At 46.6% G+C, this 288,358-nt stretch overlaps 2 protein-coding genes across 4 annotated transcripts; one reads left to right on the top strand and one right to left on the bottom strand.

Moving 5' to 3' along the window:
- Positions 1-50,335: 50,335 nt before the first annotated feature.
- On the bottom strand, positions 50,336-66,446 carry LOC144822816 (uncharacterized). Its single transcript, XM_078680733.1, has 3 exons — positions 66,299-66,446; positions 57,574-57,742; positions 50,336-57,093 (listed from the first exon to the last, which is right to left on the bottom strand). Exons 2-3 carry the CDS (start codon positions 57,728-57,730, stop codon positions 56,561-56,563), a joined length of 690 nt encoding a protein of 229 aa, XP_078536859.1. The 5' UTR covers positions 57,731-57,742; positions 66,299-66,446; the 3' UTR covers positions 50,336-56,560.
- LOC144822815 (zinc finger and BTB domain-containing protein 8A-like) lies at positions 66,392-167,422 on the top strand. Of its 3 annotated transcripts, none has more exons than XM_078680732.1 (5): positions 66,469-66,579; positions 101,106-102,061; positions 112,472-112,641; positions 144,044-144,748; positions 167,306-167,422. In XM_078680732.1, the coding sequence occupies exons 2-4, from the start codon at positions 101,134-101,136 to the stop codon at positions 144,380-144,382; spliced, it is 1,437 nt and encodes a 478-aa protein (XP_078536858.1). In that variant the 5' UTR covers positions 66,469-66,579; positions 101,106-101,133; the 3' UTR covers positions 144,383-144,748; positions 167,306-167,422. The 3 variants fall into 3 exon arrangements, with proteins under 3 accessions (XP_078536857.1, XP_078536858.1, XP_078536856.1); XM_078680730.1 differs by lacking the exon at positions 167,306-167,422 and adding an exon at positions 87,205-87,264 and having other exon boundaries at positions 66,478-66,509; positions 144,044-144,382; XM_078680731.1 differs by lacking the exon at positions 167,306-167,422 and having other exon boundaries at positions 66,392-66,509; positions 144,044-144,382.
- Positions 167,423-288,358: the final 120,936 nt, after the last annotated feature.

Consider the following 288,358-nt stretch of genomic DNA (forward strand, 5'->3'; position numbering starts at 1 on the left):
ACCACACTTGGGGTTCACGATGGACACAATTCTCTGTGCCCCACACTGACAAGGCGCGAAACCAGGCAGGCAGAGGAGGGTTTACAGACTGCACAGCTGAATAAGTCGAAGCGAAGCAGGAAACAACGTGGCGCAGCTCCCAAGCACACCACAGGAGGGGAAACCGAAGGCACCAGACCAACTCATCGCCACAACTCATTGCCACTAAAGAGATGGCACCAACAAGGTTTGGGTTCAGCTTTATTCCGTCTGGTGACCTCCAGCTCCCGGCAGCTGGCGCCGCACTACACAGTCCAAGGCAGAACCCCCACGAGCCCTCACGAGTTCCCACCCCAACACATTCCAAGCAGATCCCAACACTTTCGGATCCTGCTCCTTTGATACTGGAGTATGGGCTGAAGGGACAACGTCCTGGGATACTGTGGCGACTTCACTTGGATGCACTGCAGGCCCACATTTTTGCAAAGAGATACAGGGGGTAATGTTGGGGTACTTTGAGTCCAACTGGAACTCAATGACACTCAGAGGTATGAAATGGAGAGCGCTGAAGGTAATGCTACGGGGTGAGTGGCTATCAAGAGTGGGAGGAACTAGGCAACATTTAGAACAGGACCTTCTGGAAGGGGAACACCCATTATCTCACTTATAGGGAAAACTGGGTGAGACATGGGCGGAGGGGAGAGACCTCTTTGATGCCCAGCGTAGAGTTGGGGAGCTCTGGGACAGAATAGACTCCCGCACGCTACGGGAATACAGAAAGCAGCTCCACAGGGTGGGAGACAAGATGGGCAACTGTTGGCCTGGCTGCTCAAGAGGGAAAGGCTCCCTTGCTGACGCTGTCCTTAATTCGACCGGACAGAACCCTTGTGTCAGGCCAATCTGGGATAAACATTCTTGTTGAGGGAACATATAATGGGGGTGTTCGGGGAGCCAATCTGCCGCCTCCTAAGATGCAACTAGGACTTTCCTGGTCCAGGTTGCAGTTCTCAGGCTTTCAGATGTCCAGAGGGAGGAATTGGAGGGGGAGATATGAGCTGAGGACTGTCAGCTACCATACAAGATATGGCTTGTGGTAAATGTCCTCGCCCGGACGGACTCCCGGTGGAGTATTATCAGACCTACTCTGCTGTACCCCTGCTTACTGGAAAAGCTACAGGAGGACTTGTGGTGTATTGCCTCTGTCTATTTGGGATGCCCTGATTTTCATGGTCCCCATGCCCAAAAAGGACCCGAGAGATCCAAGGCCCTACATGCCGCTGTCAATGCTGTTTAGTATAAACAATGGTTTTGTCGGGTTAGCAACCTGATTGCTTCCAATTATAAACAGTTAATTCAAGGTTTACATCAGTCGTTAATTGCTTCAATCAAAACTATACACAAAACAATATTGCAAATCCAAAAAAGGAAAGGGTAAAAGTAGATTTTTATATGAATTAATTGCATTCATAAATACCCTTTATCAATTCATGAAAAATCAATGAACAATCAAGTACATTTGCAGAACGGCACATCAAGTAAAGTGAACGTGATCTTCAGTGCGCACTGGCATGTTGTGCAATGGTGACACAAAATTTGTGACTTTATGTACAAGTGAGCGAAGGGAGGGGGATTGTTTGGCCAGTTTAGCAATCAATTGTAGTTATTCCAGTGTGCCACTCTGTTAGCTTGTGTTACGGAATACTCTCAGCTGGTCCAATGGATTTTAAACCGTCGACGTTTCGACCCTATGAAAGCCCCATTCGTGGGTCAATGCGGGTCTTCATCAGGACTGTGGGGCAGGAAGAGGGGGATGTGCCGCCTGTTGGTAAAATTAATATGCCATCAGGTGAGGATTTGCGTGAATTTTTTTTTTATTTAAACACGGTGAGCAGCAATGATTAGTTCCAGACTCACCTCTGGGACTTTTTGTGAATTGGACCCAGGCTTAGCTTGTGAAATAATCACGGGTTGTTTATAATGGCAAGGAGTCTGGCTCTCTTGAAGGTAGATTCTATTGAAACAAATGGGTATGGTAGTTAATACCCCATTCCATCTTTTGTGTGTTTAAAGAAGACTAAACAAACTAAGACAATTGGGTATAGGAACATCGTCGGTCCTGGCGTCCCTTTAATAATTTAGGGCATAGATAATTCCAGCCACTCTACTCAAGCGATCTGAAAGAGAAACAGAGGACAGAGGTTAGATGCGTCCATCCTAGTATTCTCCAGCCCGACTTATGAGCAGGCAAAGTGTGCCTCCAATCCTCAAGGGAATCAGAGAGTTCCCTATCACGAAAATGCGCTTGAGGGGACTTGCTCACCTGAGAATCAGTTTGATGCATCATAAAACGGCAACACGCGTGATCAGTTTCCTTTTCGCTGTCAGCCCGCCGTCCGATTAGCATTCAGACAAACCGTGCGGAATCGGTGCCTGTATAAACCAGTTTCCAAGCCTCGAGGACATTGCGCCGTCAGGGCGTCACCTCGTAGCTAAGCAACGCACTGTGCGCCTTCACAGGATTGCTTGCCCTGCTGACATCAGGATCAGCCTGAGGCTAAGCGTCACTCGTTACCTAGCAACCCAGGGAAGCATCCTCTCCGTGATGACTGGTATGATTGAATAGCAAGCGGCACGGCAAAGGATATTGAATTAACAGTGTCATCTTTATAAATAACCGGGTTTTCTCTTTCGACCATTCATGCGTTCGCAGATAACATCCATGGCGACCAATGGATGCGTCTGCTGGTGGTTCCATCTCTAAGTCACTCAACTACAAGGAGTGCAGATGGATACATTCTCTAAACGCAGTACATGATGGGCTCAATGAGAAAGAGGAGACAACTAAACAGATGGGAGAGCTGTAAAACCATATATTACCCCATTTTGTAACTGTAATTCTCAAGGATTAGATCTGACATACTCTGAACCTGATGACATGTAAACCCTTTGTGATGGATCGTTTATTGTGTAAATTTTCTGAGGTATAAACTGAAACGCAATGAGTACACTATTTTTGTATGAAATGGAATCAACTTGTGCAATATTATATGTTCATTTGCATTTGTACTGCCTGATGCCTAATATGTCCAACTGGTATGAATCACTTGCACTGACGGTTCTAGTAAGAATAATGCATGTTTACTTTTATTAATAATGGATATTAATAATGAAATGACGTTTTTCAAAAAGTTGTTGGTTGCTATAACGTAACTCAAATCAGTGCGTTGCACTATCCCTCACTATCTGACCATTCTGACAGCACATTCTAAATAACAAACACAACATCGATGTGTTTGTGCACACTGAATCATAAGTTGATTACATTTGCCCAGCATATAATTAATCACCACCTACAGGTCGCAGAATTATTTAAATGAGTATAAATGGGCTGCCAGCGTGTGCTCCAACCAGCCGACAGCCATCAGCTTACGCCCCGTTGGTCGTCATGTATGTTATCTGCGAACGCATGAATGGTTAAAAGAGAAAATGAAATGAAATGAAATGAAATTAAATGAAATGAAATTGGGTTTATAGAGCGCATGGCTGCCCTTGAGCGTCCCAGCGCTAAAACAGTTAATAACAGAGCAAATGAGGAGGAAAGTTTAGGGAGCTTTGGGGAAAAAGGAAAGTTTTGAGTAATTTTCTGAACTTAAGGTAGGAGGGTTCCTTCCGTAGGACCCTGGGCAGGGCATTCCACTTTTTTGCTGCATTCAGCGAAAACCGACGACCTCCAGTGCGGGCTTTCCTTACTCTAGGAGTAACGGCCAGGTTTTCTCCATCTGATCGAAGGGCCCGAGTAGCTTTATAAGGGCAGATCAATCCCCTGAGGGCTGGAGGGCCATTACCTTGGAGGGATTTGTAGGCAATACATAGTGACTGGAAGGAGATTCGCTCCTGGATTGGGAGCCAGTGCAAGGCTCTAAACAAGGGTTTAGCTGAAACCCATCTAGGGGCTCCCATAAGGAGCCTAGCTGCGGCGTTCTGGACCCGCTGTAAGATGTTAATCGTGGCCAGGGGTGCCGCCAGGAGGAGGGCGTTGCCATAGTCAAGTCTGGCCAAGATTAGGCCCTGAATCAGAAGTTTTCTCGATTCGAAAGGAAGCAGGGGGAGGACCTTCCTTACAGCCCGCAGTAATCCAAAGCATCCTCCTGCCACCTTCTGCGCATGGGTCATGAAAGTGAGTTGGGGTTCAAACCAAACCCCAAGACTCTTGACTTTCTCCTTTGGGGATGGTAGGTCCCCCATACAAGGAGGCCAATGGTCAGAGGACAGGGATGGGAGTGGGTGACCCATGACCATAATCTCGGTCTTCGCTCCATTGAGTCTAAGTTTGGAGACAGTCATCCAAGAGAAGATAGCTGATAGGCAACTTGATAGATCAGATGGGTGTCCCCTTTGTTGTGACAGCGAGACGATAAGTTGTGTGTCGTCTGCATAACTAATAGATTTGATCCCGAAGGGGGCTACTGCCTCCTCTAACGGGGCCATATAAACATTGAACAGTGTGGGGCTCAGGGAGGAGCCCTGCGGCACCCCACACTGCAGAAAACCCAGTTATTTATGAAGATGACAATGTTAATTCAATATCTTTTGCTGTGCCGCTTGCGATTCAATCATACCAGTCATCACGGAGAGGATGCTTGCCTGGGTTGCTAGGTAACGAGTGACGCTTAGCCTCAGGCTCATCCTGACGTCAGCAGGGCAAGCAATCCTGTGAAGGCGCACAGTGCGTTGAGGCTTGAAAACTGGTTTATACAGGCACCGATTCCACACGGCTTGTCTGAATGCTAATCGGACGGCACGCTGACAGCGACAAGGAAACTGATCGTGCGCGTTGCCATTTTAAGATACATCAAACTGATTCTCAGGTGAGCAAGTACCCTCAAGCACATTTTCGTGATAGGGAACTCTCAGATTCCCTTGAGGATTGGCGGCACACTTTGCCCGCGCATAAGTCGGGCTAGAGAATACTAGGATGGACGCGTCTAACCGCTGTCCTCCGTTTCTCTTTCAGATTGCTTGAGTATAGCGGCTGGAATTATCTATGCCCTAAATTATTAATGGGACGCCGGGACCGAAGAGGTTCCTAGACCGGGTGAGTGAATCTATACACATGAGAGGTCTAATGGGCTAATAATTAGCATACCCAATTGTCTCAGTTCATTTAGTCTTCTTTAAACACACGAAAGGCGGAATGGGGTATTAACTACCATACCCATTTGTTTTAATAGAATCTACCTTCAAGAGAGCCAGACTCCTTGCCATTATAAACAACCCGTGATTATTTCACAAGCTATGCCTGGGTCCAATTCACAACAGGTCCCAGAGATGAGTCTGGAACTAATCCTTGCCGCTGACCGTTTTTAAATTAAAACATTTTTCACGCATATCCTCACCTGATGGCATATTAATTTAACCAACAGGCGGCACATCCCCCTCTTCCTGCCCCACAGCCTTGATGAAGACCCGCATTGACCCACGAATGGGGCTTTCATAGGGTCAAAACGTCGACGGTTTAAAATCCATTGGACCACCTGAGAGTATTCCGTAGCACAAGCTAAGAGAAGTGGCACACTGGAATAACTACAATTGATTGCTAAACTGGCCAAACAATCCCCCCTCCCTTCGCTCACTTGTACATAAAGTCACTAATTTTGGGTCACTATTGCACAACATGTCACTGCGCACTGAAGATCACGTTCACTTTACTTGATGCGCCGTTCTGCAAATGTACTTGAATGTTCATTGATTTTTCATGAATTGATAAAGGGTATATATGAATGCAATTAATTCAAATAAAAATCTTCTTTTACTCTTTCTGGTTTGGATTTGCAATATTGTTTTGTGTAGAGTTTTGATTGAAGCAATTAACGACTGATGTAAACCTTGAATGAACTGTTCATAATTGGAAGCAATCAGGTTGCAAACCCGACAGAACCATTGTTTATACTAAATAGTACTGCCCAGGTTCTGAGGGATACTGGGTTACCCCGCAGTAATTTACACACTGCCAATGCTGGGAGTTGATACAAAAATACTCTCTAAATTGATTGAGACTCAGCTGCAGCAAGTTGTAACCCATCTGGTCACCGAAGACCAGTGTGGGTTTATGCCTTGACGGGGAACCCATATGACCCTTCGAAATGTTACTCACATAATGCGGTTGGTCCAGGGGACGGATCTGTTAAGCTGCGCTTGTGGAGCAGAATATCGAAAAAGCTTTCAACTCCCTGAGTTGGGTGTATCTGTTGCAGGTACTGAGGTGCGTTTTCAGGGTTTTCGGTCTTAGGAACAGCTGTTGTACGCCGAACCCACTGTGTGAGTGCAGACGGGAAACATAGTGTCAGAGCCAATCTGTATATGGAGAGGTACACAGCAGGGCCGCCCCTCTGTCCCGGCTCTTTTTTGCACTGATGATGGAACCGTTTGCAATACGCCTAAGACAGGATTTTGGGAATAGGGCTTATGGATCGGGAACACTATGCATATTGTGTATGTGTGCCAGGTCTGGTGGCTTAGTGGACTAATGCGTCCCTATAGGGGCCTATGCGCGACCTCATGTTCACAGGTTCAAATACCGGTGGATCCATTCAGCCTTTCATCCATCTGAGGTTGATAAAATGAGTACCATTGAGTTAGGTAACAATAAACATGTTATTCAGCGCCTTAATACCCTTGGGTGATACGTGCACTTTACAAATACACGTTTCATGTGTATGTTATGTCAATGTATGCAGACGATAAACTCATCTACTTGAGCTGTCCAGCACTCTTGGGGCCAATGATGCTGGAAATTATGGAGAAATTTGGGTGGGCTTCTGGGCTACACATTAACAAACAAAAGACAATTCTTTTCTCTCTGGTATAACTGGCGTGATCCTCAACGATGGATCTTCCCGAGATAGAGTTTCGTTGGGAAACACAGAGGTTCCGGTATCTGGGCGTGTATATTACAATATGGTCCCAATGTGGGCTGGGTCCTCGATGGTTTGCACACCTCCATTGACTTTTGGAGCACATTGCCAGACTCTGAACCACTTCCTCAATGCACTAATTAACTCCTTAGGTGAATGACAGAGGTACAGGTTTACAGGATTAAATAGCCTACTGTTCACCGTGGTGTGGACTGCCAAAAGGAGTAGGCTTAAACTTGACTTCCTGAGACTGGACCATGACGAGGCTGTGTTGCCCTGATTTGCACCTGTACTATATAGCAGTTATGGTGCACAGAGGGTGTTAATGGGGAAAAGCGGCACTTGGCTAAGCTGGAGGAGTAGGACAACCTTCCCAAGCACCTGACTTACAAAAAGCCACACAATCTGACCGTTTTCGTGCAGCACACATTTTAAAAGCAGCGTCAGGAAGGTCCTCAGTTGCCTGTGCGCGCTTTACATTTTATAATGAGCGCTATAGGAAACATAGGTGCGCACGTGCGCACCTTAGAGGGAACAGTGCCTGGAACACAAGGTCTTCGCCAGTTTGAATTCAATTATTGCTAAACGTTCACGAAAAGGATGAAACTTGGAGTCCAAAAGATCACCTATGCACTTTCCCAATACACTCCAGGTGTTTTCATTTACCACTGCTGAACCCCCAATCAGATCTTCATTACCAGCCTTATGGCGCGTGACAATTTTGCTAGTTGTGGCCAATGTTCCCTCTAAGTTTTTTTCCTCTCTGTGCGGCAGTGTAAGGTCTCTGTGTGCTGCAACCAAGACTATGGGCGCCAGGAACCAGACCACGCGTGGGGGTGCAGCTCCAAATATCACTCCAAACTTTTGCTTATAAAAGTGAAAAGACAGTGCATCACATACACATGCAGCACCACATGAATGGTCTTAAAGCAGGTTTTCAATTTAGATACACATGCCAAGACATGAATTGGGTACACAGGCAAGTACACTTCGGGTTCAGAAAAGCACACGACTCCAATAGTGGTACCTTAATATGATTTTACTAAAGATCCTCAACTCGAGCACTGTTCATAGGGTGGGGAAATGTTAGGAGCCTATACAAGATCGCATATATACACAATTACAAAACATATTTATATGTGCAAGCTACGGAGTAATGTGTGGATATTCCGTCAGAGATAGTTTGTGAAATGTGTGACATCCAGGAAAACATGTAGTGTGGAAGAGGGCCATTCACACAAGTTAAGTGTCATCCGACATCCTACACTGGTATAAAATAAACGAAATATATATGAGAGAGGGTCTATGGAGAGATGATGGGCACTCTTGGAAAGTGGCTGTGGGTGAACTTGTGGAAAAGAGAGCTATGAGAGGAGGGCGCCAAAAAAAATGTTGTACTGGGTGCTACCTGCGAAAGCTGGTTATGTGCAGCTGTGTCAACCTCTCAAAGTTAATTTTTGTGAAAAGATGGAATCTTCTTGCTGTAGACTGCAGCGTTCATCTTCATTTGGCAACTTCAACAATTGCCAAATACTGCGGGAAACTGTGCTTAATTTGAAAAACAATAAGTGCCGGGGCTCAAAGCTTAGCTCAGAAGATGTGCATTGTTTTCCGTCTGTGTTTGTGGATGAAAGTTTGTTGAGGAAAAATATGTAACAGTCCTCAGAAATTACTGCTGCTGGGCGTGGGATCACTGGATTCACTTGAAGATGACTAGTACAAAGCAATTGGGCCAAGCTGTGGTTCAATTTATAGCAGGACCTCACCCGAAGCAGACAAGTTTTGGATAATTTGTGGCAAAATTGTACGGCTACGACGATATTCTTGAATGTTTCATGTTATAACTATCACTCAGTTCCATGAAATATCATTTACTCGCCATTGAAGCACTTTAATATGATGAAAAATTAATGTTTTTCTATTTTCTAGTCTACCATTTTCCTCACATTTGTTACCCGAGTTACATCTTTTGTGGCTCGGCTCGTGATCTGGCTCTTAGAGCCAGGCCAGACCAAGGTTCAGCTCTCCCCAAGGCTGTCCGTGTCCCCTAAGAAATGTAGTCTCTTCTATGCCCTTTGATGCTGCAGCACCTGCCGCACCCCAGCCAGTGCTCCGAAGTAGCTACAAAGCGACATGTTCTAGGTCTGCACTAAAACCCTAAAATAACAAGGATTTGCAATGCAACAGGTCTCGCATTTTCAGGAGTTTGAGCTATTGGCATTGTAAATAGCAATGCCTTTTATTTAAGTGTTTTGAAAACCTGCAAGCGGTGCATAAACACGCACTTTGTAGTTATAGTCCTTGCTTACGAGAAGCAAGGCTGGCTGTAAAAAGCGGAGCAGTTACTGCCAGCCTTGCTCCTGGTACACAAGAACTATAAGTAAAAAGTGTGTGCTTACGCACAGCTTGCAGGTTTTCAAAACACTTAAATAAAAGGCATTGTCATTTACAATGCCAATAGCCCAAACTCTCGCAAATGTGACACCTATTGCATTGCAAATAGTTGTTTATTTTCCATTGTACATAGTAGGCAGGTCCTGGCCCACTTAGAGCAGAAGCTTCTAATCACTGTCACGAAGAACTCGAGGCACAAGAACCACATGTGTGATATTTGTGGGCTGTGGACGAAAAGCTAATGTGTGAGGAGGAAGCTCTCTATCTCAAAGTTACAGAAATCACTACAGACCACTGGAATAAGACTGTGCCCTTGGGCGCGAGATGTGCATTTTATGTGGCAGGTTGAGTTTGTGACGCTTTCTATGGAATTTGATAAAGTCCATCATTAATAAATGAATGTCTCCAGTCAATGTCTTCATGCGGGGTAGGCCAACATTATATTTCCTTAAGTCGGCATCTACTAAAGAGACTGCACAGTATTACAAGGAGCTCCCACGCCTGTCATCTGCTGTCTTTAGTTAATGATAGGGCTATAAGTCTTCATTTCCAAGTTTCCTCATGAAGGGAATTAGGTCTAAATGTGGTATTTTTCAGACATGATTTACGCTGGCAGCATAATTTAAAAATTATCAGGCCCATTTTTGTTGCATAAGATAGGTTTCCAAAAGCATCCCCCCTGGACGAAAGCTAATATAAAAGTACCGTACAGGCAAGGACAACTTCATACCTCCAATAATACTTGATAATTTCGGAATCTCCTTTTCAGTCATCAGTCGGGCTGATTTCGTGATTTCTATCTCCTAATAAAGTGTGGCGTGTGGCCAGCTTGCAACAAGTGTCTGCCGCAAGGAGTGCAGTGCCAGGGGGTGCAACGGTACAATCCTTGTCATTTTGGGCAAGTCACTTATTCTCCCAGTGCCTAAAGCAAAATGAACGTGCGCTTGTACAATGTAAGTGGTGTTTCTTTAAAGTGCTGAGCGCTCCAATACATCCCAGTCGAGTCAAGGCTATGTAGAAAACTAAGTAAAAAGTAAACATCACATGAAAACATACTCTGCAGTAAATGAGGCCGGAGGAGGAGCGTAGAAGGGGAGGCTGATGATAACAAATAAGTGTGGACAGCTGCAGCAAGTCTCTTTTTGCAGTTTTTTTATAGCGCTATCTCGACGCAAGGGTATCAGAGCGCTTTACATGAGCACCAGTTGCATTACAGACGGACACCTTCATCTTTAGGCACGGGGAGATTAAGTAATTTGCACAGAATCACAGGGTGTTTGAGCTTCCCACCGGACTCGAAGCTGGTTCCCTAGCTTCAGAGTCGGCAGCTCTGGCCCTTAAGGCACAACATTTGTACCAAAACAGAGCTGTTACCTCCAATTCAATCAATATTCCATTGCAGCATAGTGCTGTATCTATATTGCTCCAAGTACAATTATTATGTTCAAGTTGAGAACTTTAGCTCAAACTCTCAATACTACAACTATGTAGAAGGATGCAAAATTAGAACCCACCAATCCATATCCCTGTATCAACATTTATACTGCAAACAATTATTCTGTACGGACCAGAGAGAGTACCGGAAAGTAGGCACTCTCATTAGAAAAGAAGGAGCCCAGCAACCCGCGGCTCTTGTGAAAAGTCTTTCTCCTTCAGTGTGAACCAGCCTCTCCCGACGCCCACTATTGGAGGCGCTTTGCTCCAGGCGCTGCAGTCTCTCTGACAATGGTGAGGCGCAGTCTAGCAGACGCCAGTAAAGGGCTGGATATTCTGGTGTTCGAAGCTCCGGCGTCCCTGCTGTCTGCAGCTTTGAAGTTACTCCTGTTCAGCTATATTCCAGTTTTTGACACTTGTCATCTCTTTTGGTGTTCGCAATACTTCCGGTCTGTTGTGCCCAGCGACCTCCTGGAGTTGTCTCAGCGCCGAATTCCTCTGCAGTGTCTCCGAATCGATTGCACTCCAGCTGTCTCGCTCCGGAGGGAGACTGTACAATTAAGAAAAGAAAAGCAGTATCTCCAACACAGCGTGTGCTAAAGCACACATTGTGTTGGAGACACTGTTTTTCCTTTCTAAACAGTGTAAGTTTCGGGGCTGATTGTAAACCCTTTGAGGTATTATTAATGTTAATTGCTGCGCACACGGACGCCCCAATTAACATGAATACGGTCTCGAAGGATTGTCCTTGTGTGCGCGCTAAATTCAGCGCACTGCGCGCTTGGGGTGTCTTCCGTGCGCGCGCGCCCGCCCGCGCGGGTTATTGGGAACAGTGGTTGTGGCAGAATTTCTAGACTTAGTTGCTTTGGTAGTTTTCCTCCTTCTTTGTGAACAGTGTAGTTCAGAAATAAACAAACATGACTTGTTTGACTTTGCGCAGCAGAATTAATAAACAGTGAATGAGCACAATGAGACATCCATTTTGAATAAGATGGATGGCATTGAGGCCTAGCTGAGTCCTTGTTAGCAAAAGCAGGAAAATACACTTTGTCAGGTCAAATTAAAATCGTTTCAAAGACAATAGAATAATATAGGTGTTGAGTGTAGATTACTATTCTGCACATTGCCAATAATGCACAAATAATAGTAAATGCACAAAAACATGTGAAATCATATTACATGGTGATGTCCTGGTGGCACTAAGTTCCTTGAGGTGGTAGTTGGCCACTTTAGCCCACAGGGTCATGTAAGCATGATTGGAACCAAGTAAAAACTAAGCCTGGCCTACTAGTGGCCACCAATGGACCAAGAAACAGACCATTATGTTAACAGATGAGCAAACCCTGAAGAAATGCAAATGTCCTATGGAATCCGCTGAGTTGCCCAAGGGTCCTTGGACAAAAGTTGGCATACGTTTTCTAAAAAAAAATGTTTAACCTAACACCATGGAGGGTTCCTCAAGCAAATCTTCTGTCGAGGAGTTCCCTAGTCAAATAATAATACTGGTATACAGTTTATCTCTCAATGTGAGTTTTTTTTTAATTAATGGGATTGAGCATGTTAAGTTCTCACTTTATCATACACAGAGCAATGGTCAAGTCGAAAGGGCCAATGAAGTTATTATGCAGACAATTCAAATGGCACTAAACTCTCCTATTTATATTGAGGCAGCACTTAGAGGCCGCACTGCACTATGGGGAATACATACTTTGAGTTACTTTGGAGCAGGTTGGTCATCACGAGGCTGCAGCCTTATTGGTCTTAGTGTACAACAGATGGGATTGGGAACATAACATGTCAGGGATGAAAAGAAATTGCATGAGGTTTGTATCAGAGAAACAAGGCAAAACGCCAAAAGTGCAGTCACGGAACTGACTTTGTAGGTTGATCAAGTTCGGATGAAACATTGTGAAAAAAGTTTCAAGACAAATATGTAAACCTCTGCATGCAGTGAAAAAGATGGACTTACTCGATTTGTTAGAAATGGACAACGGTGTAAAGGTTTGTGTTATTGCCAAACCTGTGATTTCTGTTAACCAGACACTTCTCCAAAGGTATATTACCACTACAACTTTCAATGTCTCCATAAATGCTCAGAATGGATCACAACCATGGTTTCAGGGTTTCTGATAGCGAGTGCTCCACAACAGCAATGTGGTTATGTAGTGCCCCTGTGTGATGGAGGATTAAAAAAAAAGAAATGCTGAATCCCCTAATGATTTATTGGGGTTATGGATTAAATGCTTCAATAAGTGGAAGAGGGTGTAATAAGCTGTATTTCACTGTTACTGTATTGTACAAGTTGAATTCACTATTATCACTTTCCTTGCCCTTCCTCCTTTTTATGTGCAAATTCCTCCCAGCATGGTTGGAATGGAATGCGGTGAACCTTCCAGGAGTGTTGAAACAGGAGTTGTTGGTGTTCCTGCAAGAATAAATGTACTTATCATTATCATCCAACTTTATTTCTGTCATAGACCATAAAAGTGCAAGTGCAAAGTACAACATACACACAGTTGTTAAAACCGGACCTATACATTGGGAACCAAATGGAGGATTACACAACATGAAGTACGGTACAATGAACGTTAGCACATTGGTAATCAATCGGAAGTTAAAAAACACAGTAGGCTATGACAAAGAATAAAAATATCCATAGGAACGCAATCTAAAAACCCATTGTGATTTAAGTGAACACGGGTGTAGGGTAAGAAACATGACAACAAAAGCCTTTGCCTAAACCACTCGGACGACAAGGGTCGCTATGCGGGTAGGTTTCTATGCTTTTTAGACACTCAATGCCAATAAGAGGTTGCCCAGAGAACCCAAAACAATGACGCGCGGGCAATTTAAAACCAAATGGCTACAGTAGATAAAAAGTTAGTAATCTCTGAAAGAGTTTCACACTTTCAACAGATGCCTTCTTATTGCCCACGTGTGGTCCAAGAACTTAGCAATGGCACAAACAATTGTCGGGCTAGGATCTGATTTTAAGATACAAAGTGCCTCCACTTGGTTGCGCAAACCCAGCTGCCTACATATTGATTTCAGCCATTTGCGTCTTGGACAAGAGTACTTGGGACAAACAAAGAACACATGGGCAATAGACTCTATAGCAGATGTGCACCTAGGGCAATACTGACAGGAAGTGGATGTCTGCCTTCAGGTGTTAGTATATGAATTTAAAGGAAGTGATCCCAAACGGAATTGCATACAGAGTTTCCTGTCCAGGTAAATGGTGATGATTTCAAAATATTGCTCATAAAATACAGTATTTTAAAATTCATAAATTCCAAGGTTAGGCATTCCCATGAGGAGCTGGTAACTGAACCCTGGGCTACCCAATCCCAGTAGTATTTCTCAAGTGGGTCTTTGCTAAGGAGCGGTAGATAGCCCTTAGTGTCCCAGAGGCCCTCTAAACCTAATGCTCTAAGAGAGGATTTCGCATTACGGATCCAGCCAATCTTACTGGAAGGGTCGAGTGCGACCACTTCATGAAGGGCAGCAGCGTATGAGGACAACTCCGGGGTGGACCTAATATGCAGCCAAAATAGAAGGGGGTGTTGCTTGGACTTTTTCACAATGCTGGCTCTACTCAAGTCAATATCAAAAACGGGGGACTGAGAGCTAGGTTATGAGGTCCTGCACACTTGCTCCCAAGAGAGACTAGTGTTTACCAAGAGTGTACAGTTCCTATGTGGATTGGGAAGGAGGGGAGTGGAAAAGACAGGTCTTTTTTTCGTGATACCCTCACACACCCCGAGAGGTGTCATGCTTCATCATAGGGCAGTTGACTCTCATCAAGCCGGCGCTGCAATGCCTGACGGGCTCCCGGAACCGGGGCTCTTTATCGGGGATCTTTTGGAGAGAAGCCGTTAAGTGCGTGCGGGTGGGGTAGTGCACAGTGAGTGAATACATTAAAAATAGGTATGGAGCAGTCATCTATAGTCAAATTTTAATGAAAAGGTAGTTCCAGCCTACATAAAAACAGAACTGTGCCCCTATAAGGATATTAATGTTCCTAATGGGCAAACTAAGTGTATAGGGTCAACATGTTTTGTGCCTCTACTAGCCCCTAACGGGTCAGTTGGTACTTCTTCAGGACCGTCGTGGAAAACAGTGAAAGCGTGCACTACCTTCTGGTATTCTGTAATTAAATGTGAATTACCAGAGGCGGTAGGTACCCTAGTTGACGTTAACTAGGGAATGAGTATACCCCTAGGAAAGCGTCATGGGGCCGACGGGGAAGGCCTGAGCTCGAAGTTACTCCGGTAGTAGGTTCAATCAAAGCAACTAGCGGAGATCCTACCCTGGCTCCAGGGTGGCGTGCTCTGTGGTAGAGAAACAAGAGACCCAATGAACTTGTTCTACGAGATCAGTAGAACATCCATCCTTTCAAATCTCCATAATTATGCTCCATAAAGTGCAGAGCCCACAGCTTCATAGATCTGAATTGGGCTGCCACTGGTTTAGAAAAGGAGGCCTGACAATTTGTCTGTGCTTCAACGTCTGCTTTTTTACATGGGGTTTCCATGACATATATTTGGAGATGGTAATTCCCAAGTAGTCAAAGGAATTCACCCACTCCAAGGAGACCCCTCCTATTGTTAGTTTACCTCTAAATGACTAATGGGAGTTGAAAAGGAGGAGCTTCGTCTTTAGGGTATTTATCTCCAGACCCCGTAAATCGCAAAAGGATTTAAATGATTCATGAGACTTTGGAGCCCACTAGGTATTTTTGATACATCCGCGAACAATTGAGTTAACACTTTTTCTCCCCATATGGTTGGGGCATCGCCTGAACCTCTGAAAGATCCTGGACTACACCATTCACAAAGAGGGAGAAAATTGTGGGAGCAAGGACACAGCCCTGGCATACCCCCCTGTTGATTACTATGGGGTCTGAAAGATGGCAGGGCACCCTAGCAAAATTTGCCTCATGGAGTCGTATGATGAGTGATGAAATATCCTTGGGGAGGCCCATATCATTTAGAACTTCCTGTATTTTATCCCTGAGTACAAGATCGTATGCAGGCTTTAGGTGATGAAGGCTACGTACAGACTCCCACGACCTAAGACCACGACCCTCCATATAAGAAGCAGAAAAAGAAACACCTGATCAATGGTGCTCGTCTTCTCTCTAAAACCAGCCTGGCGAGAGATGTTGTGTTCGCTCATCTAATCCTAGACCTTAAGGAGGAGTGTCCGGGCAAAGACATTTTGGATAAAGTCTATCAAACTGATAGGCCTATAATTGCCAGGTAGGGATCTATCGCCTTTCTAATACACTGTGATGACCTCTGCTCCCTTCCAAGCATTGGGTTTTTGGGCCCCGCAGCTATGGCATTAGCCAAGGCCAAGATGTTGTTTGCCCAGTTCTCGCAGTCATATTTGAACATGTCACCTGGAATGCTTTAGCCTTGGTGATGGAGGTTATGCAAGTTATGATTTCGTTTTGGAAGAAGTCATTTGCTGGAGCAGGGGCAGGGCCAATTAAAGGCTTCTTCTCTTTTGGGTGAACTAGGCCCAGAATATAGCAGTGAGAAGTAATCGTGCCACGCAGTGGTAGACATTATTGGTAGGGGGTGGAGGCCTGTTGACAACCCCCCTAGCTATAAGGAGCCAGAACTTCTGTGAGTCCTTGCTATCACAGGACTCCCTAATCAGAGCCCATCTACCTATGTCCCACTTCCTTTTGTGCTAACATATACCTTCTCAGATCCCTCACTAGAGTCAGATTGCTCTCTCTGATTGCCTGGGCTAGTTGACGTCTAGTGACTCTACATTCCTTATTGTACCAGGCCATGTTGGGTGTTCTGTTCGGGGCAGATTTACATGGGCACACTGGTTTGTGGAAGAGCTTGGCTAACTGCTCAAAAATGTAAGTGTGACAATCTCGAATCTTGCCCAGCCCTCTTGTATAATCAGTCAAACTTTGGAGCTCAGCTGTGGTTGTCAGCAAGTTTGGGATAGGGACTATTGTCGCTATCCACAGTGGATCCCACACTCATGTAAAACACTCTGGACCACAGTCTGAGGTCCCGTTAAATGTATTAGCCTCCCCCTTAAATCTGAAGCACAGCGACCATTTGAACTTAGCCCAAACTCCAGGGAAAGCGATTTTAGCTGCGGTCCATGCTATCAGACCGCAGCTCAGGAGCTGTACAACAGAGTGCAATCTTAATCCAAATCATCAGCCACTTGGGAGGATTTTTTATAGGGAGGAGATCGAGGTGTGGGACATGCCACAGCTTGTCCTCCTGGTTAGCCTCACAGATACCCTCGCTATCCAAAGATTCAGAGGGGACCTTAAAGTCGCCAGCCACAATCAGCAGAGGTTGAGTAGCCCTATCATCCAAAAGAGACTCCAACTCATCTAACATGGCTGACCTCTTTCCCGCCTTGGTTCCTCTAGCATAGACATTGTAGATGACAAGAAAGGCACCATTCGGGCCTTTAAGTTGCACGGCTAGAATGTCCAAGCTATCGACCGCAGCGCAGGAGCTGTACAGTGGAGTGCAATCTTAATGCAAATCAGCTCCCTTACAGGATGTCCCGCTTATTGGAGATTGCTGGGCGATAGAATATTACGTAACCAGGAACATAGGCAGGGGGGTGCTCCATGTTTCTTGTAGTATGCATATGTCGAATTATTCAATAAAATGTATCCAATGTGGGAGGGTCAATTTCGGTCTTACTCCAGCCACATTCCAGGATACCACATTGCGCTTACTACATACTTCCTGTCTACTGGTGGAGTTTAGTTGTGGTATAGCAAGGGAATTCCCTGTATGCACATGCAACTGTACATGGGTAGTACCAGGCACTCCAATGGTCACCCATCTGCCGGGATTCAAGAGCTCGTTGGGGTGCCGGATAAGATTGTTCGAAGCACGTGTGGAGCAGTATGTAAACATATCAATGCGTGAATGCTGGGAATTTCGGGACGTGGTAGCAAAGGCTTAGAGAGCAAATGACTGCAGGAAGATGCGAGTCTGCCGTTGGCAGCCAGACTGCAAGTTATCTAGGTATATAGCTGAAGGTTGGGCTCTAACAGGCAAGGGGTTCTGTGGTATACTGTACTTGAATTGGATGGATGAGGACGTAGGAGGGCTAAATCTGGCTTCTAAGGCTATCAAATTTCACTTATCACTAAATTTCAACTCTTATAACATTTAGTTGGCAGAACAGCAGCCACACTTGTAGTAGCGCTGCGCTATTTTCCTTTTACAACTCCAGTTTTACACAGATACGTGACTGAACTCATGTAGGTATTTCCCCAGATTGTGTCACTTACTAAAACAGTGGTCCTACGTTTGAGGTCGCAACAACTCTTTCAAACTTAGCGCCCATCCTGCTGCACAGCTCACCACAATGACCTCATGCGAACATTTGCCTCACTGTCAATCCTAATGTATTATGATGTGTGTTTCTCTATCTCTTCCTGCACACAAAGCTTTGTGTAATAAATTAACTACTCAATATGTGCATCTTTGATGACAGACATGGATCGCAATAGATCAACAAATGTGTACAATTGATATCATATTCTGTTGTCATGGTCTTTTTCCTTTTCCTTTCTCCAGTTATAGGTACTATAGACCAATACCCATCCAGTGACGCAATAGCTCACTGAGAGGAAGGGTAAGTGCAAAACATACCCACGCATATCCCAAATCATGACGTGACATAACCTGGTCCTGAAGAAAGCCCTCCGACCCAACAGGGCACCGTTAGGGCTGAAACATGTCGACCACTCATGTATTCACAATAGGTGCTGTAGAACAGTAGCCCTTCTAGATACGCACAACCCTCTCTTGTTAACCTTGCCCCATCTCCAATAGAATACTCATGCTGGAAAGATAGAGGTAATTTTGAAATCACTTTTCTTTCATTGCTGATCACTACTGTAATTACCAGTTGGTCTCCCTCCAGATGGAGGAAAGCTTACGATTAGACCCCATGATGATGCTTTTCACGTAGTTACAAAAGCGGATAATCAAGATATACGGCCCAGTTCCACTGTACGTGAATGAGGGTTTTTAACAAGACGGCCAGTGCCAAAGACCCATGTAACACTACAGGACAAGGAATCCATCCCCCTTTGATAAGATACTTGTTTCTTTTTTTATTGCAATTATCTTTATTGCATGATTAATAAAAATCTTTGCAATGAAAAAAATACATTAAAAAGCACCTGGGCAAAAACGCATAAAACATATTTCATTGCAGTGAGATTAATTTAAAACCGTTAAAAATTAACAGTATGTCTATACCATTATATATATATATATATATATATACACATATCTACTATTTATGAAAAGTAAAACATATAAAATCATATGTGCTTTGCAAAGAATAAAATACAATGAAAGGGCCTATGGCTTTGAACTGGCAATTTTTAGACTAATACTATTTTTCTAACCATTATACCCTGAGATTTATGACAAATCTAACAATGAAGGCTAGTATGATCATCGTAATAAATAAAGAGTTTTTAAAGTTGGAACAGTACTTAACAGGTATAGATTATGCAACTGGTTCTATATTTTGAGTTGAAGCATTTGTAATCAATGTATGTGCTAGCAGAGGGATTTAGCATGATTTTTGCTATACTCATGAAGCGTACCAGTTTACATGCTAATTGAATGTCTCCTCCTTCAAAACAGGCTTTTAATGCTTGTCTGCGTGTTCGAATCCGTCTTCAAAGAGCTTTTAGCAGTTGTCTTCGCTCTTTCTCTAAACCGTCCTCTTTAGGGTCGCCACAGAACCTACAGTTCGTTGTTGTTTCTAAACGTTTCCATGGTGGGAGGTGTTGTTTTGCTGGTAAGACTCCCATCCTCAGTCGCAGGTAAGATTCTTTCACGGCCCTTGAGAACCCTGTTCCTAAATAGGCTTGTGGCAAAGATCCTGTATAACTATGGATAACAAACCACCCATGGGCCCTCCTGGTAAGTGTAGCTTTATCTTCTTCCAGAGATAGTATCTTTACTGTTTTATTTACGAGCTGCTTGAAGTATTTGTGAGGCCCATTCGTTTTCCAGAGGTCTTGTAGCCCGAGAGAGCTTATTGCTATCTGAAGGTAGACCATTGCTGGGCATCATTGTTCCTTTCCAGCTCTTTCCATAAATGTGAATTCAGGGTACCGTCTCGACTCTTTTTATTTTGTGCCAGCATTTGGTATAGGCACCCTGGCATGCTATTTGTTGTTTTTGAAGGCCAAATTCAAGCCTTAATTGTGCTGGCGAGGTGTACTGTGGGAGGTTGAACATTATTCGCATTCCTTTTGACACCACTTTATCCAAGATGGTCTTGTCTGTCCATCTCATGCTTTCACTGCCGTAAGTAATAGTTGGTAGCAGTCTTGCTTGATGCACGTCTAGTAGAGGGGTTAAGTTTGGACCTGTTTTTTTGTGCTTAATGTTCTTTAATGCAATGGCCAATGTTATCCCTCGGTTTCTAATCTCTGCTTTTTGTTGCCCAAACGAGCAATTCCTGTCAAAGATTATGCCCAGATATTTATATTCTTTGACAACCTCCAACTTCTGGTCCCACAGTCCCCACCGATGTTGATGTTTTAATTACACTTTTGGTTTAGTATCATCACCTTAGATTTTTCTAAATTTATGCATAACCCGTTTTGTCTGAAAAGCAATTGCCTGGAAGCCAAACGGATCTCAGTCTCTTAATCAGTCGAGGTGAGAGTGAAGTAACTATCAAATTATTGGCCACCATCTCATCAGCCAAGCACACTTCAATGCTATCCATATGGTTGGTGAGGCAGGTGAGCCTTCTGGCTCTCTAATTACAGAGCGACAGCCCCTCACATGACGAGTCCAATTTACAATTTTATTTATGAGCGACTCTTCCCCTTCATATTTTTGGTTTGGCGAGAGTTTAGGGACATTGGTCATAAAGATGGATTTATGGAGTGAGTTGGGGCGCATACACTGCCCTTTTGGATTATTACGTGAATAAACATTGCTTGAGGTCTGGACAGAGGGTCGAGCCCTGCCTGGGTTGAAGATTGATTCTATTTGGACCAAGAGGGTCATTTTGCATGGATGCAGCAAATGGCTTGGAGATGACAGGAACAATGCTCATAGGAGTTTGAGTTGAGATTGTATGCACTAGGGAAATGAAGTGGCACAGCGCCTGCAAGGCGGGGAGGGGGGCTGAATTCTACCCGCACTACTAACTAAGAGTAGATTAAACTGTTCAGTAAGGTCTTTGATTGTTGATTTCAGCAAGCTAACTTCAGACCTTAGATCAGTAATGGTTTTGAAAATAGGTTAGTCGGTGATGAGCCTTCAATTTGTCGGTCATTATCATCTTCACCTATTGTCCCCTCCCATCGGGTCTTCCACCCCCCTTCCAGATCTGTTTGATACACTGCTGCACTCTCGGTCGTTACTTAGGGCCAGTAGTGGTAAGAACCTATTACTGAGTATAAGTTTAGTGGCCCGAATGTCGGAAACTGTTACTGGGTGATTGAACTCGTTATCAACATCAGTGGAGGAAACATTAGTGGATGGGTCTGTTTGGTGCTAGGTGTGATGGGCTTCTTAAACATTGAAGGAATATGTTTGTGGGCCTTGGATTTAGAGCCAATCGGAAGGACCTCTGGTTTGCGAACTAGAGCAATCCTGGAAGGAGTTGGTATCTCCTCGCACTCAACCAAAAGGTCATCAATACGATCTAGCACACAATTGTTCCCAGCAGTCTGGACTATCACTTACTGCATGTTTTGTCACTACATTATTTTAATATATTTTACTCTCCTCGTCTTAATTTATGCGCCTGTGCCATGACACTGACAATGCAAGTGGTCAAGCTGAGAGCAACAAAAACAAACTGAATCAATTCAGCACTTTACAGAGACCCTGACTGAGTGGCTTGATCAAACAAGCATTTGCAATGCAATAGGTCTCGCATTTACTCGAGTTTGAACTATTGACATTGCAAATAATAATGCCTTTTATTTTAGTTTTTAAACATAAATAAAAGGCATTGTTATTTACAATGCTAGTAGCCTAAACTCTCGTAACTGCGAGACTTATTGCATTGCAAATGCTTTTTTCTTATTTCTTTTTGTCAGGGCCCAGCAGCTGCACACTCCTGACAAGGCCTTTTTTTTAATGCAGATTTATATAGCGCGAACTCGACTTGAAGGTGTTGGAGCGCTTTATATAAGCACCGGTTATGTTACACAAGGACACATTCAGGCCTGGTCACTGGTCTTTTGCTCCACACCATCAAACAACCCCTTGCATTATTTTTTGTTCCCTTCACATTTTTTAAACTGCCAGTGCTAAAGAGCAGTTTGCAACAGTGTTTGTGTTGCATACACACTTTATTTCCTGAATTTACCACGGCCATCTGCCACCTTGGAACAGTAAATTATGACTAAAGCATAAAAACATTTTAAGATGGCTATGATATAAATGCAGGCATTTGCACACATCGGTGGCCATCCAGAAATTATTTGTTATTTTTTGGGGGAAAATGTTTCATGGTGTCTACTCACACATGGCAGCCATCCCAGAATTCTATTTTATACTTTGGAAAAAAAAACAAGATATCCATATATTAATCCGCACAAATGTACATTCAGTCAGCCATCTAGGAATCGTTTTTATCAAAGGATGTGCCAAAACAAAAACCTAAGCACTGGCAAGGTCAATAGCTCTGCACCCGCAACTAAAAGGCAAGATCCAGTAAGTAGCTTCTGTGACCCAACAAATCAAAATGGTCAGTCTTCCAAGTAAATTTATTAGTTGAAAGTTGAAAGGATTTATATAGCGCACTGTGACCAAGCGGCTTCCTGGCGCTGGGGGGGAAAGGCGAAGGCAGAGCGGAAGGGAGACAGGGGAGTATTAAGGAGAAAACGCTTGAGCGAATAGGTAGGTTTTAAGTGCCTTGTGAAATACCAAATAATCAGAGATAGACCTAATGGAAAGTGGAAGATTGTTCCAGAAACGGGGGGCAAGGGTAGAAAACCTTGTGCCTCCAGTTCTGGTTTTTCGGAAGCAGGGAACACTAAGGAGAGCCTGGCTGGAAGAGCGGAGGTCACGAACAGGACAATAGTGACTAATTCTGGAGTTGATGAAAACAGGGGCCGTACGCGCACGGGGGGAAACATCCGTTACAACGCGGCTGTTTCCCCGCGGTGCTGTTACGACGCGTCCGTAACAACGCAAGTCGTTACCACGACTTGCGCTGGAGGGCGCTAGAAGATTAAAAATAGTAAATTTACTATTCCAACACCTTCCCTAGTGTCCACGGGGACTGGTGTTAGAATAGTAAATTATACTATTCGACATCCGCGCCCCCAACGCAAGTCGTGGTAACGACTTGCGTTGTAAGGGACGCGTTGTAACAGCACGCGTTGTGACGGTACGCGTTGTACCGTCATACATCCGCGCACGGGCCATAAAGACTATACATCCCAGTTTAAAGAGGGCTCTTTGCTGGACGGGGAGCCAGTGAAGGGACTTGAGTAAGGGAGTGGTGTGATGAAACCTGGGAAGCTGATGAATAAGACGAGCGGCCTGATTTTGAAGGGTCTGAAGGCGACGCTGCTCGTAGGCTGGGATCCCCACATACAGGCAATTCCCGTAGTCGAGTTTCGAAAGAATCAAAGCTAAAACAATTATCTTGAGGGCGTCAAATGAAAAAAAGCGGGATATTTTGCGGATGATCCGGAGGGAGAGGAAACAGGATGACACCACAGAGCTAATTTGCGGACGCATGGAGAGGTCCTGGCTAACCTTGCTTCCCAAAGTTCTAACAGAGGAGGAGGGAATCGGAGGAGGGCCAAAGGTGGAAGGCCAGAAAGCGGGAGTCCAGGGGATAGTGGAGCCACCCGTCAGGACCAACTCCGTTTTGTCCGGGTTTAGCTTTAGATGGTTTTGGTTCATCCAGTCAGAAATGAAAGTAAGAGTGGTTTGAAATTTAAGAATAGACTAAGGAGAGGGAGACAGATCAAAAACAAGCTGGAGGTCATCAGCGTAATTGTATACGGAGACCCCCATATTAAGCAGTGAAATAATGAGGGGGTAAATGTAAAGATTAAAAAGAAGGGGAGAAAGAGAGGATCCTTGGGGAACCCCAGAGGGCACCAGGAGTGAAGGAGCAGAGAAACCAGAGAGACGGACAGCCTGCATCCGGCCTTCAAGAAAAGAAGCAAGCCAGGAAAGAGCGGTTCCCTGAATGCCCGCTGCCCTGACACGGACGAGAAGGATGGTATGGTCGACCGTGTCAAAAGCAGCAGACAGGTCAAGGAGCACCAAGGCTTGAGGAGAATTAGAGTCCGCCTTGCATTTCAACTCATCCAGTACAGCAAGGACCACTGCTTCGGTCGAGTGGGCCGGGCGAAATCCTGCTTGGTGGGAGGCCAAAAGATGGTTCCTCTCAATATAGTTAGATAGGCAGGAAGTGATGTGGCTCTCCAGGATTTTGCCTAGATAAGGAAGCAGTGAGACGGGCCTGAAATTCGCGGGGATATTAGGGTCAGCGCCAGGTTTTTTCAGGATAGGGATAATAGTAGCTGTTTTAAATGGAGTCGGAACAATGCCCTGAGAGATAGAAGCATTTAAAAGGGATAGAGGAGGTTCAGGACAGCCCGAGAATAGGTCCATTAGAATACGGGCTGGGGCATAATCAGCCAGGGAACCCGACTTAACCTTTTTGAGCAGGGCAACAAAGGATTCTTTCAAGATAGAAGGGAAATAATTAAGGGAGGGGGACAGTGGAAGACGAGGGGGGGTGGAGGGAGGGAAGAAGCTGTGGGGGGGGATGTTCCGTTTAATGATAGCAATCTTCTCAAGAAAGAAATTATTCAAAGCAAGGCAGAGGGCTAGGGAGGGGACAGGATTAGGGTTAATACGGTCAAATGTAGCCAAATCATGGACGATGGAGAAGATCTCCTTCGATTTGTTGGCTGCAAGTAAGATTTCTCGTATAGTTCCTTAACAAGGACTTATATTGGTCCCTCAGGAGGGGACAGTAGTTGCGCCTCCACTGGCGCTTTGAGTGTTTCAGAGCCGATTTAAGGGCTTTAAGTTCACTGGTGAACCATTTATTGGCTGCGTGGAGGCGACAGGCCTTGACCCTTCTGAGGGGAGCAACAGAATCACATGATGTGGATAGCCAGGTGTTAACAGCCGCCACCTGATGGTCAAGAGGGAGATCAGCTAAGTCAGGGAGGGAAGTCGCCAAGGAAGATTGAATGGCATTAAAGTTTACCCGGTTCCAATTTCGTGCTAGGACGTTCCTGGGTAAAGGGGACTTGTCCCTAACTGCTAGTTCAATAGAAAAAGAAATGAGGAAATGGTCAGACCAAGTGCAAGGAATCGTGTCAATGGAGGAAATGGCCCGATTAACCGTCCAGATCTGATCCAGAGTATGACCATGAACATGGGTGGAGGTATGGATGTGCGAATCAAAATTAAGGCAGCAGAGAATGTCCGAGAAATCCTTAGAGGTTTTATCTTCCCTGGGGTCACCTGGCCAGTAATTAAAATCACCCAATAATAGGACTGACGAGTTGTTAATCACCAGGGTGGCCAACAAGTCTTGAAGAGCAGACAAAAAAAGAGGCATGGTTTGCGGGGGCGATAGAGCAGGATTATGGTGAGGGGAGCTAAGAGATTCAATGAACGGGCAACTAAAAAGTCCACATTCAGTATGGGGGAACAGGGGAGGAGCTGGAACTGCAAACTGGACAGAATGATCATGGCTACACCTCCACCGACTTTCCCGTCGGGACGGTCAGCCCGAAGGGCATAGTAGGATTCGGGTAGTGCCGACAAGACATGGGTCGCCGAATCTGCGGATAACCAAGTCTCCGTCAGAAATAGAAGATCCGGAGACTCCGTATCCAGCAGGTTAAAAAGCTCCAGCTGGTGCTTGCCAGCCGAGCGGGTGTTAAGGAGCAAGACCGAGGCCGGCGCCAGGGCGGGGAGGGAGACATATGGGACAAGCAGCCGTCAGGGATATAGGCGAGGGGGCAGCACAAAGAAGGGAGGGAGGTGCGAAGATGCCGAGGGCAATGATGCGCTCGAGCGCAGGGGGCTCAAAGAGACCGTTACCTTGATAAGCAAGGAGCTGAGCAGACGTATATGTTAGAAAAAGGGCAGGGTCTGCGGCCCTGGGTCCCGGCACAGACGGGCCCTCCTTTGGCACAGACGGGCCCTCCTTTGGCGCTCCTTCGGTGCGCAGACGGCGCGCCCGCTGCGCGAGACCGCTGCACGTTCTAAAGTGCATCGCTATTTAAGGCCCAAGCCCCTCCCCCAGCTGGACCGCTAACTCGAGTCTCGCAGGGGTCCGGGACTCAAAGATGGCGCCCAACCTGGCCCTCCACAGCAACCGGCACCAACAAGCCGCGGTGGAACGGGGCACAGGGAGGCCGGGTAGCAGCGCTCAAAAGAATTTAAAAGGTATAATTAATATATCAGCACACAACACAATTATTGAATCAATTGTTTATTAAAAGCTATTGCAGTCGTACTACGAAGAGCAAGGGAGCAGAAGAGAGTCCCTCGCAGTCTGCTCGCCTTTCCAAACGAGATAGCAAGGTGCTGTCACCACCCTGATCAATCGCTCAAGGCCCCGAAATCAGTTTCTATTTAAGGCCCAAGCCCCTCCCCAGCTGGACCGCTAACTCGAGTCTCGCAGGGGTCCGGGACTCACCAAAGATGGCGCCCGACCTGGCCCTTCACAGCAATCGGCACCAACAAGCCGCGGTGGAACGGGGCACAGGGAGGCCGGGTAGCAGCACTCAAAAGAATTTAAAAGGTACAATTAATATATCAGCACACAACACAATTATTGAATCAATTGTTTGTTAAAAGTTTTAAAAAGCTATTGCAGTCGTACTACGAAGAGCAGGTGAGCAGAAGAGTCCCTCGCAGTCTGCTCGCCTTTCCAAACGAGATAGCAAGGTGCTGCCACCACCCTGATCAATTTAATTAGTTAAATATGTTCCAATGCAATGAATTTGAAAGCAATTGTTAAATAAATAAAAAAACACCATCTATTTCACTGTCGAAAAATAATTAAATCTTTACTAACAAAACTGATCACAATCGGGGCACAAGTCTGAGATGGACACAGCCTGTACTCCCACCAACATTTTTAGAGAAATTACAGCTGTTTACCTTGGCTGATGGAGGCCTCGCTTTGCAATGCCCTGGCTGTGTGCATTTACAAACATTTCCTTGCAATGTGACTACAGTGTGTGAACATCCCATTCCCCTGTCGGCACCCTCTGTGAGAATGGTTCAGTAGGAAGCTGTAACTAAATGGCTCGTCTGTGAAGGGGTGAGAAGTACACACCATTAGCCCTTCCATTTGGCGGGCATGGTAGAGAGTTTGTGCTTGGAAGCAGGTGAAACACCAAAATCGCATTACTGCAAGAAACTAGCTTTAAATAAATGTTTACGTATTGGAAAGCGCTTTATAAATGGGTTCAAACGGGCAGCACTCGTTTAAGCTGCCAGTGAGTTTCATTACGAAACCAAGTACTCAATTTCGAAACCTACATGAGACATGAAATACGTTTTTAAAAAAGCCAAAGTTTGTTGGCATTTTTTAGGTAAAATTAAAATTCCTGATTTTTAAAACGTACATAGAGTGACGAGGCCACACAGAGCAGTAAAAAAAAAGTGTGCACTTTAGTTATACCTTCATATACCTACGATAAGAAATATTGGGGGTTGGGGTAACCGGCAGTGATAGGTCAGAGATGCTGAGGGGGTAGGAGGGGGAACAGGTTATGTGCAAGATGGACCATACTCGCAAGGCAGGAGTTTTCGTTACATGCTGGTGAATTATGGAGTGAAACGGGATGTATGAACTGGACGCCTCATCAGCAGAGATCAGCGTAGTTCACTACAGAACTGAAGGCATAAGGTCAGCAATGTCAGACATTGTATCGCCCAGGGAAAGCATAGTCTGTAGCATAGTGTGTGAAGAGAGAGGGGGGCAGTGGCATCTGGGACTTCCTTGTCTCTGATGTCATGGGACTACAGTGCCATGGTTACGCACTGTGACAATGCTGTATTCTGTTTGTAGTTGCTTTAGTATTAGAATGTTTGTCATTAAATGCTGGGAACTGTTAACCTGACTGGCTGTGGCCTGAATGGGTCTTCCTGATTTCTTTATACAATATACTTGGATTATTTATCTACATTGTTGTGCCCAGCTGCATCATTTGTATCTGCATGAGAATACTACACTGGCGTAGTCGGCAGGATCATAGCATATAAGCATGCAACACGATCAACAGCTGACCTTTAATCCACACTAGCAGCATTCACATAAGCCTTCTTGGTCATTAAAATAAATAAAACAAACTCCAGAGCATTTAAAAGTGCAGTATTCTAGTGCAGATACAAAGGATGCAGTTGTCCACAACAATGTAGATAAATAATCCAGGTTTATTGTATGAAGAAATCAGGAAGACCCATCCAGGCCACAGCCAGTCAGGTTAGCCGTTTCCAGCATTTGAATACAAATATTCTAACACTAAGGCAACTACAAACAGAGTACAGCATGGTCACAGGGCGTAACCATGGCACTGTAGTCCCATGACATCAGAGAGAAGGAAGTCCCAGATGCCGCACACCTTCCCCCGTAAACATAAAGAGAGAAAAAAATAAAATGCAATAATTAAGAAAGATAGTGAAGTGAGCCCACACAACTACAAATGGTAGGATATATGTCATTTATTAGCCATTAGTCACAAGAGCTCCCCAGGAACTGACAAAACAGGAATACAGAGAACAGTATTCAAAGCCCAACATTCTGTATCCATAGGAATGGACATGACATGGTACTGTTCTAATATAACATAAACATAGAAGATGGAAACTAGATTACTACAATATTTCCCTTCTTTCACAGAAATCAAACCTAAAAAATTAGAGGATGAATGAAAACCTAAAAAGAAGAAAATATGAAAAATAGAAAGAGAAAATGAGAAAAATAAGACATAATAGAGAAAAGAAGAAGATTCATATATCACTTGCATATACAAGTTACATTCAACAACTAATTACATTAAAAACTATGTAGTATTTGCATAAAAAAATCACACACAAAAACTACAAAGCATTCTAAAACTACTTCTAAAACTACAAATCCATGCGTTTAGGTGTAACCCTAATCCTACTGCTCTTCCTAGGAGGAACATAAACCAACTTAGAATCATTTTTACCAGCAATTTCAACCTCTGTATTTTCTCCTCTGCTAGCACATCCCAACTGAGAAACAACTTTCGGAGGCAGTTTATAAACACGAGCAAGGTTCCACCAGTTTTTGCCATTAACTCTCACTGCAAATTTCGTAACAGCATCAACTTGAACTGGTGAGCCAAATTTAGATAAACCTTTAGGAACATTATGTGGTGACTTGATCTTAACCCAGTCACCAACTTTTATGTTGGACACAAAGTTACACTGACTGATTGTTTCCTGATGACTTTTAACAACTTGTCCTCCTTGATGCTTATTTACATTCTTATCAGTATGAGGTGGATTATTTTTTAAAGAACTCTCCTTTGTTGACTTATTCTGCAAGAATGAACCCCATTCTCTCATCCAAGTTGGGCACAGATGGAATGAAGCCTCCCTTCCTCTTAAAAGCTTGAATGGACTTGAACCAGTGGTTGCATTAGGAGTTGTTCTATGTGCCCATAACATACTCTGCACGGCCTCCTTAATATTTAATTCAGAAGACACTGCCCATTGTATACACTCCACCAAAATTCGGTTATTCCTCTCAATAAAACCATTTGCTTGTGGATGATAAAGGGCCACCCTCTTATGAACAATACCCGATTGAGACAAAAAGACAGACATTTCCTTTGAAGTAAACTGAACTCCATTATCCGAAACAATTTCTTTCGGAAACCCCTCCCTAGCAAATAGACGGAAAGAATTTAATAACCTCATTAGAATTGGGATCAGACATGAAATGGACCTCCCACCATTTGCTAAAGTAGTCAGCTACAACCAATGCAAATTTACATTTGTTAGTTAAAATGTTGAATGGACCCACAAAATCCACCGCCAATTTCAACCATGGACCATCAGGCACAGCCATATGTTGAATTGGGGAAGAAACAATCTTAACTACTTTATCACTTGAATTGCAGATAACACAATCCTCTACAATAGAAGTGATCTGTAAGTCCATGGAGGGCCACCAGTAAAAATTACGAATTCTCTTCTTTGTGTTAGTCTGCCCCAAATGTCCTTCATGTCCAAAGTTAATTATGGCTGACCTTAGTTTCTCTGGAGGTATACATTTCTCACCCCTCATAATCATACCGCCACCTTGAACAGTTAGCTCATCACCAACTTTTGCAAAAGGATGAAATACTTTTTCCAGTAAATTTTCCTTAGGCCAGCCAGTGATAATGTAATGTTTGACCCTCTTCAAAACATTATCTTGCTCCATAGCAGCAAACCATTCATTCTCAGAGAAACAACCAACTGAACACGCATCCACAGCAGCAATCAAGCAATCTTCATCTAGGTTTTCTTCGAAATCGTTCTTAGACATAGGTACTGGGAATCTTGACAAAAAATCTGCATGAGTATTCTTTCCACCTGGTATGTGTGCAACTTGAAATCTATACTGTAAAAGTTTGCTACTGAGTCTTGCTATATGCGGTGTATGATCTTTTACAACCTTTCCTTGGAGAATGGGAATCAACGGTTTGTGATCAGTAAGAAGGTTGAAATTCCTACCCCACAAAAAACATTTAAACCTCTCAATTGCCCAACAACAAGCCAAGAGTTCACGTTCAATTACTGAATAGTTCTTTTCACTAGGTCTTAAGGCCCGTCACGCAAAGCCAACAGTAGATTCCTTCCCATCTTTCACTTGTGAAATCATACCACCTAAGCCATACAAACTCGCATCGACTGACAGAGTACACTTTACATTAGGGTCGAATGGAGTTAAAATGTTACATGATCCCAATTCTTTCTTTAAATTCTTGAACTCTCTTTCACAGATGTCATCCCAATTAAAAATTGCCCTTTTTTTAAGCAAATCTCTCATATGTACAGTCTTCATAGAGAAACTGGGAATACATTTTGAATAAAACTCGCACATTCCCAGGAAAGAGGAAACCATGTCTTTTGTGGTCGGACTGGGAGCATCTACAATTGCTTGTATCAAACCTTCCCTTGGTACAATACTTTCTCCTGAAATCTGATGTCCTAAGTACTCAATTGATTGCACACCAAAAATGCATTTTAGCTTATTTGCCACTATACCATTCTGCTCCAACCTTTCCAACACTTTAGACACATTAGAATCATGTTGAATTTTAGTTTTCCCAGCTACTAAGATGTCATCCTGATAAACAACCGGTTCCATAACACCTTGCAAAAACCTTCTCCATATCTCGTTGAAAGACTGAAGCTGCACTAGCTAAACCAAATGGCATTCTCCTAAATTGAAATGTTCCAATGGGAGATACAAAATCTGTGATGTGTTTGCAAGATGGATCTAATTGCACTTGGTGATAAGCTGAAGCTAAATCAATTTTAGAAAAATATCTAGAACCTGCAAACTTAGAAAGAAAATCATCTATGCGAGGCAAAGGATGAGAATCTATCCAAATTTCACTATTAACACTGCGAAGATCAATACAGACTCTCAAACTTACAGACTCTTAAATTTACAATTTAAACTACCATTGGGTTTGCGTCTGACCACCAAGGGAGATAACCAAAGAGAAGACTCAATGCGTTCAATTGCTCCAGATTCACACATTTTCCTGAGCTCATTGGCCAAATCATCTCTGACACTATGAGGTACAGTCCGTAATTTATGTTTGATAGGGATTGCACCTTCTTTTAACCTAATTAAGTGTTTAAAACCTGAAATACACCCTAAACTATCCCCAAATACCTTTGGGAACCTATCAAACCATGAACTACAAATATCTTTTAACTCACCATCTTCAACCACAGAAACTTGATCTTTCGTGCCAGGTCTAAGTTGCATTTTGAAAATGCCTTGATGGTACCAACCAAGAATATTGAGACCTTTTTTAGCTACATAGACCTTGCCTTCAATAGTCCTTTGTCTAAAAACTAACGTAGCTACAAAGAATCCTGACAATTCTATTCGTCTACCCTCATAAGAGAGTGGTCTTCTATCAGGTGGGTAAAGTGGCCTTTCATTCCATGTCTTTTCAAATAACTCATCAGTTATCATCGTTATGCGTGCCCCTGAATCAACCAAGCGATCTAGAGGTTTATTGTCTACCAAAACTTCAATGATAGGATCTACACAATCTTCAGTTTCATCCTTCACAACCACCACCAGATCTGATAATGAGCTCACCACCTCCCCATCACTTTCATCTTCCTGTGTTTCTCCTCTATAAACAGAATTCAGTGTTCTTTGAGTTACAAACTTTTGCAAATGTCCTTGTTTACCACACTTATGGCAAGATGCATTCTTAGCTGGACACATTTTTGCATTAGGAAAATGATCAGCAAACCCACACTTTGTACACACATTTCTTTGTTTGCTTTTGTTTTGAAAAGGTTTGATACTTTTGGAGTCAGAATTCCCTTTATATTCTACTTTAAATGGCACCTTTACCTGAGTTTTTGTGTTTTTCTGACTAGTTGACTCTTTTACAACATTAACTAAAGAATCCTTTTCAGGTTTCAATTCTTTTTTAGCTTTCTGTGAAATTTCAATACTTTTTACAATCGATATAGTCTCATCCAATGATGGATTTTTAAGTGTCAATAACCTCTCTTGAACTTTTCCAGAATTAGTATGAACAACAATTTGATCCCTTATTAACTGTTCAGTAAATTGTTCAAATTCACATTTCGACGTTAAAATTCTTAAAGCTGCAACATAGGTAATTATGCTTTCACTTTCCTCTTGTTTTCTAGTAAAAAACGTATGTCTTGTGACAACCAAATTACTCTCAACATCGAATTGTTTCTGTAAACTGCTAACTGTCTTTTGATACTCATCTAATTCTTCCCCATTCTGACCTAACTGCGTTGCAGGTAAATGTTCTAACACAGCTTGCCCTTCGAAACCAAGATTATGTTCAAGAATAAAACATTTCCTTTGCGCACTAAATCTGCTGCCACCAATTGCTCCTAAATACTTTTCAAAGGCTCTAAACCATACTTTCAATTTCACAGGAGGATCACCTGGGAGCTGCAAAAATGGAGGAGGGGGTTGTACATTCTGCATACTTTCAAAATAAATTGTTAATATGTAGCAGTTTAAAACCAACTGTTAATAAACAGTATAATGATAAGTTGAATTGAATTACTGCAAGTATAATTTTTACACTTATAAAACAGTATTAGGTATAAACATGAACTACAGCATAGTAAGTCATGAACACCAAAATTACACTTTTCCTGCAGAAATGACAATGTGCCACTAGATGGCACTGTTCTCAAAGAAATAATAAAATTGAAGTTTGTTTTTATTTCTTCGTTGCTGACTTGAAAGTTCCAAAAGATACCACGCTGTAAATTTTAGTTAAAAGTTATTAATTCGTTTTACCACGTAAATCAAGTAGACTTTTATTCTTCCAAATGGATTCCAAGTGATGTAGGTTGAAATCTGGCTCGTAAAGAACAGGAAGAATAACGTAATGCTTCAGTGACTAACAGTATAACGAAGTAAATCGCGTGACATTGAGTCAGTGCATGCTCCGTGTCAAGTTCATTTGACGTTGATAAAACTGTAACGAAACAACTGGAGAAAACGTGTGACATTGACGAGATCTACGCTCCGTGTTCAGTTCATTCAACGTTGTTCAGGATGTAACCAAGCAACAGGAGAAAACGTGTGACGTTAACTAATTGCGTCTTACGTGTTCTGTTCCCTCGACCTTGATGAGTCAGGCTCAAACAATCACCGATACCTGCCAAAGGTTCTACGACGTCACCATTCGACGAAGAACAGAGGCAAGAGCGGATGTCCGCTTGGCAAAAAACCGTTGGCCAGCAAAAGGACAAGTAGGTGATTAAATGAAGAAAATACCTAAAAGTTACAATGTAAATCTTGCGCTTTCAGTGTGAAGCAGACAAATATGTTTTAAAAGAACGAAAATATTGTCTGCAGTCTCTGAAATAATTTTCGAAGTAACAGTACCAACATGCCTTTTACTGCCAGTTGTTATAAAGCAAAACTGCGAGCATATTCCTTTTTTTTTTTAATTGAGGTTACTCATAGTTTATTTTGATGTTTCCAGGTATTGTATCCGATGATGATAGTCTGAAACTTTTCCAAATGAGTGGAGCTGAATCGAAGTTAAAGTATCTAAACTTTCTCCGTTTTAAAACATATAGGCACAGCTTTTGATAAACGCCAAGATCCTTGATCCCATTAGCGTAAGAATAAAACAGAGCTTTTGATACATGCGGAGATCCTTGATCCCATCAGCGTAGGAGTTGAAAATTAAATAATTTTCTTCCAATACTACTCCAAAGACAGATGATAAACTTGAACACATGTGGGTTGAGTGACTAATGGCCAGACCTCGTCGTCAATTTGAAGTGAGCCCACACAACTACAAAAGGTAGGATAGATGTCATTTATTAGCCATTAGTCACAAGAGCTCCCAAGAACTGACAAAACAGGAATACAGAGAACAGTATTCAAAGCCCAACATTCTGTATCCATAGGAATGGACATGACATGGTACTGTTCTAATATAATATAAACATAGAAGATGGAAACTAGATTACTACAGATAGTCATTTAAATAATGAGGTTTCACAACAACCCTGAAGAAATGCGTGGGGTAACGACTTAGAAACAGATCCAGAGGAACTTTTGTATCTGAACCAGCATCAGCACACACACACACAAATCCTGCTCAAAGTCCAAATCCTTTTTTTTTTTTTTTTTAATATATTTTTATTGCAGGAATCAGCAAACTGTTACATATATGACCATCCCCAAAATTCCACTGAAATCAACTAACCGCATCCCGCTCACCCCCCGCAGCACATTTTCATACATAATCATTCAGCCCACAGTCCAAAGGCCGGGCGATAAAATCCAGCGGGAGCTCAGCAGGAGCGCAAGGCTGGTCCGGATGATCCACTGTCCGTCATCTGCTTTTCTAAACAAGCCCCAAAATCCAAAAGAAAGTCCCACCCATAAAACACTACAGTACAAAAAAACAGGAAAAATTCCCTCCCCAACCCACCCCCGCCATCAGTGTATGGTAGCAGCCGCAAAGGGATTCATGAGAGACCCAAGATGAGCGTATCAATAACAGAAAACGCACTCGCAATCGGGACTCAGGGCGCGCTGCAATCTCACCATCAGAGTCGTCAGGGGCGCAATAGTCTCTGAGGGCCTGTACTAGCGTCTCCCATTCTAGCGCTGCCTCCTGTGCTTTTTCGTTACGCTGTCTCCCAGCCAGTTGGTATCTCAACGTGCTTTCTCCCGCCGCCCACTTCAAGAGTTCGCTATGCCACCTGTTCCCAGTCGGACCAGCACGTGCCTTCCAGTTCCTGGTCACCTCTCGTTTGGCCAATAAAAGCCCTAAATCAATAAATTTACTGGAAATTTTGTTTTTGGGGGTATGTGGAAACCAATTGTGAAGGGTCAAAGCCTACCTCCGGGTTACAGCGACCTCGTACGAACGCCCATAGGGGCGACAGCACTAACCTGCCGCCCAAAACGGCTACACCTCTCTCTGTCTCCCTGCAGGTACCGACAGCATCGCCGGAGCCCAGCGGACCGGAAACGACCTGGAATGACCCCGGAAGTGCAACGGCCACTAAAGGACCGGAAGTGACCCTGCGTGACCCCGGAAGCCTTTCCTCAGCGACCCGAGGGGATCGCATAAAGACCGGCAACACAGAGGAGGATGGATCCCTAGCGGTGGACTCGTGGCAGGAGTTGGCGAGAGGCGAAGGATCAGCGACGGAGGTTGTAGGAGAGCAGACGCGAGGAGAGAGCGAAGAAGAGGAAGAACTGTGGTGCGAGGATTGGTGGCATCCTCAGGAGGAGGCTGGAAAGCGGCCGTAACTCGGATGAGAGTTACGGCGGGGCACGTGAGTAATCCGTTATCATTCTCCGTGTTTACCCCTCCTTGTGTAAATAGAGTATATAGTGTAAATCTTGTACAGACATCACGCGCACTTGCACTGTGTAAAATAGTCACCCCCACACTGTATGATACATATCCACCCCCCCCTTCCTTCACGACAAGCCACTCTATCCCGACCCCTCCCTTTTCTTTCCCATCTTACCCTACCCTGTTCTTCTCCCACACCGTCTATTCCCGTCCCTACACTCCTGGTGCCGGTAACGGTCTTCTGAGTTCCGTGTGCTTTGGAACTAACTGCCCTGTGTCTTTCTTACTTACCTCCGAGGGTCACCCCAACACCCGCCATCAGGAAGGAGATCCCCAGCCCGGTGGAGGAAGACCTACCTGTGTTCCCCTCTTCGGACCCCCTCTCGAGGACCCGGAACAGGACCAGCAAAGCGGATACCCGGACACTGTACCCAAGGATTTGATTTCCTCTGTATACAATAAATACTTGCTAACCATAGCACACTACATTCGGCCTCCACGCCTGTTATTCCGGCCCGCACACCCCCACACCCCACAAGTGGTGTCAGAAGTGGGATCGCCCGGGAGCATGGAGGCCGCCGTCAAACAACTGGCCGAGGGACAGGAGCTCCTCGGCAAACTGATGGAGAGGTTCTTGAAAACCGCAGAAGACGACAGGGGCCAACTACACGATGTCCTGAAAGGACAGGGCACAGCCCAGGATCAGGCCCTGGAAAAATTGACTACCGTTATGGGGCAGCAGAGACCAATGGCATCCTTACCCTCGGTAGTCCTGCAGAAGTATGTTGCTGGTGAAGATCCAGACTTTTTCTTCACCAACTTTGAACGGCTTGCTCAGGCCGCTACCTGGCCTGCAGATCGATGGGGCCATTACCTAGGTCCCCTGCTAACAGGAGAACTGCAAGCAGCCTATCAGCAGGCCAACATCCAAGGACAGACCCCCTATGCGGACATAAAAAAATGCATCCTGGAACGTCTGGGGATTGATGACGAAACCTATAGGGTTAGACTCCGCCAGGCCAAGGAGGGACCCCAAGAGAATCCCCGGGCTTTGTCATTCAGGATACAAGACCTGGCCGACCGATGGCTCAAACCTGCAACCTCCAGTAAGGCGGAAATAATGGCCAAAATATACCTCGAACAATACCTGGCTTCCCTACATCCCGCCACCCAGAAGTGGGTACGCCAACACGCCCATCTGACTTTGGATAGTGCTGTCGAAATAGCCAGTGCCTTCAACCGAGCACAGGAAGGACAGCGGGCGAGGGAGGAACACCCAACCCACCTAAGTCGGGGCAACCATCCCAGGCCAGCAAGACCACCTCTGATACAAAGAAAACCCGAAGCAGCCCCACTGATGCCCTACCCGGTCATGCCCAGACCACCGCCACCAGGACCACAATGTTATCATTGTGGTGGATACGGACACATCGCCCGCATATGCCCTCAGAAAGAGGAACCCATGGAGATTGGCTTGACAAGAAATTATGTGTGTCTCACCACCGAAACCACCCCTCCACCCTTCAGGTGTCCCGTGCAGATTGAAGGACAAAGGATGATGGCACTTGCAGATACCGGATGTCGCCACAGTGTACTGCGTCCCCAGGAACTATCACACGCACTGGGACCCGTGACCGGGTCCGTGGCCATCAAGTGTGTCCACGGAGACACCAAATGTTACCCGACCACACAAGTGCGTGTACAACATCCTACGGACCCAGGAAGTTTATTGACAGTCGGTTTGGTTCCCAACCTACCCGAACAGGCAATACTGGGAAGCGACTATAGTGGTCTTCCGCATCTCCTCCAAGACACCACCGACTCATTGAAGAAATGGTGGGCAGAGGCTCCCTTTTCCCATGATCCCCCTGCTACCGTCGAGACACCCAAACCCTGGAAGACCAAGGCCCAAAGGAAAAAGGAAAAGAGGGGGTTCGTTCTGGCTTGCCCAGCACAGGTGGACCCTCATCCGTGGGAAACCGATCGAGAATTCAGAGCTGCCCAACAAGAAGATCCAGTGTTGCAGGACGCTTGGAGTCGGGCCCTCCCCGATGAAGACCCCTTACACGTAGGTCCCTACTTCTTCACCCGGAATGGACTGTTGTATCGCAAAGGAGGTGCCCAGGCCCCTACTCAACTGCTTATCCCGGGGTTGTTTCGTGAGAAAGTCTTGTTTCTGGCGCACAGTCATCTGTTAGGTGGGCACTTCAGTGATGAAAAGACAGGTGAAGCGATCCTAGAGAAGTTCTACTGGCCCGGAGTGTACGCGCAGATTAAACGCTATTGTCGGGAATGCCCGGTGTGCCAGAAAACCAGCCGGTACCGACCACCGAGAGCACCCCTACATCCCCTCCCCCTGATAGATATCCCCTTCTCCAGGGTGGGGATGGACATTATAGGCCCCCTGTTGCCCTCCAAAAGCGGCTGCAGGTATGCCTTAGTGGTAGTGGACTATGCACCCGTTTCCCTGAAGCAGTGCCTCTCCGTCAACCTACCACCCAGAACATAGCCAAAGCGCTTATAGCCATATTTTCCAGGGTGGGGTTTCCCCGCGAGATACTAACCGACCAAGGCACCCCCTTTGTCTCCTCCCTCATGCGCCAAGTCTGTTCCAAACTGGGGATCAAACAGATAAGAACATCAGCATACCACCCCCAGACGGACGGCTTGGTGGAACGCTACAACGCCACGCTAAAGACCACCTTAAAAAAACTATTGGGTCTCGAGAGCAAAAGATGGGAGGAACTGTTGCCTTTGGCCCTGTTTGCCATCCGATGCAAGGCACAAAGCAGCACGGGGTATTCGCCCTACGAACTGCTATATGGTCGCGCCCCCCGGACTCTTTTGGACATGGCTCGTGAGGCCTGGGAGGCCGAACCTGATCGGACCCGTCCTCTCCCCGAATACGTCAACAACCTGAAGACCCATTTGGGAGAGATCCGAGAGATCGTGAGGCAGAATCTGTTGGCCGCTCAAACGTCTCAAAAGCAACAATACAACAAAGGAACCAAACTCCGGTCCTTTGTTCCCGGGGAGTTGGTCCTGTTGCTCCTTCCTTCCTCGGACCATAAACTGCTGGGACAATGGCAGGGTCCATTCACCGTCACCAGACAAGTGACTCCCGTAACGTACGAAGTCCAATTAGACGCCACCAGGGGGTCCACCCAAATATACCACGTCAATCTCCTTAAGAAATGGGAGGGTCCTCGACCCGTCTTGACTGGTGTTAGTCCTCTCCCCTTTGAGTGCTGTTTTGATGCAGAGCTATCTGAGAGCAAGAAGAGAGACCTCTGCCAGACCCTGTCCCCCGTGCAAACCGTGTTCTCCTCCCTCCCAGGACACACTACTGTAGTGGAGCATGCCATCCATACCGAACCGGGGAAAATAGTCAGACAGCGTCCATATCGTGTCCCAGAAGCACGAAGAGCAGTCATACATGAGGAAACCAATCAAATGTTAAAGATGGGCATCATTGAACCCTCCCGTAGCGACTGGAATTCGCCCATAGTCCTGGTACCCAAGCCCGATGGTTCTACCAGGTTTTGTATCGATTTTAGGGAGGTAAACAAAATCTCAGCCTTCGATTCCTACCCCCTGCCTCAGGTTGACGAGATGGTAGAGCGCATCGGAAGGGCCCAATATATCAGTACCCTCGACCTCTGCAAGGGATACTGGCAGATCCCCTTGAGAGCCGAGGATAAACACAAAACAGCTTTTTCCACCCCAGAGGGACTGTTCCAGTTTAGAGTCATGCCCTTTGGCCTTCATGGGGCCCCAGCAACGTTTCAACGGGCCATGAATCAAGTACTACAGCCCCACTCCCACTACTCGGGTGCGTATCTAGACGACATAGTCATCTACAGTGACACCTGGGACCAACATCTGTCTCACGTACGGGCAATCGTAGACTCCTTAGGTGCCTCGGGCTTTACCATAAATCCCTCCAAGACCACGTTAGCCGCCCAAAGCGTGAAATACCTAGGATACCTGCTGGGGGAGGGACATATTCGGCCCCAAGACAGCAAGGTTAGGACCATCCAGGGCATCCCTTTTCCCCAAACCCGTAAAGAACTCCGAGCATTCCTGGGTATGCTAGGATATTACAGAAGGTTCATACCAAACTTTTCCCATACGGCAGCCCCCTTGACGGATCTCCTAAAGAAAGCAACGAAAACGGAGGAGATCCTCAAACAACCATCTCCCTTGTTGTTACAGGCCTTTCATCTCCTCAAGCATTCCTTGACCTCAGAACCCGTGCTGATGAGTCCTGACTATTCCAAGCCCTTTATATTGCAGACCGATGCGTCAGCTCAAGGTTTGGGGGCAGTGTTGTCACAAAAGGACGTGTCAGGGGCAGAAAAACCCGTTCTGTACCTGAGCAGGAAGTTGTTTCCCCGCGAGACCAATTATTCAGTAGTCGAAAAAGAAGCCCTCGCCATTAAGTGGGCGATCGAAAGCCTCCGGTATTACTTGGAAGGACGAGAATTCGTTCTATACACAGACCATGCCCCTCTTGAATGGATGGCGCGTAATCGGGGTAACAATGATAGAGTACTCAGGTGGTTCCTCTCTCTCCAACCTTTTCGCTTCCGTACCTTACATCGGAAAGGGCAGGAACAGGGCAATGCGGACTATCTCTCCCGGTACCCACCAAACCTAACCCCCACAAGAAACAATCCTAGGGAAAGGGGATGTGAAGGGTCAAAGCCTACCTCCGGGTTACAGCGACCTCGTACGAACGCCCATAGGGGCGACAGCACTAACCTGCCGCCCAAAACGGCTACACCTCTCTCTGTCTCCCTGCAGGTACCGACAGCATCGCCGGAGCCCAGCGGACCGGAAACGACCTGGAATGACCCCGGAAGTGCAACGGCCACTAAAGGACCGGAAGTGACCCTGCGTGACCCCGGAAGCCTTTCCTCAGCGACCCGAGGGGATCGCATAAAGACCGGCAACACAGAGGAGGATGGATCCCTAGCGGTGGACTCGTGGCAGGAGTTGGCGAGAGGCGAAGGATCAGCGACGGAGGTTGTAGGAGAGCAGACGCGAGGAGAGAGCGAAGAAGAGGAAGAACTGTGGTGCGAGGATTGGTGGCATCCTCAGGAGGAGGCTGGAAAGCGGCCGTAACTCGGATGAGAGTTACGGCGGGGCACGTGAGTAATCCATTATCATTCTCCGTGTTTACCCCTCCTTGTGTAAATAGAGTATATAGTGTAAATCTTGTACAGACATCACGCGCACTTGCACTGTGTAAAATAGTCACCCCCACACTGTATGATACATATCCACCCCCCCCTTCCTTCACGACAAGCCACTCTATCCCGACCCCTCCCTTTTCTTTCCCATCTTACCCTACCCTGTTCTTCTCCCACACTGTCTATTTCCGTCCCTACACTCCTGGTGCCGGTAACGGTCTTCTGAGTTCCGTGTGCTTTGGAACTAACTGCCCTGTGTCTTTCTTACTTACCTCCGAGGGTCACCCCAACACCCGCCATCAGGAAGGAGATCCCCAGCCCGGTGGAGGAAGACCTACCTGTGTTCCCCTCTTCGGACCCCCTCTCGAGGACCCGGAACAGGACCAGCAAAGCGGATACCCGGACACTGTACCCAAGGATTTGATTTCCTCTGTATACAATAAATACTTGCTAACCATAGCACACTACATTCGGCCTCCACGCCTGTTATTCCGGCCCGCACACCCCCACACCCCACACCAATGCAAGAGACCCACCGCCGCATCGACCGACAGTGGTCTCCCCGTCACCTCCGTCAGGGTCCTCTCCACTTCCACCCAGTAGGAGGACAAACCCGGGCAGGCCCACAACATATGTAGGAGGTCCGCCTCCGGCGCCGGGCATCTGGGGCAGGTTGCTGAGCCCGTGGCGAAGTACTGTTGGATTTTCGCCGGGGTCAGATATGCCCGATGGAGTATGTAATAGTGGACCAACTGAAAACGGGCATGGCGCGTCCCTTTCCAGGCCCGTCGTACGAGCTGAGACCAGGTCGCTTCCGGGATTTCCTTGCCTATGTCTGCCTCCCACCGGGCCCTCAGGGACGTAAGGGGGGTCAGCCCTTCATTGATCAACCTACCGTAGAGGCAGGTGACCGCCTTCACCGTGCCCGCAGACATCATGACGTATTGGCACACCGGAGACGTAGGAGGTTCCTCCCGTCCGCCTTTCCAATGTGCCTGGATCGCACGGACCAGGGCCGAGTGCAACAGGAAGTCACCGTGGGGAATCCCGAAGCGGTCAATGAGCTCCTGAAAGGGCAAAAGTACCCCAGCCTCATAAAGATCCCCCACCAACTGCAACCCCGCGCCTTCCCAGTCCGCCAAACGCGACCAATCGCCGCCATGGGGCAAGGCCGTCAACATCCCCAGCGGTATTTCAGGCGCATACGGTATCCGCAATTGTCCCCGGGCGTGAGCCCGGTTCCAACATAGGCGAAGGGTCTTTTCCTCCAACGTCAGATCCTGCAAGGCCAAGCGTTGGCGTAGAGCTATGAAGGATAGGACATGCCTGGCTATCCCTATACCCCTCCTGTCCTCCGGGCCACGGAATTCCCTGGCAATCTCCTGGGTGAGGGTCTGGAGCTGCGCCGCCAGATAGTATTTCTCAAGATCCGGCACCGCGAGTCCCCCCTCGGCTTTCGGCCTCATCAGGGTCTTAAGGGCCACTCTACGGCGGCCCGAGCCCCAGAGGAAGCCGACTATCATCGACCGGAGGAGCCTAAAGGTGGCTGGCGGGATCCAAACCGGTAGCGCCCGGAAATAGTACAGCAGCCGAGGAAGGGCCACCATTTTGAGGAGAGCGACCCGCCCCGCCAACGAGAGCGGTAGCGTAGCCCAGAAGTCCATATTCCCCCGTAAAGCCCGACTGCATCTGGTAATGTTTCCGTCTAATAGGTCAGATGGATCATGATAGATGTACACTCCCAGGTACCTGAAGCAGTCAGGTTCCCATCTAAGCTCTCTATTGAGGACCGGACTAGGGGTGCCTCTGCGAACCGGGAAAAGGCATGTCTTGGCCCAATTCACTCGTAGGCCCGATACCACCCCAAACGCCGTGAGCGCCGTCTCAGCTCCATGTAAGGCCCCGACTGGGTCCTCAAGGAAGAGCAACAGGTCGTCGGCATATAACGAAACGTGGTGCGGGCCCGAAGGTGTCCAGAACCCACTGTAATGCGCCCCCGAACGGAGTAGCAATGCGAGGGGCTCCACCGCCAGCGCGAAGAGAAGTGGGGATAACGAACAACCCTGTCTCGTACCCCTTTCTACTGGGTACTCCGAGGAGATTAACGGACCCGCCCGAACCCTGGCCGATGCGGAGGCATATAAGACCGCGGTCCACCTGATGAAGCCCTCGCCGAGACCGAATCGCCGCAACACAGCGTGTAGGTAGTCCCATTCCAGGCTATCAAACGCCTTCTCTAAGTCCACCGATAGGACCACCGGGCACGGGGCATCCACCAGCGGGTCCCCCAGCAAGCGGAACAACCTACGGATGTTCATCGTTGTGTTGCGCTTGGGGATGAACCCAGCCTGGTCCTCATGCACCAGGGAGGTCATATGGCCCAGCAGTCTCGAGGCCAAGATGCTGCTCAGAATCTTATAATCGACCGTCAGCATCGATAAAGGACGGTAGGACGCCGGATCGGTCGAGTCCCGCCCCGGCTTGAGGAGGGGAACCACCAGGGCCTCGCGCATCGAGCCAGGCAGTCGGCCAAGCCTCTTCGCCTCTCTATAAACAGTCACCAGTCTTGGAGCCAAAAGGTCGGCATAGGCCGCGTAAAATTCCACAGGAAGACCATCCAGGCCTGGGGTTTTATTCCGCGCCATCTTCTTAATGGTGCTGCGGACCTCCCCTAGTTCAATATCGGACCCCAGGGCTTTCGCCACGTCGGGCTCCACTACTGGGAGCTCCAGGGGCCTCAGATAGTCCTCGAGAAGGTCAGGGTCTTTGGCAGCACGACTGCGATACAACTGGTCATAGTAGTGCCGGTAGCAGCCTAAAATCTCCGGTTGAGTGTGCACCATGGTCCCATTCGCCGTGCGCATGGACGTCGTCAGTGAGGTCTGGCGCGTAGGGTTAGCTAGCCATGCCAGCAATGCGCTCGACCTATCCCCTTCTGCAAGGGACCGAACCGCATAGGCCTTGTAGTCGAAGCAGCGCAGCCGCTCAACCTCAGCCGCCACCGCCTCCCTTGCCTCCGCCGTGCGTCCCTGGAGTTCAGGGTGCCCGGGGCGGCGGAGTTCCAACTCACGGAGCCTCCGATCAGCCACGTCCAAGTCCTCAAGGATAACCCGCCTCACCCCTACCTTCTTAGAGATGCAATAACCCCTTACCACCACCTTAAAAGCATCCCATTCCAGTGCCCTCGAGCTCGCAGAGCCCCCATTGGACGCGAAATACTCCTCGATCTTATCACCTAAGTCCGCTCTGAATACAGTGTCCTCGAGGGTCTCAGGGCGTAACTTCCAGGTGGGCACCGCCGGCGTCCCTGGAAACCAGCGAAGGGCCAGCAGGAGGGGATTATGGTCCGAAACGGTCCTAGTCAAGTATTCGGAACGGACGGCCGCTGAAACCAGTTCAGTCGAGCCAAGAAACCCGTCCAGCCGAACGTGCAACTCGTGAAGACCCGAAAAATAGGAGTAATCTCTAGCCTCAGGGTGTCGCGCTCTCCAAATATCCGTCAGACCCCACCGTGTCTGCCAGTCCCTACGGCCCTTGGCCACACGGCGGACCGGAGAATCAGGAAGGGGCGGGTGTGAACGATCGGTCTCCACATCCACTACCGAATTGAAGTCCCCACCGATCAGGAGGGGCCCCGTGAAAAAGTGGGCCAGCGAGCCCGATAACCTAGAAAGGAAGGCAATCTGGTCCATGTTAGGTGCGTAAACACAGCAAATGTTCAGGGCCCTCCCCCCCAGAGTACCCGAGATGGCCACGTAGCGCCCCTCTGGATCTACCACTGAGTTTGTGACCTGGAAGGGAACCCCAGCCCTAATCCAGATTAGCGCCCCCCTGGCATACGCTGAGTACGACGTATGAAAGACCTGCCCCCTCCATCTGCGCTGTAGCGCCGCCCCTTCCGCCTTGGTCAAATGGGTCTCCTGCAGCAGCGCCATTTGTATTCCCCTACGCACTAAATAAGCGTGGACTTTGTGCCGCCTAGACATGGTATGAGGCCCCCGCACGTTCCAAGTAATACACTTCACATTAGCAACGTCAGCCATTGTCCCATACTGTTCGTGCAAAGTCTCCCCATCCGGGTCTCAACAAAAAGCATACAACAATCCCCCCAGCACTGATGGCGGTCATTTCCCCCAACCAGAACTCAACAACTTTTACAGTAACCAAACCCCTGCCCACCCTCCCCAGAACAGGACCCAAATAATTCCATCTAGTTCCCATCCAAACCAAGCCCTCAGAAAACCCTTCGTCCCAAACTAATCCTACGGTCGCCACCTTAGGAAGGCCTTAAGGGCCGGGTGCAGGCTGGGCGGTGGCAGCGGGCCCCCGACGCCCTGGCTACCAGGACTAATGCAAGCCCCAAACAGCAACGGAAACCCTCGGGGCAAAGGCAAGGCACCCCACCCCCCGCTTCTTCGAGGATCATGCTGAACCATCGGCTCCCGCCACCCCCGCTACGGGCCCCCACCCAAAAGAATGCAGCTCACCCCGTCAACCTTGTCCATCAAGAAGGTCCTCAGCCGATTTTGGCGTGCCGGTGCTATCTGCCACCGAGTCCTCCGAGTCCGTCGATGCCCCCTCGCCACCAGGGTTCTCCTCTTCCGCGATGGTATCATCTCGTGAACCAGACAACGCAGACAGCACCTCCAGTACCCCCTTCCGCTCCGTCGATGTCTCCGCAGTAGAAGGGCCGCCCGACCGGCCCCGTCGACCCCGCACCCTTGTGGATCGCCGTCGCCGTCCTGGCTCCGCCGCTGGTTGAGATGCGGAGGCAAAGCCATCTTTCCCAGCTCTATAAAGTTCAAGCCAATTACAGGCATCTTCCGGGGTATCAAAAAATTGAGACTTGTCATCGACAATGACGCGGAGCCGTGCAGGAAATAAGAGCGAGTATTGGATGCCCTCGCTCCGAAGCTCGCGCTTGACCGCCAAGAATGAAAACCGCCTGCGTTGGGTTTCATAGGTGTAGTCCGGGAAGATGTTCACCTGGCTGTTCTCCACCTTGAAGGGGCCATTATGTCTAGCGGCATTGAGAACGAGGTCCCTGTCGCGAAAATGGAGGAGGCGCGCCACCACCGGGCGCGGCGCACGGCCTTGTTGCGGTGGCCTCGCTGGGACTCTATGAGCTCGTTCAAGGGTGTAGAAAGAGGATAGGCCTTCCGGGGCCACCGTGTCTCGGAGCCAGGCCTCCAAGTAGGCCACCATGTCGCCATCCTCGATCTTCTCCGGCAGGCCCACCACACGGATGTTGTTGCGCCTGTTACGGCCTTCCGCATCCTCCGCTCGCTGCTCCAGGGCAGAAATCCGGGTCAGGGCATCTTTCAATTCCGCGGCCAAAGTGCGCTGCGCCGGCTCCAAGGTCTTCACCGAGCCCTCCACTTCTTTGACCCTATCAGACAGCTTGCCATGATCCGCCCTGAGGAGGCCCAGGCTCGTCGCCACCTGGGCAATGTCCTGCTGGAGGGCCGAGCGTGTGGTCGCAATCGCCTCCAGGACGCGATCAAACTGTTGCTGCAGCGGCGCGCCACCAGCACTCCCCGGGTTTCCATGGCCTTCCTTGTCCGTGGTCTCCGAGTCAGAGGCCGCCGGGGTGGCCCCCTTGGCCCCTCTCGGCTTCTCCATGCCGCTGGAAGTGCACAGTGCGGACTCAGAGGAGGGCGCCACCCAGTGCGGGCGCCGACTATAACTCCCCCAAATGCAGGCACTCGGGGTGAGGGCCGGTGTTCCTCCTCTCCAGGGCCAGGCGGGTCTCCTCAGTTTCGGCTCGCGCCACCCCCGTGTCGTCTGAGGGCGCCGAGGAGGAGGCGGAGACACTCAGCGCCAGGCCGGGTAGGCCCGTCCGGCTGACGAGGATCTGGAACGAGGGCCACCCACACCACCAGAGACTTTTTGACGCCAGGGGGTTGTGCTTCCCATGGGATCGGGACAAACGGGGGATGCAGCCAAGCGCCGCGTCGGGGGTCGGCACCTCCGTCGGGCCCACCAGGCGTCCGTGTGCCGGGGTCCACTATGGTAGGGGCGCAGTTACCAATATCAGAGTCTCAGCAGTGCAAAGTCCAGCTCCTCACTCTCCAGGAAAACACAAGAGCGGAGGGCACGCCATGACCAACGATGTTCTCTCAGGCTAATGGTCCCGTCTAAGGGGACCAAGGGGTCCGGGCGCCATATTGGGTCGCTCTTCGCGGGACCACAAACTTCAAGTTTCGGGCGGATCACCACCCGTCCAGGCTGTGCCAGGCGTCCCAGCAGGGTCCAGTTGGGCTGAATAACGATTTGCGGGGGCTAGGGTGCCCCGCGGCCTCCGATTAACAGGATAATCCCGGGCTCAGTCCCGGAGCCGAGCTCTCAGGCGACCATCGCCATCGGCGCCCAAGCCACGCCCTCCTCACAGTCCAAATCCTGTGGTCTTGAGTCCTTACAGCATTCTTAAAACCCTTAACCACACGTATGGGCATAGAGAATTTAATTTTGTGACCCGGAAGCTTGATAATCGGGGGAGAATCAGGGAGTTGCAGAATTCTGTAACAAAATAGCCGGGTTCTTTAAATCCAAAGTAGAAATCATTTTTACCTCACTCACAGGCAGGATTAATAACACTCTGACGGAGGTCAATCCTTCAGATCTAGGAAGCCAAGATGCCCCAGCAGAAGTACTGGAACACTTCTCACCTATTGATAAAGCTGATCTGGTTAAATCTCTGCTTAAGATAAAATCGGGTGCCCCCAGTGATCCGTGCCCTGCTGGAATTGCTAAAAAAATCCCGGAAATTATTGGAATGGCTCTTACATCTTTGCTTAATGCAGTTTTACGGTCAGGTATCTTTCCTAAAAACTGGAAAAAGGCCTCAGTGCTTCGTCATCTAAAGAAGCAATCCCTTGACCCTAAGGACGTGAATAGCTACCGTCCTATTTCCAGGCTCCCACTACCGGCCAAAATTTTGGAAAAAGAGATGAATATCAAATCAAATAAGTCATTTCATCTCTACCAATAATTCCTTGGACCCATCGCAATATGGGTTTAGGGCTTTTCACAGTACGGAACTGGCGCTAATTAAATCAACCGAGGAAATCAGAGAAGCCGTGGATAGGGGAGGAAAAGTCATCTTAATCCTCCTGGACCTATCCGTGGGCTTTGATATGGTCCACAATAAGGTTCTGTTGATTAGGCTCTCGGATATCGGGGTGAGGGTTTCTGCTTGAAAACTGTTACATTCCTTCTTGTCGGACAGAGTTCAAACGGTGGATCTAGACGGAAACATCTCTGAACCCTTCTCACTCCCCTGTGGGGTGCAACAAGGCTCGGCGTAGAGCCCCACGCTTTTTAACATCTATGTGGCACCCCTGGCCAGTGTCATTCGGTTGTTTGGTTTCCAGCTCACCTCCTACGCTGATGACACACAAATTGTGTTGTCGCTGATGGAGGGAGCGGAAAGGGAGGCAGGGGAGAGGTTCCACAACTGCATGAGCTCAATTTCCACCTGGATGTCGTCCAATTGTTTAAAGCTTAACTCAGCTAAAACTGAGGTGCTGCAATTTGGAAATAATCCCCGAGTCTGGACCCCAGACTGGTGGCCGGAGGACCTGGGATCATGCCATATACTCTCAAGGAAAGCTAAGAATTTGGGAGTCATGGTGGACAACAAACTTTACATGGGGGACCAAGTGAATCATGTAACCTCAGCATGCTTCATGGTCCTCAGAATTATTAAAAAAATAAAAATGTTCCTTTCAGCAGATAACCTAAGGACGGTCATCGCTGCACTCATCATGTCCCGTCTGGACTATTGCAACGGTCTCTATCTTAATGTTCAGAAACAACATATGAACAAGTTGCAATTGGTCCAGAATGCGGCAGCGAGATTGCTGATGGGAACCCCTAGGTTTGTTTCGATTAAAGGAGAACTCAAGAAACTGCATTGGCTCCCAGTCCCACTTAGATCACGCTTTAAGGCACTTTGTGTCGTCTTCAAGGCTGTTAACGGGGTTGGTCCGGAGTTTCTTAAAACCAGATTCACATTATATGTTCCAAGCAGAATCTTGCGTTCTTCCAAATGTAAATGTCATGGTACTTATAGAGCGCACTGTCACCAGACGGTCACCTTGCGGTGTCGCCTATTCGGCTTCCTAGCGCTGATACTCATACCGCTGTGGAACCCCTCCTGGCTTTCCCTGTGAAGTGTCCACTCCTGGGCACCTCCAGGGTGAAGCCAGGCATCCTTAGCGCTGTTGGGGCCGGTGTGTAGGCTAAGCAAGCTATTGCCCAGAGTTGCAGCGTGGGGCCCGTGATTAGAATAGGCACCGAAGCGAGAATTAACAGGTCCGAGGAAATTGAGCCCGAGACCCCGCCGAGGCGGGAATCGAACCCTGGTCCCTGGCCAGAACTCTGCATCAGGGTCTGCCGCTCTAACCATTGAGCCAAAATTAACATAACATAACCACCAAGTCACCAACATTGACCACTGTGTGCAGCCTCAACATCTCATCCATCACCCTTTTGAAAGATACTGTGCTGCTTCTCATTTTGGCGGTACAAAAGGGGATGGTGATGGACGGAGCATCTGAACCAATCAAACACTCACACCCAGTCAACAGATCTGGGTTTAATCCATCACCGTTCTTTAGCCCACTTTGCCACCCCGTCCATCACCACCCCCTTTTGTACCGCCTTGTTCGCCATAAGTTGGCAGGGTATGCTCAGATGTTGAGTCCCTTGCTCACTTTACAACTGGATTCAAGCAAGCCTGGCTGTAACGCCAGAAACCGGTCCTAGGAAGCTTGTTTCCGGTCCAGGGAAGGAATGGCTTGGCAGTTTGGGCTGGACTGTTCCCATAAGGCACAGGGTCAGACTGATTTGCATATGGCCATGTCTGAACTGGGGTGGCAGAGTGGGCTAAAGAACGGTGTTAGATTAAACCCAGATCTGTTGACTGGCTGGGAGTGTTTGATTGGTTCAGATGCTCCGTCCATCACTACCCCCTTTTGTACCGCTTCTCATTTTGGGACTGGGAGCTTTTGCTGCGTGTTTACCCCTTTCCTACCTGGGGCTTCAGAGTCGACGCGAGCTTGTCCCTACTTCGACTCTTACTGACCTTTAAGCTCTTTTGGCAGAGGGGAAGCAGTGCTGCACTTTTAAATGCTCTGGAGTTTGTTTTTGTCTATCAATGACAAAGAATGCTTATGTGGATGCTGCATTTGTGGATTAAAGGTAAGCTGTTGATCGTGTTGCACGCTTATATGCTATGATCCTGCCGACTACGCCAATGTAGTATTCTCATGCAGATACAAATGATGCAGCTGGGCACAACAATGTAGACAAATAATCCAGGTTTATTGTATGAAGAAATCAAGAAGACCCATCCAGGCCACAGCCAGTCAGGTTAACAGTTCCCAGCATTTGAAGACAAACATTCTAACACTAAGGCAACTACAAACAGAATACAGCATAGTCACAGGGCGTAACCATGGCACTGCAGTCCCATGACATCAGAGACAAGGAAGTCCCAGATGCCACAGGGGCACTATCCGCTAGGATAGGAGTGTTTACCGGCAGCCCGGTAACGTGTCCCGGAAATATTCAGCAGTGGGATTGGTTGGTAAACGACCCGGAAGTACTAACATCACTGACAAATTACATCCGTTAAAACATCTACAAAGGACAACGGGCATTGGGCTGAATTTACGGACAGTCTGTCTGTCTGGGACAGGTTGTCATCTTATTTACGACCAAATGTCAGGACCTGGCAATAGTACATTTTAGAAAAATATTTCGAAATGAGCAAATGTCTAGTCTTCGCAGTTTAAAAACACTACCACCTTCGTGATCAATCAGCACATTTACTAGAGCTTGGCTTGGAAAGATTGAACGTATTTTACTACGTTCTTTATACGAACCCGACCTTCCTTAGTATGATTCTATATTATTTTCAATGCGTTTTGTATTGTGCTGGACACGTTGATACACAATGAAGAGAACCTTTTTTGTGATCCTCAAAAAGGGGGCTTAGTTGCTTGAGTTGCACAAATAGCAGATAATCACGATTGGGATAATCCGACAGTCAAAACATCATAGGGAAAAAGAGTCGAGATGTTGTTATTGTATACAATCTTTTGTGGTGGGTAGGCTCCGGGGCCTTCGGTGATTCATCATGTTCAGGGAGAGGTGTTTACTAAAAAGGCATACTTAAACAGTTATTTTAGTTTTTCTTTTTTTTAAACTTGGTAGAGTGGATGACACTTCAAAGATGGACCTAGTTTATTAGGTTTCGCCTCACCGAAAGCAGCGCAAGCGAAAAACTTTTGTTTACATGTATGGGGCTTCGTCCCGCCTCTCTGTCCCATTGGCTAGCTCCATAAATGGAGGCTAGCCATTGGAACAGAGATCTGTCCGTCATGGCCGGAGCAGATTCGTGGGCGTTCCGGCCATTTTTACTCATCCTGCCCCTTTGACAACGTCATTGTGGTGGTGGGCGGTGTTTTTTTTTTTTTTTTTTTGTTTAGGTTTGTTTGGGCATTTCTTTGAAGATGGCGCCCGGTGGAGAGTGATTTCAGCCCCTGCTGCAACACAAACAAGAGCTCCTCAGCTCGTGGGAGCCGCTAAGCGCTTTTCTTAAACCTATCCCGTTCCCGCCTCCCTCCCGCTGTCCGTGTGCCCGTTCCGTCCCCCCACCCCCCGCTGTCCGTGCCGTTTTCCCACTGCCAAGCCGGGCTGCCCACACCCGCCTCGCCCTCCTGAAGGACGCCCTGATTTGCCTGCTGTATCCCCACTGGGGGGAGAAACTCGAGAGATTCGCCCTTTGCCTGTGGAGACGCCGCATACGCCACAGCCTACCCTCTCCCCGGCACCGCGTTATCCCCAGAAGAAGCTCAGACTCGCCCCGACTGAAATACGCGTCATACGCCAGAAGCGTACGCCTTGCACCATCCTTTGATTTTCAGCCCCCCTGCGAGACGTACCGTCTTGCCTTTGTGGCCGTACGCCTCGCGCCAACCTGCCCGCATTAAAGCACAGCACCACTGAACCTGCAGCGCCAAGACGCCCACGGGCATACGTATGCGCTCTATAAATTGTAATAATAAATAAATTGGTAGAGGTTCGCTTCGTACGCCTGAAGTGTACGCGTTGGCCACGCACTTGTCCTCGAGGCTGCACCTCACCCGAGAGCCGCACTGTACTTAAGTACAGGCCGCCCCGTGCCGCTGCCGCCTCTGGGGGAATCTGCCTGCCAGAGAGGACGCCTGCCCCAAGCCGGACCGGCTCGACAATACCAGCATTCAGAGCCCGCCCCGCACCCCACGTGTACCGCGCATCAACAGGTACTGGGCGTTCCTTCCAAGGCAGCAAGAGCTGTACTGTACCCCCTCGGGCGCCCTTAATCCAGAACTGCATAGTTGGGGGAAAGTAAAATATTGGTAAAGCATTTAAGGAGGAACTCAAAGTACTTTCAAGAAAGCCTCGTTTTTTACATCCCTGAAGTATTTTAAAGAAAGCCTCGTTTTTTTTCCATCACTGAAGTATTTTAAAGAAAGCCTCAGTGTTGTGCATTATTGAAACGATTATAAGCTGATACTGATACTTTCGGGTCGAGTTTGCGCTATATAAAACGGCAAAATAATCACAATGTGTACTCGTGTGCATAGTACAACCCTGCTCACCGCTTTTGTGGATGTCCATGATGACATGTCCGGCAGGTTTTCTATGTCTGCATTTTGCTCACACATAGATATGCCTCTTTCGTCTGCACCAGCCTATCAATGATGTGTGGTCATTTCTACATCACCTCGAACACCACCCCTCCCGAGTGTCATCTACCACGACCCCCTAAGCCCCTTTCACCCATCCCTTCACTCTTGTCTCGGCTCTATACTTGCCAAACCTTCATTCCAAGACGCCTTCCAGTTTCCTCAATCTCTCAGTCCACCTCCCCTTCATTTCCTCCTCCCTGCCTGTCTCTCCTGAGTCCGTCTTCTCCTCTGGTGCCCCTTCTTCCCACAACCAGTTCACGACCCTTCGCCTCACCTACCCCTCCATCACTCCACACAGACCCCCGCTGCATCCCATCTGTTATTCAGCTCCAGCCCCTGCCGAGCCTCAGCCAGGCTCCCTTCCAACCCTCTCATCCTATCCTTCTCACATCTCCTTTACTTCGTCCCTCCTTCTCTCCACGACCCGGTTTCACTCAGCTCCAGCCCCTGCCGAGCCTCAGCCAGGCTCCCTTCCAACCCTCTCATCCTATCCTTCTCACATCTCCTTCACTTCGTCCCTCCTTCTCTCCACGACCCGGTTTCACTCAGCCATTCTTCCCTCTGCAGCCAGCTTGTCCGGCCCCCTTCCTTCAGCTCTCCTGCCGTTTCTTCTCTTCATCTCCTCCCTTGTCTCCCCCCTTCCATTCCGGCCCCTTCCCTTCGTACCCACTTCCTACGACCCTCCCTATCCCTACACCCAATAACTCTATCCCTCCCTCGTCCTTGTATACCACGCCCACAATCAGTCCTTGGCGCCCCACCCCCCTCCCTACGACCCCCTCGTCCCTCCTTCACCCCATCTCTTTTTGCCCGCCATCCCCCATTCACAGCATAATCTGAAAAAGTGTGGGCAGAAGGTGAGGTGGGGAGCTAGAATGGGGAAGGAAGGGAGAGAATCGGGTGCTAGAAAAGTTTACGCTATATAAAACTGCATTAAGTAAAATAAATACTGGCACCCATTCACAGCATAATCTGAAAAAGTGTGGGCAGAAGGTGAGGTGGGGGAGCTAGAAGGGGGAAGGAAGGGAGAGAATCGGGTGCTAGAAAAACTTGAGGAAGATTACTTCATATAATTTTTTACACAGTAGTAGTGAGTGTGCAGAGTAGTGAGTGTGCAGAGTAGTGAGTGTGCAGAGTAGTGAGTGCGCAGAGTAGTGAGTGCGCAGAGTAGTGAGTGCGCAGAGTAGTGAGTGCGCAGAGTAGTGAGTGCGCAGAGTAGTGAGTGCGCAGAGTAGTGAGTGCGCAGAGTAGTGAGTGCGCAGAGTAGAGAGTGCAGAGTAGAGTGCAGAGTGACTGGGGAGTGACTAGGGAGTGACTGGGGAGTGACTAGGGAGTGCAGAGTGACTGGGGGGTGCTAGGGAGTGCAAAGTGACTAGGGAGTGACTGGGGAGTGCAGAGTGACTGGGGAGTGCAGAGTGACTAGGGAGTGCAGAGTGACTGGGGAGTGACTAGGGAGTGACTGGGGAGTGACTAGGGAGTGACTAGGGAGTGACTAGGGAGTGCAGAGTGACTAGGGAGTGACTGGGGAGTGCTAGGGAGTGCAGAGTGGCTAGGGAGTGCAGAGTGACTGGGGAGTGACTAGGGAGTGACTGGGGAGTGACTAGGGAGTGACTGGGGAGTGCAGAGTGACTAGGGAGTGACTGGGGAGTGACTAGGGAGTGCAGAGTGACTGGGGAGTGACTGGGGAGGGACTAGGGAGTGCAGAGTGACTGGGGGGTGACTGGGGAGTGACTAGGGAGTGCAGAGTGACTAGGGAGTGACTGGGGAGTGCTAGGGAGTGCAGCGTGACTGGGGAGTGCAGCGTGACTATGGAGTGCAGAGTGACTGGGGAGTGCAGAGTGACTGGGGAGTGCAGAGTGACTGGGGAGTGCAGAGTGACTGGGGAGTGCAGAGTGACTGGGGAGTGCAGAGTGACTGGGGAGTGCAGAGTGACTGGGGAGTGCAGAGTGACTGGGGAGTGCAGAGTGACTGGGGAGTGCAGAGTGACTGGGGAGTGCAGAGTGACTGGGGAGTGCAGAGTGACTGGGGAGTGCAGAGTGACTGGGGAGTGCAGAGTGACTGGGGAGTGCAGAGTGACTGGGGAGTGCAGAGTGACTGGGGAGTGCAGAGTGACTGGGGAGTGCAGAGTGACTGGGGAGTGCAGAGTGACTGGGGAGTGCAGAGTGACTGGGGAGTGCAGAGTGACTGGGGAGTGCAGAGTGACTGGGGAGTGCAGAGTGACTGGGGAGTGCAGAGTGACTGGGGAGTGCAGAGTGACTGGGGAGTGCAGAGTGACTGGGGAGTGCAGAGTGACTGGGGAGTGCAGAGTGACTGGGGAGTGCAGAGTGACTGGGGAGTGCAGAGTGTCTAGGGTGTGCAGAGTGACTAGGGTGTGCAGAGTGACTAGGGTGTGCAGAGTGACTAGGGTGTGCAGAGTGACTAGGGTGTGCAGAGTGACTAGGGTGTGCAGAGTGACTGGGGTGTGCAGAGTGACTAGGCTGTGCAGAGTGACTAGGCTGTGCAGAGTGACTAGGCTGTGCAGAGTGACTAGGCTGTGCAGAGTGACTAGGCAGTGCAGAGTGACTAGGGTGTGCAGAGTGCTAGGGAGTGCAGAGTGACTGCAGAGATTAAGCTAATGGCAATGTAAATGACAATGCCATTTATTTGTTTTCAAAACCAACACATAAATACAAATTTTGTCATTTACAATGCCAATAGCTCTAACTTTTCCAAAGGCGAAACCATTGCATTGTAAATGCTTGTTTCAGGTGCGAACCAGGAGTTTTAATGGTTCTTCCACTTGTTTGAGCTTATTCTGACATAATACAGTGGACGGCATTCTTGGATCAGCGGCTACTCTTGGGCAGTTAGTGGAAGGCCATATTTTGTTTGCAGAGTGCACGAAGCACCACCTTAAGGTGTCTACTCCCTTAATATTTTTATTCCAAACACCTAATACAAACCCACAGCTTTCGTCTGCATACTTCGAAGTTGCGTTTTTTGCTGTGACCTCAATTGAAATTCTTTCCAGAAATACCAATTTTCCTTCCAATAATCTCCAATGTCATCTTCGAGGGTCTACTGGTGTATGTGACAGGATGTTAAGATAGTGTGAGTACATTAATGTCCATCTTGGACGATTGATGGCTAAAAATAACAATTGTTAGATTGTCCTGTAACTTAGCAATTTAGGAGTTAATAACAATTTGTGGAATAGAAAAGGTTTAATACTTGTACTCCTGTTGTCTTAAAGATTCAAATTAATCCCGTGTAGTATGCTTAATTTATCATAGGTGTGCTATCTGGGTGTGTCCTGTGTCCAAGAACACAAGTGAATCCATCAAAAACAAGCTATCCCCGAAATGGGTATGGTCTCCATGTCAAAAAGGAAGATCATCCTGGAGTCATTCTGGACTCATCTGATGATTACAGTCAGGCTATTCCTGCAATTATCTGGGGAAGGCATCCCAAGCCATCCTGAAATATGCATGTAGAACGAAAAATGTAAATGTGATGACGAACCTAGACTCATCACAAAAACTACAGTAGGATGGTGTTCTGATGACTTCTACTGGCAGGGAGTGATTACCTTTTACAACCCCACGAATACTAATTGACAACTTCAGGATGAGTGAGAATTACTCCAGGATGGGTTCTAGCTAATTTAAGGATGACTCAATTATTCCAGGATGATACTATAACCGCTCCAGGATGGAAGTGGATTACTCTGGAATGATCCCATGACAATTTCTGGATGAGTGTGGATTATTCCTGGATGATCCTATGACAGCTTCAGGATGGCTATTGATTACATCAGAATGGCCCCATTATATTTTCAGAATGAGTGTTGATTACTCTAGGATGACGTGGTGAAAGGGAGGCATGTTTTTGTCCTTGATATTTGGATTTAAGCGGGGACTCCCAGACAAGTTCATTTTCACGGTCTGATGCGTCATTTTTAGTTGTGGATTTTTGATGAAGGACACTAGCCATCCCTGCTAAAAGGGCCAGGTTTTCAAGTTTCTGCAAACTCATCCGCGAACTTGCATCACCAGGCTGAGAAGTTGTGCTTTCAGCATGAGCTTTGTTACCAACTCTTATATAATCCAGTCCACTCTGCTTGGCTTTTTTGTCCTTGCATCTTTTCTCTGCAATTTCTTCCTCTTGTAGTTCGCGTAACCCCCTCTTAAGTCTACCAGCGCTTCCCCGATTGCCACAGTCCATTAACATCTGCTTTTCCTCCAGTGCCCTTTGAAGTAACACCTGTTTTAGACCCTCTGTTGTGCCAGAATAGCTTGCAATTATCTCTTGAAAAATATCCTGAATCATTAGACACTGTTTCTTCACTAAAAAAAAGCAAGAGAAAAAATATATATTTACATATATACTGAAAAACAGATAAGAACACATTGACCACTTGTAATATATCTTCACGCTCTAGCCATAATATATAAAGAGGTATTGATAATAAAGGACAAATGTACAATCTATCCATAACCAAGTAAGTAAGTTTTCCTTAATAGACAGTACACATTGTAAGCCTGAACTTGAACCTCCTGAAAAAAGTTGCCTAAATAAAATAGCTTATCCAAAAATGGCTGCCTTATAGTAGTGCCACAAGCTAAATGTTTCAGTCCTTTTCATAAGTGTTACATTTGTCTCTGGAGAGCAATCCAAGGCATATGTGGGGACATGCATTTTCATTTTTACTGTCCATTATTGGATTAATGAATCACAAATGTAGGTTTTTACTGTAACAGGTTGGTAATTTGTACTGTTATCCTGCAGTTGCAAACTTTTTATAAAGGTTTACTTATTGTGCTTACCAGATGATTGGAACAGAATCATAGCTTTAAAATCTCGCTCTTCGGTGATTGGCCGACCAGCTTCATCTAGATATTTGTCCAAAAGCAGGAAGTCACCATCTTTTCGAACACACACAGAATGATCGCAAGTGAAAAACAGGACGCTGAATGAAACCATGATTATGTCCTGCTAGATATAAAAATCAGGAATTAGTTTGTGTGTGGTTTAAGTTTCAGAGGTAAAATACAAAGCATATCAAACTGATTAACAGATTTAATTGGAGAAAAGCACCCCAAAAAGTACACTGACCTGGTGCAATTTCTATCTAATATGCCTAGATTTTGGACTACAAAGAAGTGTTTGGGCATGTACTGAAGGCCATTGAGGGAATTACGTAATAATCAACTTTCTTTTTGGAGAGCCAGAGTGTATGCTTAGGTCTTGCTGCTCAGAACAAATAGTAATAGCAAAGTAGAGGCATTATGAGAGAAATAGAAGAACTATCAATAAGTGAACTTTCACACTGGGGTTTGTGACGGTAAATTAAGTTACCTATCCCCACAGATGCATAGAGAGTCGGATGCCTGCTACCCTCTGCCCACCGGCACCCCCAACATGAAAGGACAAGCGTTAAAAAATGCAATAGGTTTCACCTTTTATTAAGCTAAAGATATTAGCTTTGCTAGTAATATTGTACGTTAATTGTGCAATATGTAATGGCTTTATAAATGAAACAAAAGGCATTACAATGGCAAATACATAAAGCAAAAGCATTGGCATAGCCAATAGGTCTCCCCTCTGGGACCTTATAAGTGTTTTGCCAGAGGTGTTTGGAAGTTTGGTAAGAGATGCAATTTAACATAAAGGGATCCCATACCTCGTTGACACATGCAGTACCCGCAGTTCAAACGAGAAGAGGGCATGGGTTATAAGATCTCAATCAATGAGGAAGGCACGCGTTACTGCACCTTGTGCGTGTTTTCATTGTATAAATATTTAACACATGATCCGAGGCAGTTGAATCCTAGATACGCGAAAGAGAGAGAGAAGGCGGGAGAGAGAAGGAGCATGAGAGAGAGAGCATGAGAGAGAGAGCATGAGAGAGAGAGCATGAGAGAGAGAGCATGAGAGAGAGCGAGCGTGAGAGAGCGAGCATGAGAGAGCGAGCATGAGAGAGAGCGAGCGTGAGAGAGCGAGAGAGAGCGAGAGCGCGCGCGAGAGAGAGAGAGAGAGCGAGAGGGCGAGAGAGAAGGCGAAGGAGCAGAGAGAGAGAAGGAGAGAGAGAGAGCAGGAGAGAGAGAGAGGAGGAGAGAGAGAGAGGAGGAGAGAGAGAGAGGAGGAGAGAGAGAGAGGAGGAGAGAGAGAGAGAGGAGGAGAGAGAGAAGGAGAGAGAGAGAGAGAAGGAGAGAGAGAGAGAGAGAAGGAGAGAGAGAGAGAGAAGGAGAGAGAGAGAGAGAAGGAGAGAGAGAGAGAGAGAGAGAGATAAGAGAGAAGAGAGAAGGAGAGAGAGAGAGAGAGAGGAGAGAAGAGAGAGAGAGGAGAGAAGAGAGAGAGAGGAGAGAAGAGAGAGAGAGAGAAGAGAAGAGAGAGAGAGAGGAGAGAGAGAGAGAGAGAGGAGAGAAGAGAGAGAGAGGAGAGAAGAGAAGGAGAGAGAGAGAGAGAAGGAGAGAGAGAGAGAGAGAAGGAGAGAGAGAGAGAGAAGGAGAGAGAGAGAGAGAGAGAGATAAGAGAGAAGAGAGAAGGAGAGAGAGAGAGGAGAGAGAGAGAGAGAGAGGAGAGAAGAGAGAGAGAGGAGAGAAGAGAGAGAGAGGAGAGAAGAGAGAGGAGAGAAGAGAAGAGAGAGAGAGAGGAGAGAGAGAGAGAGAGAGGAGAGAAGAGAGAGAGAGGAGAGAAGAGAGAGAGAGGAGAGAAGAGAGGAGAGAAGAGAAGAGAGAGAGAGGAGAGAGAGAGAGAGGAGAGAAGAGAGAGAGAGAGAGAGGAGAGAAGAGAGAGAGAGGAGAGAAGAGAGAGGAGAGAAGAGAAGAGAGAGAGAGAGGAGAGAAGAGAGAGAGAGAGGAGAGAAGAGCGAGAGAGCGAAGGAGAGCGAAGGAGAGCGAAGGAGAGCGAAGGAGAGCGAAGGAGAGCGAAGGAGAGCGAAGGAGAGCGAAGGAGAGCGAAGGAGAGCGAAGGAGAGCGAAGGAGAGCGAAGGAGAGCGAAGGAGAGCGAAGGAGAGCGAAGGAGAGCGAAGGAGAGAGAGAGAGAGAGAGAGAGACGGCGAGAGAGAGAGACGGCGAGAGAGAGAGAAGGCGAGAGAGAGAGAAGGCGAGAGAGAGAGAAGGCGAGAGAGAGAGAAGGCGAGAGAGAGAGAGAAGGCGAGAGAGAGAGAAGGGCGAGAGAGAGAGAAGGCGAGAGAGAGAGAAGGCGAGAGAGAGAGAAGGCGAGAGAGAGAGAAGGCGAGAGAGAGAAGGCGAGAGAGAGAGAAGGCGAGAGAGAGAGAAGGCGAGAGAGAGAGAAGGCGAGAGAGAGAGAAGGCGAGAGAGAGAGAAGGCGAGAGAGAGAGAAGGCGAGAGAGAGAGAAGGCGAGAGAGAGAGAAGGCGAGAGAGAGAGAAGGCGAGAGAGAGAGAAGGCGAGAGAGAGAGAAAGCAGGAGAGAGAAAGCAGGAGAGAGAAAGCAGGAGAGAGAGAGCAGGAGAGAGAGAGCAGGAGAGAGAGAGCAGGAGAGAGAGAGCAGGAGAGAGAGAGCAGGAGAGAGAGAGCAGGAGAGAGAGAGCAGGAGAGAGAGAGCAGGAGAGAGAGAGCAGGAGAGAGAGAGCAGGAGAGAGAGAGCAGAAGAAAGCCCCCAAGTCTGAATCCCGGCGTATGGGGCTGAAACATGTCGGCCATTTTTTATTGATACTTTAATGCTGGTACGTCCTGAAAAACCTAATTCTTTCCATAGTACGCACTATATAGAGCATTCCCCTTTTGGGAGTTACCTGAACCCAGATTCAATAAAATTCTCTTTCTGGCTATCCAGGTATATTTTATATTGAACACTGTCCACATCACTGGGTCACTACTGCTATCAACCAAGGGTAAGATTCTCCTGGTGGAGGCTGCATACTAACAAACTAACCCTATGATTATGCACAAACATGTATGAAGAGCGGAGAACCAAGATATACCACTAACCACACTTCCCAACGGATATATGACGGTACAACGCGTACCGTCACAACGCATACCTTTACAACGCGGCCGTGACAACGCAAGTCGTTACCACGACTTGCGTTGGGGGGGCGCGGATTTCGAATAGTTTAATTTACTATTCTAACACCAGTCCCCGTGGACCCTAGGGAAGGTGTTAGGATAGTAAATTAACTATTTTTAGACCTTGAGCGCCCTCCAGCGCAAGTCGTGGTAACGACTTGCGTTGTCACAGCCGCGGTGTAAAGGTACCGCGTTGTGAAAACATCGTTGTAAACGATGTTTACCCTTCCCAACACGTGCATGAGGGTTTTTTATTGGAGACAGTTATTCCGCTTCCTGCATACCCTGGTTCATGCAGGACAAGTGATCCTTCCCCATTTGATTATTTGTATCGATATTAGGAAATTGAAGGATCACAATTTCCTCCTCCCTCTCTTTGATTATAAGATAGTAACTGCTCTTGGCAGTTCTGATAGCAGCATAGTAGTCTTTTCGAGCAGCGCACAGATTGCTCTTTGCCTCGGGCAGGTAGGCTTGTCTCCACACCCGTTCGAGTTTCTTGCATCCAAGTTTCAGTTCCTGTAGGGTGTGGGAAAACCATGGTTTAGAGGGGGTAAACCGCATCCTACGGATACAACCTTTATTAATGGAGGCAGCAGACCCCTGTTCTCACCATGTGGTAAAGGTACTAACCGCCACTTCAACCTCCGAGGTCAATGTCGGACGGGTTCGAGACAAAGATTCAGACAAGGTGACTAAGTTGATCCTCTGTGGATGTGCAAATGGAGAGGTACTCTCAATCTCCATAGCTCTACCCAAAGACCAGGAGAACTTGATCAACTCATGGTCCGACCATGTCACGCTCTCAGAGCGGGCCATGACAATATCGAAATTGGAGCAGACCAGATCTAGAAGGTGGCCCCCCACATGGGTTGGAGCATCAACCCATTGTTTGAGGTGGGCCATATTTAAGGCTTCCCCTAAGCGGATGGCCTCAATGGAGTTTGAGATATCAACATGGATGTTGAAATCCCACAAAAGGAGATAACTTGAAAATCTTAAGGCACGTGGCACTATGACCTCTTCCAGTGCCCCAACAAAATTCCCAACATAACCCGGAGGCCGATACACGAGTGTACCTCCTAAGGTGAAGTGTGAGTTAAGCACAAGAGAGAAATGGAGCAACTCCGCATCCCCTAGCTCGTCTTGGGGCTCACAGGAGAAGACCCATTGGTCCCTGTAGATCACGGCGCCGCCGCCGCCCCCTCTACCGAGCGGGCGGTCTGCCCTCGTGATTTTAAAGCCACGTGGAATAGCTAGCTCCACCACCGGGGCACACGAATCATTTAGCCAGGTCTCAGTAATAAAGAAAAGATCAAATTGCTTCTCCGCCAAAAGTTCAAACATATCTGCAGCATGCTTTACCAGCGACCTGGCATTAATTAACCCTGCTCTAATCAGCAAGGGGTCTGTGCTTACACGACCAGGGCAGCTCAATGTGGGATGAAAGTGAAAGTTACACGCAGGGCACACCCGAGACAAACTATCGGCCACCCCCCAGGAATTCCCTTCACCACAACTCAGGACATTCAACGCTATGAGATCCTCGTGTGAATACCTTAAAGTAGTAGGCTGTTGCTTCCCATGTAAACAGGCAGTGGGTCTGGCACTAAGCACGTCCGGAGAATGGACGGGCCCTCCTTTGGCGCTCCTGCGGCGCGTCCTAAAGTGCATCACTATTTATGACACAAGCCCCTCCCCCAGCTAGAACGCTAACTCGGGTCCCGCAGGGGTCCGGGACTCACAGAAGATGGCGCCCGACCCAGCCCTCCACAACAATCGGCACCAAGAAGCCGCGGTGGAACGGGGCACAGGGAAACCGGGTAACAGTGCTCAGGAAAGTTAAAAAGGTACAATCAATAACGTGAACACACAGCACAATTTTTAAAATCAATTGTTTGTTTTAAAAAGTTACTGCAGCAATACAGCGGGGTACAAGTTAAAGCAGAGGAGAGTCCCTCGCAATCTGCTCGCCTTCAAAAACGAAATATCAAAGTGCTGCCACCACCCTGAGCAATCGCCCAGGCCCCCGGACTCGGGATCTATTTATGACACAAGCCCCTCCCCCAGCTAGAACGCTAACTCAGGTCCCGCAGGGGTCCGGGACTCACAGAAGATGGCGCCCGACCCAGCCCTCCACAACAATCGGCACCAAGAGGCCGCGGTGGAACGGAGCACAGGGAAACCGGGTAACAGTGCTCAGGAAAGTTAAAAAAGGTACAATTAATAACGTGAACACAGCACAATTTTTAAAATCAATTGTTTGTTTTAAAAAGTTACTGCAGCAATACAGCGGGGTACAAGTTAAAGCAGAGGAGAGTCCCTTACAATCTTCTCGCCTTCAAAAACGAAATATCAAGGTGCTGCAACCACCCTGAGCAATCGCATGCAGAAACATATCAGCGCTGCAACTAAAGGAGCCAATCTTCAGATGAACACCCTGAGAAGAAGACTGAAACCATTCTTACCCACGAATGACCTTAAACAGGCAGCCCAAGCCCTAGTAATTCCCAGAGTGGATTATGGAAATGACGCTCTCTGCGGCCTTCCCAGATCAACAACCGCTCCGCTAAGAGCCTCAATCAATACAGCCGCCAGACTCATAACAGGCTCCAGAAGGAACTGCCACATTTCCCTCGACCTTCGTGCCCTCAACTGGTTACCTTTTGAGACCAGAATCAATTTGAAAATAGCCTGTATGACTCATAAGGCATTGCACCAAAAAACACTGAGATACCTTGCAGAGAAACTAGTACTATCGGGTGGTAGCAGAACAACTAGGAGTTCTGACAATCTTTTTCTTAAACCACAACGTTTCTCGAAGAAAAAAAAACGTATAATCGTACATTCTCAGGAATGGCTCCCAGAATTTGGAACGCCTTACCCATAGAGAGAGAGCGAGAGAGAGAGAAGGAGAGAGAGAGAGAAGGAGAGAGAGAGAGAGAAGGAGAGAGAGAGAGAGAAGGAGAGAGAGAAGGAGAGAGAGAGAGAGAAGGAGAGAGAGAAGGAGAGAGAGAGAGAGAAGGAGAGAGAGAGAGAGAAGGAGAGAGAGAAGGAGAGAGAGAAGGAGAGAGAGAAGGAGAGAGAGAAGGAGAGAGAGAAGGAGAGAGAGAAGGAGAGAGAGAAGGAGAGAGAGAAGGAGAGAGAGAAGGAGAGAGAGAGAGAGCGCGAAGGAGAGAGAGAGAGAGAGAGAGAGAGAGAGAGAGCGAGAGAGCGAGAGAGCGAGAGAGCGAGAGAGCGAGAGAGCGAGAGAGCGAGAGAGCGAGAGAGCGAGAGAGCGAGAGAGCGAGAGAGCGAGAGAGCGAGAGAGCGAGAGAGAGCGAGAGAGCGAGAGAGAGCGAGAGAGCGAGAGAGCGAGAGAGCGAGAGAGAGCGAGAGAGCGAGAGAGCGAGAGAGCGAGAGAGCGAGAGAGCGAGAGAGCGAGAGAGCGAGAGAGAGCGAGAGAGCGAGAGAGCGAGAGAGCGAGAGAGCGAGAGAGCGAGAGAGCGAGAGAGCGAGAGAGCGAGAGAGCAAGAGAGAGAGGAAGCGCACGCGAAGAGAGAGAGAGCGCGGAGAGAGAGAGCGCGGAGAGAGAGAGAGCGCGAAGAGAGAGAGCGCGAAGAGAGAGAGAGCGCGAAGAGAGAGAGAGCGCGAAGAGAGAGAGAGCGCGAAAGAGCGAGAGCGAGAGAGCGAGAGAGAGAGAGAGAGAGAGAGCGCGAAGAGAGAGAGAGAGCGCGAAGAGAGAGAGAGAGCGCGAAGAGAGAGAGAGAGCGCGAAGAGAGAGAGAGAGCGCGAAGAGAGAGAGAGAGCGCGAAGAGAGAGCGCGCGAAGAGAGAGAGAGCGCGAAGAGAGAGAGAGCGCGAAGAGAGAGAGAGCGCGAAGAGAGAGAGAGCGCGAAGAGAGAGAGAGCGCGAAGAGAGAGAGAGCGCGAAGAGAGAGAGAGCGCGAAAGAGCGAGAGCGCGAGAGAGAGAGCGAGAGAGAGAGCGAGAGAGAGAGCGAGAGAGAGAGCGAGAGAGAGAGCGAGAGAGAGAGCGAGAGAGAGAGCGAGAGAGAGAGCGAGAGAGAGAGAGCGAGAGAGAGAGAGCGAGAGAGCGAGAGCGAGAGAGCGAGCGAGAGAAGCATTGGGCCAGGATGCTTGGTTGGAAATGCTGCCTGCGCAGCTCCTGTCGAGACCCCAGCTCGAGGTAATACATAATCCTCCATTAAGGCAGGTAGATGATTTACCGCGTCTCAGCCGCTGTATAAACACCGCCACCAGGACACGCAGGCTCCTGGGGCCGAGTGGCCATGATTGAAACCCAATGGGCTGGAATTAATAGGAAATATTAATGTGATTTATCTCAGGGCTCGATCCCTCTGCCTCAATACTTTAGCAGTAGGTCAGGTTGTAACTGGATAATACATGGCTGGGATCGATGGTGGCAGATGTAACAAGACCGGCTTCATTTTTACAGAGATCTTAGCGGCCCAGGTAAATTAGCGCAAACAGGGAATACGTAATTGGCCCTGTCTCAATAATATATACAAACGAGTTAAAAACATTGCATGCACATGGAACGAAACCAGAATGATAGCCAGTTTTGCGAAAGGGGATATTGCAAGATGTTGGAATGCGTCGGACTACGTTTCCTAAATAGGGCGTAAACCTCAATGGCCACAGGCAACCAGCCCTTTCAATTACACAAATAGCAAACAAAATAAGGAACCAGCATTACAACGGCTAAGTTATTTGAAGCATTTATCCTTATGCTTCGAAACGCATCCATGAAAACTGCCAGTGTTTTAGAAGATGTGCTGCTCTGCACACTACACAGCTTGGGGAACGTGACCAGGATTCAAAAATAGAGTACACATTCATTTAGTAATGAAAGCTCACTACAAGTTGCAAGGACACAAGTTATGCTCAACAATATACAGTATTCACATAAATAAATGTATTTAGCCTTCTTTGATTGACAACTTTTCAGTAGATCGAAAACTTCCATTTGGTCGAGAATCTTGAATACACGCAGGTGCACTTGGAACCAACATGGGACCTACAATATACGGGCAGTAATTTATTTTTCCTGACGGCGAAGAACTTGCTGTGAAACACATTTTTTAGGCTTTTTGCAATTTTCCACAACTTACACAGGCACGCACTAAGTCACACATACACAAAAATACACATGCTCAAACACAAAAGGTGCATATTAAACAAGCAGGCAGGCTGATACATACAAACATCAAACACACATAATGCACACACATTGCAACGCAGGCATTCATTATAACACGTACGAAGCACACACATGCAGAGAGCTGCGTCTGAATTTGGCCCCTTAATGAAAACTCGTGCTATCCGAAAAATGAGGAAGCTGGTCTGGGACGGAAATTGTGCAGCTGGGACCGAGAGCAGAGGATCGATGCTGCTCTTTTTCAAGAAAGGCAGCGCTATGAATGGGGGCTCTGACCCAGGATGGGAGCGTGCAGATATAGCTTGGAGCTTGCCCCGATGGGCTAACATCTACCCCCTGGTAGCAGCTGCAGCACTTACCGGAGTATACGCTGGAATCGATGAAGGAAGTGGAGTTGGAAAAATAAAGAGACTGATGGCTGCTGCCTTGTTTTCGTCTGTCAGATTCCATGGCCATTGCACTGCACGGCGGTCTTCGTTCTTGCTGCAGAACAATGACGTCACTTCCGGCGCTCCCGGATGTGCGTAGGCTTTTGCAAGAGGAATTCTCCGGCTTCAGGTATATGCAAAGGTGAGAGAGCTGCTGTCCATTGAGGACCTGCGGTTCGAGTCCCAGCCAGCCGGCAGACTGATGGTTTACAGTAGGTGATTTTGGCATTGTGTTCGAGGCAGCTGTGCTTTTTAAAATGTATTTTAGTATTGTGATGGAGTGAATTCGGCAGTCACCATGACGACAAAGCTTGTTTTCCTTTGCAAGACCTATTCCTCGGGCCATGAGCAGGTCTGTCCGCAGTTGTTTAATGAGTCTAGCAATCGGATTCCACTAAACTATGTGTTTATGGAAATACTCTATGAAGGAAGTGCAGCCTGGGGTACAGAAAGTATCATTTGCAATCACAGCAGCGCCTCCCGGCATTCCGCATTCATAAACAGTTTGGGGGTTTGTAGGGCTTTTGGATTTTAGGGCGTACATGGTCCGGTGGGTTTGTGTTTTGGGGGGCCAGGTGTAATTCAAGGTTCATGTTTGGGTTTGGGGTGCGAGGGTTAATTTTAGGGTTTAGGGTGTGTTTGGGTTTTAGGGTAGAAGGGTTAATATTAGGGTTTAGGGTGCGTTTGTGTTTGGTGTGCAAGGGTTAATTTGGGGGTTCAGGGTGTGTTTGGGTTTTGGGGTGCAAGGGTTAATTTGGGGGTTCAGGGTGTGTTTGGGTTTTGGGGTGCCAGGGTTAGTTTTAGGGTTTAGGGTGTGTTTGGGTTTTAGGGTACAAGGGTTAATATTAGGGTTTAGGGTGTGTTTGGGTTTGGTGTGCAAGGGTTAATTTGGGGGTTCAGGGTGTGTTTGGGTTTTGGGGTGCCAGGGTTAATTTTAGGGTTTAGGGTGTGTTTGGGGTGCAAGGGTTAATTTGGGGGTTCAGGTTGTGTTTGGGTTTTGGGGTGCCAGGGTTAATTTTAGGGTTTAGGGTGGGTTTGGGGTGCAAGGGTTAATTTAGGGGTTCAGGGTGTGTTTGGGTTTTGGGGTGCCAGGGTTAATTTTATATTGGGGATCAGGGCGTGTTTGGGTTTTGGGGTGCAAGGGTTAATTTGGGGGTAGCAGGGTGTGTTTGGGTTTTGGGGTGCCGGGGTTAATTTTAGGGTTTAGGGTGTGTTTGGGGTGCAAGGGTTAATTTGGGGGTTCAGGGTGTGTTTGGGTTTTGGGGTGCCAGGGTTAATTTTAGGGTTAAGGGTGTGTTTGGGTTTTGGGGTGCCAGGGTTAATTTTAGGGTTTAGGGTGTGTTTGAGTTTTGGGGTGCAAGGGTTAATATTGGGGTTCAGGGTGTGTTCGCGTTTTGGGGTACAAGGGTTAATTTGGGGGTTCAGGGTGTGTTTGGGTTTTGGGGCTCCCAGCTGCAGGAGGTCAGACGTTTATCTGCAATTCATTGTGCAATTATTCAACAGTTTGCATTTTTCTGGAAAACTGAAACCAAAGTGGTGGACGTGCTCTTTAAATAGACAAGCAATTCCTGTTAAAATCACCAGACGCAAAAACATCTTATTGAAAACACAATAGTACCTTTGAAGTATTCAGATGCTTATTTTCAAATCACCCCAAAGTCATCAGGCACAATGTCATCTTGTAAAGTTATCGGAGAGTCATTTACAAGTCATCATCAGGAATAATGACACCTTCTGAAGTCAGCAGATACTAATTTTCAAGTCATCCTTAAATCATCACAAATAATGACACCTACTAAAGTCATCAGGTACTCCTTTTCAAGTCATCCTTAAATCATCACGAATAATGACACCTACTAAAGTCATCAGATACCCATTTTCAAGTCATCCTCAAATCATCAGGCTGAGCTTCTGCAGCTTGCTGAGGACTTCAAGAGCTTGATGATGTCTGATGACGTGTAAATGACTTCTAAGGTAGTTGGACGATCATCCAATGACTCTGGGATGGCTTCTAAAGTAATCCTGTTTGACCTCTGTGCACAATCAGTATCAGAAAAATCCGCAATGGGTAACCTACATACAGTGGTGGCTCCCCTGCTATGGTGGTGAAGTGTCACCCTCCTGGCAGCAGCTGCAAAACTTGAAAAATAAAACAATAAAGCAGGTTTATTATCATTTTATTTTTCTTTCCTGGCCGAGTCTTGAGCGGGCGGAGGTGGGCTAATCCATGGTCATCAAGGATGAGGGATGGTAGGTGCACTTCTATCCGTGCACATATGGATTTGGTCGGCCTTCTCAGTACGACCAAACTGATATACACTCTGAGCTGTCTCCAACCCGAGCTGCGTTGCCGGGTTTGAAACAGCAGGCACAGGTTTCCAGTGTGTCTGGGAGCGTGAATCCACGGCACTCAGGCCACTCCTTATGTTGATCTTGTGCTGCCAGCAGCATGAGAGCAGCATTAGGATTGGCCGCAAGGGAGTCTGTTAGCGTATGCTGCAGGGGAGATGGAAGAGCTGTGATGCGACGGGCATTCAGTAAGTTCTTGTTTTTTTTGCTGTTGTTAATTTTGTCCCCCATTGCCCCACCAGCTGCAACTGCCTACATAAATTAATGGCTTAATCTATTCTACACACATGCTTATTTCTTTGTTTTATTGGTATTGTTGATGAACAGCATCAATAGTAAATAGGTGATCAATTCTTCAAGATTACAATAATATGTGTCTGATAAGCCTAATGTCTTGAATTTTTATAACATGTAATTTTATGCATGCCTCTATTGTAATCCTCAATGTATTTCAAAATTTACAGAGGTACTGCACCAAGATGAATTTAATTAATGTATTATGCAAGCAAAGCATAATCTATCAATTATTTTGTCAAGGAGGGAAAATCAAAAAAATTGACTGATTAAAAAACATGTGGCTTGTGGGTGATATCATGCCTCATGCACTTTTGGTGATGAACAATCGCGGAGTACCTCTTTGTCTAGTCCACTGTGTAACAAACCTCAAATTATATAGGTGTTATATAGGTGACCGTTTCCTGTGCGGTCTGCAGAAGTGTGTAAACCATGAGGAAAGAAAGGACAGTGAAAACGAATAATTAAGGGTAGCAGAAGTTTAACAAAACCTACCATATTAACTGTGCATTGAGAAGAAGGTAGCAGGGTTGCATGATGTTTACGTATCAGTACATAGGAATCACCATCTGCAGAATTCAGAAGAAAGAGGAGACTTGCCTGTGTTATTTGAGTGGTGCAATAACCAGTGAGATTTAGGTATCAGAAAGAGACACAGGAAGAATATGAAAGCACCTTTTTCAAAGGAATAGAAGTGGGGGAGCGGCACAGTTTTCAATATATGCAAAGTTTGGAGAGGGAAACCATGATTGTTCACATTCTTTTGTTACCTAGGTGACGTGAAGCACTGCAGAAGAGAACATCTGCCATATTCAAAGTACTCATGGAGACTTGCAGGCTGGGTTACCTCAATGAAAGTGTGATACAGAGAGCATTGGGTGAAATGATTGATCTTCATTGTATGTAGACAAGCAGCATAAAGTGAATAATGTCAGGAATAGAAATGGTGGAATTCATATGCTCTGGAATCAGATGCTTAATGGTATGTGTTTAGAATGATTGTATTTCGACTGTAAGCAAAATGAAGAGGGGTAAGTCAACTACTAATCTGTTAGAAATTAGTTGACATCAAAATAATCTGAAAAAATAATTAAGGATGAATATTACTGAACAGTGTTTGTGACTGCTAATGCTCAAAATGAAGCTGGAATAAGTGTTTCATAAGAATAGCCATGGCAGGTGATTGAATATGTGGGAAAATGACCTGAGTAATGGGAACGCAATATACTTACATTGTTAAGAACAGTGGTGTTGAATTTAATAAAATATCTACTTGTCCATGGGGCAGGTTGCTTCATAAATCTTCTTGTCCTGTAACAAAATCCACTTGTGCCTTTGGTGCCATGTAATGCAGTGACACATTTTGGCAGCACTTTCATCATATGAGAGCTCTGATATAGCCTTTCTGATTATGCCTGGGCTCATACCATAGTAGTGTTTAAATACTTGCAATCCCCTTATGTTGCCACGTTTCCGCAGATCTACATTCTGGTGGCTGAAGGTAGTGGTAAGCAATAGTTCCAGGGTTAGAATGCCCTTTTGAGTCTGTGCAAACCTATTAACGTGCATGTTTTAGGGATTTTCAACAACTCTTCTCTAAACTTTTCCCACACTGAGAAATGTTGGAAATTTACCCTGACAATGGCAGACGTAAACCTTCTTCTAGAGTTGGGGAAAAAAGTGGTTGGAGGGAAAGTGAATTTGCAAACACTCAGAGTTTCGCATGAGCAAATCTACACATGTACATTTGCTCATGCTAAAATTCAGATCACAGATATTTTCTAGGTGTACTAATCCTTGTCCTACTTCTGTAAATTCTTGGGAATTCACGAAAGCCGTATAGCTGCAATTAATGCATGGACATATACCATGGGTGCACTTTTGAGACTTTCTTTAATAATTGGGCCCCTAATTTGGTCTGGCGTTGACTGTGACCTTTTGTGTTTATTAAAATGCAGTCTCTCTCTCTCTCTCTCTCTCTGTATCGGCTGGCTTCACTGTGAGTGACAGCATTCTGCTCTTTCACAAGGAGCATATCGACACAATAAGTAGTTTTGTTCAGTGCCAGTAACTACTGTGGTAGTGTGTGCTTTTTTAGACCAAATAACAATTTTTGCTTTTTCCAATGTTTATTATAATGGTGAGGCCCGGCAGCTTCCACACCAATAAGGTTTTACAAAAACCATGTCAAAGCAAGTCCCACATTGACAAAACTAAGAAGCTGACCACCAATTCCAACCTACTTGGTTTGCTAATGCTTGTTTATTTTTGTTTCTCATAATCATATTAAAACTGGTTACACTGATTTCCCATTATTAATATTTTTGGGAAATACAAGCATGAATCAACACATGTTACTAAATGATGCTGCAAAGAAATGGTACCTGAAATTTTACAGTGGTTTAGCAAAATGTTTTTTTTCCTGCTTTCATTTTTTTAATGAACATTTTATTTTGAAAGCAAAGAATCATCATTTTGCTTTTAAGTTTCTTCAAATATTTGCATCAAATCAGAGAGCATTCTGGAAGCATTATACAAAGCCGCATATTGCTAAACTTTGAAAACGTGTGTGCACATTTTTATATTGAACCTCTGTCAGTAGTGTAGTGGGAGCTTACAACATTTACTTAGAGAGCTCACCCTAATAATAAAGGCTTTCAATTAATGAACCATAAATACAAGTTTGAACAGCAATACCATATGGGCAAAAATATTACCTTAACTACTGACAGTGCCCTTCCCTGATCCATAATGTGGTACTTCAAAGGGTTTGCGCTGCAGTGGGTAGGGCCTACTTGTCTCAATGACAAAATACACATGAAAACTTGTTGCCCTTGACCCTAAACAATATGTCCTGGGCGTCGGGCTATAGAAATCCCACATCCCTGTAAGAACATTCAGAACAACTGAAATCATTCACTACATGCTATTATAAAGAGCGTAGCCGTTTAATTATATCATTAAGTCTTTTTGGATTGACGGTATCCAAATTGATTATCCGCTTGATTTCCCTTTATAAATGTTTTTTGGGGATGTCCATGTCAGGCATTGGTTTAATTACTTCGAGAACATAAAACTTTAGTTAACTTACGCTGTATTTGTTTTCTGAAAAATGTGTGACCACACTTGATTTAATACTTTTTATCCCAGATGTTGCTTTATGTTCTGTGAATCAAGTTTTAATTTCTCTGTTATTGTTACATATAGTAGTGTACATGGACATTTTAAAGAATCTATGCAGTTTCTGGTGTCAACGCTTTGCATAGGATATTTTTTGCCACTGTATGGCTTTATTATATATCCACCTCTTATTACAGTGTTACAGTGAACACAACTCAAAACGAATGCATATTTTTATCTTTCCGACCAATTGTTTTGTCTTTTGTGATTATGTTGTCGGATCTTTGATAGGCAAACTGACGTCTGTTTGAGACTAAACCCATAAAATCTCTTTCTGCCTGGAGAATTTCTCATCTTTTTAGAATTTAAAAGGATCTTTCTTTGCACTTCTTTTTCACTTTTTCTTTGTATTTCATATTGCACTTTATAAGCTTTCACAGAGAAACTTAAAAAAGATATGTAGCGTACTCTCAGCTCACAGGATTAAAAAGAATTACATCAGAAACCAACCAATACGAAAAAGATTAAATAGATTTTTTGCAATTGGTTCCATGCTTTAGGCTAGCCATTAAGAAAGAGGCACAAGACAGCATAAGCAAAATACCATCACAAGGCACTAGAAAGCCTGAAAAGAAGGACAAAAAAATGTTCACTTTTGTTTTTAAGTTTTCCACTGAGTCCAGTGACCATAAGACCTATCAACAAAAGAAGGGAAATCTTATAGATAGAAAGAGATTTTAAGGGTTTATTCTCAAGCAGACTTTGGTTTGCTTATCAAAGATCCAGAACCATTTAAGAGGTAATCACAAAAGACAGGACAACTGGTCAGAAAGATAATCAACCACCAGAAGGGACTTCCCTCTGTTTAAGCTGACTTACTTCTAGCAAGGAAAAAATAGGTGGTTCCGTTCTACATCCACATAGTGGCAAACAAATCCAACTCTGATCCTTTGCAACATTTGATCCCCGCAACTGCATATATTCTTTGAAATGCGGACTACTATATGTAGGAATGACAGAAAGAAAAATAAATCTCTTCTCATAAGATAAAAATTCTGTAACAAAACATCGAATAAATTGCAGCCACACATTTTTCAGAAAACAAACATAACGTAAGACATTTCTAGTTGTCAAGTAATTGAACCACTGCCTGACATGGATGTCTGAAAAAACCCTATTACAGAGGGAAAACAAGTGCAGATGCATTCTGTCTTAACAGGCTTAATAGCAGAAATGTAATGTCATGCTTTATATAAAGCAAGTAATGCAAGATTTCTTTCAGTTGTTTTTGATGTTTTTAACAATGTAAGCATATTGTGTTCTCATTACTCAAGTAATCTTTTACACACATTCATCTGCCATAGTTTTTTTCTATATTACACTGGTACAGCTGCATTTCAAGCATTACCAGTCGTGCATACTACTCAATCATACTCCTTTATTTAAATTTCTTTTTTCTCATTCGGTTTTTTATTTTTAACTCCGTTTTATCAGATTAGAAATTGGCTTCCACCCTGCATTTCACTAACAGTCTTTTTACTGTCATTGTAAAATATACCATTTCGCATCTGACCCCAGAGCCTGTAATATGCTTATTATGAATTTCATTGTTTTTCTTTTTGACATTATTCACTTTATTTTCCTCATCTGAACGCTATAAAGATCAACCATTTCACTGATGAGTCTCCATATCAAACTTATATTTCAGTAGCCCAGCCTTTAATCTCTATTATTATTTTCATTGCGGGGTGATGTTGTCCCCTCCCCTCTTTAAATGTGCTTCACATCACCTCACTAACAACAGAACATGAACTGTCTCTCTTTCCCTCTCCAGTGTCTGCATATTCTACTAAATCATATCACATCTCATTAGTTCTAATGACCATTCAAAAAGTTGGACAATTTCCATCTCCATTATAGAACCACTCCGTAGTTTCTTCTCTCGCACCAACCTACAGTCGAACATAGTGTTCATGAACAATTGCGGTTCTGGAGGTAAAATTCAGACTGCGGCACCGTTTCCAGTCTAAGTATATTTATAATTCTGTGCCTTGTGTATTCTGCAGAGTACAATTCTTGTTTACTGATACGTACAACTCATCACATTTGGATTATCCTGTCAAGTCCAGGTTCCCCTACTACCTTTTTGCGCGCTTCTTGCCCTGTTCATGGTTAACATGGTTGTTTTTTCATGTTTTTGCAGCACTTAATTGTTAGTTCCCCCGCCTTTTCTTTCCTTAGTTTACCCAGCACCAGATCACACAGTAATCCCACACTATTTGAGTTTTTTAAATGTGTCAGATGATTGAAAGAAATAGTCCACGACTATTCATCACCATAAATGCATGAGGCTCAATTTAACCCACCGTCCCATATGGTTTTTATTAGTTCTTGTGATTTTAGTTTCTTGATAAAATAATTATGTTATGTTTTCATTGCAGAATACTATAAATTCCCTCCCATGAAGGACTGGGGATTATAAAATAGGCGTGCATAAAATTACATGTAATCAATATTCAAGACATTAAACATATCGGGGGCAATTTATTGTGTTCTTGACAAAGAAGTTATCAACTATAAACCATTGAGGTCTTTCAGAAAAAATACAAATAAAATGAAGAAAAAATAACATGTGTAGAATGGATCATGTCACTCATTTATAAAGATTAACCAATGCAGATTTAGCTAATACTGGTTCCACAAAGGGGCGTAGCTTGTTTTTAATGAGTATTTGTGATATCATACAATCCTCTTTTTAGTCTAGCTAATGTTTCATTTTCTATTTTTATTTTATGAACATAATACTAACTCTTCATAGATTTAAATGCTCGAATCATTCCCCGTTGTTGAAATGGGAATCCCATGGTACCTTGGAAAAGCAATGCAATGATAGGTTAGACAAGAAAGGCACTAGGCTCTTCAATTTAGTAACATATCATAGTCATTTAAAAACGAGACCAAACCTAAGGTTCAACCAATCATGCTACCCCACCTTCTAGAAAATACCTGTGAGAAGCCCCAGCCCCCTAGGTTTTCTGCCGCATGTTGTATATGGGAGTACCCACTGAGCTCTGCTCAGTTCTACCTGTTCTAGACTTGTTCAAAAATAATTTCTACGCTATATCGCTTCAGATAAATACAGCTATATATACATACTTAAGGATATCCGTGGGTTCTTGCTCTAAATCTGACTTCAACTTGTCAAAAACAGCAAAGAAGGGTATCTTCCGACCCCCTGGCCGTTGTGGTAAGAAGAGGCTTCATTCTGATGACCTTCATCAAGACTACATATACTGCCTTTATCTAGCTAATAAGGCCAAGGATTTCAAGATATGTTGTACATTCTCTTCAAAAACCCTGAAGGACTGTGAAAGGAGACTGTTGTTATAGCTCCAGAAACTTAAAACAAGAAAGGAGCCTGTGTCAAATGATGACAGTGAGGATTCTTCATCTTCCTTCCTCAAAAGGTCGCAAAAAGAGAGAGATTCTTCCCATCGTCATTCTTCTCTAGAGTTGCCTAAAAAATCCTCTATAAAGACTTCCCATGGGTTTCACAGAGAACGCAGTCCATCCAAGTCTCCACATGAAGGTGATGTTTCTTCAAGGAAAAAAATGTAAATAAGATCGATCTTTCTCCTCGAACAGAAAAAACAAGATCTGAGCCTTCCACACCGCCACCTCAGGTTCGTCACACTTCAAAAAGGCATCATCTGTTCCGTCAACGGACAGCTCATCGCCGAGTTTGTCACCGTCAATGGGAAAATCATAATTCGCGCTGTCAACGAAGAAGACATCCGTAGCGTCTATGATATTCTCTACCATCTCCACTACGTTCTGCTCGATGACAACCTTAAGATTGACGAATCATACCCTTAGACTGTTGACGCTTAAAATAATTCCAGTCTCGTCTATGGCAACATCGACAACAATACTCCCATCAATGACAACTGTCCCGTTGACGACTACGGCTCCCTTCTTGATGGCAAAATCAGCCTCAGCATCATCGTCTCTCAAACCATCTACGACAACATCTTTGTTGATTACCATGTCAACGAGAGAAAAATCTCAGCAAAAACAGGAAAAACCGAAACATCTTACACCTGCACACACATTACAATGTAAAGTGTCACCACTGGTGCCTCCCCACCTGTTAGAAGAAGATGACTCTTATGACGATGGCCCCTCTGGCATTACGCACAATCCATCAGAGCTGGTTGCCTAGATTCGAAATACAGGGCCCGAAAGAGTCTCCTACATTTCCCACTGGGCATCCTTAATCCGATTCCGTAATTACACAGACGGCCAATTACCGGCCTAAAAACGCTTCAGCACCGATCTCAGTCTCTCCAAACCAAGAGGGTAAGTGCCATGATAATTTTGGAAAGCGATTTTTTTTTAGGTCTCGCCTACGCAGCACGCATGCGCTACTTAGGAAAAAGACCTTTAGAAAGCGCTTCGCCTTTTGAGACAAAAACGTGCACGCATTTCATTGCTTTCAATGCCAATGCGTGCACGTTTGGCAATTCCCTTGCTGGAGCGAGTCTTGAAACCATATGGTTTCTGCTCGCTCATGCAAGGGAAACAGGCGCAGGCCCCCATCTCTCTCCCCTCCTCCTGCTGCCTCCTCCTCTCCTCGTTTCTAAACTGTCCTTGCCTGCCTAGGCCACACTGAAAGAGCCCTAAACACACATTTTAGAATAGAGTGAGGTAAAAAGAGAAAATTAACAGAGTAGGCAAGACAAAGTAAATAAAGTAAATATAAAAAGTCGGATAACGAAAAAAATACGTTCTTTATCTTGCAGAGACTTTCCATTCAGTGTAAAAGACAGAAACCAAACGTGGTTTGTGAGATAAATCGCCCAAGAAACTCAAGTGCCAACAGTGGCCCTTTTCTCAGTCACCCTCATCTAAGTATGCAAGCCGAGCAGCTCTATTTTAATCCAGTTTAAGAGAACTGCGTCACATCCTGCGCAGAGGCCTGAAGCGGTTAAAAATAGCCTGCGTGATGATCAGCTGATCCAGCTCCGCTTGCTACACTGCACCCCACATGCCTGCTAAGCTGGCTGCAGAGCAGCACTTGCAAGGCTGACATTCTACAGCAACCTCAAAAAGAAGCAGCAGCTCGAAGACACTGCTTCCCCTATCGACGGACGGGCCTCCCATGTTGTTCAGCCAGTGGACGTGCGCCTTCGCCTCTTCCGCAATGGCCGACCGCAGGCATCGAGCAAAAGTGACATTCATTCGACACTTCCCTCTCTCGGTCCCCTCAGGGCAAAGGGCCCAGCCATGATCCACGCCACAGGGGGCGGGAGGTTGTACCTCATCTAAATGGGACAAATTCACCTTGTTTTGGTAACTATGCCTACAATTTAATATGTAGACTCTTGGAAGCTCTTATAGAGGAAATACATTTTCAAAAATACCTCCCACTCTAAAAGTCAGACCACATGGTACTCTTGATTTTTTACAATTGCCTGCGTGCTGACGAGGAAGAAGAAACTCAGAAATTGGCACAAAAAAATGCTGTAGGGGTTCACATCCATCGTGCAAGAAAATGGATGAATCCTGCCAGATGTCACTTAGAGAGATGACAGCCCCAGCACAGTTCGGGCATGACAGGGGACTGGGCCAGAGGGTAGTGTGCAGTTCTCAGTCTTGCCTTTCTGCGTCAACCAGCGACACCATGGCCGCTAGCTCAAAGGGAAAATGAGGAGGTCCCGCTGACTAGTAGTCTTGGCTGCCAGGCAGCTGTATACTTCAGAATGTTCACAAGTACAATTCTGTTCCTTGGACTGCATGGAATAATGGAAAAGCGGATCTCGCGGGGGGACAGGCAGGAGGGATTATGTTTTTTTTTGCCCGAGAGCTCTACTATAGTAATTAGAAGGAAATATCTCCCAAGGTTTCTCCCACCATGAGAATGGCTAAAAAAGGTACAAGGCCCATCGCCTTGCGTGCCAGAGACCCCATCCCCCTTTGCATGTACTGTGCTGTCTTTAGCGGCTGGGAGGAAGCGCGGTACTCCCACTTTCCCACCAACACTCGAGTCTTGCGAGAGTTGGCTTAGAAGATATGCTTAATCAAGATGGCCGCTGCTGAAGGTTGCCGCTTCATCCCGGACAGCGCAGGGCCAACTAATTGAGCAGAGATGGTCATTTTTAATTTCCTCAGTTTCTTGTAAGCCTCAAACTATGATGTGTGGCCCCGTTTTGAGGCATCACCCCTCCCCTCCCCTCCCCCCGATTCATGGCCCATCTGCAGCTCAGAAGCAAGATAGAAACAGCAAATTGCATACCAGCGTGCAGAGAAAGATGCCTTACAATCGAAAGCATAGCATGTTATTCTGTAGATCTGTCTTTACATGGTCTATCTGCAAAGTGGCAGCATTTTAGTATACTCTAGCTGGTACTGGAGAGCTTGAAAGGAGGCAGCCTGTGAAAGGTACTGTTTATTTTTGCTCATTTTCTTGTAGTTTATCAAACTCAGATGATGAATTCATGTTCTTTCAAAATTTATTATAAATCTATTTACATACATTATTTTAAGTTTCTTGAATGCAAGGAACCGGAATGCAGCAATGGGGTGCTTTTTTTTATCAAACTGATTGTATTTCTTTGTTCGCCTGAAGGTTATGCCAACTGATTAACACGCAGTGACGGAAGAGTTGTGTAATGACGAGACTGAAGAATCGGAGTCCGTACAGTGTTGTTCCCTGGGCATGCCTTTCCAGAGGATAGGCGTGCACATAATCTTTGGTCGTGTCGAGATCGGGTACTTTGCTCAACAGGAAAGGGCTAGGTTTAAGGGTAAAGATTACTTTTCTTTTTTTTTCGCGCTGCCGCGGCTTACTTTCATTTTGGTTATGTGCGCGTCAACAAAATGTGTTACTTTACACAAAATATGTGCGTGCTGGCTGTTTGGGCGGTGTAAAGGGAGAGGGCAAGCATAGGGATCACTGCAGGGAACAACAATATGGGCAAGCTTTTCTACCCTCTCTACCTCTCTCTACCTTTCAACCTCTCTCTCTACCTCTCTGCAGGGAACATCAATATGGGCAAGCTGTTCTACCCTCTCTGCCTCTCTACCTCTCTCTGCCTCTCTACCTCTCTCTACCTCTCTCGCTACCTCTCTCTCTCTACCCCTCTCTCTCTACCTCTCTACCTCTACCTACCTCTCTACAGCTCTCTCTACCTCTCTCTCTACGTCTACACACCTCTCTACCTCTCTCTCTACCGCTCTCTCTCTCTCTCTCTCTCCCTCTCTCTCCCTCTCTCTCTCTCTCTCTACCATCTCACTCTACCTCACCCTCTACCTCTCTACCTCACCCTCTATCTCTATCTCTCTACCTCTCTCTCTCTCTCTCTCTCTCTCTCGCGCTCTCTCGCTCTCTCTCTCTCTCTCTCTCTCTCTCTATATATATATATATATATATATATATATATATATATATATATATTTCTCTCTCTACCTCACCCTCTACCTCTCTCTACCTCTGCCTCTCCCTCTACCTTTCTACCTCTCTCTACACCTCTCTCTACCTCTCTCTCTACCTCTTTCTCTCTACACCTCTCTCTCTACAACTCTCTACCACTCAACCAGTTGAATTCCGGGAAGCAAAAACCATCAGTATTTCAAATCTGCGCTTGAAACGTGAGTAGGATGAGCCGTGCAGCTCATAAAGGGATGTTCTTTTTGCATAATTTGTATTTAATAGAATTGGGAAGCAGGAGAACAGTCTCACAGTTGAGATAGGAATTCACATACACTGGCGACCGCTTTTGAATTGTCTTCAAAACCATTAAAAGATGGCTGCAGTGTCTACGTGGGATGCGGTGGACTAAGTGGAAGCCGGAGCCTGATAGCACTGCTTCTCCTAAAAAAACAACAAGCATTGGCATAGCCAATAGGTCTCACCTTTGGGACCGTTTAAGTGTTTAGTTATCCAGTACAATATCCTTGGTGCAACAACATCAAGTGTTGCATGGCTAAACACTTATTAGCTCCCAAAGGCGAGATCTATTGGGTATGCCAATGCTTGTCTTCTATGTCAGCGCTTATAGTAAGGGCTGCAAACTCTTTGACAGTTCTAGGGGGATACGATCGCCAAATTTGGTCGGATATAGCTCCATACAGAGGCAACCGCCACAAGCAGCCTATAGCAGATCAGGCACCGGCTACTCTCCTGCTTTCTCCATCCCAGCTCGGAGGTTAAATATCCAATCACCTTCAGTGCTGGCAAGAAATTACAACCTACCGATAGGTCTTAGACCTGCTTCAATTTTGCCACACATTAGGTTTCATCCAAACACCACCTCAAACCTCCATTCAAAAACATCTGCCACTGTTCAAGTTGGAGGTAAAAAACCATGCTAAAAAAAGAGATATAGAGAATTCCTACAACAGTGAAAGGAAAAGGTTTCTATTCCAGTTTCTTCTACGTCTGCAAGAAGTCAAAGGAATGACGACCAATTCTGGAGCCTGAACCAGGGAGACTATATGTCGACAAGAAAACGCAGAAGGTAGTGGTGGATATAGTGTCGCACTTTGAAAGAGATATAATCAGATGCAGGCACAAATTTGGTAATTTCTATTTTTGCTTTTTAATCCGACAATTTTGGTAGGTGCCACTTAGGGTGAGAAACCCCACTACTCAGGGTATCAGTTAGAACAAGACACGTGGTGACTTGTTCAAAATATACAAGAGACAGTACCCCGGCACTCTAAATATTTGGTATTTAATTATCAGACAAATTATTACCTCAATAAAAACACCAAAAGATAATGCGAGAAACGTTCTGTCACAGGAATTATGCATACAAAACAGTGATTTATTTTATCAGAAACACATAAATAGTTTTTCAATCACTTGACATTTACAAAGGATAGATTCTGTAATCTCAGTAGAAATCTTGTTCCTTGGCTGTTGTCGTGCTACAAAGACAAGGAACAAGATTTCTACTGAGATTACAGAATCTATCCTTTGGCAATGTCAAGACTGATTGAAAAACTATTTATATGTTTCTGAGGAAATAAATCACTGTTTTGTATGCATAATTCCTGTGACAGAACGTTTCTCTCATTATCTTTTGGTGTTTTTATTGAGGTAATAATTTATCTGATAATTAAATACGAAATATTTAGGGTGCCGGGGTTCTGTCTCTTGTAGACTATATGTCAACCCTCAGTTTCGAAGATGCATATTTTCATGAACCCATCCACTCAAAACACAGGAAATGTCTGAGTTTCACAGTAATGGGCAACCATTACCAGTTCAAGGTGCTCCCTTTGGCCTAACATCCACCCCTCGCATATTCACGAAGTGCTTGCTACCTGTAGCAGCCTTCCTAAGACAGCGCAAACATCAAGTGTTCCCTTATCCCGACAACTGATTGGTCAAGGCACATTCCCATTACTGCATGGACGTCAACAACTACTTGCTGTGACTTGTTCAACAAACTGGGCCTCACATTGAATCAGGAGAAGTCAATTTTTCATCCATCACAGAATATAACATTCTTAGGGGCCACAGTCGATACTAAGCTCAACAATTTGTTCCCCACTCCAGAAACACAACTAACATTGATAACTTTAGCAAAGTGGGTGCAAAGAAAAAAAGCCTCTTACTGTTCGCCTCTACAAGTTGCTACTAGGAATGATGTTATCATGCATACCTCTAGTTCCATTCTGCTGTCGGCGGATGCGCCGGCTGCAAGAGGAATTGGATAGGCAATAGATACAGGGTATTTTGACAACCTCATCCAAGTCACTCCAACCATGATCAATGCCTTATCCTGGTAGGAGCAGCAAGCACACCTGTCAATTGGCCTGTCTTTACTAAATATAGCTTCTCCTTTAGTTACCACGACTTACACTTCCCTAGAGGGTTGAGGAGCTCGTCTACAAGATCTACAAGTCAGCGGTAAGTTGCAAACATCTCATCTACATTTCCACATCAGTCTACTGCAACTCAAGGCAGTACACCTAGCCTTGTAGGCTTTCCTTCACAGAATCATACATTCTGCAGTGCTCATCCTCACGAAATATACCACCACAGTGCACTGCATCAACAAAGAGGTGGGTACAAGATCTCACTTGCTGTCCCAGGAAGCACAAAGCATCTGGGAGTGGTCAATCTATCACAAAGTACATCTATGAGGGCAACATGTCCCCAGAAAGCAAAATACCATAGCAGACACTCCCAGCAGACTGAGGGTCTCTTGTCACTGGTGGGAAATAGATCAGAGGATCCTCAACAACATCTTTCTCCGGTGGGGCAATCAGAATCCAGATCTCTTCTCTACTCCCCAGAATCGGAAATGCCGGTTATTCACAAGCTGGTGTCCTCATCAGGGGTTGTGGGGGGAATGCATTTTCGATCGCATGGGCCGGAATGCTTGCTTATGTCTTTCCTCTGATTCCTGTCCTCCCAAGAGTCTTCATGAAAATGAAGGCTGAAGCATGCAAGCTCAATTTCATATTATTGGTTTACGGAGTCACTACTCCTTTCAGAGACGAGCCACATCCAGTCGAAGCTGATAACCATCTCTTCTGGCAATGAACCGGGACCAAGTGCTGCACCCAGATCCAAGTCACTGCACTTGTCAGGCTGGCTCCTGAGTCCAACGAATTTTCACACTTAAACATCCCACCAGACTGCAGGGACATCTCGTGCAGCAGTACAAATAAAACCTATCGCCTCAAGTGGAAAAGATTTTGCATATGATGCCAAACTGAAAAATTCATCCACTTTCCTCTTCACCTGAAGAAGCCCTTCTGTATCTTCTGCATTTGGCGCAATTGGACTGGCTCATGCATCCGTTACAGTCCATTTAGCAGCCATCTGCTGATTCAGGTGATCATGCACATCACCTTCATTATGGTCTTTCAGACTTGTCAAACAATTCCTCAAGAGATTATTCAGGGTCCACCCAATGGTAAGACCTCCTCCTCCACTCTAGCAACTCAATATTGTACATTCACAACTCATAAAATATCTTTTTGAACAAATCCACAGGGCGGCTAGCCCGTTCCTTTCCTGGAAGGTAGCTCTCATGCTGACCTTAACCTTAGTCAGAAGAGTCCGCAAGATACAGGCTCTCACCATTCAGGAACCTACCCTCCAATTTAGGAACAATAGATTGATACTTCTCATAAACCCTAAGTTAATTCATAAAGTCCCTTCAGTCTTTCACCTCAATTAACCTGTAATTCTGAAAACCTTTTTTCCAGATCCTAAGATGCCAGCTGAAAGGACACTTCCCTCTGTAGACGTAAAAATATGCTCAAAACAAAGAAATATCGCAAATTCAATCAACTATTTGTAGCATGTTGCGCTCCAAGTCTAGGGTATCCTATTTCAAAGCAGATTGCTAGATGGATATCCAGCGCCATTCACTTCTTTCACCAGAAAGCAGGCAGGCCTTTACGCACATTGGCGCGTGCCCATTCTGCAAGAACTTAGGGGGTCATTAGGATGGTGGGCAGACTTAATTCCGCCCACCATCCTAGCGGTAACAGGACCGCCCACCGGTAAGGCGGCGGTCCCGCAATCTAAATCAGGATGCGACCGCCATCGTGGCGGCCGCATCCAGTGTTTCAACATTGCGGACGGTGCTGCTGGCTGTAGCACCGCTGCGGTGATGAAAAAAACGCATGTTGTGCATTTCCTTGCACAAAGTGGCAGGCACCACTCGGTGCCTGCCACCTTGTGCATGGCAATGTAGGGGGTACCATGGGTGCCCCCCAGTACAGCTTCACCCCCCCCCCCCCAACAAGGGGGGCCCGTAACGGGCCCCCAAACCCAATCTCTGCCAGCTTTTCAATGGCGGCATCGCCTCCATGGAAAGGGGCCTGGCCACACACATCCTAATATGGCAGACGGTGTCTGCTAGGCACCGCCACCATATTAGTGGCTCTGCTCCGCCCGCCTGGCAATTGGCGCGATTGCTGATGTGGACAACAAGGACCCCCTGATTAGAATCAGAAATTCTTGGGACAGGGAAAGAATTATTGTGTGTACAACAGAATGCAATCTAACGAACAGAAGGGAAGTGTATTTACAAAAAACAAGAGTTTCAAAATGATTCCAACAATTAAAAGTTCTAATCTCTTTAATGAATAATTATATTAAAAACAAGCATTGTATACATCAAATTATATAAAATTGGCATATATAAACAAATTATACAAAATTAATACAATATTTTCATCTAATATAAAAGACACGAAAGTGGCAATCAATACTCTCGACGCGCGTTTCGGCGCTTTGAAGAACGCCTTCTTCAGGAGCCACAAATAGATCTGGAATATACAAAGAATAAACATAAAAATACAAACATCTACATTAATTAAAAGATCTGTTTCAATTAACAGTCAACATCAAGTTACAAAACTAATATTATATTTGAGCAGTTGGACAGTGGTTAAATCAAAACCTGGGGGATCCCAAATGGGAAGATGCCCGTCCCAGATTTACGCATAGAATGGAACAATGAGTACAACGGTGGAAGTAGAAGGACCTGGTCAAATATAATATTAGTTTTGTAACTTGATAGCGATTATTAAATTGCTACTACAAGTAGGGAAGTTGTTTTATAAGAGAAAATCGCTCTAGTTTGTTATATCAATTATGCGCTATGTGATGTTTTAATATTAATTGAAACAGATCTTTTAATAAATGTAGATGTTTGTATTTTTATGTTTATTCTTTGTATATTCCAGATCTATTTGTGGCTCCTGAAGAAGGCGTTTCTTCAAAGCGCCGAAACGCGCGTCGAGAGTATTGATTGCCACTTTCGTGTCTTTTATATTAGATGAAAATATTGTATTAATTTTGTATAATTTGTTTATATATGCCAATTTTATATAATTTGATGTATACAATGCTTGTTTTTAATATAATTATTCATTAAAGAGATTAGAACTTTTAATTGTTGGAATTATTTTGAAACTCTTGTTTTTTGTAAACACACTTCCCTTCTGTTCGTTAGATTGCATTCTGTTGTACACACAATAATTGGCGCGATTGCCACAGGCGGAAAAGCGGCGGACGGACTTTGCGTCTTTGCTATGGGTAAATCTCAATGTGATGGCAGAACGATCGCCACCGTCGGCCTGGCGGTGGCGATCGTTCCGTCATCGTAATGAGCCCCTACGTTATAGGCATTTCTGAAATGGTATTTTATCTACATCTCTATACATAGATATGAATGTCTATTTCTTTTCCTACATGTATATAGTTTGTATTGTGTAAAAAAATGGTTTTCAACTGCTATATAATCTGATAAAAGCATTTGAATCTGTGAAAGATCCAATACTGGAGTAAAAAAGAAGTTAACTTACCTGTAACTGTAGTTCTCCAGTTTTGGAATCTTTCATAGGTTCACATAGGACCCACCCTCCTCCCATGGGAAGTTTTCCTTCTCTCTCATTGGGTGTTTATTTACACTCCTGCTCTAAAATCTGAGAGACAAGACGTTCTCACACAAATGTTCCAGAAGGTGGAGCAACCCGATTGGTTGAACCTTAGGTTTGGTCTCTTTTAAAAAAAATGACTATTTCATGTTACTAAACAGAAGGGCCTAGGGCCTTTCTAGTCTAAGTGAGAGGGTGAACTCCGGGGGTCTGCATTTCCTAGGACTACCGCGGCCAGAAATCCCCGCGAGTAGAAGACGGAACCATGTGGACCAAAACAGGCAACACCTAAACCGAAGAAGAGAAACACCCACCTTTCCTGTCTCTCCGCAGCAAGGTCCGGAGTCAGAGGTGGGAGGAGCTGACCCCGGAACCATTATTGCTACACCCGTAAAATTTGAATCAAGGCAGAAAGAGGTGTCTTTGACCGGCGGAAGGAGGGAGCTGTAGGAGGAGCCGAAGACAGAAGAGAAGCAAAGCGTGAAGCAGGACCACGCGAGTGAGGACAGAGACAAGGAGCAGAACGTCGGGAGTAAGGAAAGCGACCCACGCGGCGAGGAGGCGGAGGAATCGGACGACCACTGGACAGAAGAGTGGTGTCGTCCACTGGAGGAAGCTGAAGAGCGGCCGCAACTCAGGAGAGTTGCGGCGGAGCCGGTGAGTGACGCTGGTTCTAGGGAAAGTGGGCTGGTATTGCTGCGGGAGGTCGGTGGGGAGGGGAACACGGGTGAATTTGAAGAAGGGGGAGCACAAGGGACTTGTTGGTATAAAGCGTTTATCAGCCCAGTTCTCACTATCGTGCCCTTAGCCACACAATTCACCCTAAACCCTGACACCCGGATAATTTCTCTAGTCCTTTCCTGTCCCTGAAAAATCCTTCCTTTTGGACTAAGTCATACCCCTATCACAGTTTATTACCTCTTTAGGCACTACCGGGTGAAGGTGGCGGGTCAAAACCTGTGTCCCAGTAAACTGAGCGGCTCCATTTCTCTCCTCTTGGCGAGCCTCCGGGTGAAGCTACCACAACGGACGAACCAGATCCCCGTCCCATCTATCTCCAACCTGAAGAGGGAAGACCAGCACTGGCATCTACAACCACCCATCCTGAGAGTGACAAGACCAACTCAGAGGAAGAGACTTGTGACCCTTGTACCAAACAGAAAACTATGTCTACTGATAATAAAGTAAACCCTGTTTGACAATACATTCAGCCTCCACGTCTGTATATCCGCCCTTCATTCCCACAACCTATCATTGCATTGCTTTTCTAAGGTTCTGTGGGATCTCCAGCTTGACAACAGGGAATGATTCAAGCATGTGAATCTATGAAAGATTCCAATACTGGAGACCTACATTCACAGGGAAGTTTCTTATTTTCTTTCCATCCATGTTCTAGGTATTTGTTGCTGTTATTAAGAAGATGACATTGTTTCCTTTCATTCGAATCCAAACTAAGTTTTATGACAGCATTAGTAACCCTGTCTGGTCCTAAAACATAGGAATTATATAGGTTGGATACATTTTTTATTTGGATTTCTGTTGATATTGGCTTCAAATGCAAGGTTAGGTCTTATTTGAATTACTGTTGATCAACATTTCATTTTATTTTTGAAGAAGTAAGCCTTTATATAACACAGTCCATATATCTTCTCTTAATGCAGAAATTGGATTTACCTCTGCCAATTTCTGTTCATCATTGATGGATGGTACCTGGCATTCAGGTAAGTGCTTCTAATATAGCACTCTTTTTTTTTCTTGCCTGATCAATTATTTGTATATTATATTTTCTTGCCCAAAAATTACAAAATCGTAGTCTCTGTATTCCCTCTGATAGAACTTGTGGCACATTCTATGTGAACTAGTATTTGCTCCTTTAAATACTATATTGGTTTATGCTACTGATTTCTATTCTACGCTGCTGGCAATCATCAAGCATTTGTATAATGCTTTCAATTTCATTGTCGTCACTTCATGATACATTTCAAATGTCAATTTCGCTTGTACAGACTCAGTACTTATTTTGAAGTATTTTTTTTTTTTTTTTTTTTTTTAAAAACCTTTATTTGAGCAAGCAGAAATGTACAAGGATGGGCCTACAACCACACGGGCCAGCCGCTAAAAAGGAGGAGAGACATATCACATGAGCCCGCAGAGGTAACCGTCAATCAACAATGCGACACTCCACAGTATATACAGGACCAAAACAGGTTTTATATATATGAAAAAAAAAAAACACACATACAAAAAGGCGAGAGTGTATCACTGAAGTTCAGCCCAAGGGACGCAAGGGGGGGACAGCAGCGGAGGTGCAATAATAATATCCTAAGCACTAAGGAGTATGGAGCGGGGGGGGGGGGAGGGGGGCAGAGATCAGGAAGAAGAAGGGGGGAAGAGCCGGTGACACCAGCTCAGTCCCTATATGAAGATTCCGGGAACGCCAGCCTAGGGAGATAGAGCAATCTCGACAGTGTCCACAAGGGGAGGAGTACAAATGTCGCCACGGTATTCGTTCCATTGACCCCACACCTTCACCCATGCCCTGGGTCTACCCCTGGCCACATAAACAGTTTTCTCACGGAACATGGACCAATCCATATTATCCTCCCATTGCGAGAGGGCAGGGGGCCTGAAGGCCCCCCAGAGTTGCGCAATATCTCGCTTCGCGATCATATAGCCCAGGGTGGCCCATCTAGTCTGTGCCACCGAATAGTCCGTGGGCTCCCAAACATTCAAGAGACAGCGACGAGGTTCCGGTCGCAAGGATATCCCCGTCACCACAGTCATCAGATCAAGCACGGCCACCCAATAAGCAGCCACCATCGGGCACTCCCAAAGAATATGCAGGAAAGTAGCACGCAAACCACATCCACGCTTACACAGTCCATCGGAGGAAAAGCCCATCACCATCAGTCGCGGTCCTGTCACGTACACCCGATGAAGGATCTTCAATTGGACCAAACGGAGTCGAGCCGGTATAGCCACCTCCTTTGGAGAGGAGAGGGCCGATTGCCAATCCTCATCATCAAGTTCCAACCCATCTCCCATCCACTGCTCCCGAAGCCGGGCCAATAAGTCAGTCCGATTGTTAATCAACTTTTTATAAATCAGGGAGATAGTGCTATCAGGAAGATGTCCGTCAAGGATACGGTCTTCAAGTGGGGAAGAGTCAGGCGGAATCTCACCAGGAGCAAACACCGAAACCAAAGCGTGCCTGATCTGTAAATAACGAAAGAATTCCCGACTACTCAGGCCGTAGTCAGCCTGGAGGGCCTGAAACGGGCGCACCGAACCCTTAGAATATACATCCCCCACTTTAGAGATCCCAATCAAGTCCCAACGGTCAAAACCCTTGGAAGACCAAAGACCGCCCAGACGTTCTGAAGCATAAAGCGGCGTCGCCAACGTCAAGCGATCCTCCCAGCCCAGACTCACATTCGCAGCACGCCACACAGTCAAAGCAGTCAAAGTAGGTCCCACAAGATGGCGCCCAGCGGAGCGAGAATAGAGCACTCTATTAAAGTCACCTCCCGGAAGCTGAAGTTTATCCATCTCAAACGCCGGATTACGACCCGGAGAGAACATAGCGTGATTAATAGCGGACAGATGGGAAGCCCAGTAGTATCTCTTAATATCGGGGAGCGCCATGCCCCCATCGTACCACGGGATGGAAAGTTTAGCGAGAGCAATGCGCGGTCGCCCATCCCAAATAAGTTGCCTCTGAAGGCTCTCAATCTCCCGAAAATAGGTCTTGGGGATAGGATCATAATAATTCTGGAGAGCGTAGAGAAACCGCGGTAGTGACATCATCTTAAACAGAGCCGCCCGACCCAGTGGAGACAGGGGGAGTTTGCGCCAGCGGGCAACGTCCAAACGGAGCCTAAGCAGCGGGGGAAGGAGATTACGATCAAAACGAAGGGACGGATCCAAGGTAACGAACACCCCCAAGTATTTGAAACCATCCCGGACCACCTGAAGAGGAAGTCTACTCGGCAACGGAGGCAAGATACCAGACAAAACGTATACACAGGATTTAGACCAGTTGATGACGAGACCTGAGTTAGCGCCAAAGGACGCAAGAACGTCAAATAAAACAGATAGAGACTTGCGAGGGGAAGTAAGATACAAGAGGATGTCGTCCGCATAAAGCGAGACGCGGTCTTCGAAGTCCGGGGCCCAACGAATACCTTTAAGGGACGGTTCCCAACGGAGCCAGGCCGCCAACGGTTCAAGAGCGAGCGCGAACAACAGAGGGGACAAGGGGCAGCCCTGACGGGTACCCCTGCCCAAGGAAAAGGGGGCCGACACTCTACCGTTCACTACAACTTGCGCCAGAGGTTCCGCGTACAACAGCCTAATCCAGCTAATAAACTCGCACCCGAATCCGAATTTCTCAAGTGTCGCCCATAAATAGGGCCACTCCACAGTATCAAAGGCCATGGAGGCATCTAGGGACGCCAAAATGGCCGGTTCAGTCAAAAGCCCCGCCCTCGCCAGCGCGCCGTGAAGGCGACGTAAATTCAGAGCAGTGTTGCGATGCGGGATAAAGCCAGACTGATCCGGATGGACCAACTCTCCAAGAACCGAAAGGAGACGGGTCGCCAAAAGTTTAGCCAACACCTTAGGTTCAACGTTTAATAGGGATATGGGCCTATACGAAGAACAGAGGTCACGTGGTTTACCCTCTTTGGGAATGACGACGATTGTCGCCAGACGCTGATCATAGGGAAGCATGTTCCGCTCACGAGATTCTAGAAACATGGCGCGGAGATATGGCGCCACCTTATCGGGGCATAATTTGTACAACTCAACAGGCAAACCGTTCGGGCCCAGTGCTTTGCCCGAACGGAGCGATCGAACTGCATTGGCTATCTCATCATTCGTAAAAGGGGAGTCCAAAGCAATACGGTCCAAGTCGGTGACACAGGGCAAAGCGATATCACGCAGAAGAAGGCGGGAGTCGGCAACGTCCCTCCCAGACACGGGAGCATATACCACACGGAAATATTCCGCAAAACGATCAACAATGGCGGTCGGATCTATCACTTTCTCACCACTCGCAGACTGAATCACGGGCACCACACGATTAACCCTTTCTTTCTTGTCCAACCACGCTAGGAGTTTTCCCGCTTTGTCACCCACATCATACAATCTGCCCTGCTGCTCACGAAACATCACCTTTGCAGCGTCAGTGACCAGAGATTTATATGCAAACTGTTTGAGACCCAGGGCATGGAGTTTGTCAGGCGTGACACCAGATTCCAACTCGACCTCCAAAGCAGAGATCTCCCCCTCAAGTTCCACCACCTCCTTCCTCCCTGCCCTCTTAGCTTCAACAATCAAGGAAAGGGCCTGTCCACGAATCACAGTTTTAAAAGCCTCCCACAGGGACACAGCCGAAGAGACCGACCCCACATTTTCCAGGAAATATGAATCCATGGACTTGAGCAAGAGGGTACGAGTCTCAGGGGAGGAAAGATACCAAGGGTTTATGGGAGCCACTCGGCCCGCAGCCTCTACCCCAACCTCGAAACGAAGCCAGAGCGGCGAGTGATCAGAAATGCCCCTCGGCAAGTGGAAAATCTCACGAACCGCCGATGATTGGGCTGCGGGCATCAGGAAATAATCCAGCCGGGACAGACTGCCATGGGCCCCAGAATGGAAAGTGTATTGGAGTTGAGTAGGATGCAATAGTCGCCAGCAGTCCACAAGGCCAAAGGTATCTAAAAACCCACCCAACCACTGCTGAGCCTGCGGGGTATCTCTAGGGGGATGGCGGTCGTGAAGGCCGGAAAGCACCGAATTAAAATCACCGGCAAGAAAGAGAGTGCTATCAGGGAGATCCAACAGAACACGGCCCAAGTCAGTAAAAGTAGAGGCCTGCAAACCCGGGGGAACATAAACATTGAAGAGAGACAGGGTGCGGCCTTCATATCTACCCACCAGGACAGTATATCTCCCACGGTCATCATGAATCACCTCATCAATAGCCAAGGGGAGGGAGGTTCGAACAAGAATACCCACACCCCTAGATCCGGAGGTAAACCCTGAGTGTGCCACAAGGCGGTAGCCCCATCTATTCATCGCATAACAAACATTACCAATCAAATGGGTTTCTTGCACGAAAACAATGTCCGGTGACAAACGTCGAATACATTTTAAGACCACACTGCGCTTAATACGATCTCCCAGGCCATTAACGTTCCAGGAAAGAAATTTCAACCCTCTACCCCCCATCCCAACCACCCGAGCCAAGACCCCTCGTCCATGAGCTAGACATCAGAAACAACAGCAAACACAGGAGCAAATCGCCTTGAAAACAACACACAGAAAAGAAAAAACTTCCCAACCCCCCTCCCCCAGACCGAAGAGAAACACCCCCCACCCTGCACCCCTGCAAAAAGCTAAAGAGCCACCCCAACCTGCAGTGTGCCTGTCGCCCAAGAACCCCTATTCTACACAAAGACCCCGGAGGAGGAAAGGTCTCCGTTCCATCCACCCCCCGACCTCAGCAAGAACAAAAATAACAAACGAAAAGACAGAATGATCACAATGCAGGGGGACGCCGGCCAACACTCCTGAGAATGTATTCAAAATAAGACATAAGAGCCAAACAGTTAGATCTCCACACCACCTTCGGCACCGCCAGGGTGAGCGGCGGAGTCTGTCTCAGGAGGACGGTCAGGCAATGAGTCCAGCCAGTCATTAACAGCATCTGGCCGATCAAAGAAAAGGGTACGTTCATTGTATTCAACCCGGAGTCTAGTGGGAAAGAGCATGGCGTAACGTAGGCCCCGATCCCGGAGACGTTTCTTGGCACCACGAAACTCCATACGTTGTCTCTGAACCTGTTGGGAAAAGTCCGGGTAAAAGTTCACCGTAGCGTTCTCAAAGGCCACCGGGCCCTTCACCCGCGAGGCCTGCAGGATAGCGTCCCGGTCTCTATAATGAAAAAGCTTCGCCACAATGGGTCTCGGCGGGGCTCCCGGCTTGACTTTGCCCCCTGGAACACGATGTGCACGTTCCACCGTGAAAAATTTTGTGAGACCAGAAGGGGCCAAATGGTTCAAGACCAGATCCTCAACCAGGAGATCCACCGAGTGGGGTTCAGGGTTTTCCGGTACACCAACCAGGCGAACATTGCAGCGACGCGCCCTATTTTCAAAGTCCTCCAGGCGACGGGTCATGAAGTCGTTCCCCCGACGGAGATTCCCAATCTCAGTTTGGAGCTCCGAGACGTCAGTCGTAAGGCTAGAGGATTTAATATCCAGTGATTGTACCCTTTCATTCGTTTTGCCGAGATCAGCACGAATCAGATTCACCTCAATAGCCACGGTGTCAAGTTTGTGGGCCAAGGCCTCGTACTGTAGGCCGATGGATTCTCTCACACCCGAGATGGCGCCCATGATATCCTGTAAGGAGGGCTCCGCCGATTCTTCCAAAATTCGTTCGGACGCAATACTAGAACCAGGCAGGGCAGCTCCGGGGGACCCCTTAGAATGGGTATAACGGTCCATGACATTCGATTGAACTGGAGCCCCGCGCAGAGGTGTTTTCGTCTTGCGCGTCTCTCTGTCCCCTCTGCCCGCCATTTTGAAGATGCGTCACAGGACGAGCCACCAGGTTCGACGGGCCCGACACCCAAAGTACAGGATCAAAAGTACATAAAAAGGGGGCACAACTCGGGTAGAGGTCGCCAAACCAGCAAATAGGTCACACGAAAGCCCAACAGCCGATCTGCCTCCAAGTCTCAGTCGCAACGCGACATCCACAGCCGTGGCCCAAGTCGGAACAGAATCGAAACCGAAACCTAGGAAGGGGGGACCCACAAGGCCAGATCTCCTGCCGTTGTTGTTCAATTGCAGGACGGCTACAGTACCGCACCCCGTCCCGGGCGCACCTCAAGGGCGGAGCCCAAAAGTTCAGAGCACCATAACTCAGGAATACGAGATCCAAATCGATTCCTGAAAAGTGCCAGGGTAATCAGCCAAGCGTCCCCTACACGAATTCTTGTAAGAAATCAGGATTCAGCCAGGATAAAATGTCGGGAGCGGCGAGGGTCCGGAGAGCGCTGTGCTCAAGCGGCCATCTCGGATGCCCGCCAAGCTCCTCCCCCCCGAAGTATTTGTTCTTGCAGGTGTTGGTGTTTAATTCCATTTGATTCTTCCATCATTGTTGTATTTCAGTGTCGTACTCGTTAATCCACCCCAACTGGTACTTGGCTTTTATTCAGTGATCGACACTGAGATGTGATCACTTTTAGTTTGCATGATAGTTTGTCAGTTCTTCACCGTGCCGCAGTATTGAGCTCTCGGATAAATGTAACCTGAGGTTTTTAGTTCTTGAATTTATCTTGGTTATCTCTTATTCATTGGGCTTTTCCTGTAACATAGTTATATTTTATGATGTTCAGTTAGCATCAACCCATTTGTCTTCAGAAAGCATGTCAATAAAGGCATTGTAATCTTAAAATATTTTCATTTTATATTAATCGCTATTCAATACAGCAGATTAACAATCTCTTAACTGTATTAGTTCGCAACTGCTGGCACAAGAGTGTGGAATTGAAATCTGTTTTTTAACCTACTTCCCCAAGGGACAAAGCAGTAAAGAAATATACATCTCCGGAGATGCACTTGCCCCACCTGCTCCCTAAATCACTTAGACTGGTTGGCATACAAAGAACCTATACTGCGGTCAGTGCGTTATACTGTGCACTATATTTTAAAAGCAAGTGCATATGTTCAGTGCACGCTGATGTAGCTTTGTATGCAACAATGTTGTACTGGCTACTTTTTACAGCACACGTGGAGCTGTGTGATTGTGCACTGCACCCACTTATTAACCTGTTTACATGTGACAGATTGTATTATCTACAGCAGTATTTTCTGGAGGTTAGCACAGAAGGATGATCTCCATCCTGTGGCAGACTCGTAACTGTCCTACAAAAATACTCACATGTATGTGGCAAACGTCCGAGGGTGGCAAGAACTGCACTGTTTGGCAGACTTGTTGAACTGTTAATTGGGGCAGCAGAAACACCTAGCTAAACGGGAGCGGCTCAACAGGGCACTATCCCCTCTTATTATCAGGCCTGCTACGCCTTTAATGAGGCAGTTATATCACTTCTGATCAGAGCAGTAATTTTTAATTGGACAGTTCCCGAAACTAGAAGCATGGCCGCGGTACTTTTTAAGGAATAATAATAGTAGTTGTTTGCATTCTCCTAAAATAGACCGATGTTTGAATGTGCAACAGGTGTGATGTGGTTATGTTTTAGTCCACACAGGACAACATCTACACCTTGTTCTCTCGCACAAGGAACACGTTAAAGGCATGGAGCATCCGTACAGTAGTCTGTCAAGCACATAACGGGCATAATAATGGCAGCAGCAGTGTAAGCGTTACTGCCACTAAGAGATGCAATAGATGTGCAAATTTGTCATATTCAGAATAAAAAGTGTGTAGCACAGGTAGCAGCAGATCAAGCTTCATTCACCTAGAAAAGTTATAGCGACGGCAGCAGCACACCCAAAGGGAAAAGAGTTGGAAAGATAGTAAATATAGGAGAGGAGAGACAGGAGTTCTTGGGATGTAGGGCAAGAGTCTCTTGGTAGCCCCTCTGCTTTCCTTGTCTGGGTCACACCTTGGACATCTGGGATCATGAGAGCTAAAAACGCTCTCTAGGCCTAGCAAAGAGTCAGAGGATGTCTGCCCAAATGAAGTTTGTTGATGCTTCTGCTAGAAAGATCTAGAATTTCAATATTAGCTAGGCAGCTGAACAAACAACTATAAGCCCTCCCATGAAGTTTTCGTTTTTCACTCTTTGACATAGTGACCTGTGACCTACCCCATGCTTCAGACTCCCCTGTGTTAATTCCATGAAGAACCGGGATAAGCCTGAGAGGGGGACACAAAAAAACACCTTGAGAACACCACGCACTAACACACCGCACAAACGACATTATGTGATGCCCCATTCCATCCCTGCTTCTTTGATGGCTGTGTAATGGTCTCAAAAATATGTAAGGGCCTATCTTGTGTAGTGCTTTTTATGTCTCGCCTGCGTGGGTTGCGCACATGCGCAGTCTCGCTGGTGAGATTTCATGTTTTTCAGAAGCTTTGAGTATCGTGCTTTAAGCCCCGCCCCTCTTTCCCATTGGCTGGCATCACCGTTTATGCTAAACTGTGGCCTGCCATTGGGAAAGAGTTATTTGTGACGTGTTCTTTTCTCTCTTTGAGCCGTCCCACTTGGACGGGCTCACCTGACTTCCTTCCGTCGCAAAAGGATTCTTATCTTTATGGGGCCATGTGTTTGAAACACATGGCCCCATAAAGACAAGCTCTGCGGCGTATTTATTTTTGCATCTGGCTCTCACTTTAAAGTGAAAGCGAGATGCAAAAAAAAAAAACGCTCCAGTCTCAGGTTACTTGTTTTTTATGAGGAACTGAAGAGGGGGATCTGTGCGCAGTTTGAATGATGAGATGTTGTGCTTGTTTACACTCAAAAAGTGTAGAAGCGTCAAGGAGGCAGCTGTTTCCACTTCTTGGCAGCCTCCTTATGGACCTCCTTGCCTCAGACTCTTAGACAGAGTAAAGATCTCCTTACCTTTAGACGGGCATTTAAAACCTTGCTCTTCACACAGGCTTTCGCTGTATAGATTGTTGTTAACATTTTTCCCTTGTTATGTTGGTTATCTGATCTTTCCAATAGCGCCATGAAGCCCATGGGCGTACGTGCGCTGTACAAATAAAAAATTAACATAACATAACATAACATAAAAATATAGATTTGGTGACAGTTTGGAGCAAATGTATTACAAACAATCTGACGCAGAGAAAGTGTTGGAACTGCTTTGGCGTAGTGGGTGTTTTTTATTTAGGAAGTCTGGTTACAACCACTACAGGCCCCTGGGTGCTCTCCATCGATTCTTGAAGCGGTGGTGTCACCACCAGCTGCAGGCGAAACCCGATGCGCTCCTGTGCCGTGCTGCACTTGTCACCGTGCCCGAGTGGCATCTCGAGCGAGGCCTGCTAAAGGGAAGCCTTTTATTCCCTGCCGTCTGGGGCCTGGGTGGAGGGCGCTTGAGCTGTGAGTGGAGAGTCAAACTGCTGGGCCGAGCGCTGCTCTCCGGGCAGGGAGCCACTACGGCCACCTGCCCCCAGGGCGCACTCTTCCAAGGACTGACCTGGCGCCCCTTGCTCCCATCCTTGAAATCCTTGCAGAACATTGTACTGTCTGGCATGACCCGAAAACTGCTGAAACTCACTGGAGCCCACCATGCCCAGCCAGCCAGACCGCCGTGCCCCGTTGGCCTTCCTATGATGATGCCCAGGCGCGCCCGCATCCTGCTAAATACTCCGGGTGAACACAAAGAGCATTTCCTGCCCCCACCAGCGATGCAAATGCACTCACGTGTGCTGCCAGCTCTTCCTGGGTCTGTGTTACCCCTGTCTCCATTCATCAAGGCTTTGTGTCCCGCTGGCGGGGCAGCATGGCTTCTCTCGTGTAATGTTCCTCGTTATGAACAGGCTTGACTTCGGTTCTGCGGTGCGACCCACTGTAAGTTACTCAAATAGCTCGTTGGGTTAGTGCACGCCGCAGACATTGGCGCCCGGAAGAGCCAAGCAATCTTTCATTTGACATATTTTGCTGAAATTATTAGGTCAATGGTTATTTGAGAGTTTGTGTTGAATGCTACATAAATGGTCAGTGTTGGTGTAGTTAATATTTTGGGGGTTGTCTTAACTGGCTAAGAGACTGGCCTGCAGATCCTGCATTTTAGTTAATCCACACATAGATGTATGTGCCTGTCAGTATGAAATTTCCTTTCTCAGGAGTTTTTAATTTCACTTCCCACTCAAGGTTTATTAACCTCCCGAGCTGGAAGGCTTGTTTTTGGATGGAATGATTTCCGTGTGTTTGCTTTGAGTTGAGGATGAGTAGGGTGAGAGGTCTGCTTTCACTGCTTGTAGTGAGACCTCTTTGCTCTAGACCCCCAACAGATCTAGGTGCCAACACTGGTTGTGGTCCTGGTAGGCAGGTTTTCTTTTCTTGTGCCTTAAGCAAATTCATAAATATGTGTCATATTCCTCATATTTACAGGTTATACGAACATAAACTGACCACATGCAGCTTATTCTAGGCCCAGCAACATGTTCCTCTGTCTGTAATACAGTATCGGCTGTCCACGTGCACTCCAGTTAACAGCACCTCATAGTCAGTGTTTCTGGTCCAATAACTAACATTGGCAAAGCCAGTAGATCTAGCCTTGACAAGCCTCAGATATTTTTTATGTATTTTTGCAAGCATATGCAACAGGTGTTAAAGATAAATGTAATACAAAGTAAAACAAAATACCCAAAGAAAGTGAGCATATATTTGCAAAACAAATGGTGAAAAAAAAAGACTCGTTCTAGACAAAAGGAGAAAACAAGCATTGAAAATGCAATAGGTCTCGCCTTCGATTAAGTTAAAGCCATTTGCTTTGCTAATGGTATTGTATAGCAAAGCAAATTGCTTTAACTTAATAAAAGTCGAGCCCTATTGCATTTTTAATGCTTGTTGTACACTTGAAATTGAAGCGTTTATATGCACCGCTCCTCCTAACAAGAGCCTCCTCTTCACAATAGCCAAGCACCGTAGAAGTACATACCGTGTGCACTGAAAACAAACAAAAAACACTTCCATTAACAATGGAACATTAAGTAATGTATACAGCACCTACTGCTGATGGTCCCAAGCACAAAGACCTTGCAGAAAAGCCTGCGCCCTTGATTGCCATGGAAATATAAAGATGCACTAGTTTCTCTTCAATTTGCCACAAGCTTTTTGGGGATAGTTTGCTGTAAAAACTACTTGCAGTTGAGTATTAAGACCTGGCAAATGCAGAGTCTTAGAGGGAATAATTTGCCTGAGTCCTTCTGACACAGCTTCTGCAACGATGGCACAGAACCCAAAGGAAGAGGCTGTGAGTCCCCATTAATTAAGAGGACAGATGGGAATCATTTGTATGAGTGATCTCCGTGTTGTGCATAGATTGCTGCTGCATTTGCATTAACCCACTGAGTAATTGAGCATACTAAAGGGAAATTCCTGCCCGTGATTAGGGAAGTGTGAACACTTCCTACTCCTCCTGACATTTACTCGACCTCCCCCCACACACCACCCTCTTTGCTTTTCAACCAGGAAAGATTAAACTCTCCCAGTCAGAAGGATTCACCATGTTCTATAACGTGTAACAGCCTTCTACAAAATACCCCAACCCATGTAACCTAATATACATAGTGTTACAATAAAGATGTGCTGTCACAATTAACATGCATAATTACAAGATACTATTAATGTTTTTTTAAAACAGTGCCCCAGGGTCACTATAAAGTAACCAGAAAAGATTGGACCTTGAACCTGGTTCTGACTCGCAGTATGCCAGTGCTACCTCTGGGGGGGCTTAGCAATCAGAGGGGGTATTTGTCTATCACAGAGTAAAGACTACAGGGGTCTATACACCTTGCAGTATATGCCTTACCTGTGCCCGCCCAGCCATGTGCCATGAGCAACAGTTTGGTAGAAATGACGGGACCTAGTTCAACCAAACTAGATTTTCAGTGGCGTATTTGTATTGCCCCCGCTAGCGTTTGATGGAGAAAAAGTATTGCTTTGGTAATGTTTTTGTATAACGTTTAGGAGGATGGAGTGAACGCAGATTGTAGAAATGTCCAGCAGTGCACTAGGTAATACATTGCACGTTCATTACTTTTCCGTTAAGCATTATTAATATAGAAGTCTGGGAACATTATCTGTCTATTTGCTATTAGTATTACCACCCCGTAGCGCTCGTGGACAAACAGCAAATCTTAACATTGGACAGGGAACTGTGAATGTTGAAGTAACTTACTATTTTAAAACGTTGAATTGTGTAATGTGTTGACAATCATTTATATTAATCAACAAACACATATAATATGTGGAATAGACAATGTCTGAGCACTATGTTAGAGTGCAGCCACACCAGGGTTGCATTCACTCACTGAGCTCTTTTGCTAGCTCGTGCTCGGTGTTCCCATTCTTGCAGGTGCTATGCTCTGCATGTTGTTGGTTTGTCATGGAGTTCCCTTGGGCACAAGGGCACCAGGGTAAACAAGAGTGTGTGCCAGGTTCTTCGACCTGCACTTGAGGGATGTCTCTACAGGGCATAGACAGGAGGAGAGCTATAAAGCCTGAGATTTCCGCAGCAGGTGCACACACAGGCTGCGCGACCTTATTGATAAGTCTTGTTATCTCACACACCTTATAGTGTCTTTTCCCATCTCGCCTTTGATCCAGCCGTGCAGCTAGAATAACCTAACTTTTGAAAGACCCAGTGTAACAGCGCGGCTCCATCTCGCTCTGCTTCTGTTTCCTTTAGGCAGATTAGGACGTTCAGTGGGATCTGACGGAAGGTCCTTGCACAGCTGCTTCACCAACAGCATATTTGTTTTAAACCAGTGCTTAATTTGGTAATAGAATTAATGCCAGGGCCCACAGTTTTGCTCAGAAGCTCCTGGCGCCGCTATTGAATGTCAGGTGCCGAACACCAAGGCTACCTATCCTAGATTCCACCCAATGCCGCTTTCATCCATCACCCAAAACTCCCGTCCCTTCATCTAGTCTACCCTGCGCCTCCGTTATTCAGGACAACATTAACCAATTTATTTATTTGATGAGTTTTATATAGTGCTTGCTAGACCCGGAGGTATCAGAGTGCTTTACATGAGGTTCCACATTGTTACAAAGTTACATCAGTTACAAGTTACATCTGTCGCAAGAAAATATTTAAAGAGCACAGAAGACAAGATAAACGAAGTGTAGAAGGGTAGGGGAGTAAGGTATAAGGGTAGGAGGGAGATAGGCGGAGAGACAAAGGAAAGTCTGCCCAAAGTCCGGCTGGGTAGGTGACGGCCGAGGGGGGAAGTCCACAGCCCATCTCCTCTATATTGTAAGTTGTTAGTTATGTTGATCTATGGGAATGCATTGTAATGGTATGTGTAGTAACATCATGCAATCACAGTGCATACAAGCATGCTTCTCTGGGGGAGAAGAGGGGGAGAGGTGAGAGGGAGGAGAGAGGGAGTCAAAGGGAAGAGAGAGAGGAAAGAGACAAACAGAAGCAAGGCTCGAAAAATCCCTGTGAATCGTGCCCAATCAACATAAGACATACTCCAACACTGTATATTTTCTTTTACATCTGGTAAATATATTCTGCTGTTAGTTTTACCAGTGGTGGGCCATAACAGCTTTAATTTACATCAGAGGTATATATTGTTTTGATGTTGGTTGAGTTGAAAATATAGATCATGCAGGGCCATGGTATAATGGCTGGCTATTTTACGTCTGGCTTTCCTCAATTGATGTTAGGCCCCATATTTTAATTTTACTCACTCTTTCACGTTTTAGTGACTGTTTCTGGAAAGAAACCACTTCCATTAAAATTGATAATGCTTCTCTGCTGTTGAATTCACTGTTTTTAGTCTTATTTGATGCTTTCTCCTCAATTTGAGATTTATTTAGTATTTTCTTTTTCAGTGGCGTAGCTTAGCTGTCATCCTGTGGAATGGAGATTACCTCCCATCACTCACGCCTGTTACACCAGCTGAACGAGCAGCGCCAGCAGGACTTATTTTGCGACTGCCATATCCTCATTCAGGGGAGAACTTTCAAAGCCCATCGAAATGTGCTCTTTGCCAGTAGTGGATATTTCAAAATGCTCCTTTCCCAGAGTTCAAAAGAGGCATGTCAGCCAACCACAGCAACTTTTGAAGTCTTCTCACCTGAAACATTCCATGTCATCCTGGACTTCATGTATACAGGCAATCTCGCTCTTAATGGGCAGACAGTCATTGAAGTCATGTCGGCAGCTAGCTACCTTCAAATGACCGACGTTATTGGTGCCTGCAAGACCTTCATCAATTCCTCATTGGACATCAATGAAAAAGACCAAGCTGGCTTCTCGCCACCCTCAAAACTTGACAAATGTAGCAATGGGGACAGACAGTCCAACGTATACAATGCAGAATGGAGGACAGGAACCAGCCCCTCTCGCCATCAGCCAACCTCCGATCCTGGTGATTTCCTTGTCAGTTCCAGTTCATGGGGACACCACAGCAATCAGCCACCCTCACAGATGGACTTCCAAGAGCAGAAGCCACGTCCAGGCCCACAGGTTAGAAAATGGGGCATTCTCGGAAAGGCCCGGCAGCAGATAGGACGCTCCCTTATTCCTGATACTGGACTAGGCAAATCCTTAGCAGTTGGTGATGACCCACGAAGTTCCAGATATACAGCAACAGTGGGCACCAATTCTCCTGCAGGAGTTATAATAGAGATTGTGGAAGATGAGGAGCCCACTCAACCTGGTGGCCTGCATGGTCAGGAGGTTAAACAAGAGCCTGTATCCCTCAAGGAGAAGAACCCTCCCAAACACACAATGGAACCTGACCCATACAGCGGGGTTGTAGGCATCATGGAAGGCTACGGAGAAGGTGAGAAGCACCATATTTCTTAAACCTGTCGTTTTCACTTGGAAATGTTTTTCCTTTTTTCTAATGTCTTTGAAAACAGAGCCATGAGTAAATAGCACTAAAATTTTAGAACAGCGGTTCTTAAATTTTTTACATCTGTGGACTGCTAAGAAATCACAGTTGGAAGCTGAGGCAATTTCTATGTTTTGAACCACACAAACTATAGAAACAGGAATACACTAAAGAAAATAACACAACTTATGAAATATATTGAAATTATTAACATTGTAATAGGGATGTTGGAGCTTTTCAAAATGTAGTTTTTTTTCTAAAAGACAAAGAGGCTAGATTGTAGCATAACAATGTGTCTGTTTTTGCTCCTAATGTATCTTGTTTTTTTTTTGCACATACCAGTACTTTGCTTGATGCCACCAGATGCGCCTACTACTGTTTGCTGTGCCTACCCTGCTCCCACACATCAACCCAAGGATACCAAATTGACTTTTAGCCCCCAATTTTAAATCCTTCAAAGGTTTACATTTTTAGTTTCATGTGTATGCACGTTATTATTCCGCTATTATTATTAACTTTCTAAGCAGCTGTGAACCCCCTTAGTATGCGTTGTGGATTCCTAGGGGTCAGTGGACTTGCAGGTTAAGAATTGCTGCTCTCTTTGAGCATGTTGCACATGTCCTTTTGTTTGTTTGTAAAATCAATAGAATATATTCCAACAATAAGATCTTAAACAAAAGGGAAGCCAGGAAGTACAAATGGCTCTACATTATCTAAAATTAGAAGTAAGCACAGCAAGTAAATATAAACCAGATCTTAGAATTGTAACTCCCAACTTCAAGTTAATCTTTGCTAAAATATTTTAACTTTTACAACTAGGCTCAAACGTGGAATTAACAAACTACAAAAGTTTTAAAGCGCCAGTAACAGTAATAGAACGCAGTGGGGCGAAAAAGGCTTATTAAACCATGCTTAAAACTACTTTGACAACTAATAAATAAAAACAGTGTTTAAAAATTTCCTTTTGGCCTTTTTCTCTGTTCTATCCACATTATTAACACATTGTTTCTGTTACATGTACAGCACTCCTGTACCTCTCATGCTGCCTTAATAAAACAGGCCCTTGTTAATGTATTTAATATTTTCCATGTACAGCACTCTAATACCCCTTAGTTAGTCCAAGTTGCAAAATGCTTTGATAAATTAGCCTCTCAAAATGACCTTGATTTGCGGTGAGTACATGCAAGAGTTGAGTGTAAACCACACACACATTATGCAGAGACAATGAATCATTTTCCACACACATAAATTATACACCTCAATATAATTATTAATAAATGCACTCTTCAAAAAGCCAAGTGCTGTTTGCTGTCTATGAACTACAAAAGAATCACAAGCATTATGAAAAGGCTACGGGGTCCCTCAATTCCAGTATAGTGCAGATAACCAAAGAGTAAGGGATATACAAAAAGCACTACCATCCTCAGTGGAACTTCAAGAAGGTCTTTTTTAAAGTTTGTTAGGAATATTGAAGTCCAGAATCACTTAACTCTTAAAAGAAAATTTTTAATCAAATCTTTATTTTTAGGTAATTACTGATCCCCTCCAACCAAAGAGAGCACCTTTAAAACAATGTAAACAAATAAACCCCAAACATTCTTAAAAATGCTAAAAATATGGGGGAAGGATGGGGTAAATAGCAAACCAAAACCACAAGTCCTACACGGGAACCTGAACTATCGAAATGTAATGTGTTAGTGTAGGCCATCCAAGAAAATGTTTGACCAACTGAGGATGAATTGTAGGTAAGTGAAACAATTAACTGACCTGCCCTTCGTATCATCACAAATAAAATAGGCAGTCAAATGCAAGATTTTGTGGCACGAGTACCTGAGCCTTATCCATGTACTGATTTGTAAGCCTTTAAACTTGTCATAAATTGGGTTAATAATTTCAGATATAACATGTACTGATTGCAAAGAAAGTTATGTTCTCTAAACAACTCTTGCATTTTGCATGCACCATATCCTGTTTGACACTCTCCACCCATCCTCAACAGCACTTAACCCTTTTGTAGAACTAGTAGTAGCAGGGCTAGCTTTAGCGCTGGTGGCGCCTGGTGCGAAAATCTTTTTAGGTGCCCTCCAATGACCTCCTTCTCCACGGATTTCCTCATTACCACATTCCAACAATGTCCCTCACCTCTCCATTGCTCCCCCTTCACCAGTGTTCCCAGGAAGCCGCGCGGCTGGGTGCCCGCGCACATCAGTGCCCTCGAGCGCGCACTGCTGTGTGTGTGGCGCGCACACACATCTCTGAAAGCATTCGCGCCACTGAAGCAGCGCGAAAAAACGGCATTTCTAGAGGCATTTAGCAAGTGCTCGCCCCAGGAGCACTTGCTAAATTCCTTTTGTTTTCTAGAGTGTGGCTGTGGGGCTCATCGTGTGCTTTTGTTTAAAGCATTCGTGTTAATTGCAGAGTACATGATGAGCAGCGATTAACATGAATGCTTTAAACAAAAGCTCACGATATGCCCTTCAGCCACACTCTGGAGAACAAAAGAAATGTGTTCATACGTTCACTTTGAATTCAACGGACGTGCCTCGGTTTTGGGAAGGCAATAATCGTATTCAATATTTGTCCAGTCAGCAAGTTGCTTTACTCAAGGTATGCGGTAGCAATCTCCGAACGGATGACCATCAGATGAAATTGCGAGTTTTAGGTGATGCTTCATGAACTCTTTGATGGTTCCAGTGATCTGCAAAACCCACATGCGCATGGCTCATTGGAAATGCCCAGGCCTCCTGTACCGCATCTTAAAGTTTTTTTTCTGTCAGGGAATACGAATCCGTCAATTTATCAAGGACTTAACTCTGTTGTTCTTACTGAGGCCTGTCTGTATTGGTATTCCGTCTCTTAATGGTGTGCAAAGGGATAACTTCTAAATGACAGTCTCACGTGCACATTAGTGTTTGTTACTTAGTACAGGAGCATCATCTGCCTATGATTACTTTTTAATCTAGTATTTTACCAGATGTGCGAAGTAAGAAAGTGACCGTTTTTGTTCCCATGATGTAAAAACGAGGCTGCTGTTTGACTCACGACCATGTATTTGCATCCTTAGATAACTTTGTGATATCAATCATGTTTTAAAATGCATATTCGTTTAGTGCGCCTTGAGGGTTCACTTACCGCCTCAGAGTGAGCTTGCATTGCCTTTTTTTTCGCATTTGAAGTACATTATAGAATAATTTCGCTAGCATTCACGCATATTGTTTAAAGTAGTAATCACGTAAAATTTTTACTTATTTGATTCGCTCGACCCTTGTTGTCTAATCTGTTAACATAAAGTCAAATATAAACATTATAGTTAAGCCTTCTAAACACTTCCTTGCACCCTTTCTCATTTGGGACACGAAGGCAACTTTGTGTGGCTCCTGTGTAAAAAATATTCCAGCATACTACCGAAAATCCTATTTGAGGGGGTTCACCTTTTTATTAGTCTCTGGCAGCTTACAAAATACATAGGTGTGGCATTTTTGACTATGAGATCGTGTTAAACATCTGACCTTGAGACTCCTCCAACAAAATAGAAAATCTGCAGGGTCTTTATTAAATAATTTTAGTTTATAGACCCACCTCAGCCACCAGTGAATCCAGTAATCTTTCTGTAATGTTGACAACAGCTAGTAGTTCTGACACACTTAGTATTACTTGGAGACCTTAATATTAATTTAGATTCTTCATATCTCACCATGGGCTGATAAATTTAGGGATCTGTTGCTCCTTTTAAATTTCAGGCCTAGTCTCCCACTACCAACCTAAATGAAAGGCAACGCTTTTGATGTAATTTATTACTACTGATTGCCAAGCCTCTAAACCATATCCTTTAAGGGGGCCAGTCCGCTTTTGCTCACTTTTATCCTGCTTCCACACACTCAAAAGTACAGTAGTTAAAATTAAATTTCGAAGGAAGCACTAGTACAGCCGGTTCCAGCGCTTAAGTTGATGGAAGATGGACTCATACAATAATTTTGCTATAGCCAACTATGTGCATCTGTGGTCTATAAAGCCAGTGGGTCTCCAGCCTTTTCTATAGTGCGAGCTGCTACTGCTCAAGAAAAATCCTTTAGCGTGAATAGCAAATTTAATGGCTGTAAAAGTAGCATCCTTTTATGGTAATCTAGCGATCAGTTTAAGGAGTATTATCAGCAGTAACCACTCAAGCTGTTCATGTGACTAAGCGCTTCAAAGGTATTTAGCAAACACTACCTTTTGTTTTCGTCAGACTATTACCTCCACTAGTGCGTGGAATCACCTCGTTTACTGCTTTCAAAAAGGAACTCTCACTCAAATGAATTTAACTTTATTTACAGCGCCGCTCCTACCAGTGTAGGGTGGCAGAGCACTTTACATCACACTCCTTAAACTGAGACAATTACTCATATGTGTGTAAATCTTTGTATAGGAAATGTTACATACAACAAATGACTACAAGGTGTTTGAGCGACATGACATCCATACTAGTACGCAATATAGTTTAATAGTGATTGGTTTGGAGAAACACACTGAAATTAGGATGTAATATCATGATTGGGGTACTCTTTAATAAACAGAATTGATTTCTATTCAAATGAACCCTTTTTGCAAACATAGGGTAATCAGTCTGGTGAGAACATGAACGTTAATAGCTCACTTTTCTATTTTAGGATTTTGACTTATAAACTGCAAGTATCAAAAGGATCTCACTGACAAAAGCAGTAACCCACTGACCCATTTACATTATGTGCACTTTGTGATCTGGATGGTACACGTTATTTGCAGCAGGCACATTAGCCCTCTGTGCTACCTTTCCATGAGTCAAAACCTCCACTTGACAAAACTCCATCTATCTCTAGGAAGAACATTAATCACCGGAGTTATCATGACATTTTTATTGTTGCCTAAAACTGCTAGCGGCCAGGCCTGCTCAGCGCTGTTTATGAATATTCTATCTCTGACGCATAGCATTTTAAATTTGAAGGCGCAGTTGCATGCTCATATATGTTAGACAATTTTAGCGTACTGGTGCTGCCTCATTGGCAGTGTACCTCAATTGCAGTATTGTCAGAGGGGCGCTGGAATACAGGACTAATGCATTTTAATGCTGTGATGTGGACACTAGCATTAACATGCGTTAGTCGAAAGCCTGATGCGGCCCTACCCTTACCCAGCCCTGAAACTGCATTTGTTAAAGTTTTCATGTTAATTGCAGCGCCCATTTTGAGCTGAAATTAACATGAAAACTTGTACAAATGCACACAATCAACCCACAGCCCAGCTCTATTAAGAAAAGAAATGCAGCAACATAGCTGCCAAGGTTTCAAATTGACATGTTGGACGGTTTCAACCCTGCCTTAACAACATTCACTTGGATCTGTTGGTGAGAAAATGCACCGTCTTTTCACTTTTTTAAGCAAGTTTGGAGTGATATTTGGCGCTGCACCTACATGCGCGGTCTGGTTACTGGCGCACATAGCCTTGGTTGCAGCGCACATAGACCTTACACTGCCGCACACAGAGGAAAAATATTAGAGGGAACATTGCCCCTCACATGCATTTCATTTGTTTTATAGCACTGCTCACTCCAGTGTAGAATGTCGGAGCACTTTACATCACACACACATTATACAGAGACAATGAATCATATGTGTGTAAACCAGTCTTTTTTCGGAAATGTTACATATGACAATAAGGAATACAAGATGTTATATCTACACTACTAGGCAGTATATTTTAAGAGTTTGGTCTGAAGAAGCATAAACTCAGGATTTAAAAAAGTACCACAGTGGTTAGGGTTGGCTTTTAGTAAAAAGAATGTATTTCTACTCCAACAATCCCTTTTTAGCAACATTAGGATAATGAAAAGCTGGAGAAAAAAACATAACGTTGCAGCCTCTACCATGCAGTTTTCATGAAGCTTTTTCCTATATTAGGACTAACTTATGAACCGCAAGTAGCAAAGGATGTATTTGACAGAGGCAGTAACCCACTGAGCTAGCCACATAAAATACAGTTCTGTGATCTGTGTTACACACGTTCTTTTCAGCAGGCATATTAACCCTCTGCGCTACTTTATGATGACTCAAAACTGCGAGTAGACAACCTCCAATCTCTCTCCAGTAGGAACATTAATTCGGAGAGGTATCTTGATATTTCTGTTGTTGCCTGAAAACTCCTGGACGCTCAATAAACAGCAGTGGATGCTTTTAAACCCATAAGTTATTTCTAAGCACTGTGCTCCTCGAGCTCAGTGCCAGGTGCGGCTGCATTGATCACACTGCCCGAAAGGGAGCCCTGACTAGTAATATTAGCAGCAGCCTTGGCAAGCAACAAATAACTTGCACTGGCAACCTGAATCAAGTACTATCTCCATAAATATGGCATGATAGCATATGTCCATTGGGGGTACAGGCTAAACATGCATATCAAGAAGGGCATGTGATCAACAAGATTCCTGGTAAACAGTAGACACCTACATGTGCAAATCACATAAACAGTGCATACAACACAGCTACCCAAGCTCTCCACAGCATTACTCACTTCTTTAGACTGCTTAGGCCCACCTGGCAGTGTGCAATTCAGAAAACTCTGAGCATGCGACAGCGCACTATCCAAAAATCAAAGAGACTGTACTAGTCACTCGCTTTCATCCGGCCTACCCAGTGGCCCGCCACCTTGTTCATTCACTTTGGCCGCTGCCTGCTAAAGTCCAGCAGGATTGTCACATCACCAGGAGTACATCACCTGAAAGAAACCGTGTAATTGAGTGCACATTTGACTTCTGGGGGAAACTGCACATGTCGGATTTATGTTTTTACCTGACTAGGGTGTGGGATTGGTCATCAAGGGGTCACCTGGGTGAGATTAGGTCAGGAGAACTCGGCAGGTGTAGCACCACATGGTAGAATCATACCACTTGTCACTGCTGTGTGTACCAAACAGCATTGATAAGTATTTAGTACTGCTGTGTGATTACAAAGTAATTTCTTTTTTTAGGGGGGTTTTGCGGGGAAGGGGGTGAGGGTTACGTTTTCTCTTTACTTCTTCTGAATAGATAGGCTTGTGTGGAAGGGACCGATAGTCTCTGTATGGTCCTGTTAGCACTTTTGCTTTTCCCTCACATGGTGTGTTTATATATGTTACATTTTATTAAAAATACCAATAAAAACGATTTGCTAGTAAAAAGTAATTTCCTTTTCTTAAAAGACAAGCACTGGGCTGGACGTTGAAGTTATTGTGTCTGTTGGTTAATTGTTGAGTGCAGTACCTGGGCACCCCACTCTACCTCCCTGCAAAGCCTGTGACTGCTCACCCTCACTACCCTGAGAGTAAAGTGATCAAAGGGCTGTATTTGGCCCAGTTTGCCAAGCTATAGTGGGACATGCCTCAAGACTGTAGTGGTACAAAAGGGGGTGGCCTGGAATGCCAGAAACCGGTCCTCGGAAGCTTGTTTCCGGTCCAGGGAAGGCATAGCTTGGCAGTTCGGGCTGGACTGTTCCCATGAGGCACAGGGTCAGACTGATTTGCATATAGCCATGTCTGAACTGGGGTGGCAGAGTGGGCTAAAGAACAGTGATGGATCAAACCCAGATCTTTTGACTGGGTGTGAGTGTTTGATTGGTTCAGATGGTCTGTCCATCACCACCCCCTTTTGTACCGCTTTGGCCGCCATAAGTGTGGCAGGGTATGCTCAGACGTGAGTCCCTTGCTCACTTTGCCACTGGATTCAAGCAAGCCGGGCTGAAGACGGCTGGAATGCCAGAAACCGGTCCTCGGAAGCTTGTTTCCGGTCCAGGGAAGGCATGGCTTGGCAGTTCGGGCTGGAGTGTTCCCATGAGGCACAGGGTCAGACTGATTTGCATATAGCCATGTCTGAACTGGGGTGGCATAGTGGGCTAAAGAACGGTGACGGATCAAACCCAGATCTTTTGACTGGGTGTGAGTGTTTGATTGGTTCAGATGCTCCGTTCATCACCACCCCCTTTTGTACCGCTTTGGCCTCCATAAGTGTGGCAGGGTATGCTCAGACGTGAGTCCCTTGCTCACCTTGCCGCTGGATTCAAGCAAGCCGGGCTGAAGACGGCTGGAATGCCAGAAACCGGTCCTCAGAAGCTTGTTTCCGGTCCAGGGAAGGCATGGCTTGGCAGTTCGGGCTGGACTGTTCCCATGAGGCACAGGGTCAGACTGATTTGCATATAGCCATGTCTGAACTGGGGTGGCAGAGTGGGCTAAAGAACGGTGATGGATCAAACCCAGATCTTTTGACTGGGTGTGAGTGTTTGATTGGTTCAGATGCTCCGTCCATCACCACCCCCTTTTGTACCGTCAAGACTGTAGTGGCAAACAATCTCCGCCACCACAGTGGAAATCATGTGACCCGTGCCTCCTTTTTTGTTCCCATTTCCCCAAATGGGGTCTAACATAGAGGCTAGAATTGGGCATGACTGAACTGAGCCCTTTGTTCTCTTTCCTACCCTCCCATATGTTTCGTCTGCGCTGTGATGCTGAATTCAGGGCTACAGTCTTGTTAGGATTTGATTGCTACAAGTTCTTATTCATTCAAATCACAACTTCAGACACGTCCTAACATGAGCGGAGACTGCATTTCCTGCCTTAATGGGACCTAGATCCGTGCATCACCTTACTTATGTGGTTCACCACTTCCTTCCTTGCAGTGAAATAGGTTAGCATTCTTTCTTATACATTGAACAGTTGTAGGGTTGCAAGTGAGCCATGAGTGGCCACATCAACTAGCTCTACACAGTCGCCATTATCTGCCTGCTAAGACCTGCCCTGGATAAAGTAGGAGACCATATCAAAATGGTTCCTTCAACTCCAGCCAGGTAACTCTGCCATAGATGTAGCAGCTCTAAGTTAATAGTATTGAAGGCTGCTCATAGGCGCTGGAAGTAAATGTGTGTGGGGGGTGCTGCAGTACCGCCAAAATAACCATGCTGGAAATCGAAAGATGAATGAACAATAAAAATACCTTTAAATTGTGTGCCTATCTTATCACATTTGTTGTGCATTCAAAGACAGAAGTCAAATTTCAGGTTATATCTTCTGACAAATTACTGCTTTACTTTTGACAGCGAAACTGGTGTTTACTTTTTTTCTCTGACTGCAAACCATGAGGATTTTGTAAAAGTGACCTAGGTAACACGCGTGCTGGGGTGATGGGAGTGTGAAAGGAAAGGCTGTGGGATGTCATTTTTTTTAACACAAAACGAAATGTAAATACCTGTAAATGAGTGATATACATATTTGAGAATATATCAGCAATTAGGAAAGCACAAATGAAGCAAATTTTTCTGAAATATTATAGAAAGAAAGGTTTTAATATGATCAGACCAAATCAATACACTTTACTTGGCGAGGCACCTCATAAATATGTGTGGGAACCAGATTTCCACACATTATTGTTGGTGTGGTATGTACATATCCATGCAAATGTAGCTGTCATTTCAAAGGAAAATGTGCCGCCTGTAAGTGGCAGTGTGCCACCAGGACAGTGCTCAAAAGTGCCAAGCCAGCTTCATACAGACCCTTACCACTCTCCTGCTGAATGGGCATTGCACATTTGCTAAACATCTTTTTTTGTCTGACACAGCGATTTTTTGCAAGCCTTATTACTTCAACCATATAATATTAATGGAAGCACTGCTACTCTAAAAACTGTTCCAGCATCATTGAGGCTGCGGGAAAGTCAAATGTTGAAAGGCTTTATGGGCATTATGGTTCACCCCTCATTGTATATAGAGTAGTTTAACTGCAGTTCTATATATAGGCTACGATTTGCAGCATTTCAATACTGCAGTAATACTTTGTGGAATCAGAAGTCAGATCTACAAACGAGAACCCTATCTTTGATCTCAAGTAATTTTAATTTCTGTAAGCAGTGAGTGTAAATGTACCCTCTCCCTGGAAATCTCCATAAATCACTCTCCCTCAGTCAGGATAGACTGGACCATTGTCGTGCCACAACTTTTTAAAATGTTTTATACGTGAAATCCTAGTTGACTTAACACATATTAAAATACAAATACGCCTAATGAAGTTTCTGCATCCAAGTAAACTGTGATCAGAAAACTCAATAACTCACGGTGCAAGAGAATAATTGGGACCAAGGAGTGGTTGCTCAATGATTGCATGCTAAAGTATATGGCTGTTTTAACTGATCCTAAGTGAGACTCTACTGCAACGCGAGGCTCATTAGAAAGAGAGACTTGAAGAAATCAGTGGCCTTTCTGGGACGTCTGTTCTTTGAAGACTCCTTTAAATATCAAAGAGCTGTCCAATGTCTGAGTATTACCTATCGTCTCATTCGCGCAAGTTAACAGGTATTTGCTAAGTGCCTCTTCTCATTTTTTTAAATAGATGGTCTACCTAGGATAAGATTCCAGTGTCCGCATTGCCCCCACACTGTGAAACGGAGAGCGGATATGAAGCGACACCTTCGCTGCCACACGGGAGAAAGACCTTTTCCATGCCCAGCCTGTGGCAAAGGCTTCACCAGGTTAGAGCACCTGCGTGGCCACTTTCAGACGGTACGTACACTTTCTAATTCAGTGGCAGCTTTTACTTAACCGGGGTGGCAGGGTGGGGGAGATGGTAGGGAGGGTACATTCATAAATAAAAAAAAACACTTACCTGCTGGCCGTCCTCTGCCTCTTGGTCCTCTTTGGCTCCTTCGTCGACAGGAGGAGCTAGGAAGCACACATGCTCCTCTAGCCAATCACGATGCTGCTTTTTGATTGGTCTGAGCACCATGGTTTGGCGCACAGAAAGGGACTGGGAACCTGTGCATGTTCTCCACCCAGGCAGTGCAATACAGCCGGTGGGGAACATGCAAAGTGGGCATGACTGTTTAGCCGGCCCAAGGAGACCAGCAAAACCGTCATGCGCACTTTAGAGGGTGCTCTTCACTCCTACCTATGGCCCCCGCACTGGCCACCGCACCTAAGCAAGAATGGGAAACTAAAATGTTGATAACATTGGTTATTATTATTTTAGTTTTCATTTCTAAACTGCTCGCAGAGCAGTGGGGCGACACTCCTGTGCCTTAGATCTAATTTTAAAACCCAAACGATTATTTAAATTGTAGGTTTGCCAGTTTAACAAACTCCAGACAGATTGGAAAAACAGTAGGAAAGCTGCATTTCTCCAGTATTGGATCTTTCATAGATTCACATGCTTGAATCATTCCCCGTCTTAGAATTAGGAGTCCAACGGTATCATTAGAAAGTGTAATGTTAGGGAAGGCCATAAAGCCTTCACTTTAGTAACACAACTCTGTAATTTGAAAAAGAGACCAATCAGGTTGTATCTCCCTCTAGAAAACTCCACACAGAGGCTTCTGTCTCAGATTTTCTACCGCACATCATGTGAGGGAGTCTCCCCTGAGCTCTGCTCAGTTCAACTTGTTTCCAATCTTCAGAGAGATATATAACTATTTCCATACTGCTACCAGTTATCATCTGTGTCAAATCTGACTCTACCATGTCAGAACAGGCTAAATAAGGTATTTTTAGACCATGTGGAACCTGTGCGAAGAAGAGGTTGCATTCAGAAGATCATCACAAGGAATGCATATACTGCCTCTACCCATCCTACTAGGTGAAGGACTGTAAGGTATGTCATACCTTTTCCTCAAAAACCCTAAAAGACAGAGAGGGGAAGTTATTGCTGTGGCTCCGAAAACTTGATTCTAAGGAAGACTCTGTTTCTGGGGATAACAGTGAGGATTCTGCCTCACCTGCCAGGAGAGTTTAGAAAAAGGAGGTGGAGAGTTCGGAAGATCGGTCACCTCAGGAGCGTCACAAGAAATCCTCTAAGAAGACCCACCATGGTTCTCACAAGGAGCACAGTCCCTCTGAAAGACACTCTCACAAACACAGGGACCTGATTTTCCCTCAGAAAAAACAGGGAAATCCAAATCTGTACCCTCTACACCTCCTCCTCAGATTTTCCACAAGTTCAAGGAACCGCTGTTGGCACAGCCGATGGAGATATCATCAATGAGCACACCATCGACAAATCGATTACTACACCATCGATAATGACTACAAGGGTGTTGACAATGTGGGTGATAACAACAGCGATCATGGTCAGTGCACCGTCGGCGACGACTACATTGTCGACGATACAGTCTACGGCGCCTATCCTGTTGACTGTCAAGCTGGTCTCTGACTCATTGGCGACGACAATGCAGTCAACTTTGAAATAGTTTCCAACTGCAATGCTGATCAAGCCAACAATGTTGGTGTCGACTGCATCATCAACATGAGAAAAATCACTGTGAAAGAAAAAAGAAATGGAAAAAACATATCCCTACTGCCTGAACATCCATCTCCACCTTTGCTACCCAGTCATCTCCTGGATGAGGATGACTCAGATGATGAAGGTCCTTTTGAGGTAGCATGCAGCCCATCGCAGCTGCATGTAAAATATAAGCAAGATGATGACGAGAATTAGGAGGAGTACTGTGGCCAGTAATATTACCCTCCTCAGCAACAGTACCAGGAGGATGTAGTATGCATACCAAGGGCATTGGACTCGGTCCTGCAAATGATGCTGGCGAATTATCACAAACGCTTTCTGCCTAAAACTGCCTTTCCTAAGCAGCTGGCAGCTCCTCCTAAAACTCCTCAAGTACAGCCTTCTACTCCGCAAGCTCCGCGACACGTTCCGACAGTCGCCTCCACAAGGCATACTTCACAGTCCGGAACCATACCTATGCATGACACCTAATCTTTAGATGACGACAGAGAGGAAGGAGAACTTCAGCATATCCAGACTCAGTGGGATGATTACCTCATACCGACTCCATCATCGCCAACACCACCACCTACAGACTCACCACTAGAAGAAGGAGGTTTCCAAAATCTCCTAGAGCGAGCAGCAAAAAGGTTTGACCTACCATTTAAAGATGATGAAGAACCTAGCTACTGTTGCTGCAGTCTAGCCATGCCAGGACTGATAATATAAGTCCCCGGAATATTCTCCATCCTGCCTTATCTGACACCCAAACCAGGCTCTGTAGCCACCCAAGTGGTCCATCTGCTTCAATTTCCACACTGCCTGATGAGGAAGGTAGGCGTCTTGACAATATCGGAAAACGCACCTGAGAGTGGGTAGAATGGGGGGATAGGTGATTGGCCGCCACAGTACTAAACAAGTGTTTTTATTGTCTCTGTTACTAAGGTGCTGTCATTTTGCATCGACTTTTACTTGGGCCATTCTTGTTATTATGCTCTCTGTTATCCATTGGGGCACTTGAGTGGAGCCTGTTGGGGAGGGTGAGCAGGGGGATTGTTAACGTTTTTATTTTTGTTATGTATGCCAATGATAACTTGGTATGGTACACTTGTATTGAAATGTATACATAAAAACACTGTAAACCAGTTCTCTTCGATGTCAGGACTCACAGTGTGAGCAGCAAACTTGTTGGCAGTACTTCGAAGGTATGACCTCCAAAACTGGTCAGATATTGCGCCATATCTTGACAGTCTTCCGAAGGACGCTGAAGCCAAGAAGAAGAGGCCGTCTCCTCCGAAATAACCAACTGCGCCATAGACATTGCATTCACAGGTTTTAGGTAGTTAGGAGCAGCAGTCCTACGAGGAAGCTGTCAGCAATACAGGTACCCATCATACCAATCTGGATCACAGCAGTTTCGCCCGCAATATCAGCAGCGACAACCTCCTCAGGCAGCCTACACAAGAAAAACCCAGAGAGGAAAGCTGGGTCAGCAGGGCAAAGACACAGGACGTCAACAGTGAGAAATTGCTGATACACATCCCTCTCCAGCATGTCTCGGGAGCAAACTGTCAAATTACCTCCCCAGAATGGGAAAAAATAACAACAGCATGGAATGGAACAGAATTGTTATTAGATTTAATTACATTTGGTCACACACTGGAATGAATTCAAAAAACACCCCCGACTCCACCCCAAGAGTCCCTGCCAAATCATCTGCATCTTCTCAAATTAGAAGTCGAGACCATGCTCCGCAGTGGAGCCATAGAACAAGTCCCTGTAAACCAGAGGGGAAAAGGTTTCTACTCCTGTTTCTTTTTAGTCTGGAACACGTCAGGGGAATGGAGACCTATTCTGGTCTAAGAAAACTGAAAAGATATCTCAGGAAACTGACATTTCGCATTGTCATGCTCCAGGACATACTGCAGCTTCTAAACGAGGGAGCTCTTATAACAACATTACATCTCTAAGATGCATATTTTCACTTTCCGATACATCGATGCCATCGAAAACTTTGAAGATTCACAGTAGCCGGCTGCCATTATTAGTTCAATGTCCTCCCATTCATCCTGAAATCCGCCCTTCGCATTTTCACAAAGTGCCAGGCTCCAGTAGCGGCATTCTTAAGACAAGAGAAACAATAAGGGCCAGATGCATCAAAGGGTTTTGCCCATTCTGTGTCTATGGGAAAATGTGTTCATGCATATGGCCCTAAGTGTTTCCATACCTCGACGATTGGCTGGTCAAGGCACCTTCTCAACAATCTGCACAGAGGGCAACCAAGGCATGCTTACACTTTTTCAGCAAACTAGGCCTTTCGCTGAACCCATACAACTCAGCACTGCAGCCATCCAAGAAAATAACGTTCTTAGGGGCTAAACTGGCTACAGTGCATAACAAAGCATATCCCTCTCCAGAAAGGCGGACAAGATTGCTACATTTGCCCATTTTAGTGCAGGGGGAAATGTCACTTTCAGTTCGTCTCTTCAAATCTCTGCGAGGGATTATGTCATCATGCATTCCTTCAGTACCTTTCTGCCACTTCCGAATGCGACAATTGCAAGAGGAACAAAACAGACAATGGATCCAAACACAGGGCTTTTTCGGCGATATCATTCAGGTTACCCTGGGAATGTGCACAGCTCTTTGCTGATGGATTCTAAAGGAAAATCTCTCCACAGACCTAACATTCATATCCCAAGTATCCCACTTGGACATCACAACAGACACTTCCTTAGAGGGTTGGGGAGCTCATCTCTAAGATTTGCAAGTAAGCGGCAAATGGGAATCATCGTAATTACTCCTACATAACAACCTGCTGGAGCTCAAGACAGTGCACCCAGCTTTGCAAGCCTTCCTGCCCAGAATACAAAAGTCTGTAGTGAGCCTCTGCATGGAGGACACTATGACCATGCACTACAACAACAAGCAAGGAGGCACAAGATGTCAGAGGCTATTACAAGAAGCTCAGAAGATTTGGGAGTGGTCCATCAGTCACCAGGTAAATCTGAAAGTGGAGCAAGTGCAGAAGAAGCAACATGTCATCGCAGACACACTGAACAGAATGAGAAGTACCTGCCACGAGTGGGAAATAAATCAAGTCCTGGGGAAAATCTTCCACCAATGGGGCAAGCCGATTCTGGACCTGTTCACAACCACCCAGAACCGGAAGTGCCTATTTCTATGCAGGATGGCATCCACAACCAAGGTCATGGGGGAATGCGTTTTTGATCACATAGTCTGAGATCTTTGGATACACTTTTCCTCTGACTCCTCCTCACAAGGATTCTCAGGAAAATGAAGGCGGAGCACTGCAGGATCATTCTGTTAGCTCAGAGATGGCCGAGGCAGCATTGGTTGACAGACTTACTTCTCTCAGAGAGGCAGCACATCCAACTGCAGCCACTTCCTTCTCTGCTGACAATGAACCACGGCCAAGTACTTCATCTGGATCCAAGATTCATACACTTGTCAGCTTGGCTCCTTCAATTAATTAATTTGCACATCTGAACATTCTAGGAGAATGCAGAGATATTCTAGCCATATCTTGGGCAGATAGCATGAACACGACTTACAGCCTCACATGAAAACATTTCTCCTTCTGGTCTCAATGATCAAACGTTCACCCAGTCTCTTCTACATTGGAAGAAATCCTTCCATATTTGCTGCATCTGACACCCATTGGCATTATCCTGCTATAGAAGTTCATCAAGGCTGCCATTGTTATGGTCTATCAGGCTCATCAAACAATTTCTCAAAGGTCTGTTTCCAGTCTACCCACCAGTCAGACGTCCTCCCCGCTCTGGCAACTAAATACCATGCTTTCTCAACTAATGAAAAGCCCATTCAAGCCTATACACAATGCAGACATTAAACTTCTCTCTTGGAAAGTGGATCTTCTGATGGCACTAACATCAGCAAGAAGTGTTGGTGAAATACAGGCTTTCACTGTTCGAGAGCCTTTCCTGCAGTTCAGGACGATAGAGTGATTCTACAAACAAATCCGAAACTCACCCCTAAAGTTCCATCAGACTTTCATTTGAATGAACCAATAGTTCTGAAGATATTATTACCTGATCCCAAGACTGTAGCAGAAAAGACATTGCATTCCTTAGATGACAAGACAAAACAAATCCTCAAGTCCAATCAGTTATTGGTGGCGTAGCAAGATGGATAACTAACACCATACAATATTGTCATCAAAAAGCTGGCACACCATTACAAACTAATGTGCGAGCTCTTTTTACCAGGAGCATATCGATGTCAACAGTCTTGTTTGCTGGTGTGTCTATGTGGTATATAAATAAATAATACCGGATCTATTTTTGACTGGATATAGTAATAACAGATAGCTCAATAAATAAGAGTCAAGATTCGAGGTAGTAGGAGTTTGCAGGTTTAATACAGCATAAAGGACAGGAACAGGACAACCTGCAAGACCTGGGATGGCAGCGCTGCCGAGGGCAGGATCGGCGTAACATTTAATAACAGTGCACAAGCATATATACTAAAACAGTTGCATTACAATACATACGATAGGCGGAGCAGTGGGTGGGGTGCATAGCAGTCGCGAAAGATAAGGGTGAAAGTAGGTGTAACAGGAGGCGTGTACATAAACATGTGATGTAAACGTAACAGAATATGTCATAAATGGGGCGGAAACATGGAGGGGGCTACCTGAGGAGCCGGGACCTCTAACCTAGTGGTGCGCGTAAACTGACAATGACGTGTTACTAGGAGAAGCTGGGGGCTATGACTTCTGCGCTAGGAGCAGAGACTGAAGTCTGGAGAGTCAGGGCGACATGTACCTAAACACTATCTAGTATCTGATGTTTAGAGAACATGTTGATAGAATCCAAAAGTTATCGGGGTAAAGGCTAACAGATTCTAAGACTGGTGCATGCATTACTCTACATGTAGTGCGTGTTGAAGAATATTAAATGACCATTAATACAGTATTTCTCTTACATGGAGACGTAAAGGCTAGACGATGACGGAAACTATTGATGCGATTCAGTAGCTTTAGGAATGCAGAGAAGGAGGGCTGGACTGATAACTAGAATCATAACATACTCTTGGCAGACTGGCAGGCAGAGCCAGGCCGAGCCGGGCACTGTGAGGCAGGAAGTAAGTGAAGGGTCAGGAACACAGGTGGGGGCTGTATCGCTCCTCAGCGAGGGCTCAGGAGACAGGAGCTGAATCTGGTGTCCGGGCCCTTTTGAGGCCTAGAAACGGGGACTTTTCAATGAAATAACGTGCACACTGAGAAACGTGGCAACGTAACCTTTACATAGGCCTAATACTCGTAGCTTTCACGAGAACTGGAAACTGGCATACTAGAGATGGACACAACTGTAATTGCGCCTTTAATCGATCATGGGGAATACATATGCATATTAATCATGCACATACAACATAGGATGGGGAACACGTAGGGACACAGAACATGGCAAAATTTACTTTTCCACATTCCCTCCTTGTCACTACGTTTCCATCAGGAAACATCAATATTCATGATACCATCTATCATTTCATATAGTATCATTTGCTCGTCTCGAATTTTCTTGGAACTGGATTTAGAACGGGACTTGGGACTAGGAATACAAGAGGTAGCACAAATGCCGCAAATCGCAGGGCCACATTGTATACAGAGGCAGCAACTGAATATGATCGCTACTGTAATACCTAGAAAGGACAACACTTTCCATCCCCAGGCGGAAATTATATTCCAGAACCAACCGGACCATGTCCAGGTGCCTGGATTTTGGTGTAACAGATGGGCAATTTTATGGAGTCTGGTTATAGCTGAATAAACAGACGGCGCGTTATTAGGAATGAAAATGCAGCAACTAGATCCGATGACTCTACATGCCCGCCCCTATCGGCCAGTATGACGTCAAGGACGAGACGATTCTGGAGCACGACATTTCTCATAAAAGATTGCTCTTCGGTTAAGTTACCTAGAGCAGAGGTAGTCTCAATCACTACTGCTTCAAGGGTTCTGGTTAATCTACGTATCAGTTTACTATTCACGACAGTACCTAAGTAGGGGAAGACACCTTTATTGATATCTATGTATTGTTCTAGAGCAGTTTCAGTATAATCGACAATCGGGAGGTCTCTCTTGTGTCTAGTATGTACTAGGTGGGAATTCCTATGATAGTCAGGTGGGGCTAGAAAAACTGGTGGCAGAAGGAATGCAATGTAACCGGTTCCCTCCCAATCGAGGGGCAGACGAACATATGCGGTCTGACCACAAACAAAATAAGAATGACGTGAAGCTTTGAAAATAGATTTCCTGCTGTCACTATACTTGACAATAGTAGTACAATCACTATGTCCTACATGTACGGAACCATTATTTCTGACACATAATTCGCCTTTGACTGGTAATACTGACATAGCAGGTAAGACTGGAGTAGTATCAGACTGAACATTCAAGACCATAAAATTCGAAGAATAATTACCCAAATTATAAACTTCATTTTCTAGATCTAACCCTGTTCTGTGGGGAAGACCTTGCTTGCCTGGAAAACATGTACTGTTAAGAGAGGACATATCATTTGAGGATAATGTTAACGTGGACCATGCTCCACACGAACCAGTATGTGAAAATGGATAAGGAAATAGTGGCAGAACTCCCTTCGGTGTCTGGAAAGGGGGGAGTCGACCACACACCCCACAATTAGTGGCATTGCTGGTCTGGTGTGAATAATGTAACATGCGGATAAAGGAATTATTTCGCATAGCAAGACGATAAGAGAGTTCATGAGGAGGCAGATCACTAAACGTGTGTTCTACTGTAGCATTAGAAGTCTTATTTACATGAGAAATAGGAAAACATAAATGCAATGCATAACTCGTGCAGGTAATCATAAGGCTGAGATATAGCAGGAAACATAAAATAATAATGCAACTTTTAGAGTTCTCACTAACTCTCTCTCTATGGGGGTCTATTTTATACATGTCAGAAACCGGTCTAACCGTTTCACCTAGGGGAGGACTTAGACAATCAAACTGGCTGACTTATTTTACTAGACCTTAATTTCAACTTATACTCCTGTTGCGGAGTTTTCTCTAACAGGGAGGGTTTTGTATCATTGTCTTTTGCGGGACAGTCCTTGAGAATAGTACTTTGGCAGTCTTTAAAATCCTCGGAAATGTTCTTGGAAACAGTCTTTAGTCCATAAAATTTCTTTACGTGAGACAGATGGACCCACCCCTTCCTGCCTTCCAGCTTGACGGCAGTACGGGTGGCCAGGAGGACCTGCTTTGGCTCCTTCCAGCGAGGCTCCAGCGGACTTGAACGATCAAAGTTCCTTACAAGAACCAGACTTCCGGGAACGATTTCATGCGGTGCTACCTCGGTATTGTCTGGAAATGCGGCGGCAACCTGTGAACGACAAGAGTGTAGGGCAGACATCAAGGAAGCTAGGTAATCTGTCAGCATATTACTTGAAACATCTGTAATACTTCGGGGTCTAGGTGTACCCCACATATTAGGGGGGCGGCCAAATACGACCTCATAGGGGGACAGACCTGATCTGGAATGTGCGACCATGCGCATATAAAACAGAGCGACTGGCAGAGCTACCAGCCAGTCTACACCTTTTTCTTGACAGACTTTGGCAATGCGGATTTTCAGGGTCTGGTTATGTCTCTCTACTAGACCGGCTGCTTCAGGATGGCGTACACAATGGAACTTCCACTGGTATCCTAACAACAGGGAAACGTGTTTCATCAGCTCAGATGAGAATGGCTGGCCGTTATCAGAATATACGACCCTTGGGAGTCCATAGCGGGGGAAGAATTCACGAACCAACTGCTTGGCAGTGGTCGCGGCTGTGTAATCTGGGACTGGATATGCTTCTGTCCACCTGGACAAAGCGCATACAACTACAAGGACATACTTGAAACCTCGACATCGCTCCATCTGAATATAATCCATCTGGAGGACTTCAAAAGGGTGGTCAGGGGGCTGGAATCCACCTTGTTCCACCGGAACACTTTTACCTGGATTGAACTGGCAACATATCATACAGGTACGGACTTTCTGCTTGGCTGCAGCTCGTAAATGCTTGTTGAACCAAATGTTCTGGATACTGTCTAACATAGCTTTTTCTCCTAAGTGTGCTGGACTATGTGCGGTATTGATAATGACTTGAACCATAGAGTCGGGGAGAAACCATGTGGCTTTTCCCTTCGTCAACCATCCCTGATCTGTCTGGACCCCTCCTTGTTCGGACCATTTCTTGATTTCATCGGGAGTAGCATGTGACTGGATATCTATGATATCTTGAGTAGGGTCCTTAACTGTCATACAAGTAGTCTGTTCTAGAGTGGATGTCGGTGTCTTGTTACCTGGTATGTCTGGTGTCTGTGCTGTAAGCTTGGCTGTTCGATCTGCTAGATCATTACCTTGGGAAATAATGTCAGTGACTTTCGTATGTGCTTTGCACTTCATGATAGCGATAGATGTCGGTAAATGTATCGCATCTAACAGAGCTTGAATAAGGAAACCATGCTGAATCTTGGTTCCATGAGAAGTCATGAAACCTCTCTCCTGCCAGAGCACTCCAAAGTTGTGTACGACTCCAAATGCGTAGCGTGAATCTGTATATATGTTAACTTTCAGGTTCTTGGCGTGTATGCAGGCTTGGGTCAGAGCAACTAGCTCTGCTGCTTGAGCAGACAGGGTGTCAATACGGTGTGTTTCTATAACTTCAGTGTCAGTAGTCACTGCATACGCGGCTACTAGTTCTCCTGTACTTGTTCTCATACATGAACCATCCACATAAAGTGTCAGGTCAGGATCTGGTAATGGAATGTCTGTCAGATCTTGTCTTGGCTTAGTCATAGTATTAACTACTTCCACACAGTCGTGTGTGGCAGGATTTGAATTAACTGACGGTAACAGTGTAGCAGGATTTAGAACGTTGCAGCGTCTGATTTCTATGTGTGGCTGGAACAGTGTCAGTTCATAACCTGTCAAACGTGCAATTGTCAAGTGCTGAGTCTGTGTTCGGTTTAAAAGAACTTCCACGGAGTGTGGAACTTGTACTGTCAGAGAGTGTCCTAATACTATGGAATCACTTTGTCTGATAGCTAGTGCTGTGGCTGCAACTGACTTGAGGCACGCAGGCAAAGCCTGGGCTACAGGATCTAATGTGCTCGAAAAATAAGCACAGGGCTTGTATTGTCCTGCTTGATCTTGTATGAGAACAGATAATGCTGTACCATCACGTTCTGTAACAAAAAGTGTAAAAGGCTTACTGTAGTTCGGTGTAGCTAGAACAGGAGCTTGGCATAGAGCTTTCTTTAGCTCATTGAAACTAAGAGTATGTTCAGATGTCCAAGGGAGGACAGTCGATACGGCTGCCTCCTGTGTCGTTAACTGTATCAGTGGCTTAGCTAGAAATGCATACTGAGGAATCCATTGTCTGCAATAAGAAGTAAGGCCGATAAAAGCACGTACCTCCTTCTGTGTCTTGGGCTGAGGAAGACTCGCTATTAACTGGATACGGTCTGGTGTCAACTGCCTACCCCACTTGGACAGTAAGTGGCCTAAGTAGATCACTTGCTGGACACAGAATTGAAGCTTCGAAGGGGACACCTTGTGCCCCATCTCGGCTAGGAAATACAAGACTGTAAGTGATGCTCGCTCGCAAGCACGTTCAGAACGGGCTGTAATCAGTAGATCATCGACATACTGGAGCAGGGCAGTGTCAGCTGGCATGTGAATGTTGTCTAGTTGTCTCTTAAGTGCTTGACTATAAATACTAGGACTTTCTGTAAAACCTTGAGGAGCTCGTGTAAATGTATAGCTCCTTCCATTTAAGCAAAAACCGAAAAGGTACTGGCTGTCTGGATGAATGGGGACACTGAAAAACGCGTTCTTGAGGTCTATAACTGTGAAAAATGTGGCTTCGGAATCAATGGCTGTCAATAGGGAAGAGATATCTGGGACAACTGGGTACTGGGGAATAATACATTTATTGAGTTCTCGAAGGTCAATCACTAATCGATATACTGGGGGTGCATTTGGATCAGTACGTTTCATGACTGGAATGATCGGAGAATTACATACATTGGAGTCAGTCTCTACAACTACTCCTTGAGCAATGAGCTCGTCAATTATTTTGGATAAGGCTGCTACAGCCTCAGGTGGCAATCTGTACTGTCTGATTCGTGGTAACACTACACCTGGTTTGAGAGTCACACGATGGGGTGTGATTTGCATGAAACCAACATCAGTTGGACCTTGCGCCCATAGATGCTGCGGAACATTTGACAATCTTGGATCAAAATCTCGTAATACATAGTGACCCTTGAAGTCACGTAAAAACAACCGTATTCCCTCTGGGGAGCAGCAAATAACTGCACCTAATTCTTTCAGTGTCTTAATGCCTAACAGATTTTCTGGACATGACTTCGTAAGTAATAGATCAGTAGTACGGGACAATGGACCTACGTCTAGAGTAACTGGCTTAGATATCTCGTTTACAATAGGCTTTCCTGAAAATCCAAGGGAAACATTTCTAGAGCCTGAGAGCGGAGCCCCTGGAACCTCGGCGTGACTTATGGTAGTCCTACTTGCCCCTGTATCAATCAGAAACTTTCTGTCTTTCCCTAATACTTGACTATGAATATAGGGACCTTCTTGATCTACAGGAATCTCGATGAGAGGCAAGCCTACCTCCCTCTCTAGGCTGTTTCATGAATACTGTTGGTACTCTGGATACTCTGCCTGAGCATACTGGTACATCTGCTGTGTAACATGCTGTGTTGCAGCAATAGGCTGCGGTGCTGGAACTGTCTGTTGTGCATTCTGTGGCTGAGAAGTCTGTGAAACTTGTTCTTGTCTAGGCGGACGTGGTCTTTCTTTAGTTTTACCGGTAGCTATATTATGTTTCAGAACTGCACACTCGTTTATGAAATGACCTGGCTGTTTACAATAATTACATGTCCCTTTAACGGGAGCTGCAGGATGACTGGCTTGATTCGGACCCCTCTTCTGACTGTCTTGTGGAACAGATTGTGCAACTAGTACTTTCATTTTCGTGTCTTTCATACGTTTTCTCTCGTGATCTTGCTCTTCTCTGATTCTATTCTGGTGGTACTGGAGCATCTGTAACATCTGGGACGGGGTACTAGCTTGCCATGTACTTTCGACTTTTAAAACTCGATTCTTAACTTGTGGACTTGAATTCTCGACTAATTTAGTAACAAAAAGATGAGGGTATGACTCGCTACTCGTCTTCAAGCCACTGTTTATAATGAAACATTTCTCAAACCTAGAATAAAAATCACTAGTGTCTTCGTCTTGTTTCTGTTTACAGGCTGAGATTGCATCCCAGTCTTCCTTTTTAGTGGCTAACAATCTGGGCAAAACTTGTATTAACAGTTCTGGTAATTCCTTACATTTGTCTCCAAGACCGGTACCTGGTACTCGTATCTTATCTTCAGCTTCTAGAACTGCCCAATCGATCTTTTTCTCTCCCACCTCCCATTCTTTTTCCTTGAGTTTTTCGTATACCCCTGCGGGCAACAGGACCTTTAGCATTTTAATAATATCTGGATACGTATATTCTCCCATACGGAGCATGTCCTTTAACTCTCGGTGGAACCCTGCTGGATCTTTGTCGTGACAGGGAATTAATTTCTTCATCTCTAAGAGTTCCATCTTTGTAATCGGGGTGTAAACAAATACTCGTTGCATTTCACCATCTGCTGTCCTGACTGGGTGTACTTCTCGTAACGGATTCTGTCTATCTATGTAAAACGGTTTACTTTCTGGAGGTGAGACATGAACAAAATGCGGGTTCAAAAACATACTATATTTATGACGCTGTTCTAGAATGACACTAATTAAATCGGTACCTAAACCTTTCCATCTATACTGGAGTAACTCGTTCAGGACATCATGTAACGGACCTGGATCAGAATGTTGACCCTCATACAATGTGATGAGGTGCTGAATCATATACATACCCACCAGTCGCTGTTCGGCTGGGGGCAGTTTCAGAAACATTTGTGCCACTATTTCGTCTGGAAAAGTGGTAGAATCAGTAGTCCATCGGACTGCTGATCGGGCTAGTTCTTGTTCATGCATAGTACTTAACTCACTATAACCAATTCGTGATTTCAAAATGTGATCGGTAGCTTGAAATACTTGTTCTAGAGAACCTTGTTCTGGTGCTGGATGATGAAAGATTTTCTTGTGTTCCAAACGTGAATGGCGGTCTGGAAATCTAGATCTACCTACATACGCTATTCTGGCGGTATTCTCGTCCTCTACCTCTTCTGTAGGAGAGTCATTCTCTTTCTCGCTTACTTGTGCTGTTTTACGTTGTTCGTGTAACCTTATTATTTCCTTACGAATTTTCTTGTACATACTCTCTATACTACTGATGGTTCTGTGTTTACCCTCGGCTATATTATCACTCCACCTTGTCAGGGTTCTCATTTCTGTCGGATCTTTGGACGGGTAATCTTGTTCCCTTATTAAACAATTAATCAGAAACTTTAATATCATGAGCTGGATCTCAGCTTTCCTTTGGGACATGGTTTCGCCAATACTTTCTGGATCATCCCCTGTACGGATGAAACGATATATTCTGTCTAGATCCTCTTTCATATCCGGTAGGGTGTCCAAATACCCGGTCACCCGTCTTACACGTATGGAATATATAACCGTACTATCATCGCCTGTGACTGGATCATAGCGGCATTCAGTAAGAGCTCGTCGGATTTCTGCAACGGACTTATATTTGGGCGTACGCTGTAACGCACGTTCATGTAACTCGACTAACGTTACACGTTGGTGTGGTGGCCGGGTACCAGGAGGACCTCCTCCTGCGGCCCCTAAACCAGAATCGTCGACTGATACTCTTCGTGCTGGCGCGGCGGGAAATTGTAATGTGGGCTGGACCGGGGGTACCGTAGCAGGTACCCCGGTGTCTGGAGGAGGATTTACAGGAGCTGGTGGAACTGGTGGAACAGGATTTGCGTATTCTGGGACTGTGTCGTCCAAATAGGACGAGAGAAAAATATCAGCTGCGGTCGGTTTGTGACGTAGCTTGGTCGGAACTAATGGTGGCGGAAAATTACTGGATGCCTCCGGGGTTGCTTTTGGCAAGCCCTCGGCAAGAAGAGGATACATACCCTTAATGAGGGCATTCCTCTGTCTGTCTGACTGTTCGGTTTTAACTCGCTCACCTATCTCGATTAATTCCCTTTCTTGGGCTCTTTCTATGGATTCTCTACTTAATTCTGACTTTCTGATTTCTTTTTCGGTTCTCTTATGAGATTCTTTGCGCCATAACTCGATGGCATCTTTCTGTGACTGTCTGGCTTTCTTTTTCCATAATGCTTCTTCTACTCGCATGATGCACTCGGCATCCCACGTACATGATACGGGCCATTTATACTTTTCTTCTAACTCTTTGGTGTACTCCACCCATAAATCTAGATATAATATGGCACTTATGCCATGCTTCTGATACATAAAATGACCTGGACTGTCCCTAGGCGGGACAGGAACTGCTTCTTCTAACAGACCTTTTCTAGTTTTTAACTGACGTAGTTTGGAAAACAAAGGCATGACTGGACTGTAATCTAGACACAATACAATACACAATGAACACGATAATTACACCACTTTCATTCCACGACATTAAAATACATGAATGACATTTTAAAATAACAGTCTTGACAAAATACTACCTGGAATACTGAAAACAGGATACATGAATTTTCTCGAGAACAGAACTGACTAGAACAGAAACTAGATGCACTGCTAAAACAGTACGAACTTACCGGTCTCATAAAGAGACACGTCAGGACCCGCATCCACCGGAGTGGACACTTCGTGTTGGGTCTGTGTACCACCAAAACCCACGGACCAGAGTCAATTAGATTGACCCTGTCTAGATACTACCCCAGCAACGGTACTCACCGGGCAGCAAGAACGGAAGGCCTCGGACTGGACTGGACTGCTTCGACGCCGGACGGACGAACTTCGGACTTCAGTTACGGGTGGGCCTCCGGATACCTCGGACCTTGGACTCTCGGCTTGGGCTCTGGTCGGGACTCGCCGCGTTCCTCCACCGCCTCGTCTGGTTGCTGGACCGCAACCTCCGTCTCCTCCGTGGGCCTGAGGGATACTTGAAGCAGAAATATCTGCCGGTGCGCAGAAGAGTTCCGTCACGGCTGCAGAGGGTCAGGGGGCATACGTGGCTTCACCGGCGCGTGGGGAAAGGGCAAGTCCCTATTCGGGCGCCATTATGTGGTATATAAATAAATAATACCGGATCTATTTTTGACTGGATATAGTAATAACAGATAGCTCAATAAATAAGAGTCAAGATTCGAGGTAGTAGGAGTTTGCAGGTTTAATACAGCATAAAGGACAGGAACAGGACAACCTGCAAGACCTGGGATGGCAGCGCTGCCGAGGGCAGGATCGGCGTAACATTTAATAACAGTGCACAAGCATATATACTAAAACAGTTGCATTACAATACATACGATAGGCGGAGCAGTGGGTGGGGTGCATAGCAGTCGCGAAAGATAAGGGTGAAAGTAGGTGTAACAGGAGGCGTGTACATAAACATGTGATGTAAACGTAACAGAATATGTCATAAATGGGGCGGAAACATGGAGGGGGCTACCTGAGGAGCCGGGACCTCTAACCTAGTGGTGCGCGTAAACTGACAATGACGTGTTACTAGGAGAAGCTGGGGGCTATGACTTCTGCGCTAGGAGCAGAGACTGAAGTCTGGAGAGTCAGGGCGACATGTACCTAAACACTATCTAGTATCTGATGTTTAGAGAACATGTTGATAGAATCCAAAAGTTATCGGGGTAAAGGCTAACAGATTCTAAGACTGGTGCATGCATTACTCTACATGTAGTGCGTGTTGAAGAATATTAAATGACCATTAATACAGTATTTCTCTTACATGGAGACGTAAAGGCTAGACGATGACGGAAACTATTGATGCGATTCAGTAGCTTTAGGAATGCAGAGAAGGAGGGCTGGACTGATAACTAGAATCATAACATACTCTTGGCAGACTGGCAGGCAGAGCCAGGCCGAGCCGGGCACTGTGAGGCAGGAAGTAAGTGAAGGGTCAGGAACACAGGTGGGGGCTGTATCGCTCCTCAGCGAGGGCTCAGGAGACAGGAGCGGAATCTGGTGTCCGGGCCCTTTTGAGGCCTAGAAACGGGGACTTTTCAATGAAATAACGTGCACACTGAGAAACGTGGCAACGTAACCTTTACATAGGCCTAATACTCGTAGCTTTCACGAGAACTGGAAACTGGCATACTAGAGATGGACACAACTGTAATTGCGCCTTTAATCGATCATGGGGAATACATATGCATATTAATCATGCACATACAACATAGGATGGGGAACACGTAGGGACACAGAACATGGCAAAATTTACTTTTCCACATCTATCCAAGATATCTGCAGAGCAGCAACCTGGACAAATAGACACACCTTTATGCAGCAGTACTGTTTGAATTCCACAGTGCACAGTGATGCGGCATTGGGCTAGGCGGTGTTAAGTCATCTTTTTCAATAAAAGTGAGCCATCATAGTAAGTGATACTCCGCCATCCTCGAATGTATTGTGCACACTTCACATTGTTTATATATGAATATGTATATATATGAATTTCTGTGTGTGTGTGTATGTCTGTGTATGTATATATGTATATATATGTAGATCTAGATATATGTACAAGTATATTCTAATACTCATAAGTGATGTGCTATTCAATCTGATTCAAGCATGTATATCTATGAAAGATCCAATACTGGAGAAGAAAATAAGTTACTTACCTGTGACTATGGTTCTGCAGTATTGGTATCTTTCATAGAATCACATGCGACTCACCCTCCTCCCCTGAGTGACACACCTTCTCTTTGATATTGTACTTACTCACACTTGTGCTCTGAAAATCTGAGAGACAGAAGCCTGTGAGGGGAGTGTTCTAGAGGGTAGAGTTTAGTCTCTTTTTTTAAATGACAGATATGTTTTACTGAAGTAAAGGCTTTAGGTTTTTCCCAGGCTATATATATATATATTTTTTTTTCCGGAGTTTTATATAGCGCGAACTAGAACCGAACCGAATCAGTTATCAGAGCGCTTTACATAGCACCAGTTATGTTACATGAGGACACACTTTCATTTTTTTAGGCACGGGGAGATTAAGTGATTTGCCCAGAATCACAGGGGGATTTGGTGTCGTTACTGAGACTCGAACCCAGATCCCCAGGTCCGAGGTCGAGCGCCTTAGCCGTTAGGCCAACCCCTCTCCCCTGCTTTCTAATGGTACTGTGGGACTCCCACTTTGTCGATGGGAAATGATTCAAGCATGTGAATCAATGAAAGATACCAATACTGGAGAACTACAGGTTCGAGGCATGTGGGCTGCTGAATTCATATCTATAGCATAGATCGCCGCCTAGTGTTGGGTCCGGATGATTGCACATTGTTGTCCTGGAAGAGTCTTCGAAGTATCACGAGATAGGTGGCTCCTCCCCTGGACTACAGTGCGCATGGGCATCGACTCCATCCTCAGATTGTTTTTTTCCGCCATTGGGTTCGGATGTCCTTTCGTTATCTCCAGTCGGAATAAACTTTAAACCTTCGAGGCCCAAGGCCTTTTTCTCTATACGTCGGTATTGTTTGCGTTCGGTGCCCCGGTTCGGCTCCAACTCGTCCGAGTTGGATTTCCAGGGAGTCCCGTGACTCTTAAGTTATCGAGGCCCAGTCGACGCAGCAAGACCCTCGGAGACGCGACATGGAACGTAGCCCGTTCAAGAAGTGTCCCGAGTGCGGATCCAAGTACCCACACATCGACGTCCACCCGGTGTGCAACAAGTGCCTGTCGCCGGACCACAATGAAGCAAGCTGCATGGCTTGTTCAAAGTTTCGTTCGACGAAGACTCTGCGGCTTCGGCGCGTGGCGCGCATGGCGGCCCGGCAGTCGGCCCCGGCACCAGTGGACATCTTCGATGACGAAGAAGCAGACGGACAGGAAGTTCGACTGCAGATTTCACCTCCGACGGTAGACGTCGAATGCGAATACGACGCGGAGGTCGAAGGCCTCGATGTTGAAGACGTCGTCAGAGAGGTAGGAGACGACGATGAGGCCTATGGGGCCATGGAAGATAGCTCAGAGGAAGAGCTATGCCCCGTTCGGACTTTAACAAAGGCTCAGGTCGAGGGATCGCCAATCGGCCTTACCCAAGACCCTATACCAGCATGCATGGCCCCGCCTTCTGGCCCGGCTACGGACACATCGGCAGAGCCGCCATTGCCAAAACCGAAACCAAAACCGAAACTGAAACCATCCGTATTGACTACCACAAAGATGGCAGAGGCGCCATCGAAACCGAAGACGTCTGCTCCCCCATCGACGCAGTCTTCTTCCGAGGTGTCCAAGTGGTCGGCGCCAAAGAACAGGCCGACCCGGTCAAGGTGCCGAAGGTGGTCAAGGTGGTCGAACCGAAGCTAAAGAAGGCCGACGGCTCGGAGCCGAGACAGACCGTCGCACCGAAGCCACAGAAGACCATCGAACCGACATCTACCAAGGCCGTCGGGCCGAAGGGGGGCACACCGACGCCAGTGGTCAAGGCCGCCGCTCCAACGCCGGCGCCGGCCACATCTACAGACACGGATAGGGGTCGTGGCGCGCGGAAGGAGGATGCTCCGACGCCTCGCTCCGAGAAGCAGAAGTCTACGGCGCTCGAGTCTTCCCCTGGTGTGAAGCAGTCTGCTTCCTTTACGAAGCAGGTCTCGGACTCCCTCAAGCGAATTAGAGACAAAGCTTCATCGTCGGATCCGAAGGTACCTTCCGCCGCAAAGCCCGGTGTCTCAACGCCAAAGACTTCGGCGCCGCTCCTCTTCACGCTGCCGCCAAAGGTGGCACCAAAGGCCTTCGCGCCCCGTTCGGTGCCCAAGGACTCTGGGGTATCGAAGCCGGCTCCACAACATTTGTTGGAGGAGCAGACAGCGCATTTTATCGATGCCGACACCGGAAAGCTTACGCTTTACAAGCGGAAAGTCACAGCAACGCAGCCTTTGGAGTCGTATACCATTCCTCTAAAGCGCAAGAGGCCTGCTCCAGATTACATGGTCTTGGTCGAACCTCTTGTTCCGCAGTCCCAGAGAATTGCGACACCCTCACCCACTTATTCTGAGGGAGAGGCTGCAGGAGAGCTGGACGAGGAGTATAACTTCCCAGCCCACACAGAGCCTAATGAGCAACAGGACTCCTGGATAGGGGCTGGTGACCAAGGGGATCAGCACACAGTCCATGACCCTCAACTGTACACTGTTAAGACTTCTCCCACAGAGGATTCAGCGGCATTTAATGCCTTGATTGAACGAGCAGCCAAGAACCACAACGTGGAACTACATGCTGACCCTGTGGATGTGGACTTCCTATTTGACACTTTTTCAACGGCCGAAAAGACTGTCAAGACTCTTCCTATGCTAAAGGGGGTCCTTAAACATGCTGCGGACATCTTTAAAGACCCTACACGGTCCAGGGTGGTCAACCATAGAATCGAAAAGAAATACAGAGCGGCACCTGGCGATCCTACCTATATCAAGGGCCAGTTGCCATTGGACTCTTTGGTAGTTTTTAATGCCCGCAAAAGGGCGAATTCGCAGACCACCGGTGACGCTCCTCCCCCGGACAAAGAGTCGAAAGTGCTGGAGGCATCTGGAAAGAGAGTAGCAGCTCAAGCAGCCAATATCTGGCGTATATCAAACACGCAGGCGCTCTTGGCACGTTACGACAGGGCACACTACGACACAAAAGAGACCCTATTACAACATCTACCAGACCAATATAAAGAGGCAGGGGAGATGCTTATACAAGAAGGGAAGCTCATCACTAACGCTTCCATTAAGTGCGCCCTCGACGTTGCGGACACTGCCGCCAGAGCAATAAATACCAGTGTAATGCTTAGATGGCAGGCATGGCTCAGAATCTCAGGTTTTAAGCCAGAAATCCAAACTACCATCCTTAACCAGCCGGTGAACCCTGACAGGTTATTTGGTCCAGAGGTGGATACCACCCTGGAAAAGATCAAGAAAGATACGGAGACTGCCAAGTCCATGGGAGCTCTCCAATCCCAACAGTTTCGAGGAAACACTTTTCGTCGCTCAGGCAATCGAGGTGTTAACAGAGGGCAGATGTCACAGCAGACACAGTTCAATAAAGGTGGGGCGCCATCCTCGTACACTAAGCAGAGTAGAGGAGGATATCGGGGCAACAGCACCAAAGGCAGAGGCAGGGGCAGCAACAACTCCCGTTCCTCTGCCACCAACAAACAGTGACTCCCTGTCACTGCCCCCCGACCATCCAACACCTGTCGGGGGGAGACTCCAGCAGTTCCTGCCAGTCTGGAAATCCATCACCACAGACAGGTGGGTCAGGAAACTTATCCAGTTCGGCTATTGTTTAGAGCTCACGTCCTCTCCACCCAACTTACCACCAAAGCACCGTCCTATGTCAGCGGAGCATTTGCACTTATTGCAGCAGGAGGTTCTTGTCATGCTGCAAAAAGGCGCAATAGAGCTCGTGCCAGTGGAGGAAGAAGGCACAGGGTTGTACTCCCAAAGAAGGACGGGACTTGGGAGAAGGTACTCCCAAAGAAGGACATGCTAACCCTGCAGCAGGTTCTTCCATTGTTAAATCAGGGAGACTTCCTCGCAACCTTGGATCTCAAGGATGCTTACTTTCACATCCCGCTCCATCCCTCCCACAGGAAATACCTCAGGTTCACCATCCAGAACAGACATTACCAATTCAAGGTCCTTCCTTTCGGGGTGATCACAGCCCCCAGGGTGTTCACGAAATGTCTGGCGACGGTGGCGGTGCACCTCAGGAGACAAAACGTCCACGTCTATCCTTATCTGGACGACTGGCTTGTTCAAGCAAAGTCAGCCCAGCAGTGCGCCGCCGACATGTCCCACACCATTCATCTCCTTCACGGTCTGGGCTTCTCACTAAACTATCCGAAGTCGCACCTTCAGCCAGCACATGTGCGGCAGTATCTGGGCGCGACCATAGATACTCTGGCAGCCACGGCTCAGCCGACTTCAGTGAGGATCGACAACATCCAGTCGCTCATCCAGAAGTTCAGGCCGCAACACTCCCTTCCAGCACGAGTGTTCATGCAGTTGATAGGCATGATGGCCTCCTGCATCTTCATAGTCCCGCACGCGAGGTTGCATATGCGTCCGCTCCAAGAATGCTTGGCACATCAGTAGACTCAGGCGCAAGGACAGTTGAACGACCTAGTGTTGGTGACCGGTCGGGCATACAGCTCTCTGCATTGGTGGAATCCACACAACCTTTGCAAGGGCCGACCGTTCCAAGAGCCTGTGCCACAGATTACCCTGACGACGGACGCATCTCTCCAGGGATGGGGGGCTCATGTGCTCCACTACACGGTGCAGGGACTATGGACGACGCAGCAGCAGAAGATGCACATCAACTATCTAGAACTGATGGCGATCTTCATGGCTCTCAAGTCCTTCAAAGTGCATCTGTGCAACAAGGTCGTGTTGATCAGGACGGACAACATGACGGCCATGTACTACATCCAAAAGCAGGGAGGTACACACTCTCCACAGTTGTCTCATCTGGCTCAGAGCATGTGGAAGTGGGCCATTCAGAGGAACATCTTCCTCATGGCGGAACACCTCCCGGGCAAGGACAATCAGATGGCGGATCTGTCCAGCAGGTACAGCCATCAGATGCACGAGTGGGAGTTACATCCATCTGTACTCCGCCCGTACTTCCAGCAGTGGGGTCATCCAGAGATCGACCTGTTTGCCACAAGGGAAAACGCAAAATGCCAAAGCTTTGCCGCCAGGTTCCCTCACCCACAGTCGCAGGGCAATGCGATATGGATGAACTGGTCAGGCAGATTTGCGTATGCTTTTCCCCCAGCACCTCTCATACCGCTGGTGGCAAGAAAGCTGAAGCAACACTCGATGACGCTCATCCTGGTTGCTCCAACGTGGGCACGCCAACCATGGTACACCACGTTTCTAGAACTCTCCGTCGTACCGCATCAAAGGCTGCGCCTCACGCCCAGGCTCTTGACGCAGAACCATGGCGACATTCAGCATCCAGATCCGCAACAGCTCAACCTAGCGATCTGGCTCCTGAAGTCTTAGAGTTTGGCTACCTTGATTTGCCTCCTGAATGCATGGGCATCATCCGGGAGGCAAGGAAGCCCACTACCAGAGCTTGCTATGCAGCAAAATGGAAGCGGTTTGTCATTTACTGTACTGAACACGATGTCAACCCACTAGATGCGACAATTCCTGATATCATCTGCTATTTGTTACATCTTTACAAATGCAATCTAGCATATGCTTCCATTCGGATACACTTATCCGCCATAGCGGCTTATCTTCAAAACAGGCAGCATCTCTCTGTTTTCAGGGTGCCTGCCATTAAAGCTTTTATAGAAGGGCTGAAGCGGGTCATTCCTCCTAGGACCCCGCCAGCTCCTGTGTGGAACCTCAATGTGGTCCTCACCAGATTGATGGGCCCACTTTTTGAGCCTCTACATTCATGTGAGATTCAGTTCTTAACGTGGAAAGTGGCTTTTCTCATTGCCATCACGTCTTTACGGCGTGTTGGTGAGCTACAGGCGCTCGCAGTACAAGAGCCATTTATCCAAATTCATTCTAACAGGGTGGTGCTGCGCACTAACCCCAAGTTCCTTCCTAAGGTGGTGTCGCAGTTTCATGTTAATCAAACCATCGAACTGCCCGCATTCTTTCTGAACCCTGAGACAGTGGCAGAAAGAATGCTCCACACGCTTGATGTCAAAAGAGCGTTAATGTACTACATTGACAGAACCAAAGACTTTAGAAAGACACAACAGCTTTTTGTTGCCTTCTCAGCACAGCACAAGGGCAACCCCATCTCCAAAGCAGGTATAGCCAGGTGGATCGTTAAGTGTATTCAGATTTGCTATCACAAGGCTAAGCGCACTTTAACAGTCCCCCCCAGGGCCCACTCCACCCGTAAGTTGGGGGCCTCTGTGGCTTTCCTTGGTAATATCCCTTTGGAAGATATTTGTAGAGCAGCCACATGGTCTACACCACATACCTTTACTAAACATTACTGTGTAGACGTGCACTCCAAGCAGCAGGCCGCTGTGGGGCAGGCTGTTCTTAAGACACTATTTCAGACTTCTGCAGCTGGCACAGGCGGCCACCGTTAATGGAGGGACTGCTATGTATTCTATGCTATAGATATGAATTCAGCAGCCCACATGCCTCGAACTGAATATGCTACTTACCAGTATGCATCTGTTCTTGGCATGTAGGGCTGCTGACATTCATATCGCCCACCCTCCTCCCCGGCGCCTGTAGCGGCTGCAGACTTTTCTTGCATTTACTCTTCGGCATGGCCATCGCTTTCACTATTACACTCCATCTTCACCACAATGGCTAAAAACAATCTGAGGATGGAGTCGATGCCCATGCGCACAAAAGTCCAGGGGAGGAGCCACCTATCTCGTGATACTTCGAAGACTCTTCCAGGACAACAATGTGCAATCATCCGGACCCAACACTAGGCGGCGATCTATGCTATAGATATGAATGTCAGCAGCCCTACATGCCAAGAACAGATGCATACTGGTAAGTAGCATATTCATTACAGGTAAGTAACTGATTTTCTTTCTGATCATGACCACTCTTATGCTAAATGCACTCCTTTGTTCTTCAAGCACTCCATTTCATCTCGCTGTTTATGGAAAGATGTCAAGTGGCTATAAACTAATAATTCTGATTTTGGTCATGCCAGTGCCCACTATAAAATGAGGCCGTAAGAGCTGGTTTTATGAAATATATTTTCTTTTCAGTTCTTTTGCTTATTTTGGAATTTCTTTTTAAGTACCCTGAGTCTGTGGCATTAAAGTTCTAAAAATGTGCATCTAGTGATTTTCCCAGCATTGGAAGCCAATGGTGGTTTCTTCGTCCTTTATTTTGAAGATAAAGGCATGTATAGCACAGAATCTTCTATTACTCAAAATTGAGACAAAAAAACGAGACTGCTTATTGAAGGCTTTGTAGAAGTACAGCAGGTTGGAATTTTTACGGTATATAATGCAGTTTGGCACCTCTGAGCTTAAAAGTTGCAGCTTGCACTCGATGCTGTGGCAGCATCGTGGGCCTTTTCCACAGCAAATCTAGTTTGTTTACTGATGTAAAAATGCCCCTTTAATCAAGTGTATATATATATACTCCTTACAGAATCCTCTTGATACTGACAGGTATTTTCACTGTGCATCAGAGAAACCCCCAGCTAAAATACTGCTCATAGAGTTGAGCAGCCACTGCAAAGATCTTCCTTGCCGCAGGTTGGAATTGGGTTTGATGGACAACCGAAATCCACTTTTAATGGTATGACTCTTTTTTTTAGTCTGCGAGTCCACCTTGGTTACTGGAATACCACAATGGATTAAACTCAGATCTGCGACTGGGGATGAATGTATGACAATGTTCAACGTTCGTCCATCTTTTTGTGTAGCATTTTCACCCTAAGTGGGAAGGGTATGCCCAGTAGTGGGTCTCCTGCACACTATGTCACCGGTTTCAAGCTAGCCTGGCTGATGAGGGGTGATGCCATGAAACCGGTCCCAGGATGCTTGTTTTCCGGTCCAGGGAGGATCTGGCCTGGCAGTTCTGGCTGAGCTGTTCCCTTAGAGAACAGGGTCAAAGCTGATTTGCATATGGCTGAGTCCAAACTGGAATGGCGTGGCGAGCAAAATAACAATAGATTAAGCCCAGATCTGCGACTGGGTGTGAATGTTTGACAATGTCCAACATTCTGTCCTTCTTTTTAAGTGTTGCATTTACTGGAATACCACATCATCTGCATACAATATTTGAATGATATTGTCTTGGGCTACTTGCTCCTTTTACTACCAAGGTGATTGCTCAAATATGTTGGTTGATCACCTGTAACATTGCCGGTGCCATGATTCAAGGTACCCAGCAATGTGATACCAGGGGCTTACCACTGTAAAGTAAACCCGAGCACCACAGAAAGACATTTATATAGGAAAGTGCAATGCTGGTATAAGGGCATGTCTCCTTTGAAGATTTGCTCTTTCCTAAAGACCATCTGAAACTAAGCAATGTCTGTCTGTTGTAAGTAGGCCTTAAGTTTGTGCCTACAATTAAGCAAGTGAAAGAGGGCGGGGACATGTCAAGGTGGTAAGCAGCCTCTGTGACCCATTAGGACCTAGTGTCAAGGTAAACGTGTCTGCAAAGTATTTTGTAGAGTTTTCATCTTTTTAGCAAAATAATTTACTGCATTTGATCCACTGGCACCCCTGTTGAAGAACCATTGGCAGCCTGTCATTGACAGAGGTTGTCACCACTTGCCCTTCTGGGCTTTCGATTGACGGTTGTTGGGATCAAGGTGAACAACTGTTTGGACTCTTGCAGAACTATTTCAGGTTAGCAGAAGCCATAACATCCAAGAGAAGCTGCACTTTTGAAAAACGTATGGACAAGGCAGGGTATGCTGCAATGCTATACCTCTGGAAGGCCCATTTCATTTGGGTAGAGTCAGTCAAATGAAGCAGATCTGTGCCTCTGAAAGATCAAATATAGCTATGGCAGAGTGAGCCACGTGTATCTTACGCTGTAGAGGTAAAGGGCACTTATGCCATTTTTGTGGCCTTGCAGTGCTTTGGGTGGTATCTAGAGTCTATGTTCGTCACCTGTTTCAGTGACTGTGTCTGTGTCCCCCAATCCCAGTATCTGGGTCTTTTATTTCCAATGTCTACATTTGTCACATGTTCCCAGTATGTGTGTCTGTGTGTTGTCCTCCAAGGACTTTTATTTGTGTCTCATGTTGTCATTTACTTACTGTATCTCTCTATCTCAGATACTTTGTTCCCCAATCCCATGCTGCCTCCTGAGTGTCTGGCACGCAGTCTCAGCATATGTACCTCCCTATTTCAGCATCTCGGTTTCCTCATCCCTGTTCCATTGTCACTTTAGCTCTCTGAGTATCTTGGTCCCCCTGTCTATTTCTGTGACTTATTGTCTTAGTCTTTTTCTCCTGGTCCCTGTATCTGCATCTAGAGTCTGACACTGGTTAGGCAAGTGATTTTAAAAGTCCCATTATGGCTGGTCAAGACCCCGGAAGGCTGCTAGGTGTGAAACGGGTTGGTCATGTCTGGAAAATATATAACATAACAAGAGGTAGAGGTTACTACTTCCTACTGCATACTTTATAAACTACAGTCCACACAGAATATACTAGGGAAAACTGCACTTGTCATAGATGGCTTGTGATAATGTCCAACAGGAAAGAACAAAGATTTTGGATGGAAAAGCTTCATCCACATTGTCGTGGTATGCTACATCATTGGCTTGTCCGCCTCACCATGGTAGGATATTACCACCATGGCGGTCTCAGTCTCAGGAAGAGGGCGATCAAAATAAATAATGGATATATGTGGGACTCAAGCAAACCCTAAAACTACCTCTGTGTACCCAATAGATTAAGCTTAACAAAAACCCACCTCCCCATAGAATAATCAAAATTTGCTATATAGTCACTTTATACTTGGAAGGTACTTCTTATCATGGATATATTTCATTTGAAGTCAACTGATACTATCAAAACATATTTATTCAGACAAAATACTATATTTTCAGACAGAACATCATCCATATGCGTGATGACATTACATCCAGAGTGTTCATGGATGCAGTTATCACACAAGCCTCTAAAAACATGACGAGGAGGCGAAGCCCGTTAATTTTAAAATATACTGTAGTCCAAAGTAAAACCACATGCCAAGGTTAAAAGGTTCCAATGTTAAAGTAACCTTTGTGGTTTATAAAGGACGTGTTCCATTCCATTTAACGTAACGTAAGGTGAGTCTTTATGCGGCTATCGTGGCTTGCGGAGGAACACCCTATTTGGCAATTAGATTTTATCAACCAAATAAATTAATTGATTAACGGATAAGCATATCGGAATTAAAACAAAAAGAACCATCTATATCGAGTTGGACGCCAGTTTTATCATAACTCTGGGTCGGAGGTGTTAAACACTTCATGAATTGTAGATCTATCGGTTATGTTTGTCCTCATTTTTGGCTAGATGTAGTGAATGCTCTACAGCCTGCAGCAGTTACACACAATAATCCAACACCAACTTGAAAGATATAAGAAATCAACTTTGATCAATTGTGACCCTTTTTTCTTGACGAAGGCACTGCCTTGTGCGAAAATCGCGCGTCAAACACAACAGTCCATTATCACTGTGCCACATTGTTTCTCCAAGATTATGGATATCAGACATTAATTGTCATTATTGTTCGTGTTAAAAACAAAGACAATTGTACTTTTTATTGTATGTCAGTTCAATATTGTATGAACGAAGATGCGTGAATGACTATAAATGGGGTGCTGTTTTAGTATGAAATGTCTTTTTCGGTATTTGATCTACTATTAATAAAAATATTTTGTATATTGTGAAGAAAACCGATTCTGTTGGTTCTTCTTTGGTTTTTCATGTATATTGTTTAGCTTATTGATGAAACTATGTGAAGTTGATATTTTTGTTGCATTAAGTCTGTACACTAAAGGGTACATGGGGTGACAGATCTCATTCTCTTAGTATATTCTTCACTTATGTAGGGTCCCAATACTGAGAGAGGTTATCAACACTTCTTTAATTATTTCATCTATGTTGGTAAACCAACTCCAATGCTGCATTTTTGCAGACCTGTTTTTTCAGTCCCTAGCACGTCAGACCCCAACCAAAGGAAACATTACCTCTGTTGTTTCTGTAAAATTGCGTTCTTCTATCTTAATATTAACACCAACCCAACTAGGCAATATATGTTCTGCTGGTCAGTCAGAATATCAGTAATCAGCTCAATAGGGTAGGTCCCTCTGCTGAAGCCAGCACAACCTTATAATATGTGTAACGGTGGGGGTTAAGATGTGAGTAAGCCAAGTTATAGGAGAGGAAATCCTGCTGTATTCCACTTCATGTTTGTATGCTACATTATAATCCCATGTGTAGGCCGGTGTTGACCCATATCACGTTTTCAATGGGAGTGTTATCCAATTTTGTGATCACAGGATTGTTTCATTCAATCTATTGGTTGCGACCACCATGGTGGTAATATCTTACCATAGTGGGGCGGACTAGCCAATGATGAAGCATGCCACAACAACTTGGATGAGGCTTTTCCATCCAAAATCTTTGTTCTTTTCTGCTGAACATTAGCAAGAGCCAACTCTGGCAAGTGAAGCTTTCCTACTGTATTCTGTGTGGACTTATGTCAAGAAAGCCTGCTTACCAAAAATTAAAAAAACGAAATAATCACCATTATTAGGTCTCTTCTACATTATAACTTTTCGTTTTCTGTGTCAAAAATTGGTATGGTGGACACTACCAATAATTACAGTGAGCTATGGGTCAGCCCATATACATCTTTCCATTTGGATGTTTCTTATTCAATGACTTACCTTCCCCTGCTTGTCTTTGTCATTTCCCTGCAGCATACCTTCTTTACCACCGTTTTCATTGGCTTACTTTGTACTCTTTCATTGTTTACATTCCGGGAACTACTCTTTTTTTCCTTCTAGACTTCATGGGACTGCATGTTTTTTTTTCTTGCTCACTTCAATGTGCACTATTTCCCCAGTCAAATCCCTCTCACAGTCTCCATGTTACTCCCTCTCCCCCAGACCCTGTATGTGCATTCCATCACCCTCACCATCTAACACTTTTATTTCTTTTTTCTAATGTATACACCCCTCAACACTCCTCTATTGCTTCTCTCCCTGCCCCTGCCATCCATCCGTGCTTGCTTCCCCTGCCTGCTCCAGTGGTGTGCCCTCGTCTTTATCCCCTTTAGACCTGCAATTAAAAAGTTGAGGCAAGCTGCTGCAGGGTTGTTCCCTTTTTTTTCCAACTCTTTGGAGCCCTTTATTTTTTCGCATTTACCACTCCAAGATATGTGTCCGCCATCTTGAAACAATACATTAAAGTAAAAACCAAAATGACCATCACGTCATGAGGTATGCGCACATATTTAGTGATGCATGTGAATGCATGCATTATCCTCCTGGGGCTGCTGTTGCATCATGAATCATGCTTGCAAATGAATGTTGTTGATGCATGTGCACTTACACAGCTTTTGTTTCTTGCTGTTCAGTATCAGTAATACTTTTTTCTCCCTTTTTAGTTCTTGTGTAGGCAGGGCTTGCTCTGTCGCCTCGAGAACTGCTGTATTCAGGATATAGGCATAAAGCTCCGCCTACTTTCTGCCCATCTTTTAAATTGGCTCCTGGCCCTGTCCTTTGTAAATGGTAGCTTTTCATTGGTCAATACTAGTAATCCCTCCTTTGTACAGTCATGTCTCTTCTTTTAACCTCCCATGAGTGCACCCCCTGTTACATGTGTTGTTACGCCCTAGGTTTTAATTACAGCCTCAAGGCACTATTTTGTTAAAGGCCTTCAGACAGGACAATCACTTGGTCCTAAACTAGGTTTGCAGTGGTTACTTTACTCACTAGCACATCTCACGTTTATATTGGACCTTCGACAAATTTCCCTTCATCAGCTCCACATAGAGTACAACCTAATCCATAATTAATATAATAATTATTTTGTCACATTTCAAAGCTACTGATTGTATATATGGACATAGCTATTTGAATGTACTCGTGGTACTGTCTTGCATGCAATGCATTATGGGTAGGGTGGATTTACCATATTTTCTTCAAAGTGCAGTACCATATGTGACCAAAAGTTTATGATGCTCACTAGGGACTTCTAGGAGCATCTTGCGCTATTGCTTCCAGACATGCAGTGCTGGTGCCTTGCTCACTAGGGACCTCTAGAAGCAGCTTGCGGTACTGTACCTAGACAAGCAATGCTGGTGCCTTGCACACTAGGGACCTCTAGGAGCAGCTTGCGGGACTTCACCCAGACATGCAGTGCTGGTGGCTTGCTCACAAGGGACCTCTAGAAGCAGCTTGCGGTACTGCATCTAGACAAGCAGTGCTGGTACCTTTCTCACTAGGGACCTCTTGGAGCAGCTTGTGGTACTGCACCCAGACATGCAGTGCTGGTGCCTTGCTCACTAGGGACCTTTAAGACCAGCTTGCAGTACTGCACACATACAATGCTGGTTCCTGGCTCACTACGCAAGCATTTTCAATGCACTAGGTCTCGCCTTACTGAAAGTATGAGTTATTGGCGTTGTATTATTATTTGCAACTCAAATACCTCAAACTATCAGTTTGTTTGTTTATTGAGTTTTATATAGCGCTGGCTAGACTCAAAGCTATCAGAGCACCTTACACGAGGTACCACAAAGTTACAAAATGTGAGACCTATTGCATTGCAAATGTTTGGTGTTGATGCTGAATGAGGAGAGACATATTAGCTTTGTCAGTGCTTGTTGTGTATGGTGTGTTAGGTGAGTAGGTGCTATTTTATTCTTTAGCACTGAGTCTGCAGCTTACTTTTCTGAACTCATCTTACAGTGTAGAAGCAGCAAAACCTGGAACCTCTTCCCACTCTCTCAAAAACAGCATGGTACAATGCCTTGTCTGAATCGTTTTCCGCTTATTTTTAGATCCATGAGGCTGCTAAACTCGTGTGCAGGAAGTGTAAGCGCTCAGTGACTGAGGAGACTGGACGAGTGGTGCAGCATGGTACAAGGCGCTACAGATTATGCCACGGGTGCCTGTCGGACGCTTCGGAAGATATTATCCCTGTTGATGTTAACAAAGAATGGGCTCATTCTTCTGCTTCAGATGAGAAGGTATCCATGTGGCTGCTAGGCCAGGAGCACGGGGAAGCTCCTGAGATGGAGGAGGACGATGGGTCATCAGATCTAATCATTCATGAGGTGAGGGATAGCGACGATGACATTGAGGAAACTGAAGTCAAACCAGATGTCAGTAAACTATGATCAGGCTTTACTCCAATGCAATGGAAATAACCACAGCCATCTGAGGAGAAGAAAGGAGCCAAATGACTGGCTTTACAAACATAATGTTTGAGATTGGGAAAACATTGTCTAAATACAGTCGAACTGTGGTCACTAAATCAGTTTCGAGATCACCTCAATGAACATTTTGAGAAATCCTGTAAATGTTATTTATATGTTAAGGATCGACAGTACGCCTCTCTGCTCACTCTGGCACGTGCATTTTATAGCGGAATTGGTGAAATTATAGAGCAGCAAATGATGCTCTAAAGGGCCAAACTATGACTGTCATTTTAACCATCTCTGAAGAAGACCTACAACATGTCTTGAGATATTTAGAAGATGTAGGTATGTCTATGACAGAGAGTTGTGACTTGTGAATCTTTTTACTCAAGCGTATAAAATGTACATATTTACTTATTGGGATATATATATATATGTATATATATGTGTGTGTATATATATATCCAAGTGTATGTGATTGTGACTATATAAAGTGTGCTACATTATTTTAAAGGTGGCCGCACGCGGGGACTATGGACATTATATAGGTGTGTGCCCACTTTGATGGTTTTTAGAAGTATGTAAAAATCTAAGGGAAAGCTTAGTCAAAGTATCCTATAAACTGACTTTTCTCTGATGCTTAAATGGCTCTTGCGTTGGCTACCTATCCTTTCCACTCCCGTCTGCAAGAGCATCAAAAAAGTTAGGTTTGTTGCTTGTATAGCACCCTAAAGTGCTGAGAGTGGGCAGGAGATTTGGAAAAGAGGGACCAGGATGGAAGAAAGGAGATCAGACAACAAGAATAGCTGAGGAAGCCTTTGGATTAAATGGTCTTTCACAAGCGATAAAGTTTCCCAAAGGAGAAAATTGCCTTGTGGTTGACCCGGCTTAGGAGCCTAGTGGGCAGATGGGGATGCAAGAGAGCTAAGAAAAGCAGAAGGGAAAGAGCGAGGGGAGGAGGATAATTTACACAAATGCATGAAAGGGAGAAAAACAATGCCTGTCAGATTTAAAAATTAGTCCCACTATTCCAAAGTTAATATGTGGGCCAGAAGGTGCCTGTTACAGTCAGACCTCTCATGCAACCTCTCACTTATAGATCTATATGCCAATCTGCTCACAGGGAAAGGCTGAGTTAGAAGAGGGACAGCTGGCACAGCAGAGCCCCTTTACTATGTACCAGTCTCCTAGGAAGACAGAGACCAGGGTCCCTGCATTGGGCCCGAAAGGCTTTGTTCAAGCATTTTCCTAGCTTGGCGTGGCCTGGAATAGACTTGACCCCTCGTGCATTCTATATGGCTTAACTGGTAGCCGGGTAAGGCCCTCATGCTGCTGCTCAGGTTGGGCTTTAGAACTGCGGGCTGTTGGCACAATAGTAGGAAAATCTAACTTTGGAATACAACACAGTACAATGCAAAATATTTTGTTGCCACGACAAGTGCGACACATCCCTTCAGTAGTAAGTACATTGGATACTTAAAGTGATACTTAAATGCTGATTTTGTATGCTGACATTCCTGGCTGTTTACTGAGAAATGCTGCTTTTTATGTATGTCACACCTTTTCTGTTAACGTGCAAAAAGCCTCTCTTAGCCAACACGGGGCACACATGTCCACCTACTCATCATATATTATACTGTGGAACTAGGTTCGCTTCCTCTTTTAAAAGAAGACCCTAACTTCCGGTGCCAGGGGATTTCCTCACCCCTTCTTGCCTTGTTAGCTTAGTATTCTCATAGCCTTCTTTTCATTTACATGCAAGTGTTGGTACCTTGGAGAAAGAAGAGCATAACCAGCCAGTTCAGGAAGATGCAGAGGCGTGGGCGAGCTTGTTATCTGGGACATGGCCAAGAAAGAGACACCAGAGCCCCTGGAGGAAGATGAAGGTTCGAGGCATGTGGGCTGCTGAATTCATATCTATAGCATAGATCGCCGCCTAGTGTTGGGTCCGGATGATTGCACATTGTTGTCCTGGAAGAGTCTTCGAAGTATCACGAGATAGGTGGCTCCTCCCCTGGACTACAGTGCGCATGGGCATCGACTCCATCCCCAGATTGTTTTTTTTCCGCCATTGGGTTCGGATGCATATTTCATCACTCCAGTTCGAATTTGAATATAACTTTCTTTTCGGCCCACAGGCCTTTCCTATATCGTCGGTATTGTCTTGCGTTTGGTGCCCAGCTCTGTTCCGGCTCAGTTCCCGAGTCGGACATCCAGAGGAGTCGCGTGGCTCTTCGGTGCTCGAGGCCCAGTCAACGCAACAAGACTTATTCGACAAAACATCATGGAACGGAGCCCGTTCAAGAGGTGCCCTGTGTGCAACTCCAAGTATCCCCACATCGACGTCCACCCGGTGTGCAACAAGTGCCTGTCGCCGGATCACGATGAAGCCAACTGTATGGCTTGTTCTAATTTTCGCTCCAAGAAGACGATTCGACTTCGGCGCGTGGCGCGCCAGGAGGCCCAGCAGACGGCACCTGACCCAGTGAACATTTTCGATACCGAGGGAGAAGAAGCAGACGAGCAGGAAGTTCAAGAGCCGATTTCCATTCCAGTGGCAGAGATCGGCTCCAACTACGACGCAGACGTAGAAATGCTCGATACAGAAGACGTCATCGACGAGGTAGGAGACGACGATGGGGCCTATGGGGCCACGGAAGATAGCTCAGGCGAAGAGCTATGCCCCGTTCAGACATTGACTAAGGCTCAGGTCGAGGGATCGCCACATGGCCTTACCCAAGATCTTACACCTAAATCCACGGTCTCGCCTCCGGGCCCGACTACGGACACTTCTGCGGAGCCGCCATTAGTCAAATCGAAACCGAAAGAGAAAGCTTCCGTCTCGAAAGAAGCTTCTAGGGAGCCGCCATTGGTCAAATCGAAACCAAAGGTACAAACTTTGGTCTCCTCAAAACCGAAAGTGATAGAGGCACCATCGACACAGAAAACGCCTGCCGCATTGGTCGGCTCCACGTCTTCGGACATGTCGGTGCAGACGAAGCCAAAGAAGGTTGTCAAATCGGTGAAGTCGCTCAAGAGCGTCGAGCCGAAGACTGGGGCACCGAAAGCGCTTGCCAAAGCCGCCGACCCGAAGCCGTCGGCGCCAAAGGCCGTCAACACAGTCAAGGGACTCGGAGCTCCAAAAGCTGTCGATCCTACCCGTCGGTCCAAAAAGGCCAAGAGTACTGCTACCCTCGAGTCACCGCATGGTAGTGGCTCAAGAGCACCTGTTGAGTCGACGAAACCGTCCGCATCCTTCACGAAGCAGGTGTCGGACTCGTTGCAGCGCATTAAGGACAAGGCTTCCGCGGTCGATCCGAAGGATACTTCCACACCGAAGCCAGCCGCAAAACCGCACAAGTCGACGGCGCCGATTCAGTTCACGCTGCCGCCGAAAGTGGCGCCGTAGGCGTTTGCGCCCAAGCAGGTCGTCGAGCCGTCCATGACAGTCTCCACCGGGCCGAAGCCTACCCCTGCTGTTGTAGGCACAAAACATCGACAACCCCTACTCGAGGACCAGTCAGAACAGTTTATCGACGCCAACACCGGTAAACTTTCCATTTACAAGAGCAAGATCACACCAGCACAGCCTATGGAGTCCTACACAATTCCTTTGAAGAAGAAAAAGGATTCCACGGATTCCCCAGTTCTTGTTGAACTGATTAATCCACGTGCTCGGGACACTGCTCCAAACTCGCCCACTTACTCAGATGTGGAGGCTGGGGAAGGTGACTACGAGGAATACAACTACCCTGCCGACACTGATCCTGAAGATCAGCATGACACATGGACAGATGCTGCAGACCCGGGGGATCCACAAACTGCCCCGGACACTCAAGTGTGTGCTTTCAAAACCTCCCCTACTGAGGATTCTGCGGCATTTAATGCGCTTATTGAGAGGGCAGCCAAGAATCATGACGTCCAGCTCCATACTGACCCTGTTGAAGTAGACTTTCTGTTTGACACTTTTTCCTCCTCTGAAAAGACCGTTAAGACTCTGCCAATGCTGAAGGGTGTCTTGAAACATGCTGCAGACATTTTTAAAGATCCCACACGTGCCAGGGTTATAAACCCCAGAATTGAAAAAAAATACAAGCCGGCACCTGGCGACCCTACCTACATCAAGGGCCAGTTGCCGTTGGACTCTCTAGTTGTTTCTAATGCCCGGACGAGGGCAAATTCACAAACTACTGGTGATGCTCCTTCCCCTGACAAGGAATCTAAAGTGCTAGAAGCATCAGGGAAGAGGGTGGCGGCTCAAGCGGCCAATATCTGGCGCATTTCTAACACGCAGGCACTCTTGGCCAGATATGACAGGGCACATTATGATACACTTGAAACCCTGTTACAACACTTGCCAGACGAATATAAGGAGGCAGCAGAGATGCTCATTCAGGAAGGGAAACTCATCTCAAATGCTTCTATTAAGTGTGCACTGGACGCTGCGGACACCGCGGCCAGGGCCATTAACACCAGTGTAATGTTGCGGCGTCAGGCCTGGCTCAGGATCTCCGGGTTCAAACCGGAGATACAAACCACCATCCTGAATCAACCTGTGAACCCTGATCACTTATTTGGACCTGAGATGGACACCACCCTGGAAAAAATCTAAAAGGACACCGAGACTGCAAAGTCTATGGGGGCTCTCCAGTCCCAGCAGTTCAGGGGTAGCACTTTTCGTTGCTCAAGCAATAGAGGTGTTTCCAGAGGCCAAATGTCCCAGCAAACACAGTACACTATAAGTGGTGCGCAAACCTCATACAACAAACAGAGCAGAGGTGGCTATCGCGGAAACAGCGCCAAGGGCAGAGGTCGTGGAAACAACAGCTCCCGATCCTCCGCCGCCAACAAACAGTGACGCCTTGTCACTGCCCCCCGACCATACAACACCAGTCGGGGGGAGACTCCAACAGTTCCTGCCAGTCTGGAAATCCATCACCACAGACAGGTGGGTCAGAATGCTTATCCAGTACGGTTATTGTCTGGAGTTAACATCCACTCCACCCAACATTCCCCCAAAACACCGTCCTATGTCCACAGAGCATTTGCACTTATTGCAGCAAGAGGTGCTCGTCATGCTGCAAAAAGGGGCAATCGAGCTCGTACCAGTGGAACAAAGAGGCTCGGGAGTCTACTCCCTGTACTTCTTGATCCCAAAGAAAGACGGGTCCCTCCTCCCATACTGGACCTCAGGCCCCTAAACCAGTACATTCTCTCAGAACACTTTCATATGCTCACGCTGCATCAGGTTCTTCCGTTGCTCAATCAGGGGGATTTCCTCGGAACATTAGATCTCAAGGATGCATATTTTCACATTCCACTACATCCGTCGCACAGAAAATACCTCAGATTCACCATTCCGAATCAGCATTACCAATTCAAAGTCCTCCCTTTCGGAGTGACCACAGCCCCCAGGGTGTTCACAAAATGCCTGGCAACAGTGGCTGCGCACCTCAGGAGACAAAACGTTCACGTCTACCCTTATCTGGACGACTGGCTTGTCCAAGCAAAGTCGGCCCAGCAGTGCGCTGCCAACATGTCCCACACCATTCACCTTCTTCACGATCTGGGATTCTCACTGAATTATCCAAAGTCACACCTTCAGCCCACCCATGTGCGGCAGTATCTGGGCGCGACAATAGACACTCTGGCGGCCACAGCGCAGCCAAATTTCATTACAAGACCGGAGGCTACATTATGCATTTATCCTTTAATAGCAACTCACACAGCCGCACTACATCACAAAGGATAAAGTTCTAGAGTCATAACAAAGGATGTATCTAGGAGATGATCTGCCTCTTTTAAAAGCGGCTCGCCAGCAGATAAGTCACTACTATTACTTGCTCCTTGTCTTTAAGCTTAGACTTGTATTTTGCTTTAATCTTTATCTCTATATCGCTTTATTTTCATTGTATTGTGTAACAGGTACCTTTATGCCTACTTAGACCTATTTTCACTGTCTTAACCCGTTTTTTTCCAGCGTTTTTCTGGCAACCTCGCCATGCTCTCCCTTCAATTCTGTGTCTCAGCACAGATCTTGATGGTGGTGGGTGGCGCAGGCTTCCCCCCTCCCACCCCACCTCCCTACTAATGGACTTCCAATTTATGGTTGTCCACCTCCCTTCTCCCCCATAAAACGCGCGACCGCGCTTCCCCTCATACCGGCTTTCTGACCCTCCTTCTTTCCACCTTAATCGCGCCTCCGCTTCATGCGGACCTCCGCTTCGTGTGGTAGAGACGCGCTTCATGCGGTAGAGACGCGCTTGGGATTTGGATCCATTTCCTGGCTGGGGATTAGAGGAAAGCACGCTCGCGACACCCGCGTTGCGTGCCTTCCCTGCCAAGCCACTTTCCTTTCCCCCGGCGGCTGAGCTCGAGCGCGACTGATTTAGCTTGTCAGTTGCTCTGCTTCAGCCGCCGGGGACCTGCGACCACTGCGCTCTCATCTGGGAATATATCTAAACACGCTCTTAAGCGTCCCTTCACTTCTTCAATATTTCCCTGCCCCTTCAATACTCTGCTGTAGCCTGGAAAACTCTTAACTTCCCCATTATTTCACCTTTTCTTATACTGTTCACCATAAATACCCCTTCACCTATGAATAATTACCTTAATTAAATAAATAATTACCTTAATTAATATAATTAAAATAAATTAAATATAAAAAAAAAAAAAAAAAAAGGGGGAATAGCCTGAGGCTTCACCTGCAAAAAAAAAAAAAAAAAGACTACCAATTAAAAAAAAAAAAAAAAAGGAGAGGAGTAATAGGGGGATCTAATTATTACCTACCTGTTAATAATCTTTCTTCACCACACCATGTCTGACGTGGATTCTGATGATGCCACTGCTAGCTCACCTGCCCCCATTAACGATTCGCTTAAAAAATTCCTGCAACAAGAAATTAAGTCTTGCATGATGTCCTCCCTCAGGGATGTCATGCTCTCTAAAAGACCAGGTGACCCCCAGGATCTCCCCTTACACGGTAAGAGACCCAAAAAGACCAAACATTGCGAAAGCACTATAGGCCCTAGCGCCTTTCAAAACATAGGAGGTCCTAGCACCTCGCTTTGGATGGGAGGCCACCGCGCCCCACTTGAACCTGATGTCCCTCGGGACACTCCTTTGACCGGTGCCCATGGCGGCACAAATGTGTACGGTGTCCCTCGCGGCACACTTTGGAATAGTGCTATTCAAACAAATACAAATGTTGGTCTTGACTCCTCTCCCTCCTCCTTGGACGACAACTCCTCCAAAGACCCCTCAGACGAGTTCGTCTTTGACCTGGATGAGGTCCAACATGATCTCAACTCCCATTTCGATCCGGAACCTACTCCAAAGAACATTATTTTAAACCCTATTGGGGAGGAAATGTTTTCCCCCCTAAACATTTCTCACCCCAACAGCTCTAAATGGTTCCCGCAGGATCATGTTTCCAAATTTGTGGCACGCTGGTTGAGAAACCTTCTGGATAGAAACACCAGAAACACAATGAGGTCTGAATCCCCCAGACCTACCATTGATGACAGAGTTTGCCAAACCCCAAACCTAGACCCTAGCCTCATTAAATTCCTTTTTAAATTAGGACGTGACCCCAGAAAAGGCTTGGAGAGGGCCCTCAAGGGCTGCCAAGACCGACTCCTGGACGTCCTGGGACCCTTGGTTAGAATCCTAGATATGGCAGAGCAGTCCCATCTCTCCTCTACCCCCTTGAACGTCGACCTCGTTCGAGGCTGGAGCCAAAGGGCTATCGTCCTCCTTGGCAACGCCAACTCTGGTTTGAACATAGAGAGGAGGAGATCTATTCTGAACAAAATCAACCCCAAATTAGGTGACATGGCGGAGAAAGAACCCTCCCAGAACCCCAAAGGCCTCCTGTTCGGAGAGGACATAATCAAAGAAATTGGCAAATATGTAAACACCTTTACCGCCCTTGATAGAGCCCAGAACAACCTGAGACGGGTCTTCAACACCAACCTTTTTGGCCAGGCCGGCAGAAGGGGTCGCTCTTCCGGCCGAGGCAACCAACGACCCTACTCATCCTTCAGAGGAACAGGAAGGGGCTTCTACCCCCCTAGACAACCCTTCTTCCCCCAAAGAGGAAGAGGCCCGAGAAACCGTGGCTCAAGAGGCCGAGGCGCTCCCAACACCTCCAACTCTACAAGTAAGTACTACTCCTCCTTCTTCTATCCCCATAGTAGGGGGCAGGCTAAAACAGTTTTATCATGTTTGGGATTCAATTACCCAAGATCCATGGGTTTTAGAAACCGTCAGGGGCTTCAAGATAGACTTCTTACAGATTCCCCTCCAGTCACACCCACCCCACCCCTTTGTCCTCTCAGAAGATCAAGAAAAGATCGTGGAGGAGGAAATCGCCTCCATGCTCAAAAAAGACGCAATAGCGGAGGTTCCTTGGTCCGATGCAAGGTTCATAAGCACCCTGTTTCTCGTCCAAAAAAAGGACAAGGGTTGGAGACCCGTAATAAACCTTCGAGAAGTCAACAAATTCCTAGTTTATCGCCATTTCAAAATGGAGGGTATCCACCTCCTGAGAGATCTCCTTCTGGAAGGGGACTGGATGGCCAAGTTAGACTTGAAGGACGCTTACTTCACGATTCCTATGTACAAGGAACATCAACCCTTCCTTCAATTTGCTTGGAAGGAACATCTCTACCAATTCCAAGCTCTTCCCTTCGGCCTCTCTTCTGCCCCTTGGTGCTTTACCAAGATCATGAAGTGTGTCGTTACAATTCTAAGAGAGAGGGGTATCCGCCTCATCATTTACTTGGACGATATTCTTATCATGTCCCAATCCCGTTCAGATCTCCTAAGAGACCTAGAAACCTCCATGAACCTGATAGAGAGCCTTGGGTTCATCATCAACAGAGACAAGTCCATGCTCTCTCCCTGCAGGACTATAGAATTCCTCGGCTTCACTCTAGACACCACGAAATGTCTCCTCCTTCTTCCGGCCAAGAAGATTGCCAAGATCTGAAAGGAGATCAGATCCGTTCTGAAACAAGAGTCTTTGACTCTCCGCGAACTAGCCAGACTTCTTGGGCTTCTCTCCTCGTCCATCCAGGCCATTTTTCCCGGTCCTCTGAACTACCGCGCACTTCAGAGAATAAAAAGGAAAGCCCTCAATTCAGGCCTGTGGTATGGGGACCTTGTCTCCCTAGATCCGGATGCGAGAACAGAGCTTTTTTGGTGGCTAGAGAACTTAGATGCCTGGAACGGCAAAGCCATCTTTGGCTCATCCCCGGATTTTGTCCTAGAATCAGACGCCAGTCTTCATGGCTGGGGTGCTCGCTTTGGAGACCAGGACACCGGTGGGGTTTGGACCCTATCGGAATCCTCCCAACACATAAATTTTCTGGAGTTGATGGCTGGCTTATACGCTCTTATGAGCTTCAAACACTCCATCCAAGGGAGGTCCGTTGTTCTGAAAATGGACAACGTCTCCGCTGTGGCCTATATCAATCGCCTTGGAGGGACGAGATCTGCGGATCTCTCCAACCTTGCCAGGAGACTTTGGATGTTCTGTCTGGAACACAAAATCTCCCTCAGGGCGGAATATCTCCCCGGGAAATCGAACATTTCAGCAGACTGGAATTCGAGATTCCTTATAGACTTCTCAGACTGGAAACTCGACGTGAACGTCTTCAATTCCCTCTCCCTCTTTTGGGGTCCCATAGACGTGGATCTATTCGCCAGCAGGCTCACCTTCCAACTTCCCAACTACTTCAGTTGGATGCCAGACCCGGGCGCTCTTGCTGTGAACGCGTTTCTCCAACCCTGGTCCCACTTCCTGGGTTATGCCTTTCCTCCTTTCGCCATGATTCAGAGGGTCCTTCAGAAGGTCAGATCGGAGCAATGCTCCCTAATCCTGATAACCCCCTTTTGGCCGTCCCAAGCCTGGTTCCCGACAGCCCTGGAACTAGCATGCGACATTCCCTTTCTCATCCCAGCCTCTCCAGGCCTGGTCTCAAACGCAGACGGGGAAGACCACCGTCTTATTCTCGAGGGGAATTTGAACCTTCTTGCCTGGAAAGTGTCAGGCAATCTAACGAGCTGTCTGGACTTTCGTCGACAGCTCTCTCCCTCCTCGGAGAATCTTGGGCACCTGGGACACACCTTAGATACAACAGCATTTGGAAGAAATGGTTTCATTGGTGCCTGGAAAGGAGTCTGGATCCCGTGGAGACTCCTGTCGTGAATATCGTTAATTTCCTGGTCGAACAATTCGACAGAGGCCTTTCCTATCGCTCTATTAACTGCTTCAGATCCGCAATCTCCGCTGGTCACGCTCCTATCAACGGTAAATCGGTAGGTAAAAATCCTATCATTTGTAGGGTCCTCAAGAGTATAAGACTAAGGAGACCCCCTAGGCCTAAATACCAGACCCTTTGGGACGTCAAGTGCATTTTAGACCTTTTTTGTTCCTGGCCAGATAACTCTTCCCTTAATAGAAAGTTTCTCTCCTTTAAACTTGCTACACTCTTGTGCTTAATTTCCTGTAGGAGGGTTTCTGACATCAGAAGTTTAGACATTTCTAATAGATGTTATGATATGTTTGGTGTCAAGTTCGAACTACTTAGAAGAACCAAAACGATGTCAGATTTTATCTTCTATCCTCGTTTTGACACCTTACCTAAACTTTGTGTGGTTGCTTGCATGAAGGAATATGACGCTAGAATGTCTCTCCTGCGCCCCAATGGCGCAAATCAACTCTTAGTTTCCTTTGTGAAACCTTTCAAACCTGTCTCTTCCACCTCCATTGCTAGATGGGTTAAGTCTACCATGAAGCTCGCTGGTGTTGACCTCTCTAAGTTCCAAGCTCATTCTGTCAGAGGAGCTATGGCCAGTAAGTCCTTCTGGTCAGGTGGTAAGTTGGATGATATTCTGAAAGCTGCCGACTGGTCAAATGCTAATACCTTTGCTCGTCATTACTGTAAGCCTATCGAGCATATGTCTGAGGTGGTCCTTCGGGGCTACGAACATGCATAATGTAGCCTCCGGTCTTGTAATGAAATTGCGATTCTCCTATTAACATGACCAGAGAATCTGGATTTCATTAAAGACACGGAGGCTGACATTATCCCTCCCTCCTCCCTTTCACAACTTGAGGGGTGTCAACTTATTACATCTACATCTTTGATGTACTGTATTTGTGCATGATTTTATGAATTGCTTCAGATGGTTTTAATCTTTGTTATGACCATGTACTGAACTTACTCTTCAGGCTCTTGGTGCTTACTCATTTCTTTCTTTCAGGCAACTCCGTTTAACCGGCTGGCCTTCGACTTGCTGAAGTTCCTTCCTTGACGTTTCATCTCACGAAGTTGTTTCCCGTTACCGGATCTCTCAGTTCCTTTTGAAGTTCTTCCTGCTGCGATTCTTTTAAAAGAGGCAGATCATCTCCTAGATACATCCTTTGTTATGACTCTAGAACTTTATCCTTTGTGATGTAGTGCGGCTGTGTGAGTTGCTATTAAAGGATAAATGCATAATGTCAGCCTCCGTGTCTTTAATGAAATCCAGATTCTCTGGTCATGTTAATAGGAGAATCGCAATTCTGTGAGAATCAACAGCATTCAATTGCTGATACAGAAATTCAGACCGCAACACTCGCTTCCAGCACGAGTGTTCTTGCAGTTGATAGGCATGATGGCCTCCTGCATCTTCATAGTCCTGCACGCGAGACTACATATGCGTCCGCTTCAAGAGTGCTTAGCACGTCAGTGGAATCAGGCTCACGGGCAGTTAAAAGACCTAGTGTTGGTGACCGGTCGTGCATACAACACTCTGCATCGGTGGAATCCACACAACCTTTGCAAAGGCTCTCCATGGTTGGGGAGCTCATGTACTCCCCTACACAGTGCAGGGACTATGGACTACGCAGCAAAAGAAGATGCACATCAACCACCTAGAGCTGATGGCAATCTTCATGGCAATAAAGGCATTCAAGGTACATCTGTGCAACAAAGTCGTGTTGATCCGGACGGACAACATGACGGCTATGTACTACATTCAGAATCAGGGAGGGACACACTCTCCACAGTTGTCTCATCTGGCTCAGAGCATGTGGAAGTGGGCCATTCAGAGGAACATCTTCCTCATGGCGGAACACCTCCCAGGCAAGGACAATCAGATGGCGGATCTGCTCAGCAGGTACAGCCACCAAATGCACGAGTGGGAGATACATCCATCAGTACTCCACCCGTACTTCCAGCAGTGGGGTCATCCAGAGATAGACCTGTACGCCACAAAGGAAAACGCCAAATGCCAAAGCTTTGCCGCCAGGTTCCCGCACCCACAGTCGCAGGGCAATGCGATATGGATGAACTGGTCAGGCAAATTTGCGTACGCTTTTCCCCCAGCACCTCTAATACCGCTGGTGGCACGAAAGCTAAAGCAACACTCGATGATGCTCATCCTGGTTGCTGCATCGTGGGCACGCCAACCATGGCAAACCACGTTTCTAGAACTTTCCGTGGTACCGCATCAAAGGCTGCACCTCACACCCAGACTTTTGAAGCAGAGCCATGGCGACATTCAGCACCCAGATCCGCAACAGCTCAACCTGGCGATCTGGCTCCTGAGGTCTTAGAGTTTGGCTACCTCAACTTGCCTCCTGACTGCATGGATATCATTCGGGAGGCAAGGAAGCCCACTACCAGGGCATGCTATGCAGCGAAATGGAAGCGGTTTGTCATTTATTGCGTGGACCACAACATTGACCCGCTTGACGCGTCCACGCACAACATCATTTGTTATCTGTTACATCTTTACAAATGCAATCTGGCATATGCTTCAATTCGAATACATTTATCCGCCATAGCGGCTTATCTCCAAAACAGGCAGCATCTCTCCCTTTTCAGAGTGCCTGCCATTAAAGCCTTTCTATAGGGGCTCAAACGAGTCATTCCTCCCAGGACCCCACCTGCTCCTGAATGGAATCTTAATGTGGTCCTCACCCGGCTGATGGGTCCACCTTTTGAGCCTCTATATTCATGCGAGCTTCAGTTCTTAACATGGAAAGTGGCTTTCCTGATAGCCATTACGTCACTGCGACGTGTTAGTGAGCTCCAGGCGCTCACTGTACAAGAGCCATTCATACAAATTCACTCCAGCCGGGTAGTGCTGCGCACTAACCCTAAATTTCTTCCAAAGGTGGTTTCACAGTTCCATGTCAATCAGACTATTGAACTGCCTGTGTTCTTCCAAAATCCTGAGACAGTGGCAGAAAGAATGCTCCACACTCTTGACGTCAAAAGGGCTTTGATGTACTACATTGATAGGACCAAAGATTTTAGGAAGACAAAACAACTCTTTGTTGCCTTTTCCGCACAACACAAAGGCAACCCCATTTCAAAAGCAGGTATAGCCAGGTGGATCGTTAAGTGTATTCAAATTTGCTATCGAAAAGCTAAGCGCACTTTAACAATCCCCCCAAGAGCCCACTCCACCCGCAAGTTGGGGGCCTCCATGGCTTTCCTTGGACATATCCCTTTAGAAGACATTTGTAGAGCAGCCACATGGTCTACCCCACACACATTTACAAAACACTACTGTGTAGATGTGCACTCCAAGCAGCAAGCAGCTGTAGGGCAGACTGTTCTAAAAACACTTTTTCAAACGTCTGAAGCTGGCCCAGGCGGCCGCCGCTAATGGAGGGACTGCTGTATATTCTATGCTATAGATATGAATTCAGCAGCCCACATGCCTCGAACTGAATATGCTACTTACCAGTATGCATCTGTTCTTGGCATGTAGGGCTGCTGACATTCATATCGCCCACCCTCCTCCCCGGCGCCTGTAGCGGCTGCAGAATTTACACTTACTCTTAGCATGGTCATCGCTCACACTGTTACACTCCATCTTCGCCACAATGGCTAAAAACAATCTGGGGATGGAGTCGATGCCCATGCGCACTGTAGTCCAGGGGAGGAGCCACCTATCTCGTGATACTTCGAAGACTCTTCCAGGACAACCATGTGCAATCATCCGGACCCAACACTAGGCGGCGATCTATGCTATAGATATGAATGTCAGCAGCCCTACATGCCAAGAACAGATGCATACTGGTAAGTAGCATATTCACTCTATAGCATGGCAGCTTGATCATTAGCATGAAATACAAGGCTACTGTAGCTAGTTGTGACTTAGTTTAGGGTAGCAGTTGTAATTATACCCCTCACCAAAACGGTACTACAGTGTTGCAACCAGCATACTCGGTATGTCTTACTGGGGTTGAAGATTACTTCAAATTTTGTAGACACACAGTCCAGGAGAGTTGTTCTATAATGTACTACATTCCATTAGCTTGTTAGCAGTGCTGAGAAAAAAGGCTGGAAATGCTTCTCGTGTATACGTGACTGACAGATGTCCAATTTTGTTCCTGTATACTTAGAATGAATTACTAAAATGTCAGGATTCTTTTGTGACTTACTTGAGGTACCCACCAGGAAGGCCTGTCCCAGTGACTTGTATATGCCTTAAATAAACTGCTAGCTGGTTCCTAATTTTAAAAAGTGGATGGTTCATTTGTCTGCTAAGGGTTGCTTTGCTTTTGCAGCAGAGAGGAGGCGCAGAGACCAGAAGAATGAGTACAGAATGCAGATTTTTTTTTTAAACTAAAGAAAGCTATTAGCACTGGTGTTCGGGGGCACCTGATCTAAGATTTTGTAGCCCCCCCCGAGGGAACAGTAATTAGTAAAATAGCCAACTTTCCACTCTAACAGCGGTACACCCTAGTGCTCTGGGTTATGAGACCATGTCCATTAGTAATTGGTACCTTAGATAATGTAAATAAAAAGCACATCATACATTTACTCTTGAAACATGTGCTAGCTAAAGCTCCTTTTGCCACATACCATGCTCACATTTGTAAAGGCATCAGGATTTATTCTGTCCTGCACATGTCAGGCCTGTATCTATAAAAAGCTGGTGGAACTGGAGCAAAGTTTGCCACCTATTTCTGAAGGGCTTTCTGGACATGGGCAAAGTCAATAAAATGTCCCGCAAACCTCTGAAAGACCAGCAAAGCTGAGGCGTATAATAATCAGTCATGCATCAGTTATTGTATATTGCTACTTGTAAAAAAGAAGTATTAATGTTTTGTAGCATTCCACTGAAGGAATACGCCCATACAAGAAGCACCTGGTTTAGAGAGCCCAGGAAGGTATGGATCGAGTTCTACTCGTTTTTCAGACATAGTGGCTTGCATATATTTCTAGTGAGTGGAGAGATCAAACCCATAGAACAACCTGGTATGCAATATTTAACATAATTAATCTGTCAGCATTTGTATAGCCCAGCACTGTCACCCCTACGGATATCTGGGCGCTGAGTGTGCTGTGTCTCTGTTGAAAGTGAACAAAGGACAAGGGAACCCCGTAAGTCAGAAGGGACCATGGGTAGCAGAGTGTTATTCGAGGCAGTGGTCCAAATCAATGAAAACATGCAGTCATAATCACAAAACTACAATCAGAGTAGCGTATGTCAATATCCAATTGGAAAATTTTATTTATTTACAAATTCAATAAACACGAAAAAGCATATAGTATAATGTGAGCAGAAAGGGATGGGGTTAACAAAATCAACAGATTTCTAGACTCCAGGCATATATTTGCTGAGTGACTTTTTAGTGATACATAATTCGTAGTAGTCACAATGAGGAAAACATCTTATGCTCCACATTAATCGTAAGCAGAGGGTTGGATTCAACATGTGGTTGTAGACAACAGTTCGATCCCCAACTGCGGTCAAGGGATCATCATCAGGCCGTACAAATCAGAATGCCTGAGAGGTTGCCTTAATAAGGCCAGGGGCGTACAAATGAGTGGGCAACAGCAGAGCTGGTCCGGATGAAATTTGTGAGGAAGGATGGCAAGGCTGAGGACGATCGACTTGCCTGGGCAACCAGAAAGATCGCGAACAGATCACTCAACAGCATAACAGGGGGAAACCACTCCAGCAGCTGATCCCAGTTGTACTAGGGATGGCCACACACTGACTCCTGACTAACATAGATATGACAGGAATACTGGTAATTGTAGTAAGTGGATTTGATTTATTTGGAAGGAAATAGGAAGGAAGGGGGGTTGTGTTCATTGGTTGATGTTTTCTCTTTATCTCTGCAAAATGTAGTGTTATTTGTTGGTAACTTCAAGAGAGATATTTCATGATGTCTTACGATGTAGTCAGCTGAAATTATATGGACGAGTAATATTATTCTGTATAAGCTAAAGCCTGACATGCGTACAATACTGTATTATGTGGATATACGCCATGATGTGGTATATATATTCACAACTCTTTTAAATGCCAATAAAAATAAATATATAAATAAGTCCAGGAGGGAGAGAAAGGAGGGGAAAAGAAAGGGGGGTTGGAAGGAAAAGGGGAAGAAAAGGAAAAAGAAGTTATAGGGGGAATGGTGGGTCTTGCATTGTCTCAGAATGCGTGACCAGATGGGGGGGGGGGGTCATATGGGAGGTGTGGAGGTAATGGGGGTGGTGCGTGGCATAACAGTGAACCACATACACTTCTGGCTATTCTCTTGTGAAACTCACTGAGCTGGAACTGTAGTCATGTGCAGGCAGGTGTAGGGGTGGGAGGGTGTGGTCATGCTTGACGAGGGTTGTGGGATGCGAATATGGAACAATGATCGGGGGTGAAGGTGACGTGTGAATCGTGAAAGCCACTATAAGCCAGTGAAGTAAACCAGTTTGAGTGCCATGAGCGAGGTAGCCCGCGGGAGACAGCAAACTTACTGCTGGCCAAGCTGAGGACCGCGATGTAGGGGATGAAGGAACAATGTCCTGTCCGCAGAGTCACGGGAACACAGTCCGCGATGGGGCGGTTGAGTTGCTGAAATAAAGCAAGAAGTGTGACGAATCGCGTATAAAGGGGACGTAAGGTACTTAAAGGAAGACCATGGTCTCCGAGGCGACGCTTACCCAAGGTGTCCTGGGTGAAAGCGGGTCGTATGTGATGGAAACCGTAGTGACCTGCTGGCGTAGCTCATAGTCGAGCAGATGGTTGGGGAATCCGGAAAGTAAAGCACTTGGAGAGACGCGGGTACGTGATGTATCAGCCCGGAATGGGCAATGGTTATCCTAGGTGAACTTACCTCAGAGCCCCTGTTGTTCGTGATGATAGAATCAATGCTGTGGATTCGGGAGTGCTGGAACGCCGTGTGCATGTGTCGGTGCCCGAAATAAATACAGAAGCACCTATTACGAGTGCGCATGCGTGCAAGGGGTGAACACTAGAGCGGCAGGTGCCCAAGTAATGGAAACCAGTCGCCACCATGATAGGTGGCGTGCTGATTGTGAGATCCGGTTGGTGAGGGGGGAGGTGTGGGGAAGGAAGGGAACGACAGAAGGTAGTTAATCATGTGACAGAGGACAGATAGAAATGGTGCGTGTCAGTACATGGTTACGTTGGAGTAAAATATATACAATTAATGAGTTTCAACCAGCAGACATAATCTGAGTGCGTACAATGTGGCAATTTATGCAACCTAGAATAACTGTAACAATGACATACACCCAAATGATCAAAAAAATAAATAGAAACTGGTGCCGCTCTGGTAGAGCAAGAGTTTGGCATAACATAGGTGATTGCCAAATTTGCGTGTGAAGCATACAAAATATATTGAACATTGGGTTAGTAAGTTTACGACCAGTATGTTGATGGTTGTAGTTGCCACATTGTAGGTGTCTCTACCCTGAAGTTAACGTACTCGACAAGTAGGTCGGCAAAGAGGTGACTGGCTTAGCAGTCAGTTCAGGGAAACACAATTTAAACCATACACAATTTACTGAAAAAAAGGATACACAGCCGTTGTTGAAACTAGGTTAGTCCCATCCTCCATACGATTCAGTCCAATATGGAGATTGTTGGTATATCAAATCCATTTGAGCTCGTCCTTCTTCTTCTTATTTTTTTTTGCAAAATCATTTTTATTGTCATTTCTTATTTTCACACTGTACATACATTGCAATTATTTCGGGAAAAAACATCTTACAGATCATACATCAAGACATTGTATAAAACCGAATTTCAGTGTAAGATACATACTCTATTTCCTCAAGTGTCTCTGTCTACATAAGGATGTATAAATGTACGAGGCTTGTGTCTATGAATGATAGTCTATCGCAAGCACAGTGTGTTCAGCGCCATCCTGTGGGGCTAGCACGATGGTTAACATCTTGCTGTAGTTCTAGTAACAATGGGGTACCAATCACCTATGGCTATATCATTCAATAGAGAACGATGGGTTGATACGCAATTTCTTCTCAATGCATGGCACTTTTTACCAACAAATCAAAGGACTTCCATGGACGCAGTTGTTGCGCTAAACCTTGCCATCCTATACATGGATTAGCTTGAAACCAACAAGATTCTGTACATGTTCAGTACTTTTGCCCCTAGCATTCTTGAATGGGAGAGATATATAGACTATATTTTCCTGATTTGGAAGGGATCGGAGACTACCCTGTTACTATTCCTCGATTGGCTTAATGCCTACTGTAATGGTCTCAAATTTACGTTGATACACAGTAAAAAAACAGGTAGCCTTCCTTGACCTTCTAAATATATCCCAGGAGGATAGGCTATGCACTACCCTCTTCCCTAAGCCTACTAAGGAAAATACCCAACTTGCTTACAACAGCCATCACCCTTGTGCACTGCGAGACTCCCTACCCTTCTCTCAGTTCCTCCGTATTAGACAGAACTGTTTTTTCAAAAAGGATTATTTTCAGCAAACTCAAACTCTGTCTAGGAAACTGATCAATACTCAAAAACTCACTCAAACGAGCTTGGTCCTGTCTCCGCGAGGCACTCCAGACTCCCAAATCTAAAAACAATGATGATCGGATGGTATGTGTCGAGTTTGGTTAAAAAAATTTATCTTAAAACATTGGCCAATACTTAATGCCGGAAAATGTCACTAGAACGTCCTCTATCCGCTTTCCGGAAAACAAGAATATAAAGGACCACCTAGTTAGAGCAGCGTTACCTCCCAAAAAAAACTCACAAACACTGAGATATAGGGCCTCCCACCTACACTGGGCCATTATCGTTGTGGGGGTTGTAGTGTTTGCCACTTGACAATCGAAAGCAAGAAATTTGTTTATGGAAGTACTGATGTAACCTTAAATCATTGTTCTAACTGTAACACCAGTAATATTGTATATGCCATTACATGCCCATGCAATCAAATCTATATCGGGCACACCATGCTGAAAGTCAGGATTAGAAAATGTTGGCACTGAAGCAGGCTGAGATACCAAACAACGAATGCATCACTGGTGGAACACTTCACAAATCAAGGGCATAAGGAGGATGATTTAAAATGGCAAGTAATCCACGTGATCCAACCACCGCCTCGGAGTACGGACATCAATGGAATCCTCAATAAGGAGGAGCTCAAATGGATTTTACATACCAACAGTCTCCATACTGGACTGAATCGTATGGAGAACAACAGCTGTGTCTCCTTTTTCTTCAGTAAATTGTGTATGGTTTAAATTGTGTTTCCCTGAACTGACTGCTCAGCCAGTCACCTCTTTGCCTACCCACTTGTCGAGTACCCTTAACTTCAGGATAGAGACACCTACAGTGTGGCAACTACGACTGTAAATGCATCCCTAGGCGCATCTACAGGGCGCCTAGGGACGCCGGGAGTGATTGACTTTGTGGCCTGTTTAAACAACTAATGGGTGTCGGACTCTTCCATCCCTGCAAAGCTCTGCCGCACTCAACACTCTCGGTATGGTACATGGTCCAAGGATGCCTGACCCCATCATGGCTGACAACCACCCTTGCTGATCTTTGACTTACTCTACCCAACCAGGACTGCGCCTGCCCTCATGAGGACATCTGCAATTCTTTCCGACCATGGCTCCAGGCCTACCCCCCCCCCTTCCGCCCCTTCCCCCCCTCCCCACTTTTCTGGCTGTCCCTGAGCTCACAAGACCTCTATCCAGACAGCAGAGTCCGAGCATTATGTCCGACGCCCGGTGGAGCTGCTCTGTTCAGCTAATGAGGAGATCGACCTTGGCTCACCCCCTGACCGTCACCTGCCCAGCCGGACCTTGGGCACAGTTTCTCACCTTCTCCCTGTCTCGCCCATCCCCCCCCTCTTCGTATTTCCTACGCTCTGCCTTTGCCCTGTCTCCTTTCTATCCATCTTTCTGACCTATACCCGTTGGAGATTCCTGTGAGAGCTATAGGGGGAGACTGGCTCTAGACTACCTTTCGAACTGATGACCGTTGGAGCTTCCTTGAGAGCTATAGAGGAGACTGGTCTTGGATTATCTCCCTGGCCGTCACCTACCCACTCGGTCTTTGAGCTGACTTTCCCTTTATCTCTTTTCCATTTTCCCCCTCATCCTCTCCCTTCTCACTCTACCTCTCCCCTTTCCCTCTCTATTTGTCTCACCGGACATTGGACACAGTTCTTCCTCGTCTTTCTGCTACGGCTCCTTCCTCCCCTCCTTTCCTATAAATTCTCTCAACCTAGCTCTTTGTTTACTGTACCTTACTACACTATTGTAACTGATGTAAATTGTAACGCCATGTTCCTCTGTTATAGCGCTCTGATACCTACGGGTCTAGCCAACGCTTTATAATCCTTTTGATGTACCTTCTAATACAACGTTCCCCTGGTTATGTGCTCTGATACCTCCGGGTCTAGATAGCGCTATATAACCTTAGCAATTCAAATAAACTAAAAACAGTTTTTTCCTGAACGCTGAGACCTGAGCAACATGGCTGATGACCGGTGGAGCTGCTTGACAGCTAATGAGGAGATTGGCCCTGGTTTTCCCCCTTGACCGTCACCTACCCAGCCGGATATTGGGCATTGTTCCTCCTCGTCTCCCCGCTATTACTCCTTCCTCCCCTCCCTCCTACGAGTTATTGAAACATTATTTATGTGTACTGTACCTTACTATGCTCTTGTATCTGATGTAACTTGTAACGATACGATCCTTAATGTAAAATGCTCTGATACCCTCTTGGGTCAAGTTTATAACTTTATAAATAAATAAATACATTTTGTTGTGGAAGTAGTCTGAGAGGGTGTCACAGAGTTCCTGGAAGGGGTGGATGGTATTCTCTTTGGCTTTCAGGTTGGAGAATCCCTTGACAATTTTGAAGAGTTCCTTCATGTGGTTGGTCGCGGTAATTGCTGCTCTCTTGGCTTCCTTGATGTGCAGGTGGTAGGTGCTAAGGGCTGCTTTGTGAGTGGCTCTGTCGGCGGGGTAGGGCTGCTTTGTGAGTTGGCTTTGTCAGCGGGGTACTTGGTGATGTGCCATCGTTTCTCGAGCCACTAGTAGTTGCGCTTGGTGGTTCTGAGCTCTGGGGTGTACCAGCTGACTTGTTTTGAGATTTTGTTGTTTCTTGCTGGCTTCAGCAGAGCTACTCTTTCAGCGTATTTGTTGATCCGAGCAAGGAAGTTCTGGACGGTCTGGTCAAGGTATGCTGAGGTTGCGGGTGATGTGGTGCTGAGGGCCTGTGTTCATTGAGTCTCATTTACCTTGCCCCAGCTGCGTTGGGTGGTGCTTGGCGATGGTATGCTGGGCATTGGAGATGGCATGGGCGGGTTCTTCATTAGGTCTCAGGGGCTGCACCCCCCTGAAATTATTTCCTTCACATTCCTGTACAAAAATTAAATCGATTTTATTTAGAGATACCATTGAATCTTTAACAAATTGATGTATTTAAGTCTGGGCTGTTTGTCCCAGGCTGCCTGCCCCGCCTCGCTCTGAATCAGGAGACGGAAGCCAGGCAGTAAATCAACTTTCAGAACTGTGACACACAACGCAGGGCTTAAGGTTCTAAAGCCCTTCATGATGAATCATTGGCATTGTAGTCTATGGCAGTATTCTTTATCGGCCAGTGAAGCTGTCAGCGTCATGGTTTGGGGCATTGGAGTCTCCAGCCCAACGTGAGAGCAGCCGTTCATCATTCACAGGAACAGATCCACCCTTTCCCATTCATCCCACGTAGGAGTGGATGCAAGCACCGTGCACATGTGTTTTGGTGCCATGTCCTCGGTAATGGTAAGTGTTAGCACAATATGTATAACTGAAAATTAGAATTCTAACACCCCTCACCATGCTAAACTCCCCTTCTGTTACACCCCAGGCCCTGGATGCACGTCACTGGCTCCGTTAGAAGTGGAGCAGCAGCATTTGTTCGCCCGTGAAATTGATGCAAATGAAAAGCAGGCCAGGATTCTTGTTGCCTTGTGAAGTTGATACAAATGTCCGAGTCAAGGGAAAAGCAGAGATATGTGCTTATAATAGACAGTTATCTGCTGTATGACATTAAAACTGGCCCGATCTGCATGCCCTTAACAGCATTAATGCCAAAAACATGGATTGATTTATGAACAATAAATTTCAAAAACGTTAAGGCAATGCATGCCGGTGATTTAGTTCCTCTCTTATTTCAAGTTTTACTTAATTTTGCCTTCCTCGAGAGATAGCTATTTGTTCATGTTGTGTTTCTTTCTTTATTTTTTTCCATGCATACTTTGAGCTGTGCAGGTGTTTGAGGGGCTTTGACTGAGAGCTCTAACGCTGAAGCCAAACCAAAGTGCCTAACAATGGGTTGGTCTCTCTGCAGAGCACACAGAACAATGGTCATGTATTCCAGTTGTAATTCCAATTTTGTGAAAATGTGTGTGAAGTGGGTGCACTGATTGGAAAATATTTACAGGGCAAAAGTAAATATATTGCTTAAATGTGAGTGAGTGCAGTGTATGTCTGGACGTGGTGGAGTGAGGGAGATTCAAGGAAGTGCATTTGGGAAAGTGTGAAATAAGGGAGCTGAAGGAAGAGGAAAGAGAAGTGGATAATGATGTGCATATCTTTTTTTCAGTTTTTTCTTCTGGAGGAGGATCCAGCCCGGACCCCAAGTTTGTCCACTGGGCTTGTCCACGTCGCTCACTACATAAAAGTCATACTAAATTTTTACTCTCCACCACTTTCAAACATCACCAGCCACCACTGGGAGATGGTAAAGTGAATTATTGCATGGTCTGTCCAGGTGAGTTCTGTGATATGGGTGAAATTAATTCTGTCCCTGGAGGTAAAGATCACATGGTGTATGTGACCAGATTTGTGTGTGGGTTCATTGACTAGGTGGGTGAGGCCTATGTTGTTGAGGTTTCCCAGGAGAGAGGTAGATTTGGCACTGTTGGGATCCAACATCACCCGTTAAGAGGTCCATTCATACCCTAGGTATCAAATATATCTAAAATTCTACTTACATCACACTAAACAACTCATGAAAACTAACCAACTGTTGTACTCAGATAGGCTGGTGCTCCAGTCACAATGGCAACCATCGCTCGATACATTTCAGCTGCAATCAAGCTCTGCCTCTCAAAGGCCAGCAAGCCCCACACAGCGAAAACCAGGGCACACTCAACTACGGAGGTTACCACCTCAACTACTTTGTTTGGCCTCTGGATAAGACATGTCATGCTGCGACTCGGAAGAGTGCGCATATATTCATGCAGCATTATTACCAGGAATCTGCACAACGCAATGATGCAGCAGTAGTTGGACAGGTTTTACTACACCACATTTCATCAAGGGGAGCCTCTATTGGTTCCACGTGTTTGCTTATGTATTTATGCAAATTTGTATTATATATATATATATATATATATATATATATATATATATATATATATATATATTAAAGTTCACAGTTGCCCAATGCGAGGCGCACTCCACGTTGGTGAAATATTAGGATCAGGAGAAGGGTGTCAGGCATGACGGCGTCTGCAGCTACCTGACACGTTTCGGGCATCCGCCCTTCTTCATAGGATACGCTGCTCCCACATATTGCCACCATTTTGGATTTTCAGTGTACTCCCTTTTATTGAAAACAGATTCAATCAGCCAATGCCACACAGGTAAGTTACAATACTGCATTATGGGACTGGAAGTCCATTAAAATAAATCCCAAGTGGGGCTGCTGGCAAGATGCGGTAAATTACCTAATGAGTGTCCTCGTTATGCCTCCAGCACCTTTTCACATACTGCCAAACACCAGTTGGTCCGCTCTGCTCCTAAGTTGAAAAGCAGGGGAACTGCTCCTTTCAGCGGCGGTGCACCTCTCGACCGGACCGGACGAAATAGATTAAAGTTCACAGTTTCCCAATGCGAGGCGCACTCCACGTTGGTGAAATATTAGTATCAGGAGAAGGGTGTCATGCATGACGGCGTCTGCAGCTACCTGACGAGTTTCGGGCATCCACCCTTCTTCATAGGATACGCTGCTCCCACATATTGCCACCATTTTGGATTTCCAGTGTACTCCCTTTTATTGAAAACAGATTCAATCAGACAATGCCACACAGGTAGGTTACAATACTGCATTATGGGACTGGAAGTCCATTAAAATAAATCCCAAGTGGGGCTGCTGGCAAGATGCGGTAAATTACCAAATGAGTGTCCTCGTTATGCCTCCAGCACCTTTTCACATACTGCCAAACACCAGTTGGTCCGCTCTGCTCCTAAGTTGAAAAGCAGGGGAACCGCTCCTTTCAGCGGCGGTGCACCTCTCGACCAGACCGGCCGAAATAGATTAAAGTTCACAGTTGCCCAATGCGAGGCGCACTCTACGTTGGTGAAATATTAGGATCAGGAGAAGGGTGTCAGGCATGACGGCGTCTGCAGCTACCTGACGCGTTTCGGGCATCCGGTAGCTGCAGACGCCGTCATGCCTGACACCCTTCTCCTGATCCTAATATTTCACCAATGTGGAGTACGCCTCGCATTGGGCAACTGTGAACTTTAATATATATATATATATATATATATATGTATACACACACACACACACATATACTGCATACATTAAAATTTGCATAAAACATTATGTATATATATATTAGTTTATTAAATTGCATATGAATATCTTATGTATATACTTTCTACCCACCATACCCTATTTGTGCTAATACTTTAAGATATACAAACACAGTAGGTGCTTGCTATTGTGATTCAAGCATTCGATTCTATGAAAGATCCAATCCTGGAGAAGAAAATAAGTTACTTGCCTGTAACTGCAGTTCTCCAGTATTGGTATATGTGACAAGGGCGGATTGGCCATGAGCCGGACACAAAGCTTGAATGCTGGATATCAGGAAACAAACACAGTCTCACCTTTTTCTTCTCAACAACAGGATGACTGGACTGACCCAGGTGTTCCACTCTTTCCCGAGGACAGCGAAAAAGAACACTGTTTCTTTAATTGGGGAGAACTCACCTTAAACCCCGCCCTATATGATGACTACGAAGGGGCCGGGCCATTAAAACCAGGAAGCCAGCGGGAAGCGGCGTGTGTAAACACCAGAGGAGTTGGAGTAGGAGAGAACGTGGAAAGCAGACCGAAGCAGACGGAGCTAATAGGAAGAGAGCAGCTTGAAGACGAGCCGGAGCCAGGAGTCCAACGTCCCCGTGGGTCGCCCAGCCACGTTCCAGGAGGAGGAGCGTGGCTAGCGCAGGTACGCAATCGTTTCACGGGTTGGGTGGGCAAAAGGGGAAGACCTCCGCAGTAGAAATCCAGTTCCTACTATCCCGGTGCCCCCACCCCGAGCACATACCTCACTTATATAGACGTGCTGCACACTGAGTGTACCCTCACTTACCCTCCCTCACCACCGTTTGTATTTGTGAGCGCCATACTCAAACGGAGTAAATTTTTGTTTCTTACACGCTTCCCCCTCTACATGGATCCTTGTCTGGATGGCACTACGCTGGAGCGGAGAAGCAGAGGATGGATCTCGCCGAGGGACAGAGAAACTCCCGAGAAGACATCGGAGCCCCCTCTTCCCTATTACAGACCAGCACTTTACAAAAAGCGTGTGTTTCGGCCAATAAGACATTTGGTAACCCCAAGTAAAGTCTCTGTGCTTCCTACCGCCTTACCACAGGTGGTGGAGAATGCGGGCAGCCTGACCTCCATCTGTGACACCGACATGGACACCTTAATCCAACAACTGGTGAAGGGCCAGGAGTAGCTCGGATGGGCGGTAGAGCAACAACTTTCGTCAGCCCAGGCAGACAGAGACACATTCAAAAATACCATCGCAGCTCAAATAGAGGGCTTGCATAAGGTGAAAAGTGATCCCTCCCTTCCAGCCCCTCGAGAGCAGCGACACCCCATTTCCGGACCTTCTGGGATTTCACTACAGAACTACATGTCAGAGAAAGACCCTGACGCCTTTTTGTTAAACTTTGAACGAGCCGCTCGGGCCTGTGGGTGACCAGTGGAGAAATGGCCATTTTTTCTAGCTCCCTTACTAACCGGGGAGGCAGGTTAGCAGGTAGCTAACGCAGCCGGAAACACGCCCTACCACGAGATAAAAAACGTGATATTTGATCACCTTGGCCTGGATGCAAAAGCTTACCGGGTGCGGTTCCGAAAGGAGCGGGGCCTACCCGGGGAAAACCCCAAAACCTTGTTTTTCCGCTTGAAGATGGCAGCAGATAAGTGGCTAACGCCAAGCACTAGCAGCAAGGAAGAAATCCTGAATAAATCTATCTTGAGCAGTACTTAGATGCTCTCCCATTTAACACACAAAAATGGTTGCGTCAGCATTCGCATTTAACCCAAGAACAAACCATTGATATAGCCGCTACCTTTTCTCGAGCCCAACACAGACTATACGGCGGGGAACCAGAAAAACCAAATAAATCCCTAGCCAGCACATTTGAGAAGCGACCTTGCATGATTACTGACAACATCAAACCAGGGGCAAACAGACCGGAGATTCCCTCATTTAAAGGGCCCCAATGCTTTGAATGTGGGGCCCGGGGACATATCGCCAGAATCTGCCCCCAGAGAAAACCAGTTGAAGAGCCACTGGAAGAGGGATACATACCCAAGTCAGTTCTCTACACCGCTGAGATGGGGAGTGCATTTCACGTGAGTGTACGGGTGAATGGGAAAGAGATAAAAGCCCTTCCTGACTGAAAAAGTGGTGTTTATAGAACCCAGACAGGTCTTCCCTGATACCATGGTCCATATTAGGTGCGTTCATGGCGATGTCAAGCCCTATCCGGTTGCGACCATACCCCTAGATCTTTCGGAGGGTAAGACTTGTGTCATACGGGTGGGGGTGATGGATACTTTGCCTGAAGAATTGATTATAGGGACAGACAACCCTAGGTTTCTAGATTTGTTCCTACACACCTTACAGGGGCAGACAAACTGTTATCCCCATGTTCAATTGAGACAGCAGGCCGACACCCCTGTGCCAGCATTGTTAACCCCTGAGCCGTGGACCCTGCAAAAAAGTTTCAGATTTGTCCGGGCTAATGACGCTTCCTTATTTAACGCCTGGGAACAGGCTCATAGTACCCAGGATTGTACTAATCCTATTTACCCCAGATTTCTTATCAAGGAGGGTCTATTGTACCGACAGGGCAATAAAGAAGAACCCCATCAACTCCTAGTTCCATTAACTTTCAGGGAACAAATCATGTTCTTGGCTCATTCACATCTAACAGCAGGACATGTGGGGAGTGAAAAAACTACTCAAAATGTCTTAAAACATTGTTTTTGGCCTGGAATATACAAGGATATAAAAACCCACTGCCAAGCATGTGACATATGTCAGAAAAGGAACACTCATCGCCCCACAGCAGTCCCCCTACAGCCTCTTCCCATAATAGGGACCCCATTCGAAAGGGTAGGGATGGACCTGATAGGACCACTACCGAAGACAGGACGAGGGAATCCGTATGCTCTGGTAATCATAGATCATGCCACGAGATTTCCAGAAACGATTCCACTGAGAGCACCCACTACGCGTTTGATTTCCTAGAAATTCCTGGAATTGTTTTCCCGAGTGAGGTTCCCAAAGAGATCCTGACTGCCCAGGACACCCCTTTCGTGTCAAAGCTAATGAAGGAAGTTTGTGGGTTGTTGAATGTTCGGCAGATAAGAACATCAGTCTACCACCCACACACCGACGGCCTCGTCGAAAGGTATATTGGGACCGCCAAGTCCACCTTAAAGAAAATGCTTGCAGTAAACGGAAGAGAGTGGGATCAGGTGTTGCCTCTAGCCCTATAAGTCATAAGGGGTCAAAAACAGAGTAGCCTAGGATGTTCATCCTTTGAAATGCTATATGGACGCCAACCACGGTCATTATTAGAAATGACTAAAGAAGCCTGGGAAAGAGAGGAGGGAGAGGAAGAACGTGGTATGTTGGAGTATACCCAGGCCCTGAAATCAAAACTAGGAAAATTGAGAGACTTAGCCTATTCCAATCTGGATAGAAGTCAAGGAAAACAGAAAACGTATTATGACAGAGGAAAAAAATGGAGACAACTGGAAATTAACGACTGGGTCCTGGTATTGCTACCATCATGCACCAAGAAGTTTCAAGCCGAATGGATGGGACCCTACAAAGTCATCGGAACCGTAGGGAAAACCAGCTACAAGATTCAGGTGTCAGCACGAAAATGTCAGACATACCACATAAATCTACTAAAAAAATGGGTGGGACCCCTTCCAAAGGACACCCATCTCACCCTACCAACACTCCCCCTCTCTTCGTCTATCATAAACGATTTGGTGATCAATGAAGACCTCAGAGAACAAGAAAAGAGGGACTTACAGAGCATCCTAACACCGTTTTCCTCAGTGTTCTCTGATATACCTGGAAAAACCACCATGATTGAACATCGGATTGAAACAACTCCTGGAAATATAATAAAACAACGCCCCTACTGAATACCCGAGGCAAAGAGGGCAGCGATACAGAAAGAGGTACAAGAGATGCTACGGTTGGGGGTCATTAGACCATCAAGAAGAGAATGGTCTTCACCAATCGTTATGGTGCCAAAACCAGACGGGAGCACAAGATTCTGCATGGACATCCGAGCTCTGAATGGCATATCCTCCTTTGACGCCTATCCTATCCCGAGGATAGATGAACTCATTGAAAAACTAGGAGAAGCAAAATATATAACCACCTTGGACCTGACCAAAAGGTATTGGCAGGTACCCCTGAGGGAGGAAGACAGGATGAAGCCTACCTAGACGACATAGTGGTGTTTAGCCCAGATTGGGAGACACATCTATGCCACCTCCAAACCATCCTGGGTGTATTACGACAGGCCGGGTTACATGTAAACTCAAAAAAATCGAGGGTTGCCTACCAAAAAGTTAAATACTAGGGGTACGTATTGGGACATGGTATGATAGAACCCCAGATTGAGAAGATCTGAGCCATTGCGGATACCCCATTCTCTAGCAATAAGAGGGAAATTAGAGCATTTCTAGGATTGATAGGGTAGTATCGCCGCTTCACCCCCAGTTTCCGAAGTAGCAGCCCCACTAACAGATACTCTTAAGCAGAACGTGAAAACCCATGTCCTCTCACATCCCACCCCAGAAATGTGGAAAGCTTTTAACTCATTGAAAAAGGTCATAACCACCAGTCCAGTGCTGTCCTCCCCTGACTTCAACCGGCCCTTCATACTCCACACAGACGCCTCTGACTATGGCATAGGGGCCGTCCTGTCACAACTGTCTCCTGTGGGTATAGACCATCCTGTCCTGTATATTAGCAGGAAACTTTTTTCCAGAGAATTGAAATACCCCACGGTCGAGAGAGTGCTTTGCAATAAAATGGGCAGTGGACAAGCTACGATATTATCTCGAGGGCCACCCATTCACCCTATACACTGATCATGCGCCCCTCCAGTGGATGAGTAGAAACATCTCGCTGAATCCAAGAGTCCTTCGATAGTTTCTTTCCCTTCAGCCATTCTCATTCACGGTGAAACATCGCATGGGTGCAGAAAACGGTAGTGCAGACTAACTCTCTAGATTTCCTCTCCCCGTTCGGGAGAATCCAAAGGGGTTGCTGTGTGACAAGGGCGGACTGGCCATGAGCGGGACACAAAGCTTGAATGCTGGATATCAGGAAACAAACACAGTCTCGCCTTTTTCTTTTCAACAACAGGATGACTGGACTGACCCAGTTGTTCCACTCTTTCCCGAGGACAGCGAAAAAGGACACTGTTTCTTTAATTGGGGAGAACTCACCTTAAACCCCGCCCTAAATGATGACGACGAAGGGGCCGGGCCTTCAAAACCAGTAAGCCAGCGGGAAACGGCGTGTGTATACACCGGAGGAGTTGGAGTAGGAGAGAACGTGGAAAGCAGACCGAAGCGGACGGAGCTAAGAGGAAGAGAGCAGCTTGTAGACGAGCCAGAGCCAGGAGGCCAACGTCCCTGTGGGTCGCCCAGCCACGTTCCAGGAGGAGGAGTGTGGCTAGCGCAGGTATGCGATCGTTTCACGGGTTGGGTGGGCAAAAGGGGAAGACCTCCACGTTAGAAATCCAGTTCCTACTATCCCGGTGCCCCCACCCCGAGAAGACATCGGAGCCCCCTCTCTCCCTATTACAGACCAGTACCATACAAAAAGTGTGTGTTTCGGCCAATGTGCTTCCTACCGCCTTACCAGAGTATATTTAATAGATTCACATGCGACCCACCCTCTTCCCCCAAGATGATCCCATTACAGCTCAGGGTTATTTATTCCTACTTGTACTTCAAAAGCTGAGAGACTCAGCCTCTATTGGGAGTGTTCTAGAAGGTGCTGTCGCCTGATTGGTTATAGTTCAAGTTTGATCCTTTGTTTAAAAAGGACATAGGCTATAAAACAGACTTTTTCGTTGCCATTATAACCTATAATAGTATACAAACTGCTTTATTACGATACTGACAGGAAATGGTTCAATCATGTGAATCTATCAAAGATACCAACACTGGAGAAATGCAGTTACAGGTAAATGACTTATTTTCTTCACCTCTAGCTGGTTGCAAAGCAGCTTCCATTTTATATGTGTGGTACATTAAATTCCACCATTTGTGGATGCTTGGCACACTAGGACTGATCCAATCAAGTGTGATACATAATCTTGCAACGACTGCGGTGTTACAAATGGACAAAGTATGTGCAAGCTTAATTTATTTCAGCAAAGCCAAATATAATCCATCTAGAGGTGAGAGTTATCTCACAGTTAAGAGATTGCACTAGCATTGTAGCCCACAATTCAGGTAAACATTGACAGTGCAAACATGTGAACTTCATCGGCATCGCCCATGTTTTATCGACAACATCTAGAATTTTCCTGATACCTCAATTTACACCATTTCTGTGGCAAGTTGTATAGCCTGTTACGTATCTGGAATTGTTGCAGTCTGGGTCTAACATATTTCAATGTTACATATCCCAGTTTTAGATATCATAAAACTCCTGTATTTTGGATTGCCACCTTATTATATAGTCAGTCCGAGAGGGCTGTTTTTTTAAGACAATGTTACCCTGAGTCTTAGGAAAAAAGTGTTGCACCTGCAGATATTTTATAAAAATCGTATTTAGATAAGTAGTAACCATTTTGCAGCTTGGCGAAGGAGCAACAAATGTCATCACAAATGCGATCAAACCGAGTATGGCCCAAGATTGTAACGTACGGTCATGAAATATATCTAGATAATGTGGATTACATAGAGAATCGACTAACCGTTGATTGACATGCCATATATTTATTATGCTAGTCTGGATCTTAAATCTCACCCTTTTGAAGTAGGTTGGATCTTTCATAGCTATGCAAAATGTTTTCAATATTCTGACGAAGCCCAATCTGAAATATAGTAAATTTATCACTACTATTGGTGCATAATACAGAGATCCTTTGTGCCATAGTGGACCTGTAATACATTTGGAGATGCAAGAGTCCAAGCCCACATCTCTGGGCAATGAATTTAATAACACACACAGCTCTTTTTACCTTCCAAAAGCCCCAGATAAAACTACTTATCACAGAGTCTAAGCGCCTGAAATATCTGTTGAGAATATACAGTGGAATGTATCTAGCTAAGTATAGGAATTTTAGGAAAATGGTTATCTTAATGAGGGTAAGCTTGAGTGTGGGGTGTAACGGTTCGTAACTCTAGCCACCCCCGCCTCCTTACCCGAATGGTTGTATCTTCGCCTCTAAAGACAGAGTGCTTAATGCTTGTTAAATACAGATACAAAGCTTAATGTAGAAAAAGCTGTCTCTGTGGAGAATGGAAAGTGAAACTAAATGCTGGCTTGCGAGGACGGAAGGGGGACAGGAGATCTGCACACCGCGTGGCTGTATGTGCGCGCCAACAGACCACAATCGCCAAAAGCCCTGCGCCTGGCCATCTCTGTCCCACTTCCGAGGCAAGTCAGCAACAATAGATCTCACTGGTGACAGCACTTCACGCTGCGTCGCCAGGTGCGAGACCTAAAAAAGGAACTCGCCAGGTGTATGAAGTTACAGCCAGGAATGGCAAGAAGACAGTGAGATTACAGCGTACAGTGGGGGAAGGTGGATTTTAGCAGTTGCTTTCTGGAGGAGGCGCAAGAAAAATTACTTGATGGTGAGCTCTGTGACATCGTAACGGATGTGTTGATAAACTGTTTAAAATCTCTTTGAGTAATGAGAAGTACAATGATACAGACTACACCGGTAAGGAGATCCGAGTGATTGGATGCCATATGTTATTTGGGTGAAGGAGAACATCCAGGAAAGTGAGGAGAATCCGGAGTAGCAGCGTGGGTGATTGGGAGAAGCTCTGAAAAAGGCATGAGGAACGGTGCCGTATGCTGCTGTGTGGGCAGTCAGGAGGCGTGACACTGTGAAGAGACTACACCGGTGAAAAGAGTCAGGGTATCTTACTGCGAATGCCCGAAGCGGAAGTCATCGACTGGAGAGAGTGAAAAGGTCGGAGCGCCACGTTAGTAGATGTGGTAAATCTGTACGTTGGCGTTGAGTCAAGTGTAAAGACCAATGGAGCTTAAGAGGATGTTCGGAGAGGAAGCAGGAAGGAAGGGAAGTGTTCCCTCAGTCATCTGCAGTTCCCGGGTCAGGTTTCTTCTCATCCTGTCAGTTTCCCGGACCTGAGGAGCGGAGACGCTGCTCTCTGGAGGGTGCGCAGTCTCCTGTCAGCGAGGGAGGCTACAGCTGACTACCCGGCACCACTTTGAGACATTCCAGCATGCTTCACGCAGCCAGACAGCAAGTGCCTCAGCTGATTTTGCTGGTGTACGCCCTGAGGAAATCGACGAGTGAATCAGCCCGCATGTTATATTTAGGCCGCATGAGACCGTGAGTAGAGGGGAGCCTACATTATAATTTACTGCCATTGTTCCTCTCCTAGAGAATCCTCGCCTATAACGTGCAACGATTCTAGGGACTCAGTTGCCATCGCATTAACTTTCAGTGAGCCTACATTACATTTGCTGTCATTGTTCTTCTAGAGAATTCTCTCCTATAATATGCAATGATCTAGGGACTCATTCGCCGTCGCATTGACTTTCAGTGGGAAATGTATATGTTATGCCATTCTTAGATCCATTCCTCCTTTTTGTGTGAACTATTTTTAGACACCAAATTACCTATTTTTCCTATTATTCCGTACGGCATAGTCTCTTCGGGGGTGGATTACACATAATGATGGCGGCAGTAAGCATGAGCCAACCCCCATTCTTTCAAAATGAGGTGGGAGAGCTGGAGATAAGCTGGAAGGAATGGGTCAAACTATTCGAATCCTACCTTATTGCCAAAGGGGGAGTACGGTTCACTTCCATGCGTAAGCGGCACATCCTCCTTCATAATTTGGGGGTGTATGGGCGCAAGATATACAAGACTTTGCCTGATCCAGAGGGCAAGGGAGGCGAAGTTGTTGAAGGGATGGATATATTTGAAAGCACAATGGACAAATTAGAGAATCACTTTGGGGGCAAAATAAATGTAGTACTGGAGCGTCACAAGTTCTTTGGTAGAGCACAAGGAAAACAGGAATCAGTGACCAACTATATTGCTGCACTTAGAGGATTAACTCAATTGTGTGAATTTGGCAACCTCACTGATTCACTAATAAGAGACAGTTGGTGCGGTGCATAAACAACATGAGCATCCAAGAAAAACTGTTGGCTAAAAATCCAAATCTAAGAGAAGCTCTGGCTATAGCTAAATCAGTGGAACATACCGCAAATGAAATGAGGAGCACAACCGATGTAGTGGCCAGTGTACAGGAAGAAGAAGCGAATAGTTAAGTGTTAAAAGTGACGAGTAAAGGAAAAGTGTACAATAAAAGCCCAAGTAGTGAAAGATGTCTGAGGTGCCCAAGGTGTGGCAGCAGGAATCTCCTGGCTAATAACTTTAATTGCCCAGCTAGAAGTGTTACCTGTAAAAAATGTAATAGGAGGGGACATTTTGCGAGGGTGTGCAGGGAGAATGACTCCCAGGTCAAAGAGGGTGGGGGCATAGAAGGATCACGCGGCAAAGAGGTAAAATGTGTACTGCCAATTGAGAGTAAGTTTGTTTTACAAGTCAAGGATTGCTCAGGGAGTGTCAATGTTATTTATTCTAAGTGTGATGTATCCTTGAATAACAATGCAGTAACCATGTATGCTGACTCATGTTCCCCTTTCATGTTGTTAAACAAGAAAGATTTAGAATGCTGTAGAGTAAATGGCGGGGACACCTTACAGAATGCTGACATTTCACCCACAGCCTACAACAGAGAGCCCATTCCCCTACTAGGTATGAAGGAGATGTGTATCGAATTCAAGGGGAGGAATACATACGGGAAGGTATACATTGTGGAGTCGGGATCCAACCTTTTGGAGTGGCAGCATCAGAAGGAACTGGGCATCATCCTGGATCCCAACAAGGAAGAGCAAGTGCTACTTACAGCAGACAATGTGGAAGCATTTGTGAGGAGTTCCTGAGTCTTTTTCATGAAGAGCTGTGCCTCATGCATGATTTCCAACATAAGATAAAACTCAAGACCAATGCCAAACCGGTAGTACATAAACTACGCCCTGTGCCACAACAAATGAGAGAGCCTCTGGAGAAAGAGCTTAACAAACTTTTCAAAATGGGAATCATACAACTGGTGGAATGTTCTGAATGGGTGGCACCAGTTGTGATCGGAGCCAAGGCCAACGGTGAAAGCATCCGTCTATGTGTAGATTTGAGGAGCCTCAATTAGAGTATCTGGATCGAGAGACATCCACTGCCTAACATAAATGAGATGCTCGGCACCATGTCCCAAGCTACATTTTTCAGTGTAATCAACTTGTATCCCGGCGACCACTCACTACATTCACAACCCCCCAGGGTGCATACATGTGCAGGAGAATGACGTTTGGATTAGCGTCCGTGTCTGCTGTGTTCCAGAAGGCCATGCAGCATATATTGAAAGGAGTTAACTGCACTACATATATTCCAGGACGACATCTTGGTGTATGGTCGCAACATGGAGGGCCATGACAATACACTTAGACTTGTGTTCAAAAGGCTCATGGACGCAGGGTTGACAGTACAGAAGAACAAGTGCAAAATAGGAGTGTCGACTACCTGGGGCATACTATTTCCGAAGAAGGGTTTTGACCGAAAAGCAGTCTTCTTGGTGCGGTGAAAGACTCTCCGTATCCAAGAAACAACGAGGAACTCAAGTCATTCTTGAGATTGATGGAATATATGGCAAAGTATATTAAAAACTTTTCATCCAAGTGTGAACCGGTGCAAGAACTTTTCAAGAAGAACAAGGAGTTTCAATGGAAGGAGCAACACTAATGTGTAGTGGATGCTCTCAAAGAGGAGCTATTGAGTTCACCGGCTTTAGGGACATTTGAATCTCGTGATAAAACCATCCTCACTACAGACGTGTCTAACAAAGGGTTAGGGGCCACCCTGTCTCAAAGAAACGGGAAGGAAGAGAGGATAATTGGCTTCGCGTCCCACTGTCTTACAAACGCAGAAAAGAACTACTCTGTAATTGAAATGGAGGCCCAGGCGTGATTCTGGGCAGTAAAGCATTTTAAATTCTTCCTGTGGGGGCTGAACTTCACCATTCGTTCGGACCACAAGCCTCTCACTTCTATCTTCACGGCGAAGGGCATAGAGAATTGTACTCCATTCATAGGAGGGTGTATTCTGGGTTTAGAGAACTATAATATCGAGGTGGAATACGTTCCTGGAGAGGACGCGACTAGCACCCGGTGGCAGTGGGTGGTCGCTAGCTGTGCGCGCATGCCCCTGTGATTTTGTTTTTAATAACGAAATTTTTAAATTTACCTTACTTTGCTACCATTGTGCTGTTTCATCTCTATCCACTCACCCCCTAGCCCCGGTCCGACACGGCTGTGTGCCGTTTGTTCGGAGGGCTGTTGGGGCGGATTTTTACTTCCGGTGCGATTCAATGGTTAGCGCTCTAGCTTTCTGCGCTTTCCCCTACTTAAGGCAGGGCCTATGCGCTCGCGCAGCGGGCGCGCCTAAGGCAAGTCCGTTTGCGCGCGGCCGCCCGGGGCACGGGGCCTTCCGCTATGCCCAATTCATAAATTATTCATCTAAGCAACTCCAGGCTCTTCAGGGCAACTGGCCGCTTAGTGCCCCTGCCCTTGCTCGCATTGATAAACTTGGCATACTACAATCTAAGCCCACCACATCATTTCCCCAGATACACGGATCTCTGGACTCCTCTTTGTCATCTGATTCCCCTGAGGCTTTTCCCCTTACCCCCAGCATTGACAGCTCCCCGCTTGTAATATCAATTTACATGCTTAACACCCGCTCGGCGGTTAAACACCAACTGGAGCTATTTACCTTCTTAGATACGGTCAAACCCGATATTTTATTTCTTACTGAAACTTGGTTTTCTTCTCACTCCCTGCCCGATGTTCTTGCAGCTCTTCCTGATTCATACTATGTTGTACGCGCCGACCGTCCTGGGGGCAAGGTCGGCGGTGGAGTGGCCCTCATTGCCCACTCTAACCTTCAGTTTCAGCTCCTCTCATTTCCTCCTATCACGGCTGTTGACTTTTTAGTTGTTTGTTCCGTTTCCCCTGCTGTCCCATTTACATGTGCACTTTTTTACCGACCCCCTCACCCCATGCCCTATTTCATCCCTGCTATACAGGAATTGTTGGCCACGTTGGTGGTCAACAATTCCTCTGTTCTGGTACTAGGCGATTTTAATTTCTGGCCTACTGACCCTCATGAGGATCCTATGTCGAAGGACTTTACAGAATCGCTCCTTATTCTGAATTTTACCTCGCATATACAATTTCCTACTCACGTCCGCGGCCATATCCTTGATCAGGTATGGTCAGCTAATTTATCTATTTCTTCCCCTGTAGTCACCCCCTGTCCCTGGTCCGACCACTTTTTTATTTCTTTTTCCCTTGACCTAGGAATTGACACTAAGTCTCCCCTCCCTAGTAACATCTGGGTACGCAACTGGAACCATGTTGATTTAGCCACTCTCTGCTCGTCTCTCTCTACCTCACCTCCCGAATTTGCTGATATCTCCCCTAACTCTCAAGTTGCCGCTATCAATAGTTGGCTTTCTGCATCCTGTGACCCAGTGGCCCCTCTCAAATTGGTCAGGACACACCGCCTCCACGACGCCAATAGATGGTTCACCATCGAGCTTAAGCAGAAAAAACTTGCACTTAGGCAGGCTGGGAGCCACTGGAGACGGGGATACTGCCCCATATCTAAATCACACTACACCACTCTCCTCCAGGATTACAAGAAAGCTATACTCCTTGCAAAATCGGTACATTTCTCATCCAAGATTCTCCTTGCGATAAACAAACCCAAGGAAATCTTTACCATTGTCCATGAATTAGCCACTTCTGGAAGAATCACTCCTAAACCAGTCCCTTCACAATTTCTATGCAACTCCCTCAATGAATATTTCATTGAGAAAATTGCTACCATTAAGCTCAATATTCCTCTGCCTTCTCCTTCCTTTTCATGTCCCCAACCCCCAACTAATCTTTATTCCCTAGACCAATTCACCCTGATTTCCAAGGATGCTTTCTCCACTCTGCTCATGAAGGTTAAATCAGGTTCCCCCTCCGACATCTGCCCTGCCCACATCCTGAGAAAGATCTTCTCTGTTTGCCCTGAGCCCCCCTTAACTCTCCTCAATAACTCTCTTACTCAGGGAATTGTCCCTGATTTATTCAAATCAGCTAAAGTAATTCCTATTCTGAAGAAACCAGGTGCTGATCCCACTTCTCTCTCCAATTTTCGCCCGATTTCTTTACTCCCTTTTCTTGGAAAGATTTTGGAGAGCCATGTCACCACTTGCCTCAGTGCCTTCATTGAGGAGAACCACTGCCTGGCTCCTTACCAGGCAGGGTTTCATCCTGCTCATTCCACGGAATATGTCATTCTTTTCGTCCTGGATGAGCTTAGCTGCAGCGCTGATGTCAACTCCCCTCAAGCTCTGGTCCTCCTCGACTTGTCCGCCGCCTTCGACACGGTCGATCACTCCATCCTCATCGACCGTGTCGAGGGTGCCGGCATTCGGGGATCTGCCTTGACTTGGCTCACCTCTTTTCTAGGGAATCGAACACAGGCGGTCCAGCTGGCGAGCTTCTCCGCTCCCGCTTGCTCTGTCCCCTGTGGGGTCCCCCAGGGCTCCTCTCTTTCCCCTCTTCTTTTTAACCTCTATATATTTCCCCTTATCTCCGCTCTGCAACAAATGGAGGTCACGGTATTCAATTATGCCGATGACCTCCAGCTCATCTTTAATCTTTCTCCCCTCTCTGATTCAGTCCTTAATTTCCAAACCATCATGACCTTCATCTCTGATTGGATGAACGCTAACCACCTCAAGTTAAACCCCGATAAGACTGAGATGGTACTTACTGGCAGCTCTCCCAGTCCCTGGTCCTCTGCCTTTTGGCCTCCCTCCCTTGGTCCTCCCCCGTTACCTTCTGTCTCTGTAAAAACTCTGGGCATTAAAGTTAGCCAGGACCTCACAATGCGCCCTCAGATCAGCGCTGTGGTTTCATCATGCTTCTTGACTCTCCGAACCATAAGCAAAATCTCCCGCTTTTTTTCTTTCACAGCCCTTAAACTCATTCTTTTGGCCATGATCCTGTCACGCCTCGATTATGGAAATGGCTTGTACGTAGGCATTCCAGCATATGAACTCCGCCGCCTACAACTTATCCAAAACCAGGCGGCCCGTCTGGTCTATAGACTTCCCAAATCCCACCATGTCACTCCATTGCTTAAAACTCTTCACTGGCTGCCCATCTCTCAACGCTCTTTATTCAAGATGGGCTGCACGATCTTTCTGGCCTTGACTGGCACTGCGCCTGCCTTCATTAATTCCAAAATTAAACCTTATGTCCCTATTAGAGACTTGCGTTCTTCCTCCCAGCTTCTTTTATGTGTTCCTCGCTTCAAGAGGCAAAAATTCAGAGGCCTGAGGTTTTCCTCTTTGGCCTCCCCTTTCTGGAATGCCCTCCCCCTCTCTATCAGGTATATCTCTGTTTATCTGGATTTTTGTAAGGCTCTCAAAACTTTCCTTTTCTCTCATGCCTTTCCACTCTAAGCCACTACTCATATTCCTCCTGGAGCTTTCCGTCTTCAGCGGCAAGAAACCGCATAGTGAACTAGCGCTTTACAAAACCCTTAACTTCAACTTCATAACAAGATCGCAGATTTTCTATCCAGAACACCCTTAGATGTGGAACGCCTGAGGAAATGCTGGACAGCCCCATCATGGTGATAGACAACCCCGCCATCACAGAGGAGGAATGGAACAAATACATGGAGGAAGACAAGGAGATGGTCAGACTAAAGGTTGTACTGAGAGAAGGATGGCCTAGCAAATGCAGCGATCTACAATGAGAACTCAGAGACTACTGGGAGGTCAGGAATGAGTTGAGCATCATTAAGGACATAGTCTATAGTCAGAACAGAGTAATACTGCCATAGGGCCTCAGAAGAAGAATAATGGAGCTGGCACATGAAGGACATTTAGGACGAGATTTTGGTTCCCCAGGATGGACGCCATGGCGGAACAGCTAGTAAAAGACTGCGTCAGCTGTGCAAGAAACGATCAATCAAATTCATTACATAAGGCACCCCTGTCCCCTGTTGCTGACCTCTTAAACCATGGAAGAAACTGGCCATGGACATAATTGGGCCCATAGACGACCCAGGTGTCCAGAAGAGGTTCATGTTGGTCTTAACTGACTACACCTCCCATTGGATTACCCAGAAATTTGTTCATCATGTAAACACTAACATGGAACTAGATTTCCTCAAAGACGTCTTCTCAAAGGAACGGTCTAGTCGAGAGGACAAACAGGCTGATTAAGGAACACATCCAACTGGCCTTTGCCAACGGTCACGAGCTAGAGACATCACTAGGCAACTGTTTGTGGGCATATCACTCCATGCCCAACCTGGTAAAAGTAATCTCCCCTTTTGTCTCACTCAGGGGGAGGGAACCGTGCACCAAACTTAACCCTAGTTGGTTGGGTGGCGGTAGGGCTGTGAACACGAACCCTGAGGAGGTGGGGAGGAAGGTTGAACTGCACCAAGCTAAGTACAAGGAATGGTACGGTGAAAAGCATGGGGTCAAAGCTCCCATGTGGAAAGTAGGTGATGTGGTGCAGATCAAGAGATGTGTGAAAGAACCCCACAGCCAAAGTAAGTTGTATATATATCTTTTGCCGCATTGTAAAGGCTTTCAACAATGTAGTGAAACTCGACAATGGCCAATGGTGGAGTTGCAACAAAGTTGTGAAGTCACAAATGTTTAAATGGTTGTGGATCTTAAATGTATACATTACGTTGTATAGGGAGGACGGTGTGTTGTAATCTTACCTTATTAATAATGGTACCTTCCGCCCCCCTTCCTTTCCTGTTCCTTGGTTTCTCCACCTGGGAGCAGACAATAGAATGTTGACACTTGAATGAATGAATGAATACAGATTTCTATAGCGCATGGCTACCCTAGGGCATCCCAGCGCTTTAGGAACTGGAGAAAAATACCACTACTCATGGAGAGAGAAAGAAGAAGGTCTTCAGCATCTTCCTAAAGAGGAGATGGTTAGGTTCCAGGCGGATGGATTTGGGGAGCCCATTCCACAGATTAGAGGCGTGAAGCGCAAAGCGTCGGCCACCCATGCGTGATCGCCGGGTCCTAGGAACCGTCAGAAGGTTTTTATTGTTTGATCTCAATGTCCTAGGCGCTTGGTAGGGATTAAGCATAGGCATGATCACCGGAGGGCCATTCCCGGTGATCGACTTATGCACAGGGCACATGGCCTTAAACCAGATTCTTTGTTGCACTGACAGCCAGTGTAATTGCACAAGGGCTGACCGGGCGGAGGCCCGCCTTTGAACATCAAACAAAAGTCGAGCGGCACAGTTCTGCACTACTTGTAGAATATTGATAGTCCCCTTAGGGGCACCCAAGTAGACTGCATTGGCGTAGTCGAGCCTTGATAAAATAAGGGCTTGCACCAGCAGCCGACTACCGTCAAAAGGAAGGAGTGGCAAAATCTTCCTCATAGGTCTAATTAAGCAATAACAAGTAGCGGCCACTTTGCGAGATTGCACAGAAAGACTAAGGCTCTTAATTTGTTTCTTGGGCAGAGGGGGTGAGCCGAGACAACTAGGCCACCACGGGTCCAAATTAGGGGGGGCTGCATGTCCAAGTCGCATGATTTCCGTTTTGGATCCGTTCAATTTAAGAAAAGAACGGTCCATCCACTCGGCCACTTTAGTCAAACACGAGGTAAGGCTCATGTCACTTGGTCACCTTTACTGAGCGACACCTCCAACTGTGTGTCGTCAGCATAAGTGACCAGCTGGACCCCGCAAGGAAGCACAATGTCCGCCAGGGGCCGCATATAGATGTTAAACATTGTGGGGCTTAAAGAGGAACCCTGGAGGACACCATCCTGCAGGGGGGTCTGTTGTGACAGAGCCTCCTCTTCGAAGACCCTAAAAGATCTATCAGTAAGAAAAGACTGTAGCCACTAGAGAGTTCCTGTCACTCCTACATCCTGCAATCTTTGGATTAGAATGCAGTGATTTACCGTGTCGAAGGCTGCGCTGAGATCTAATAACACAAAAGCAGCGCAGCATCCGGCATCCACAATTTTCCTCGTCTATTCCATCACAGCGATAAGGGCGGCCACTGTGCCCTGCTTACTGCGAAATCCCGTCTGAGTGGGATGTAGAGCGTTATTATCCTCAACATAAGCGGCCAGTAGAGAATTAACATGCTTCTCAGCCAGTTTGCTAATGCCTGGCAGAAGAGAGATGGGCGGTAGCTGGCCCACTCCCCCGGATCTAAATTCGTTTTTTTTTAAAAGAGCCTTAATTCTCGCTTCTTTGCACAGTGGAGGAACCACTCCGGCCGCAAGCGAAGAATTAATGACATCCCGGATGACTGGGGAGACAATCTCTGAAGCGGAATTAAGGATCGAAGGGGGTGCAACATCGGACGGGGAGCCCGATTTAAGATGTCCTAAAAGACGCACAGTGTCTGATAAAGAAAGAGGGGTAAAAATATCCATCTTAGCATATAAAAGGGGAGGAGAGGGAAGTGCTTCCGGTTCTGATTGTGGGAATTGCGAATAAATATTGGCGACCTTAATGGCAAAAAAACTTGCAATTTCGTCACAGCGCTTTTGCGCATTCGTTGGATCTGGGAAGGAGCTAGGAGGGGTAATGAGAGATTTAAAATGTTTGAAGATTTCCCTAGGGGAATTGGAGGCCAACTCAATCTTTTCCTGGTAGTAACTGGATTGCGCCGCTTTGATGTTGTTCTTATACAGCCAAAGTGCAGCTCTGTAATCTGCCTTACTGGCGGCGGAAAAATCCTTCCTCCACTTGCGTTCAAACTGCTTACAGGATTGCTTAAGTCCTCTAAGCTCAAGTGTATACCATGGTTTCTTATTATGTCCGGCCCGATGGGAGAATTCTTTCTTAGGGAGAATGGGGTCCAACGAGGATTCCAACCAGCTGTTAAAATCATTGTAGGCCTTGATAGGATTAGGGCAGGGTAAAGGAACACTATTACTAAGATTGTTTATCCATTCGTCCACTGGGAGCTTCGACCAGGGCCGACCCAGTTTTTTAGATTTCAAAGAGGGTTGTGGCGGGTCAAAAGGGGACCAGACAAAAGATAGTAGCGAGTGGTCTGACCAGGGGACTGGAATAGTTTCCTTCAGGAAAATATTGTCCAAGTTCGTGAAAAAAGGATCAAGTAGGTGACCAAAAGTATGGGTGGAACCAGTTACAATTTGTTTAAATTGGAAGGCTTCAAGGCCTACTACGAAATCATGCACATAGGTGGATTCTGAATCATCCAGGTGCATGTTAAAGTCACCAATGATAGAAAAATTGGAGGCCGAGCTGGCCATATTTACAGCAATGCCTGGTATATCGTTACAAAAATTAGCATGGCCCCCCGGAGGGCGGTATAAAAGGATTCCAGAGAAAGTACCGGTGGAAGAGAAACCAATTGCAAAGGATAGGCTCTCACAATCCAGTACAGAGCACATCACCAATCTACAGCTATAATTCGTTTTAAGAATGATAGCAATTCCCCCTCCACGACCGACCTCCCGATCCTTCTTAACCATGGTATAGTTAGCAGGGAGGACCTGGACAATATCAGGATCCGAACCCACGTTAGTCCAAGTCTCCGTAACAAAGAGAGCATCAGGACCCCTCTCTTCTAGCAGTAGATGGATTTCACTCGCATGTTTAGGCAGAGACCTACAATTGAGGTGTAGGAGGGAGAAGGATTTAACATCACCCGTGCTTGGGAAAGAGGGCTCTGAGGGCAAGAGTGAAAAGGTACAATGAGGACAATGCTTAATTTCAGCCTTAGGTAGCATAACATGCGTACAACTATCCTGCATAACGTCTCTAAGCCTTAATAGCATGTCCCTGCTATAACAGTAGTTACCCGGGTTAAATTGCACAGAGATTCCCGCCCCTAGCCCCGTCCTGGCGCGGACGGGCGCAGACGGGCTTGCCTCTGGCGTGCGCGCTGTGCGCTTGCATTTCCCTAGCCAAATACCCTGGGCCGAGAGCCCTGACGCAGCCACTAGAGCACGTTCGAAAATGGCGCTGCCTAGTGGGCGAGTGCTCAACCTTTCCTCCTCAAGATGGCGGTGTCAGAGAGTAGGCTGCGATGAAGCCCGCTCAAGCAGCGGGTGAGAGTGTACAAATTTTACAGTGCAAGTAAGTGGAGTGCTATCGTCTCGTAGTCAGACGAATATGACCAATTTTAAAAAGAGCAGACTGCTCATACATCAAGTTTTAAAAAGGACACACTTCAAACACTGCAATCTCCAATTCACTCCGCGAGAGCGCGGTAAGTTCCAAAGTCATGGGCGCGCGCTCGCACTTCCCCAGCTAAATAACCTGGGCCGAGAGCCCTGACCCAGCCACTAGAGCGAGTTCAGTTGTGGAGTGTGGATGGCCAAATAAACAGGACTACTGCACAATCAGGTTTCTGTTATTTTTACTTTTCAACAAAACACATTTTGTTATGCCTTTGCTGTTGAATTTCTAAATCTACATTTTCATTTTTTTCATTTACATTCTTTGTGTGTCTATCGACGTTCTTTTGTATGCCTTCTCATTCTCCATGTTTCTCTATTCAAGCTCGTTAATGCGTTCTGAAAATATCACAACTTCTTGTGCGATTGGCTGAATAGCTTTCTTCGTCTTGGCATGGTCTATTTTGGCCTCTACATAATGTGCTTGCGTTTCCACCCTGTGCTTCTGCATAAGCTGGTGTATTTTAGACTGGGAGGGTTCATGAGTTTTCTCAACCACATAGTCACTTTCAACTTTTCTCCCTTTGCAGCCTCTCTCTGCTGCTGATTGCTCTTTCCTTTAACAGCAGAAGGAACGTGAGGTGAATTGGTGGGCATGCTCATACTGAGATGAGATATTGGTGTGAGGCACGAGGGGGAGTTATTTTTTACCTGAGCTTTTCCTTTAACATCACTATTTGTGCCATTCATACCATTGTGTTGATAGTAATGGTCTCTGCCGTGGACACTTACATGCCCGTTAGGTGGCTGTATGTCGGATGATTTGCTAGGTTGTGAAGTCTTCAAACACCAAGATTCTTGTTGAAAAGAAGATGCAGGTACAGGAAGGTTTCTCGTAGCGTGTTTTAATAAGCATACACTTCATACAATGGACTAGTTCTTCAGTCCATTACAGAATACCCGTACTCGTTCCATCCCCACAATCCTCCAACAATCTACATTTAAAAGATGCAGCGCAATAACACTCGTGCAGGAAACACGAGACTGACACGAGCCATGACACGCAATATCATGTTCGTGTCTGTCACGCATCAAAGAGTACAAACAATAGACCAAACACACCTTCCCCCCTTATAAATAAAACAAAAACGAAAGAAAATTAATAAATGAAACAGTTAACCCCTTCGACGCTCTTGACGAGCTCAGCTCGTCATGGAGTTTCCATTGATTTCAATGGAAATTACATGGGAGAATATCAGGTACCTTAGCATCCAAGTGGTTAAAACAATTAATTCATCACATTGTCTTCGTACTTTGCAGGAAGACGATGAACTCTCATGCCTTTTCGAAAAACATCATCACAATTATTAGAATTAGAAACATGAGATTCATCATTATGCAACCTGACATCCAAAAATACATTGCTATCAGGGTCATACTCTGAAGGTTTTATACCTTTATACATTGAGACCCTATTCAAATTCCATACACTTCCACCATCTACCCTGACAGCATGTTTGAAAACTTCCTCTACTTTTTAGGTCTCGACCTCTGCCAATGCACTTGCGCATTGCAGATGTCGAGATCTATAGAGGTTGAAACAAACTCTTAGAACAAGCGGATTCCAAGCGGATTACATGCAGTTCCTGTGATCTATTGAAGCGTGACGCTTCACCAGCGCGCGCTTGGCCCATTCCCTCCCACTCGCTCGCACCCCCGCCCCCCACCAGGCTCTTGAAGCGCGACGCTTCGCCAGCGCTTCCCTCCCACTCGCTCACTCCCCCGGCCCCCACCCCCATCCGACTTGTTTTCATTTCGCTGCCGATTTTCCTTTCGCCGCTATTGCTGCCCTTGACTGACCCTCTTACATGCACTAGAGCTCTCTTGCTGTTCTATGCTGGTTGCGGCTCACTATTTCTGTTTTTCCTCTCGTTTAAGGTTGGAAAGTGTTCTGAATGCTTGTCCTTTGGTAATGGGCCCGCCCACCGTAGCCTTGCTGTGTATCCGGTAGACACTCTGCTGTTTTAATGGCCCATTTCCTCTCCAGGGCTTCTCTACCTGGGCGGCATTCACGCCTCTTTCCCAGGGAAGGAGCTCTGGGTTAGGAGCTGCTGTGTGGCACAGCCCCCGGATGGCAGACGTCCCCTGAACTGCGGACTCTGTGTGCACTCTAACTTGCTTCAGAACCATCAGTTCAGATTGATACACACACACACACATGTGGCGTGGTTGCTGTAGCCTCAGTGTGTGTTAGGCGCTTTACTTGTGGCACCAAGGTGTGGAGTGCTTCCTCCACTTTGGAAAAGGCGCGCAGCTTATGGAAAGCGCTTTATGGAAAGTGCTTCCCTTCTTCAAAAAGGCAGACATGCCAACCCTCCCTATTCAGGCGTGAGACTACCGATTTCATGGCTAGTCTCCCGCCTCCTGATTCCTGCAAGCAAAAACCTGATTCCTCGGGGTTTCAGCTGACAGGGCTTGGTATTGTGTAAAGTGCCAATTCTTCCAGCAATAGTCAGAGTGGCCATGCAGGGGTGAAAAACCAACAAAGCGTCATTAACAAGGGCGTGGTCTTTTACAGACCTGTGAAGTACTGGGGGAGGGCTGGGTGAAGGGGGGGGGGCGGCTGTGTGTGTGCACAGGAAGCTGTTTCAGCCCGGGCTGTCACACAGGGGGGTGAGGCGGGGGGAGCATGCACTGCCAGCAACCTGCCAGGCCAGAGCACAACACTTGCATCACCCTCTCTCTGCCTGCCATTGCGCTCCATGCTTCTGAAAGGTAAAAAAAAACATGCATTTGTGTTTCAAATGTCCAATCCTGAAGCAGCACACTTCCAAAGCCCATACATGCCAGTAACCCGATTAAAGGCCCCATTCTCCCGATTTTTTTTTTTTTAAATCTCCCTCTTTGCTCTTCTGAAATGTTGGCATGTATGAAAAGGAGCACTCCAAAGACGGCGTGAAGTGGAATGTTTTATTCACGGTTTGCTCGGACATAGTCTGTGATGTTTTAAATGCTTGAAAAGTGCTGCTCCCCTTTGAATGGAATTCAACGCCATTGTTGCAAGCCTCACGCCTTCTCAAACCACCCCCTCTTCCTTCGTCTAGCTCAATCTCTTTTTTCATCCATTCTCTTTCCTTCTTCGCTTCTCCCTCTCTGGTCGTTTTCTCTACCTCCCTCCTCCTCCACTTCCTCTCTTGAAGCCTCCCCCTGCCTGCTGCAGCTAATCGCAGGCAAAGTCTAGGCCCTGTTCACAAGAAAGGCGAAGCATTTGAAAGTCCTCACGTCTTTAAATGTTTATTTTACAGAATCTAACACATTGAAACTGAAAAGGTGTGCTCCATAAACTCACAAATCTGTGATAACAGCGGAAATGAGAAACGGCAGAGTCTTGAGGTGTGAAAGAATGTCAGTGAGCCAATATTTTTCTAGCCGAAAGCATCATTGTTTTTCCAAATGGTGCCTCCAGCCCCCCGAAACAGAAATTGGCAAGAAGGGGAATGCGGTAGTAATGCTGCTTTGTTTGGTGTATGTTTTTGTTAAGACAGACCACATTGTAAGGTAGCTAGCTTTGTGGGTTAATGTACTTGCTGCTCAGAGCAGTGTGTAGTCTGCTCGTTTACTAGTATGAATTATCACAACATAACTTGAAAGGTTCCGGTGCCTGCAATTATACTGCAGGTACAGTGTTTAATGGAGCTGCTGCAGAGAGCCTGGTTGACAATTTCCAGTCATAGTAAGACAGGTTGTTGGGTTATTCACCTGCGGCAAACATTTCAATGCAATTTGCAAGGCCCAAGCTTGACTTGTTAAAGTTGTTTTAAATCAATATTTATTTTAATTTCTTTATTTTTTAAAGGAGTACAACTTAGGAAGTTAACACTTAATTAGTAATACGTGCCCTGAAGTAAATGTGCATTGTGTTCTATTTAAAGGGCAAGTGTTAGTATAATGTCATATGCATACATACAATGCGTTGCTCGGTTCTTGTCTTGGCCATGTTCTGAAGTGACAGCAGCTTTAAATAAAAATAAATTGCTGATTGCCCGTGCAGTGAGGTATTTGAAGGCTGGCACAGTTGAGGGGTAAATGAGCACCCCCCTCTACCATGGTACAGAGCGCCATCTGCACACACCTGTTAGTGCCTGCACTCTGCACCTGGGCCCACGAGGGATGATTCAGTGGGACTGTAACCTGGCTGTGGCCTATGCTTAGCTGGCACATTCCAGCGCACTACCACCCTGCCAACAAAGACACTTCAATACAAGAAGTTCTTAAAATGGTTTCTGCTAACATGGCTGTCGTGTTTGTGAAACAGAAGTGTCTTTTGAATTAGCCCGTGAAAATACACCCAGCTTCTGTTTTTGCTGCACGTCCTACTGGTATTTCGTTATAATAGCCCCAGTACAGGCATGTAAAATGTAATATTTTATATAGGAAGTGGTGGATACTCATCACTGTAAATTGATACACATCTCTCTTCTCTCTTGCATTTGTTTTAAAAATCAGAAGAACAGTCCAAATACAGTGTCTTAAAGCACACTTTAATTTGTGTATGAAGGGAGCGCACATTTTAGTAGATTGAACCACAGGCTATGTTGTCCATCACTTACTGAACACACAAGAAGGCATCCTTTTCCCCCATTGCTCAAAACACAGGCGGGTTATGGGAATTATATTGACAAAAGTGTCCACATTGTTTGGCTTAGGTATTTAGATTCTAGTAGGTCAAAGAGGCAGGCCAGTTAAGCTCTAAAACCAGGGGCACTCAAATTATGCGATTCTGCTGCTTATTCTGCATAATTATGGATTTGCCACAAGTGCTATATAACCAGCCATCTGCTACATTATGCATAGTAACAAAACTTTTGTTTTATCCATATCTCAAACTGTTCAAAAGTTACACAACAAAAATAAATGCAGCGACACGTGTTACACGCAGTAGAAAGTAGTTGTAAAGACTGGCTGTTCATCTTTTAGCAACTTATTGCTGCATTTTGTTGTGTTATGCTATGCTGTTATGTTATGCTATGTTTTGTTATGTTATGCTATGTTTTGTTATGCTATGCTTTGCTTTATGTTTTGTTAAGCTATGCTTTGTTTTATGTTATGTTATGCTGTTTTGTTATGCTATGTTTTGTTATGCTATGCTATGTTTTGTTATGTTATGTTTTGTTATGCTATGCTTTGCTTTATGTTTTGTTATGCTATGCTTTGTTTTATGTTATGCTGTTTTGTTATGCTATGTTTTGTTATGCTGTGCTATGTTTTGTTATGCTATGCTATGTTTTGTTATGCTATGCTATGTTTTGTTATGCTATGTTTTGTTATGTTATGCTATGTATTGTTATGCTATGTTTTGTTATGCTATGCTATGTTTTGTTATGCTTTATGCTCTGCTATGTTTTGTTATGCTATGCTGTTTTGTTATGCTATGCTATGTTTTGTTATGTTATGCTATGTTTTGTTATGCTATGTTTTGTTATGCTATGTTTTGTTATGCTATGCGAAGCTTTGTTTTGCTATGCTATGTTGTGTTTTGCTATGCTATGTTGTGTTTTGCTATGCTAACAAAACAAAGCTTAGCATAGCATAACAAAACATAGCATAACTAAACATAGCATAACAAATCACAACACATAGCATAACAAAACATAGCAAACCACACCAAAACATAGCATAGCTTAACAAAACACAACAAAACATAGCATAGCAAAACAAAACATAATAGCATAACAAAACATAGCATACCAAACACAACAAAACATAGCATAGCATAACAAAACTTAGCATAGCAAAACAAAGCATTGCATTATAAAACACAACAAAACATAGCATAGCATAACAAAGCATTGCATAACAAAACATAGGATAGCAAAACAATACATAGCATAGCATACAGCATCACTCCGCACCACCACAGCATCACTCAGGGGCACCAGAACATCACTATGCGCTACCACAGCTTTACTGAACGCCACAGCATCACTCGTTCGCCATCACATCATTACTCAGCGCCACCACAGCATCAATCTGTGCAACCATTCAACAACACCTGGTTCAAATATGTTCTCTCAATGTTTTAAGCTTTATTACAAATGTAACAAAAAGATGTTAATATTTCACTTACGTTCTTGGATTTTTGTCACAATAAAATACACTGAACATAATCTTCACAAAAGTTATTTACAAAACTTTAAGCTATTGCCATTATAAATTACAATAACTTATTTAAGTATTATATTGAAAAAAATTAAGCCATTGTTATTTGTAATATTAATACATGTAAGTCACGTAAATACAACACATATTGCATTAATAATGCTGTAGGTGTCACATTTGCGAAAGTTATAACTACTGGCATTGTAAATGACAAAGCTATTAATTTCACTATTTTCAAAAGCAAACCATAAATAAAAAATGTGTCATTTACAATGCCAATAGCTCAAACTTTCCTAATGCGAGACCTATTGCATTGCACATGCTTGTTTTGGTGGTGACCAAACAGGAGATCCTTTGGAAACTCCTACTATTTTTTTTTTTATGCGAACCATATTTCCAACTGAAATTTCATGTCTGCTTATGGATCCTTGTTTCTTTTCCATGTTGTTTTTCATCCTTCCCTCGTAAGCATTTACTCTGTGGCGAACTAAACTATAATCTACTACAGAAAATTGCCTACTCTCACTTAGGTTTTTTTTTAACCACCATGGAGCCAAATTGGTACTAGGTTTACGTCCCCTCAAAAACTCAAACGGGCTAATTAAGGTAACAGAATTAGGAGAAGTTCTGTACAATAATAACATAGACAGCAACTCATTACGCCAATTTAAACCACCTTTCACAGAAAGTTGAATAGCCTCTTTCACCACACGGTTAAACCGTTCAACTTGGCCATTAGCCTCTGGATGGAAAACAGAATTTTTTTATGCATAATGACACACTTTTCAAAAAAACTTTCCATTTCCTTGCTGACAAATTGTGGTCCGTTATCAGTAACAACTTCTTTAGGAATCCCTTCTCTACAAAAAACATCATCTAAAAACTCTATTATATTCTTCGATGTGACATCCTTAACCATTTTAACTTCGGGACAACTTTTGAAAAAAACATTCCATTTCTTTGCTGACAAATTGTGGTCCGTTATCAGTAACAACTTCTTTAGGAATCCCTTCTCTACAAAAAACATCATCTAAAAACTCTATTATATTATTCGATGTGACATCCTTAACCATTTTAACTTCGGGCCACTTTGAATAGTAGTCAATCAAAACAATCCCGAAAGCTTCTTGTCTAAGTAGCACACCAAACGGCCCAATAATATCAAGACCAAGTTTACGCCATGGACTGGATGGAAATTCTACTGGGCACGGTTCAGATCGCAAAGCTACAGCAGATTTGTCACTATTGGCACAATTAGTTCATGCGCGGACAGAATGTTCAACACATACATCAATCGCTGGCCACCTAAAGGATTCCCGCACACGTCCCCCCGTGAAAGAAATGCCTAAATGGCCCTCATGGGCAATTCCAATTATGACATTTCTCAATGAATGAGGAGGAATTAATTTGTCTCCTCTCATAAATAACCCATTCTCAACAGCCAACTCATCATGCACTTTTAAGTAACTCATCATGTCACCAGATACTTTCCTTTGCTCAGGCCAACCTTCAACATATATTTGTTGACATTAGTTAGTTCTAAATCTTTTTCCATTTCCTGTAACCAAAAATCTTCACGTAAATTAGCTTGTTCACCACACAACAAATTCACATCATGAGAAGTGAAAGCAACCTCACATTCCTCATCGTCTGTAAAAGAAGTATTAGGAGAATGTAACATAGACATGCAATCAGCATGTATATTTACTTTACCTTGCACATATTCAATTTGGTACTGAAATGATTGCAATCTGGAAGCTAACCTTGCACAATGTGCAGACATTGTTCACCCTCCACCTGGTGCCATCATATAGACCAGGAGTTTATGATTGTGAACTTTGTGCCTCATAGGAATGATTTAAAATGTTCTGCTCCTCAAACGCATGCTAATAATTCTCTTTCAATGACCCAGTAACGTTTCTCAGCGTCTCTCAATGCTCTAGATGCATAAGCTATAATCCATTTTTTCCCGTTGTCTCTTTGCATGAGAACGCCACCCAATCCAGTGTTGCTTGCATCCACCATAACAATGCACCTCTTCCCAGATACAAAAGGTTTCAGAAATGGAGCATTCACTATGAATTCTTTCAAATTTTGAAAAGCTGTTGTCATGTCACAAGACCAGGAAAACTTCACATTTTTTTTAATAGACACCTGAAAGGGTCTACTTTGGTAGCAAAATTGGGTATGAATTTAGCGTAAAATTCAATTAACCCCAGAAAAGCTACAATTATCCTTTAGAAGTCGGTACAGGAGTGTTAAGGATGCTCTCAACATGTTTGCGTTTAGGTTTAATTCCCATACCACTGATGGTGTGTCCTCAGTACTCTACCTCCGTTGCTCTAATTTTGTATTTATCAAGACGTAGTGTAAGCCCCTTTACAGATAATGCCGAAATAACTTTCCTCAAATTTTCATCATGTTCCTCAACATTTTCGCCATACACCAGTATGACCTCTTGGAAGGCAATGGCACCAGTTAAACCATCTAGAATCTCTTTCATTAATCTTTTGAATACAGATGCTGCGCTAACAAGACCAAAAGGCATATGTCGATATCTGAAAAGATCTTCTGGAGTAAGGAAAGCAGTGAGATTTTTTGATTCTTCATCTAAAACTACTTGATGGTACACATTGGCTAAGTCATTGCATGAGAATATCTGCGCACCCGCTAAAGTAGATACCATCTCATGTAAGTTTGGCAAAGGATGGACATCAACCCAAATTGCATTGTTGAGACTACGAAGGTCCACACATAACCTAAGCTCACCGTTGAACTTAGCCGAAATAACAATTGGAGAAACCCATGGCGATGATTCAATGGGTTCAATAATGTTTTTTTCGCATAAGTCTTTTAAGTAAATCCTTAAGTTTGTTCCTGTAAGTAAGAGGAACATTTCTCACTCTATGACAAATTAGTACAACATTATCCTGTGATTTAATGACATGTTTGAACCCTTGATATTCTCCAAGTTTTCTGCTGAAAACACTCGGAAATGTTACCTTTAATTGATGTACAAGATTGGAGTTGTCACCATCTATAGTCTTAGTAGATTCAACAACATAAACAGGAGTATCAGCTCTAGGATCAAGCTTAATTCCCAACTGTTCTTGGTGCGGCCAACCCAAAAGAGATTGCTCTAATTTTGCTACATAAACTTTACCAAAAGTATTACGTCCTAAAAACATCAATTTAGCTCAAAAAACAACTACATCAATTTTGTGTCCTTTATACCCACCAGGTGTAACATCTGGAGTGGATAAAACCTAATTAGGCCAAATCATTTTGACAACATCGAGAGCAATGATAGTGTACCATGAACATGAATCAACAAGAACTCTCAATTTGGTATTATCAATAGAGATATTACAGGAAGGAAAATTGCTAACTCCTTCACCACTACAAATATTAATAACAGTATTGATATCATTCTCATTACTATCATATGAACATTCATATTCATTCAAATCTTGTACAAGATTTACCTTCTTTTGAACTGTTTTACAAAATTTGCTAAAATGACCTTTCTTGTTACATTTAGAACATATTTTGTCAATAGCTGGACACATCTTGAAATTAGCCAAAGGTCCTGGACTTCCACATCTAAAACAAATAAATTGAGGACTTTTTTTTTCACTCCTTGCATTTTTAGCTTTTTCAATCAATTCTAGTAGAATTCTCATTCCTTTGTATAAAGTTTTTATTTTTTATTGGCCACTTGTTTTGAAACATTAAATACATCACCTTTATCATTACCTCTTATTTATTTTACAAATTTCTCGAAATGTTCGATAGATCTGGCTATTTCGATGGCTGCATTAAAAGTGTGGTTCTCATTAAAATGTAATCTCTGATTACCTGTTCATAAGTAATATGCTCAAAAACACATGTGATATCAAGTGATCTAAGAACTGATACAAAGTCTTCAACAGATTCTTCAAGCATGTTGTTTATGGGAATAAAACATAAATCTTTTCATGACAATATTTTTTTTTTTTTACCAAACCTCAGTTTCATTTGCGCAGAGGAATATTCATAGACATCAATGTCGACACGGTTAATTAATGCAGGTAATGATTTGAATTCTTTCAGACCAATTACACCCAAACAATGTTTCAGTAAAGATAGTTTTCTTTAAGGTTCACACTTCCCTTCTTCCAACACATCAACTAAGGCAAAAAAATACAGGTTCCCAAACTTCCCAATCTATCTGAGGTTCTTCTTTGTTTGATAAGAAAGAGCGAGGTGCCACAATTCCAGACATGTTTTAAAAGGTAAAATGTAAATCTTTTGATGTGGATTTATTTAAAAATTCGCTTAATATAATGCTTGTGAAAGAAAGTTATTTAAAAATAAGAATTTATGGAAAGCGCACTGTTAATACCTTGAAAATACGCGATGCGCGTATCACCGAAGATTGAGTACATTAGACAGCATTCCGGAGATTTTTCCTTTTAAGGTTGAAATATCGTAACATGAAGAAAAAGAAACAAAAAATGAATTCCAAATGGCGGCTGAAAACCTGACCTTGGCGTGACGTTATGATGCGTCACTAAAAGTGCACCGTCGTCAAGGAAGCAGGAGATCACAAAGAATGCCGGAGCATGGAATACCGCCGTTGCTCATAAGATGCAGGCAAAGGCGGTTACACCAACTTTAACCCGACACCAATCAGCGCTTCCAAAAACTGCAATCAGTCAATATCCTAGTTTTACTGCACTTGCAATCTGTAACTGACGCCATCCGCAATCTGTAACTGACGATTGGAGAGGAATGAATTACACTGCAACCTAGCCGCAACCCAATGACAAACAGTTATCAGAAAAAAGAAGTTCCGATACGCAAAGAATGCGTTTCAACAGTACCTTTCAAGTTGAGTTTCCTGAACTTCCCAAATTGCAGAAGAGATTCTTCCTTACTTTGCTCTTGAATGAAGATTCATTAAAAAAAAATCTTGAGCACTGAAGCAAATTTTGAATTTTAAAAATAAATAAATTATCTTTTCGTTAAATGATGTCCTAGTATTTCTTCAATATAATGTAGAAGCAAAGTCCGTTCCCTGTCGTTGCCACTGTAGAAAAGAGTACATTAGACAGAATTCCGGAGATTTTTCCTTTTAAGGTTGAGATATCGTAACATGAAGAAAAAGAAACAAAAAATGAATTCAAAATGGCGGCTGAAAACCTGACCTTGGCGTGACGTTATGATGCGTCACTAAAAGTGCACCGTCGTCAAGGAAGCAGGAGATCACAAAGAATGCCGGAGCATGGAATACCACCGTTGCTCATAAGATGCAGGCAAAGGCGGTTACACCAACTGTCACCCGACACCAATCAGCGCTTCCAAAAACGGCAATCAGTCAATATCCTAGTTTTACTGCACTTGCAATCTGTAACTGACGCCATCCGCAATCTGTAACTGACGATTGGAGAGGAATGAATTACACCGCAACCTAGCCGCAACCCAAATACACACAGTTATCAGAAAAAAGAAGTTCCGATACGCAAAGAATGCGTTTCAACAGTACCTTTCAAGTTGAGTTTCCTGAACTTCCCAAATTGCAGAAAGAGATTCTTCCTTACTTTGCTCTTGAATGAAGATTCATAAAAAAAATCTTGAGCACTGAAGCAAATTTTGAATTTTAAAAATAAATAAATTATCTTTTCGTTAAATGATGTCGTAGTAATCCTTCGATATAATGTAGAAGCGAAATCCGTTCCCCGTTGTCGCCACTGTAGAAAAGAAGATGCAGGTACAGGAAGGTTTCTCGTAGCGTGTTTTAATAAGCATACATGTCTATCTAGTTCCTTAGTCCATAACCGAATGCCCGCACTCGTTCCATCCCCAAAATCATTCAACAATCTCTACATTTAAAAGATGCAGCGCAATAACACTCGTGCATGAAACACGAGACAGACACGAGCCATGACACGCAGTATCATGTTCGTGTCTGTCACGCATCAAAGAGTACAAACAATAGACCCAAGAATTCTAACCCTCTCTTCTTCTTATACTCTGCTTTTCCAGGTTTATCCATCCTCTGTTGCTTGAAAGAGATTGAAGCTTGGGTGTGACCTCGGCTAGAATGAGGATTGATCATATTTGTCAGTTCATTTGTGTGCATATTAGAAGCACAGATCTCAACCACAATACCTAGCTCACCAGTTTGGCTAATTGCATCGCCATCAGAGACCACAAGCATGCAGCCATCCTTATCGACTAAGTCACTTGTAGAGGTATTGTCAATTATAACCAAAAGAGGTTCCTTCTGCGTAAGGTTGGTATCACCCACTGAATCACTCACAGTGTCTGTGCTTGGGCGGTTGTTGCAGTGACTTAATTCTGCCCCCTTCTCTATGGTCTGAACCATTGTGATGCACGCCATGACCTCATCTTCCCTCCTTACACATCTAAGACCGGAAATAGATGTAGTAGCAGCTTTACTACTTTGTTCCAGATTGCTGCACTCCACAGCAGTTACTTTGTTTGGATTTACTGTGCGATTCTCCTCCTCCTCTGGTGAGCAACTGTACGGAGGTCCATAAGTAGACTTTCCGCGCCTCCCACTAGTGCTGCCACTATCAGCCGCATATGAAACACTAAGCTCTGGATCCCCCAGTAGTGAAGACACTTCACTGTCTGTATCCGGGCGGCACTCAGTAGAGTGGTTAGCTTTCAGGCCTCTCCCGCTAGCTAAGCTCCTATCCCCCATGGAGCGACACTCCCCCGTGACATTAGTCTTGTTCAGGGCAGAGGACTGTAGTCAATGGTTTGTTCTTCTTGTTTGGTGCTCTGGGGGTTACTAGCCCTGGTTCCTGCTCCTAGCCCTAAGCCTCGGGATACAACGTCCTTGCAAGGTACATACGTTGCCAGCAAGAACCTTCGTCGTCGAGCGCGCATCGTAACTATCTGGGTAAGTGGCAAGATCAGTCCAGCATGGATTGTGCAGGTGTCAACTACATGGTTTCTGAATTTTCATGCGCATAGAGTAAGAGAAGTGAAAATGTGGACAGTGAATCGTATATTTTGACTATCTGGTCTGTCTACTGGCCTCCAGTGAGCACATCAGGGCAAGTTGTATTAATCTTGGGAACAGTTTGAGGTGTCCCTCCTGTAGATAGCAGCTATCTGCTACTTTCCTTGCCCATGGTCCCTCCCTGCCACAAACAAAACAAATGATTAATGTGCCTCCACTTTGCTTAGTTTCAACTATTTATGTTTGACTATGTATATTCATCTGTGCAAAATGGGAATGCGACAACATTGCTGAACATATGATGCTTGGTGTGCTGAATAAACAACTATCTACACCATTCCTTTTATGTATAAAACCGTATTATTCTTTTTTTCCCTTCCACCAAGTCTCTGCTGACCAAAGCTTTATTTATAAAACGCCCTTTTTGTAGCCTCTAAATAAATAAAAAGGTAATACTTGTCACTACACTATAAATCACTACTAGCATTTGACTGAGAATAGCATTCCTCTTGGAAAATGTACCTAGGATAAATACACATTGAAGTAAAGTTACATTGAAAACGTAAAAAGTTTAGGCACTCATCGAAAACTTACAGCAAAACATACATTTGAATTGAAGATTTCTCCTAAGTAATATTTAAGGTGTGACTGATATGATGCGTTCTTTAAGCACCAGTAGACCTATTCATTGTTCCAAAGTGATTAGGCTTTGAATGCAACTTTAAAGAGGATTAAAGGTGTGTTCCCTTAAGATTATTTTTAGGAATTAGAAGCAAATGATGCATTTTGTAAGTAGATATCACCAACAACACTGTTCCAAAGTGCATACGCTTCAAAGACACACAAGGAAAGGTTTGGGAGACCTCCCACAAAAGCTTTTAAATAAAGTACACAAAATGATGCATTATAGATTTCAAGGTATTTTTATTGAATTTTCAGAAAACATAAGTATACACAAATAATGGTACAGTGGTAAAAGAAATAAATATACAGACGGTGCAATACAATGCTCTGGGAAGTGAGGAATACAGTGAATAGGGGATGGGAAAGACTGCATGTATTGCATCAATGGCTCAAGTATCTCATTGTTTTCTGTTGTTGTTCACATGCACATATAGCATTGTGCAGCCTGTACGTTGTTTAGACCTCAGTATACATATACATCCGATTCAGTACAGTGTGAGTATAGAGATGGGTCATCTGAAAATGTGTTGTTAATAATATAAAGATGTTGATTACACCAGTGAACATACATATATCCCGTGGTATCAGCATGGAGGGGATCAGGATCTAGAGACATCTGTTTACCTTGCACAGGAGTGAATAAAACCTTCAGCAATCAGTGAGAAAGGAGGAATAGGTGAAGTGCAGGTGTGTATGTCAGATTTAAGTCATTGACTAAGTTCCCTAATGCGAGAGTGAAACTTTTGTGAGGATCTGGGCGACGAACCCTGTCTACTGTGTTCAAGGGTGTTTGTATATGAAGGAGGTGGCATCCAGTGAGGCCCATATCGCTCTATGAGGGGGACGCCATGGGGAGAGCTGTAATGCGACATTGTCAGCTCCTCTCAGGAAAGTGATCTATTTTTGCCACATTCGGGATTATATTTTATTGAAGTTTTTCCAGTTGTTTAATATCAGCTTGCAGGCAAGGGTAAGCATTGGGTCTAGTAGTTGACGAGCATTATCATTCTTTAACTGAGGATCTAGGGGGTCTAGAATTATGTATGAGAATTCTTTGGTGCGGACAATGTTGAAAGTGCATTAAATAAAGTTGAAATTTTTGTTTCAGTAGGTTTGAAGAATAGGACAATAGAATAGCATGTGAGATAGATTGCCTTCGTGTCGTTCACAATTCCAGCAGTTGGGATTTTGGGTAAGACCGACCTTGAAGAGCCTTGAAGGTGTCCAATATGCTCTATTGATATTGGTATACTTTGTCCAAGAGAGGGCTGGTGAGAGTTTATTTGACAAAGGATTTTTGTTTATGTTTTCCCAGTCTGTATCAATGTTACTTGTGATTCTTGTCTTGACTAGTAGAAGGAACATGTATATTCCGGAGCCCATATGGCCAGCTTTGGCTAGATGGCCCAATAATGGAGGAAGGGATGGAGCTGTTGCAGAGAGAGCTTTTTTCATAATCTGTACTTTCAGTTTTAGGAAATTGTAGAAGGCTAGATTGTTTAAATTGAATCGAGTTTGCAGTGCCGAGAGTGGCAGCAGGCGGAGGTCCCTTCATAAATGTCCCTGATTAGGTTGATACCCTTATTCGCCCATTCCAGCCAAAAGATTGGATGACCATCAATTTTGAGTTTAGCATTATTCCATATGGGAGCTAGGTTGAGGGTCCAGACCATGGGTACTCATAGTACGGCTCGTGGCCGCTAGCGGCCCGGCTAGCCTTCCCTGGCGGCCCGCGGACCTTGAGACATCTTACCTGGGTTAAAAAAATTAATAATTAAAAAGTGTCAGCAAACACTGCGCGGGATTCTGACAGACTCTGCTGCTCTGTGGGGGCCCGGTCATTCCAGTCATAGTCAGAGTGGAGCTGCAGGGGCGCTAAGAGGTGAAATACAAAAGCCTCATTAACATACAAATGGTCTTTTAAAGACCCGTGAAGTGCTCGGTGCGATTGTGTGTGGGAAGCTGTCTCAGCCTAGGCACACACAGATGAAGAGGGTGACAGAGGTAGGTAGAGAGAGGGAGATAGAGGGAGGGAGGGAAAGAGAGGGAGACAGAGGGAAACAGAGGGAGAGCGAGGGAGGGAGTGAAAGGGAGAGGGAGGGAGAGCGAGGGAGGGAGGGAAAGGGAGGGTGAGGGAGGGAAAGGGAGGGAGAGGGAGGGAGAGCGAGAAAGTGAGGGAAAGGGAGGAAGAGCGAGGGAGAGTGAGGGAGGGAGGAAGGGAAAGGGAGGGAGAAAGAGGGAGAGCGAGGGAGGGAGGGAAAGGGAGGCAGACAGAGGGAGAGTGAGGTAGGGAAGGAAAGGGAGGGAGAGCAAGGGAGGGAAGGAAAGGGAGGCAGACAGAGAGAGAGGGAGGGAAGGAAGGAAATGGAGGGAGAGGGAGGGAGAGTGAGGGAGGGAAAGGGAGGCAGACAGAGGGAGAGCGAGGGAGGGAAGGAAAGGGAGGGAGAGCGAGGGAGGAAGGAAAGGGAGGCAGACCGAGGGAGAGCTGGGAGGGAAGGAAATGAAGGGAGAAGGAGGGAGAGCGAGGGAGGGAGGGAAAGGAAGGCAGACAGAGGGAGAGCGAGGGAGGGAGAGAAAGGGAGGCAGACAGAGGGAGAGCGAGGGAGGGAGAGGGAGGGAGGGAGGGGGACAGACAGGGAGGGGAAGGGAGAGGGAGGGAGAGGGAGAGCGAGGGAGGGAAAGTGAGGCAGACAGAGGGAGAGCGAGGGAGTGAGGGAAAGGAGGGAGGGAAAGGGAGGCAGACAGAGGGAGAGCGAGGGAGGGAGGGAAAGGAGAGAGGGAAAGGGAGGGAGAGCGAGGGAAGGAAGGAAAGGGAGGGAGAGGGATGAGGGACGGAGGGGAAGGGAGGCAGACAGGAGAGCAAGGAATGGAGGTAGAGGGAGGGAGAGCGAGATAGGGAAAGGGAGGGAGAGCAAGGGAGGGAAAGGGAGGCAGACAGAGGGAGAGCGAGGGAGGGGGGAAGGGAGGGAGAGGGAGGGTGAAGGAGGGAAGGAAAGGGAGGCAGACAGAGGGAGAACGAGGGAGGGAGGGAAAAGGAGGGAGAGGAAAAACGAGGGAGAGAGAAAGGGAGACAGAGAGAGGGGGACAGAGAAAGGGAGAGGGAGGGAGACAGACGGAGATAGACAGACAGAGGGAGGGAGACAGACAGAGGGAGGGATATAGAGAGAGGGAGACAGAGGGAGGGAGAAAGACAGAGGGAGACAGACAGAGGGAGGGAGACATACAGAGGGAGACAATTAGAGGGAGGGAGAGGGTGACAGAGGGAGAGAGAGGGAGGGAGACAGACAGATGGAGACAGAAAGAGGGAGACAGACAGAGGGAGGAGGGAGACAGAGGAAGGAGGGAGACAGAGGAAAGAGGGAGACAGAGGGAGCGAGACAAAGAGAGGGAGACAGACAGAGGGAGACAAAGAGGGAGAGGGAGGGAGACACACAGAGGGAGACAAAGAGAGGGAGAGGGAGGGAAACCGAGGGAGACAGACAGAGGGAGACAAAGAGAGGGAGGGAGACAAAGAGAGGGAGAGGCAGGGAGACAGAGAAAGGGAGAGGAAGGGAGTCAAAGAGAGGGAGAGGCAGGGAGACAGAGAAAGGGAGAGGAAGGGAGTCAAAGAGAGGGAGGGAGACGGAGAAAGGGAGAGAGAGGGAGACAGAGAAAGGGAAAGGGAGGGAGACAGAGGGTGTGAGAAAGTGCCATCTTTCATGCCTTGGTATGCTCCCACTTTTTTCGGAATTGCTGATGTGCTTTGACTGAGTGTACCCTGGGCTCCTGCCAACCAGGTACCCAGGGCCTGTGCTCCTTCCCTAAAACTGTACAGAAACAAAACCCAATTGGCATCTATTGCCACCTGTCAGCCCCTAGTAGTTGGTACCCTAGGTACCCAGGGCATGGTGACCAGAAAAGACCCCTGAGGGCTGCAGCACTTACTGTGCCACCCAGAGGGGCCATGTACCCTGGCACCCACACATTGCCTTTGCAGGCTGAGTGCCTAAGTACAGAACTAAAACCAGAGTCGACATGGCACACATCCCTGTGTGCCATGCCCACAGAACCCACTGCCCTGGCATACTTCAGTCACCCCTCTAGCTGGGTGCCCTATGCCAGAGGTGTGGGCACAGGTGCATGACCCCTGTGCCCCTACAGTACCCAGGGCCATTCCTGGGCACTGTAAGTGCAGTGATGCCATTAAGAGTATATGGAGCTGGGGGCGTGGCCAGCAACATGGCCGGAAAAGCTGTGCCCCGAGTGAGCTCCGCCGAACCTTTATTAATCCGCCTTTAAAACAGGTCCACGGAACCCTGAGAGACGATCCGGGACATGCCGTGAGCCCTGAGCAACTGGGGAAGCCATCGACACTCGAATCGCTGCAGAGAAGGGAGAGGTGAAGACGTGCTGACCTGATGAGAGGGGATCGCGGCCCGTCTCACAAGATGGCAGCACACTAAGGCCCGCAGTGGAGAGACTGGTCACTGGAGGTCCTTTGGGGTCCCCGACAGCACACTAAAGGCAGCCGGTCCACTCCCCCCCCCTCCTCACCTCCGCACAATCCCCGGTCCTGAGCGCTGCCGGAGGGAACCCCCGAGGCCGAGTCCGACGCTGGCAGCCGACTCGCGGGGCAGCGAGGGGCTGCGGAAGGCTGACAGGCGAGGAGACGCAGCTCCTGGAGAGCGAGCGCCTGGGGGTGCTGTTGGTGGCCGGAGCGCCACGGAGAGGTGAGGAGCGGGGAAGGTGTCGACACCATACCACGGAAGGGCTGCATTGCAGGGAAGAGACTGCCTGACAAGATGGCGGCGCCCTGAAGCCTGAAGCGGGGAGACCAGCCCAGTTGGCTCAGGATGCTAATTGGAACACCAGGGGGGGGGGGGATTTGAGGAAGACGAGTGCCCAAAACAAGCGGCCGGACCTCGCCCACCTGGACACCGACCCACCTCCCCGCACCCCCCTCAATCGGAAAGATCCCTGGTCCGGGGCCACACATCCCGAGGTTAAAATCCGACGCAAAGAGCCCGGGGCGGCAGGCAACGGAGGAGAGCTGGGGCACTGACACCTGGGCTAGAGGGGATTGGCGGATCTGAGTCCCGATTGCCAGCCCTGCAACACCCTGTGGGAACTGGACGACCGGGGTGCCGGGAGCTACTGCATCAAACCCCCAGAAGGTGAGGCCTGATTGAAAGAACAGCGGGGATCCTGGGACAGAGTACCTTCCGCCTGGGAGCTGTGGGAAGCCCACCGAACTGATAAACAGACACCAGCTGGGGGAAGAGACTTGGGAGAAGCTATCCCGACAGGACCTGGGCCTGGGGCAGCACGCTATCGGTCCGCAACTGAGAGATCTACGCTCCCTGTGGCCTCCCGGCCCGCCTCCCACCCTGACTCGGCGCCAAGGTATTGCAAGGGGCGCTGACCGCAAAAGGGAGATAGTGAAACCGTGGGAGAAAGACAGAAGCGGGCACCATACGCATCCCACATTACAGGGGGGACACTGGGATAGATCCCCCTGCTTGGACAAGAGAACGACTAAGCGAGCCCACGATGGCCCATCACGGAGACTGGCTGCCCCTGGACGCTTGGCTCTGGTGGTGGGGAGCCCAGATTGAGGCCGCTGGCACATCAAGATCGGACAGCAACCTGGTGCTCGCGACATGGGGAAGAAAGAGATGCCCGCTCCGGCCCCGAGGCAGGGCACCATAGAACGATATACGACTGCCCCGGAGTTGGCGGGCACGGAGCCGCGCTCGGACACGGCGCTCCTGATGGAAGTCATTCAGGCATCGCAAGCCGACATACAAGCATCCAGATCGGCCCTGGAGGTCAAGATTGGTGAAGTGGGAACGAAGGTCACACTGCTACGGCAGGACTTCCGTAATTTATCGGAGAGGGTGACCACGGCTGAGACCAGATTGGGGGAAGCAGAAGACACGCTCACAACGCTAAGGAAAGACATGGCGGATCTACAGGCGTCACACAAACAACTCCAATGGAAGGTGGACGACGCAGTAAATAGAGCGCGCCGCATTAACCTGCGTTTCGTGGGCTTTAGGGAAGGACTTGAGGAGACCAACGTAGCGGCCTTCTTTCATAATTGGCTGAAAAAACCTTCCGGGGGGCGCGATTCTCCAACTGCTTTATTGTGGAAAGGGCACACATGGCGCTGTTGGCTAAGCCTCCGGAGGGAGCGAGACCCCGACCGATAATTGCCTGTTTCTTGAACTTCGCAGACCGGGATCTCATCCTACGGGAAGCGAGGAAACGGGTGAAATCCGATTTGAAAATACAGTTATTATGATCTTCCCGGACTACAGCCAAGAAGTCCAGAAACAAAGACGATCCTTTGACACAGTTAAGGCAAAGCTCCGGGACCTAAAAATACAATATATGTTGCTCTTCCCTGCAAAGTTAAAGGTCATATATAAGGACAAAACGCAGTTCTTCACGCACCCCGACGATGCTTGGCAGTGGCTAGAGGAGAGACCTGTGAAACGCACGCCGGGAGGGGAACGACAAGAGGCGCAAGACAGACCGCGACTCATGGAGGCCTCGTGGGGACTCCCAAGGCATCAGAGAACTAGAGGCTCGAGGGCACGCAATAGGCTGACGACTACTCCATATCCGCAACCGTCCCAGAGGGACAGCCAACAACAAAGGCGATCGGCCTCGTCGGAGATCCAGGACAATGCAGGGTCCAGGTTTCGCTGCCTGGAGAAGACCACACACTCAGAAGCTGAGGGAGACAAGACTGGAGCAGAATCTCGGGAAGAGGACAGCGAGACGCAGTCTTCACACCCTCTAGTAGCAGCAATCAGAGAAATGGAACAGGAAAATCCCGGGTAGGATACGACCTCCCAAGATGCGGTCCAGGACTCACATTCATGATTAAGGGACATGATGGACGAGAACATACCTGCTCGGCTGGAGGGCACGCAAGTTGATATACACCCTACAAAACTTTTCTAATCTATATAGCTTGATGTATCTTGTTTTTTGTACACAGTGCGGGTGGAAGGGAGACTTATCTGCACTTGGACTACTGTCCGAGAGCTGGGGTGTTAGGGGATAGGTAGGGGTGGGCGACAGACCTTCTCGGCCTAACAGTCCCTGACGATGTTGGAACCAAAGCTGGGGGGAAGGGGAGGTGGGGTGGGGGGAGGCGAGGGGGTTTGCTGCAATTTCAAAGTTGGGGGTTCAAAGGGAAATGTGGCGGGAGGGTTGAGGGAGGGGAGGGGAGTTGGAGGGGGGTTCTGTTCAGCATGTCATGACGAGCACACACACACGTCCAAACGGCCCCACATGCCAGACAGCGACCACGACCACCCAGTAATGCATGCCATAAGGGGCGATAGCCTGACGGGGGTCATTGACTCACTAGTTGAACTCCGGATACTCACTTGGAACGTTAATGGCTTGGGTTCTAAGGTCAAACGAGGATTGGTAAATAATTATATAAAGAGATCTGACGCAGACGTAATACTGCTACAGGAAACGCACCTACAGGGTACAAACTGCGCCTTCCTGGCGAGAGGGCGATATAAAGTGCTAGCCCACGCGGGATTCACATCGGGCTCAAGGGGGGTTGCAATCCTGATTAAAAAATCACCCCCTATGCAGGTAGCACAGGCCTGGATAGACCCGCAGGGGATTTACGTACGGGTGCGAGGACGTTGGAAGAGACAGGATTACACGTTTATATCGGCATATGCAATGCCCAAACTACAGGCAGCCACACTCAGGGGGGTTACTGACATACTCCTCAACACGTCCGACACAATCAAAATCCTGGGAGCGGACTTCAATGATGTAATGGACGTGGGGGCGGACAGATCAGGGGACAGGGAGAGGCCAACGGGCCCGACTTTACTAGCCGCCACTATCGAAACAGTAGGATTGGTTGACACCTGGAGGTGGCTCCACCCAGGAAGCAGGGAATATTCCTTCTTCTCGGAGGCACATAAAGTGTACTCCCGCCTGGACTATGTATTCATGGCTGGGCAGACATGGTGCAGCACAGACGTGGCGGAATACCGAGCGCGAGGCATCTCAGATCACTCACCGCTGCTGCTCCGGGTAGGAGGAAAGAGAGAACATTGACCTAAGGTGTTGCAATTGACGGCCTGGGACCTCCAAAATGCAGACATACTAAGAGGCCTGCGTGCAGATCTGAAAGTTTGCATAGCAGAAAATGAGGGGACGGTGACATCCAGAGTGACGTTATGGGAAGCACTAAAAGTGGTATTGCGAGACAGGGCACACAACCGGCTGGCAGAAGATAGGAAAAATGTACAGGCAGAAGTGTTGGCCCTAGAGGCCCAGATTCTGGCCTTAGAACGAGAATACTTGACTACTAGGGACCCTGGAATCCACCGTCAATTGTTGGACGTGAGGACACAATACCAACACTTAATGACGAATGAGGCGAAGGCACAAGCCCTGGCTACCCTACATCGGCTATACGACGTGGGGGATAAGTCCGAGAGGCTCCTGGCATGGCTAAGTAAGAAGAAGAGGGATGAGCGATGGGTAGATAGGGTGAAAGATAGCGGGGGGAATTGGACCCAAACGGATGACCAGATAGCCAATGCGTTTACGGACTATTATGGGGCCTTTTATGAGGCAAGTGCACTGGGTACGACCGAAGATGCCCTACAATACATGGGGAATATAGACCTCCCAGCACTGGACGACACGGAGAGACAGAATTTAGAGACGGACATAACAGTAGAGGAAATCAGACTAGCCCTAGCTAAACTCAGGACGGCTGGCCCTAATGGCTTCCCGGCGGAATTCTTTAAGAAAACGGCAGACCTCTTGACCCGCCATTTATTGGGCCTATTTATTGATGCTGAGGTGGAGGGAACGCTTCCCCCAGACCTTCGTCAGGCGACGATTGTCCCAATCTTTAAAGAAGGTAAGCGGCCAGATCAATGTTCATCCTATCGCCCCATTTCCCTCCTCAATGTGGAGGCAAAACTCTATGCAACGATATTGGCCCTCCGCCTCCGAAAGGTAATAACTGGACTGGTCCACTTAGACCAGACTGGATTCGTCCCAGAGAGGGCGACTAGATATAATCTGAGAAGAACCCATAATTGGCTAATGGAAGTCTGTAACAGAGAGGATCCGCATTGGTTTCTCTCATTAGACGCCGAGAAGGCGTTTGACGCAGTACATTGGCCCTTCTTGGAGGGAGTATTGGACCGCTTTGGTTTTGGGCCCAAATTCAGAAAGATGGTAGGCCTCCTCTACATCGATCGCAGGGCGCGAGTCCGGGTTAACGGGAAGTTGTCGAGGGAATTCCCTATACGGCGCAGCACCAGAGAGGGTTGCCCCCTGTCCCCACTCCTGTTTGCCCTCACCATAGAGGTCATGGTATGTGCAGTCCGGCAGAACGAGAGCATCTGTGGCTTCTGTGTGAGACCGACAGACACATATACGGAGAAACTTTCCTTATATGCGGACGACGTACTGTTGTACGTTACAAAACCGGAGACTACCATACCAGCGCTGTTCTCGGAACTAGAGCGATATGGGTCGCATGCGGGATACCAGATTAACTGGCATAAGTCCATCTTGTATGATCCCCACCGTCAGGAGGGGAAGTCAGTGCTCCCAGAACATCTGGTAAGGCTGACAGAGGGATTTACCTACCTCGGGGTCTTCATCACAACTGATAAGGACCTATCCTTTGAAAGGAATATCCGCCGCATCTTGCGCAACTTTGCTGCGGACGCGGCGAGGTGGAAACTGCTTCCCTTGACGCTCCTCGGACGGGCGGCAATGTTCAAAATGATCACGATGCCCAGATTTCTGTATGCCTTCCAGAATGAATACTTCCCCCTACGATGTGGGGTGTTCAGAACTCTCCATGCGGAACTACGTACCTTTCTCTGGATGGGGAGGCGACCTAGAGTGGCGCTCTCGACATTGCAAAGGCACCAATATAATGGGGGGATCTCACTGCCCGATTTAGAAGCCTATTATCGGGCAGAGCACCTGATAGCTATTAATGAATGGATACACGTCCCGGCCACACATCCCACCTTTGTACTAGAAAGGCACACTTTGGAGACACACACATCTGCATTATCTATAGGGAGGCAAAGGTAGAACTAGACTTCTGCCAGCAACGAAGCTGATGGTGGGGGATCTGGCAGAAAGCGAGGAGAGCGATAGGGTGGGAACGTAAACTAACAAAACAAACCCCATTGTGGAAATGCGCATAGCTCCCAGAACTCAACAAATTGAAGGGATTTCGAGGCTGGGATAATATAGGCCTCTCGACACTGGGGGACAGTCATTCCCAGCACTACGTAAGGAGTATGGACTACACCACACACAATATTTTAAATATATACAACTCCAACATGCATGGAGGGCGGAGGAAGCATTGACAGAGGCACTGCCAGACTATGCCCCCCTGGACGGTCGCCTCCTGCAAGAAAGACTAGAGGCCAAGGCAGTATTGCTGACGTACAAAACGATAATGAATAATAGGCCAGATAAATTGGGTAGCCTGAGGACCACATGGGAGCATGAAGTGGAGGAAATGGACGAAGTAGACTGGAGCACAGTCCTTATGCACCCCAGGGAGGTTGCGATTAAATCGCGCTTACGATTGATACAATTTAATGTCCTTCATAGGACATACTTTGATAGAGCCCGGCTACGCACCATCGGGAGAATAGCAGACCCAAGCTGTTTGAGATGCGCTGCGGCTGTAGGGGATTTTTTCCATAGGCTATGGGCATGCCCAAATAAACAACGCTTCTGGGAGGTGCTCCTGACAGAACTAGGAGAAGTACTAGAGACCACCATACCCACAGACCCCAAACTGACCCTACTGGGAATGACAAACGATGTGGATTTGACTAGACCCCTATTAATCTTTCTGGTGCTGGCCTTGGTGGTGGCCAAAAGAGATATTGCCCGGCACTGGGGGGCTCCAGAGACGCCTCAAATAGCAGAGTGGAGGAGAGGGATGGACCCTATACATGGCAGCAGAGAGAGCTACATACAAGGCCAGGGGTTGCCCTAAGAAATTTGGCATGGTATGGGGCAAATGGAGGCACTATCATGGATTAGATGGAGGATTGTGACTTTCAAGAGGACATGAAACAGTACACCTTTAAGGGGCAGACTGGGAAGGGAGGAAGATGGATGATTTGTAGATGTTTGCATGCTGGAAAATTACCTGACCCATTTATGACTATGATATGTCTCTCTAAGCTGTTAAAAAGAATCATGGATGTGGGGGTGGGGGGAGGGATGTGGGGCTCGACATTGACGTGCTTGCTGTTTGATATCATGATGAAAATGTTAATAAAAAGGTTTTTTAAAAAAAAAAAAAGAGTATATGGTGCTGGGAGGTTGGCATTTCGAACTCCAGAGCACTATAATGACTACACTGAAGACTGACAAGTTTGGTATCAAACTTCTCATCACATTAAACCCACACTGATGCCAGTGTGGGATTTAATGTAAAATGCACCAGAGGGCATCTTAGAGATGCCCTCTGAAACCCTAACCTACACTCCACGTCTGGCTGAGTGGCTGCAGAGGCTGCCACACAACAGACATGTTGCTGGACCCCTGGGTAGGAGAGCCCCCGCTCTCCGGGGCCTACAACAATGCACATCCTGGGCGAGGTGCTAAGTTTCCTCCCCCAGGATGGGCAGGGGGAAGCTTCAAAGGCATTTGCTGTACCCAGCAACCAGCCCCCACCAGTCCTGCCCCCCACTCTGGCGGGAAGACTGGCGGGAAAAACTACCCCGGGAAGGGGGGGTGCCAGCCTGTGCCAACCTCACCCCTCAGGTGGGGGAGACGAGGTGAAGCACAACCCCGGGCTCCGGCCATCTTGAAGTTGGGGAGCCCTGCCCTATCACAGCTAGGCTCCTACCCCCTCCCACAGGAGAGGAGCAGGCTAGGGGGTGTACCCACCCCAGAGCAGGGACCCATTGGTCCCTGTCCTTGGCCTACCTGTAACGCCCCTAAATTCAGTATTTAGGGGCTCCCTGAACCTTCCTTCCTCAGATCCCGATACGAAAAGAAGAAAGAAGATCAAGAAGAAGACCCGCCGTGCAGCTGCTAACAACAGGACGACAACAACTGACTTGGCCCAAGCCCTACCGGCCTGTCGATCCTGGAACCTGCTCCTGCTTAATCCCGGCGACTCCTGCGGACAGCAACCTTGGGACACCTGGAGGACCTGCCTGCCTAGACACTCTTGAAGACTGGGACTCCCATCAGCAGAGGCTCTGCTGCAACAACCCACCTGGTGCCAACCAGGAAGCTCCGGACCAGCCCACTCTGCACCCGCCAAGCCCGGGCCGGGCCCAACCGAACCAAGACCACGAGGACGTCCCCCCAGCGACTGGGACCCGAAGTCCAGTGCCCAAAGACCCTCCTCGACGAAACAGCCGACGCCTGCGGACTCAGAACTAGGGGCCACCCCAACCGCGACCAGCCGAGGTTAAGCTTTTCCGACATCCAAAGACACCCTGCACCTGGCGCACTTCAGCGCCCCGTGCCTCCCCTTGGAGTACCTACCTGTGCTCCAAGATCCCAACTTACCTCTCGAAGTGCTGGTCGCCCCTGGAGAGTCTCCGTTCCCGAGCCTACAGCCTTTGTTCCTTTTTGACCTTTCCCATTGGATAACATTGAGCGCCTGACGGCTCAAAAGCACACTGCACCCAGCCGCCCGAGTGCCGCTGGCTGTGACCCCTGTGTCCTATCCTACTTCCCCCCTTGCCCTGAGTAAGTGACCAGGAGCCCAGCTCCCACATCCGCGTGGCCTGCTAGCCAGCAGCCACCAACCGAAGGCCCCATTCCCTCATTGGATATCATTGGGCCTACCTACCTCTGCACCCGGCCACCCCTGTGCCACTGGGAGTGAACTAACTGTACTTACCTAACCGTGGGGGACCCCTGAGTCTATGCCCAGAACCTTAACTTCACCAACCAAGTACTCACCTGGAAACCGGTAATTTACTTACCTGCCATTGGATAACATTGACTCATTTTGACTCGAAAATTTTCTAAGTGTGAAGTTTTGAAACCTGAAAATATTCACATGAAATCAGCCAAAGTCCGAATTCCGAAATACTCACCTGTGATAAGGGGAGAAGCCAGTGCTGTATCTTTCAGCCCAGTACTGAACCGCAAAGGTAATCCCTAGCGGGGTTACTAATAATCTGTATTTTCTCCATAGGAACTCATTGTCTGCTTTTCTATGAAATTTCTTCTAAGTGTCTACTTTTGAAAACTTGAAATATTCTTTACAAATCACACGAAATACTGAAACGCAATTACCTACCTGTTTTGAGTTAAGACCCCAGTGCTGGCCCTAGGAGACCAGTGCTGGGTTACAAAAGTAACGCGATCATACTTTACCTGCAACCTGAATTTTCTCCCATTGAATAACATTGTCAAATTTCCTTTGAAAAGTTTCTAAGTGTGAACTTTTAAAACAGCTTTATATTCATGAAAATTCACTACAGTTACTAAAACGTTTTTGCTAACCTGGTCTTAGTTTAGACCCCAGGACTGAATCTCATATCTAGTCCTGGGACTACTAAAGTAATCTATATAGTAATCAACTTTACTTACATGTGGAAAACCCCTTGAGCTTAATGCTATAATGTGTTTTAGGATTGTGTTGCTTACTGTCAATACTGTATTAATTGTATGCACAAACTTTATTGCTCTTTTGCAAAGTAATTATATGAGAGAACTCATAACAAGAAAAGTATATTTTTACAACTGTTGGTTCTAAAAATAAAACACCTATAACTGTGGATATAAAAACAATTGGCCTGGAGTTCAGTCCTTGAGTGTGTGAAACCTTTTGCTGACTGAGTGTGTACAACAAATGCTGTACACTGTCCTCTGGTACTGCCTTACTGCTCGACCAAGCTACCACTTTGGAGAGTAAGGTAATTTCTGACTTTAACCTCTGTTATACCTCTGGGGTTGGTGGACTCTATACACACTGTACTTCATTCTAGTCCAGTATTGTAGCAGGGATTCCGTTCTCCTACAGAACTGTGCATAGAGGCTTGTAACCTCAGTGAGTTAGGGTGTGCCAAAACTCACCTTAGTACCCAAAATCCCCTACCAGACTAGCTACAGTTTCCCATTGGTCATTACAAACTCCCAATGCTTAGACAAACTAGAACATGGACTTAGTATACCTCAGGTAACGTGGAACACATGAACACTCTTTCGTTATACAATCAGTTCAATCCAGAACACGGAGTAAAAGAGGACGCGTGCACATTTGAAATGTTTATTTACTAATGCAGTGTTCTCAAACGCAGTATCTTAGCTAATACAAGCAAACATATTATAAGAAACAAAGTAATCAGCAGAGTTACTAGTCCATAGAAAATAAAAGGTGAAAGCATATTATAATGCTAAAATGAATAGGCTTAAACAACACCTAATTCTCACCCTTCCTAGCTAGCATATTATATTATATCTAAGAAGGTCTCTTTGGGTTTTAGTAGGGCGGTCCCATACCTCAGATCTTAGTGGTAAAGGATCACATCATCTTCCACCAGCTCTCTGCATGCGAAGCACCATCAAGTGTGTGTGTATGCTCTGTGCAAAGCAATATAAAACGCGCCTTGCGCCTGAATTTGGCCGCAGATGCATGTATATTATGTCTAGGAAGGTGCGAAGATCAGACCTCACAACAACTGTGTCGAGATATCCTTGAAGCCTTCAGCACTCACTGTACAGACACAGCTCGCTAAGCAAAGCTGATATCAGAGTAATAACATATTATTCGTGTGTTAATGAAAAACACTCTACTAGGCTCAAAGCTACAATAACAGTTATGTGTCGTGTGCAGAAGCAGCAGAAAGGAAAAATGGCGTTTAAACCTTTAATAAGCTCATGCTAACTTAACACAGTATATAGGCAAAGCATAACTATATGACATCTCCCCATGATCCGAGGACGGACTAGAAAAGATAAAAAAACAAAGAGTTCTTATTTGAAATGCAGAGTTCAAGGACGAGATTCAATTCAAATTTGAGGAAACGTGAAAAAAATGTTCACTATAAAAAAAAAATGTTCACTAACATGACAATTTTGTGTTAATTTTTAACAAAGCCAATAGTTCTGGGACCTGAAAAGTCATCCATAATTGCAAAAAATATAACCAAAAGGTTTAACTTAAAAACAGCTGTTCATTATTCTCAGCCCAGCACTGAATATGAAAAATAAGGATAATTTAATATTGGGAAAGAACATTCATGCTCTTCATTTACCGGAGCCTCTAGCACCATCAGAGGACAACTCGGCGGTGTTTCAATGAAGCTGTGTGCCAAGAAATCTTGCGCCGCTGCAAATATATTCCAACGACCCAGTACTCCATGCATCGCTGCCAAGGCCATAATCCCTTAGTCGGAACAAAGCAACCCGTGAGCCACTAAGGGACTCATGAGGTGATTAAATTCCACGTCAGGAGACACCATCTTGCAGAGACACAAATCCAGGGCCCATTCGAAATCGCAGCTCAGGCAATGAAAGACAGGCTGGACACATGTAAAATAGGAAAATCGAAATGATAATCCATATGCTGCACTTAAGGTGGCGAGCGGCAGTGCGCCATAGTAATCAAGCATCCTGTTGCGAAACAGCACCAGTAACGGCAGTTCGTTTTGGAATACAGGACGAGCATCCATTTTTAATAAAACAAAACAGCACCAGACAACCCGCAGCCAACGCCAGTAAAACGGGAAAACCACCAAAGAGGCTGGAAAAGATCGAATGGAAGAAAGCAGGAATGACTCCAAATATCTTTTCAAAAGAAGTCACAAGACCGCTGCTAACTACTTAAAAAAAATTAGCCAGGCCTGAAGTGGAGGACGCGTTAAAGATTGTGTGAACCAGCTCACTGAAATGTAACGGTAGGTCAGTATTTAATAAAGCTTGCACTTCTGTGCGGGTGTTAGCTACAAATGTTTCACGAGCCGAAGTCAGCGCAACCTCCTTTTGTGACAAAAGGGCTCTTATTCTACTCATTCCATTGAACTCTGTCTTCAAGGTCAGAATCCTCGGCCAGATGGAAACATCCAGATTCCCATGCGGAGGCGGGTATAAAACATTTTTACAGCAAACCACCCTTTCACTGACTGTTACCACATAAGCAATGCCTTTTATTAACCCACAGCAATCATCATTATTTAAAAGTAAATAACTGCCGTTTGCCAGTAGTGTAAAGGTTGAAACGATAGCGGGCACAGGGGTACCTTTTAAAACACATGCTAAATTAGGCTGTTCTTGGTTGCAAGAGACGTGTAATTGTATATGTCTACACATTAATGAGTGATCTGGTGTTTCCGTGCACTCATCACCTTGGAGATAAACTTCCTTTCCTTCCCTAAGGCATCTGTATGTAAAAGGAAGCGACCACGTTTCATGAAGGTAGGAACTACCAAGAGGCTCGTATCTACCAATCGGAAAATACTTCATACAATTTGTGAATTTAAACAAAGCAAACGGTAAAGTAATTAAACCGTGGATAAGCCACGTTGCAGCAGCAGCCTCTGCCACAGAGAATGGTAAAGACTCTAAGCGTTCAATGTGTAACATAGAAAAAGATGCATCTCTCATTGAAAGCAACCGCTGCTTTTCAGTCAAATTAAACGGGGCAAAGAGGGAGGAGACATTCATGTAATTCCAAGGCACTTTTCCGGTCTTAAGCGTCTGCAGGGTCCACGCAAATTGCATAATGGAACGCAATTGATTCTGACCATGGTATAACACAGACACTTCATCTTGCACAATATCAACAACAGATGACACAATATTATCCAACGTGTAAATGCGGGAAGAAAGCGTGTTAATGCTATTACCAACAACTGCAAGCACTTTCTCCAAGTTAGTTTGATCAATAGCCCTAAGGCGGGTAGCCACCTCAATCTGTGATGTTTTTCAGATTTCATTATAAACCGCATATATCCATCTCTTTGATCTACCACTAGCCGGGCCTTTTATAAAATCATTCAAGTCAACATCACCCGTCAGCTTAGATAGATGCAGTTTAACTGATGCCAAGGTAGAATGTTTGAGCCAATTCTGACATAATTTGCCAATTGAATAAGTGGTGACAGAATGATCATTCTCAGAACGGGGATCGACCCTGACTTGTGTAAAACCATCAGCTAAACCCAGAAAACGATGTTGGCACGAATCTGCACTTTTGTGCCACATCAACCAACCCTTCGGATCCAAACTGGATATGTTAAAGGACGAATTTTGCAATAGAGTTTGCAACTCTCTAATTGAAAATTTTGTAGTATTACTCCAACCCGGGGCGTGGCTTGGCGCGCAATGGCGATAGATGTGGCAGGGTAGAGCTCTGATCCGAGCTCCCCTTCCCTGGGCCGATTCTCCGCCCTACTTATCCTGACCCGGCTGAAACTGCAAGCGGAACCGGGGATAACCCTCACCTACCCACCTACCAACTTTGGTGCCGACCGCTTATCCGGGGCCGCACCGACACTACCTGGGGGACCGCGGCCGCACTGGACAGCACTGGCTCGGCATGGCCGCCTACACGAGACCGCGGCCTCACCCAGATCGCTATGCCTTGAGCTGCGGCCTACACAACACCCTGCCGAGACACCCGACGGCTGCAGACGAGGGACCAGACGTCTCCCCCCACCCCCCGGAACTACACCACTGTGGCAGCTCCCAGCGACATCACAAACGGGGCTGCTGTGGAGCCGGAGCAACAAGGCGATTCCACACACCAACCAACGACGTCGAGACGCCGCGCCGCAGAGCAGCTGCAGGCACGGCACTACCCGGTAGGCTGCACTGAGGCCTCACGCCGGTGGATGAGCCACACACACGCCCGGAAACCCTGGAGCACGGCACACCGCTCCCTGTACATTAACGAGTCCCGCAGCGGGTGGAGGACACCCACTTGCCCCCAGACTACGACTGCACACCACTAGCCCCGAAGGACGGGAGGCGTCACGAACAGAGAGACGCCCCACTAGACGGCGGCCCACAGAGGCGGACCCTTGCAGAGTGAGGTACCGGGACTCCTAGGGGCAGAACACTGGGAAGAGATAACTGCCCTTGGCTCGCCGGGGAGCGGCCATTCCTGAGGCACGCCGCGGCCCGGAGGGGAAGGCCTTCCATCACTGATCACTGGCGAGGCCCCCCCCCGGCGACTGGTGGTTCTCCACGACCCCCACCTACCGGCGGCGGCTACGGAGTGCGAGGGGGGACGGAGGGGAACGATTACCCCCATGGGAGATAAGAGCTGCTTACCCCTGGCCAGATGCTGGCTCCCATGAACATACAATAGAGGGGGTGAAGGGCGAACTGCGCCCACCACCACGCTTCCGTACAGAGACACTACCACACCTGCTGAGCGTCCTCCTCGCCTGCTCTACCACTCAGTCCTTACCCGAGCAGATACCACCGCTAGCCAAGATACCCGCAGAGCGGAGCTGTGAGGACGCCCTAACGCCGCTCCCCTCGGAACCATAACACGCCCTGGCTGTCTCTTGGGATGATGGAGTCGTAGCGGTCTGATTATTCACATATCGGCGCTGCACACTCCCTCTGGAACTGCCCCTCTCGAGTGCAGTGGCCACTCTTGCGCACCGCCTTGCCCATGTCAGGAGGGGTGAAGACGCGCACTGGGACCGGTGGAACATCGACGAAAGGGAAACTGGTTAAGTCAACGCCCAAAATGGATGCTGACCAAGTGACGTCGAAATTGGACAATGTGTTGGCTGTCATGGAGCGCCTAGAAGAATCTCTCCAACAGACTCGCACATCCCTGGAAACTAAAATTGACAGCGTGGCGATCGCTTTGAATCATCTCAAAGCCAACCACAGGAAACTGACGGACCGCACAACTACGCTGGAGGGAGCGGTGGCGGATCTGGAGCCCCGGGTGAGCCAAACGGACAAATACGTCCGCGACCTCCTCAATAGGGTCGAATTTTTGGATGAGCGTGCTGAGGACGCGGAAGGGCGGGCACGAAGAAATAACATTAGACTAGTTGGCATACCGGAGAAGTGGGAAGGGATGGGCCCCACGCGACATGTGGAAGACTGGCTGAGAGACATACTACTGGAAGGCACGCTGTCGCCATATTTTGTGGTGGAACGTGCACACCGTGTGCCCACGAGGCCCTGCCTCCGGGCTCCAACCCCAGGCCGCTGCTCCTTCGCGTCCTTAACTACAGGGACCGTGATACGATCCTATGCGAATCTAGGAACTCGGCCAAGTTTGGATCGACAACGCCACGGTGATGTTTTTTACCCGACTATACCGTCCAGGTACAAAGGCAGAGACACTCCTTCCTGGCGTTGAAGCGGCGGCTACAACAGGCGAGTCTCAAGTACTCACTCCTTTTCCCTGCCAAATTAAGAGTGGTGGCACAAGACAAGACACACTTCTTCACCAGCCCCGAAGAGGTTGAGGCTTGGCTGGATGGCGGAGTGGATGTGGCGCCCCGGAGAGCACAGGGAACCACCACGATGTCGAGTTCACGTGGACCGAGACCGCGCCGTGGGGGCAAATCGCCCACACCTCATCACACGCAGGAGACGACGGCCCGTTCCCCGCCAGCGGATCTTGTCTTGCAGGAACAACAAGACGCACTACGCAGGGTCACGGAAATTAGCGGCTCTCCGGCGCCGTCCTCTGCCCCAAATGCTAGCCCACATGTGTTTCCAAGCGACGACGAAGCCATCTACGGACTGCCGGACTCTGAGCAATCCATAGACTTACCTGACATCACACCACAGACGGCCGATCTACACGCCTGAAGACAACCCTAGGGCCCTCCACCATGGCGCATGGCTGATACTGCCATGCCTGCACTATCCTCGTTCACCTTGGGGTGAGCGGTGATTAACGACGATAGACATGGGGGTCCCTTGCTCCTCGTGAGACGGCGGTGGCGAGACGCAGTGAGTAATATTTTGTAGACACTATGCACACATACCATTGCAGCACCTCTCCTCTTGCCGCGATCACATGTACTCTGGCGGCTTATGACTCAGCTCTACCGGAGATGTGAGCCCTCACACGAACTTTCCCCCCGCCTATTGCATCAGACAGACATTTTTCTATGGCACTAGGCGGGATGGTACCCGGCGAAGCCTGCTAGTTCTGGCCCTTCTTTCACGGCCCGGGGTGGGACAATACCCTCCTCATGGACAATACTATCACTTCGCCTTTTGTGCCAATCGCTTAACACCCCCTAGAACTCTATAGTTTACTTAACTCACTTGAGTGTTTGGACGGCAGCATGTTAGGCAACCGACCTTTTGGCATTTTCCATTGTATTGCCTTTTCTTGGTTATTTGTGTTCCTTTTTCCCCATCCTATTGCACAGTGTGGGTCACTTATTACTACACTCACAGCAATGTTCCGACAGGGGACGAGGGGGGATCCGGGGGGTCCGGGGGAGGCTGCATGTGAGGGGCTGGGAGCGGATGGTGGGAATTGGAATAACCTAAACGACAACCATGACTGAGATACAGATATGTACCTGGAATGTCAGGGGCATGCACACACCGTCACGAAGGTACCAGATCTACTCTTATCAAAAACGACACAAGATACATATTGCGCTTTTACAAGAGACGCATCTGAACAAAACGGAGGTACGTGCGCTACGCCGCAGATGGCGTGGGCAGTTATATGCCACAGAATACTCCTCCTTCTCCCGCAGGGCGCTCCTGTAGGTCCGACCCGGGACTCCTTGGGCGGTCTCAAATACCCATATAGACCCCGATGGTAGATACGTAATGGCCCAGGGCAGACTGGACGGACAACCGGTGGTACTGGCCTCCCTATACTCCCCGAACACTGACCAGGGTGGTTTCTTTGCCCGACTCTTGACGATGCTGGCGACGTGGCATGGTGTTCCATGGATCCTGGGGGGAGACTATAATTGTATCCTAGACGCGACACTAGACCGCTCCTTCCCACCCCAAGCCGGCACACCGGCACACGGCGCCATGAAAGCACTGGTCAACTGGGCCACACAATGGGACCTACACAACGCATGGCGGACACACAACCCCACTACACAGATGTATTCCTATTATTCGGGTGCACATGACCTACATGTACGTTTAGACAGATACATGGTGTCCGCTGACCACCTCCCCCTTGTCACCGACACGAGATACATGGGCCGCACGCATTCAGATCATAACCCACACGTCCTAGCCATAGCATGGGAATGCCCACACCCACCCATCCCTACCTGGAGACTGCAACCGGCCCTCTTACTAGATGCAGCTTTCCAAGACTCCCTCCTCACGCAAACCGTGCAATATTTTGAGGATAACTCAGACACGGCGTCCTCCCCCCAGATTGAATGGGACGCCTTTACAGTTGTCATCAGGGGACATTGCTTGGGCACGCAGGGGCACATGCAACGACAGCTAGAGGGTGACTTAACGCGAATAGAAGCCGACCTGCTCTGCCGAGAACAAGACGCAATCGGTGGTGCTAACGACCCCCTGGCGGAAGCGCAGGCGGAACATGCGCGCCTCTTGGAACGCCTTCGTAACCTTAACTATGCTGCCCACTCGGCGCGCACGCACCATCTAAGTGACAAGCCTGGCAAGCTACTGGCCTGGCTGATTGCGCAGGAGGATCGCACGGCCCCGGTGTCGGCGATAAATACGGATGAGAGTGGACTACTCTACACGCAACACCGCATACATGAAGCTTTCACGACCCACTATAGAGCCTTATATCGCTCCCGGCTCCGCGTCCCACACCCTGACATCGCGTAATACCTCTCTGCCTTACCAATGCCACGCCTGACTGCCGCACAGCAAGACGACCTTGGAGCATCACTCACATCTGAGGAACTCCGCACGGCCATTTTCAGCCTGTCCAACGGCAAATCCCCTGGCCCAGATGGCCTACCGGCCGAATTTGACAAGGCCGGCTCAGACATCCTCATTCCCGAGCTGTTGAAAATGTATGCTGCGGCCACGGAAGATTCCTCCCTCCCTCCCACGCTCAATGAGGCCAATCTTATTTCTATACTTAAACCTGGCAGAGATGGCACCCGCATGGGCTCCTATCGCCCTTTGGCCCTCTTAAACACGGATTATAAAATACTCTCCTCTACCCTGGCCCAGCGGCTAGCCCCCTTGGTGCCGGTCTGGTACACCACGACCAAAACGGATTTGTTCCAACGCGCCATACCTCTTATAATATCCGCAGACTGTTTCAGATACAGGAATATGCCACTTGGCACTGGCCAAGAGCGGGGTACCTAGTACTGGACCTCGAAAAGGCATTTGATTCTGTAGAATGGCCGTATCTAAGGGCGGTAATGGAGAAATGCGACCTGGGGGATGGCTATAAGGACATGGTTGTCTTGCTATACCAAAGGCCCACAGTCCATGTGCGCATGGGCAAACTACTTTCTGACACTGTCCGAGTGCGGAGGGGTACTCGACAGGGCTGCCCCCTGTCACCTCTGCTTTTTTCCCTGGCTATGGAGCCTCTAGCCACGATCCTACGGACACAGGGGGAAGAGTGGGGAATCCCGATGGCGGATGGTGTCCATGCGATTTCGCTTTATGCGGACGACCTGCTTCTATATATTAGAGATCTGACCAATATCCCGAGATCTCTCACTGACATATTCCGGACCTTTGAAGATATGTCAGGATTAAGAGTTAATTGTTCCAAGTCAGCAGCCTACCCCTTTAGCCCGGACACACCTGAGGGCGATATCCGACTCGGCGGCGAGAGGCTACAATGGTACCCCACTACGTTCTGATATTTGGGAATCCACATATACCGGAACCCATCGGACATACTGGATGGGAATTTGATACGAGCGATCGCCTCAATTCGCGCGCAAATAAACTTTTGGAGAACACTACCTTTGAATGTGCCCAGCCGTGTGGCACTGACGAAAATGATAGTCCTACCACGGCTATTATATTACTTCGCTAATATCCCGACTTATGTCCCTACCAAGATGTTCCGCGAACTGGAGGCCATGCTTCGTGGCCTTATCTGGAACGCAGGCCAGCCCCGTGTAGCGCTGGCGAAATTGTATATACCTACCGAATCAGGAGGCCTGACGGTCCCTAACATGGAGCTGTATTACCTGGCGGCACAGCTGCAATGGGTGTCGGGATGGTTGTGCGGCAAGAACCTGGGAGATACTGCCACGGACGCTACTACCTGGACCCAAACACAAATATGCACTCTGTTTCATCCACTGACCCGGGCCCCCCGACCCTCCCAGCTGCACCTAGCAGTGGCACGCAAATGCTTCCTGCGCTGCCTGCGGCTCACCCGAGCGACGACACCGTACACCCCGACACTCCCCCTGCTGGACACTCCCAGGGATGCTGGAGTGCTGACGGAATATATGCTGGAGAGTTGGACACGAGTGGGTGTGGAGACGCTGGGAGATCTTTATGCGGACGGTGCCCTGCTTACCTTTGCAGACCTCACTGCGAGCACGGGCCTACCAGCTGGGCAATTCCTACTGCATGCGTCCCTGATGCACACACTGACAGTTGCCTGGGGTGACATAACTGAGGAGCTGCCACTGCACCACTTCATGAAATAAATGCATGTCATGGGCAATGGCACCCACATAGTGCACTGGTTGGCGCAGGCCCTTCTGACCCATACGCAACACTCCACCCTACAACTGAGAGACAAGTGGGCGACGGATAGAGGGAGAGATTGGACCGACAGAGAATGGGCGATGGTGGTGGCTGGCCCGACTAATGTCCCACGCAATCCCCGTTTCAAGGTCATACAATTTTACGTTCTGCCCGGCGCCTATCTATCACCTGATAAAATCAACAGGTATTTCTCAGTCACCGACAGGGCCTGTCAGCGGACTTCTTACATATGCTCTGGCTATGCCCCAACATCCAGGCATACTGGGACGCGATCACAGCACTGCTCACACAATGCACAAACGAAAACGTACCGCACACGTGGGAGGCCTGCATCCTGGGACTATATAAACGAACCAAACTAAACAAGGTAACGACTAGATTTTGGGACCTGGGACTTATTACGGCCAAACGCCTACTCACCAAACGCTGGAAGGCCAGTGAACCCCCACATATTCAGCATTGGTACACATCTTTTACCAACTGGGCGCGGGCGGAGAGCACAGTACTCCACTGAGAGGAAACGGCGGGACTCAGGAAATTCCCCATCGCGCAGCTCTGGGATGACATCCTGAAATCCCTTCAGCAGGCTAGTTTGGAACAGGGAATCACCTGAGGTGGCCTCCACTAGGACCAACTCGCTGACACAGGATGCAACAGCGACTTCATGTACCCATTGTCCCCTTTCCCTTCTATACCAGAACCCGTGCCACAACTTACATACTTGTACAGCAGTTGAGATACACACACACAAATCACGCCACACCTGTCGTCCCTCACACTCAGGGTTACTAGCGTTTATTTTTCTTTTTTTTTTTTGAACATCTGACACAGTCGTGCGGTTTCTTCCCACTCCCGTCTCCCACGAGACAGGAGCCCCGTCCCATGCCTTACGTGTAGCTGGCGCAATTGCCGCACCCTGTTGACACCACCCATACGCTCTTGCAGCTGCCCTCCTCGCGCCCTCACTGCGCTCTCGCCTCACCTTGATCTCACATTATAGGACCCTATCTCCTGCTGCAGCTCCCCCCGCCCCCTATTTCCATGCAGACGAACGCCTCACCCTTTGTTAGTCCTTTTCCTCCCACTTCCCCCCTGATATAGTTTGCGTTCTTGTTTACACGCTGGTTCTGTTTCCAAATCAGGACATTTTGTACTGTTAGTAAAGCACCATAAATTCTGCATAGATGATATTGGTAATTGCACTTCCACTGACACTACATGCTTCCTTTGAGCTCACGTGACACACTGTGCACCACATGTGGCCTGCGGGGTTTGACTGAGGAACATGTTATCCCGGGACGCGCAGACAGTCCCACGCTGCAACTACTAATCCTGACCCCCACTAGCAACATCACCAATACTGGAGGGTGACGCACATGTCGAGACACCGGACACACCAGCTACGGCTACGACGACCTCTTCCTGATTACACCACTACACGCGCCTACTCCTTTGCCTTGGTGCAATTCACCATTGACTTAACTATTCGCTATAGTGGTGTGTCACATGCGACTGATGTATGATTTTCATACTTCCGTTTTCACTGTTTATTGTTGCCATAGATGCTAACCATAGATGCTTGCGATCACGGGCTGCCGATTGCATATATACGATACCAAAGAATCATCACCACATAAAAATAGAAAAGCCATAGACCTGTCTATTTTTCGAGACATACAATGTATGTATACGTTTTATTCTACCACGCCGCCGGACCCCAGGGCTGTCGGCTCAACGGCTGTGTTATCCCGATAACGTTGCATACAAGCTACATTCAATGCAGCCGGCCCAAGGAGGTAGTAGGCTATATGCTGTATCATTTGCAAACTGTACAATAAAGGTCTTTAAAAAAAAAAAAAATTACTCCAACCCGAAAATTCTTCCAAATCAGGGAAGGAAGGAGCATTTAACTTTTTAGAAGTAGCCAATCCAAAGCACGTTATCTGTGAAATGGTAGAATTCAAAAACAACATATGATTCGGGTTGAGACATGCACGGTGCAAAGCTTCAGTGCCTTGCACCTGCCAACTTTTAGAACCCCAAACTGATTTAAGGTCAACTGTTTCCTTCCACAACTCGTAGCCTCCAACAGCTAGCTGGTCTAGGAATGACTTAGAGTACAATAACTTAGTATCGGTAAGTCTAACTTTGGACATGGACTTTTCTGTCATTCTAAAATAAAAAGAAGCGGGATTGGACTGATCAAAGTCGGTAAAATAAGTGTACTTTTTCAAAAAGGTACTTGAACTGCCTTGCAAAGGAGCTGGACAATGCTCCCACTGTGTATAAGTGACAGCACTCCTTATAGAATTAGTTTTATGTAGATAGTGATTCCCAAAAAAGAAGCAAAATAAATCACCATAATTAGCAGATTCCAAATAAAAATCTTCAGCATCAAAGGCAGCATAATATTTCAAATCAGAAAACAACGCCTCTACAGCCTGAACATCCCAATCATCAGAACGTATGTTTTGTTTAACTCGTCATGGAGTGCCCATTCATTTCAATGGAAATTACATTGAAGAGCCAGAGGTGGCCTTAGCATCCAAGTGGTTAATCACTTCAGTGGGGCCATGGATTTGACATTTAACCGCATCCCATACAATCCCATCTAGGACAGGCCAAGCAGTGATATTAACAAATGCCAAGTCTCTCTTCAGTCTGTTGGCAGAAAGTGACGAGGAAAGTGGTGCCAATGTTCCATTGAGATGTCGAATGCATGTTCTTTCCTCGACATAGTATCCGTTGACAATTCGGAAAAAAATAAAACAAAAAACCAATTGACATAAAAAGGTAAATTGAAAAAAGTACCAGCAAAACGTATGTCCAAGGTGGAATTAAAAAATGTTTTTTAAATAAACTTATATATACTGCAATCCGAGAGGGCTTTCCCGAATTGTGTGAGACAGTGTCAAATGAAAATCTGGATTCTGTGGCCAAACAGGTTTGCATATCAGGCATCGATAAGTCAGTTGGGTAAGTGTAGTCAATTTCATCAAGGTGAGTACCAGGCAACGTACTCAATAAAGGACTGGAAATTGTAAGCATCTCGATGGCCACCTCTGGCTCAGGACTAGAAGTAGTGACCAAAACAGAATTTCTCACAATCGAAGGACAGGAGACTGCCGGTGTCATACTAAGAAGAATCGGCCACTCTGTGTATCTTGACATTGTTAATGGAGATATACTTGTTTTCCTTACGACCTGGAAGTGGTGGTAAAATGACTGTTCTTGTGCCCTTCACACCAAGCACAGGAACCGGAGCTCGATAAGAGGGACCAAATTCTTTCTTGTTCTCGATCTTCGCCCGAACCAGTTCTCCAACTTGGGGTAGCCAGCCAACTACCGGGATCTGCAACGCATCATCCGAAGTGGAGGGCAAATGTTCCTTTGCAAGACTGTCTCTTGTCTCTGGTAGGGTCTGTAAAACATTGCAATGTTTATCTACGTCAAAGGGGGTAGCATCAGCCACCAAGTCTAGACCGTCAAGGTCCGGTACATACATCTTGATACCAAAGAGCATTTCGTATGGGGTCCGCCCACCCAGAGACCTTCTAGGGAGATTATTAAGTGCACGCTGCACGCCATTGAGATGGGCCAGCCAGTTCCTGCCAGTGCCTATAACTCGAGCTGTCAATGATTGCTTTAAGTCACGATTCATTCGTTCCACTACACTCAGGTCTGTACAGAGACGAAAACTTGACTTGGACCCCCAACAAAGTCATGGCATCCTTATACGCCTTAGAGGCGAAAGCAGGACCCTGATCTGAATGGAAGGTTCCACAGGCAAAAATCCCTACAAAGACACGCAAATCTCTAATGACAGTCCGTGAATCAGCGCTGCGGTGCGGCCATACCCATACAAAGCGTGTGCATGAATCAACTGCTACTAAGACGTACTTATATGCAGTATCAGAAGAAAAAGGACCGCAGTGATCTAAGTGATCTAAGTAAACACAACCTAGTGGTTTATTAGATATGAACAACTGTGTTTGTGGCGGACACGCAGCAGTTGAAGGTTTAATCTGCTGGCAAATGTCACATTGAAGGACATAATCGCGTGTCTGTTTGTACAGTCCCCGCCACCAAAAACGCTGTTGCAATTGAGACACAGTGGCCGAAACACCCGCATGCGCAGACGCAACACCTTCATGAGCCGCTGTGATCAATGTAGTTCTGCGATCCGCGTTGGGAATCAATCGCTCCCCAACGTCAGGTATTTTCACATAAGGCACCTTATCAGGACTTAAGTGGTATGTGTACTTCGAAGGAAACCCTTTAGGATATTTACCTCCCTTCTCAGTGGCAGCAACAGCCTCCAAGATATCATCATCAGTCTTACTTTTGGACCGTGTAACAGCTGCAACTAAATATGTCGATACCGCTGATTTCGCTGCCTCATCAGCAAGCGAGTTGCCAAGAGCGTGGACTCCAACGCGCTGATGACCAAGAGTATGAATTACAAACACAAGAAGCAACTGCTCTTTGAGCTCAGCCACTCGGACCCAGATCATTTTATGTTTTATTGTGCTGCCCTTGGAATCATGAAAGTCATTCTGAATCCAAAAGAACAAGTTCTCATTGTAAGACTGCACACAGTAGTAAGAATCACTCACAATAAGAGTCGTCACACTAGGATCAGCGTACTCCAATGCAAGCATCAAAGCACGAAGCTCTGCCAATTGTGCGGTGCAGTCCCCTATAGTCTGCGTGTGCACAACTCTGGACTTGAACTCATCGTTCACCATGGCACCTACCACAATGGCCCATGCGGAAACGTAGGGAGGATTACCTCCTCCCTATGCGCAAAATTCAGCGCATGCTCTTTAGAGACTGTGTGCGCGAAACTAGGGAGGATTACCTCCTCCTCTCTCGGAGCTGCGAGAACAAAAGGTGGGGGCCAGTCAGCCTCCGCTAACAAAATGTCGTAGGTAGTCGTAAGATTTTCCCAAAATACCCCTTTTATGGTACGTTGTATGTCACCTTCAATGAACAGGACTATTTCATAAAGTCTGTCAGGGGGAGCAACCCTAGTGTCAGCTGTCTCCACAACAACATAACGGTCAGTCGCTGTCACCATCAGTAGTGGACGGAGCGCCTCTCGTACAATGGTGATCTCGGCCGCGCTGTCCAGCAAGGTCAGAGCCCATGTCTGATTCCGAAGCTGCGTTCTCACTATCTGTGGCATATCTCGCTGTTAAAGCTGCGACTTTCTTTTTCTGAAGTCTTTTCGGTGTAGAATCGTCCTGCTTGCCTTTACCATCTGCCGGGCGGGGCTGGCAGCGTCCTTGCTGGCCACCCCAGCCCCTGCCGCCTCCTCCTCCTCCGGTCGTTGAGGCCGATGACTCCTGAAAAGAACGAGGAGAGCGTTGATCAGAAACCTGAAATCGATCAGGTGATTTTATCATTGCGGGATCGCGCAAGTCATAAACACGTTCTGTGGGCGCAGGCAAAGGAGACGCAGGACGAGACTCCTGTCTCTGTTGTTGTTGCTTACCCTATTTTAGTTTTTTCGGCCAATTTTGTTTTTTGGTCTTGGGATGTTCGTCAGTTTCTGACTTCTGCCCTTGGGGTTGTTTTTTCTCTTTTGTAGAAAAAGGCTTAAGACCCCTACTGTTGCGGCCCACGGTTTTATAAGCCGCCACAATAATTTGTGCTAACTGTCGGGGTTTCTCGACCTCGGGTATCGCCTGCAAAGCATTGGCTACCTGAAAGTTCACCGCATCCCCCTTGACATTAGCAAGTATGAGATCGTAAACTACATCAAAGGAGCCACAAAGGCCCATACCCAATTCAACAGCAGCTTCAGGTCCGTGCTCGTCCTGAACACGCTTAAGGACCGTCGGCAAAACAGTCATAGACGGTGTGCCGTAACACCTCGCATAGACTGCAGCAAATATTCTACCCCAGGTCTCACAGTCACCGATCTCAGGGGTCAAGTCTTTCGGCATGCTAATTGTCAGAATCCTGTGTTTCTCACCAGGAGTCGTGTTAGGAAATACTGCTTCCAGCTGGTCAAACTTCTCGGCAAGCCAGAAAGGAAATTCATCCCTATCCTGGGGGCGCTTGTCCATCACGGGACTGAGCTTCATACCGCCCTGTCCAGCAGGAAGCGCCGCAGCTCCTGGGGCCCGGGCCGGGAGATTACGGGTTATGTATTGCACTAACGACCTAATCACGCTAATTGCGACTACATGTAGTCGTCTTAGTTCAACAACGGTACAAGCGCCGTGTTGAGGATGAGGCGTAAATCCAGCCAAAACAGGCCAATTTGCGCCTGGAATGGACAAAGGACCTAACCTCGGGGCTGTTAAAGAGTGGAGTAGGGCGCCATCGAACCAAACTCGGTGCTGCCAAGTATCAATAGGTACCTCCTGTGCCCTATACGGAGAATATTCATTCGGCACAGCAGTGGGAGTGTACGTATGGAACACACCTGAAGTTCCGTCTACAGCTGGGAAGGTCACCCACGAGTAAAAGATTTCGTAAGGGTAAGCCACCTCCGCACTCACCACCATTATCACGGCCATGCCATCCACGGGAACATTATAATGCTGCAAATGGTTGTGCACCGCAATGCGACTATGCTGCGGAATGTTCACCGCGGCCATAACGACACAGAAAGATAAAGGGACAAAGCAAACTTTGTAGCACAACTGGGTTGTAATTCAAGGAAACCATTTAGAAAGATTCATGCTTGAAAAGACCTATTACAAAAATAGGTAGGTTTTGCCGACACCACCGTTTTCCGGAAACTATAGTGAAGGGGTTAAGGATCGAATGATGTACTACTCAAGCGTCATGTAATAAGACCACCGAAAATGTTGGGCGCCATGTAGCAGGGATTCCGTTCTCCTACAGAACTGTGCATAGAGGCTTGGAACCCCAGAGAGTTAGGGTGTGCCAAAACTCACCTTAGTACCCAAAATCCCCTACCAGACTAGCTACAGTGTCCCATTCGTCATTACAAACTCCCAATGCTTAGACAAACCAGAACATGGACTTAGTATACCTCAGGTAACGTGGAACACATGAACACTCTTTCGTTATACAATCAGTTCAATCCAGAACACGGAGTAAAAGAGGACACGTGCACATTTGAAATGTTTATTTACTAATGCAGTGTTCTCAAACGCAGTATCTTAGCTAATACAAGCAAACATATTATAAGAAACAAAGTAATCAGCAGAGTTACTAGTCCATAGAAAACAAAAGGTGAAAGCATATTATAATGCTAAAATGAATAGGCTTAAACAACACCTAATTCTCACCCTCTCTAGCTAGCATATTATATTATATCTAAGAAGGTCTCTTTGGGTTTTAGCAGGGCGGGCCCATACCTCAGATCTTAGTGGTAAAGAATCACATCATCTTCCACCAGCTCTCTGCATGCAAAGCACCATCAAGTGTGTGTGTATGCTCTGTGCAAAGCAATATATAACGCGCCTAGCGCCTGAATTTGGCCGCAGCTGCATGTATATTATGTCTAGGAAGGTGCGAAGATCAGACCTCACAACAACTGTGTCGAGATATCCTTGAAGGCTTCAACACTCACTGTACAGACACTGCTCGCTAAGCAAAGCTGATATTAGAGTAATAACATATTATTCGTGTGTGAAACAAAAACACTACTAGGCTCAAAGCTACAAAACAGTTATGTGTTGTGTGCAGAAGCAGCAGAAAGGAAAAATGGCGTTTAAACCTTTAATAAGCTCATGCTAACTTAACACAGTATATAGGCAAAGCATAACTATATGACAGTACATATAGAGCCACTTTCTCACAGAGGGTGACAGACAGAGGGAGGGAGGAGGGAGACAGAGGGTGACAGACCGAGGGAGGGAGGAGGGAGGGAGGAGGGAGACAGAGGGTGACAGACAACGGGAGGGAGGACGGTGACAGACAGAGGGAGGAGGGAGGGAGGGATGGAAGAGGGATGGAGGAGGGTGACAGACAGAGGGAGGGAGGAGGGAGGGAGAAGGGTGACAGAGAGAGGAGGGTGACAGAGGGAGGGAGGGTGACAGACAAAGGGATGGAGGGCGACAGAGTGAGGAGGGCGACAGAGTGTGGGAGACAGGGAGAGGAAAGGAGAGAGAGGGAGACAGAGAGGGAGAGGGAAGGGGAGAGAAGGAGACAGAGTGAGAGAGGGAGACAGAGAGAGGGAGCCTGAGAGAGGGAGACAGAGAGAGAGAGAGGGAGACAGAGAGAGAGAGAGAGAGAGAGAGAGAGTGAGACAGTCAGAGTGAGTGAGAGAGAGTGAGTCAGGGAGAGAGAGGGAGAGGGAGAGAGGGAGTGAGAAGGAGTGAGACAGTCTGAGTGAGACAGAGGGAGAAATAGGGAGAGATGGAGGGAGAGAGAGAGGTTGAGAGAGGTTGAGAGAGGGAGAGAGAGGGAGAGAGAGAGGGCAAGAGAGGGAGAGAGAGGGCAAGAGAGGGAGAGAGAGGGCAAGAGAGGGAGAGAGAGCGAGAGAGAGAGATGTGTGTCTGGTGGCTCAGTGGATGAAGGCGTCCGCTGCAGGGACCTGTGTTCAACCTCATGGTCACAGTTTTATTTTGTTGCTCTAGCCCCTCCCCCTCCCCCACTGACCCCGCCCCCACCGGTGCGGCCCTCGGACACAAACCAGACTGTAAATTTGGCCCTGAGAGAAAGTTTGTGAGTACCCATGGTCTAGACGAAGGAGAGCATTCTTTGTATTTTGTATATGCCTAGAGTGCTGGAGGTGGGATGAATGCATAGTTGAGAGAGCTGCAAGATGTATATCTTTAATGAGAGACCTTTACCCTCCCACCCATGGAGGTTCATATGCTGGATTATTGATAATCTAGTTAGCGCCTTGCTTACAGAGGTAGGCTGTTTGATAATTCCAGAAGATAGGTAGGCCAAGGCCTTCTTTGTCTTTGGTTAGTGGGAGTTATATCAGTAAGGGGAAACATCCTTAACAACAAAGTATGAATAACGAATAACCTGAACCATGAATGCCAAACAACGACCAAACACTTTACCACGAGTTCATTATCAACGAGCTTCATTAACAACGAATTCCTTTACAACGACTTACATCACTCATCTCCGTCCCCCCAACTCAACAAGAAATAAGACGCATGCTTTTACAAGGTGATTGAGGGTAGATCGGGGGTGTGGGGGGTTTCCCCCCACAAATACGCATGCTAGGAAAACGTTTGAATGGGTAGATGGGGTGTGTGGGGGGGGTCTCCCCCACAAATACGATTACAAAAATATATATATTTAGAAATATAACCTGATTAAATTCGTAATAGTTAAGTTTCAAATACAGCGGTTGTTGAAGAAATTGGTTTACATTTAATTTACCGGTTTATGTCAGGAGATGGCAGTGTTGCTTTGATTTTCTTAATTGTAAATGCTTTCGATTCACGAACAGAATACGATCAGTGTGCTTGTTTTTGTAAACAGACCTTAACTAGTATTTTAGAAAAAAAAATGGCATAAATTGAAAAAGTGTCATTAAATCAAATTTTTTCGTGTTTTGGTAGTAGTGGTTTAAAATGTAGTGGTTAAGTAATGGTCGTGGTTTAGCCTTCGTTGTTCCAGAAGTCGTGGTTTAGGCAGTAGTTGTTAAGTCATACAATCCTCAGTAAGATTCTAGGTTTCTTCCCTTGCCATTGGAAATTATTGAAAGACTTATCGATTTTATTTAAGAAGTCTTCAGAAAGTGTCTTGGGAAGCATGCTAATAAGTTAGTTAACTAACGGTGTGATCATCATTTTCAAGGTTTTAGTAATGCCCCACCAGGATAGAAACTTAGGGGACCAACAAGTATCTAATTGATTTTATTAAGTAGTGTTTTTTCATTAGTATGTAGGGTGGTGATTAGTTCATTGGTGAGTTCTAGCCCTAGGCACTAATGCATCCCTATTGCCAAGCCAATCGAATATCCCTCGTATGTCTTTGTTACCTTGTTGATTAAGAAGTTTAACTTCCAATTTATCTTTAATTAGGAAATACCCAGAGACCTCGGAGAAATGCTGTATTGATGATACTAGAGCCGGTATGGCGGAGGGGTAATTTTTGGTAATGATCGGTATTTCATGAGGGTAGGCGACTTGTTTGATTGTGATGCCGCCAAATGTGATACCTGTGATGTCCTGGTTCTCTCTTAGATGTTGGAGGAAGAATGTTAGCGCCAGGAGGAAAAGAGGTGGTAAAAGGGGGCAGCCTTGCCTGGTGCCTTGTTTTAGATTGACTAAAGCGGCAATAATACCTCCAGCTCTGACCCAAGCGCAGGGTTTGTGGTATAGGGCCATAATCATCCGAATAAGGTTGTAGCCTAAGTTAAATCTCTCCAGGAACGCGCGCAAGTCTCCAGTCGACTTTATCAAAGGCTTTTTCCGTGTCTAATGTGATAGCTACTGTGGGGAATTTTTTCTATTTTAGCTTTCTCTATAGCATGACACAGTAGTCTCATATTATCACTAGATAATCTGTGTTTCTAAAATCCTCCCTGTGAGGGATGAATACGTTTAGAGATGTGCTGTTGTATTGATCCAGAGAAGATTGATGCATAGATCTTACAGTAAAGGTTTATCAGTGAGATTGGTCTGTAATTGTACAGTAGAAGAGGGTCTTTTCCTTCTTTAGGTAACACCATTATGATGGCTTTGGCTGGGGTACCTCTAATCTGGCCAGTTTATGTAAAGTGTGTGTATAATCTCAAGAAGGGAGCTGTTAAGGAAGAGGAGAACGTCTAGAAGAATTTGGCTTTGAAACCGTCGGGGCCTGGCGCGTTAGCAATTGTAAGTTTTTTTTAATAGAATTATTACCTCATTTTCGGTAATCGGACCATTGATGGAAAGTTTTTCTTCCTCTGTCAATGAGGGAAAGCTTGGCACCATCCAGATACTTTTTGCAGTTTGAGTGGTTAACCTTAATATTCTCTGCGTATAGTTTCTGGTAAAAGTCTTTAAAAATGACACCTATTTTGTCAGGGTTGGTGGTAATCTTGTCTTGCCTTTCATTGCATTAATGGCATGCTTTTGAAGTTTAAATTTTAGGTATGAGGCTAGGGTTTTATCTGATTTGTCTGACTCACATAGTTTAATGCTCTTCTGTTTGTTAACCCAGATGCCCGCACGATCACTAATAATTTTCTTATACTCGTATTTTCTATTCAAAATTTTGCTGAGTATATTGTTATCTTTATTAGTGGTATGTACTCTTTCCGATTCAAAAATGTCTTTTTCTAAATTTGTGAGTTTTGAGTTGGCTTCTTTGTTCATTTTGGCACTTGTTTTAAGAATTACCCCCCTTATCGATGCCTATAAGGCTTCCCACCTTATAAGGTCAGATGATTCATTTTCTTTATTTTCAGCAAGGAAGTTTTCGATTGACTCTTCAATAACCTGTGTGTTGCTTTGGAATGATAGAATCTCATCATTAAACCGCCAGAGGGGTTGTTTTTGTTAGGTGTGTGTGTGTGGGGGGGTGGGGGGTGGTGATAAAGGAATGATCCGATATTACTCTTTGTTAAAAAAAATATTTTTATTTGCTTTTAAACATTGACACATTTGAACAATTAAATCTTGAGTGCACAAAGTTGAGCGATCGATGGACATGGACAGTCGATGGGAGACAGAAAATAGTACAACAGTGCCTCTGAAAGGGAGCACAATCCGAGTTTGCAATGTTACATACATACATGTGCTGAGGATCACATCAGAGTCAATCATAATTTCCCACAATAGGTCAGGTAATACAAGTTTCAAGGCTCTTTTCCCGGTCCGATATTACTCTTGGCTTTATTGTGGTTTGATCGATTTTGCACAAGGCGTTACCCGATATCAGAATGTAGTCTAAGCGCGAGTATGAGTTATAGGGAATGAGTAGAATGTGTAGTACCCTTCCGTAGAGTTCTGGATTCTCCAAACGTCAACCAGATTACATTTTGTGCACAGTTTTTTTAGCACCTTGTGGGATTTATTTGGGTGAAATGGAAAATGAGAGTTCTTGTCTAATTGGGGGTCTAGAGGTAGGTTGAAGTCACCGGCTAGTATGATCGTGGCTGAGACTGGTCATTTTTCAAGTTGTTATGTTATGTTATGTTAATTATTTTATTAAGCGCGTCTGTTACCCTTGGGTGTCCTGGCGCTAACTGCTGTCCTGAGGCGAGGAGAGGCTGGGGAGGAGACTAGAACAACCAAGTTTTAAGCATTCTCCTGAACAGCAGCAAATCAGTGCCGTTCCTCAGGAAAAAGGGAAGCTGATTCCACATATTTGCAGCACCTACCACAAAGCTTTTCCCACCCCAACGAACTTTTTTTACAGGTGGGAATTTAACCAATTTTTGAGCCGATGAACGTAGTGGCCTAGAAGGTATATAGCATTGGAATTCTTCCTGCAAGTAGCGTGGTCCTTGATTATGAAGTGATTTAAAAACCAGACATGTATAAAGATCCTCCCAAAATAGTGGGTTATCTTTAGTTGGTGCATATATGTTAACCACAAAGAATTCATTGTTGTCTTTCGATAAATTTGTGATAATCCACCTCCCTTGTGTATCAGAGAGACTTGATAATAAGGTGATTTTTTGGTGATTAAGGTAAGAACTCCTCCGTTTGTCCTACCCATAGCAGCTGAGTATGCCAAATCCTAGAACTGAGGGTTCCAAATGTTTAAGGCTTGTTTAGCGTCAAGTGTGGTCTCTTGTAGAAGAATCACAACCCCTTTTTGTTTGTTTAAGTAGACAAAGATTTTCTTTTCTTGATGGGGTGGTTGATCCCTTCCACATTTAGGGAGACTATGTTAATGGTTTGGGTTATGCCAGCCATCATTACAGTTAAGACATTGTTTTATTCCTGACTTCACAAGTTTGGAGAGTTTCATCTGTCTAAAGTTAACAGTGTTCGTGAAAATACATCTGTGTTAGATGCTTTAGTCTGTCTCTTTCCTCTGACTGGATTACTGAAAAATAATACATAAAGTGCACGACTCAAAGAGCAAGTGAGCGAAAAAATAGTACAGTACAAACAAGAGAAACCCCACACCCTGTGTTCATCCACCACCCTTAAGGTAGCCATGGTGAAAGGAGGAAGAACTGCTCCTCCAGAGGTAAAAACGTAAACTTCGTATGTAATAGAGCACAAGATACAAAATATTATTGTAATTCTCATTAGTGCTTATTTGATGCCTTTTAAATGTAGTAACTTGTATAACATGTGAAACATGTACAGCTAGCCTATCTTCTCCGATGTGTAATAAAATAAAAAGTGATGTAACGGAGATCAGTCAGGCCTGCGTAACTCATGAGTAGTAATATAAGAGAACTGCAACATGTGGCTATCATAGTAGATGTCCCTTTGCTCGAAGATGATTGGACAGGGATCACTTTTGATGTTGGTGCCCGACCATAATAGAAGAGCTTCAGTGGGCTTGTGGAAAGTGCATGCTCAAAAACCCAGAATTGGAGGGCCCGAGCTGGCTCACGGAAACATTATCAGGGCACAGTGCCACCAGTACATGGCCACAGATGGAAGGAGTTTCATGTTCCATCCCACCCATAAACCCACATAGTAACGTCCTCCATCTGGAACCCTGCTCAAAGAGGATGACACTGGTACCCTACTGCACTGTATCCAAGATATCTCATCAGTACTGTGAGCATCTAATACAACAATGACAATAAGAGACCCTTGCATGTGCTCCCCAGTATCAGCATCAGCAAACATCCTGACCACCTCTTACTGCACTAGGGTTCTGTCACCGCACACAAGCAACCAGAACAATCTACTCCAGTATACTGACTGATTCAGCTACCAAGCCTCATTGTGGATCTTTAAACGTGGGCTTTTAACATGAACATTTAAGATATTGCACCTATTCCTGGTCCTTAACTCTGCGCCAACTGCTCCTGGAATGTGGCACGAGTACAAACGACCTGCTCCCAAGCTCCCACATGCAGCAGTAACTACCGCACAGCACTCTGCGTCCTGGAATTTATTAACAGCAGAGAGGACACGGTTCCCCAGTCCATAACCCTGCGCAAGATTTCAATAGCCCTAGTTCACACCAATCTATAAGCACCGGAAAGTGCCATCATCGCCCCTACATCCTGTTACCTGTCAGGCTGTTGAGAACTTTTTCTCTGATTCACGTAATCTGATAAAGCTGCTCTCCCAGATAAACTTTTTGATCGCTCTTTAGTGGTCGGTCCCTTGTCACAGGGGATAACTTCAGCCAGACCAACCTTTATAGTGAGCAGAACTTTTCACACTAAAGTTAATCCCACACAATGTTAAAAATAAATATGACTCAGAATGCAGAGTGCTGGTGGCTAAAATGCCTCGCCTGGTTGAAAATGTCACAAATGTGATGGCCTCTTGGTAGTATTGCTTGTTCTTGGGAAGATGTCTTTCAAACCTGCTGTACATGATCTGGGTGAATAGGGCTTAACATCCAAAATGATCACTACAGTCCAGCCAACATGGCACCTTCCGAAGCTCATGGGTGCACATCGAGCTAAGACTGCTCCAGACTTTCTAGTCGTCGCACTCACGGCCAATCAGAAGGTCTGCAGATAAAAACTGGGCAGGCATCAGAGCAGCTACTTCAGGCACACTATGTGCGTGCAGCTCAGTGATCCTCACCAGAGGGACTTATTTTGCAGTCCACCAGATCACAATAAAACAGCTACGCCCCTTGACTTGTAGATATGAAACTAGCTGCCACATGCATCATCGTTTCTTTTTGCGATTCGTTATTTGCGAGAAATAAGGAATCGCAAATAACGAATCGCAAAAAGTTATGCATCATTGTTTTCGCATTTTTTTTGCGATTCGGTAAAAATCGCAATTTTTACCGAATTGCAGGAAAAATGCGAATTCTTAATTGCGAATTCGCATTTTGCGAATTTGCAAATTGCGAAAAAACACACATGATGCATCTCATTTAGATTACAGCCAGGAAGCTAGGAGAGCAATTACACCCCCCTGAAGTCCTGTTTGAACTGCAGGAGTGGCTTTTGGCAGTTTGAGCTCTGCTGCAAGGAACAGGAGGAGGCTTTCTGTGTGTTGTGGTTTCAGATATGGCTTCAGAAAATGTTTCAGAAGAGCATCATGGCAGTAAAAGGAAAATTAAGTTCAGTGACTAGGAGCTTGAGATATTAATTGAAGAGGTCACTGCGAGGCAGGATCAGCTTTTTGGTAAGCAGTACCTGAAGGTTCCTGAAGGGGTGAAAAGAAAACTTTGGCTTGCAATACAAGCTAAAGTAAATGCAGTTGGTGTTGCACACAGAGATATCAATAACCTTCAGAAACGCTGGTATGACCTGCGCAGTCGTGCCAAAGAAAGGATTGCTACCCGCATGAAGGCTGCTAAAAAAACTGGTGGTGGAACTCCCAGGGACAGACCTAATACCCCCATGGAGGACCTGGTAGAAGGAACCCTTGCTGCTGAAGCGGTGATTGGAGTCATAGATATTGATACTTCTGATCAAGCCGGTACCTCTCAAGGTAGGAAAACATGATTCACTTTTTCATGTATTGTTGGTGTCTGCTTGACACTCCTAATAGTGTCATAAGTCATTTTGAAAATCCCCTGCTTGTGTTTTACATTTCACATGGTGGGTGTACTCTCAATGCTTCTTTTAGTGATAGAAGCAATGCATCATGGTATTTGTAGTTCATGGAACTGTAAATTGTCTGACATATGAGAAATGACTACAAAAGCAAATGAAACACCAAAAAATAGTCAGAGTCAGTGACTAGCCTTGAAGCATGTGTTTTTCACATTGAAAGTATTTTATTTAAAGTAACATGAAGTGCATTTCATTAATAGTAATATACTATTTGCACTCTCTTAACCTTAGATGCAGATCTGAACACTCAATTCATTGAGTTTGCTGAGTCATTTACTCAAGAAATGCTGAATCCTGCAGAAATTAATTCTGATACATCATCACCCACAGTACAGGCAAGAATCCAAGACATAGAGTGCGCCAAATTCAAGACTGACAGTGATGATCCTACAAATGTCCAAGTTGCTGTGCAAAACTCTGCTCAAACCCCTGAACTTCAACAAAGACAACTTGGCAGGCAACATAGAATCCAGCAATTTTATAGGCGTAGGCCACATCCTTCTCAGCGCAGATCAACCTTAGATGATGATACCAGTGCCAGTGTTGTTGAGTTGTAGCTGTTGAAAGTGCAACGTCTACAAGGAAAAGACATAAGGGTGATGCAAGGGAAAATTAAATCACATCAGTCTTGACATTAGTGCCATTAGCAATAGTCTTACTCAAATGACAAAGGTCATAGAAAAGGCACATATGGTGTCATCACAACAACTAGAACGCATGACAGAAGCCATGGAATCAATGTGTGCAGCAATGCAGGCACAGCAATTTGGAAATTCTAGTAGGTCTAATAGGTCAATGTTAAGTATGCAGGCATGTACTAGGACAATGAATCGGATGTGCATCAGCAATGCTCAGCTTATCAAACATACAGTTGGCATGCAGAAGGACATGACAAAGTGCTGTGGGGACCTCCCCAGAGGAATGACCTCACTCCAAAGTTTTGCAAATGACATGCAACTTGTAAAAACAACAGGAATGTCAGTGGAAGGGGCATTACTGATGTTTGTTCAAAAATGAGTGGTCAAGGGAATACAAGTCAAGTTGCAGAACGCCGCAGCAGTAGAAAAATTGACAAAGCAAGCTGCATGTCCATGGGCACTGCTAATCTTACATGTAAGGCTTTAGGGGTGCGAGGAAAGAAAAAATGACATGTTTGCAATGGCCTTCAATTTGAATGACATCATAAGAATGAATGCTTTTTACAGAGTTACAGAAGTAAATGCATATCAATTTACTTTGTACAAAAGCCATTATGGTGTCAAGAGTTGCATGAATTACATTTAAATGTGAAGTAAATAAACATTACATGTAAGCACACTGCAAACATTGTAAGTGTCATACCTCTGCTAGAAATAATGTTGTGTGATCTCTGCCCTCCTTCTCCTACCCTCTGCTGCATCTGGTCCATGTATTCTTGCTTGGGGTTGTTGAGGTTGGTTGTCAATGTTTGGTAATACATCCTCTAAATCCAGTTCAAGCCCTCTCTTAGTGGCTACGTTGTGCAGCATAGCACATGTTGCAACAATCTTACAACACACATCTGGTCGATATTGTAATGCTCCTCCAGTTTTATGTAATATGCGAAATCTTGATTTCATGACACCAAAAGTCCTCTCTATGACATTGCGGGTTGCTATATGGGCATGGTTGTACTGCTGTTCTTTGCGGGTAGTAGGATTGAGATAGGGTGTGAATATGAATGATCTCACAGCATATGGTGTTTGAAAATGGAAAGCACAAAGTATGAGTATGAATGAAGAGTAACATGCCATTTGAAGATTTTTTTTTTTTTAAAGTACTTACCAAGCAAATATCCATCTCCAAAATCTCCAGCAAGCAGTCGTGTATGGATGGCACTATGTCTAAATATATATGAATCATGGGCACTACCAGGGTAGCTAGCCACTAAATCAGTAATAATTGTTTTAGAATTGCAAACTGCTTGAATGTTCAGAGAATGGTAGCATTTCCTATTGCGGAAAATGAGCTCATTTTCAGAAGGTGGGCAAATGGGACTTTGACATGTGGAAAATGTGCCATGTTGTAGAAGTCTAACTTAGTTTGCAGCAATTCTTGCTGTGTACTTGGAAAAGTAATGTGATGCCTAATCCTTTGCAACATGGCATTTAGAAAATTGTTTAAAAATCTAGAAAGGGAACTCTGCGACACCCCACCAGCAATGACTATGACACCCTGGAAAGACCCCGAGGCTAGAAGGTGTAGGGAACACAGTACCTGTACATGAGTAGGAATGGCTTGGGTCCTACGTGTTTGTCTTTGCAAGATTGGGTCTAATTCTGCTATCAAGTCTAAAATAGAGCCTATACTTATCATAAATTTCTGCCTCAGTCTGCAAAGAAATGCGCACTCTGAATATTCTTTCACTGATCATCCTTCTCCTCCTTGCAGCTGCCCTCAACCTCCACCTACGTGCCACTACAATGACTGCAGCCATTGTGAAAGAATATGAGATGCATTGTGGTACCCCTTATATGACCTCTAAATAATTTCACCTGATTCTCTGTGAGAAAATAAAATACCACCAGGTCAGAGTGCTTCTAAAAATAAGAATTCCAATTTGCGATTTCTAATGAAATCGCAAATTGCGAATTTTCATGCATGCAATTTTTTAAGAAGAATTTGCGATTCCTTATTAATTGCGTTTTTTTTAAGAAATCGCAAACACTTTTGCGATTCCTAAAAATGCGAACGCGACTTTTACATTGATGCATCCCAGAAGATGAAATTGCATTCGCAAACGGCCGAATTTAGCGATTTGCACCGTTTGTGAATGCAATTTCAAATGATGCATGTGCCCATAAGAAACAAATCCAAGCAGAATAGGAAAACAATAACATAAAATAAAGTGTATGTGTAAAGCGCATGTTCTTCACGAAGGGTATCTTAGCCCTGAATATGGTACAAATGAGTACCACTGAGTTGGGTACTTACAAGAGTAAGTCAGTATGCATAAGCAGCACAGTGATGGTGACCATCCCGACGCTCTCGGTGGCGGTCGCTCCCCATGCTCCCTGCTGACCTGTGATATAACTGAGCAGTGATCCTTTACTCACGCCGTGCACAACTGCTGCCTGCTGCCTGTGGTATCGTTGAGCTGCGCTCTGTGCTCTGCGCCTGATTAACTGCTGCCTGCCTTACGATTGAGCGCTGTGCATCGTTAACATTGGTCCAATTATTGTGTTATGCATTTTGTGCTGTCCTAGTCTGTATCGCTCGATTGTGTAAATTAGACCTTCATTTGTTTATTAATATCGCTCGTTTCCCACAGCGTATCCCCACTTTGCGCCCCATCCTGTTCCAGTTTCACTTTTGCGGCCATTTGGCTGTTGTTGTGCCTCGGAGCCCATTCTCTCCACCCCGCTCCTGCCTCCCAGCTGCTCCTCCCTCGCTCCGCCCCCTCCACTATACACATATGACAGATGCACTTGCGCGCAGCGTTCACGTGCAGCGGTCGCGCCCCATGCGCGCCGAAGGTGCGCCAAAGGTAAGCCCGTCTACACCCGTCCGCACCTGGACCGCGCCCAGCGCCAGACCCCCTGGTCCCCGCAATATCCACTCCACCCGCATAACATACGCCGCCGCATCCCTCTCTGCACTTAACCCCGGCCGACCTCCAAACTGCTACCAAGCCACCCCAGGACACACCCATGGACCCTTCACCTGCCACTCCTGCAAGTTCGACTGCATCAGGACCCGCACCAAATACACAAACTACAAACAGAGCTCCGACACCAACCAGCTGAAATGCATCCTGCTCAACACCCGCTCGGTCCACAGACACGCCATTGAACTCTGGAACCTACTCGACACTACATCGCCGGACGTCGCCTTCCTTACAGAAACCTGGATGAATGCATCATCAGCTCCCGACATCGCCATAGCCATCCCGGACGGCTACAAGATCATCCGAAAGGACCGCACCAACCAAACAGGAGGTGGCATCGCCATCGTCCATAAGAACACCATCCGCATCACGACCAGTTCCGACGATAACCTCGCTGCCGCCGAACACCTTCACTTCCAGATACACACCGACCCCAAGACCACACTCAGAGGCACCCTCATCTACAGACCACCAGGACCCCGCACACAATTCAGCGAAGACATCACTGACTTCATCAGCCCACACGCCCTCCCCTCCGAGGACTACATTCTACTGGGAGACCTCAACTTCCATCTGGAAAAGAAAAACGACAGCAACACCACCACCCTTCTGGACAACCTGGTCAACCTCGGACTCGAACAACTTGTCAACACCCCCACCCACTATGCCGGACACACGCTCGACCCATTCTTCACCTCCAGCAAGCACATTTGCTTCAATCACACCACAGCTCTCCACTGGACGGACCACAGCTGCGTTCACTTCAACTACAAAAAGACCACGACCCACAAGCCCCCACAACCTATTCCCCGAAGAAACTGGAACAAAATTACCACCGACCAGCTCTTCACATCGCTTCACCAAAACCCTCCTGCCAAATCATCGGACCCAAACCAAGCAGCCACCCACCTAACACAATGGATCACCCACAGCGCTGATGAACTAGCACCCTTGAAAAACCATAAAATCAAGCAAGGTAGCAAAAAAGCCCCCTGGTTCAACGATGACCTTAAGAAATCCAAGAAGCTCTGTCGTACCCTCGAGAAAGCCTGGAGAAAAAACCCAACCACCGACAACCTGGCCACCTTTAAGAACGCCACCCGCAAACACCGCCAACTGATCCGATCCACCAAAAAATCAGCATTCAAGGATCGCCTTGACAACAACGCCCAAAACAGCAAGGAACTATTTAACATCGTAAAAAAATGTACCAACCCCACCGCCGGCACCAACGACATCACTCCCTCACAAGACCTCTGCGACTCCCTAGCCTCATTCTTCCACAACAAAATCGCCGACATACATAACAGCTTTGGAAGCCAGTCCGAAGACCAGTCCACTCCACCCACCTCCGAACCAAAACCACTCTCTAACAACCTTTGCGCCTGGAACCCAATCACCACTGAAGACACCATCCGACTGATGAACTCCATCCACTCGGGATCACCAACCGACCCATGTCCCCACCACATTTTCAACAAAGCAGACTCCATTATCGCACCGCATCTCCGTGACGTCATCAACTGCTCCCTCAACTCCGCTACCTTCCCGGAAAGCTGGAAACATGCCGAACTCAGCGCCCTTCTGAAGAAACCCACAGCAGACCCCACTGAACTTAAGAACTACCGCCCCATCTCGCTCCTCCCATTCCCTGCCAAAGTCATTGAGAAAGCCGTCAACAGTCAGCTCCCCGCCTTCCTCGAATCCAACAAATCCCTCGACCCCTCACAATCCGGCTTCCGAGCCAAATACAGCACCGAAACCGCCCCCATCGCAGCAACAGACGACATTCGAACTCTACTGGACAACGGAGAAACAGCTGCCCTCATCCTACTTGACCTCTCCGCAGCCTTCGACACAGTCTGTCATAGCACCCTCATACAACGCCTCAGCAACGTCGGAATCCAAGGAAAAGCATTGGACTGGATCACCTCATTCCTCACCGGTAGAACCCAGAGAGTCCGCCTCCCCCCTTTTAGATCAGAGGCCACCGAAGTCATCTGCGGCGTCCCGCAAGGATCATCACTCAGTCCCACCCTCTTCAACGTATACATGAGCCCCCTCGCATCCATCGCACGCCAACACAACCTCAACATCATCTCCTACGCAGACGACACCCAGCTGATCCTCTCTCTCACCAAAGACCCAAACTCTGCCAAAACCAACTTACACAAAGGAATGAAAGAAGTAGCAGAGTGGATGAAGAACAGCCGTTTAAAACTGAACTCGGACAAAACGGAAGTCCTCATCTTAGGTTCATCCCCCGCTGCCTGGGACGACTCATGGTGGCCACCAGCCCTGGGAACCGCACCCATACCTATGGACCACGCACGTAACCTGGGCTTCATCCTGGACTCCTCCCTCTCGATGACCAGACAAGTCAACGCCGTCTCATCATCATGCTTCAACATCCTACGCCTGCTCAAAAAAGTCTTCAGTTGGATCCCCACCGAAACAAGAAAGACGGTCACCCACGCACTGGTCACAAGCTGACTGGATTACGGAAACACCCTTTACGCCTGAACCACAGCCAAACTACAGAAAAAACTCCAACGCATCCAAAACGCCTCAGCCAGACTCATACTTGACATCCCCCGTCAAGCTCACATTTCCGGTCACCTGAAAGACCTCCACTGGCTCCCCGTCAACAAGAGAATAACGTTTCGTCTCCTCACCCACGCACACAAAGCCCTCTACGACCTAGGACCCGAATGCCTCAACACGCGACTGTTCTTTTACACCCCCACCCGCCAACTACGATCGTCCAATCAAGCCCTCGCCGCAATTCCGCGCATCCATAGATCCACCATGGGGGGAAGATCCTTCTCCTACTTAGCAGCCAAAACCTGGAATTCTCTCCCCACCCACCTCCGCCTTACACAGAACCACCTCTCCTTCAGAAAGCAACTAAAAACTTGGATATTCGATAAATAAAGTACCCCCCTCCCCAAGCGCCTTGAGACCCTCTGGGTGAGTAGTGCGCTATACAAATTTTTGAACTTGAACTTGAACTACCACAGAGCAAATTCTGCTGCTAAAATTGCTGTAAAGGAGATGTTTTCAAGAGTAGTGACAACACATAGCTGCCAAGCAGGCCAATGTGCGTGGAAAACCTTTTGCCTCCGCAGGGTGCTTGGCCAGCACCATTTTGCATGCTGGAATTTCAGGACTCAAACTGGTATATTTGAAAGTGAAACTGTAAGTCCCAAACGGCAATATGTTATTGAGTAACAGCAAAAACTGGTGGACTGTTTCAAACATGACGTTCAGCCACAGCACCTTTGAGTATGAGTGTGCTCAATAAATTCCCTTTACATTTTATTTGACATGGAAGCTATGTGTATACATATGAGACTAATAACAATCCTAAATGAATAAATGCAAAAGTATAGCTTATGCTGCAGTACAACAAACAAATTGTTATGTTTCGTTTTTTGGGAAAGCCCACTATGTGACAGATGGGATCCTACAGTCAACCCTCCAACCACCTTCCCCGTGGTCCAGTCCATAACATGGGTAAAAGAGTCAATAAAGGCGTCTGAGGCAGACACCTTGTGGTCCTACAAACCATCCACCAGTGTCTGTGTCTACCCCCGGCTTCATTCCTGATAACTGATGGCCTCACTGACACACGCACACCATGATGCAACAACTGGCGAGGAACTCACCCGCTGCTCCGCCATGTGCAGGAGGCTCTCGGCTTCCCGCTATCCAGTGTGCTGGCTGTGCGGCTCCCTGTCTCTGTGCCTCATGAGTGGGCGGCACGCGGCACGCGGCACGCGGCGGCCTGCTACTCCGGCTTCTGTCTCCCTGGGCCTCACCGTTCTCACTGCCTAGGCGAGTGGTGTACTCTGCTGCCGGTGAGTGTGTTTGCCCATAAATTGGACTCAGTTGTTGTCGGCAGGCTTCACGCGGTTCGCACTGTGCCAGCCCACCTGCTGCTGGCCTCCCTCTGGACCTGGTAAAGAGGGCATCATGCAGCATGAGCCAGATTCTACAGTTTTGAGGTGGTAAGCCATGATGACACTCCTACCAGTGCCCTGTATCCTTCATCAGTGATTGGCTAGTCTGGAATTCTATTTCAGGACAGGAGGCTCCGATTATGCTATTCCCATTTCTTTATTAGAAATGCCCAGCAGCCAATGAAACAAGTAAAAAACCACAATACCCATGAACACTAGGGTAGCAACCATAGAGACCATAGTATATAAGGCCTTGCAGAGAGTCTCACTTCCTCTTTCTTTGCTGCTCCGCAGCCAGTTAAGTGCTTATTATCTTACCTTGTTACTGTCATTCTGATATTGCTATGTTTTGATTGTTGGCGCTTCTCACGCGTTCTCGTACGCGTTTATGCGCCTGTGTGCATCGTTCGTCGGCTGCTTTGATTGGCGTCTTTCTCCGTGTTGCCGCGCGGTTGGGGGAGCGTGTGTTCACCTCCCTTGAGACCGGGCACGTGGCTCCCATGTCTTTCAATCAGTGGAGTGGGAGTTTGGGGGTTTGAGGACTCGCGCGCTTGTGCGCGAGCTCCTCTCTGTTTCCTGTGGCAGCTGGTTTCTGCATATGCGCGTTTGATAGTTTCCGGTGCTCCCCGTCTCCTCACGGCGCCCGGAGCTTGTAGAAGGACGGCTTTCCCAGAGTCAACGCCCACAGCCTCAGGACTTAACCCCTTGTGACGCCTGTTGCTAGGAAAGGCATTAGGCTGTATAACTTCGCATAGGCTTTGCCTAGAGTGCATTTTGTTGGCAGCAAGCCCTCCCTCCACCTTCAATTGATTTTGTGCAGGTTTCTGCTTGTGTTATGGCTTGCTGTGGGGTTTTTGACGCTCCCCCTGAATTTTGCCTTTGGCATTCCTTATTTAAGTCATCTGGTGGGCATATTCATCACACTCTGTGAACCATGAGTGATTATTATTTTGAAGATGACTATTTCTACGATGAGGACGCCTCTGAGTCTCTAGAACAAGACTTAGTTGAGGCTCTGGACCAGGGAGTGCAGCACTCCGTCAATAAAGCGCTTGTTCGCGCCATTACACCTTTAAAACGTCATTTGACTCATTATGCGCAGCAGCAAGGTTGGGTGCCTGCTTCATGTAAGTCCTCTGCGTCCCCTAGTAATCCTCATTCCTCTGATTTTCAGAGGTTGGCTAAATCACTTTCCTCTGGCAAGTCCAAGTCCACTGTTGGTGCGTCGTCTGCTGTCCCTGATACCGACGACCAGCACTCCTCCTCATCCTCTGCGGAGTATGTTCAAACACACATACGCCAGTCCTTTGACAAAGATGTCCGGGCTCGAATCCGATCAGAATGCCCTAGGCCGGATCTCGCGGATCATGTGGCTGAAACCCCTGAGGTGGAACCCACGATGGCTACTTACCTTCGGAAATATGCAAAGGACCCGAAGAAGGGTCTGGACCGGTCTTGGCGTTCGTGTCAGGACAAGGTTCTTGATTTGTTAGGTCCACTTACAAAAATACTGGATCTTGGTTTCTTAGCCAAGGAGTCATCTGCATTGGTGGATCCGGATGAACTCATTGAGTGGGCTCAGAGAGCCATTTGCCAGCTTGGCATCGCCAATTGTGCCATTTCCAGCGAACGACGCCGCTCAATCCTTCTTAAACTTGATCTGAAGTTAGCTGAGCTGTCAACGTCAGAGTCTGCTCCTGCTGCTCAGGGTCTATTGTTTGGTCAGCCATTCTTAAAAGAACTCACTCAATTTGTCACCACCTTCAGTGGCTTGGACAAGGCTCAAACCTCGCTTCGGCGGGTGTTTCGTCCGGTTTTTGCCAAGGCCGGACGACATAGGGGATGCTCGTTCGGCCGTGGTTCCCAACAAACCACCCACAAGGGGTATCAGTCCCACAGAGGCGGTAATCAAGAGACTGGTTATTCACAAAGGTCCAATTTCTACCCCTCTAGAAAAGGGAAAGGACAGTACAGAAAAGGGCGTTCCGGCGGAGCCCATGGTGGATACCAGGATTCCAATACTTCAGGTGAGCCTAATTCCTGCTTGCAGTGTGGTTCTGGGGGGCAGGGTTCGATTTTTTCTAGACAATTGGCATCTGATCTCCAGCGATGCTTGGGTGCTGGAGACGGTCCAAGGTTACAAAATAGAATTTTACCAGCCCCAGCGTCAAACCCACCCTCCCTCTTCTCTTTGCTTTTCCCTTCGGGATCAGGAGTTCATTTCCGCGGAACGGAATTCACTTCTCTTGAAGGAGGCGATTGTTCCGACCGTGCGACATCCTCAAGGGTTCGTCAGCACGGTTTTTCTGGTCAAAAAGAAAGGAGGGGGCTCCCGCTTGGTTCTCAATCTGAGGGAGTTCAACGGAGGGGTGGTTTCCAGGCATTTCAAGATGGAGGGGATCCATCTATTACGAGATCTTCTGCGAGAGAAGAACTGGATGGTTCATCTCGACCTCAAGAACGCCTACTTGTCCATCCCCATCTTCCCTCCTCATCGGCATTACCTTCAATTCCATTGGCAGGGGACTTGGTACGAGTATCAAGTTCTCCCATTCGGCCTCTCGTCAGCACCTTGGTGCTTTACAAAACTTCTGAGGCCAGTCGTGGAATCCTTACGCACTCAGGGTGTTCGTCTGATCATTTATTTGGACGACATCCTCCTTTTGGCGGACTGCCCGCTCAGGTTAATGACTCACCTGGAGAGGTCCATCGACCTCTTGCAATCCCTAGGATTTCTAGTGAACGTTCAGAAATCTGTCTTAAGCCCGACGCAGGTAATAGACTTCTTGGGCTTCCAAGTCAACTCTCTTACGTGTCAACTTCTATTGCCCACTCAAAAGATTCGGTATATCAAGAGGGAGTTGACTTCAGTTATTTCCACACCGACTGTGTCGTTGAGATCGTTAGCACGAGTTGTCGGTCTGTTGGCTTCCTCCATTCAAGTGATCTTCCCGGCCCCTCCGCATTACAGAGCATTGCAGCGCCTAAAGATACGTCATCTCCAGAAAGGCCTCCGATATTCAGACCTGATTCCTCTCTCAGAGGAAGCGACGTGGGAGATGCAATGGTGGTTGGATCATATGGAGGCTTGGAATGGACGAGCCCTGTTCGGCTCCTCGCCGGAGTTAGTGATCGAGTCGGATGCCAGCCGCTGGGGTTGGGGGGCCCGGTGCGGCCCTGTCTCGACGGGGGGTCGGTGGTCTCCCCAGGAGCTCTCTCTCCCCATCAATTGCCTGGAACTCCTGGCGGGATCCTTTGCGATCCGATGCTTCTCTCCCCTTCAGTCCAATTGCTGTATACTTCTCCGCATGGACAACGTATCAGCAGCCCGCTATATCAACAAACTGGGTGGAACTCGGTCGAGGTTACTGGCGGAGATTGCCAAGGATTTTTGGCACTTTTGTCTGCAACAAAAGATCACAGTTATTGCAGAGTATCTTCCCGGCCGCAACAATCAAATTGCGGATTGGAATTCGAGGCACCTGAGAGACTTCAGCGATTGGAGGCTCAATCCCCGCGTTTTCCGCGCTCTTCTCCGGACCTGGGGCCAGTGTCAGATAGACCTGTTTGCCTCTCGCCTCAACAGCCAACTTCCGCTGTTCTTCAGTTGGAGACCAGATCCGGAGGCCCTTGCCACGGATGCCTTTCTTCAACCATGGCCATCGACTCTGTGATAGCCTTTCCCCCATTCATGATGATCCCCAGAGTACTGGCTTGCACGAAGTGTTATCAATCGGAGCTGATCCTGATTGCGCCTCTGTGGAGAGCTCAAGCGTGGTTCCCAGTTCACCTGGAAATGTGTTGTGCGGTGGCGCTCCTTCTTCCCCAGAAGTGGAATCTCCTGCTAGATCCGCATCCCCTGATTCTGTCAGGCTCTCTCCTTCTACTGGCGTGGTGGATTTCGTGGAACGTCGGTCGGTCCCAGGCCTTTCTGCAGACGCTTCCAAATTCATTAGTGACGCCTGGTCTCCCAGTACCCACAAACGTTACAGGGAATCTTGGAAGCGATGGTGTGACTGGTGTGTTCAACGGAAAGTTGATCCCACTTCAGCAGATGTCTCTGTAATGGTTCATTTTTTGGCCTCCCTTGCTTCGTCTGGTTTAGCCTATTGTACGGTGAACAATTTTCCGTTCTGCCATTTCCGCGGGCCATCTCCACGTGGATGGTAAGCCAGCGGGTGAACACCCTTTAGTTGCTAAGTTGCTCAAGGGTATCCGTCTATCGGGGCGCTAGAGGGCGCACTTGCAACATGGCCGCACATATGTGAGGCCCTTGCTGCCTGGAGATGACATCCTCCATTTATCCTTCTTATCCGCCGTCTGCGCCACCAATATCCGTGTGGCCTACATGAGGAGGACTTAGTGCACCTTCGGCTCGAGTTTGGATGAGATCCGCCGCTCCTGTCCAGAGTTACGAGGGACTGGAGTTCCGTCCGTGCGGTAGCCTGGGAACGTCCGCACCTGCTGGCCGGCTGGTTGTGTCACTGGGGGCCGCGGCGCACCACGAGGCGTGTAGGCCCTCCTGTGCACTCTGCCGCTGAGCTGCTGAGAGCCCTCTTGAATCGGACATCCCAGCTCATTGCAGCGATATGAGGCAGCCATCGGACCAACGTGACGGCTGATTGGGACCCTTGCTTCGCATTTGGGGACGCGCTGGCCTGCGCAGCTGCTACCGATCCCTGTGTCGCCTTTTTACCGCCGGCGGACCTGGTGCCCATGGAAGCTGCGGCCATTATGAGTTCCAGGAGAGGCGGGGTCATTTCACTGCCTGCTCGTGCCCCTGGTTGCTGTGGCCATCTGTGGACACCCCCCCAGGTTCTTGGCTACCCTGTGGTTGTCGGACTTCCCTGCTCTATGCTTCTCCGTGGGGCCGGCCATACTTGAGCTCCGGGTGCGGACCCTACCTGTTGTGCTGCGGCACCATTGGCGCGTTGTGTGGGGCTGCGGAGACTGGTGGTGTGGGGTGCTCGCACTTGCTCCGTATGCTGCTGCCTCGTGGGGTCACTACTGGCCGCAGGCGACTTGCTCCTGGTGTTTCCTCCCTGGCTTCTCACGGATTGGCGGCTAGTGCTGTGGCGGTGCTGCGAGTCCAATTCTCGATTATGGTGCCCTCTGTATGAGCCGTTACTGCCTGCTGTGTGCCTCCCTTGCTGCAGTGATCTGGCTGCTGCCTCATTGGTGTGTAAGCTGTGACGAGAGGCTGCGCTACTTGTATTCGGCTGCACCTTTGCAAATCTGACATACTGCTTGCTGGAGCTGGGGACGGACCCCTGGAGTGTGCTACTGGCTTAATTTTTTTCACATCCTTACCCTCTGCTACCCCTGCTATTGATCGTGGACTGGGTGTCATAACCCTGCTGCGTTGGAACGCTCCTGCTGACTCCTCCTGCTGACTATCTTGCAGAGGGTGCGCGCTACGCAGTTGAGAGGGGAGCTCTTACCCTGGTTGGTTTGGAGCTTAAAGACCACTTTTGGACTACGTCACCGTATCAGAAATTGTGTTGGACTGCTCCCGATATCTGGCCATGGGTAAACCTGACAACAAACAACCAAAGTTGTCTTTTGACTCTCTGGCGGCCAAAAGAAGTTCCCGGGTTAAGCAGGACGCGGGGGGGCTCCTGCTCTCCCTCTACTGTTCCTGACGCTGTTCTTCAGCCTGCTGCCCCTGACTTTCAGCAAATGATGCAGGAAATGCGACAAGGGTTCGCGACCATAGTGGATAAAGTTGATAAGCTATCATCACGAATGGACGCAGTGGTACAAAAATTGGACGTTCATGAGGAGCGAATTACGGCGGTGGAGCAGCGCGTCTCTGACCACGACGATACGGCGGCTACCCACACTACCCAACTGGCGCGTATGGACAATGTCCTCCGGGTTATTGCTGCGAAGAATGAGGAGTTGGAGGCCAGAAGTAGGCGCAATAACATACGCGTGATTGGCGTGCCGGAGACGACCAATGTGGGTAGGATGGAAACTTATGTGGAGAAGATACTACTTGGCGCGATTAGTGAGGAGGCCTTCTCTAAGCAGTTCATCGTGGAGAGGGCGCATCGATCTCTTGGGCCGCGGCCGGCCACTGGGACCCCGCCGCGACCGATAATTGCCCGTCTCCTCAATTATCGCGATCGAGACACAGCCTTCCGTGCGGCTCGCACCGCCCGCACACTCTCTTATGAGTCAACTTTACCATCTTCCCGGACTTCACGCCAGTGATGCAGGAACAGAGGCGTAAGTTTCTAGATGTGAAGAAGAAACTCAGGGACCTCCAGGTGGATTATGCCCTATTGTACCCTGCCAAATTGCGAGTGACACATCAGGCGAAACAACATTTTTTTACCAATCCACAGCAGGCGGAGGACTTCGTGAAGCGGCTCAAGAGGGAGCGTGCTGCTGACCGACGCGGTGGAGATGATGGACAGGAGGGATTCCACTCCGCCAACGAAGATGAGTGATATTGCATACTGTTTGGTCGTAGTGTATACTGTGTACACATGGGGGGCTGCTGTGAGTTGTCCTCCTATCCTATAGCCTTCTGTTTTGCTACCCCCTCACAGTGGAGAACTGCGTTTTGGATTTTGTCACATACTACATGAGGACGCTGGACGTGCGCCAGACTATGGTGGTAATTTACTCCGGGCACCCTCCCCCCGCTGCCTGGGCCGTGCCTACTTGAGCTAAGCGGGTCAATGGCGAGGTGTGGGGGGTGGTTGTGTGCGCCTCTAGACTGCACCCTGAAGGGTATTCCCCATTGACTTTGTTCTTTCTGATGCTAATGTTATGTTTGGGAGTGTTCGCTATGGGAGGGGGGTGGGCGTGGGGTCCTGGCAGGTTGGGGTTGCTCAGGTGGGTGGTGGGAGGGAGTGCCTGTGCTCGTGAGCGATGGGCCCATGGGATCATTTTCGTGCCATTTGCTGCTGGTGTTACTGCTGTGATTATGATTGTGTTCCTGACTCAAGGGTTTGAACTTCCCAGCGCGCCTTCGGGCCCCTTTTGGTGTATTGCACTGTGGCATGGCCCTGCTTCTCACGCAGATCCGCTTCTTCCTTCAGGGTGTAATGGGATGTTGCTGGATGGCTAATGTGAGTTGGGGTGTAGGTATTTGCATGGGGTACTGTACGATACTTGCACTGATTTTGGGTGAGGCTTTCTTTTCTGGACTAGTATGGGCTTGTGTTGTACTGGGTTGGGGTTACCGGGCTGGGGTTGGGGGGTTGTTACGGTGTGTTTGTGGCACGGATTGGTTGCGGCTGGGACTGCATGGTGTGCGCCTATTATACTGTTCTTTGCCTGATAGGTGGCTTTGGTGTGTGTGTGGCTCAGTATTGATGGTCGACTGTGTGGAGAATGGCTGATGGCACGTTGGATACTTTAGCGATCCTGTCCTGGAATGTGCGGGGCCTTAATGATGCCAGAAAATGTAGGAATGTGCTGGCGTACTTGGATAGACATCGGGTGCAGATTGCCTTTTTACAGGAGACGCATCTGCGTCCAAAGATTGACCCTAAGTTTGCTGCTCGATGGGCCTCCACTCGAAAATTTTCATCATATTCATCCTATGCTCGTGGGACTGCTGTTTTGATTAGGAAAACACTCGCATTTCAGGAACTGGGGGAGAGGCTGGATTCTGAAGGGCGCTATGTGATTGTGTGGGGTAGGCTGGGTTCAGACACTGTTGTACTTGTAAACTGTTATGCACCGAACACTGATTCCCCTGAATTTTTTCTCACCCTTTGGGGTCATGTTGCTGCCATTGACGCCACACACGTTATCTGGTGCGGGGATTTTAACATTGCACTGTGGCCTGGGACAGACCGATCTGATGGGAGCAGCCAATATAACACGCAAGCGAGGGACATTCTACGGGGCATACTAGATGAGGCTGCATTGGTGGATAGTTGGAGGTTTACACATCCTGACAGCAGGGAGGGCACTCACTTCACCGCGCATGCACGCACTTGGGCACGTTTGGACTATTGTTTCTTGTCGCAGGGGGCTTAGCGTAGGCTTACACAAGGCACAACATCTCCCCAGAACTTATTCAGATCACTGCCCAGTCAGGGTGGTTGTGGCGATGCCGGGTCTTGACAGGCCGCGTCCACCTTGGAGGCTATTTCCCTCAGTACTGTTGGATCCCATCTTCAAGACAGAACTCGGGGAGGAGATAGAGGCTTTTTTTCCACGAAATAAGGGGACGGTGGATAGTGTGGAGTTGATTTGGGAGGCTTTTAAGGTAACAGTTTGTGGGATTGCGTTAGCCAAGAGCTGTGGGGTGCTTAAAACTATTGTCAGATCCATACCGGCACTAGAGGCGGACCTAAAAGACTTAGAGAACAGGATGGTTACTGACCCGGACCCGGAACTTCGTCATACGTTTAGGGGAAAGCTATCGGACTATGAAGAGGAAGCTGCTCGGGAAGTCAAGTATAGAGGAAAACATTGGACAGCTAGGAAGTACTGTGAGGGTGAGAGGCCTGGTAGGGTGCTTGCCTCGCTCACGAGACACCCACGTTTTAGCACTGGGGTCCTGGAACTTGCGCTGAGGGATGGCACCCGCTGTAGGGACGCGTTGGGGATCCAGAGAGCCTTCATGCATCACTATGAGCAACTGTACACTTCACAACAGTCGGGGGAGGTCCGTTATAGGGGATTCCTCGATGATCTTGCCTTGTGTTGGCTTTCTGATGGTCATAGAGCATTTCTTGGCGGCCCGCTGGAAGTGGAGGAAATACGAGACGCCATAATGTCACTCAGTAATGGGAAGGCGACGGGGTTGGATGGACTCCCCGCCGAGTTTTATAAGTGTTACATTGATGTTATGGCCCCGGTACTTAAAGAGGTTTTTGAGGAGTCGTTGGAGGTGGGCATTCTGCCCGGGTCGATGAGGGAGGTGGTCATTACGTCCCTGTTAAAACCTGGCAAGGATCCGTTGGACACGGACTCTTATCGTTCCCTGTCGCTGCTTAATTGCAACGCAAACATTTTAGCGAAGGTACTAGCGGCACGGCTATCTCTGCTTATGCCCACTATAGTGCTCCCAGACCAATCAGGCTTTGTGCCCGGGCGTGCATCCTACCATAATCTTCGCACACTGTTTTCCTTGCTTCCAACTATTGCTCCTGAAATCCCTGTAGCTGCGGTTTTCTTCGATGCTACTAAAGCATTTGATTCGGTTGAATGGAATTACCTGATTGACATTTTGTGTTTTCCCAAAATATTTATTGCGTGGGTGAAACTACTGTACACCCAACCCGTGGCCAGAGTGGTGGTGAATGGAGTTCTTTCCCCTCACTTGCCTATCTCGAGAGGCACGAGGCAGGGCTGTCCCCTTTCCCCGTTGTTATTTGCTATCGCCATCGAACCGCTGGCGTGCCGTATCCGGCAACTACATCAGCATAGTGCATTTAACTGTTTCCAGCGACAGATAGGTGTGTCACTATATGCAGATGATATTACCTTGTATGTGAAGGACCCGCAGTTGAATCTCAACCCGATCCTGCGGGAGCTTATTGTATTTGGCGGCATTTCCGGTATTCATATGAATTGGAAGAAATCACAATTCTTTCCGCTGACTCCGTCTGTCGAGAGGTTCCAACTGGAATACCCACTAGAGTGGTGCGATACGGACCTTCGCTATTTGGGCATAGTGATCTCTCTGGATAGGGAAGAGACGATCAGGCTCAATTATGGAGTTGCTATCTCTAAACTGGCTGATAATATTACGCGGTGGATGTCTTTGCCACTTTCTATGGCGGGTAGGGCTTCCTTAGTGAAAATGGTTGTGCTTCCACGCTTCCTTTATTTGTTTCAGAATATCCCCTACTACCCCGGTGCCTATTTTTTTAAGCGCCTACGTTCGGAGCTCCTTAGACTGTTTTGGGGGGGCAGGCAGCCGAGAGTGAGGTGGTCCACCTTGACACTGCCGTATGACAGGGGGGGGTTTGATGTCCCGGATTTTGAGACTTACTATCTTAGCGCTCAGGCACACTATGCCTATCATTGGATGCATCCCACCCCCTTTATGCCACATATAGCAGCTGAAGAATGGATAGTGCATCCCCTTCCACTGGAGGGCATGGTACTGGGAAGATCTCGTGATGTGGATACCCGATCCACCACGGTGCGCTGCACTATGGATGCGTGGTCTCGTATTGCAATCACTTTGGGGTTAGCGCTGCTTTATTTCCCGGCATTGCCACTCGCATACCACCCGAAACTGTCCTTGCTACAGGAAACTGGGTTTCGGGCTATGTGCAAGCGAAACGGGGTGCTCACGTGGGGTGACCTCTTTCTTGAGGGCACTCTTCGTACGAAGGATCAATTCTTCCGCAGAGAGCCACCCTCCCCCTGGAGGTTTTTTATTATGTACGGCTTCGGCAGGGACTGCGTGCTCTACTGCCACAATTTCCGAATGAACCTGGGGTTGCCTTACCACTGCATGCACTGCTAGTGTCCGATGGTAGACATCTGGTCTCTAAATTGTACAACACCATTAGGAAGCAGCGAGATACTCCGCCTAGTCATGCGAGAGGACAGTGGGCTCTTGAGTTGGATATAGATATCACTGATGAACACTGGGCATATTGCTGTGCGTTACTGCTAATATCTCCTCTAGCTGTAGATTGAAGATAATACATTATAAATTTGTGCAGAGGTTTTACTATACTCCAGTTAGGAAATTCATGTTTCGCCTGGCGGACGATGATAGATGTGCTCGTTGTCGGGCGGAGGGGGCTGGCTTTCTTCATTTGGCCTGGGGATGCGATGCGATTCATGCCTACTGGCTCCAAGTCCATGAGGCATTGGATGTTATGACTGAAAAGGCTGTACCGTTCGATCCCCTAATTATGCTGTTGGGGTACACGAAGGACATACCTCCTCCCTACCGCAGGTTTACAGATGTGGCCCTGCTCCTGGCCAAGCGTAGGATAGCCTGTAGTTGGGGTAGAGGTAGGGCTCCGAAATTCAAGGACTGGCTGGACGACATGGTGTATTGTCAGGACCAATATAATATATATGCTGACCTGATGCCAGTGCGGTGCAGGCCTAAAGATTTCTGGAGCCCACTGCAAGTTTACTGGCTGACCAGGCCCGCCCACAGTGAGGACTCTGATGATGCTTGCCGGGGTGTGCTGCCGTAGGGGGTTTCATCCTTGATGACTTTACAGCACTAGTCTCCTAGGTTGTCCATTAATGATCCGTGTATTGTATGCTCTGGTGGGTTGAGATGAGCAGGTCATGGCTGTTACCCATAGTCTCTGATGCGGCACTGTTTACTACTGCTCACCTTGTCCTGATCTTCCCATATCTGCTCTCGGCACCTGCTGCCTGCTGGGGATTGTAATTGTCTCTTAATGTTCTGCTTTATGCCATGTGTCAAGTGGGGCCCCACTGGTTGTGCTGTTCTCCTTCTCCGGGGTGACGTGCTCCTACTGTGCAATGCCGTTTCTGTTTCGTGCTGACCTGTGCCACCAAGTACAATCTGTATTGTGTGATTTGGAGACTGCCCGCATTCCATTTTTCTTTCTGTCTTTATTGTGTACCTGACATTGTGCCTACTTCTCCTGTAACCAATCTGTGTATGCGCCACTGTATGGTTTCGTGTTCCTAATAAAGGTTTGAAAAAAAAAGGGTATCCGTCTATCACATCCTCCTTGTCCTAAGTACGTCTCTTTATGGGACGTGTCTGTTGTGTTACGTTTTCTGGAGGCCTGGCCTGGCAATTCTTTACTGTCCCATAAATAACTGTCGGCCAAACTAACTATGTTGTTGTGCCTAGTCTCCTGCAAACGGGTGTCTGATGTCCGTGCTTTAGATTTAGCTGGTCGCAGTTTTACGCCTGACGGCGTTACATTTCGTCTCTCTAGACGTACCAAAACAAATACTGCGTTCATTACTTACCCTTCCTTCCCCAACCATCCCAACCTTTGTGTCGTCCAATCTGTCAAGGATTATGAAGTAAGTACTGCTTCTTTACGTTCAGATATGCAAGGTCAATTGTTGATTGCTTTACAAAAGCCTTTTCGCCCCGTTACCCCGGCTACATTGGCTCGTTGGGTACGATGGCTCATGGCGGAAGCAGGTATTGATGTTTCAATTTTTGGGGCACATTCCGCTCGAGGGGCAATGGCTTCTAAAGCTTTCTCGATGGGTGTCACTTTGTTTGACATTATGAAGGCCGCCGATTGGTCTTCTGATTCTGTATTCAAAACGTTTTATCTTAAACCTATCGCTCATGTTGCTTCTGTAGTGGTGGATCAGCTTTAAACAAGCATAATCGGAGCCTCCTGTCCTGAAATAGAATTCAAAATTTGCAAAAATACGTGACAAGAATTTTCAATTCTAATAAGGACTAGGAGGCGAGGATTATCCCACCCATTCTTGTTCCTTTTGCATTTATTACTGCTGTGAGCATGTTGAATATATACTTGATGTTGGATTTATACATATCCCTTGTTTTTCTACCCCCCTGCTTCCTACACTCATTTTGCACGGGAAGTGTATTACGGCTTTATGTCTCTTTTCAGTATCTGATCCCAAGTAAAGATCTTCGAAGGTGCCTGGATTTTCCTGCCTGCTTCTTCTGGGATTGTGGATCCAGTGTTCTTTGGTTGCCTGCAACCTGGGTTTTTTCCTTGGTCGTCCATGATTGGCGATGGTTCCTTAACTGACTTTCCACGTTTGGATTTCCGGTTTACTTGAACTGTTTTCTCACCAAAGAAAGAGGAAGTGAGACTCTCTGCAAGGCCTTATATACTATGGTCTCTATGGTTGTTACCCTAGTGTTCATGGGTATTGTGTTTTTTTACTTGTTTCATTGGCTGCTGGGCATTTCTAATAAAGAAATGAGAATAGCATAATCCTCACCTCCTAGTCCTTAATAGAATTGAAAATTCTTGTCACGTATATGTTTGCAAATTTTGAATTTTGCTCAGTGTGAAGCCCCTCACACCCCTCTCCCCACCCCGGTTTGAGCCGTCCACATCTGCTCCGGAGAAGAGGACATTGGGGTTTTGAGGGTACATTGGAGGCCCATGTGGCATGGACATTGCCTGCTGCATGGTAAAACTGTTTTTACCGTGGTGGTTTGAGCTCTACCATGCGGATTGACCGTGGGGGAGGAGAGCACATGCTGTTGCTCAGTGATTCAACCACTCCAGTGATTTACAGAATGCGCCATGTCAGCCATTCCACCACTTGAGCCATTCCTAGTTTAAGGTCGCCCATCCGCTCAAACTGCGAGTTGGAAAGAATGGGTAGAGTGCCTTGAAACCTACTTTGCAGCTGTGGCATTAGAAGGAACCGGCGACGCTCTATTATTCTGCACCTGGGAGTTGCACCCATCCACAAGGCAGGGAAAATCTGTTGCAGGCGCCGGACCACCGTTTACATATTGCGTACTTAAATATGCACTAATGGCCCATTACAAACAGCTTGCAAACCCTGACTACAAGCGTTTCCTACTATTTCAAGCCAGACAACTACCTGATAAGTCAGTGGATACCCTGAACAAGGGTGCAAATGTCTTCAAACACTCATGCACAATTACACTGATATGCTCACCATGTGCCGCTTTGCTGTTGGCCTTTCTGATGAATCTTGCTGTCGCTAGGATGGCTGCAGGAGACAGGTCTGTCTGCCCGAGACCTTTCCTCGCTTCAGCTCTCTTTGGTTCCTTGGTTGAGGTTCTCTGGCGCTTCCTGGCTCTTTGCACTTTTTCTGGCTCCCAGTGTGATAGATTGTTGGACTTGGCCCTTTTCCCAACATTTTTCGCTTTTCACCCCCCTGTTTTAGGACGTCTCCCCCATGGTGAAGAAATATGTAGGCCATGTGTGGAGTGAGATGTCAAGTGTAATGTGACGCAGTGGTGTGTGCACCTGTAATACCCCTATTGTAAACGTGCACCTTACTGAAATGACGCTTTTAAAATGGATGCCAGGACTGTGTGTTGTGCCACCTGACTGCAGTGGGTTAGCGGTCTAGTTGTTTGGTACCCAGCCATCCCAGCATTTGGAGGGAAAGCCTGGCCCCCAGGGTGCTCTACTCCTCCCCCTGAGCCAGTTAGAACCAGTTCCCCAGAGGCTTCTAGAAGCTCCTGCACTGCCTGGTAGGTGGGGTGAGGGGCGTATAAGTAAGGGGGCCATGTGCTCAGTGAGAGCAGGGACATGAACATGAGGGGACCTGCTGCCAGGGGATACCACCACTTGGGCCTAAAAAATACCTTCATTGAAGCAGGATCAGTGAGAAAAACGAATGTTTCATCATGGAATGTAACCAGTGAGCACTTAAAGCACTCCAATACCACTGGCTCATGTTCACGCTATGGCAAGACAGAGCAAGCATATGCATACAGTACATTAGAAACATGATAAAACATTGAGGTTAAAATGTCAATCCATGACTACATATTTTAAAAAGTCCAATCTTCATATAACACAGAGGCATGAGAGAAATCCACAAAAGTGCAAATGCATACAGTATTGAAGATTAATAACCAATGCACAAGACTGATTACTGGAAGTAATGAGATCCAACTTAGACAGTAATCCCTAACTGTCTAGTAAGGACCTCGAAAGTGCCAATGCCTAAAGTGCAAAGAGACCGAAGATAGCTAGCAAATGACCAAAAGACCAGATCAACTCTGACCAAATTGTGCAAATAATTGAGCAAGTTTAAAAGAGTAATAAAAGCAGCTAGAGTAATAACTATGACAGCAAAAGTCTATACCATAAGGTCTAAACATCATGACTCATCATGCAGATACAGTTCTAAAATTAGCTCAGAGCCACACTAAAAAATAGATACATACTTAAAACATTTGGAAGAATTAAGATATGAAAAAGTTACATCTGTTACATGGTCAGTGCGTGCCTCTTGCTTATCCACATTTAACCCAGAAATTCAGCAACAGCACAGACAATTAACATGCTAGAGTTAGATTTTAAAATACGTAGCGCATCACTGTGACTACGAGTACCAAACTGTCTACAAACAGGAACTATCCACCTTGATCTCAAGTGGTGCTACCTAGGACACGCAAAGAGGATGTGGCTAATAGACTCGGCTGCAAGAGAACAGCCAGGACAGAACTGGGATGTTGAAATGGGCTGGCACCAGGAGGCAGTAAAAGTGTTCACAGCAAGGGAACCATGCATTTTAGTGGTATGTGTGTATGGGGGTTTAAAACAGTGATGCAGTCTGGGGAAGGGGTGATTTTTGGATGGGGCAAGCATCAGGAGGTGCAAGGGAGCAAGCAGAGATGAGAGGGAGGCAGGAGGGAAAATGGAACGCAGCAATGAAGGGAAAAGCAGTGACGGGGAAGAATAAAGTAGATCTTAAATTGGTATTAAAAACAAGAGCACTGGATTATTTAAAAGAGCTTGTCCATGCTTTGGGGAAGGGCTAAATGCAAGAATAGGCATGACCATGCATGCCAGAGACAAAGAAAATGAGACAGATGATGAAAGCAAGCAATTGGGAAGCCCATGGACAAGCTGAAGCCCACAGTTCACATCCTGAAGCTGGATTTTCTTTTTGAAAATTAAAAAAAACAATGCTCCCCTTAGCATAGGAGTTATCCCCCATGGCGAGGGGAGCATTTTGTTGTGTTCACTGCCCCTTACCGCCAGGGTTTTCCTGGAGGTGATGGACAGTGAAAACTGACCTCTAATTCCACCCATCTAAATTAGGTGGGTGGAATTAGGTCAACCTCCAATGGCCCTCACTCTGTTGGAGATGGAGTAGTCTCTGGTGTGAATTAGAAAAAAGGTCAAACCTGCATTTAAATCCGACGGGTGGACTAGTCTTAGTTATATGGATACTCCGTCGCCATTGTGACTGAGTATCCATACCGCCAAGATATAGATCAGGCCTTAGTCCTTTAAGTTCCAACCCACCACAGAAGTACACTTCTGAAGCTCCTCAGGACCTCAGGGTAGGCATTTAAAAACCCTCAGGGTGTCAGGTGGAGACCAACAGCAGGGACAAGTCTAGGGCCATTTGCCACTGGTCAGTTGGGCAGTTGCATTAAAAACCTCTTATAGATTGTTTTATACCTGTAGCTTGAACAGGAAGTCAGCCTTATGACCCTTAGAGTCTACTTTTTTCCTGGGTACTAGAGAGAGCAGGTGCAGTCTTCAAGGCTCCTCTCAGGTCACAGACAGCAGGTGCATTCCTCTTCTGGCTCAGGTTCAGAAATTGGTCTGAAGTGGGTGCCTGGAGATGGTACATTTGTGCCTGGCACGAGCTAGTGGGTGTGAATGACTACAGGGCATGCCCTAACAAATAGGGTAAAAGTTTCTAGTGCCAATCTTACCCACTATAGGCATTTTTAAGATGGCAAAAGTCTTTGAGCACTGTACCTCTGAGGGCAGGAGATGTGTATGGGTAGTGTACTATTGTAATTCTAGTGTCCTCACATATCTAACACTACAATCCCATTTGGGTACATCACAGTACCCACAATTAAGCCAGAGACAGACATCTGCAGAACAAAAGTTAAGTTTCCCAGCAACCAGACAGTGGATACACAAGAATTGCTTTCCATCCTGTTTTCCTTCAGTTCAAGTGCTTTCCCAGTTTTATAATTAAAACTCTGAGGCAGAAGTCTGGTGGGACAGAGCAGGTCCTTAGCAACCAGACAGTAGCTACACGAACATTACCTTGCCATCCTGTTCTCTGCCTTTCAAGTGTGTTCCAAATTGTAAGTGTGGCTCAATGGTTAGAGCGGCAGACCCTGATGCAGAGGTCTGGCCCGGGACCAGGGTTCAATTCCCCGCCTCGGCGGGTCTTGGACTCAAAATTCCACGGACCTGATAATTCTCGCCTCAGTGCCTATTCCAATCATGGAGTCCCACTCTGCAACTCTGGGCAATAGCTTGCTTAATCTCCACAACGGCCCCCACAACGCTAAGGATGCCTGGCCTCCACCTTGGGGGTGCCCAGGAGTGGACACCTCACAGGGACAGTCAGGATGGGTTCCACAGAGGTATTCGTACAAGCGCCTTGAGACCCTTGCGGGTGAGTAGTGCGCTATACAAGTATCAATTTACATTTACAATTTAATATCTATCTATCTATCTATCTATCTATCTATCTATCTATCTATCTATCTATCTATACACACACACATATATATATATATATATATATATATATATATATACACCCATCAGAACTGTCAAGCAGGCTTAGACATTCAAGTATAATTTTACAGCGTAATGTCAAAAGGGATGCTCATAGACCCCACCCTGCATGTTGTGTGAGGTTCAGAGGAGTGATCTCAGCCCATTCAGGTCAGCCGGTTGTTTGCTCCTGGGAGGCATTTCACACTTTTTCGCACCTATTCATATGCTAATTACTGGCTGGCAAAAGTGTGAGAGCAAATTTAAACTTATTCCCCAGGAAATTCTGTGAAAATCTAACTCTCTGAAAGTTACCTTTCTTTAATATTGATTAAAAATCTTTCTTCAATGACTTTTAATGACTGTTAATACTAGTTGTTTCATTATTTTTCTAGCTAATCCCCTTCCTGAGATACAATATTTTAATCTGTACTCTGGTTTCTACATAGGACAACTAGATCTGCAACAATGAAAAATGGTTTTTGGGTGAAATTCACTGTAAGGACATGTTAACATTACATTTCTACATGTCCTGCTTTTAAACACCAAGCACCCTGCCTTGTGGGCAACAAGCCTACATAGGTGTGAATTATTATTATTATTTAAAAGGGATGTTTTGATAAGTCAAACATGTTTATTTTGACAGGTTGAATTGCAGTTCCTACACTGCTACGAATAGGCTATAATGTAGGCCTGAAGTCATGTTTTACTCTCTCACTGTAGTGGATAGCACAAAATGTGCTGCAGTCCACTAGTGACATTTAACTTTCAGGCTCAGTATACATTTTGCACCATATACTATAGTCTTATGTGTAGTTCTATCAGGTTTAATGGGTGAGCACAGGCACTTTTTTTTTTTTTTTAATTTAAAAAAAAAAACACCTTTATTGGGTCATCTTGCAATAAACGGCTCTTCGCCTACAACCCGGAGGCCGGCAGCAATCATCTAGCAGATAAACAGTGTACACAGCTGTTTGGCCAACAACCTCAGGGGCAGGCAGCGTATTTTCCCAAATTGTGAACTTAGTCAGTTATGGAATCTGCAGTAGCGTAACGCTCCATGGAGCGACGAATAGTTCAGCATCGACATCTCACATTGCTTCCGCAAGAGTCCCACAGCACAACCAGTCATATATAAATCATTTCCCCCCCTCGCACACACCGTCCAAGCTGCGCAATGTAGGCATACAGCATGACTCTACCGTGCCCTCCCCCAGTGTATCCCGATGTTGGTGTCTAACTAAGTGCGAGCTGTCCTGTGCGGGGGTCCACATCTTTCAGTCTCAACCATTCTTCAAATGGGGCCCATATGTCCTTTGGCCTAGACCTTTCCGGCATCTGTTCCCAATAACCCTCAAGCTGATCTTTACAGTATACAACTGCCTTTACCCAGGCCACCGCTACCGGGGGTTGTCTCCTACGCCAGTGTATGGCTACCTGTCTCTTTGCCATCAGTAGCAGCATTGCCGTGAGTTACCGTCGCTTCACCGGGATATCTCCCACATATCCCAATAGTGCCAGGCCAATCGTCCTCTCAACAGTGGTGCCTATTATGTGTTCAATGTGTGTTAGGACCTCCCCCCAGTAGCGGGAGATCTCCGTGCATTCCCATGCCATGTGTGTGAAGCGAGCGTTGTGCACATTGCATCTCCAGCACCTGTCATCATCTCTCAATCCCATACGGTGCATCTGAGCAGGCGTGCGGTACAAGCGATGCAAATAGTTAAAATGAATGAGCCTGAGCCTATAATTGGGCGACAGGTACTGCAGTTGGGCACAGCAATAAGACCACTGTTCCTCCATAAGGTCCAGGCCCGCCTCTTCATTCCAAGCCTCGCGCGATCTAGGACTTATGATAGGATTTTCCTTCTGTGTGATGCTATAAATGCGCGTGACTAACTTGTAAGGCGAGGTGTTTGCTATAACATTTTCAAGCGCCGATAGCTGAGGCGGCTCGTTTGGGAAATCACCATAGGTGGCTTTGCACGCAGCTCGCAACTGGTAGTAGAGCAAGGTGTCGGACGCCGTGGGAGTTCCCGTGCCGCACATAGCCTGCAGCGTCAGAAATGTCCCTGTCGGGTATAGGTCCCTCCCTTTATGCAAGTTATGCGCCTGCGCTCTTTTCGCTACTGCTGCATCCATCAGCGGTGTCAGCAATGGATTGCTTCTCAAGGGCATCGACGGGGCGTACAGTTTGTCAATGTGTGCTCTATTCGCTATCTTTCTCCAAGCCCATCTCACATTTTTGGCGGTGTCTATATCTTGTCATGGATTCTTGTAGGGGTGGAACACTGCCGTGTTTAAGGGGGTAGGGGAGACTCTGTCTATTTCAATCGCCACATGTGGCTGGTAGGGAATTGGATGCAACCAGTAATGTAGGTACTGTGCTTGCGCGCTGTAAGCATATAGTTCAAAGTCTGGAGCCCCTAAACCACCCTGTGATAGAGGTAAAGTCAACACTTGCCAGGAGATTCGAGGCTGCTTATCCGCCCATATCAGGACCAGCACCGCAGTGCGTAAGCGTTTGAAAAAGTGCACATTCAGGGGGATGAGCAGGTTCACAAAAAGATATAGCAGCTTGGGAAGTATGATCATCTTCGCTATGGCGATGCGTCCTGTCAGGGACAATGGAAGGTTTTTCCATCTAGCCACCTTACTCTCTACCCCGTCTATGGTTCTGCCATAGTTCAGCGTCCATAGTTCCTGTACCGATCGGCTCAGCTGAACGCCCAGATAACGCACCCCTTCAGTCGCCTAACCTATAGGAAATTCCGAAGTAATCGGAGCCGTATCGTCAGTCAGGGGGAACATAGTGGATTTGGTCCAGTTAATCTGTATGCCTGTTAGACCGCCGTATCTAATAAATTCACGCATAATCGTGTCAAAGTTCTCCCGGGGGTTATTAAGATAGACAGTTATGTCGTCCGCGTATAGGGAAATAAGGATTCCCCTCGTAGTAAAGCCTATACTCTTCTGGGAGTGCTGCTGTCTCAATTTAGCTGCTAGGGGTTCCGTCGCGATGGCAAATAGCAGGGGAGACAGTGGGCAACCCTGCCTCGTGCCTCTGGTTATGCGGATAGGCTCAGATTTGCGCCCGTTCACACGGATCCTGGCAGAGGGGTCGGTATACAATAGCTGAATCTGTTTCAGGAACAGAGGGCTTAGACCCAGCCGCCGCAACAGGGTGAACAGGAAGCTCCACTCCAAGGAGTCAAACGCCTTAGTGGCGTCCAGTAGAGCCGCCGCTGCCTGCACGTGGGGGGCCAAGTAATGGAGCATACCAAAGAAAGTTCTCAGGTTATGCGCTGTGGATCTCCCCGAGACAAATCCCGCCTGATCTGTTAGTGCGATCTGCGGCACCATGGGTGTCAGTCGGTCCGCCAGCAGTTTAGCGTAAATTTTAGCGTCTAGATTAATAAGGGACAACGGGCGGTAAGAGTCCGCTCTAGTGGGGTCTTTATCTGGCTTCAGGATCGTAATAATTATAGCTTCGCGAACAGTGGGTGGTAATCTACCGACCTCAAGTGCCTCCTGAAACATCCTATGCAGCCAGGGAGCAAGTAACTCAGCATATTCTTTATAAAAGGCTGCCGTTAGTCCGTCTGCTCCCGGTGCCTTGTCTCTTTGTAAGGCGCTTATTACCTTCTTAATATCTTCTATCGTGAACGGTAGCTCCATATACTGTCGTGCTCCGTCGTTAAACCACGCAAGGCATATCTCATCTAAGTATGTGGTCAGATCAGTCTGCGTCGGGGACACTTTAGAGGTGTACAGCTCCGCGTAGTAAGCAGTGAACTCCCTCAGAATGTCCGGTGGCGTGCGTACTATCTCATCCCCCATCGTCCGTAACTCGGCTACATAAGCCGTACCTCTCGGCGCTCGAAGTAAGTTAGCTAGGGTCCTACCAGGTCTATCACCTTCACCATATTTACGCGCTTGTGCATGTTTATGTAGGTATGCTACTTCCCTTTCCGCCTCAGTGTGATATTCCGTGAGTTTGGATCTAATGTTCGCTAGTGTGTCGTGCGTTGGGCTGTCCATCTGCCTCCTCTCCAGGTCCTGTAGGTCTCTCTCTAGCCTCTGCAGGGTGTTTCGTATGTCTCGTAGTACCCCAGCTTTCAGAGCGATGCAATCTCCTCTCACAACAGCCTTAAACGCCTCCCACAGCACTCCGGGGGAGTCCACCGAACCCACATTTAACGTGAAGTACTCTTCGATCTTAGTTCTAAGGCCCTCGCGGAAAACCTGATCCCTCAAGGCCTCAGATGGGAATCTCCACGTATAGGGCTGGGCGTACGCCGGGGGCCCTCTGATGGTTATCAGTACAGGGGCGTGGTCCGACAGAGTGCGGGCGAGGTGTGAGGTCTCAGTCACCCACGCGTGCATGTCTCTTGTTAGTAGCCAGTAATCTAACTGTGACCATGCTCCCCTGTGGTGTGTCATACAGGTACCTTCTCTACGCATCAGATTCGCCACTCTCCACGCATCTACCAGTAGGAGATCACTTATTATCTCATGTAGCAGTTTCGCAGCATTAGGATGGTGCGTACGCGAGGTACCCTGCCTGTCTAGTGTCGCAGCTAGTGGGATATTGAAGTCTCCGCCCCACAGTATCGCTATAGGGCCTAGTTTCTGTAGTTCGTGCCATAGCTCACCATAGATCTCAGGGCTGTCTGTGTTAGGACCATATATATTTACTAGGGCAACAGTCGTGTTATGCAATGCTCCTACTAATATGAGGTATCTGCCCCCTCTGTCAGTAATCGTGGAATGTGTTCGCCAATGTAAGCACCTCCTTATCATTATCGCCACTCCTCTAGCATATCTAGAAAACCCAGCCGCAGCGACCACCTCCCACCTCCTGCTCCTCAAAGAGGTTGTGTCTGTAGGGAGTAGGTGTGTTTCTTGTAGCATACAGATGTCTATATCATGCCTCGCCAGGTATGCATGTGTGAGTCTAATTTTCCGGCGGTCATTTAGCCCTCTAACATTCCACGTGAGACATTTCAAAGTGTGTACGCAAGTGTCAGACGTGTGCTCCGCCATAGTGTAGGTAAATCAAGTACAACTGTGAGCGGCAGCCGCCAACACTGCAACCGCCTCCCAAATATGCCAGCCGGCAGTCCCAGATTGCTGGCGCAACACATCTCAAGCACGGCGCACATATCGTAAACCCGACAGACACATCAGTCCATTTCAGTGGTATGCTCGACGACCCAAAAGATAACTGGAATGCTAACAACAACAATTTTCCCCTCCTCCCACCTCCCACACCAACCCCCCAACTAGGTTGTGTATCATGTTCCCCCCCCACCCCAGCACACTTCCCTGACTGCAGTGCAGTCGCATCGATCAGGGATCAGTTCAACTAGATCAAAAACTGCGGGAATCATCCCAGAGGGCACGCAGGGGGACCACCTACTACCCTGTGCTCGTGACAGGGTGACCAAGCGCTGCTAGGAGCACCGCCTCCCCAGAACCCATCAAAACCATACCGTACATCATGTCAGATGAATAGTCCCGGTCTCCTCTCTCCGCCGCCATGTCTCTTTCCCTTATTCCGCAGCCCAGGCCCAGGCAGCGCGCCTCAGATAGTCAGCGCAGGGGGACATCATTCGACATCGCTGAGGTGGTCCGTTGCACTCTGCTCGCCCTGGTTTGTCTTTTGCTTTTGTTCTTTCACCAAGTGTTTAGCATATTGAAGTGCGGCTTTCGCATCAACAAAGAACGTCGGCTTCCCTGGACCCTGAACTCTCAATTTCGCTGGATAGATCAACACATACTTCGTCCCCGTTTGCTGGAATATCTTCTTCGCAGGTATGAATTCCCTGCGGGCTGCCTGTACCTGGAGAGTGAAGTCCGGATATATTTCTATGTTGTTGCCATTATATTGAATCTTGCCTTTTTCCCTGGAAAGTCGCAGTATGGCGTCTCTGTCCCTGTAATTCAGGATTCGGGCCAGTATTGGCCTAGGCGGGGCACCCGGTTTTGGCGTCGGACCTAGCGATCTGTGCGCTCTTTCCACCAAGAACATTGAGGACAAGTCGTCGCCAAAGAGGTCTTTCAGCATGGTCTCCATGTATCGCTCCATGTTTGGGATGTCCGTAGATTCCGCCACGCCTGTGACGCGTACGTTATTCCGGCGCGATCTCGCTTCCAAATCCTCATTCTTTTGTTGCATCAGTTCCAGAACCTTATCCATGCCCCGAACCTTCTTTTCCAGCTCTGTCTGGCCCTCCTCAGTTTCAGTTACCCTAGTTTCCAGCACGCTCACCCTACCTTCTTGCTTATCCATGCGTCTAGTAATGCCATCCATTCGGGCAGCTAGGGTGTCCATCTTAGCGTCAATTGTCTGCAGGCTCGTTTTCAGGTCCTGAAACATGTTGCGAATATCCTCTGCTGGGACCTGCTGCGCGCCCTCAGTAGCCGGCTCTGAGTGGTCCTGGTCCGGAGCCTTCTGCTTTGTTTTGTCAAATGTAATTTTCGGTTGCCGTGTATCTGGCTTCCCCATGGTGTCACCAGACGCGACTATATGCGTCCTGCCCTGCAATCCGTGCCACTCAGTCGACCAGCTCGGGCACTAGCACTCCACTCGTGTAAGCAGCTTTCTGTGGCAGTACAGTCGTCACCTGTCTGTGGGGCGTCGCAGGTCACACCACGCTCCTGCCTCTCAGACCTCGCCTCCGGTTAGGCACGCGCTATTATGGCCATGGTCCTCCCTCCACTGCCAGCAATGTTCATCAAAAAGCTAAACCAGGGGCCACGCGTCCCGGGCCCCTAAGCAGTGTCCGATCCCAAGGCACAGCTCACCCGATGTCTCTGCACCCCTGCTGTCAGTTCAGGCAGTCGTTTGTAGGAGGCTGCAGCAGAGCTCACGTCGCCAACAGTCAGCAGGGAAGGACAATGCAAGCCGACTGTTCCCAAAATGGCGGCTTGGTTGCGACTCCTCTCGCGGGAGAAACAGCAGCGGCCTCTTCTGCGCTGCCGAGTCTGGGCAGCTCAACTAATTCCACAGGAGTCCGGGGCAGCTCCCCTTCACCCACGCCACTGCCCGCTCAGAGCCAGCCGAATGTAGCGAAGCTCAGCAGAGGGGTGCTCGCCTTCCTGCCTTCCCTTGTAACGGCCGTTACGTCCCGCTCTGAGTCTTCGGCCGGAAGGTCCCCTGTAGCAGCGCGCCCCCAGACCCGTGGCAGTCGGCGGGGTCTCGCTTCGGCCAGCTATCGTTATCCTACCCCAGAAGTCAGCTAATGTCCGCAGCAGTTTTCGGCACTTCCGCTGCCCCAGCCTCTTTACTCCCGGGTTGGTTGTAAATCCAGTCCCCGGCTCAGCTTGCTCGTGCAGGCCGCGCCCGTTCAGCCAGTCTCCGGGCAGCAGAGCTGTTTACACGCGGCGCAGGGATCCGGCACCGTCAGGGAGGAGACCGGAGGATCAGGGAGACCGGTAGGCACTTTGGGGGTCCAAGGCGCAGTGTCAGTTGTTAGGATTATTGTCGGATTTGTAGCTTGGTCGGCGGAGCCGCCGAGTTAAGCGGCCATGTCGCTCGGTGGTCAGACCACGCCGAGCACAGGCACTTTACTACTGTTTGCCTTGGGTAAAGCAGAGAGTTATAAAGCCTGCAAAAATATAGGGCCCAGTAAAAGGCAAAATATACAGGGCAACCATACAGAAAAGGTGGGTTTCCTAAAACGTCTTTCAGTTGTGAGATACCTATGAAGCCCAATTTGTGTAGCCCTGAAGGTAGATCAGTTGTCCCAAGCCATAGAGAGGTTTTACTGATCAGTCTTACAAATCAACTCATCCCTCGTCGGGTTTCTTTCCATTGATCAAAAACCAACTTAGAGGCAGGGTGAAGTCGAATTGGGTATTTTAAATCATGTAGGTAACGTAGGTATGAATACTTTCCATGAAAAATCTCTCTGTATGGTATGCCAGGTCCAGTGGCATAACAATAGCCCCTGCAGCCCCTGCGGTGCCCGGGGGCCTGAGCTCCAGGGGTCCTCCTCTGGCACTTTGCTGGAGAGCCCCCTCAAGTTTGTTATGCCACTAGCCAGGTCTGAGAGTGTGTCAAACAGCCAGTTACTAATTACTAGAAGGCCGGCACATGGGAGTAAGAGACTGTATGGCATGCCAAGCCCCCGTCATTGTGATTTATAGCATTTGGCCATGGAAACTTGTGAGTTTCACCCTTACTTAAAAAATCCTTGGCGCAATGAACCAAGTGTGCCAAAAAGGTAGGAGATGGTGGTAATGAGTGTAAAATAGTTTGGCACGGACTCTATTTTAGTTTTTGCAACACATCCTATAAGTGACAGTCGGAGTGCAGTCCGATGATCCATATCTCTAAGAGAATCAACAAGAGGGGCTGTATTCCCCACTCAGGACTTGAAAGGCAAACTTGTTATATAGCTGCCTAGGTGAGTGAAGCCTCAGGTTCCACCATGTGTTCAGGATCCCAGAGGACTTCATCCGTGATGCCGCAGACCAGGAAAAGGATTGATATAGAACAATTAATTTGCATCCCTGAGAGCTTGTTAAAGCCAGTGCTTGATTTGTAAACAAATAAGTGCCAGTCAGGGGGCCACTGCAGCTTGCACCACACATTGCCCCTGCTATTCTGCCAATGACAGTAACAACACAACTACTAATTGTCGCACTCCTACAAGTGTGATGACTCTGACTATTTCAGGCCCCAAAGCTGTACTAATTGCAATATTTAACTGTTGTTGTGGCCATCTCTAGATTAGCCTGACAGCGCCACCTTGTGGAAGACTGTCAGAAGCTCCGGTATTGACAATTAAGTGCCGGTGCCAAGCACCGGAAACCACAGGCTCAAATTAACCAAAAGAATATGCATCTTCTCACAACACTTTGCAAAGAAGCTCAGTGGCCAGGGCAAATACCAAAGGTGAAAGGGGCAGCCCTACCTGGTTCTCTTCTCTCTAGGGAAGAGGAACAGGGTACTCAAAGTGGTAGTCTCAGTTTATCAAATCTACTCCCTTTCAACATCAACTAATAAAAGTGTCAATGGTCCCATCAAGGGACTTGACTGCACAAGTTTGTTGTGTCAATATTTAATATTGTGTTGTGTGAAACTGCCGGACATGAATCCACTTGGGTCTGTGTGGACAAGGGATTGGATAGACACGAGAAGTTGGTTGACCAGGACTTTAGCAAGGATCTTGGCATCCACATTAGTTAGCAAGAGAGGCCTATAAGAGGCACATTGCTCCGCCTTCACACCTGGTTTTAAGAGGGCTTTGATCATTACCTAGATCTGGGAGTAAGAATAGGTCTTCCACTACATTATCTAACATATCTTGTTTGTTTGGTGTTTGAAAAGTATGACAAGGAGACAATTCGAGCCAGGTTTTTTCACACAGTCCATTGCCTTCGGATTACTATGGTGACTGCCTCTCATAGGATGACATATGACTTCATGAAGCAGGGTTAAATTGGAAATAGGATTATATTTTCTTGAAGATATTAGAGGAAATTCTACCTTCTGCTTCTGAAACCCTGTCTACATCGATTTCCATGTCTGGGCAAAGGATGGACACCGCAATACCCGTTTCTCCACTTTTCATTTTTAGTACTGTCTGGGAGTCTTTTATTGCCTGGAGGATTACACCAGTGGGTACTGTGGAACCAGATGATTGTCCTGTTTCAGTTTGAGCAGGGTCACTAGAAGGAGACTCTGCAATAATTCATCCCATGACAAGTGATATGACGAAGCACATTTTTAGCCATTGTTGAGTAGCCTTTTCTTAGTTGCCAGCCAAAAAGAAAGAGACCAAGCCAACACATTTAGATTAGGTGCGTTCACTGTCTCTTTAAGAGGGAGAATGTTTAGAGTCTCAGATGCTAATTGATGTAACAAATCTGGAGACTTGTGTAGGTCATAAATGAGGATAGTATCTGCAATTTTTTGAATGGTCAAAGGCTGTGGGGTTCAAGGTCTCTTTTACAGGCACCCTTTTTGAGGACAGTCTTGTGTGAATCAAACGGGGCACGGTGAGTAGCCCATACATGCTGAGCAATACTCCTGGGATATTGTGCAGGTTTCCCTCAGGTCCAAGCATCATGTACTGACTTGCATCCGGGCAAGGATATGGATTGTTGGTAAATCCTCAGCTGGAGCATGTCAGCTGTTTCAACAGAGCTACAGCAGGCCTTTCCTCAGTATCATGGTGTCCATCACCAGTGTACCTCCATGCCTTCAAGAAAACGGTAGGGCCCAGGTTGTTTGGAGGTGTTGTGCCAGCCGATGTGCCCCTTCATTGAGCTGCTGCCCCCCCTACTTGCTGTCTAGTGATGCAGAACTGGAGTCCTGGTGGTCCCACTGTGTCTCGATCAGAACAAGGAGAGCCTCCAGTCATCTCTTTTCAAAATGCATCTCGCTGCCATCTGCCTAGAGAGCCCACCTTCCCCCTGGGATGCCTTTATTAATGAAGATGAAAGAGATGGCAGTGATACACAAGAGGTGGCGATGGAGTAGGCAGTAGGGATTGGTAAGTGGAATGTTTGACATGGCGAGGAGCATGAACGTGCTGTTAACTTTATTTTGTTAGATATTCTTCCTCTGTTTACTTGATCATTTCGAAATAATTTATATGTCTCTCTTAAGGTAGTTTTTGTTACATGCAGGTCCGAGTGTGACATACAAGAATTTCGGAATCACAGAGCCTAAATGCAGGTACTACAGCAGCGTCCAACTGTCCATTAATCTTTGGTTAACGTATGGCCTGTGACCCTGGAACAAGCCCTGATGTGCAATTGGTTGCAATTGTTGCTTCAAAAAAGGAGTGTGTTTTTGTTCCTATTAGTACAGTGAGTCTGTGGACTGTGAATAAGCAGACCTAAACATTTCTAAAGGAATAGTTTTTCTTGTTTATTTTTCAAATTGTGAGTTTTACAACAGATAGGAGTAAAACAGAAAGTTATTTATTGTCCTTAAGGTAATTGAGAAGATTTTGAATGCTAGCAGATACAAAAATAAATAGTTGAAGGAGGTGCTAGGTAAGAGGAGTGGGTGACTGGTAGTTCAATATGACTCATAGTGTTCAGAGTGTTAGTTTGGAATGAAAGGGGATAAGGGTAACCATACGTTTCATTTTAATTTTAAGGAGACACAACACCTACATTTGCTCTAAAGGGGTTTTTACAGTAAATGAATACTAATAATAATAATATGCATGTATGAACTCCCTGCTCCATGAATAGCCACTGTTTCTGTTCTGAGCACAGAACAGGCAGGGTCTGATAAGGCAAGGCATAGTTACCACCCCTGCTGATCTAGTTAGGCTACTGCCTTTAATGCAGAACCATAGCCTACAGATTTCATTAGGTCACACTACTGCTTTTTGGAAAATTGTGGATTGGTAAACCCCATCTCTTGGAGCAGGAAGTGAATTACGAACTAGTCTCTGAAAGCAGTGTACAGTTCTGAAAAAGTTTTGCTGTTGGAGTTGCTCACTGACATTACTTCACCGCACATCTGTATTTTCTATGTTACTAAGAATTAAACTAGCTACAGTACAAAGCAGGCCCCAAGCAATTATACACTCTGCAGTCGGAGAAAGAAAGGAAATTGTAAGAAGACATGAACTGACTTCTGAACTCTATATCTGAACACAGAGCCAATGTGACAAGATAAAAACAAGATTTAATGGCATGTTTATTGCTCCTTCACTTAGCTTGAAGAGAACTTCTGTTCTCTGTCAACTCACTGGCCGAGTAGATTCTAAATATAGATCGCCCTGATAAAAATCTGACTCGCCAAATTCATTATGTCAGATGGGCAGAGGAGCAAACACAGTGGCATGTGAATGAGCATCCCTTGGCACAAGAGTGGAGTATCTGTCAATAGCATGTGATATATATTGGGGTAGCTCGTAGGCTCATTGCTGGGTTAGCACAATGGACGGTGAGAAAAGAATGTGGAGATGGTGTATAGAATAGATCTTTCAGTTCCTGCTGATCACTTACTGTCTCAAACCTCAAAGTGTGATGTCTTCTTATCTACTCGAAATGGTCACCCACGGTGGTGGCATTTAGATTGTTCTTTGATCATGTACCTCTACAAGAGACATTCACATATGTTCCTTAAGAATGAACTTCTCAATCTTCTTTTAACTTTTTTAATCAGACCTTTGTTTAGGACTTAACCTATATTTCATTTATTTTCGCTCCCAGGAGGCATCAAACCTCATGGGAGGTTGTGTGAGGGGAGAGTGACTGCATACCCATGGTTGTCAGCTCCTCTTAGGCTTACAATGTCATGCTGCCAATGTGATGACATTGTTATTAAGTGTTGCTAGAGTACCACAATTCATAGGGAATAGTTCCATGTTGCAGCATCCTTCCTGGTTTGGTTGGCATATAGTGAGGTCTGATATTTCACCACTCACCCACTACCCTTAGTAAAAGCTGCACCTCTGCAGTAATGTATTGTCGAAATGAACAGGGTGGAGTGCCTTCGTTAGCACAAAAGATTGCCAATAAACAATGGATGACTAGATTGCACTATTACGGTTAAAGTTTGGAGGTAAAATGTCAAGGGGCATTGCCAATCCTTCTGCACTCAAAAGCTGTTAGAAAGACCAGTAGAGGGGGGCAACAGTGTTCTGTGGGTCTTTCACCATTTACTAAAGGCACTGCTGTGCAACAAGAAGTTCAGCACCATGGCTGAATTGCAACTGGCCACTTTCCTAGGCGGCCACATATATCAGGTACATTCTAGTATACTATGAGTAGGGTTTCTGTTTTTCAGTTAAAACCGATTATAACCAAGTAAACCCCACCAAAGGAGCCATTTCCTTTTCAGTAGAAACCGGAAATCATCAGATTTTCCTGCACTTTTACTGCTTTAGTGCCCTCTGTACTTAAAACAGTATTAGTGTAGCCTCTACCCCATAGCAATTATCTGCTCCTGCTATGATGGAGTTGGGCTATAGTAAGCCACTTTATATGCCCTTTCGACCATTCGCAAACCCCTGCAGCATACTTCCATTCCTGTTTGACAGCATTGCTCAACTCATATGACTTCAGCTCACTGTGGACTGCATGCTGCTGTATAGTGTTTAACGGGTTTGCAGGTGAATTCTGAGCAGGATATCAGTAAGGTCAAACAAAGCTACATCCCTTGTCTTTCTTTAACAGTGGGATTAAAATTTGCTTTCTGACAGCCAAAGTATCAGGATGGTGCCAAAAAAAAATCATCATGCATACATTTGCCTCTAGAAGCAATGTCCTGTATCCAGTACTCCTGTTCTTGATTTTATTTGGTGATGGTCTAAAAGGAATTCTTTTAGCAACTGTATATGGCACATATCATGAACAACTCTTTCAACCATGCTGGGGCCCAAAAGAGACAAATGGTCTGGTTTTGCTGAAACTGCACTGCCTTCATTGCATATATTAACACAGCAAATCTATGTGTTAGTGTGTTATCTATAGATAGTACAGCTCAGAATCGTTAAGAAGCAGACATGGCTTTTCATTTCCAAATATGTGCTGCAGACAACACCGTTTGAAGGAAATGTGCATTGCCCAGTTCCAAGCCTGCATACTGAAGTAAAACATGTTCATGATACAGCCCAGATCACCAAGTTCAATTTACATTTCTACTACCTCCATGTAAAAAATGAAGCTTGGAACCTATGGTGCTGAAAGCAATTTTGTCCAACACTTGACAAAATCACCTGTACAAAATACAGCAATGTATTTAATGTAGTCTTAGAACTGTGCTTGTTCATTACACCAAAATGGAAATTGCACTTGAGCAGTTAATGTTGGAAGGAACACAATTCCACACTACTTTCAGATAAACAAAAGCCTATGTGTGTGGGGAAAGTAAATTCTTAGAGAGCTCTGTTCTGATTTTCAAATAAACACAAAATCCGATACTCGTGGCCCAAAAAAACCATTCATTCATTGTGTTAACTGCACACGCACATTTCTCAAAGCAATTTGCAGGTCATAAAGTTTCCTTATTCCGCAGCTGCTTCTTCATACAGAAGAAGAGTTTGCTATAACTGTTGTCTTTCTACCGGTTCCGCACTATTCCAGTGTGTCATACACACATACACACTCGCTCTGAAAATACATTCCTTCTTCTGGAACTACAGAGGTACCGGCAAAACTTCTAAATGATGAAGCAAGTCTCAGTTTGTGAGAAGTTGGCCTGGCATATGCTGTCCACTAGTTATAGTGGGCACCTTGCACCAGTCCAAACAACCCCTTAGAGGTGATAGGTTAAAGACAACCTTTATTGAAAGCTATCCTAGTGGTAGCTATGGAGAGCAGCCTTCAGGTTAAGTCTTGAAGGAATGTAAAGCAGTTTGTTTTACAAGTCTATAATCTCGTGAATGACCAAATGAAAGGGGAACCACACCAGTTATATATAAAAAATTTATATGTATTTATTCTAAGCACACCCTACTAGTCTCTTTATGATGCTAGAGGTCAAACACATAAGTTACACTTAATAGCACACAGTAAATTATCACAATATCCGTTGGGCCCTAGGGCCGGACCAAACCATATATTAACCCCTTAAGTGCGCCTGTCAGCCAACGACCATCACTAGCACTACCTCGGTAGTGCTGCGCATGACCGTTGGCCAACTGCCCGTGCAATCGGACGCCCGCACCGCGGCAAAATTGCCGCCGCGGTAAATGGGTTAAGAAAGTGGTATAAGAACCACGACTTGACTAGACACAAGGCCTAGAGCCTGTAGAAGTGCTGGGGCCACAAGGAACCACCCAAGGTAGTGACACAGGAGACCCACAGGGGACGTGTGCAGTGTCTGAACACAGCCGCGGATCGCCGTTAACTTCAAAGGGGAAAGTCGCGGTTGGAAATTTAAAGGTAAAGGACACTTGGAGGAGGACTTTGAGCATCCCCTTTAGACTTAAGGGGTTCTAGGGCCAACTCCAACGGGAGCACCGGAGTACTCGAGTTACCTCACCCAGGGAAGCTGGGTGCATAGGTGTCTTCTTCATACAGAAGAAGAGTTTGCTATAACTGTTGTCTTTCTACCGGTTCCACACTATTCCAGCGTGTCATACACACATACACACTCGCTCTGAAAATACATTCCTTCTTCTGGAACTACAGAGGTACCGGCAAAACTTCTAAATGATGAAGCAAGTCTCAGTTTGTGAGAAGTTGGCCTGGAATATGCTGTCCACTAGTTATAGTGGGCACCTTGCACCAGTCCAAACAACCCCTTAGAGGTGATAGGTTAAAGACAACCTTTATTGAAAGCTATCCTAGTGGTAGCTATGGAGAGCAGCCTTCAGGTTAAGTCTTGAAGGAATGTAAAGCAGTTTGTTTTACAAGTCTATAATCTCGTGAATGACCAAATGAAAGGGGAACCACACCAGTTATATATAAAAAATGTATATGTATTTATTCTAAGCACACCCTACTAGTCTCTTTATGATGCTAGAGGTCAAACACATAAGTTACACTTAATAGCACACAGTAAATTATCACAATATCCGTTGGGCCCTAGGGCCGGACCAAACCATATATTAACCCCTTAAGTGCGCCTGTCAGCCAACGACCATCACTAGCACTACCTCGGTAGTGCTGCGCATGACCGTTGGCCAACTGCCCGTGCAATCGGACGTGAAATTGCCGCCACGGTAAAAGGGTTAAGAAAGTGGTATAAGAACCACGACTTGACTAGACACAAGGCCTAGAGCCTGTAGAAGTGCTGGGGCCACAAGGAACCACCCAAGGTAGTGACACAGGAGACCCACAGGGGAAGTGTGCAGTGTCTGAACACAGCCGCGGATCGCCGTTAACTTCAAAGGGGAAAGTCGCGGTTGGAAATTTAAAGGTAAAGGACACTTGGAGGAGGACTTTGAGCATCCCCTTTAGACTTAAGGGGTTCTAGGGCCAACTCCAACGGGAGCACCGGAGTACTCGAGTTACCTCACCCAGGGAAGTTGGGTGCATAGGTGTCTTTTGGTGTTGGGAATCGTCATTGATTTCAATGGCGATCTGCTGCAAAGTGCTGCTGCCGTCGAAGTGGAAAGTGTCCAGGGTGATCGAAGTCTGGATCGAAGATGAGAAGAACCTGAAAGCAGAGGGGACAGAGTCTGGGTCACTAGCCAGTGACCAGGAACACGATAGGCGAATGCCCACCGATGTCGGGTGATTTCAGGTGAAGAAGGTGAAGCTTGACCCTTTAGCCACGAGGACCAGGAGGCGTCGACGATGACCAGGATCTGGAATCGAGCTGCCCCAAGAAGGATGTCGAGTGCTGCAGTGTCGGTGCCCGGATTGGACCCAACAAGCCTAGGCAACAGCAACCAATGCAGAAAGTAAAGAAATGCTTCGATGTGGACCAGCAAGGTCCGAGGGACTCACCACATGGTGGGGAGTCAGGGCATATCTGTAGCAACCAGGGAAGCCCAAGGAAAATCAGTTACCTTTGTAGGGACCCACCAGTCACCGGACCAGGGATCGCGAAGGAACCTCGAGCGGAAATGCAAGAAGTGGGCTCACGGGACACTCGTGAAGTGTAGGCCCACATACTTCGGTGCAGATGGTGCTCGGGGCTTTGGCTACAAGTAACCCTAAGCACAACTTCAAGAGAGGTCGAGAAGTCAATGCACTTGCAAATGTGCACGGTGTCCGGGAGTTCTGGTCCCACGTCACTCGTGAGGGCTGCGGGTCTCAGCTCTGCTGGGGACTTGGGTCAGCCTCTGAGAAGTCTGGAAATCCTCCTGGGCTGCAGATACTTTGGAGTCCATCGGGAGCTTCGGAAATGCAGACCGGCAAATGCTTTGTTGGTGCCTGCCAGGGGAGTCACACCTTGACCCCAAGGGAGATTTCTTCAGTCCTCTAGTCTTGAGTAGAGCATCGAAGTTCCAGGATTCAGTTGCAGAGTTTTGTCCAGGGATATCTAAAGTCCTGTTGCCAGGGGCTCCTTACTTATACCTAAGAAAGGGGTTGGACTAACTCTAGGGATCCACCTATGGGAGGGTTTGGACTGAGGGGTGGCTACACCCATTTCCTTTGTCCAGTTTCGCACCGGAGAAGGGGATGGTAGTCCCTGCAACCGGTTTGAACTGGACTATGCACAGGGACACCAACTGTGCCCTCAGTGCAGACTTCAAAGCACTCCTGGAGTGCACCCACCCAGCCCTAATCCACTAAGGACTGTCTGGGAGGTGGTTACACCTCCTTGTGACAGGAAACCTATTGTATAGGCCTCTCCTGCCAGAGTTTCGGTCAGCAGCCGGAGGCCAGACTTGTGTCTGTGGCTGCAGCATCCATTTTGTGATGCCAGGGCTCTTTTAAACTGGTACCGGGTATATACCGGTGTGTACATGTCTGTCCCTCTAGAAGGGTGGAATTCTCTCCCCGCAGCCAGAACTGGTGAGGACGGGCGTATGATTCCAAAGTGTTTGACACTAAACACAACATGTTTCCGTGCAGCCATCCCATAGTTAGCTTTACCGCGAGGTTATAATGCACTTAAGAGTATATGGTCTGGCTGTATCACAGAACAGCCCCAGAGAATATATTCCGAAGGCTGCAGAGGAGTCCTGCTCATGGATGGGCACCCTCTCACACGAAACCAAGCACCCTGCCTTCAGGATTGATAAGGCCTGCCTTAGGGGTGACTGATAGGTTTCTATGTGTAGTGATTTAAGGTAGATATAGGTAACCTATATCTTAGTAAGGGGTGCATGCACCACCGTACACAGGCTGCAGTAGCGGTCCTGTGGTGTCATTTTAGAAGGCTTCCCAGGGGTGGCATAATACATGCTGCAGCCCCTGGTAGGCCTCTGGGATACATATGCCCTTGGTACCTAAGGTACCATATACTATGGCCTTACAAGGGTACCCCAGTAACCAAACTGGAGTGTACCTAAAGTACATGGAATTAATTTAGAGAGGAAACAGCTAGGCTGGGGTCCTGGCTAGGAGGGCCTCAGCCAGACTAAAGTCGAAAAACATTGAAACATCAGCAAAAAGTGGGGGTAACCATAGGAAGCAGATCCTACTCTCCTACACAATTATATTAAGTTTGTAGTAGAGTAAGAAGAGTTCCAGGTCACACAGATAATCAATTTCTGGTCACCTTATGAATGTGTGCATCTGCACACACCCAGTACTTATGACTCTTTCTCCACTCTGATCACTAGGGAATTGTTTCTGTGGTAAATGAAATGATGCCAAGTCCACTTAGTACTTAAGATCCTTTATTCAGGTTCCTTCCAGGTTAGACAGACAGGTTAAGATTGTAGGTAGAACAGATAGAAACCCCACCAGGAGCTCGCTGTTGATAGCTCAGCCTCAGATGACCAACTGCCACAATAGGTAATAGAGAGGCACAGTGAACTAGAGAGAGACCCTGGCATTCTATGATATCATAGGAATAACAGTACTATCTAGCCAGAGAGGAACAGTGAGGAGAACATTTACCACACATCCTCTCTCTTTATGGAGTAATAGCAGAACAAAGGAATAATCAGCAACAATACCTAATATACCCCAAACAGCAAGGAAGTACACAAATTCAAAGGACTAAAAGTGGTAGTGTACTACAAAAGATGACTTTAACATGAGGTATTATTAGGAGAAAAGAGAACAAAGAATTAGCATTATGACGTAATATGCCACATCCCCTTCCCTTAACAAAAGAGTAAGGTTTTGAAACTAAACTAAGACTACCCTTAACATTACCCTTGAAGAAGATACGCCGACACTAAATGTATGAAAAATTACAACTGAAAATCTCACCTAAATGAAGCCCTGGCCAGTAGCCACAAGAAGGTAGACTCAGACAAAACACAGTGTACAAACAATCTTCCCCAATAACAGGAGACAGCGCATAATAAGGAGAATGGACTGCCCACAGACACTGAACCTCCCTTGAAAAGGGTACGCTGCAAGACAACATGGGCGTTGACTACCCAAAAAAAATTTAACTTCTCCTGAAAAGGGTACACTGCAGGACAGCATGGGCGTTGACTACCCAAAAAAAAAACTCAAAGCTTCCCCTGAAAAGGGTACACCGCAGAGTAGACAAAATATCTCTGGGAAAAGGGGCACGGACTGGCCCTAAATACTTATGAAACATACTATGGGCGTTGACTACCCAAAAAAAACACAACCTCCCCTGAATAGGGTACACCGCAGAGTAAACAAAATATCTCTGGGAAAGGGGCATGGACTAGCCATTATTACTCATGGAACAAACTATGGGCATGAACTACCCATCAACACCCCCAAACAACCAACCATGGGCATGGACTACCCACAGACACCAATGTCCCCAGGAGAGGGTACAGCGCAGAATAAAGACTATAACCCTGGGACAAGAGATGGGCATGGACTACCCACAAATACTAACATCCCCAGACTAGGGTACACCGCAGGATAAACACTATAACTCTGGGACAAGGGCATGCGCCATTCGTAAATACTCATCAATGAGTAGGAGAACATATACCTTGTGAACTGGTATGGGCATGGACTACCCAAATGACACTACTTCACCAATAACTGAACAACACCAAGCTTCAAATAGGATACACCACGAGATGCATCATAACCCAAATAAACAGATAATGACTCCTAAAGTAACGATAGACTGTAAAGTTAACAGATGCATACTGACCTTACATACACACGATAGAGCAAACATAGAAGAGACCTCCACATACTCAAACATCAAAGCAAACGAATATGCCTAGAACAGTATACTATCATCACAAACACTACTAAGTAAAGTACTTCATATCACAACATTAAATAATGTCTGCTCCGGTGAGCGACTTCTCACCCGGGTTCTGTGTATACTGCTCTCTGTTGATGCTCCTGAGCTCCCTGTAGTTCCCATGGACTTTCGTCAGATAAATAGTGTGTAGTCAAATCCATTGATAAAATGTCTACGTCTACGTTGCTCCACAATCCTTTCGAAAGAGGCATCATGGTGAAGAGAATGTAGCGATCTTAAATATACACAGGTGTGTATATCACCGAAAGAAGAAGTAAGCACCCGAAGCTTCATGCGGAGTGGCAGCTGTTACTATAGCGACACCAACAAACACAAGATGGCTGCCACATCAGTCGTATCAGCGTAAGGAGCGTGAGAGAGACTTGTCTCCAAAGGACGGCGTCACAGACGTGATAGAGCATGAAGAGAACTTCGCTTTACCAACTCCCCGTAGCATTCCAATGACGTCATCAGATGGACATCAGACAGGAAGAAGAGAAGATTGCAGCAGCCCAACCGTCACCCAACGGACATCAGGTTACAGGACGGTGAGTGAAGGAGCATAGCAGGGCAATACTTGGGAGACAGACGCTGAGCTCGTCTAGGCTTACACACATTCAGCGCTCATCGAACAGACTCTCCCTCAGATTTATGTATACATCGCACTGTTCACGAAGGCAATTGAGTGTACGCAGGTGAAATTGATTAACACGTCTTGCTCTTCACCAAGGCTTCAGGTTTCTCCCGACAGAGCCGTGACATGCACACACAGGGCAGTCTCAATCAGATTCGGGACAACTGGAGCAACTCCCCAAACATGTCATACTGTCCGGACGGTGGGAGGCACGAAGGCTCAGGCTGAAGCGGCGCTGTATCTATGCGCTGGTGAAATGTTCATAGTATTTGTCTCTGGTGCAGCCAAATGAGCACTTAACATAAATTGCCAGTTTCTGTCAACGCTTGACTCTTCCCAGACTGTACGAAGGCTAGACTCAATAAAACATACTGCAGGCCTCAGGGAAGGGTAGTGCTGGAAGACTTTCAGCTGACAGAAGCAAGGTGACAGCAGGCATAATAATACAAAGGCTCAGGTTGTGGGCTGAAGACTAGACTAGACTTAAACAAGAATTAAGGTAAAGACATGCGCCCAGGGTGTAGGCTGTCCAGGTGGCACAGGACACTGGTGGGGTTAGTTGGGCATTACCTTTTTGTGTAGATTTGTTTTTCATTAAGTCCTTATTTCCTTTCTTTAGTTTCTTTTGTTGAAGTAGCTTCTTTATCGCAGACGCAGGTTCATCCTCAAGAAATCGTCGCCAAGTTGTGGTAAATGAAAGATGTCAAGTCCACTTAGTACTTAAGATCCTTTATTCAGGTTCCTTCCAGGTTAGACAGACAGGTTAAGATTGTAGGTAGAACAGATAGAAACCCCACCAGGAGCTCGCTGTTGATAGCTCAGCCTCAGATGACCAACTGCCACAATAGGTAATAGAGAGGCACAGTGAACTAGAGAGAGACCCTGGCATTCTATGATGTCATAGGAATAACAGTACTATCTAGCCAGAGAGGAACAGTGAGGAGAACATTTACCACACATCCTCTCTCTTTATGGAGTAATAACAGAACAAAGGAATAATCAGCAACAATACCTAATATACCCCAAACAGCAAGGAAGTACACAAATTCGAAGGACTAAAAGTGGTAGTGTACTACAAAAGATGACTTTAACATGAGGTATTATTAGGAGAAAAGAGAACAAAGAATCAGCATTATGACGTAATATGCCACATCCCCTTCCCTTAACAAAAGAGTAAGGTTTTGAAACTAAACTAAGACTACCCTTAACATTACCCTTGAAGAAGATACGCCGACACTAAATGTATGAAAAATTACAACTGAAAATCTCATCTAAATGAAGCCCTGGCCAGTAGCCACAAGAAGGTAGACTCAGACAAAACACAGTGTACAAACAATCTTCCCCAATAACAGGAGACAGCGCATAATAAGGAGAATGGACTGCCCACAGACACTGAACCTCCCTTGAAAAGGGTACGCTGCAAGACAACATGGGCGTTGACTACCCAAAAAAAATGTAACTTCTCCTGAAAAGGGTACACTGCAGGACAGCATGGGCGTTGACTACCCAAAAAAAAACCTCAAAGCTTCCCCTGAAAAGGGTACACCGCAGAGTAGACAAAATATCTCTGGGAAAAGGGGCACGGACTGGCCCTAAATACTTATGAAACATACTATGGG

The sequence above is a fragment of the Lissotriton helveticus genome, chromosome 3_1, assembly GCF_964261635.1.
Source record: "Lissotriton helveticus chromosome 3_1, aLisHel1.1, whole genome shotgun sequence".
Taxonomy (NCBI): domain Eukaryota; kingdom Metazoa; phylum Chordata; class Amphibia; order Caudata; family Salamandridae; genus Lissotriton; species Lissotriton helveticus.

Bases quoted from the DNA above. Each gene is read 5' to 3' on its own strand.
- LOC144822815 (XM_078680731.1), top strand. From the start codon at position 101,134: ATGGAGATTACCTCCCATCACTCACGCCTGTTACACCAGCTGAACGAG. The intron at 102,062-112,471 runs GTGAGAAGCACC...TTTTTTAAATAG, and splicing joins CATGGAAGGCTACGGAGAAG to ATGGTCTACCTAGGATAAGA. The intron at 112,642-144,043 runs GTACGTACACTT...GCTTATTTTTAG, and splicing joins TGCGTGGCCACTTTCAGACG to ATCCATGAGGCTGCTAAACT.
- LOC144822816 (XM_078680733.1), bottom strand. From the start codon at position 57,730: ATGGTTTCATTCAGCGTCCTGTTTTTCACTTGCGATCATTCTGTGTGT. The intron at 57,094-57,573 runs GTAAGCACAATA...GCTTTTTTTTAG, and splicing joins GATTCTGTTCCAATCATCTG to TGAAGAAACAGTGTCTAATG.